Source organism: Dermacentor albipictus, chromosome 9 (genome assembly GCF_038994185.2).
Source record: "Dermacentor albipictus isolate Rhodes 1998 colony chromosome 9, USDA_Dalb.pri_finalv2, whole genome shotgun sequence".
NCBI lineage: Eukaryota > Metazoa > Arthropoda > Arachnida > Ixodida > Ixodidae > Dermacentor > Dermacentor albipictus.
In genome coordinates, this window is record NC_091829.1 from 23,670,659 (window position 1) to 23,934,491 (window position 263,833).

The 263,833-nt window shown below is 44.5% G+C and overlaps 4 protein-coding genes and 1 long non-coding RNA gene across 7 annotated transcripts; 2 read left to right on the forward strand and 3 right to left on the reverse strand.

Annotated features, from left to right (window-relative positions):
* The first annotated feature begins 2,787 nt into the window (after positions 1–2,787).
* Positions 2,788–13,032, forward strand: LOC135901940 (uncharacterized). Its single transcript, XR_010564314.2, has 3 exons — positions 2,788–2,836; positions 11,163–11,249; positions 12,939–13,032. It is a non-coding gene; the product is annotated as an uncharacterized lncRNA (long non-coding RNA).
* A 3,543-nt stretch (positions 13,033–16,575) lies between these two features.
* On the reverse strand, positions 16,576–136,545 carry LOC135902016 (neprilysin-1-like). Its single transcript, XM_070525628.1, has 23 exons — positions 136,165–136,545; positions 135,919–136,048; positions 126,071–126,163; positions 119,584–119,625; positions 118,095–118,256; positions 109,907–109,987; positions 107,401–107,609; positions 98,339–98,533; positions 89,991–90,077; positions 88,242–88,460; positions 86,350–86,480; positions 86,050–86,275; positions 82,624–82,722; positions 72,433–72,510; positions 69,690–69,802; positions 64,673–64,731; positions 58,246–58,297; positions 50,230–50,297; positions 48,161–48,291; positions 43,893–43,958; positions 40,581–40,685; positions 40,386–40,462; positions 16,576–17,320 (listed from the first exon to the last, which is right to left on the reverse strand). The coding sequence occupies exons 1-23, from the start codon at positions 136,543–136,545 to the stop codon at positions 17,059–17,061; spliced, it is 3,066 nt and encodes a 1,021-aa protein (XP_070381729.1). The 3' UTR covers positions 16,576–17,058.
* On the forward strand, positions 23,909–31,634 carry LOC139050088 (neprilysin-1-like). Its single transcript, XM_070526292.1, has 6 exons — positions 23,909–23,958; positions 25,975–26,105; positions 26,430–26,495; positions 27,427–27,528; positions 30,193–30,269; positions 31,523–31,634. Exons 1-6 carry the CDS (start codon positions 23,934–23,936, stop codon positions 31,632–31,634), a joined length of 513 nt encoding a protein of 170 aa, XP_070382393.1. The 5' UTR covers positions 23,909–23,933.
* Positions 136,546–151,315: 14,770 nt separating the features above from the next.
* On the reverse strand, positions 151,316–208,132 carry LOC135901938 (neprilysin-1-like). 3 transcript variants are annotated; one of them, XM_065431781.2, is made up of 21 exons: positions 207,976–208,132; positions 205,231–205,326; positions 202,833–202,871; positions 201,769–201,930; positions 198,661–198,741; positions 196,748–196,956; positions 195,887–196,081; positions 181,728–181,814; positions 181,227–181,357; positions 179,684–179,909; positions 177,363–177,461; positions 176,137–176,214; positions 173,448–173,560; positions 169,221–169,279; positions 167,037–167,088; positions 164,799–164,866; positions 163,450–163,580; positions 162,568–162,633; positions 161,459–161,563; positions 161,274–161,350; positions 151,316–152,247 (listed from the first exon to the last, which is right to left on the reverse strand). In XM_065431781.2, exons 2-21 carry the CDS (start codon positions 205,316–205,318, stop codon positions 152,148–152,150), a joined length of 2,166 nt encoding a protein of 721 aa, XP_065287853.1. In that variant the 5' UTR covers positions 205,319–205,326; positions 207,976–208,132; the 3' UTR covers positions 151,316–152,147. The 3 variants fall into 3 exon arrangements, with proteins under 3 accessions (XP_065287853.1, XP_070382392.1, XP_065287852.1); XM_070526291.1 differs by lacking the exon at positions 207,976–208,132 and adding an exon at positions 205,611–205,711; XM_065431780.2 differs by lacking the exon at positions 207,976–208,132 and adding an exon at positions 205,699–205,803 and having other exon boundaries at positions 151,317–152,247.
* Positions 208,133–226,093: 17,961 nt separating this feature from the next.
* Positions 226,094–263,597, reverse strand: LOC135901937 (neprilysin-1-like). Its single transcript, XM_065431779.1, has 21 exons — positions 263,520–263,597; positions 262,630–262,725; positions 259,812–259,853; positions 258,637–258,798; positions 256,174–256,254; positions 254,182–254,390; positions 249,538–249,732; positions 247,819–247,905; positions 247,570–247,700; positions 246,547–246,772; positions 243,393–243,491; positions 242,393–242,470; positions 239,083–239,195; positions 237,581–237,639; positions 235,593–235,644; positions 234,617–234,684; positions 232,880–233,010; positions 232,271–232,336; positions 231,315–231,419; positions 231,135–231,211; positions 226,094–226,295 (listed from the first exon to the last, which is right to left on the reverse strand). The coding sequence occupies exons 2-21, from the start codon at positions 262,718–262,720 to the stop codon at positions 226,196–226,198; spliced, it is 2,172 nt and encodes a 723-aa protein (XP_065287851.1). The 5' UTR covers positions 262,721–262,725; positions 263,520–263,597; the 3' UTR covers positions 226,094–226,195.
* Positions 263,598–263,833: the final 236 nt, after the last annotated feature.

A 263,833-nucleotide genomic window follows, 5' to 3' on the forward strand; every position in this document is an offset into this window, starting at 1 on the left:
CCATTGGTGTGGGTCAAGACCTTAACGATACAACGCGCTTCATCATCGAGGTACGTATGTTCTGTACGGTTTAATGCGGGGCACTTTGATTTTCGGGGACTGCAGTCATCATCTGGAAGCCAGATGACAATGTTAGTTTTTAATTTTCATCATGAACTTGCAGTTGAACAAAAATTTCTTTCGTGTGTGATGGCACTTATAGCCAATCCTCAGCGTTATAACTCAACTGCAATAAAGTGACATGCTAACAATTGCAGCGGTAACAAAGCGACATTTTTGAACATATCACAAAGTATTGAAAAATAGCTAGGGCTAGCACAATCGAGCTCGTAATGGCAATCAAATTTGGCGGAAGGCAGCACGGCAGAGAAAGGATCATGAACGGAAAACTTGTTATCAACCTGACTATAGCACGAAGCCGCAAAGGAAATACAACACAGCTAGGTTACACAGAAATAAAGCTAAATAAAAAATAATAAATACGAAAATCGGGCCCGCCACCAACACCGTTGCGGAGCACGAGCTCTCTCATGAGCTACCGCCAAGAGGGACTGACAGAGCGACTGCACTAGAAAGGCTTTCGTTTGGGTTCAGTATCTGGACCTAGAAGAATTCAAAAGTGTTTAGCGTTCTGGCGAAGCTAACCTTGTTTTTTTTTTCTGACTGTATAACCTTATTCACGTGCCGATGCAAAAGACATTGCAGGCTCAGTGGTACGGTATCGGTCCTCAGTGGTACCCGTGGTGCTAGTGGTATAGCGTGCGCTCTCGCATTCTTGCCTAGAGACACCTAGCGTTTTAAGACGCTGCATTGAGAAGCGGTACCTCTGGTCGAAGACGCACACTGTGCCTCTAGTTGCAGACTCTGCATGGGGGTTTCTAAGTGATCCTTAAGGAAGTGGAAGTACTGACAAGCTCCCGCATGAATGCAAATTACAGTGCTAAGGGTTGCGGCACCCAGAACACATGGCGAAACTGAGTGCCACAAATAACCACCTCCGAAAGCATGCGTTATGCTACACGCATTCTTGAATAGTCAGCGAGCTTTGGTTCTTCATGCATTTTTCTTCAACTGCGAACTTTTTTTACCAGAAACCTGCATTAGGTTGCCTTGGTAGATTCGTGCAATATATAGTCAGTGCTAGCCAATTGTGCCCATAACTGAATGCCTGAAGATTCCGTAAAAAAATATGTAGGCAGCTAAGCAAAATTGTAGCTCGGCTGTTTATTGCGGGATACAAATGTAAAGGAAAAAGCAAATTATGCATCACTGTATGTGACTGGTGATAAAGTCTTAGCAGGCCTTCCCTGGTGCCAGATCATCGTAATTTATTGTCGAATCGGTCGGCAAGAAAGATGTGCGATGCTATTCGTTATGCCAGATTTCTTTTTGTATCGTAATTTCAAATTCTTAGTTGCATTTTCGCTGTGTATTGTAGTTAATTATGGTTATTACAGTGACATGTATTGTTTATTGCTGGCTTTGCAGTTACAACGTGCTTCATTCTGTATAATTTATTGTAAGACCTGTGATTACAAGCAAGGCATGACGGTGCATGGAATGACATGGTGTACGAGGCGAAAACATAAGCTCTGTTTGTTATAGTGCGGTTAACTCTACGCCTTCTATTCATTCGCAATTTGGGTCCGGGATGTAAAGGCCCATATGCATGGATCCCAATGATGGTGTCTATTCGGAGCGCTCAAATACACTCCTGAATAGCAAAAGATCATCTTGAGGGTGCAGAATATACAGAAGGTCTAAAATTGAGATACAATCGATTTAACCTATCGCTGCGCCACCTAACATGAGAGGTGTCGTTGGTCATTCGTCTTTATGATTGATTGATTCCAGTGGGAATCAGTATTTTGGATGAATTATACGTGAAACCAAAGAAAAGAAAACTATTCTCATAAATGTGAGTGTGACCAGTGTTAGTTACATAAGTTGTCAACTTATAGTAGCTGATTAATACGGTTATGCTATGATTTCATAAATTTTTCTGCATCGCACCACTCGGTTAGGCCTCTGCACTGTTTTTAGAGCCTGCTGCCTACTGCATGTAACCTGACTTGAATGACACAAAAACGCTGTTCAAATAATTTCTGGCCACATTCCACACTATTGCCATCTTGAACTAAGAAGTCTGAAGAAGCGTATGCTGCTTAGTACACGTCCACTGTTGTCAGTTTGTTGAAAAAAATAACATTCGACTTGTTGCCTAAGACTCTAGTGAGAATTTTATTAATCTATCATTTTCGTTCAGGAGAATGCAAAAAAAATTATTTCATTGCGACGATTCCGACTGCAAGGGGTTAAACGATCGAACCCTTTCAAACTAATCTCAATGTTTCCAGTTATGCATGTGTTAGCGCTGATTACTAGTAGTTAGTCTATGATGACGCGAACAGGCTGTTACATCAGAATAAATGTAACTGCAGGGCTTTTTCTTGATTAAGAATTCTTCCTTATTTACGCTGTCACAAACAGAGATAAAGTGCCTCAGGAAGGCTGGCCAACCTTTCGTTACGCTGGCTTCTGTTTTATTCCTGCTTGTATCTTTTAAACCAACGTGTGCCACTCTATCTGTATGGCCACTTCTTGATTTTGAATTTTCACTGTTGTTACATTCTTCCAGTTGGATCAGATGCCATTATATGTTTTGGGCAGAGAACGACTGCTTAATCCAAATGCGACAGATTACAACCGACGGATTGTACAAGCATACGTAAATCTTATTGCCACAGCTGTGAAAGTAGTACACCCGAATGCCACTGAGTACGATGCTTTTGTGGTTGCCGAAAGGATTTTCGTATTTGAGGCATGGCTTGCTTCGGTAAGCATTCCTCATATACATCACTATTCCCAGGATATATTATTGTGCTATTTAGCATGAAAGAGAGTAGTGGAGCAAGGATATAATTTTGCGGCTCTCGCAAAATACCCTTTTTCCTTTCAATTGCAATCACAACGCTTTTAACGTATGCTACATGCCTCTCGGTTGAACCGCCAGGAACCATCCAGCTACATCCTTTGACTTGTCAGTTACTTATACTGCATCATTGTAGGACTATGTTTTGTCTCTGGAAATTATTGCGACTTCTTGTGACAGATGACCACTAACACTGGGAGCCTTTCACTGGTTGTTGCAATGAATTTTTCTACGTCGAAATTTGTTCTGTAGAAATTTCGCCCGTGGATTAGTGTATTATATACTCGTGTAGATGAAATTCCCAGCAAAGTGTTTGTTTTCACTGCGTGTTTGAGAAAACGTTAACTTCAGATCATCTGCGATTGGTTTTTATGGTGTCATTTCCGTAAACACACAGCCACATGAATATGGCATATCCCCATTTGCAAAAAAAGAAAGAACAGAAAACGAATTACCTTAAGCGTTTAAACAGGGGCTGACCTTTATCGAGATCGATCATACATGAAAATGAAAGCCATATTGCGGAGACAGCCGTAGGAGCCTCGAAACAGTTCTTTTTTTACTTTCCTTTAAAAGGGCGTGGACGGCAACATCCTTTTTCGTTACTGTTAACTCAGCGTTCTTATCACGATATCATAATAACGGTGGTGGTGGTGATGGTGGGGATGACGGTGACGATTCTCTGTACAAATGGCACATACCCACCGTGGTGGATCAATGAAGAATGAGGCGGTAGGGAGAAAAATGAATAAACTAGTTTAGGATGACGTCATCTAGCCCATTGCCTCATCGCCACCTACCCTTTGGATGGAAAAGAACAATTGGCACACCTCCACTACATCATTTCGTGCGCTGAAAACAATAGCATCCAGTAAACCGCCTTATGTCCTACGGTATTTTTAACCACAAGCTTTTAGCAGTGAAAGCATGTCTGTCTAGCGTAATCTAACAATAAATTATGACTAAGAATCCGAAGATGCCTACATTACCAATGATGTTCCGCTATAAGGGGAAAACTTTGAATCTTTCACCGACATAACCCACATAACAGGACAATATAAATGGAACAAGTTCTAGATTTTACTTGTTTAATATATGCAGCAATAAATATGTGGAATCTTCAATATGGCAAATCAGTTCCGCATATTTCATTAAGGTTAAGTGATGGGCTTTTACGGGCTAAAACCACGATCTGATTATTGGAACGCCGTAGTGAGGGGCTCCGGAATAATTTCGACCACGTCGGGATCTTTAACGTGTACCTAAGTCTAAGTTGATGGGTGCTTTCGCATTTCGCCCCTATCGAAATGCGGCCGCCATGGCCGGCATTGGATGCCGCGACCTCGTGCTTAGCAGCCCAACACCGTAGCCACTAAGGAGCCATGGCGGGTGGTTCCACACAGTTTTTATTATGCATCATCATCATCATCATCATCAGCATCATCATCATCAGCCTAGTTACGCCCACTGCAGGGCAAAGGCCTCTCCCATACTTCTCCAACTACCCCGGTAATGTACTAATTGTGGCCATGTTGTCGCTACAAACGTCCTAATGTCATCCGCCCACCTAACTTACTGCCGCCCCCTGCTACGCTTCCCTTCCCTTGGAATCCAGTCCGTAACATTTAATGACCATCGGTTATCTTCCCTCCTCATTACATGTCCAGCCCATGCCCATTTCTTTTTCTTGATTTCAACTAAGATGTCATTTACCCGCGTTTGTTGCCTCACCCAATCTGCTCTTTTCTTATCCCTTAACGTTACACCCATCATTCTTCTTTCCATAGCTCGTTGCGTCGTCCTCATTTCAGCAGCACCCTTTTCGTAAGCTTCCAGGTTTCTGCCCCATATGTGAGTACTGGTAACATACAGCTGTTATACACTTTCCTTTTGAGGGGTAGTGGCAACCTGCTATTCATGATTTGAGAATGCCTGCCAAACGCACCCCAGCCCACTCTTATTCTTCTGGTTATTTCAGTCTCATGATCCGGATCCGTGGTCACTACCTGCCCTAAGTAGATGTATTCCCTTACCACTTCCAGTGCCTCGCTACCTATCGTAAACAGCTGTTATCTTCCGAGACTGTTAAACATTACTTAAGTTTTCTGCAGGTTAATTTTCAGACTCACCGTTCTGCTTTGCCTCTCCAGGTCAGTGAGCATGCATTCAATTGGTCTCCTGAGTTACTAAGCAAGGCAATATCATCAACGAATCGCAAGTTGCTAAGGTATTCCCCATCAACTTTTATCCCCAATTCTTCCCACTCCAGGTCTCTGAATACCTCCTGAAAACATGCTGTGAATAGCATTGGAGAGATCGTATCTCCCTGTCTGACGCCTTTCTTTGTAGGGATTTTGTTGCTTTCTTTGTGGAGGACTACGGTGGCTGTGGAGCCGCTATAGATATCTTCCAGTATTCTTACATATGGCTCATCTAAACCCTGATTCCGTAATGCCTCCATGACTGCTGAGGTTTCGACTGAATCAAACGCTTTCTCGTAATCAATGAAAGCTATATATAAGGGTTGGTTATATTCTGCACATTTCTCTATCACTTGATTGATAGTGTGAATATGGTCTATTGTTGAGTAGCCTTTACGGAATCCTGCCTGGTCCTTTGGTTGACAGAAGTCCAAGGTGTTCCTGATTCTATTTGCGATTACCTTAGTAAATACTTTGTCGGCAACGGACAGTAAGCTGATCGGTCTATAATTTTTCAAGTCTTTGGCGTCCCCTTTCTTATGGATTAGGATTATGTTAGCGTTCTTCCAAGATTCCGGTACGCTCGAGGATATGAGGCATTGCGTATACAGGGTGGCCAGTTTCTCTAGAACAATCTGACCACCATCCTTCAACAAATCTGCTGTTACCTGATCCTCCCCAGCTGCCTTCCCCTTTTGCATAGCTCCTAAGGCTTTCTTTACTTCTTCTGGCGTTACCTGTGGGATTTCGAATTCCTCTAGGCTACTCTCTCTTCCAGTATCATCGTGGGTGCCCCTGGTACTGTTTAAATCTCTATAGAACTCCTCAGCCACTTGAACTATCTCATCCATATTAGTAACGATATTGCCGGCTTTGTCTCTTAACGCACACATCTGATTCTTGCCTATTCCTAGTTTCTTCTTCACTGTTTTTAGGCTTCCTCCGTTCCTGAGAGCCTGTTCCATTCTATCCATATTATAGTTCCTGATGTCCGCTGTCTTACGCTTGTTGATTAACTTAGAAGTTCTATTCTAGCTGTAGGGTTAGAGGCTTTCATACATTGGCGTTTCTTGATAAGATCTTTCATCTCCTGCGATAGCTTACTGGTTTCCGGTCTAAAGGCGTTACCGCCGACTTCTATTGCGCACTCCTTAATGATGCCCAGGAGATTGTCGTTCATTGCTTCAACACTAAGCTCCTCTTCCTGAGTTAAAGCTGAATACCTGTTCTGTAGCTTGATCCGGAATTCCTCTAGTTTCCCTCTTACCGCTAACTCATTGATCGGCTTCTTGTGTACCAGTTTCTTCCGTTCCCTCCACAAGTCTAAGCTAATTCGAGCTCTTAGCATCCTATGGTCACTGCAGCGTACCTTGCCGAGCACGTCAACATCTTGTATGATGCCAGGGTTCGCGCAGAGTATGAAATCGATGTCATTTCTAGTCTCACCATTCGGGCTCCTCCACGTCTACTTTCGGTTAACACGCTTGCGAAAAAGGGCATTCATTATCCGCATATTATTCTGTTCTGCAAACTCTACCAATAAATCTCCTCCTCTATTCCTAGAGCCTATGCCATTTTCTCCCACTGACTTGTCTCCAGCCTGCTTCTTGCCTACCCTGGCATTGAAGTCGCCAATCAGTATAGTGTATTTTGTTTTGACTTTACCCATCACCGATTCCACGTCTTCATAAAAGCTTTTGACTTCCTGGTCTTCATGACTGCGTGTAGGGGCATAGACTTGTACCACCTTCAATTTGTACCTCTTATTAAGTTTCACAACAAGACCTGCCACCCTCTCGTTAATGCTATTGAATTCCTGAATGTTACCAGCTATTTCCTTATTAATCAGTAATCCGACTCCTAGTCCTCGTCTCTCAGCTAAGCCCCGGTAGCCCAGTACGTGCCTGCTTTTTAGCACTGTATATGCTTCTTTTGTCCTCCTAACCTCAGTGCGCCCTATTATATCCCATTTACTACCCTCTAATTCCTCAAATAACACTGCTAGACTCGTCTTACTAGATAACGTTCAAACGTTAAACGTTGCCAGGTTCAGATTCCAATGGCGGCCTGTCCAGAGCCAGGTGTTCTTAGCACCCTGACCACCGCCGTGGTCAGTTGCTTCGCGGCTGCTGGGGACTGAGGACCGGGGTTTGATTGTAGTATTCATATAGGAGGTTATTATGTATATGGAAAAGTAAAAACTACCAGTGTATGCAAAGCCGTCCCACATATAATGATATTTTCTGTGGAACGCATTTCCATTAATTATTTGAAACTAATAAAAAATTTACGCTTATGGCTGGAACCTAGCTAAAACGAGATTAGGAGCGCAGTCGGGCTGCCGATATTGGAGAACACACATTCTTCCAGTAGGAAGATGGGCGATAATAATTGGTTTCATTACAGATTCCTACCGCTACTCAGGGAGGCGACAGGCGTCGTAACACGCCACACAAAACTGTGACAGCCGATCCAACACAAGATACTGTGGTTAATGAAGGGAAAATCAGACATCCACCTGTTCGTGACCAAAGGAACCAAACCAAAGGAAAAGGGTTTCCTTTGTAGCATTTGCTACGAACGGGTCGATGTTTGATTTTCCCTTCATTAATTGCTTCTCTCTACCTTGTGGGTTTCTGCAGAACTATTACGTCAAGATACTGTGCGTAGGGAGCGAAGAAGCGAGAGGGTAGCAAGGCGGTTTGCAATCCGAGCACCCGAAGAATCCAGACTCGAAAGACAACCATGCGTTTCAAATGAATGCACGCATTTATTGCACACTACAGGGGAATCAGATGCGATATCCTCCTCCACATAAATCCCTCACGAGGGCGAACGCCACTGATCGGAGACAGCTCCAGACAGGAACCTTCCCCAACCTAAACCTACGGAGGTGTGCCCCACCAGACACGCAACTGCCCGGGGTGCAGTCAAAAGCCGACCCTGTGTCACACCGGATGGGATTGCCAACTTATAACAGCAATCCCCAAAATGAGAATTCCAACTGCGGAGCAATGGGAGGCACTGCTGGTCAGCGTCCGCTGCGAGGACCAAACTGGTCTCGTGCAGCGAGCACGTAGGGCAGCTGATGCCGTTGAAATCCTGGACAAAGAGCCCCACCCATGCTAAACCCAGTGAAGAGTGTCTAAGAAGACCCTGACGGGACTGCAACAAAAGACCCTGTAGAAACAGACAAGCATTTTATTGCGATAACATATGGGCACTCCAGACACATTTATGCCGTCGCCGTCGCCGTGAGGTTCCGTATAAGGGAAAGCGTGGGAGGGTGAGCCGGCGAACGCGGTTCAATCTCGCGTGCGCGAGGGAGGAATACGGCTGGATGCGAACCCTGTCCGGTCGCGCGCGAGGCATGGGGTGTTGCGTACTCAAGGGTAGCGTATAGTACTGCTGCCGAGTTTTAGCGACGCCTGCCTATCGAAGCCCGACCGTCATTACTACTGGGCAGCGTGTCGTTGTCGACGGGCTGCAGGCATCCGGTAGGCCATGACGACCAAGCGAGGACGAGACGATTTCTAGTGCGAAACTTGGGCGGTAGATTGAAAGGTTGGTGAAAGATGATGAGAAGAGAGTGAATTAATCTAAAAAAGGTACATTTCGGAGCTCCTTAAACAGGCCCTCTACAGTCGTGGGAGGGACCTTGCTGCCGTCGACATCACATGACCGGAACAGAGTCTGATTGGCGGAAAGAGGGCCCCGCCTCGGGTTATACCCCACCTCGGGTTATACCGGGCCTCTTGGAACTGTATACGCTGGTCCGTCTCTTCTGCGCGTTGCTGGTTCGTGGAAGTTCTCCTGTAGAGTTTGACCGTTCGAAGAAAGGATCCCTCTAAAGTCACACACACACACACACACACACACACACACACACACACACACACACACACACACACACACACACACACACACACACACAAACGCGCGAGCGCGCGCACACAAACATAAGTGGCCTGTAAACACTGCGGGGCTTCCGCCAGAACGGCAGACACTCGAGATGGTCATGGAGAATCAGGAAGTCATGCTTCATTTCGACGAGGCATGGTGGGTGAAGGTCGGGTGAAATTCTTCTCTGCACGAGGTGCTAGACGCCAGCCGTAACAGGGAGTCAGGTGAGGGAGGAGGGACGCTCTTCTCCGACGGCTGCTAGGGTGCTTCGATGTCCTCTTCACCTGACACTCCGTACAGAGTGGAGACAACCGCGGCGACTACTACGGCAGCGGCCACGCGAATCGCGGACGCCGTATACGGACCTATTTCGTTGCCTGTGCTCGTGTGTCTTGAAACGATCTGCGACATGGCCAAAGTGCGCGCCCACGTGTTCCTCATCTTGAAAGCGATCCGCGATGTTTGCAGTGTGTGCGTAGTGCCGGTACCTTCGTATGCGCTGTGCTTTCGACGTTTCGTTCGCGTTGAAGCGAGATATGCATTAAAGTTAATTCACTTGCTGCTGCCGCGATTCCTCACTACAGAATTGAGTTTCCGCGCTCATTGAGCCAGATGTGTTCATGTTTACCTGTGTGTGCGTGACACCCTGCTGGTTAATTCAGTTAAAACAGGTTGATGGGCTAGTTGGTTTCAATCCATGATAGAATGCGTAAGTGCGACTGAACAAGGACGTTCAAAGCAGCAGACAAACAAAGAGAGCGCTGTCTCCGTGTGTCTGTTTCTTTCTACGTCCTCGTTGAGTCACACTTACACATTCTATTATTTCCAATTTAGTTAGTAAGCGAATGTTTACGAGTTTATATGGCCGATAAATCTATTATCCTTACTTCGTACAGCTATCTACTAATTTGCTATCACAATAGGTGCTTAGGCTCCCGGGCGGAACTGCGAATTTTTGCGTATTTCTTTTTTTACCTTTCCGCGTCTTGGCAAACGCGAAACCGTCGCATGTGGAAGCAGCGTCGATTGAGCGTTTGTTCTGAAAAACGGAGAGCATTTCCAAACACTAAAATTGTTGCCGCTGGACTACCACCGGAAATCCGGTATGTAAATAATTCTGTACGGGACAAAAGGCACGCTGTCGCAATAAAAAAAAGCGTGTAATATAGTTCGCTTATAGTGCGCGCACTCATGACGCTCATGTCAGGAGCGGGAAGCAGAAAGATGAAACGTTTTGCCATCGAGGCCATAATCGAAGCGGAGCTATGACGGTGCTCCCGCTTCGTTTTGCCCTTTTTGCAGGTATACGTACTCAGCGCCTCTCGAGACAAACTTCTAGCTTGAGCTGCGCATGCGCCGTCGGCAGTGGAAGAGCACGGAGATGGTGACGCGTATGGTGGGACTGAGCTTGGAGCGTCTTTAGCTTGCTTTCACCCCCGTATCCAGAATTGCACTTTAACTTGAGTCCTATGCTTGACTTGATATAACTGACGCCTGTCGTGAACGTGCCGAAAAACGCCATTAGCGTCTTAGACACCGTCACAAGAGGAGTCATTTAGATCAAGCGAAGCATGGGATTCAAGAGCAGATCTATTTCTCAATACGGGGCTTATATTTTGCATCGCAATTCTATTTCTCGTTGAATGTGCCAGCTGTGAGTGCTGGCTGCTGTCTCAGTCAACCGATTGGCTCAGTGAACCGCAATGGCTAAAGTCTGCGAGTTATTATATCGCAATGGCGTAGTATACAGATATGAGTGAAATAAATTGAAAAAAATTACTTCTACTAGTTTAGAGGTACAAGGGCAGGCACGTCGATGCGCGCGATACATTATTTTGCAGAGTGTTATACAGTAAGAGTCGGGGAAATTGCACCAGCAGAGAAGCCTACGTAGAATCCGATATGATGCACTTCCTGAAGGACTTGTCCACACGTGTTACTGAAATTTCGGAGATCGTATTTGTTATCACTTCGCAGTGAAATGGTCTCCTGCGATTTATAGTTTTTCGCTTACTTCAATATTAAAATATATACTTCGATGATAATGCATGAATTTTGTCAATGTTAGTACACTCACATCCCAATTAGAAAGCTGTTATCCAAAGATACTCTGCCTTTCTTTGCAGATGACAATGCATCCGGATGAAAGACGAGACATTAAGGCCATTTACCAAAAATTAACTATTCGGGAACTAGAAGATGAAGTGCCAAACGTATGATTTCTCTGCATTTTATTTTCCCGAAAGCTTTATTCTTCTAGGAAACATCATCTTATCTTTTATTTCTGTTTCTGGGTAAAAACCAAGGCAGGCGAGAAAAAACCAGCGTTAAGCCCCGCTTGAATAGCTTCGTGACCGCATAGAAATGGAGTGTCAGCGCATCATTCAGGCAGATGTATAACAGTCCTTGCGCATTTTGTACAGCAAGCTGCAGAAGCGAATGCACTGTACAAAGCAAATTTCTTTTTCTTTTGCAATGAAACGCAATTCAACTAATAAATCTTACTGATTAGAAATAATAGTAGATATTAGATTAAACATACCGTGAGAGAAAGCAAAAAAAGAACATCTTCATTGTCTTGCTCTATCTGAGTAATGTATGTTTGTGCAGACAAATACTTGATTAACGAATACATCTTAGGTCAAGTTATAGTTATTCGTTGGATGACCGCAGTAGGAAGACGCCATTTTCTATTGCTCTTGCCAACAAGCTTGTATTTGAATTTACACAATACAGGTAAGTTTTGCCGTTGTGCACCTACAAAATTAAGCTTCAACGTACGAAGTCGTTTACTTATTCTGTAACACGGGAAAATGTTCCGAGAGCGAAACATCTAACCGCAGTATTTAAATAAGAATATGCGTAGCAGAGGAAGTAACATACGAAGACAGCAGGTCCAGCATACTTCTTGGGGCCTAGGTTAGACAACATTAAGGGAAGCTTTCGTGAAACACTTCGCTTGAATGCTATGCCAAGAGCCGCATGATGCGCTCAACCTTACTATCAACTGCGCTCAAGGAGGTGTCCTCTTTCTTCTACCACCGCATAAGTTTTGTACCGTTTGTCTCCGCAGTAACGCGCATGCAAATGTTCGTGTTCGGCACCCCGTGTAGCAGCACAGCGCATACGTTCCTAACAGGCAACAGGGTTATTCTTAGTCTTGACAATGCTTTTTGATCTCATGACAGAGGTGCGAATGACACTGGGAATGACAATTCCCAGAATGCAGGCGTTTATGTATCATCGCCTGCATGGGAATGACAATTCCCAGAATGCAGGCGTTTATATGCTCAGCCTTACCCTAAGCTCTCTCACCCATGCACCCATGCGATCGCGGAGATCCCCCTACCCCTCTTCCATCTACCCTCCTCCCTCCCACACACACGCACGACTCATATGGCGAACCAAACTTGGCACATGTGTCTGAGACATGCATTTAAACAATTATAGCAGGCTTCAACACCGCCTGTGGCACTTTAAAGCGACAGCTGGTCAAAACTAACATGAAAGCTTCGATGTGAGAAATGTGCTCACTGAGCGCGCGTATGAAAAATGCTTGATGTACAATGCGGCGAGAAGACTTCAAAGCGTTTTTTGAATTGTCACAGTACTACCCAGCTTATGCTAGCGCCCAACGTCCTGCTGCGATAATACGATTGTTCCAGCTATCGTGACGGGCTCATCTATTTTGAGCAATGGTGCTTTCAGGCCTGTTAAATTGTTTAAAAGAACTGTTCGACTGGGTCGTACACTGTAGAGTAAAAAAATGGAAGCGTTCGAAGGAAAAAGAAAGGCTTCTTGCATAAAGTCTTATAGGAAAGCCAGTCATCTTTAATTTGTTGTTCAGTGTACATACGGTTTTGGGACAATCATAGATGAATTATCCGTATTTATTTTTCTAGATTCCATTCCTACATGGCTTGAACAAAGTGTTCTCTCTAGCGAACATCACATTAAACGAGACAGAGCAAGTCGCTATCTTTGGGATGTCTTACTTCAAGAAGGTCAACGATTTTTTTGAGTGCATATATGACCTGTAAGTCCTCAGTATTTTCATAAAGTATACCAATGGTCACGTATTTCGCTTATTAAATGAGTGGTTGGACTTTATAGGACGGACATGTACAATCTTGTTGGTTGGAGACGCATCTTCCAGCTGCTTTTGCTAACGTCGAAGAAATTCGAAAATGCTTGGCAAGGGGTTCTAGAAGCAGCGTATGGCGTCCAAAAAGCAAAACCGCGTTGGCAGTATTGCCTCGAAAAAGTCGTCGGCACGATGCCTTTCGTGATTGGTGGAATGTACGTCGAGAAGAACTTCAACGTCACAGCAAAAAATGACGTGAGTGTACAACACCTGCAATCAGAGATATTTATGTGTTTTGTGCAACTTGGAAAGGTGTACGTCCTTGGAATGTATGTATATGTTTGGAATTGTGTATATGTGTATGGAAAGGTATTTACGTGTTGTGTGCAACTTGGAGGCAAGTAGATGAGATTTTGAGAAAATGTGCCGGCCCCTGTTGCTCCTAAAAGTGTGTATACGTGCGCCTGAATATATAGTTAAGAATGCCCGAAGGCACGCGATGCCAATGTCTCTTAAGCTCAGTAGCAGTTTCTAATTTCACAGATGTCCTGAAACTAAACAAGAGTAGATATTTGCCCTTTACTGCAGTGTACAAAAACTGCGAAATAACGCAGCTGCTTTCACAAGATCAAGAAGAAAAAGATGTCCAACGATTACGATACTCTGTAACGCTAAATTTATGCCCAGCTTTATACGTGTTTTCATTTCGAGATATACTGAGGCAAAGAATTTGAGACAGAAATCACCGCACTGACTGGCAGTGGACCAGTGCCGTCAGCGCCTTCACAGAGGGACGTGCAGTATAGGAACACTGGCATGATGAGCGGCATTAGTGTCCGCTTCGAAAGACGACGACAACAAAGGCGCGAGCAATATAGTGAGGGACAGAATTTCAGACCGAAATCACCGCACTGACCAGCTCAGTGCCTTCAGCACCTCCACAGAGGGAGGGGCAGTATGGGCACGCTGGCATGATGACTGCCAATAGAGCCAGCTCTGGTAGAAGACAAGAACAAATACGTGAGCAGTAACACGCACACGTTTGCGCTGTTACGTCGATGCCGACGGCGATGCCCAACCCAGGAACAGGCGCGTAAAAGCTATGCTCTAAAATGATTAAATGGAAAGTGGGGGTATATCCTCCTAGTAGTGCTGCAACTGGGGCTAGTTGCTCGGTGCCATCAACGTTGTAGAGATCAAAGCAGAACAGAGTACAGAACAAATGACAGATTAACGACAAGGTAACACGGCCAAGCCAGAGCTTGCATGTGTCACTTTTTCATTTAAATGTCTTTTGGCTGGTTACGAAGCAGCAAATCTGGGTGTGATGATGCCTAGCCAAGATGCCTCTTCTCCCCTCCCTTGTCCTCCCGTCTCTCTAACCTCCAAACCTACCCGGGTCCGAAGCCTACGCAAACAGAATGTCTCCGCTAACTTCGAAGTCCACGGATGAAGAGCCGGGACCGTTGAAATTAGTGCTGTACAGCACGCTGGGGAGTTGTACATCTTTGTAGAGGTTTTTCTTTTTACTAATGCATGTAGCTCGCCGATGGACGTCAAATTTCACCCTGCCACCAAAAGCCCTAACCATCACTTCGTGGATAAATTTTCTCATCTGCAGAGGCAAACATTCGCAACAGAGACTGACGGTTGAATGGTGGCCTTCCAGTGAAAACAAATCTTGAACATATTGCTTCATGGAACATTTGTTCGGTCGTATGACCGTCATTCATGCGAATGGGGGCCATGGCATTGAAGCTGCTTAAAGCAATCGTCGATTCCATGCTGCGCAATCTCTGTCATGCTTTTCCCTAGAATTCTTGTAACAGCATATTTTTTTTTCTTCTACCCGCCGTGGTCGCTCAGTGGCTATGGTGTTGGGCTGCTGAGCACGAGGTCGCGAGATCGAATCCCAGCCACGGTGGCCGCATTTCGATGGGAGCGAAATTTAAACATACCCATGTGCTTAGATTTAGGTACAGGTTAAAGATCCCCAGGTAGTCGAAATTTCCAGAGTCCTCCACTACGCCTGCCTCATAATCAGAAAGTGGTTTTGGCACGTAAAACCCTAAAACTTAATTTTTTCATTCTTTTCCATATCAGGTCGAAACGATGATAGAAAAAATCAAGAATACCTTCAAGGAATCGCTTTCATCAAGACCGTGGATGGACAACAGCACAAAAGAAGCAGCACTGCTGAAGGTACCGCACCATATGTTTTTTGCGGCATATGATGCGGTTGGTCCAAGTTTGTGGCCAAATGCCATTTCGAGCTGTCGTGTATGCATGTACGTATGAATGCATGCATGTATGTGTGTATATGTGTGTGCGTGCGTGAGTGTATGAAAAATGTGAATTTTCGTGCCGGTAACTCACACCGTTACCAGTAAGCTTTCCGTACCTTATGTACAGCTACACTAGAACTGAGTGATGCAATTATGCGACATTTATTACCAATGCTGAAATATAGTACATAAATCAGAGCTCACTATAAATCAAGTTACACCAATAGGGGCTCTTTATGTCTAAAACTGTCATGCTCAAGCCACTCAAAATCGCCGTTTCGTTAGAAATTAAGAAACTCTTGATCGAGGATAGAATCAACCTTAGAAATATCATCATATTCTTAGCACTATAATTACAAAATTATGCCCTCCAGTCTAGGATAAAATTAACAATTAAGAAAATGGTCGTTATGCTTACTCAGTAACGTATTTCTGACATGACCAACGTTTTGGTTTTCAGTGCACATATAACGTATGATATCCACAGACTAAATATGTAGTATGAAAATTAGCAAAAATACATTGTGACCAAATCTGCATTTTTGCGCGCACATGAGCACATCATAACCGTTATCAACAGAAATGATAAAAATGTAATATGACAACGGCAATAAGGCATACTATATGGAACATGACAACAGAAGGTAAATGAAAATAGGTGCAAGTTAGTACTCCTGCGACGCCGGATGTCCTATTTACTCGATATTGATAGGGGTGCATAGAGGTGCATAAGGGTGAATAGGGGTGTATAGGGTGCCAATCGGAACGGTGATGTGCTTTCCATAAATGCTAGAGAAGATGTCGGCCGCTAAAAAGACCAAACGGAGGCCTACTTGAACTAAACCCACCAAAAGAGCAATAGGTGCATAATTTAGCAGTGATCATGCAAAAATACCCGGTTAAAAGGACATTTGCCAAATCTATTGCCAATGCTTTCTTGCTATAGGGCATAAGATATGTTATGTTCGCAGTTTATATAGCCAGACATTGGCAGAAAGAATTTCGTGATGCAACCTTCAGTATTACTGCGCTGCCAAAATAAACCACTTTTGCGTTCTTAGACCCTTCTTTTGCACATGTTGCTTAAGCAGCACGGTCGTCTTTGTCAGAGTTACTCTCTCGGTAAAACACTAGGAAAGACGGTGCAGCAAGGGCATCTTGTGCGGAGTTGTACTCTTTGTTGTGGTTGCTGAACGAGGCAAGGACCAGCATGCGTCATAGGGTTGCAGCTTATGCCAACGGTGCATCCGAGAATGTGTAGCTGGCCGACGCTACCTGGGCGTCACATGGAGGCTAGGCGCGCCCTCGTCTTTATCCGTATCTTTTACGACGAAGGTGGCTTGTTGGCGAGGAGCTAGAGCTGGGTAGTTGATTGTGTAGGCATGAAAGGGTATTTGCATTCATTGGGGATACCTTTGAGCATGCACAGCCATTTAACTAGGGATGCTTATACTTACAGGCACATTGATCACACGACGTGTCCGAACACACATAGTTGGAGCACACAGCTACGTCATTGTGGAAACGCACTGAAAAGGCACGATACTGCCTGATTTAATATCAGCCGCTTTCTCCAGATCTCTACTCCAGGGAAAAACCGATAATTTCATGTCCCTTCAATCAGGTGATCCGAAGATGCCACTAGCTCTGCCTTCATGGCAAAAGGGGTGCAATAACACGTGCGCTCTCGTTCGCTGAACACCAGTGTTGGCAGCGTTTAGCTGGATCTACATCGTGGTTGGCTTTGGCTGCGTGATGTGTTACGACGACCCCTTTTAAACACTTCCTTTTGATAAATTTGTCGTAGCCGTTCTTTGGAACCGTCGAGACGAACTTGATGAACAAGCACGTCGAGGAAGAAGATTCTGGAAGTGGTCGTGTGGCCCAGTCACTTGAGTAGAATGTCTTGCCCGCTCTGCAATGAAAACGCGCTCTCCTGCATAAATGCCTTAGTTTACAGAATTTAAGTGCTCGCGCTGGCTCAATGGAATGGTGTTACCATCAAAAGCACAAAGATGCCTAAATCGGCTCTCCGGGCAATATTCCGAACGTAACAACCTTTTTATTTACAAACAAGGCTTTTGTTTTCTTTAAAGTTATAATGTTTGTCAAGTGTATTCTGATGCTCAGTGCAACAAGCAAGCTAGATGCATGAGTTCAACGCATACAGACACGGTTGTTATGTTTAAACGCATATTGATCACGTACCTATGATATATTGGGGAACAAAATATTTCTTTTCGTTTGACTAAATTGAGTGTCAAAATTGCATCAGCGGAATATTTTGGGAGGATTTTCAGCAGACTGCTGCCGAAGCACGGATAAATCTGATCTTCTCGAGGAAGATTTATGATATTTAAAGATGAAAAAACAACAGGCGCTGCAGTGGTTGCTCTTTTTCTCGTACAGCTAGAGAAAATGGCAAAGAAAATAGGATTTCCTCCGTGGATTCAAAACGATACCTATATGGAACAACAATATCAATTCGTAAGTAAAAGCTATATTTATCTTCAAACTATGGCACAAAATTTCTTCTTAAATACGTTCGTTTCTTTGTCTTTCTTGCAGGTTCGTGATTTCAACCTAAGCGACCCCTTTTTTAAGATTATATTACTTTTCCAAGACAATGCTGCTATCAAAAAGCTCCTACTACTACGAAAGACCCCCGATAAGAAAAACAAGTAAGTACAGGACCACACGACGACAGTCACAATAAGATCATACTACCTAAAATCCCGAAATTTTTGCAACATATGTGTAGATTTGTCGCGGACTTCGATAAATTATTTCTTTAAATTTATTTCCCACGTTGTTAATCTAGAGAAAGCAATAACATCCGAGCAAGTTTCTTCAATTCAACGTTGTAAGACTTCTGGTAACTGTTTTGCAAGACCATTCATGTCAAATATTTTTATGTATATTCATATAAACTCCTGAAACGCTCGCGTTATATCAACAGGAAAATATTTTCATACAATTGCTTTTGTTCTCCCACTTATGTCTGATGTCTTTGCAGCTGGATCAGTGCACCGACCGTCGTAAACGCGTTCTACAACCCTGGGGCGAATGAAATGGGTAAATAAATTCTTACTAGTTTTAAAGCACGTGCATTAAATTTGTTGCCAAGCTTCTAGCTATAAACGACACGCCTGTTGTCCGTGTTATCTTGGGCTCATGCCTAAACCGTAGTTTTATAAACATTTTGTCTCTCTCTTCATTCGGTTGCAGCGAACCTATAGTGCATACACGGATATTGCAATCGCATTGAAAATGTTTACTGTATCAGGACCAAAGTACTCACTGCATTCTCACTGCTGCGATGAAAGGAATAATCTCAATGACTCGCAAATTGGGCAAGGTAGTTTTGCAGGAAATCTCGCTTAGTTATTTGGTCTACTGATCAGTCTTGAAATAACAAGAACTAGCCCTCGCGAAAAAGTACAGGATGTCGTTATTCGTGTTTTGGCATTGCACTTTGCACGCCTATGAGGTGCCAACAAGAAACCCAATTTCGGGCGAATCTAATATATTGCACCGTTCGTTTCAGTTTTCCCGGCCGGTATACTTCGAGACTCTTTTTACCAGCATGGACTACCGGAGTACGTAGATATCTCTTAAGCGGTAGTTTTCTTTAGCTTTTTTTTCACCCACTTTGAATGGTCGGTATTTCTAATAATAGAGACGGTCTGTAGCCTTTTTTGTGTTGTTTTCACACCACAAAACCTCGTACATTATGTCTTCTATATTAAACACTCCTTTAGAGGCATGATTCGTATTGATAGGCCCTAATCTGTGAGACCTGTACTATGTGTCTGTGCACTGCTTTATTCTTTGAGATTTGCCACCTTGCTCTTTATTTCCTTTTTCATTCCCTCCTCCTTACCTTACATTTCTATGTTTCTGTCTCCTCCCGTCTGAAGGGCAGGCAGGCGTTGCGCTCCTTCCGATGAAGGTTTCCAGCCTGACCCTTGCTTGACATTTCCTCTCAAACGAATTTGTTTTTAAAATAAATACTGATAATGATATTAATATTTATAATATTAGTAACAGTTTGCTGGTATGCGGCTTCAGGCTTGGTCGAGCGACGGGCGCGGGATGGAAGTACCACGGCTGAAGTTGTAGACCGAAGCACCCTCCGCCACTTGTAATTGTGCTTATCAGTCACCACCGTTTGGAACCGACCGGCAGGGCAGGGCACGGGCTCCCAGCACGAGCGGAATTCACGAGCAAAGGCGCTGAAGAGGACGGCCCACTATATAATTCCAATCCTTCTCTACAATAATAGTAATCATAGAAATGTAGACAGAGAGGTTTGGAGGATGTGTGAAAGAGGATTATATAAGGCTAAATAAATGCAACAGAAATTCCGAGAATTGTTTATTGATGCGTAAGCATCGTTTTGCACCGGGAAACGCAATGGATAGATATTCATAAGCTAAGAAAAGCAAGCAGGCAAAATTGAAGTTACTGCCATGCCAAGCAACGTTTACGAAATAGTAGACAATTCTCATAACATCTGTAGCACTTTTGTAGTCTTATGTTATCCTTCTTTACCCATTCTCTCATCTTCTGTCTGTACTATTATTAATATTAAGGCAACTGAGGCTTTGACCAGCCTGTTCGCGTTCGGCTGGCATTTTTGGTGGCAATGATCATTTATTTATTTATATTTATTTATGCGAATACCTACAGCGCCACAAGGGCGTTGTAGCAGGGAGGGAGGAAATTTCAGAGATACTCTGGTGCAGAAAGGACAGACTTCGAAAAGAAAACATACATAAACAGAAAGTTCAAAAAAGAATAGAGCAAGACTAATATCAGCAGGGCAACATAGGCAAGGACAACCTAGGAAACAATAATAATAAGTATTCTATTATCACGTGCCCCAACCATCTACATTTACATTATTATATCGATTAAATATCTCACCTTTTCAAATTACGCATGTTTGTACACATACGAAGCATTACACTTTTCGCCTGACAGACGGATTTTGCTGGGATCCTCGCCAAACAACGCTTATGCATTAAAAGCGCAAGTGAGGAGGTGGGGAGGGAGTAGCATGGCATAGATAGCCAACAGGTTCACAAGGCATGAACAAGTGCATGCGCCGGATTACGTTGGGCATTTGGTTTGGGAATTACGGTTGACAGGTAGCTTGGGTTGGACATTATAGCTATATACTGGCGGTGTGACATAGGGTTTGGGGTTGGGGTTGGCTTCGAAGTTGAGAACGACATTACATTAAGATATACTGTGAGAACGGCCTCATGACTGGTATTCTGTGTGGGCGGTGTTTCGTGTTAGTGTGTCTGTTGATGTGAAATCGGAAAATGAAAAGGTTTACAGTGGATCAAAAACCAGGGTCGAAGAAGAAAGATATCGTTAACTTTCAGAAACACGTATGATGGTTTAGGCGCCGATAATGTTGGTTAGCAGAAATAACTATTTTCTTTAACACCGCAAACCACGTCTTTCGCTTGAGAAATCAAGAACGGTTGCCTCATTCCGCTGGTCATTTTGTTAAGCAAAGGCCTCATCAGCACAAACTGATATAAGAATACGAGAATCGCTCTCGAGCGCCCTCACCGGGTGATTTCTATTCGACCTGTCGAAACGGGGTGGTCATGATTAATTCGGCTAAGTAAATTCAGACACTCACCTCTGGCTCAGGGCACTTTACCATGTCTCATTAGAGCGACCAGTGGAATCAAGCACGCTTCCAGGAACGCTGCCTTGACGTGTACTTCCGCGCCGGCCTTTTTTTTCATATATTAATTCAAAAGCTATCCTCTTGATCTCGTGTTTGGAGCGCCGCCTGTTTGACTTGGCTGTGATGTGTGCCTTTTAACCTTGAAGCAAAACACATCCAAGAAAGCCTGTTTACGCATAGAATTCCCTACTAAAATTATTAAAGGAAATTCTGGCACTAGTGTGTACGGAAACTACAATTATGGCGTATAGCCCATATGAAAAGGATAGGCAAATACGTCGATTTCCTTTATCTGGCTTCAATGGTATTGTTCACTTTGAAAATATACCGTCTTACAAATAAAACAAAGAACTATTAGCATTTAAAGGCGAAAATTCACAAACATTATGTGAGTGGACATATACAAAGTTAGTTTCCTCATACGCTTAGAAAACTGTAGGATCCTTTGGAAGATTCCAAAGATCAACAGCAATAAATAACACCGGAAAAGTGCTTCAAGGTACAAGCATGATGAAATGAATGAACGCTTTCAATCATTCTCAAATTAGCTGAACTATCGTAGCGCCAGAGTTCTTGTAATTTTTGTAGGAAATGCTATGCGTTAAAGCATATTGGAATTGCGCTCGCTTTTGTTTTCTTCAGGTCGCCCAGCCAGTGACAATAGCGTTTCCTTCAGAGATATTTTGTACAATATCGTAAATATATTGCGACTCCGCTTTCCTGCTTCAGTTGTCTAGCTGCTCCGAGACCGCGATGCGTGCTCTGCTCTCGTGATGACTCTCTAGCTCGGATTGGGAGCGTGCGTGAGATATGCGGTCTGAGATGTGGCACATGAACAAGGTGACAAATCGAATATACCGTAAGCCTGGGGAAACAACTACTGCAACAGTAACAATTAGGTAGGACACTTTTACTGCAGCTAATTTCATTGCGATACGTAAAATTCAGGGTAAATGTTACATAGTGCCCAGTTGTATATACGCTGTACGCCAGTATAACTCGAATCAATTCGAAATAGATTTTCCACAACCGCGGGACGAGTCTAGTAGTGCCTTTCCGTGTAGCCCAAGCCGAAGCACGTGCACTGTGTCGGTGATAACTTTCCGAAGTGAAGCGTTCTTCGAATGCTCACTTTTGCTAACTGAGACTGCTAGCGCTGCCATCGCTTCACAATTTTGGGCGAAACCGCAACTTTTCCAACGCAATAGCCAAAGGAGCTACAACACAAGCACAATGACCCTGAAGTTCATGTGCTTGTCATTTACAGCATTGAATTGTGATCCTCGAATCTGTAGGCACAAAAACTTTTTCTTACGCTTCGGCATACGTGTGTTGGCTCATTTCATATATACCGACTATTCTGGCAGGCAGACTGAGATTCCCAACCTGAATGTTAACGTACAGATGCCTTGCGTACGCTAGCCAGCTGCACTAAACCCTTTGCAGCTTTTTACTTTGGCATGTGGGCACCGTCACACCGAGCCAGAACACGCGTTGAGCACTTTGTTCTTCCTTATGCTGAAGCGCAGCTACAGTCTTCCAATTACACCATCTTTAACCTGCTGCCTTTTTACATCTTTCATGAGCACGAGAATGAGCGGCGCGCTATAGAGTGTTAAACTAAACTTAATTTCGGGTATTTTGCGTGACCAAACCACGATGTGATTCTGATCCAAAATCAGGAAGGGGGCCGACAGATTGAGTTAGCAAACTGCTGTTACATAAACAGGGATAAAGTGCCTCAGTAATGCTGGCCTACGTTTCGATAGGTGGACCCATTTTTGGCACACCTAGGTCCACCTATCCAAACGTAGGCCTACCTTACTGAGGCCTTTTATCCCTGATCATACAACTTATATACCACGATATCTTTATGAGACAGGTCGTCGTGGGGGACTCCGGATTAATTTTAACCACCTAGAATTCTTTCAAGCCGACCCAATTGACGGCCCAATGACGTTTTTGCATTTAACACCCCCATCAAAATGCGCCCCCTGCGACTGGGTTCGGTCCTGCACCTTCAGGCTAAGTAGCACAACACCATCACCATCACGCCACCACGGCGGTCCATCGGGGCTCGCATTAGCTGCGGGAGCAAAAGTACACTCAAGGCGTTTGCAAGTGACAAGCTGAGTAGCAGTATGGCAGTTGGACATGTTTTGTACAAGTTTAGATTCAGCACGAAAAAAGAGGAATATTTGATTTTTGGAGCAAACTAAGTTAAAGCAGAGTCTATACGGCAGCTGAGTTGTGAAAGTAGTCACAAATAGGTTTGGAAGCGTGAATTGGCTTTGTTAATTCGTAGGGTAGCAAACTGGACTCAGTCTAGTTAACCTCCCTGCCTTTCCGTCTTCCCTTCTCTCTCTCTCTCTCTCTCTCTCTCTCTCTGGCTTTGTTAAAGCGATGATGCGCTTAGAGGTGTGCATTTGTTGAAGTGAGGATATTCAAGTAGGCCTTGTTTCGTTGCGCGGTTCCGTAGAGAGTAGAGTCGGCAACCGGCGAACATCTGCGGGGCTAGTAGAGATGGTTATATGTTTGTACCATGTTGGTATGCGTGAGCTGTTTTGTTTTAAGCCACATTATTTGACGGCACAGTTTGCGTGAAACGAAATTGCGGGTGGCCTCGAGAAAAATCCTTTCTGCAGTAGAGCAGTCCCCAAAGTTCTAGTTAGTATACAGGAGGATTTGCTGTTCCGTAATGACATCATTGAATATGTACGTGCGCGCCCGTTGGGCGGCTGGAGTAAATTGCTAATGAAATTTTATTGCTAAGTCGGTTAACTACGGGGCGATCGGCACCATCATCGGGCATGAAATGATTCATGGCTTCGACAACTCAGGTAAGTTTTGTGATTGTTATGCTCATAACTAACAATAACAGAAAACTACAGCAACGCACAGCTTCATATGCTGGTTTTTCTGGCCCAAGATCGACGTGTGGTCACAGACCGGTATGTATAATTCGAGAGCATGTAGGGAACACTGTAAAAAAAACATCCCTCCGGTGAGGAGTGTTTCACGAAAGATTTAGGAAAAGGACATTATCGTGCACTGCGGATGTCAATTTTTGGCGCGCTTAATGTTTGAGGCGTCGGTAACAACTTAGTAGACGGTGTGATGTTCGCTACGGTTACTTTCTTGCCAGTTCTCAACATGTGGAGGCCCATACGTCAAATCTAGGTGTGAACTAGTGCATGGAAAGTGAGAGAAGACAAGACCATTCTTACAGAAACTATAATTTCTATAATACTAACTAAAGTATAATATATAATAAACATAATGCATGACTAAAATGATTCTGCACCAGCTGCGAAATTTGAACGAAAGGATAAACTTTTTTCCCTTGTATGTTTGTAGTGCTGATACATGGAACACTTGGCCGCCGTGTAATATGCGAGTCAAGACATACAAGAAATCGTGGCGCTGTTAGTGACGCTGTCGGCGTTCTTCTCAGCAAATCAGCAAGGTTTTTGATGCATCCTCAATTATAGGCATGCTCCATGATCAAGTCTCATCACTATCAATGTCATTCGCGCCTCATCGTCCGCATCGAGGCTGTTTTCAAACTATGAGGACGGAGTATCAGGCACCAACTCACCATCACCACTAGCAGAACGATTTCTATGCGATGCTACACTAGTGTTCATTGTGATCTCCGAAATACATGAACAAACGCCCCGCTTAAGCGTTCGTGTTGAAAGCAATTGCTTGGACAAAACTATTGTACAACTGCGCGACTGCGCAATTGTTAGCGCGTCTGGCTCCTCAATGCACATTGTCGCAGTGACACGACTTCAAATCTCAGGAACTCTGGCAGCCAAAGCTTTCTTTGGAGCACTTGCTCAGCCACCCTCCACGTATTTTGTTCACGTTCGTCTGTACGATTTCATTTCTTGCAACAGCTCAGTTGTTCTTCAACTACGGAACGGTTAAAGATGCCGTTGTACTACCAGCTTTGTGTGCTTGAAAAGGCGTACAGTACATATTGAAAATATATATGAATTGATTGCCAAATTACGCGGAACAGAGATATGCTCACTGGCACCACTATGTGGGTCAGAATTCTGTTCTATATAAGATGGTTTTTGTGGCTAGGATTGTTCTGCGGCGCAAGCAGCACAGTGGTGATGGCGGAAAATCTTTTTTTTACGTGCTATGGGCATACGGTGAAGTTGAAGATGGTGAGGTGGTCTGACAACAACACAAAATCGTCGATAAGGAGAACGGCTTTCATTAGAGTAACCAAATAAACAGATCTAGGGTCGAAGGAAACCAAGTTTCGAGCTCTTAACTACAGTCACACTAAATAGAAAGCGAATATAAGCGTCAGTTCCCTGGAACCGCTGCTGCGAGGATTCATTTCGCAAACCAAAGCGCACGTTCTACAGACCTGGGTATATGAGTAGTCAGCTTATTATGACTCAAATGTAGGTAGAGTAAAAAATGCCTTTATACGAATACGTGTGAAATTATTTAGGTTTTGCATGACAGCTAGGTTGAATATCTGTGGGCAGTGTTGCCGTCGTAACCAGGAACAATCTTTCCCTATTTCAGGGGATATTGGTTAATGTGTTCTGTCTGTGGTCATGCGAAAGAGAATATGTACTAAATAATTTTTGCTTGCCATATAATAGTTACATGCGACTTCTAAATAATTTGTTAACGTTTAGCAGCATGCACGCAAAAGGGACAGCGCTATCGCGGTTCTACGTGGCAGCACATGCCTGTTACCCTCTTTACAAACAAATTTTCATATTTTTTTACGGGATCGCACACGTAGAGGTATTATAAGACTCATTGTGTAAGGTATTTCTAAATACTGTTTCATATCCAAGAGTTCTCACTTAATCTTACAGGCAAGAAGTTCGACGAGGACGGACGGTTGAGAAATTGGTGGTCCAATTCGACACAAAAGCAGTTCGAAAAGAAGGCAGAATGTTTTATTCGCCAATACAGCTCCGTGTTCAGTGGACTGGCCAACAAAACGGTGAGTGCCAAATAGAGAATCTTGTCAACTACACTTGAAATTTGCCTTTATTGCATTGAGTGTTTTCCCAATAGTGTACTGAAAAGTGTTGCACACACCTGGTCATTTCATGTGGATATTTGGGAAAGACATTCTAAGCGTTCTTGCTCACGATAAACCTTCGAGAAAGATTCATTCTGGTACAAGCAGGGACTAGCCGAAAGGCCTTACTCGCGATGTACTGGCTCAAACCAGCTACAAGTTTTTACATTCTAGCCCCGAAAAACAGTTCACCGAAAGCTTTTTTCTTCGACGTATAACCGACATTTTCTGGTTTACTTCCAGTTGAATGGTGTGAATACGTTGGGCGAGAACATCGCCGACAACGGAGGATTTCGAATGGCTTTCAGGGTGCGTACGACTTGTGCACATTAATGGTTGTGGTAGAGCTATCGCGCAAAAAATGCCAACAGCAAAAGCTGCAGACAGGACGCCGTGTGAACGCAGCTGCTCCCTTGACAGGATTTCTATGGACGCAGCCCAACGATATGTGTGATTAAAATCACAGTTGTGTTAAAAAATTTGCAAAAGACTGCGCTTGCGAATTTTGGAGTTGCATAAAACAGTCTTGATGGTAACTAAAAGAGAGGATGACGGAACTACCATCAATAGAAGTTATCAACCGTGATCGAACAAACGACGTCGCTGCAGCCAACGTACGTATCGATAAGTGGGCCTGTCTTAGTCAGTTATTGTCGTTGCCCTGGCGAAGGCAGCTACACTATTCGAAACGATTGCTCTAGTGACATACCTTTTTGGTTTGTGTTGATCATTGCAATGTCGACCATCCTTCGAAAAAGCTTACTTTGCCACCTGAAATGGAAGCAGAGACGTGACTGTGTTTCGGGTTTCCCTTTTGCCTACCTCCTAGGGTTGAGAAAATATTTGGCTATCCATTGCTAAAAACAACGTTCAGACAATGTGAAAACTATGTAGCCAAACCGTCACTAATGTTAGCGAAAAAATTACGCCATCTTTGCATTCAGTCATTCAGTGACATTGTAATTATGCCACAGGCAAAAGAATGGCACAGAAAGGAAATTAACACAGTCCATATAGTGACGAAGAATTATATTAACTGAAAAGAAAAGGAAATTTGAAGTAATAAAATAACCTTTGCCTGATTCAGGACAGCAGTAATTTCAAATATGTGGAAAAGGCTATCGTTCTTTATTGAGCGAACAGTCGGCTTACGAATATGAGGAGCGTCATGAGGAAAGTTTCATAAAAAATAGCAGCCGCATAACTCATTTGTGTCTCTTCGTGCGCTTTTCTTTTTCAGACACTTGACCAACATTTGAAGGCCTTCAAGACGCCGGACGTGCGCCTTCCAGGACTGGAACGATACTCCTCGAAGCAGCTGTTTTTCATCTCAAGTGCTTTCGTAAGCTGAATTTAACATCTGCTTGTGACTGAAGCATAACAAATCAAAAACGCTGTAAGTATAGGCACAAAACGACGCAAGCAAGAGAGTAGCGAATTGGTCACCAAATACCACCATCATGTTGCCAGCTGCTTACACCATGACATTCCTTATGAAAAGGGTTTTGTTTCCTTATAAGAAGTACGATTGGATGGCTAGTGGAGTGTCGAAAGTGAAGACAGGAAGCGAAGTGTTGTGCTGCATTATTTTCTGGCGCCACTCGAAAGAATCTCATTTCAGTACATGTTCATATGTATATGGGATACTTTGAGATGCGCATGCACTATGTGCATCAGTGGCCATTTTCAAGTACTTTGCGTTCGCTCTCCATCAGCAAGCACTATTAGGCAAGGCGTTGAATGAAGGAATGAAGGAGGTGGGCCACAAATAAATCAGCTGTACAGAGGACGAGAATAGCCAACGTTCTAGCTGCAGTGGTCGGCACTGCATCGCCTGAAGGGAGCTCAACAACCAAGGTGCCATGTCCTCTCAGCGTCCACTTTTCTGACCTTGACCAGGTGCATCTTTCTCACGTTTCGCGGTCGAGAGGGGGCCCTTCGTCGTCGTCGTCAGAGGCTGGCACGTGATCAGCTCTACGATGAATTTGTAGCTGCTACCAGCTGCTACACCACCAAACACGTTTGAGAGGAATGAGGCTGTCTCGCTCATCTGTAACACACATTAAACGTAATTATAGATAGTGAGAGCATGTGTGGTTCGTCAAGGTTGCCTGTTTGATCAGTTAATATGTCCCATACAAAAAGAAAGGACGGCGCAGATTGCAACGGAACGGAAGATACCAAGCGTAACACAGAAAGACATCAATATGAGATTAAGCTGCATGATAGGACGAGGAAATTTCCAGGCATACGATGGAGTCAGTCGACGCAGGAGAGGCGTAATTATAAATCGCTGGGAAGTGCTTCAGTGGATGTGAAAGAGGGGATTGATTGTCATGATTTATAAAAGAAAATCGGCAGATCCAACGCACACGGGCGAAGTTTGCTTTGATTCTTCCAAGAAATATCTCAACTGCGTCACTGTGACGTGACTCAATGCAGCTCGCTGAATTCCCGCTCTGGTTCCTTTTTCTCTCCTGTACTTGTTTCTCCGCACTTGGTTGCTTTTCTTGGCTTCTTCCGTTCTCCGTAGCAGAATTCATGTTTTTTCTTTTGCTTGAGAATACGAATACCCACCCGGTGCCATATGCCGTTTCTAGGGAATTGGCCAAGAATGTTCACATACCCTTTGCTACAAGCGCAGTTTCACATACCTAGTACCCCAAGTTGCTTATTCGGGTACATACCCAATGACGCATGCTCAGTGGCTCAAGCTGTTCTACACTCGACAAGATAGCAGTAGCCGACAGCCAGCAGCCAGCACCGACAAAGTTGAGGGAAGGGTTAAATTGAGCTTCGCTTTAAACCAATAAATTAAACCAGAAGAAACGAAAGCGCAATGTCAGAAAGCGGACGGGACATATATGGGCGTGTCCCGTGCCCGTTCACAAGCAGTACTTGTGACAATGCCCCGCTTGCCATGAACGACTTAATATCTTGCATTAGCACCGCTTCACTTCTCCCGTTGTGCTTCCATTCTGCTTCAAGCTTACGCGAAAGCCAGAGCTTATCATTTGAAGAAATGCTATGCTGCTTCCTGGTTACTCAAGTATTATTGCGCAACAAAAGACATGGACGTAAGAGAAGAAGAACACACTCCAAGCGCTTCTCTTACGTCCGCGTCTTGCTGCGCAATAATACTTGAGTAATGAATTACCAAATTGCCCGAAATGCTGCTCTCGTTAAGCTTCCTGGTTCTTGTTAACGATGAAGCAGTGTCTATATTTAGTTATTTGTCCATGTTACTTTTGCTAAAAAAATTACAACAGATAGTTGAAACTAAGTGAAAGGCGCTAAAGCTGAAATAAATAGTCACCATGCGGCTTTGTAACACAGTCACGTGCTCGCATTCATTTTTTTCCTGAAACATGCGAAGAGTGGAATAACTTGTCACTATCGTTAGTGGCCATAACAGATCCGGTCCTTTTTAGGACCACAATAGAAAACGTAATATTGTGATTATGCCCTAACAAGTCAATGTTGCGATTTGTATTATGGTACGCTTATATTTAGATCTTTATATTAGCCTGTGCCTGTTGAGTTCCTTTACTCTTCGTGTTTATCTTTAAGTGCCTGTTTTGTTTTGCATTGTAATGGTAGAAGTGTTGTTACCTTTTTTTTCCTTGTTTTTCTTATGCGCCTACCCTCTGTAATGTACACTGTACCTTGAGGGTATCATAAATGAATAAATAAAAACAAATCCTTAAATGAACTGACCAATAAGGCTGCCCTGTAAAGCAGTTTCACGTGAACTTTTCACTGAGTTTGTTTCCGCTGCCAAACTCTTTCGATCGGTGGCTATGCGGTGCTGAACTGAAAACTTAAAAGGGTGGAAAAGGTCAATCCAAAGTGTCTTTCTCCTTGTGGACACTAACGAATGCTGTTATCATTCAGAAGCTGCCCTCTTGGTTATATGTATGCCCCCCTCCCCACTCCCTTCCCATAAAAGTAATAGAATTGAGAACAGTGGCACATTGCACTAACAACCAATGCATTCGCCTTGCAGGTCTGGTGTGGCAGCTTACGCCCGGACGCATTGCGTTTGCAAATAGAATACGACCCCCACAGCCCACGGCGGCAAAGGTGACTTTTTATTATGCTCTTTTTTACACTCATATTTCCTTAATAATAAAACATTGAAAATGAATGTGCTATAAAGCAGGTTTATTCTATTAGAGATATGCCATTTTGTCAAATTTAAGTTGGCACACATGTAACGTTTACTTCGACTTCAATATTAAAAAAGAATAGCGTTAGAAATGTCAAAGCTGTTATAGTTTGATTTCATTTATTTCACTTCTTTTTCGACGTACCTAAAGCTATTTTTGCAGGTTTTTGATAAGATCCGCGCAGAAATCTAAGGTCCCAAACCCCAGCTAGCTATGTGGGGATTCGCTTGCACAGGCGTGATGCAAAAGTTCTTTCTTACATGTAAGCAATAAATTGATTGCGGACACAATGACAACAGTTCCAGAAGTTCTCGGTTGACCAAAGACACCATAACAGGACCCCCACCCCTCCCACCAATAAAATACGTAAATAAATAAATACATAAAAACTGGATCACCGTCTTTACCTTCCCATCTTATGACTAAGGTCTCACAAGTTTGAATAAAATATACCTCTTTTCCCTGCACGAGATTCGCTAATGGCAGTAGAAAACGTCCTCGAATGCAAATGCTGCAGCTGATGTATTCAGGAAATACTTGTTTTAAGACCTACACGTAGGTTCCGTGTCGAACGGAACAATAGGAAAGTACAAATACGAATGCACGCTCCTCGCTCATTCTGTTCACTTCTTTCTCCACACTCGGCGGCTTTTGTTGGCGACTTTTTCACTTTTTCTGCAGCTGACTACTACAATTTTATTGCCGACATCGCTTCTTGCATCTTGTTCCGCTTGTCTACGCCGGCACCTACCTACTGGCACCTACTCAGTCTTGAGGACTGACCAACAATGTTCGCATACCTAGAGTCACATACCGAGTTGCGCATATCCAGTGCAATGTTGTCTACTCGGGCACATACACCATGATACATGCCGAGTTGCACAATGCCTAGTCGCCCAAGTCGGCATCAAAAAGAGCTTATATACCTACAGACATACAGAAAAGTGCGTGAAGTTGCACAATAATGTTAATACCATTATTAAATAGTACCGATGACAGGCTAGGAATATTTTTGGCAGTTCTCGTTTGAAGAACGTCTGACGGTTACGGATCAAGCTGAAATGACTCGTGCTGGACAGATATTTGTCCTGCTTTCGCGATATCTTCTGATTTGCTTGTGTGGCATGTTTGTGGGTCATAAATCCTTTTTCTTTGTCTGTTTTGCAGAATAAACGTCTCCTTGAGGAATATGAAATCATTTACTTCAGTATTTCGCTGCGAAGAGAAGGGGAAGATGCAATTCAAGGCCAAAAGCAACGAGACTTGCGTGCTGTGGTGACTTTATTACAATAAACTGATTAAGTTACTGTACTTCAAACAACCCTTATGGCACTTTTTCACCCCGTAATTGTTTCATTTTTTTCTATTCAAGACTGACATGGCAACGACAACTGGAAACTCTCGCACAGCCTTATCAATTTGCATGGGTTTAGTGTCGCCATCCCCTATTGTTGCACTAACGTTTTCTTCGACTCATTTCTGCCTAAAACTTGCAGCGAGTGGAACCACCTTCCCCCCTTCCATTGCCTCAGCTGTGGACGTGCCATCTTTCCCATCAGCGCTTATAAACTACCTAATGTAATAGCAGCACAACTTTCGGTTAAAAACTTCCACTCTGTAATTTCGTGTTTCGTTTTATTTTTGTAATAGCATCAATAGCTTTGTATAGAAATCTCCCCTCTGTACTTCTGTATCTATTTCTATTTTTGCATTGTACACACCCCCTCTCTAACGCCCTCCGGGCCTTGAGGGAACTAAAATAAACAAATAAATAAATAAATAAACAAATTTTATTTAAATTATTTTTATTTAGTTTATTTATTTTATAATAATATAATAATTAATAATATAATAATATAATAATATTTTATCAAATATATTAAATTTTATTTTATTTTTTTAAAACAACTATTTATTTTTGATTCGACGCCTTTTTGCCGTTAGCCCTCGGCTATTGGTCAAAAGTTTTCAGCTGCATCCACTTCACTTGCCTCTCATGCGACGTCACAGAACCGCAAGAACTTACTGCGTCCAAGTGACGTGTACGCATTAAAGATGCATTAATATGCCGAACAAAAGTAAAGTGTCTTCTGAATAGCAGCAGGCTGCCCCGTTCCGAAAGGAATAAAAGATGGCTGCCCCCGATCGCTCCGGCACTGGCTACGCGCTCCTTCCGGAGAGCATAGGCTTATATGCGTGTAATAAAGCTTTCTGCGTGACTGTGTAACGTTTTCGAGAACTTTCGGCACGTTTACGACCTCGTTCTGCCAACTATTCTTTGCTGAGGATCCGTCTTAGCGTCATTCTTGAGTTTCCGTTGCACGCCCCCGCGATTGTCGACGAGCCACCGCAAGCTAAGTAAAACAAAGCGGACCAATCGCAGACGCCGGCACCACCCTCTTCATCCGGTTATCAATATTCACTGCTGTGGCTCGGCCCCATCGAATCCCTCTCCACTTGAGCATGATCCTCGCCCCTTGTGAGCCAATTAGATAAGACAAGCCGCTCAGTGCAGGCGATATTATTCGTTTTCCAAGCAAACAAAAGTGACCTCTATATGAACGAGCGGAGCATTTGATTGGTTTGTTGAGACAACCCTGCGGGTGACCGCCCTATGCTTGCGTCGGCGGTTACGCAAATTTGACGTCAGGAGATTGGAATAAAAACATATTGGAATAGTTTTACGTTATACGGCCCATAGTGTATAACAGCTTCGCTGTAAAAAGAAAACCATGTTTGGCATTGCTCACCGTCATAGCACTGCCATAAGCGAGGAATACCATTGGCAGAGAAGTGGACAGGTCGCCCTGAGTCAAATACCCCTGACTTGTACTCCTCAATGAAATTTGTTTCCTAGCTGCCTTTACTTGCACGCTTCACAGTATGTGCAACTTCACGGGCAGGGGGTCCGAACTACTGCAGCGATGTCATCTCTTATTATGATGTTGCAATAAATGAACACTGGTAAGCGCAGTTTCAAGACGGAACTAGAGAAGAGACCGAAACATGGGACAAGCGTTTCTATTGTCTTCTCTTGTCTTCGTTGTCCCATCTTGAAACTGCGCTTTCCAGCGTTCACTTATTAGCATCTGCCAACTATAGCACGGCAACGAATTTTGTTAACCGTTATGAAGTTGTCTTTTCAAGCCATGCTTCCTAGTTTCAATAGCCAATTGGCAAGGCTAGATTCAGTAGGGTACCTCAGCTGGCTCATAGAAGTGGTCTTGGAAACCCCCTACCAAAAGATGAATAAAATTTAGCAAATATTATAAACTCTGTTCAAGAACGAAGCAAGCCTGTTGTAGGGCCGTATGTCCACAAGCTTTCCCGCAACCTTAAGGTCGTAAATAGATACGGTGTTTTCAGTTCAGCCAACCTGCGTGGCACCGAGGTGAAGCAGGTAATGCCAGAAGAAGCAAGTCAGAACTTTCGTGAAATGCGCGATTGGCGTCGCATATGAAATGCTGCCATCGTGTGGTATAATACTACGTATGTCAAACAGGACGCTGTGTCAATCACCGAGAACAGGGGTATGCACTATCATCATAAAAGAACGTGGGTACCAAGTGAAGGGAAGTGCAGTAGAGGACGGCAGAAGGCTATAGGTGGTGCGATGAAATGAAGAAATTTGCGGGTGCTGGTTGGAATCGGTTGGCGCAGGACAGGGGTGACTGGAGATCGCAGGGAGAGGCCTTCGTCCTACAGTGGACATAAAATAGGCTGATGATGATGAAGGAATAAACAAATTCATTACGGCACTGTATTGCCTGCCAATATAATTCGCTGCTTCGTTTTCCCTGATGTTCAGTTCACGATAATGTTAATCCTTGGTGTCGTACCAATAGTAGAGGGCGTTGTCGCCGCTGCTGCCAAAAGTTGAAACCACGATCCCGTGCTTAGCAGGGCAAAACCATAGCAGCTGAGCCACCGCGACGATTAAGGATTACTTTTAACGCGACAGCGTTAGGGTCCCCGTGTCGCAGAAAACCCGGTGTCGGCTTCGGTTTCCAGCGCCGGAGTCTCCGTGAGTGAGAATTCCTGTATATATTTAGGTATATGCATACGCCTCGCTATATGACACGCAACATACGCGGGTTATATTGCCACACCATTCTGTCGCTAAAGTTGCTCATACCTTGTCATACATTCTCGACAAAGTTATTCCTCTCAATTCTGATAGTGACCACCCACAAAAGAAATGTGATCAAACAAACCCCGACAGCGCATGCCTTATATGCTAAATCTTCTCAGACTGAAATATTAAAAGAGCGAAACAACAGCAATAGCAGAAACCTGAAAATGAGGCAATATTTTTTGGCGCGGCTGTGCACCACCTCCAGGATCGGGCCACGCAAGAGGCCGCGTTTCTGCAACGAAGCTGGCTGTTTCTTCAAGACAGTGTTCACCCCCAGCGTTTGCCGGTAAACATTGCGTTCACATAAGCTGCAGTTGCCGGGAAGCCTGAGCAGCAGCAAGGGATCTTTGAATGATATCGCATTCCAATCTTAAAGGCGAAGCTTAAGCCCCCTCCAATTTTTAATCACAAGATCAGTAACTTCCTTTAAAAAAACTGCATCAATAGCCTCTTAACATCATTAGAACCTGGTTGCAAACAATCTTTCTAGGGACGAATGGCTGCTCTGTGACTAGTTGTAGATTTACTTTAGGTAAATGTTCGGCAAAAAATATCAGAAGTTGTTGGAGAAAAAAAGATGTTTAAGGACTTATGTGCCATAGGCACATGCAAAAGGGTCCGTTGCAAGGAAAACGTCACGGGTTGTCGCGTAAAACATAAAACTGCTAGATGAATCGACTGCCAAAAATACTAAATGACAGACCAAAAGCAAACATCACAGGTTGTCATGTAGGCTTCCGCCACGAAACCGAAACCAAAGCTTTCAATTCCCATTTTGTTTCTGCATTGCGTCAAAAATTTTTTTTCGTTGTTTTGCTTCTGTTCATTTGCGATACATTGGTTAGCAGACGGAGAAGAGTAGCCAAAACTTGTTCTAATATGTGTGATTAGTCATTGGGATGTTGGGAAATCCCGAATAATTTGTTTCTTTCCAATACCAATACGAATGGCGGGTAATATTCGATTCGTATTCGAAACACCGAATATTTGTTCCTTCTCCCCCCCTTCCCCTCCCTCGCTTAATAGCCTGTTGCCGTTTTTCCTTTGGCTCTTTCTGGCCAATAGAGCGTCCATGTGAGCGATGAACGACTCATTCATTCATGCTGTGTTGGCACTGCGATAAAGCAAAGAACGAATATAAAATTTGACTGCATGTTTCTTGGCTACAGGTGCTTGAACTTTAGCGAAAGTAAAAACAATACACTGAGGCGTACATAGACGCAGAAGGTTCGACTACACTTCACGTCTTGTGCTTAGGAAAGGGGGCTTCAGTTCGGTCTTTCCTGATTTTTGGAGCGATAATTTAAGTAAAAAAAAAAGATGAAATTTCAACAGGACGTTGTAATGTCAAACATTTGTTTTCTTCGCGACAAACCTTCGACTATCTCCATTTTGACGCAGACACGGGAAAGGTCTTCGAGCATTATACGACTAGATACGTGAAGAATCTGACACACATTTCAAAAATAAACAGCCTAAAATGTTTTGAAGACATTGACGGAGAGATAGCTTTTCCCTTTTCGTTAACACAATAGCGGCGCCCTGTGTGAGCATTGTGTAATAGTTATAACAAAGAATAAATGCTTATTGACTCCATATAGTTCATGAAACATTTATGGAGAAATCTTAAAATTTAAGCCAGTCGATGCATAAGACGGACGCGCTTCGCGGAACGTGGCAACGTGTGTCACAACAAGGTTTTTAGAGCATGGCAGTATCCACGTACATAAGATGCACGTAAAAACTATCGCGTGTCATATGGAAGATACACCTAAAGGCCCCTGTTTTCAACACTCGAGCCAAGCGAATCCAAACCTGCTAGCCGGATGCCTATCCAAATTACGGCACAGTATCTGCCATCTTTTCCTTATCGAAAGCGACCTCTTGTTCTTTCACGAACATGCTAGAACAATGAAAGCAGCACGCGAAGACCCTCCACGTGGTGGGCACGTGACGGCCACGTAAGCATGAGGTACCGTTCGTGTTGCGTTCTTCGAATTCGCACTATGCAGAACGTAGCGCTGTTATGTACGCAAACTGTCGATTAAACACCAGACGTGCGGAAGAATGCGTCTGCGTTCCAGCTTAGAATTTATACAAAAAAAAAGAAAGTGTGCACAACAACTGAGAGAAAACTCCAAGTAAAATATCAATGTGTTTTGTGCCAGAGTTTCAGGACAAATGTAAAAGAAATGCTGCTTGCTTCAGCATATTTTATTGAGTGGAACGTGCCTCGAGTTACTCATCGCACCTTCAATCACCGAATTGCGAGACAAACTTCCTAGCTTATTATGTTATTTAGCAAAACTTAATAAATTGTTTGTTCAGTAATATTCAATTTTGATTTACTGACGTCCACTGTGACTAGTAATGGTTTGTTGAATAAAAGACGTTACTGTCCCCACGGCGCTGTGGTTTAATTTTGGCTTCTTATCCACATTTGGAGCAAGTGTTATGGTTCCAAGCAAGCGTTCACATGCAATCCTTGATAGTATGTTTGGAGTGTTCTTTAGAAAGAGATGCCTCGATATATCTCAGTAAATGAACAACGAACAGAATGCAGAAGTATTGTATTGTTTAATAAGTAATGAAATCTTTTATTTGGGAAGTTGATTATTTAGCACGAATGTCAGTTGTCTAATCCATGTAACGTGATTTGCCATCTTGACCTCCTTCTTTCTGCGTTGCTTGTATCATCCTGGACTAGCACAATTTACCATAACTTGCACCGCTGGTTCGGTTTCATCTTCGAACCATTTGTACAGTTGAATACCGTGGAAAATTCTTCCATGTTTTGCATTGGTATGTTTACTCTACAAAAAAAAAGAATAGCAAAACTGCACTTAGCAAATATCCCCCGAAAAGTGTGTTAAATTGCGTATTATAACAACAAAAATTGTTTTTTTTGGGATTGCTAGTTCTTTGAAAAGTGTTGTCAATGCCCACAGTAGCATGCAGTGAGCGGTTGAGTGAAAAATGAATATGATATTATTTTCCGAAAGTGCATGCCGATGCATAATTTAGACTCTTTCTTCCCCAGTGTTGTTTTTCTTTTGTAAATCGTTCGCCCGAAACTGTTGGAGGGTGTCTTAAATCGAGACTCGTAAATTTTAAGTAATATGTCTTTCGTTTTGATCAACACAAGTGATAAACAATGGACGAGATGTTGCTGAAGATCGCGGTGTGCGTTAAAATTTGCGGTAACATATTATAGCGTGAAACCAGCGTAAACTCAAAGAAGAAATTGCAACCCTTGACTCACCGTTGTGGGAGTAGAAATCAGATCGTATATAATATGGGGAGCGGATGAGTTAAGAGGAAGTAGGGACTGCATACTTTAACAACAACACATGGACCTGGAATAAGTACTGAAGGAATTAAATGTTTAAGTGGTCCAAATATCTTGTCAGAATGGGTTACCTTGAAATAATAATCTTACATCCTGTTAAAAAAGTTCGGCATCTTGTTACCTGCAAACATGTGAAGGCGAACGCCTGCTGTAATCTTGATTATGCGCCGTCGTGCATCGTGGCATTGCTGCTTTCGCAGTTCGGCTTCTTTGGCTCATTTCGACGCTTAGCTTAGGCTTCGCGCACTCGTATAGCGTGGTCAGACTCGCGCCAACGGCGTTTCTCTTCCACATTGCATCCTCTCAGCAGAGCAATGAAATGTATGCTGTCCTGTGTGCATGCACTGTATGCACTTTTCGCCTCATTTTGTTGAGTGCTTACAGCTTCATCCTTAAGGGAGTATGATCCATTGAAATTTTTTGCTTGTTCACGGGAGTGTGAGTAACTCAGAAGGTAACGTGATTGTTTCTTTTTGGACCACTCGAGTAGACGCCGCGTTTCAGTACAGTAAATAAATATGGGGTTTTATATGCCAAAACCACTTCCTGATTATGAGGCACGCCGTAGTGGGGGACTCCGGAAATTTCGACCACCTGGGGTTCTTTAACGTGCACCTAAATCTAAGCACACAGGTGTTGTCGCATTTCGCCCCTATCGGGATGCAGCCACCGTGGCCGGGATTCGATCCCGCCACCTCTTGCTCAGCAGCCCAACACCATAGCCACTGAGCAACCACGGCGGATCGTTTCTGTACATTCTGTGCGTGATTCCAATGAATGTATGCACTGTATGCTTTCTTTTGCTGAGCGCTCATAGCATCTGCATTACGACAGGAATAAGCCATTGCATATTTCGCTTCCTTAGGGGAATATAATCTAAATTACGGGGTAAATTTTACGTGCCAAAACCACGATCAGATTATGGGGCACGCCGTAGTGGGGGCTGCGGGAATTTGCACCACCTAGGGTTTTCTAACGTGCACCTAAATCTAAGTACACAAGTGTTTTCGCATTTCACCTCCATCGAAATGCGTCAGCCGTCGCCGGGATTCGTGTTACCTCCGTGCTTAGCACCCCAACACCATAACCACTAAGCAACTACGGCGGGTGGGAAGCATAATCGATTGCCGATGATGACAATTTTCGTACCATTACACCGGACGACGTGTTTTTTTCGAGGCCATCGCGGTTATCAACCACTTAAGGCTGCCGTGTTAATAAATACGGGAACGTCAGTGGACCGAAATAAAACTTGTTCCCGGTGGGAGCTGGGAACAAGTCTTCAAAGGCACTTATAAATTTTCAGCGGCATTTAGCTTCAGTGCTCATTGAAAACTAGCGTGCGAATGAAGTGTTACACCTAGTTAGGTTAAATTTGGTTAGGTTAGGTTACGTTAGGTTAGTGATAGTGGGAGCACCGATAGCGCACTGAGAAGTGGCCAACCTTAAGTTACGTGCGTCCAAGTGACACAGGCCAATCGCTGAGGACGAAAAAAACTCCCGCTTCACCATTACGGACTCTCTATCGGGATTTGTTCACCACGCATGCTGTACTCCGTACTAGCTTGGCGAGGGACAAATGGATCAAAGCGCTCCCTCCATTGTAGTACCTAGGCAACGGCAGATTTCGAGGAATAATAGTCCCCAGATTTCTTTTTCCCCACTCACGCATGCACGTGTCTGTCGGGAAAATAGGAGAAAGAAGCTGTCGCCGCTTTCCTCGCTTCCCTTTAAACCCCTTCCACCACGTTGCAGAGGTGCGAAGAGTAGACACACTTTTGGAAGAAAAACGAAAAGTATTGGTATTTAATCAGGGAGGTGTGTGGAAGCGTGTCCCGGAAGGGCGCCGTAAGTTTTAAATGGGTGTCGCCTATACTTGCCTTCCCGGCGCTGCGACGGCTCCGTGAAGACGCTACAAAATCGTACATATAACGCTGGCATGCCTTTGAGAGCGTCGTTTGTTTGAGAGAGAGAGAGATAGGAGAAGGGGGTTGCAGCGACACTGAGGAGGCAGCGTCGATCTGGGCGTTGTGCTGCCGATAACGGGCCGGTCACACGGTTCCGTGCTCCGTATTTTTTCCCTATGTACAAGCGTTCGAAACATGATGCGCGCTGCTTGGACGAAATTTTCACGTTGCCGCCATGGCTGGGATTCTTGTAATGACATCTTAGATATTGACTATAGATCAGCAGGGCAATCCGAACTCGCTGAGACTCACTCAGAAACTCTCGTTTTCGCTTAAGGCTTAGTCGGAATCAGACTCATCTGAATTATATTCATCCGCGTCCACTCGGACTCACTCAGTGGTCAGTCTGAGTAGTTTCAGTGAGTCAACTCATGAGTCAATTTGCCGACCTATGGCTAGTACTAAGAAGCTCTTGCTGCTGTGGCCTCAAAACATGACTCATGCATTGGGCTTTCCTATAACTTCCTTTTTTCTCTTTTTAGGGTTAAGCTTCCATAACTATGATGAATGCCTTCTTATTGCTCACTTGGCTGTTACACTCAGCTTTATCCCTATAACAATGGAGAGGCTTATACATACCTGTATTTTTCAGGGCTGTGTGGGTCATACTGAATTTGAAACTGTCGCTTCTCTTTACGAAACCGACTGCACCATACCTGTGGAAAAGAACATCTCTGTCAGTGTTATGCTCCAGAGCCTCTTTGAACTGTGCTATTCGATTTAAAAAAACTTTATTTAGCTGTCCAAAGCAACATTTGGAAATGGAATTCATACCATTGCTTCTGCAATAAAGAATAGTTGCTTTCCAGATAAGTTTGTTAACCCAGGTAGGCGAGTGTCTTCCCCACGACATTCTTCTTGCAGTAACCTTTCATAAGCCTGGAACATAAATGTATCGGGGCTCTTACTTCAGCACATTGTGCAGGATTTGACAATCTTGAACAGAAGATTTTTCTGCAAAGAATATATGTATTCGGAAAAAAATCTGGGAATCCTCAATTATTTTCGTGACGATGGCTCTGTCGTAAAGTTAACATAAGATTATGCGTTCATTGACAAGGTTCGTTATAAGTGCGATGACAATTAAAACACATTAGTAAAAGTACCTATTAACTATTATCTTGTGTGCCTGTGTTTTCGACAGCATTGTAATTATCTGTGCTTTGTAATTAGCGTTATATCTAGTCCACGCGCTCTTCCCCTTGATGTCCTTCATGCTATTGCAAATTTTATGTACCTAACTAGCGCTGCTTCATCACCATTTATCTCCATGGGTGATTTCAAGGTTCCTTGCATCCATTGGCCATCGCTAAATACAACAGGTCGTGACGTAGCAATTCGTAATAAACTAATAAACATTTCCTCGCCCTTTGGGCTCACTCAAGTTGCTTCTAGTGAAACTAGGGTAAATTCCATCCTCGATTTGGTTTTCTTAAGCGCTGATCTAGCCAAAAATTACTTCTCTTGCGAAGTAATTAACGAACTTCCAGATCATAAAGGTGTTTTATGATCGCTCTCTTATCTAACTTCCAAATCACCCTATACGTTTACTGGTTTCCCTGAGTTCACTCGTGCAAATTACTCATCCTTTAGCTAATCATTTCGATACGTTTTGCTCTGTGTCAGATAGACAGGATGTAAATTATTTTGTTGATTAATTTGAGGATCTTGTCAAGTCATGCATCCAACGATTTGTGTTCATTAAAATTAAAAAACCTGAAGCTAACCTTCCTTGGATGACTCGCAACATCTTGTATTTATCTCGTCGTGCCCGTAGGCTTTGGCGTTTTAAACGAAACAATGGTCCTATAAACCTGGACATGTTTCATAAGGCAAAAAATGAACTGAATTTGACATTGCAACCGGCCAAATATTTCTTTTTTTTTCGTTCAACTGCCTGACTCTCATAAATATTGGTCTTCTATTTTACCTCACGTTGCTTCACCCACTTCATTCAAAATTGATAGTAACGTCATCATTGATCCTTCAGTAATTTGGATGCTTTCATCAAGTATTCTCAGTTTGTATTTGGACCCGATAACAACCTCATTCCTTCTCTCACCAATGTTGTTAGTTCAGAAGCAATTACTCACATAGACATCAACAATTAGGGCATTCCTAACATCGCATTAAACTTGGATAGCGAGAAACGCACCATCCCGGACGGCATACACAATGCATGCTTGGTTCGCTATCTCTTGTAGTCATCAATATATCTGAAGGTCATATTCAACAAATCTTTATCATCTGCCGCTCTTCTTTCCTCATGGAAGTTAGCTAAAGTGCTTCTTTACAAATCCGGTGATAAGCAGTCTTTATCGAACTACAGACCGATTTCTATAACATTACAGTCATGCAAAATCTTAGAACATATGATTCATAAACACACACTGATTTTCCTGGAATCCCAAAATCTGCTATCTAATATATACAGCATGGTTTCAAGGCGCGGTTTAATACGCCAACGCAGTTATTTTACGCATGACATATTCCTTGACCTTGCTGTTGGCAACCAGGTTGACGCTACCTTTATAGACTACTAAAGCATTTGGCACAGACTTACATCCTAAACTCGTTGCTAAACTGGACGCTCTACTAAATGATCCTAAACTAGTTAACTGCATTTCAAGGTTTCTTACACTTCGTTCCCAATTTGTCTCTTACAGCTCGACCGACTCTACTGCTATTGATGTGACATCTGAAGGCCCCAAGGATCCGTTCATGGTCCACTGGTTTCTTTAATATACATAAATGATTGTTGTGTTCAAATCTCCTCTAACTCTCGTCTTTATGCCGATCATTGTGTTTTATATCAAGTTATTAACTGTACAGATGATCATTACCGCCTCGAAGTGTCATTTGTTAGGTGTTGCACGTGGTGCAACACCTAGCAAATGAACATTAACTTTGATGAAACTGCCCTTATGTCCTTCTGTAAAAAATATTCTCCCTCTCTTTTTCATTACTCATTTAATAACCGCGGTATGGGTAGGATGTCTGAGTATAAGTGTAAGCTACCGCGGCTCAAAGGGATGTGCAAACTGCGCAGTGGTAGCTCAACTGGTGGAGAATCGCACGCGTAATTCGAAGACGTGGGATCGTTACCGACCTGCGGCAAGTTGTTTCCATTAGTCCATTTCAAATATTCCATCATGTCTTTATATCAGTTTGGAAGTAGATTTCCCCCATGTTATTCTTGGTGTCATTGTTTGTTGGCTTCTTATGGTATATTTAATAAAAATTGGGCCCCTCAGTTAATAACCTTCCTTGTCGTTTATATATATATATATATATATATATATATATATATATATATATATATATATATATATATATATATATATATATATATATATATATATATACTCAAACAAGTCACAGTAGTGAGGTCTGTGAGTGGCGGACCAAGGTTTTGGGAATATTTCTTCCGGAGACCTTTCTATTTGATTTTGGTAAACGTTTTACTTATGTATGGGCGGTCCGAGAGTGCTGAAGTCTGTGCATATATTTCGATTTCCACAACATGCCTAAAGAATAAAACTTGCGAGCATGTTAAAGAAAATGAAGTCGGAGATCTAAACAACGCTTTTCTTTAGATAATATTAGATAATTTACATAATATTTGATGGCGCTATTGTTTGTAAAGTTCTTATTTTAAATTAATAACTATTTTCGATCGCACCCTCTCCCTTTACAACCAAAAACGCTACAACTGCTAGCGTCTTGGCGGTTCTCCCGTGATGGGTGATGGCAATTAGTGAGGAAAAAAGAAAGCGACACAAAACAAGCCTGTGGTCTTCCTTGTGAACGGATGCTGCTGTCGTAGACCTTGTGTTTAGAGCCTAAGGCGTAGCTTGCTTCTGGTCTTTTTTTTTCGTCCCCATGGATTGTTCACACTCACCTTGCGTAAGGAGTTGTTCAGAGCACCATAAATATCTACAGAAGTGATATTTACCATATATGCTAATCTTGGCGAATAAATTACCTCTGTAATTTTGTCTGAGACCAAAATTGCGATTGTAAAGTAGCAATTTGTTAAAGTATGAACTTGACGTAGAAAGTGTCTAAGTTGTCGATTAAACTCACCTTGTAGGCCATTCGAATACCGCCATTGTCGGCAATGTTTTCGCCGACAGTGTTTTTCCCATTCAGCTGCAGAGAGAAATGGAAATGGCTCTTTTTACAATCTGTACGTGATGTTGTGAAGAACAAACAGAATGAATGAATGAATGAATGAATGAATGAATGAATGAATGAATGAATGAATGAATGAATGAATGAATGAATGAAATAACCTATGGGATTGAATGAATTCTGGAGTGTTGCTTGCCGAAACCACGATTCAATTATGAGGGATGCCGTATCGGGCTAATGCGCTTTATTTGGACTTCCAGGGGATCTTTAACGTGCCCGCAATGCACGGGACACAGGCGCTTTTGCAGTTCGCCGCTATCAAAATACGGCCGGGATTTGATCCCACGACCTCGTGCTTAGCAGCGAAACACCATATTCACTAAGCCACTACGGTGGGTGCGAAATACCCTATCACTCACTAGAACGAAGTTTAGGTGCAGCGAAAGAGAATGCGCTACTATATTAAGAAACTTGAAACTCTTTCGTGTCCAACAGACAATATTTTACAAATAAAGGTATCTAGCGGGAGAAAGCTCGTTTATTTTGTACTTCAGTGCATCATATATAAATTCGGTGATACCAATGCGCCAGCATGTACTTGCGTGTATATCAAGGTGTATTTCACATTCCTTTGAATCTTCTTGAACAATGGCAGTAGCTAGGAATCGTGAAACGGTGGTGTTAAAAAAATAAGAAAAGGATGGGTCATTGGTTGCAGTACGGAGGTGCAAAGTGCCCCTCAATATAACTCTTGAGAATGTGACGAAGCTTGAATGGCAGGATGAGTAAACTTCGTGCAGGAACAGGGGCCCTTGACGTAAAACTATTCCAGTATGTTGTAATTCCAATCTCCTGACGTCAAATTTGCGCAACCAGTAACGCAAGCATCGGGCGGTGACCCGCAGGGTAGTCTGAATAGACCAATAAAACGCTTTCCTCGTTTATAAGATGTCACTTTTGTTTGCTTTAAAAACTAATAGCATTGCCTACACTGAGTGGCTTGTCTTATCTAATTGGCTGATACGAAGCGCGGAGCACGCTCAAGTGGAGAATGATTTGATGGGGCCGAGCCAGTGCACTGAAAATCGATAACCGAATGAAGAGAGTGGTGCCTGCGTCTGTGATTTGTACGTCGTCCCTTACTTAGCTGGCTGTGGCTGGTGGAAAATCACGGCGGCATGCATTGCAAAGTGAATAATGCTCCTAAAAATATCCTCAGTAAAGGAAAGTTGGCTAAGCGAGGTCGTAAACGTGCCGAAAGTGCTCGAAAGCGTTACATGGCGAAGCAAAAAGCTTTATTGTACGCAAAGAAACCCATTCTCTGCGGTACGTGTGAGTAGCCAGTGCATGATCAATCGGCGGCAGCCATATTTTATTCATTTCGGAATGGGGCAGCCTGTGGCTATTCAAGGAAAAATTGTTTAGTTGGGCATACTATTGCATCTTTAACGCGTACACGTCAACTTGACGCGGTGAGTTGTGCCGGTTTTGTGACGTCGCGTGACGGACAGGTGAAGTGGGTGCAGCACGAAAATTTCTGTTCAATAGCCGAGGACTAATGGCGAAAAGGTGTCTCAGAAATAACTATTTTTTCTTTTACTGTGTCCAATCATGCATAATCAGAGTGTACACGTCACATCAGATGGGGAGCTATCGCGGTTTGCGTGACGTCGCGTGTCTGACAGGCGATGTGGGGGAGGCCCAAAAAAGTTTTTGACCAATCGCGGATGGCTGATTGCATAATTGAAATAGAAAAGTTTGGAATAGCTTTACGTTATAGCGCCTCAGTATGGCACATATTTCGAACAAACCAGTGGTAAGCTGGTATTGCTTACCGCTGAAATCTATTACAAACACCCACTGAGTGGATGGTATGAAACATTTAATGGCGTTTCAGTTATGCATAGCTTCAACTCTTGAATAGGAACGATATTTCTAGGCTGTATCGTGTGAATGTTTAATACACAAATGGTACAGCGTCTCGTATATTTTAGTGACGGTGTTACCTAATTTTCATCCAAGACAGAAATGTGCAGCCTCTCGGAATTAAAAAAAATTTAAGCTTTTTCGTGGTTACGATAACCGATTAGTGAGACCGTCATACCAAACGTGATACCAAAAAAAAAGGAAATATAGCTCTAATTAGCAGTCTTCTCTATATATGGGTTGTCATGTTGTGCTTAGTGGTGAACAAATCCGACTTCAGCAAGGTACTAGACCGGGCTGGTTGGTTTTTCATCTTGCTACACAAGGCGAAAACAGGCAAAGGCTGCCATCGAGCGACGTAGGCAAGCGCTTGCCTTTGTCCCTCGTTTGCCTGCGCTGTCTGGTTCCATGCTGTATATCAAGATTTAACCTAAGACCGAAGTGATTAATTGTGGTGAATACCACAGCTGCAACTGTATTTTTTGTGTTCCCACACGGCGCTACAGTTGCAGCAGCACAAGTCGGTCATCTTTGACGAGGTTCATGGCGAATATATGAATACAGACAGGGTAAAAAAGAAGACGACAAGACAGACGTCATGACAAGCGCTCACTCATAACTGAATGGTGATCACAAACGTCATGCCCTACAAACACGTCAATATAACTCCAACAAGAAGGGACATAAAACTAACATGTAAATAAATGTAAGGCGAAGAAAAGAGAATATTTGTTTAGACAGTCGTACAGTTAGCTCTGTGTATACGGTTGGGCGTTGTTGGAACTCATCCTGTCATTTAATTTGTTCGTATTTTTTATGGCTCTTTATATTTCATCGCATTCTCTGTGCATCGTTATTGTTACTGTTAGATTAGTTTAGCCGCAGCAGCGACCGACGACAACTTGCGTATATTTTAGAGGACCAGAGGTCCATATAAAGGGAGTCATGAACCACCCCTCGGGCTTGGCGAAGTAACAGTCTGCGGATAGCATGTGCTACTGTGAATATCTCAGCCATGTTTTGCTGTCGTACACGTGCTTCGAGCTCGTCTTCAACAGAAGCCTGCTTCTCACTCTCTCCTGGGCTCTTCATTTCGTAATAAAGCGGATTCCCATACCCAGCTGCTATTGGTAGCTGTGGTCTTCTACGTAGCGTAGATACCGCGTCCGCGCCCAGGGGTGCCGCGACGAGTCCACTGGCTAAACGCACTGCGGCTCGCTGAGAACAACCGCGTTTGGCTTACGTTTGACACGTCGTAGGCACACACACACAAAAAAACGAAAGTAGTGGCGTCTGTTTTAGTATTCAAAGTGAAATTTGAACTGCGCGTCACGGTGTCATATAGAAGGCGGAGCGTTGTGGGCATGCCCCGCTTATGTAAGGCTTCGAAGGCATCGAAGAACGAGGAAAAGCACCGTGGAGGCCGTGTTTGATTGCCAATAACTCCACTTCTGCTGAACACATTAAAGTACTTCCTGCGGCAAAGTGTTTCTGAAATATCCTATTTTAATTTCAGGTGAATTTCTCTTTCTCGGTAAAAAGTGGTTCAGGGCCCCTTTAAGAGGCAAAAGCAGCGAAACCTCTCCCGTGCTCAACTTCTTAGAGTTACGCATACTTCATGGTCATCGAAGTTATCGCGAGAAGCTGTTGGGGTAGTACTCGCATACATTGTTGATTAACAGCATTCGTACAACGTCGTAGCTGACGAAATGCACCCCCAGAGCTGTGCCACGCAATTGTACACGCTAAGGGTGACATACATCAATCACTCAATCGGACGCGGTGCACTGGGACCGCTAGCCTTATTTATTCATTCTTGTTTCTTTTAATCTATGCGAAAACACCTTATAAATGCAGATGCACGCAGAATACTCGAGGTGCGTGATGCCACGAGCATCCATGCAGGTTTAATTTAGAGCATGTGTGCGCTCTGGATCACCTTTCGGCAAGCTGTCAACTTCCAACTGCGTCACTTCCGGTGGCGCATTTTCCAGTTCTGGTAGAGTGGCCTCTTTCTAGGGAACTGTTGTTTTGGCGTGAAATACAGGTTGTTACAGGTTGTTTCGCATGCTACCGTTCACATTTGGCACGCAGTTTATCCATGAACCTTTTCTTTTATCGGTGGGTAAACTGTTCTCTACATTTATGCCTTGCGGGATGCAAAATTTAGGCGCGAGAACGACAATCAGGCTGAGATTTACGAATACGCTTGCGTATTTCTATAATTTCTGACGCTATTCTGAGTCACTACAGCCTAGCGAATTCCGCGATTCAAAAGCTGACCGAAACCTCACCGTCCTGTTGGCCTCTTCGTCGGTGATGTTCCCGTACTGGTCGATGAAGCACTGAGCCTTTTGATCAAATTGCGTGCGTGTTTCGTTGGTCCACCATTGCTTCAGCCTGCCATCTGCATCAAACTGGCTTCCTTCGCAGAGGATAAAAGGTACACGAGCCAGAAGGCATATTAGGCGAATCAATATAATGTTTTTTAATGGGACAAGAAAAGCACATGTATGTGGGAGGTTTAGCTTCTATTCCGTGTGATTATGGCCTACGCACACCTAATGCAGACTAGGGCAAAGAGAAGGAAATCTGAATGAATATATCAGGGTAAAAAGGTCATGCACATAGTAGTCAGATAAAGACCAATTGGTATCTAAATATGTGCATCACTAAAAAAAACGGAATCATGAGAGTTTAAATTCCTAAAGCGAGATAGGGGCTATGAAGGTGCCGTAACGTATAGTTCCACATTAACGTTCAACACCAGGGGCTCCTTAACGTACACCCATTACATGGTATGTCAACGTCCTTGCATTCCATCCGCATCGGAATGCGGCCCTCTGCGGCCGGAAATCGAATAATTCCGAGCATAAGTTGAGGGTAACTTAACCGCTGAAGCGTCGCAACAGTGGGTGCATCGATAAAAATATCAACTTATACGCGAATGGATGAACAACTGGTGCATCGGTCATTTTCAGCGTTTCGATTATGTATATTTTTACAGCTGCTGCAGTTCAGAAAAGTCTAGGCAAAATGCCCATTTTTTTCCTTGCGTACTTGTTGGTGCTATCTAACATGCCATGACCCAGCTAACGTTATAACCAAGTGGTTCAAATAAAAAAGATATAAATAAGTACAGTGTTAAGACCTACTGTGTTCGATCGACAGGCCTCTGACGGTGGAACACCTTAGGTCTTAAATTCGTATCTTGCACTGTGTTTCTGTAACCATTTATTTCTCAAACAGCTAGGCTAACGTTAGCTGGGACACCATATATACGCACGAACTATGGGTATAGAAACTTTTTTAAGGCGAAGCATGCTTTGCCTCCTCGTTCGATTTGCCGCTGCTGCTGGCTGCTGCTGCTGCTGTTGGCTGCCGCTTCTCTATTGCTGATAAAAAAACTTGGGTCACTGGGTATGTGTCACTCTATATGTGTTCGAATAGGCCACTTGGTTCACTCGGTTCCTCCTTTTTGTCCCGTCTTGAAGCGCTGTTTCTTTCTGTGATACCCAATCAACCTTTGCAGGGTGACTGGGTATATTCAAATGGGTATGTGTCTGAGCAGAGAACTTGAGCCACTGAATATGTGCAGCTGCGCGCCACTAGGTACATGTGCTCGAATAGGCAACTTGGCCATCTGGGTATGTGCAACTTGGTATTTGCAACTCGCCTTGTGCTATTGGCCATTGGCTATTGGGTATGGGCTTCAATAAATAACTTGGGCCACTTCGTGTGTTTGTTTCCAGTGCCAGCCAATCATCTAATACCGTCGCCAGGAGGAAGCAAGGATGACAATGGTGCGACGACGGCGTGATGACGTCATTATTTTCAGTATGACACTCGGCAAGAGCTATCCGGTGGCAGCAGCAGCAGCGCAAAAGCTGAAGTAGAAGGCAAAGAAAGCTTTGTTTTTACGAGGACGATGACGGCATGACAAGGAAGGCCTGTTGTTCGAGCTCACTTGTGCACTTGCTAGCATCAGCCGCGGGCCGCCTTGATCCACACTATACCTAGTGTTTGTCTTCTCTATGTCCTGTACTGCCCCATTGTCCAAGACTGTCGCCAGCAGCCAGCAAGGATAGCAATAGTGCAGCGAAATGCGATACAGTAAGACACTTGTACTTGGCAAGAACCACTCGGCAAGGCAGAAGCAAAGCAGCAGCAAAAGGGGAAAAGTCCAAGGAAGTGGCAAAGAATAAACGTTGCAGGTATGCTCCGGAAGAAAGTTTTCAACGGTTTACTGCAGGAGACACAAATGTTTTTTGAGATTTCTCACAGGAAATGTCTTTTGTCGATAAATGTTCGCTTTGAAGGGTCTTCTAGGCGTGAGTATTTTTCTCTCAGTAAGGATAAATACCTGTGTCGTCGAAGCCATGTGTCATTTCGTGTCCGACCACCATCCCGATAGCTCCAAAGCTGAGAGAACTGTGGGTGAGTGGAAATAATTCAGGTTTAGTTTTCGCAAACAGGACAAGAATAGAATCGTGGTCACACTTCCGATTGCTGAAAACACATTTTCTGAAGTTTGGCAGAGCAAATCGTACCTGAGTCCTATTAAAAAAAAACAAGTGTTGACATAAATTTAAAGCCATACTGACATAAAAAAAATCAGGTATAGTGGTGCCGAAGCGGGCATACGAGAAATGATATCGCTGATGACAAACCAAGCAAGCAGCTTAGCGATATCGTTCACGACTCCCCACGGAAACATTGCGTTTACAATTGCAGTACTTTCTGCGTTGTTTCCAATGAACGAACGCCGTATATCCATCGTGAAACCAGACATGCGTGTCTCTACCAACATCAAGCATGGTCATGTCGTTTGTTGTTACGGTCTTGACGGATTTCTTAATATTTGTGGAAAACAACAATTTAGCTGCATGTGTCTCTTGCGGCAATCTTGTACCTAGTTTGCCTTCGATAAACCCAAAGACAGGAAGAAAGAAGGAAAGAAAGGAAGAAAATGGAAAGAATGGAAGACTAGAAAGATATCTGCACATCGACAGTTCAGATATGGCTCTCCGACTTACTCGGGGCGTCGGGGCCAATCACCTGAGAAACGGGTTTGAGAATGCTGTAATAGGTACGAAAACATGTCGTGACAACATTTTTCCTCGAATCCCTTTCAGCCACGAATTACGATGATGTTATCTGTAGAAATATTTGAAAGTTACAAAATTAAATTGTCACGGGTATAAAATTATGTACAATATGTATCTACAAGGCATATGTACACAGCAGCCGGGAATGCCGAGAGGCTGTTGCCACTTCGTCTTCTTTACCACCGACGACCTTGTCCTTTTTTGCACTGTAACAATATTCCAAGGTGATACAGACTCCATTAGAAGAGCCGAGATGATACAATGGTCCTTTGTGCACTTTCGCGTGCACAACTCCTATGCTCGCCTATGCTCGGATGCCTATGCTCGCCGTGCACAACGTCTCTGCTAGCCAACGCCCATGCCCAGCCAACCTAATGTTCAGGCAGCCACCTGTTTGGCCGATATAGACGGGACCACAGGAAAATGAAAGCTCGAAAATAACTCCCATTCTACAGTGCACAAACAGGGATGTATGCTTAACAATACAGCCTTTCCGAGCATGAGTAGAGGCCGCCTGGGCCAACTTCCTATCAATCTTGCCGCAAATTTTGATCATCTTGTTAGGGACAGAGAAAACAACCTTTACATCAAACCTGCCTGCTACGTTCCTGAGGAGGTGTGATAACTTATGTACATATGGAATTACAACCAGCTTTTCTTCTTGTCTGCAGGCTCTGGATTGTTCTTTTTTGTGGCTGCTCCTAATTTTACACGCTCAACAAGCTTCTGTACGGTGATGCGGATAGCATGCTCTCGAAAACCTGCCGCTCTCAACAGCTCCAGTGGTGTTAAGAAACTCTAAGAAGTCTGGTCAAAACACGATTTCGAAAGTGCGGAAAATAGAACAGAAAAAGCAATGCTATATTTTACTACCTTGGAATGTGTGGAGTGAAAATTTAAATTTGTTTTTCTGACCTTGGGCAATACATCCAGCACATACATGATTATCATGCAGCTTAAGCCTCGTATCTAAAAATTGTAGTTCGTTCTTATCTGGCCCTTCATGTGTAAAATCTAACCCTGAGCCACATTTGTGGAATACTTGAAGTACATTATGGACAATTTGTTGGAAATTATTGCTCTTCACGAAGTTAAGAAAATCATCAATGTATCTTAGCACTTTGATTGTTCGGTCATCTAGGTTACTTTCTGTATTTGTATCAACCCTACCTATGAAAATGTTTGTACCGGAGCAATCTTGGAGCCAATGCAAATGCCGGATTTTTGTCGGTATAAATTTCCTTTTCATTTAACAACAGTTGAGGATAAGTAAAAAGAGAAGATATCGAGAAAACGGCTGACAGATACACCACAGTTGCGAGAAAGTTTGAGCTCATCATTGCCCTCAGTGATACACAGTTTAACGCTTATCATTCGATCGTCTTGTGGAATGTCATGGCACAGATCTTGAACATCGATGCTAAACATATCACAATCACCAGGATTAGATTGAATCAGGAAGCTGATAAGATCATCCAAGTTCGTTACCACAAAAGAATCTCTCATCAGTAATGATTGCAAATGCCTTTGCAAGTAACTCGAGACCATTGCGCAGCCCCTTCAAGATACACAACCAGTAGCAACTCGCCCAAATGTCGATCCTTCTACAATATAATTTTTTACATCCGGCTCTTTTACTTGTCCTAACAACTACAACCTACATAACCCTAGAAAGCTCGCGTCTATGATCGAAGTATGGGTATACAAAAGTAGGATCCTCTCATGGCGCGCTCAATAAGCTCTCTGCGCCCCGAGAAGTGCAGTCATTGAGCGGCTACCTACAGCCGTCGACTGGTCGTACCAAAAGATTTGCAGATTTCTGCGCGCAGAATGGGTGAATAAATCCCGATACCTCAAAGATTGTCTCCGTACAGCCTGCTGGTAGGAAAAAGACATAGACAAGAGCAGAAGGGATTTCCTGGAGTGGCGTACGACTTCCTATCATATAGCCGAATGGATGTGGAACACCACTTGGCCTGCCCTTCCAAAACCACAGAAGAAGATGCCCGGAGCAAAAGTGTTGGTTCTTGGCGACGAGATCATACCAGAAGAGCCTACAAGAACCCTTGTTCTTAGCCCGAAATTTTCCCATGAGCCAAGCCTCACCCCACCGCAGAAGGTAACTATGGCTAGGACAGTCACCCACTAGAGGTCCGAAGAAGGATGACAACGCTTCATAGCCGAGTGTGCCGAAGTGCTGGGAAGATCAGGAGAGAGATACTCGAAGAATATGACTGTAAACAATTGTGCAGAATATACTGTGAGTAGAAACATACCCATTTTGACCTCTGATAAGGAAGGTTTCTTTGTTGTAGTGCCAGAGATTATCTTCTGCAAGAAAGCGCTAGATGCAATAAGAACGACTTTCAGGGCAGTAGATCTGAAGCCCGCTAAATTTAAGGAGCGTGCGCTATCACTTCTCCACAGCCACAACCTTGAGCAGCTAGCTTCATCAGTAAAAAAGGCAAAAAGTTTAAATTTGGATATTTTCTTCGCAGCAAAGACACACAAACCTGACATTCCATTTCGAGCAATACTCACGGAAAAGGATACATGGCAGCAGGCTGTCTCGGGTTACTTACAAAGGCATTTGCAATCATTGGTGATCAGAGCTCTTCTTGTGGTAAAAAACTCGGATGATCTCATCAGCTTCCCGATTCAATCTAATCCTGGTGATTGGAATAGCTTTAGCATCGATGTTCAAGACTTGCACTATAACATTCAACATGAGGAACTAATAACAAGTGTTAAGCTGTGTATCACCGAGGACAATGAAGATCTCAAATTTTCAAGCAGCTGTGGTGTATCTGTCAGCAGTTTTCTCGAGATTTTCTCTTTTTACATAGCTTCAACTGTTGTTGAATGGAAAGGAAATTTATACCGACAAAAATCTGACATTTGCATTGGCTCCAAGGTTGCTCCGGTACTAACATTTTCATAGGTAGTGTTGATACAAATGCAGAAAGTAACCTAGATCACCGAACAGTCAAAGTGCTAAGATACGTTGATGATTTTCTGATCTTTGTCAAGAGTTCTAATTTCCAACAAATGGTTCATAATGTACTTCAAGTGTTCCAGAAATGTGGCTCAGGGTTAGATTTTGCACATGGAGTGCCAGATAATAACGAACTACCATTTTTAGACACAAGGCTTAAGCTAGCTGATAAGCAAGGGTGCTGTATGTATTGCCGAAGGTCAGAAAAACCACTTTTAAATTTTCACTCCGTGCATTGCAAGGTAGTAAAAAATGGCATTGCATTTTATCTTCTATTTTCCGCAATTTCGAAATCATGTTTTGACCAGACTTCTGAGAGTTTCTTAAAACAACTGGAGCGTTTGAGAGCGTCAGGTTTTCGAGAGGATGCTATCCGCATGACCATACAGAAGCTTGTTGAGCGTGTAAAATTAGGAGCACCCACAAGAAAGAACAATCCAGAGCCTGCAGACAAATAGAAAAAACTGGTTGTAATTCGATATGTACATAAGCTATCACACAACGTCAGGAATGTTGCAGGCGGGTTTGATGTAAAGGTTGATTTTCTGCCCCTAACAAGATAATCAAAATTTGCGGTAAGATTGATAGTAAGTTGGCCCAGGCTGCCTCCACTCATCCTGGAAAAGGCTGGACTGTTAAGCATACAATCCCGTTTGTGCAGTGTAGAATGGGTGTTGTTTACTAGCTTCCATTTTCCTGCGCTCACGTCTATATCGGCGTAACAGGTCGTTGCCAGAACATTAGATTGTCTCAGCATAGCTGCTCGCTAATGGGTAATGCCTATTCACATATCGCGCGGCATTGCTTTCAGCATGGGTGCACTCCCAATCTATAAAAACACCACAATACTTTCCGCGCATAGAAATCAGACCCCGAGAGGGATTACTGAGGCCTACTATATCAGAAAAAACGGGTCGCGTTGTGTAAGCATGCCGTCGTTAAATTTGTATGACAGTGAATTTGAATTTGTAAGCCACCTCATACTGTAGCATTAGATTACTGAGTTCTACGTTTTCCTTTGCCTGCGCACTGATAATGACGCCATCGATGGGAGAGCATGTGGCTATGGGTTGTGTACATAAGTTTGTGTATGCCTTCGAATAAATTTAGTTGTGAGTTCAGCGTTCTCCTGTGCGTTCCTGCTATCTGCCTTCGTCATATTGCGCTGCCCCTTCAAGATGTTCTTGGCAGTAGCGTAGTAGAGTCACACAATGTAAGCACAGTGCTTTTTTGAACCGCAAGTCCATGTGTATGGTTTTTATTAATGCGCAAGCGTTCTTTGGAAAGCAACCCAGCCTGTCACGCCAAAAGTGTAATGAATTTTATCTGCACAGAAATGCCTAATTTGCGAAGTTCGGACATTTAATCTTTATAATAGCGTAAATGTAGCTGAATGGACGATTTATAGGCGTTACAGAACAATAGAAACTAAATAAAAAGATACAATTGATCAGAGAGAATTCCCATAAGGATACATAGGGCTTGATGGGAAAGGCTATAGTAGGTGTGGTAGAGCTCAAATTTTTGGATTGGCCAACCTGAAATTTGGGGCTGGGCCAACTTGAACTTTTGGGGTGGCCGAACTTAAATTTGGGGGCAGCCAAACATATTTTGGGTGGTCCAACCTACACTTGGGGTGGCCCAACCTTCATTTGGGGTGGTCCAACCTACACTTGGGGTGGCCCAACCTACATTTTGTAGTGGGCCAAGTTGAAATTTCGGGATGGGCTGAGTGAAATTTAGGAGTGGACCAAGTGAAATGTGGAGGTGAGCCAAGGGAAATAGGGAGGTGTGCCAACTTGAAATTTGGGAGTTCGCCAACATAGATTTTGGGGTGAGCCAACTGAAATTGAGGATATGCTTACGCACACTTAGACTCTCCAGTGGAGTTTCAGCAAACTGTTTTTATTGCCGGTGCTTAAGAGAATTGGCATAAACAAATAACGTACATAAATATGTACAGCGTAACTGAAAGGGACGTTTTGTGGGCTTTGTTCGGACCCCAAAGAACCAAATAACAGATAACATCATGGAAGCATCTTCGCTGTGTGATTAGGAGCCCTGCTCTACCATCTTAATTCATTTAAATTTTATTGAATGAATATTATTGCGTTTATTATTTCAAAGCTGGCTCTATGGATTGAAAGAGGGGAGGCGAGTATTGGAGAATATGTGTAAGACATCACGGTAATCAGCGACAGGTTCTAAACAAAGCATGCAGAGCTCCTCGAAAGAAAAGGGATAACGCCTGATTCGCGCGAGAAAGCATAAAGCGCCTCGAAAGCGCCTCATGCACTGACTCGCTGCCGGACCAAGTACTCCAAGAGGCACCGCGTGGCCTTGGCGTTTGGGACGCTGGGCAGATTGCACTGCATTCCCATGAAAGGTTATAAAAGAGGTGTCAAAATTGATCCCAAACCTAAAATCGTACCCCGGAATTATAGCCGGACTGAACCGGAAACATAACGGATATTGCTAGAACATGCCTGAACCCGAACCGAACCTAAACCTAAACCAGCATGTTCGGCCTGTCCAAGCGGAGTACAACGCTCTTCGATTTCTACAACCCATCACCGGGGCACAATGTTCACGCTTTTGAATTTTTGTACCCGCTTAGAGCGAAACTTGAGAACAGTCATTGCAGTGTTTTGCACAAACTGTACTTGTTCACCATTCAGGGCATCAATATCATCACCTTATTTTATTTTTTAATCCGCAGAAAACAAGACTGACTGTTATTTGCCAATTTATTTCTTTGATGCAGACTATAGGTTTGAAGTCGTTACTTATATAGTCTAACCTGAATCTCCTCTGTCTCGACAACCCCATGTCATTTACCACAGTCCATTTACCATGATTCCAATAGGCATTACTTAAAGCAAAAAATTTAATAAAAAATACCTTTTGAAACTGACTATTTGACTTTCAAGGCGTGCGAGCTGAGCAGACCGCATGCCAGACGCAGGGTTACCCTATAATGAACTGTCTTTGATTTGTACACGAAAACTTCCTCCTATGGGTGCAATCCATTTACAGTATGCAGATTGTACAGAAAAAAAAAACGTATTCACTCATTTTCATCGCGGTGCCTCGGCTGCTTCCAGGCACCCCCCTTTTGAAAAAGTCGTTGCCGACATTGCCGCGATGGGGTTAGAAGAACAACATGCAGTGAATCCATCGAAGTATAAAGAATCATTGTTTTGAAAGAAGACTGCAAGCTTTCCGTAGGCTTCCTTGATCGAAAAGGGTCTGTCGCTGTGGGATGTGGCCCACAGTATTAATGCGACTGGTGGATCCGCAATACTTGTGTGTTAATAGAAACTTTTAGCGTCTCCGCTATTCCGGCAAACCGGGGCGGTTTGGGCAGATTACCGGATGGTCGGGGGCGTAAACGTGAGCGGCCAGATTCACCACGTGGCACCAGCTGGTGGTGCAAAGCTCAACCACCTAAACAAAGAGCCAATTACTATATTCTTCTTAGCTGGGGTGTAAGTTTTCGACAGCGGCGTAATTGTTAACACAATTTCTCCGCTGCCGAAAATTTGCATCAGCAGCGAAGCTGAAAAAAGTAGGTTACTGCAATTTTAGCTCTGTGTTTGTCTGATTGAGCTCTACAACACCATGCGGCTGCACCGCTCCGGCCGCTCACATTTACGCCCCCGCCCATCCGGTAATCCGCCCGAACCGCCCCGGTTCGCCGGAATAGTGGACATGCTAAAAGTCTCTATTGATGGAAAAAACGCTACTGAAATTGATGTCATAAGATATGACATGATTAATAAATATCGGTCCCCTCGCTTAACCATCTTTCTTATCGTTCGCTACTAAAAATGGACACTTAGGAAGAATTAAGGACAAAGTGCGTGTTCTTGCCAAGTCTCCGGTTTTAGTAGCACTTTTTCCTTTTAGCGCTTTGTCCTGTTTTCTTGCTAAGTTTCCGTTTTTAGTAGCGCTTTTTCCATCATGAAGGTTTTCCAACAAGCTCAACTGAAAGCGACTTGAGCGTTTTTTAGTCACACATATAAAAGAACGAATCAGGGCAGTAAAAAAAAAATTCTGATCAACTCTGTGGTGTCGCTCTTCCTCGCTCGTGTCTTTTTTTTTTTGCTGCCCCGCTTCCAGACATGTACAAACAAGTTACCAAAGTATGCAACTCTAACTGTTACACTTAACGGACACCACCGAATCACATTTAGAGCAATACGTTTTGAAATATATTTGCATCAGCGCATTTTGAGCTATTTTGGCAAACGTTTGACTACGTTATGTAGCTTACCGTGGAAGACCATATTGATACAACACACCTTGAAGTATACCCGAAGGAAACACTACAAAAGAAATGATGAAGAATATCTAAGTTATAAATTCAAGAAAAGATAAAATCAGGTAACCACTTTGTAACAGCAACAAAGAACAGATCGTCTGAAAACGCAGAATTCTTGGGCGAACTCGCAGAATCGCAGCCCATTTTCCAGCGAACCTGGTTTTTCGACCCGTGCCTTTAAACTTTATGATGGCTTGTCTTTATTTAAAGCACATGCTTTAAGACATTGCCGGCATATGGCTCGCACGTTTCCAGCACTGCGCGCGTGTTGGATGTCCCACACAAATTGCGCCAAAATCTTGAAAGCTGCAAGTGTCACGTAGCAGGAGAAAACCAAGTTAATGTTATTTGCTGTCCCTTGGAGCAAGTGGGACCACTTTTTAATTCGAGTCTGCGTTACGGTGGGGTCCACCATAAACTTCCTGTAACGGATGTTAAGTCGGCGCGAACGCGTAAAATATGCTTTTGTTCTTGGCAGAGTTGAATGAATGTGTATTGTTTAGTGGCGCAAGGGCCAGGGATGGCCAAAGAGCGCCATGACTAATTATGTGTTGTTAAGCGCTGCTTTGTGAGTTTCGATGGTGGGATGTAACATGGCTGTAAAGTGGCCTAAAATCAATGCGTATCATAGAAGCGTAAAATGGTATATAGTATAAAATTATGATAGTGAGCAATGTAGTTGTCTATGGGTATGGTACGCTTGATAAGTGATCATGACGCTAAAATGCAAGAACATGGAAATAGCTCCTATGCCTCCGGAAGGCCTTTGAGCCCAAAGGCTGGGAGGCAGGCGCTTTCTATTAATGCAGTTACCGCAGCAGAAACCTCAGTTAAGAGGCTGTGCTATGGATTTCCTGGTGATATAACATGAAAACTACGTACATCTTTTAAAAATTCGAACAACGACTGATATTTAAAAAGAGGTTCTATACCTATGAACATTTGAGGATGAAGCGGAATTCGCTGCCGATGTGGGAATGGAAAATGCTTTTTCCTATTTGTGTCTAATTCCCTGCATTGTATCAGGATGTGAAGCACGGTAAGTGGCTCACCACATTTATCACACGTGGGTGGATCGCCACTGGACAAAAGGTATGCGTGTGTGCTGTATGTGTGTCCTATCCTGAGTCTGCAAAGTGTTACTTCTGTGTGACGGTTCTTTGATACCGGCGGCCAGTTGCCAAGATAAGGCTTGATAACATGTAATTTATTTGCTGTTTCTTTATCCCACAACCGCTGCCAGAAAGCCCTGAGCGCTTTCCTTATGGAGGGCTTAAGGTCCATTACAGGGACAGTCATGGAAATGTCTGCAGCGTTCGCGTGGATGAATGTGGCTAGCTGGTCAGCCAACACGTTTCCTTCAATCTCGCGGTGCCCCGGCACCCAGCATACCACGATTTGCTGCTTGGAAGCATAGGTGGTTAGCAATGCTGAGTAGAGAGAAATAATTACAGGGTTTTTATATTTCTTGACAGTTTTCAAAGCATTTACGACGCTCAAGGAGTCTGTGTATATAACTGCCTTTGGGATATTAAATTCTTTAATGTGTTTAACAGCAGCCAATATCGCGTAGGCCTCTGCTGTGAAAATACTTGTGTTAGGGTGCAGAACACCAGCATCCGAAAAGGATGGACCGACCGCTGCGTAAGATACGCCAGAATTACACTTCGATGCGTCTGTAAAGAATTCAGGAGAGGAGTATTTGTGCTGTAATTCGAGGAAATGCGTTCGTATATGCGCGACAGGCGCGTGCTTTGTAACAGTTACGAAAGATATACCACAGTCTATTGGTTGCCACTGCCACGGCGGGGGCCGTATAGCAGGGGACATAGGGTGGTATTCAAGCAGTGGAACCCTTGTTTCTTCAGCCATGTCTCTGACACGCAGTGAGAAAGGCTTTGCCACTGTGGGCCGGTTGCGAAAAAGTTGAGAAATGGACAAATCGTTTATGGTGGAGAACGCGGGTTGCTCACTGTTTGCGTTCACTCTCAGAAAATACATGAAAGAGGAGTACGTTCTCTGCAGATTAAGTGACCACTCATCCGATTCAACGTAAAGGCTTTCCACTGGGCTTGTTCTAAAGGCGCCTGTGGACAAGCGAATGCCTAAGTGGTGGACAGGGTCTTGCATCTTCAGAGCAGTTGGAGTAGCCGACTGGTAAACTATGGCTCCATAGTCTAGTCGTGTGCGTATGAGGCTTTTATACAAGTTCAGGAGACGTTTTCTATCACTGCCCCAGGTTGTGCGTGAGAGCACCTTTAAGATATTCATTGTTTTCATGCACTTGTCTTTAAGATATTTTATGTGCTGCACAAAGGTTAGCTTCGCGTCTAAAATTATGCCTAAGAATTTATGTTCCCTGTTTACGGGCAGACGCTCACCATGCAACACAATTTCAGGATCAGGGTGCAGGCCTCTTTTTCTGGAGAAAATGACACAGGTGCTTTTTTGTGGGTTCAATCTGAACCCGTTCTCATCAGCCCATTTGGAGACCCTGTTAAGACCAAGCTGGACCTGTCGCTCACAGATTGCAAGAGAACTTGACTGAAATCCTATCTGCACGTCGTCAACATACGTTGAATAGAAGATGTTATGTGGTATGTGTAGACGAAGAGAATTCATTTTAACTATAAAGAGTGTGCAGCTGAGCACCCTGCCCTGCGGCACTCCAGTTTCCTGTACAAACTTCTGTGACAGAACACTGCCCACTCGAACACGGAATGTCCGATTGGACAGATAACTTTCTATAACATTGAACATATTTCCGTGTATACCTAACTGTGAGAGGTCTTTCAATATCCCAAACCGCCACGTTGTATCATAGACTTTCTCCATATCTATGAATACTGATAAGAAAAACTGCTTATGGACAAAAGCTTCACGGATACGTGCCTCGATACGTATGAGATGGTCAGTGGTGGATCGACCCTCCCGAAACCCGCACTGGTATGGGTCTAGCAATTTGTTTGATTCTAGGAAGTGTAGTAGGCGACAGTTAATCATTTTTTCGAATACTTTGCAGAGGCAACTTGTTAATGCTATAGGTCTATAACTTGATATATGACTCTTGGCAGAGTTGGCGCTGCCATCTAGGAGCGGTGAAGCGAACTACTGCATCGTGAAACTAATGAGCGCCTACAGTGAGCGCTTCGGTAGTCTCAGCGAAGTGGAGGATGCAACCTTGTGTAGACCGGTGTAGGCGCTGTACGTGTTCTGCAGAGGTGACGACGCACTTTCCGCGCATGGTTTTCCTTTCACGTTCGCTTAGCCTGTGACACCTCGTCGCTTGCGGAGCGCAGCTTGAACAGGCATCAGCAGCGCTGACGCGCCTCGTATTGCTTCGCTTGCTATTGCATCAACTAAGAAAACTCCTGCACTAAGCGGCGCAAAAAGCCAATGACGCCAACGAGAGAATCGTGCTTTGGTCCGGCGAGAGACACGCCAGCTTGAAGCAGAACGCGTCCGCTCGTTCGCGGCGCAAGCCACTCGCATTCCTGAAGCTGAGCGCGTCGCAACAGGCTGAATTTCAGTGCATCCGGTATTCTGACAATCGCGGCCAGTTTGCCGGATGGGTGAGCTAGGGCTCAAACGTGAGCGGCCAGAGTGGTGGCGCCAGCTGGGGGTGCAAAGCTCAACCACATAAACACAGAGCCAATTACTACGTTCTTCTTAGCTGGGGTGTAAATTTACGATAGCGACGTAATCGTGTTCACCATTACGCCGCTGCCGAAAATTTGCACCAGCAGTGAAGCAAGATAAGTGGGTTACTGCAATGTTAGCTCTGTGTTTGTCTGGTTAGACTCTACGCCGCCAGGCGGCTGCTCCGTTCCGGCGGCTCACGTTTTACGCCTCGCTATTCTGGCAATCTCCCCAAACCACCCCCGTTTGCCGCAATAGCGGTAAGGTTAAATATTTCTATTACGGAGCCGTATCAAGCTACCATACCTGCGCTGAAGCAACATGGCAGCAAGACGCCACTCGCGAGGACGACGCCGAGCGCCAAGGAAAGCGGCAACATAGTTGCCAACCCGAGGAAATTATGCGCCTTTCTCTGCAACGGTCCGCGAGTCCACGAAACGATCGACTAACAACCCGTTTCGGTTTTGCTCGTACAGTTTGCGAACGACTCTGGCTTACGGTGGGTTTGCGCAGTGCTCTGACGCAAGCAACGGACAGCTTCCATGAAGGCACGCTTCAGTTTCCTGTTCTCCGATATCTATGAAAAGGGGATCAATAATACTTTTCTGTATTCCGCCTGATTACATACTTAGCATTATTAACTAATCGAGTTCTCAGAGCACAAGTGTCAATGAGGTAATGGTAAGCAATCCTGAAAAATGCCCCCCTCTACCGTTCTGTTGCTCATTCCGGGCTACATAAAAAGCTTTCTTTCAAAGCCTGAAAGAAAGCCCGCGAAATACGAAATCGTGCGGCGCATTTATTGCGACCCTTTTCTAACGCAACAATTCTTTTAGAAAAGTGCCACCGCACTTACCCAACCCCCGATTCTCATTGCAATGGAATTTGGTTATTAAATTATGGGGTTTTGCGTGCCAAAACCACTTTCACATTATGAGACACGCCATAGTGGAGGACTCCGGAAATTTCGACCACCTGGGGTTCTTTGACGTGCACCTAAATCTACGTACCCCGAGTGTTTTCGCATTGCGCCTCCACCGATATGCGGCTCCGTCGCCGGATTTCGATCCCACGACCTCGTGCTCAGCATCGCAACACCATAGCCACTGAGCAAACACGGCGGGTTTAAATTTGGTGTAATGTACAATTCATTTAGTACTCTGGGAAATGTACTGGCTATACCGATTAAGTGCAGCATGGCTCTCTGCAAAGCTTCGCGAAGTGATTTTATTAAATCTAACTTTTACTAAACAGAATGAATAATTGTCGTACGTTACCCACAAGCTTGCTTTCAATCTTGATTCAACGAAATATAAGCAACGTACCTCGCATAGACCACAGAGGAGACCGAGTAAAGCACACGCTTCATATAACGCATGAACATTGGCAAAAAAGGTACTCAGCAATTATTTCCCTAAAGCACATAATTAACCTACACATTTCAAACTTTTGGCGGACGTCCCCCATTGCATGAACCCATCTTCTTTAAATATGAAATTGCTGCCGTGTTTGGTTCCTCCAATCACAGCGGGGAAACTCTGCAAGCGTATTATATAACGCCTCTAGACAGACTGAGAACGAGGTTATAGTAATTTTCATTGAGCCCCTAATTAATCCACGCACGCGAAGATTCACTCGCTTATTACCCTCTACACTTCCCACATTAAGTCAAAATATAAACTTTGGGAGTAATCTAGTCCAACTCGCCGGTGTGTGTAGTGGCTTTGGCGTTGTGCTGGTAAGCGTGATGGCGTGGGATGAAATGCGGGCCATAGCGACCGCATTTCAAAGGGGGGGAAATGTGAAGAACGTCTGAGTGCTTTGCATAGGGTGCACGTTAAAGAGCCCCAGGGGGTCACAATTAACACGGCGGGCCTCATAATCAGATCGCCAATTTTATAACGTGATACCTCACAATGTAACCAATTTCAAATCTAGTTATTTTTTTTTTCGGAAAACAGTGAAATCGGCACATACCGTTTCTAACACTCTAGTCACGCAAACATGTTCTGCATAAGAAGTCGCTACGTGATCTAGTTCTTTCGGGCCACCGCAAAAAAGTGGCACATAATGTTTTCGAGCGCGTCAGATGTGTGAAATGGGAGGAGAATGCTTCGTCATGCATTTAGCATTTTGCTGTCTCGTTAACATTGCACCTGCAGTGGTAGTCCCATGGTTATGCCGTGACACTGCCGAGGTCGACATCGCACGTTCAACCGCGCCCACAGCAAACGCTTTTTGATGGGGCGGAGGCATACACGCTCGCGTGCTAAAATTTAGGTGCGCGTTAAGGAACCCCAGGTGGTCAAAATTATTCCACAATTTCCCACTGCATCGTGCCTTATAATTAAATTGTTGTTCTGGCACGTAAGAGTGCAGAATGTATTTTTTACAATTATTTATAGATTTCGTTCATTTAAATACTTGCCTGGAATTTGAGATTGGGAATGGTAAAGTGTGTATAGTCATTTCTTGGGGGGGAGAGGGGAATTCAATTTGCCTGTTGGCATTATCAATTAATTTAATGTTAATCTGATGGTATCAAAGAGCCGAAGAGAAAATCATTTGACCCATTTTTCCTAATGAACTGGCTCTACATTCAATGCTGTCGCATTGGATTGATGAGCACTGGAAAAAATATGTAGACCATATGTAGCAAGAGTTGCTCTGACGGTTTCGAACGTCTGTCGAAAAAAATGCATGTCCATTTTGTAAAGACTAAGCATATGCGAGCGCTTACCCATTTCGTTGGAATCTGGACTGTAGAAAGCGTTCACAACTGCGGCTCCTGTGAACCAGCTGTAAGGGAAGAGTAAAGCAAATTCGGCGTATGTCAATATTGGGGATTGTACAGAACGCGGAAAACACCCAGATATAAAGGAACTTCAACGTGCCATCAAAGTTCGCAGATTCATTTTACAAGACCTCAGTAGAACTGTTGCACCTGGAGAGAAAAACCAGGAGGTACCAAAGAGCTCAAAAAACAAAAGCAAGGAAAGCGACTCTTTGCTTAGCCAACCACCGTTTTATATTAGGCAGTCGTTCCATACACTTGTCGGTCTGTAGGCCTGTAGATAAGTTAATTGTTCTGTAGGTCAGTCGCTATCTCGGCGAACATGTTTGCGGATCTAAAAGAAACTATGCTGTGCACCTGTAGAGCTGGAGAACATTGTTGTGACACTGGCAAACAACTTAAAAAATACCGAGCCTCCACAGTCATATCTAAAGCACGCAAGCCGGCTAATGGAATACCGCATGGTTCGCACCGCGTTCTCTGAATTTGATGTTTCTTAAGTGTGGCTTTTCTTCTTCGTGGGCCACTGGATATGGGGGAGGCAACAGCAGTGATGGCACAATGATGATCCCAGCTTTGCTTTTTGCGCAGTCGTTCTGTCTGGCTTGCCGATCCTGTCATCGGCTTCGATGAGGCGGTTGCGTCACCTTGCGACATACTACCAGTCCGACGTGCTTAACGCAAACCTGCTCAATACGTGCATGATGCCTTCTGCCTACGCTTGGACAGCCCTATCTCCTCTGTATATTGTCACGTAGCGGTGACGGTGAACAATAGGCGGCTTGTCTATTTGCGCATCAAGCGATCCGTGTGCCTACACAGTCGGTGATGTCGCGCTGATCGCAAATTAATTTACACCCTTACAAGAGAATAAGAGTGTAAACCTGTTTATAACCTCACACTGTTACACACAAGAAGGATGTAAGGCTGTGAGGCATAAATCTCGCCGCTCAATTTTGCGCGGGTATGTTCACTTGAGGGAGTTACCTAATTTCGCTCAGATGTTTCTTCGCCCACACCATCCCGCCTTCTTGTTTGTTTCCCTGCATTTTTACGGCATACGTTATTTCAGCGCGATACTTTTGAGCGGGGATGTTGAGCTGAATCCAGGGCCCAAACACTGTAAGGATATCTCCCACGGCTTCCTTAGTCCTGCACTTGATTCTGCCCCTTACCTAACATATCATGAAATTACGGATCGAAAATTCCCACGAAGTGGTGATGTGAGTGCGAATTCTAATATAGCCAACATGTTCGCTCAGTTGCTTGAAGGTCAAAAAAGAAGTGGCGAAAAATTCAGCAACATTGGGTAGTTTCCACAGTTGGTGAAAACTCATTGGGACGCGATTGAAAAACGAGTATCCGCACTTTAGTCACTGCCTTCCGATTCTAAAACTCAAGATTCCTGTCGTACTGACAAATTACAGAAATTTTTTTCTATTAACGATCATCTGAGGAACTACTCGTGTAGGATTAACCTCATTTTGTACGGTTTTTCTGAACCCCGAGAATGAAGCGATAAAGCTAAATTATATAATTATATAATTATATAATTATATATAAATTATATAAATTAGATAAAGCTCCATGCTACAGTGCAATTTCATACTTTGAGAGGAGGAACTACTGGCTAAAGTTGATAAAGACAGACATTTCTATTATAGTTTTACGTTACATTTATTCTAGAAAATTTTAGAGCCCAATTTTTTTCCTAATGTAAGTTCTAGTCGGAAAATTATTGTTAAGGACCTACCCACTACTCATCCGGCTGATCGCCACAATTTATGCATACTTTCACTCCACCTTCACAATAGATAACTGCCGAATTCCTCCCAACATAGGTAGTTTGTTTAACCCCGTTTCGAACCCGCCGTGGTTGCTCAGTGGCTATGGTGTTAGGCTGGTGAGCACGAGGTCGCGGGATCGAATCCCGGCCACGGCGGCCGCATTTCGGTGGGATCGACGTGAGAAAACACCCGTGTATTTATATTTAGGTGCACGTTAAAGAACCCCAAGTGGTCGAAATTTCTAGAGTGCCTCATAATCAGAAAGTGCCTCACTACGGCGTGCCTAATAATTAGAAAGTGGTTTTGGCACGTAAAACCGCATAATTTTATTTTTTTTACCTCTTATTGAAGATATCTTGTTCCGTGAGGAGGGTGTTCTTAAGAAGATGCTCAACTTTTGACGCGACAAAGAGTTGTGTGTCAGATGAGATTGTTTTACTTTGTACACTGTTACTCTCTTTGGTGTAGCCCCTCATTAACATTTAAATTCAAGGAACAGCTGTCGGCTTGCAGTGATCCTTTGACATAGAAAACGACAATAAATCGTTTACATAAATCAGGTGACAAACAATCGCTCCTAAATTATAGGCCATACTCCTTAACATCTTATCGTGCAAAATGTTGGAGCGGATATTATATGGGTATATTATACTGGCAACAATATTTTCCCCAATATTAGACACGGCTTTCGTCGCGGTTAGAGCACTACCGCTCAATGTATAAAATTTTGTAACTACATAATTTCTGCAATTTATATAGTTTAAATATTTGACGTTATCTTCACAGACTTCTCCAATGGCTTCGTCTAAGTTAGTCACTTCGAGCTTTTACACAAGCTTGATACGATATGTAAGTCGTTATCTCGTTCTTTTGATCAGTAGTTTTTTTTATTGGCCGTTCACAGGACATTTCTTTAAAAAATACTGTCTCTTATACTATCGATGTATCATCCGGTGAATCGCAGGTCTCCGTCATGAGGCGGTTACTTTTCTTACTGTATATTAATACTATGGCTACTAGTTTTCAATGCACGTACGTTTACAAGCTGACGAATACGTATTTGTTTAAATGATAAGCTCGCCAAACGAGCACAATCTCCTGAACATTCTCTTTTTGTGAATTTTGTTGGTGATGTAAAACCTGGCAAATTACTATAGCTGGTAAACCACTATAAAATCCTGGCAACTCACTAACTATTAGATAAGCCAAAATAATGTCATTTTCGAAGCGTCTGTTTTCACCCACATCTTCTACGGTGGAAAAACTTTCCAAGCATATAAATATCGAGTTCGTTATTCAAACACCAGCATGCCATAGTCTCGTCATACTAAACATATTGTTAACAAAACTCTTAAAAAGCTCAGGTAATTATGGCTCACTTAGCGCACAGGTATCTCACATACTAATTTAACCATTTTCAAGTTAGTTATCTGACAGCTTCTGGATGTTCGTGTGTGGTACGGAATCTATATAAAAATAAGATAAAAATAAGATGCAGAGAAGTTAGAAATAATAAGAAAAAGAGCAATGTTCACCTGCCGTCTTTACGACAGGAAGGTACCCCGTCTTCTAAACATTCCGCTTTAAACTTGACTACTCTGAGCGCCCGTCGCCACGTACGATTCTCAAAGCTCTTGCACATCCTGATAAATTCTACCAACTCCGCCTCCTTAATATACACACAACATTCACGATGCCCTATTGCAGTGCTGCTGCATTTTCCTGCAGCACTGCTATACAGTGCTCACCCAGTCTGGTGTTGCTTCTTGTGTCTTCGTTTGTTGTGTTTTAAGTCAAGTGTGAGTTCGTACAAACTTGCCCAAACTTAGGTTCCCGTAGATAGGGCACTTGGCATCCACGAATCCTGTGAGCTACTTTGTAAATGACGTGGCGTTGTTGCTGCGATGTCTCTGTTGACACTGACGTTGTCTAAGCTTGCGACGTGGTTTTCCACCAACCGCTTTCTTCTCGGCGCATTCTCGATCCTCTGTATGTTTCCTGTTTGAGGCTTGGTGCTATCACCGTCACGTACGCGTCATTGTGCCGTCGATGTAGTTTTGATGAACAAGACACTGAAGAATTGCGCCCTAACATACCGCTATCTTCTCAAGAACAATTTATATGCGTTGGAACTAACGTCATTTGCGCCAATGCAGTGTTGCTCGTTCTGGTCTGTGAAATGCATACTCAGACATGACTGCCCTCTGCAAAATCGTCGTTATGTGTCGTCGATACCCCCAACGGTCGCCTTCAGCGTAACTGAACAGACGGATGGACACAGCAAACTCAATTTTGAGAACTTATGGTCTGTCGCAGTAACGTTCCCCTGGGTATGTGCCCATACTTGGTCAATCTTCCCCGTTGGATAAGTGCCACTGTAACACGAGGGCTGCATAGAAGCCACTTCACGCCCTTTATCTTCCACATCATTCCTTCGACAAACACCAAACATCACCATCGTCCACGTGGAATCACTGCGTCGACGTGTCACAGTGTTCATTCGCATGAACTGCTCTTTCATTCCGCCTAGCTTGTGCATGGCGCAGTAGATAAAACATTGCACGACAATGAAGTAATAACTTTGGCAGTGCATAAACAAAAACAATGCATGAGATCACACGTTGAATAGAACGACAACAAAAACAAGTCTAAGTGTCGTAAATAGTTGTGTAGCATTTCGCTAACCTTCTCACGAACGCTTCGTCTCGGACAGATTCCAAAGTATACGTTGCGTGTCCGAAATTTTTAGTAACAACCATATGAAGTCAACAGATAATGAAGCAAAAAAGCATAGGAATCTAATCGCATTTAGAAATTTCACTGTAAGAACATTATAGAATGAAATAGATTTGCATTAGGATTCATATTTGCCATAACGCTAAAATGAACACCAAATTTTTAAATTCAAGAAATGAACATTAATAGCGTGTTTTACATCTGTGAACACGTTCTTGCAATAAAATACAGTAAGAACTATTCGTGAAATCGTTTGGCAGTTTCAAAACTCTTGTGGTTTTCACTATGTATCATTAGCAAATACAGGTATTTTGGGTTAATTCGCCTAATCTAGAACAACAGTAATTTGAGATCTTCTGTGAGGCCATTGTGCTGCAGGGCACCTGACTTGTCTCTCAAATGATGATGTGTATATACAGAAAAGGTATTTGGTGTCTTACACATTTTCCTTGTCATATGGCTGTCGTAACATCAGCAGTTTTCGCATATAGTTGTTTTCACTAATGTAATAAGACATGTCCAAGAAGGAACTGCTCAGATTCAGGTTTGGTACCTGCAAGATTAAAGTACAGCAGCTGGATGACTGGCGACTGACTACAGAGTGATCATAGTTTTGGTCGGCACTTTCAAGCAAAAAATTGGAGGACGCTTAAGCTTCGCCTTCAAGAGTGGAACGCGAGAGCGTTAACGCACCCCGTTCGCACCGCCTACTCAAACTCGCTACGCCAGCCAAACGTCGCGATCGGCACAGAGAGCCGGGCCCCGACGCGCCATGAAGGCGGACTCGATCGTGGGGTGAGTGGCGCGGCACGTATCGGGACAGCGCCGTACATTGCGAGGAGGGGTAGAAGAAATGTAGCGGAAACGTACTTCGCTACTCGTGAAAGTACGACTTCTGTAAGTTACATGGTCATAATTACCGATATGCACCGCAGTATAACTTTCTACGGCACGTTTCTAAGGCAACATCGCATTCACTAGAGGCGATTTTGTCCCGTTTAGAAGGAACGAACTCGTGGCTGAGTCGTTAAAGGTGTAATACACCTTCAGCTTTCTTTTCCATGTAATAAAGAAAAAATAAACTAGTGGCTGAGTGGTAGCGTCTCCGTCACGCACTCCAGAGACCCTGGTTTGATTCCGACCAGCCCGTCTTGCAAGGTGTTTTTTATTTATGAAGTGCCTTCTGAGATTTATCGCTCACGGCCAACGCCGCTTACGCCGACGCGGACTTTTCGGCGACACGAGCTCCTTAACGCTGTCGCGTTAAAACCGCTTGCAGGATGGCCTCCTGCGCACTAAAACAGTAGCTCACAGAAATGATGCCCGATATTTTATGAGAACCCTAAAAATTACAAATAAACACACAAAAGACGAACAAAAAAGAAAAGCATGCCACTATTCTGAAAAATTTTTTTTTTCATCGCGAAGAAGAAAGTCACTATTTGAACTAGAAAATGACAGTCTATAGATGTTGGAGGACAGCTTGCTTCCGTATGTTCTTAGTCTATGCGGTAAGTGGCTTAACTTATTTAGCTGTTTTTCTTTCAGTACAAATGACCGCCCCTTTTGTAATGGCGAACTGCCTAGTGATGTAAAGATTTCCGCCAACTTTTTTTACAGTTTCATTAATTCTGCTATAAACCCTTAATACTTTTTGCTGCCGTGTCAACCATTTTATAATCAAGCAATTTACATTCATCAAAGGTATGAATAAAAACCCGAAAATGAACGGCGCGGCAACCTCTCTTATAAAGGACATGGCCATAACAAAAATTTTAAGCATCCATTGAATAAAACGCTCGCTAAACGTTTTGGCTATATCAAGAACGTACCGTTTTACTCTAGTCAGGCTTTTGAGTGCAAGCTAAAGAGCTTGGTAATTTTTCTATGGTCGTTGCGCTCGCCAGTAAAGACAGTGTTTGAACTTGGCCAGACAATTCCATCTTGATAATACATTCGAGTTGCAAGGTTCACTCACAGAGGCGCTCCGTAGGATAAAGCATGCGCTATTCGATCGGAACATATTTGAGCATAATATATTTCCGTATCACATGTTCTTTCACCCTTGATATATCTGCAAATGAACCGCAAGACGCAGAGGTGTCTCAATTTCAAATTTTGGTGGACAAGAAATGCGGTGACGCCAATGAACTGGCTGTACATGGCGGGATTCTATGGTACTGTGATTTCCCTAGTTTATAGTCTTCTTCGCAGATGGAAGCACCGTCGCTTTATGTACGCAAATCTAGTGGAACTGTTAAATTGGTATTGATTGGACGACATACCAAGTGGTCTGCTTTGCATACTTATAACACGTGTTTGTTGCATGATAACGTCCAGCTGCTAACCACTGCATGCATCAGTTTGATGTTTGCTGTCACCATCACCGAAAATAATGCAGACGCATGTGCGCGGCTTCGATTTTTTAAAAACAAGGGAATATGGTATTAGCGTCGGAAATTGATTAGTCGTGATGCTTTCCAAGTCAACATCAGGAGCAACATCAAGAAAACATAACATTAAGCTTCAAATGAGGCTCCAAGGATTTGCTTAAAAGCTGCGAAAATATACGTATATCGTTCAGTGCGCACCGTGTCAGGATAAAACTCATGTGTTGGGATCTTTTAACTGTTCTCAAAGGGAACTGTACTGAAAGAGAACTGTTCACTTACTCACGCGTGATTGGTCAAAATAAAGCTTTACGTGACGAAAGCGTGATTCGTAAAAATCACATGAGGACAGGGAAACGGTTGTTTAGCGAGCCACTACATGATCGTGCCTCTGCGTATTCTGGATGCAGACAAAGAGCCGTGGTGCCAGCAAAGTATTGTTTAATATTGACTCATCCACTTTCGTGTTATAACCGAACGTTGAAAAAATTAAGTGGTCGCTGTCAACATCATCGCTAATTATCGTCAGTGAAAGCAAACAGCGCAAAAAGTTTCACCTACATCGATTTCAACAGTGCGTAGGATGCGCATGTTACATTATACAATAGTTGGCCACAATTACTGCCTGTAGTCAATCAGCGTATGCGCAGTGGGTTTCTGGCGTCAAAACATTTTAATCTTGTGTCATTCAATGTTAACTCCACTGATTTCTGCGCTTCCTCGGCTACCGGCGTACTAGCATGAAATGCCGGCTGAATGCACTAATTCCGAAGAGAATCGAACGAACACTCACCTGTTTGTAAAGCTGTTCAAGATATGTTACGTTGAGTTGCCATTTGGGGTATCCAATTTTCGAACCCATTTTTGCCAACTGTAAGAGCAACATGAAGGACAACTTATTATATCTGATGAAAACGCTCTTGGATTTACAGATTGGCTTATTAAAAAAATTTAGTTATCACAGGAAGACGCCGTAGGGAACACCTGGTCTTGTCGCGTCAAACCAGCGACGGCTACTCTGGCGTTGCATTATGCGCTGTCCAATGACGCGCCGCTCACTGGCCTCACTATATAGCATTTCAGTAAGGAATTGCGTTCGGTAAACCTACGAACTACGAAAGGGGGTCAGCCGCTCCCCGGTATCATGAGGGCCATGTGCTCACGGTAACAAATATTGTGACTGCAGGCGAGCGCTAACGTGACATGACACAACGCTATAACCAGCGTAATCGTTCTCTCGAAGCCTCATGTGGTCTATGGATATTTTCTGCCGTTCGTCAGGGAATAGCATATCCAACGTGTTCTGTCGAATTTGCAAACCTTACTCGTATCGCACTAAGCACGCGAGGAGGTCTGTGGACGCTGCCATCACTCTGGTGTGAGACCCGAGGCCAGGTTGTTGGCGTGAAGAGCTAAGACTCTTGGTTCTTAGCCTATTTTGATTGCTTTCGTAAGTGTTATTATATCCTTCTCTGTACGATATGTACCCTGTCCACGTGCCCTGTTGACATACCTTGTTGGCGTTGTTCTGAAGATCTGCCAAATCGAGGCGTTTTAGCCGCTGCGGGAAGAGCGACGTATGCTGTCACATTCCGCTTTTCCTTGAGCCTGCAGCGCGAGACTTCGTGCGGGTGCGGTATTACAGGGGTCTTTATTATTAGGTTTCCTGGTTTTAGCAAGGCGCTACTTGTTGAGGCAACATCTCTTGACGTCCATAAGCGAGCCTTGGTGACGGACGACACGTCTTATAAAAGACCTACCCTCTTACGAGTTCCTAGCGCTTTAAAAAAAAATAAGCTGAGCGCCCTTTCAGTCTGTGAAGAAGGATGACCAGCGAAGCTGTGTATGTGGACCCCTTGATGGCGAACTGCACCTCCGCTGCGGGTCGACCTGGCATTGCACTCTCTGCGGGATCGGCCCACGTATAGGGAGCGCTTAACGCCTGCTTTACGTCCGCCACGGATCGGCCCGGCATTGCACTATCTTCGGGATCGGCCCACGTATTGGGGCTGCTTAACGCCTGCTTCACCTTCGCCACGGGTCGGCCCGGCATTGCACTATTTTCGGGATTGGCGCACGTATGGGGAGTGCTTAACGCCTGCTTCACCTCTGCCGCGGGTAGGCCCTGCAATGCGCTAACTTCGGGATTGGCCCACGTATGAGGAGTGCTTAACGCCTGCTTGACCTCCGCCGCGGGTCGGCCCGGCATTGCGCTATCTTCAACTTCGGGATTGGCCCACGTATGGGGAGCGCTTAACGCCTGCTTCACCTCCGCCGTGGATTTGCCCGGCATTGCACTATCTACGGGATGGTCCCATGTGTGGGGAGTGCTTAATGGCTGCGTCACCTCCGCCGCGGGTCGGCCCGGCATTGCGCTACCTTCGTCATTGGCCCACGTGTGGGGAGTGATTAACGCCTGCTTCACCTCCGCCGCGGGTCGGCCCTGCATTGCGCTATCTTCGGGATCTGTTCACGTATAGAGAGTGCTTAACGGCTGCGTCACCTCCGCCGTGGGTCGGCCCGGCATTGCACTATCTTCGGTATCGGTCCACGAATGGGGAGTGCCTAACAGCTGCGTCACCTCCGTGGCGGGTAGGCTCGGCATTGCAACATCTTCGGGATTGGCCCACATATGGGGAGTGATTAACGCCTGCTCGGCATTGCACTATCTTCGGGATCGCCCAACGTGGGGAGGTGCCCATGGCCCACGTATACGGGGAGCGTCCGTATAATTCCCATCGCAATATAAGGGTGCGCAATGAAGTGCATGAAGGGACAATTTATAATTATCCTTACAATCCCAATTCTCCATTCCCCAGTACAGGGTAGCCTACCGGGCGCAGCATGGTTAACCCACCTGCCTTTTCCTTATGACTTCTTTCTGTCTCTGACGTGCCACAGGAACTGGTTCGGCGAGTAGCAGTGCTGCCTCCCCAAAAGGGCTCGGAGTGCACAATTATAACGCTTACGGGTGATTCCGCGGTTACATGGGCATTTACGGACGCGTATGCCCATTTTTCTTCATCTTCATATAGCGCCCAGCTTTTTTTTGTTGTTGTTGAATGCCCAGCTTTTCCTCCATTGCGAACAAGGCCCCCATGCGGTAGCCGAAACGTCACCTACTTGAAATTCTAGTGGTTGGCATCCAATTTTCTACTACTTACCGCTAATGTACGTGGCTGCCGGCACAGACTGTTCCAGTAGTTTAATCATTTGGCCAGAAGGCGAGCGCTTAGCTGCAGACGTGAAGTTACCTTGGCAGCAGAGATAGCGTAACAGGACGACTTGCGCATAAGCTGGCGTCCAGTAAACCGTAATGAGAAGATGCTGGATTTTTTTTTCTAGATCACGATGGTAGAGTAAGTGACTGCGTTCTACAGACACGCGTTGATGTATCTTTTCTTCGTTTTTGCTTTGTTTCTTTTACAAACTTGATAGCTTTCTGATCTCTCTGCCTTTCTGTAAATAACTCTCTCCCTCTCTCTCTCGCTCTCTTGAGCGTTTCCTCCACACAATCTGTAAATATATGATGCGTGATTCAAGCTATCTTGTTCGTAACAAGTCTCTGTCTCCATATCATGCTTCAGTTTCGTTTTTGTCGTGTTTCCACTGTAATGTTTCCGACAATAATTACTAGAGGGAAATCTGTCGTGGTGCTCTTGCTGCCATCGTGGGAATGGGAATGATGGTGAGTACACGGATATGTCTGATTTGCGTGCTTTATCTGCCTTCGTCGGTCTAACTTTCACAGAAATGTACGGCTTTATTCCTATGGCATTAAGAGTTTGCGGCCACGCATAATCGCTGCTATTTGAATTGGTTCCACTCGTCCATGTGTCCTTGGCTTGACAATAGGGCTTTGTGCTAGAAGTCATGTGTTCGAATCATGCCGTCGAGAAAATTAATATTGTTTATTTAATTTTTTTCTAACGCAGTCCATTGTCAATAATCATAAGTTTAGAAGGTAATCAAACTGTTTAATGTCTGGAGGCAGTTTAGGCAAATTCATAGTCGAAATAGAAAGGGACTCTTTACCAAATTTACTGCGTCCAGGAAAACGTTTATATATCACTACCATCGTTACCATGCTGGATAAACCACCCTAATTGCTGCTCTCATACACATTAGCGCCACAGTCCCCTCTGTAAACTGCGTGCGACATTATGCCGTCAACTACTTTCTGTCATGGATCTGCTTTTGTGACTCGCACGTACCAAACCTAATTGGCGATGTGTGATGCTGCTCGTGCTGTTTGCTCCATTGTTCTCGAATTGGGGCCGTATCATCGACTAGTAGCAGGGCCGGCATTGTGCGTGCATTCAACGAATCGGTATGCCCCTGTGCAGCAGACTTTCATAGCTGGACCATTTGTATAACCACGCTGAAACTAGCAGCAAAGTGTCCCGCGCACTGACCAATTATCCCATAATCCCATGTTCTTGCATTATGAATATGTTTTATGCGGTAATTGAAGTTTTGTATTCAATCTGCCACCGGAAAATATTGTTACGGTGAAGGAAAGGAAGAAGTTGGATTAGATCAGACGAAGACGAAGTCTGGCAGTTGCCTGAACACCATTAACATCAGTTGTAAATATACATTATTTTACACTCGTGGGCCTGCTTTCTTCCTTCAACATTTTGGTGGAAGGTGCGGGGTACAATCACGGAACTTCGCAGCGGACGTCATCTACCTGCCTTCACACTGGCAAATCAACCGACACAAGCGACAACGCCTCAGCAACCCGTGCCAACGGTCATCCTCACTCATCCGCGGGACCCAGGGACATTTTGTGGCACGGACAACGCCGACGTCGAGGACTGGCTTACGATGTACGAGCGAGTGTGTGACAACAACAAGTGGGATCCTGCAATGATGCTAGCGAGCGTGATATTTTATCTGAGGGGAACCGCGAAGCAATGGTATGGCACACATGAAGATGAGCTAACGAGCTGGGATGCCTGCAAAGAAAAAATGCGAGACCTGTTTGGCAGACCTGTCGGTCGTCAGCTGGCAGCAAAAAAAGAACTTGCGTGCCGCGCTCAGACGTCCACAGAATCCTATGTCATGTACATACAGGATGTGCTGGCCCTATGTCGCAAGGCTGATGACAAAATGACCGAGGCAGACAATATTAGGCACACACTGAAAGGTATTGCAGACGACGCCTTCAATCTCCTGATGTGCAAGGATTTTGCCACTGTGGATGCAATTGTAAAGGAGTGCTGACGCTTCGAACAAGCGAAGGGCCGCCGCGTCGCACAACCTTCAACCGATTACCCAACACCGCCGCGACATCTTCTTGCGAAGACCCGCCGCGGTTCGTTCAGCCCGCAGCACCGGAAGATATCACGCGCATCGTTCGCCATGAGCTTGAGGCCATGGTTCCGGTTCCAGTTCGTCCCGACTGTCGGGAAAGCGTGCCCGCTATCTCGCTCATACAAGCGGTCGTTTGGGAGGAAATAGCAAGTTTGGGCATTCCATCTCTCTGCTCGGTCCGCCATACAAAAACCTACCAGATTTCTCCTGCCGCTCGCTCCCAGACGCAAATCTTTCCGCCCCCTCGTCGCAACCCAGCTGACTGGTGCACAGCGGGTGATAAACCCATCTGCTTTAATTGTTCCGGTATTGGACACATCGCCCGTCATTGCAGCAACCACTGGTCGTCGCCTCCTCGGTGGTCGTCTCCGAGTCACTACCGCCAAGTACCAGACAATCGCACTTTCTCGCCCTATACGCCGACTAGGAACATCAACTTCGACAGTGCTGCACCAAGATCTAGCCGCTCCCCGTCTCCGCAAGGTCGTAGGTCCCGTTCGCCTCTCGTTCACCGCTCTTTGTCCCCTTCTGCAACCGGTCGCTTCGCTTCGGGAAACTAGGCGGTGCAGCTCCTGGAGGTGAAGCTGCAACTACGAGCCGGCCCACAAATCCTCTGTTGACCCTGCCTACATGTGGAAACCTACTGGACATCGAAGTTGATGGCATTCCTGTTAGATCTCTCTTTGATACAGGAGCGCAGCTTTAAGTTATGAGCGCTGCTCTCCGTCGCAGGCTCAAGAAGGTTCTGACACCCGCCGTACTGGGCACTGTGCGAGTCGCCGATGGGAGTACTTCACCTGTCCTTGGAATGTGCACAGCACGTGTGACCATTGGAGGCCATTATACCGTTGTTCTATTTATCGTCCTTGAACACTGTCCGCACGACCTAATTCTCGGCCTCGACTTCCTTTCGAAGCACTCTGCCCAAATTGACTGCTCCGCAGGTGTTTTACAGTTGGATCTGCCGCTTCCTGCCGACACAACAACTTGTGCTTCCCACCGCTTATGTTCTGCTGAATTTGCAAGGCTGTCTCCACAAGCGGCTACAAATGTCCTCCTGACTCCCTGCCCTCCCGTACCTGATGGCGAGTACGTCGTGTCACCGCTTACTGACGTGGTTTTGTCACGCAATATTGCCCTGCCGAGCACCTTAGTCCTGATCCGCGAAAACTGCACTCGCATGCCCATCCTCAATTTTGGATTTTCGCCGCATGTGCTGCCACACGGTATCGCCATTGCGCATATCACTCCTTTGGAAGAATTTGAGGTTTGTTCTTTGACCTCTGAATCCTTCCTCAGTACCTACGGACCATTGTCACCCACTCATCCGTACTCGACGCCTACGGACGATGTTTCTAAGATGATCGCCCCTGACCTTCCTTCCGAGCAAACAGCAGCTCTTCGTCACCTCCCGTCATCTTATCGGGACATCTTTGATTTTGACGACCGTCCACTTGGCCAGACATCTGTTGTGACGCATCGCATCAACACCGGTGACGCCAGCCCAATTCATAGGCGGCCGTATCGTGTCTCCGTAACAGAAAGGGCCATCATACAAAAAGAGGTAGACAGGATGTTGGATAAGGACATCATTGAACCTTCAAGTGGCCCGTGGGCATCACTGGCCAGTTGTCTTAGTAAAAAAGGAAGACATATCGTGGCGCTTCTGCGTTGACTACCGTCACCTCAACAGGATAACAAAGAAGCATGTTTATCCCCTGCCTCGCATTGATGACGCTCTTGACTGCCTTCACGGATCCCAACACTTTTCATCAATTGACCTCCGCTCCGGCTATCGGCAGATTAGCGTCGATGAGATGGACCGCGAGAAAACCGCTTTCGTCACACCGGACGGTCTGTACCAATTTAAAGTCATGCCGTTTGGATTAGGCAATGCGCCAGCTACATTCGAGCGCATGATGGACTCTCTCTTGCGCGGCTTGAAGTGGTCTACATGCCTCTGTTACCTCGACGATGTGATTGTGTTTTCGCCGAACTTTGAGAGCCATCCGCGGCGCCTCACAACCATATTCTCCGTGTTTCGGAGGGCTGGCCTTCAGCTAAACTCCTCCAAGTGCCATTTCGGTCGCCGTGAAATTAACATGCTCGGCCATCTCGCAAACGCCGTCAGAATCCAACCTGATCCACAGAAAGTTCACGCCGTGCGAAATTTTCCTGTACCTTGTTCAACAAACGATGTCCGTAGTTTTCTGGGCTTATGCTCTTGTTTCCGGCGATTTGTGAAAAATTTTGCCGACATAGCTCACCCTCTCACTGACCTTCTTAAGAAAGACGTCTCTTTTTCTTGGGGACCACTGCAGGCGAAAGCGTTCTCCACCCTTACTGAGCGGCTTACAACTTCCCCAATTCTGTAACACTTTGGCCCTTCTGCGCCAACTGAAGTACGAACTGACGCGAGTGGTCCTGGCATCGGCGCTGTCCTCGCTCAGCGTCAACAGGGCCAAGACCGTGTCATCGCTTACGCTAGCCGCCTTCTTTCCACGCCCGAGCGAAATTACTCCATTATTGAGAGCGAATGTCTCGATCTCGTATGGGCGGTCGCGAAATTTCGGCCGTACCTTTTCGGTCGGAGCTTCTGCGTCGTAACCGATCATCACGCCCTCTGCTGGCTCTCCTCTTTGAAGGACCCAACTGGACGACTTGCACGTTGGGCCTTGCGTCTCCGAGAATATGCATTCTCTATTAGGTATAAATCAGGGCGCCTGCATAAAGACGCTGACTGCCTGTCCCGCAATCCCGTGGATCAACCGGACGATACCGATGCAGACTCGGACATCAGTGTTCTATCCCTCTCCGGCGTCCTCCATATTGGCGACGAGCAGCGCAAAGATCCTGTTCTTGGAACAATTATGGAACGCTTAAGCTCCTCGCCCAACGGCCCGTCCCTCCGGATGTTCACCTTGCGCAATGGAGCTTTATACCATCGTAGCGTCCATTCTGAAGGCCCGGAGCTCCTCCTAATCGTTCCCAAGCACCTTCGACTAGCCGTGCTCCAGCAACTTCACGACGCTCCTACTGCTGGACATCTGGGCATTACTCGTACATACGACCGCCTGCGGCGACGCTTCTTCTGGCCCGGCATTTATCGCTCTGTGCGCCGTTATGTCGCTTCTTGCGACCTGTGTCAGCGCCGGAAGACGCCTGCTATGCCTCCCGCTGGTTTGCTGCAACCAATTGATATCCCTACAGAGCCCTTTTACCGGGTTGGCCGAGACCTCCTTGGCCCCTTTCCAATTTCCATCAAAGGAAACAAATGGATCGCTGTAGCAACCGATCATGCCACGAGATGTGCCATCGAACGAGCGCTACCAACCAGCTGCGCTGCAGATGTCGCCGACTTCTTACTATACGACGTCATCCTGCACCCTGGCGCCCCTCACCAGTTTTTTTTTTATTGCGATGAAGGCTTGCCCTTAAGGCACAATTCTTGGAGCGTATATGTGTATTATATGTGTGCGGTGAGGCCTGTGTTGTGTATGAATTGAAGCAGTGTTTTGTGAAATCTGTTGTCATGTATCCAGCGGTCATAGCTGGTTGTCACACTGTAGCGGAGGCCGGCTTGCAGTAGGAGACGCGAGCGTTCCGATTGTAAACCTCTACATGTCCATATTAGGTGGCATGCATCTGATTCCACCACAGGAACGGAGCAGTATGGACATGTAGCACCCAGTGGTAAATGCGACCAGTTCCACCTTGAGACAACAGCCGGTGTAAGGGCCTCACCAGTTGCTGAGGGATCGCGGCCGCTAGTTTCTATCCAAGGTCGTCGACGATCTGCTCCGCTCTTGTTCTACAGAACACCAGATTGCTACCGCGTACCACCCTCAAACGAACGGCCTCACCGAGCGACTCAACCACACGCTAACTGAAACGCTGGCCATGTACGTTTCCGACGATCACCGCGACTGGGACGTCGCTTTACCATACATCACTTTCGCATACAACTCATCCCGTCACGACACTGCCGGATTTTCACCATGTTACCTGTTGTATGGCCGCGACCCCACCTTGCCCTTTGACACGTTGCTACCTTCCGCAGTACAATCCCCAGCACTGGTTACGCTCGCGATGCTATTGACTTAGCCGCCCAGGCCCGAGAAGTCGCCCACCATTGCCTCACACTCTCGCAAGCTTCTCAAAAGCGACGCTACGACCTTCAGCACCGAGACTCGCATTTTTCACCTGGTTCCCTTGTCCTTCTCTGGACGCCTTCACGTCACGTTGGCTTGTCGGAAAACTACTTTGCCGTTATTCTGGTCCGTACCAGATCTTACGCCAACTGTCCGACGTGACATACGAGATCGCCCCAGTCGGTCAGCCTTCAGTGCCTTCCAACGTCACCAGCGATGTTGTTCACGTCGCCAGGCTGAAGCTCTATGCCCCCCCATTAAGTGATGCTCTATAACTTGCACCGGGACGGAGCTACCCCGCCGGGAGGGTGATGTTACGGTGAAGGGATGGAAGAAGTTGGATTGGACCAGACGAAGACGAAGTCTGGCAGTTGTCTGAACACCATTAACATCAGTTGTAAATATACATTATTTTACGCTCGTGGGCCTGCTTTCTTCCTGCAACAATAATACTTAAACAACTATATCGAAATGAAAAGGGACTCTTTACCAATTCTGTTGCTGTATGGTAAACAATTGCATATATATATATATATATACGTGCGTGGATCGCATATAAAACCATACCATTAGATTTAATTCAAATGGCAAGTTTATTAGCTGTATGGTAGCTTAAGTAGCGTCCGCTTGAGATGTCATGCTGTATATGACACGTGTATCGAACGAAAACATTCGAGAGCAGTGGCACGTGCGCTACAGGATTGATGCTATACTTAAAAAAAGTTACAGAAGGTATACACCTGCCCTGCCTATTTGTGTTTCGTTACCCTTTATTCTAAACAATATCAAATGTGGTAACTGTAACTGAAACTAGTGTCATAGATGAATAATAGTTTATTAGGTTATCTCTCCATTCTCGAACGTCGGTGTTTTGGCTAAATTGAGATGTTTATATTTAGTTTTACAAAACACTGAACTTTTTTCTCTGTGCTCTCGATGCCGCACCTTCAGTGGTTCTAATTTCTATCGCGCGGGTGCATTTCCAGATAGTGTTCGAAAAACCATTTTGCTTTTCCGCACTCATAGATTTTAGTTCAGCGGTTACCAGGGTCAGCACAGCATGTAGCGAAGCCCAACAATTCAAAGCATATAATAGTCGAGTAAACAGGACTGGCTTGTATACCAAAAGAACTAAACTTGAACGTACTTTAGAAACCCCAGACTCTGAGCACTCTTTGTGGTTAGTTTCGTTTAATGCTTTCTTTTGAGTACTTTGAATCAATTAGAAGATTTCGCACGCATACGTTTGCAGTTAGAAGTAACGGCAGCTTGGCTCTGTTTGACAGATTGTGAAATACCGATTTTTATCCGCAAATCTTATACTAAGCGTCGTTTAAAAAACATCTCCGAAGTAGGGCTACACAAAAAACAAAAGTGAGTGGAAGGAGCAACAGGATTCTGCACACACACACACACACACACACACACACACACACACACACGCACACGCACGCACACGCACATACACACATACACACACATTCACACGCACACATATAATGTTGACACTGTACCTTGTCTTCTGCAGCATATTTAGTTTTATTGTCCATCCAGTCGCTGTTTCGGATTGTTTCGTTGAACGTAGTCATGAGCCTGCTGACGAGGTCTTCCACCTGTGAAAGCACAGTGTTCAGCCATATTTTGGCGGCACAGTGAAAATAATTCTTGAGGAGAACGCAACTGTTCACAATGTATTAGGAGCATATAACATGCTTGATGAGTTATACTATATGCGATATTACAACGCAGTATTACAGTGCTCATTATTTTCTTCGCTGAACCTTTTCCTGATTAAAATAAGCGCTGTAGAATCACGCAGTGGAATTATTCTCTACGTTGATTTTTGGTTCATTACACAATGTATCCAGACTTAGGCCTTCAATGGGTAATGAATATTGCACTTTTAATTACCGAAATTCACCTTAACGCTTTACGCAGAGAAATATAGGTGAAAGGAAACGTGGAACCAACATGAGAACTCTGTTTTTACATAGCCTAATGCTCGACTTCTGATATAGAACAATTAGCCTCCGTGAACTTTAGGTATGGCTTACATGGCCATCAGTAATTATGATTTACCTGTTAGGAATTTGTGCTCTAAAAGAAGGCAAATACAAAACAAAAAAGATGTCCACGGGAACACGGAGTCTTAAACTGATTAAGAGTGGTAGGACAAGGAATGTCACTGAAGTCAATTTTTCGACAGTTAGACAGCAACTGCTTTCCTTAACAGCGTTTTCTTTCTGTTTTTTTTTTTCGCGCACCTCATTCTCCAACACATTCAGTGGGGAAGCAGGAGGAGAATACGGTGGTGTGACCAGCAAGTGGAAGTCAAATTTTTATATATAGAAAGGGGTGGAAGCACAAAAGAAGAAAAGGAGGGGGGGGGGAGTAGCAGGGCGGGGCGGGGCGGTGTTGGTTGGTATAGAGGGGCAACTGATAGGAATTCTGTTGTTGTTTTAGAAGCAGGGCTGACAGTCCTCATGTAACCATCAACATAAATGCCTGTTCTCGTCCCAGGTGCAAGACCTGCAAACATCTTAAAACGGATATAAATATGAAGAGCACCGTAAGTAATTACGGGCATGAAATCAACAACATTTTTACCTGCACGAGTTGTAAAATTATTTATTCGCAGGAATATGCATTTTGCCACAAACAGCACATCGTCGAGTCCAGGCAGCTAGTCTGAAAGTTTATTCGGAACTGAAAATTTATTTGGAAGGTTAGAGATCATATAAACCCTATGTGGTCCTATGTCATCTACTGCGATAAAACGCCATACAAGCAAAAATAAACATCCTGCTCAGTATTTGAGTGTTTTGTTAACCCTGAGTTGTGTGCTTCTTGCCTAGCACTGTTCTCACCATTTCATCCCTCTGCATTGAATTCCACTCTTTTGTGTTTGTGCTGTTCGCACTGTCTTCCATTGCTTATTCGCCCTGCCCTGTATTGGAGTTGATTTTTCGCCCTGCAGCGTTCTCACTGTTTTTCATACTGCGCTGTTTCTACAGTGCCTTTTTTATTGCGCTGCGCTGTCTGTCATTGTTTTTGTCGCCGTGGGCTTCTCTTTGATTGTTTATTCACCCTGCATTAGAATTACAAGTCAGTGAGTCAGAGACAGGTTCAGTAAGGAATTTGTTTGTAGTTGACTTTGGGCCACTGCCTGTTCCCTGTTTAGGTCTTTGTGTGGTGGTGAAAATGTTCTTCTGGCTTGTTGGTACACTTTTGTGATTCATCTGTGTCGTTCGGCTCGGGGGCCTTCCCGGGAGACTCAGCACTGTACATCGTTTTTTTTTGTTAGTGCGAAAGCATTTATAGCTTATGAGGTAGAAAATCTGGCGTTGGCATGACCGCTACGCTATGGTTCAAAAATGCTACGAACCTTCGACCTTTGGCAGTAGTCGAAATCGCGACATACGGTGTTAATTAAGGCGAACGTATTTAAAGTGTAGATAAGATACACCTAATTAGGATATTCGAACACACGACGTTCCGTGTTAGTTAAAGTATAGTTAAGTAAGGCGCGCGGACTTCGACTTTTGGTATTAAGGCAAAGTTAATTAATGCGTAGTCAATTAAGCTGTCGTTAATTATGGCACTCGCTCCCACGACGTTTGGTGGGAGTTGAACCAACTTGGAGACATGAGAGAATTGGCCATATCTCCAAATTGGATTCCAATTGACATCGTGAAGTTCAATAGTGGAACTCACTACCTTACTTGTTAAACACACGACCCAACCTGGAGATGTGGGCAAACCGGCAATATCTCCAAGTTGGGTTCCAATTGACATCGTGAAGGACGAAAGTCGAACCCACTATTTTATTGTTAATTAAGTTGAAGGTAATGAAGGCACCATTATATCACACAGAGGTAATTGAGACACTCGAACACACGTCCTTTGATTAGAGGTCAACCGTCGACCTTTGGTGGGAGTGGAACCCACGACCTTTGGTGTGAATTAGGGTGAAGTTAATTAAGGCACTAGAACCCACGAACTTTGGCGCGAGGAAAGTAATGGGAATTAACAACGCATTCGAATGTAAATATCAAGTAATGTAGTGAATGTCTTGTGAACACGAAGGCTTTCGCCTTCATCATCTTTGGCGTATGCTAAAGTTACTCAGCTTGTCACCCTGCGTTGTCTTTAATTGTTGTTCACCTTACCATATTTCAGCGCTATTGTCACCGTGCATTGGCTTTATTTGCTTTTTTCCCGCCGCACTACTTTAGCTTTTCTCGCTCTGCCTTGTATTGCATTGTTTTTTTTCCCTGAACTGTCCCATTGTTTATTCACTCTGCACTATATTTTACTTTCATTTTAGCTATGCACTGCCTTTGTTTTTGCTCTTTTTCAACACTTCACTGTCTGATTGTTTTTTTTTTTATTTTTGCTCTGCGTTGTATTTCATTTATTTTTCTTTGGATCTGCACTGCATTTCATTATTTTTCTAGCATACAATTGTCTCTTACTTACCATATGGCACCTTACATCAGCGTTTTCTTTTTCGGCTTTGGTTGTTCTTTAGCTTTTTATTTTGCTCTGCCCCGTCTTGAATAGTATTTCTTTTCACCCTGCAGTGTTTTTCATTCAATAGACCAAAAGTTCATAGGCAGATCGAGGCTTGAAGTGATTAACAGTGGCTGAACAAGAAATGTCGCTCGTCAAAGCAATAACGTCTGCGTCGTTCTTGTAATGGTTCTTGCTATTCCTTTTTCAGGGAATGTTGGTAGGTTCTAGCGACATTCCTTGTTCGACCACGCTTAATCAGTTAATCACTTCGAAAGTCCATCTTCCCACAAATTTCTGTCTTGTTCTTCTGGATATGAAGTTGCTATGAAGTTGCACTGGGCAATGTTAAACAAGTTGCAATGTGATAATGGCATCACAGTTTTAGCGAAAACGTCACAGGGTTTAGTAAGCAAGTGCGCGGTTACCTCTTTCTTGGCTTCCTCGCGGAAATTTTCCAGGACGTAGAGATAGCCGACGATCTCTGGCATCATTCGGTTCATTGTGTCGACACACGTCTTCCATCTGGCCTTCTTGACTTGGACTCCAGAAGACGCTTGGTCCAGCTCGAATGAAGCATTGCGGAAACTTTCCGAGGCGTGCGCAGCCCAACCGAGAATCTCTCGCAATCCAGCGAAGTTGAATAGAGTGTTGCTGTAAATAGATTTTAGGATGTCACATTCACTTTACATGCTCATATGCAAGATTGTGAAATTTTTTTCACTCACCAGTCAATGCATTGGAGGAATCGGTCTAATTTACTGTAGTACTCCTTAGCGTAGAGTTCTACTGTTTCGTTTTCTGTTAACGTAATGTTCACCAGGGAAAGCTGTTTATTGAGCATATGCAGCAGTGGAATCTGAGGAAAACGAAATGTTTTGCAATTACTTTTTTTTTATCTCAAGCTTAACGATACAACTACGCTGCAGAAAATTTTGTTACTCATAGATGGTGAGTATTCTATAAAATTACAGCTTTTTATTAAACGGTTTACTTTCAATATCCATTTATGAAGTAACATATACATACATTCATTCGATGTAGCCCGAACATGTGCATAGAGATATTCACACCGCAGAAGTGGTACTGCAAGTGTTGCCACATGCCAATATTTCTCGATATCTATAGTTATTTTGGGTTGAATATGCACATCTAAGCAGCGTTACCGAAGTTCAAATACTTTTGTCTCATCTATTTTAACGACCCATGGCTTTCCCCTGACGTACCCAGACTTCATGATTGACTAAACAGCCCAAAACAGACGAAAACACATGTCAAGAAGTAAACCGAATGTGCCCAGACTACAAAATTTCGTTTATTACAAAAGAAAGGCACATGTAAACTGCTACTGAAAAACAAGCACCAGTTACCAGGAAAGGTATGAGAAATCAGTTTTCCGGAAGCACTGAAGGTGTAGAGAAGTTCAAGAAGCAGACAATTCTCATTCACCGGACTGTAGCAAGTTATACGAAGTTATACAGGAAACATGTACGCATTTCTCAGAAAGAAAGCTTTGTAGTTGAAATACATTTTGTTTGAGAACCGTCACCAAATTCAGCCGAGCCAAATCCAGAGGAAGAGGAAACTCGTTTTGTGTCCGAGTGATCCCAATATACTGGCGGACAACTTTCGGTGGCTGTGAAGGGAAAGCTACGGAGGCCGAGCTTCTGCACATGTGTGACAGCGCCAAGTAGTCCGGCAGCGTTTGACAGTGTTTTTGGCTGCTCGGAACAGATCCCGAATCGATGCAGCTACTACGGGCGATGATCTTACGTTTGACCAAACGCATAAGGGAAAAGCCGCAAAATAAGTAAACCATTACATTCAGTTGTGTGTTTTGTCTTATTTAACTGTTGCTAATAAGGTATGTATGTTTTCTCTTCCGCAGCCTAAAGTAACGAGAATGAAAATGCGGGACTATTTTCGGAAGCGCTCTCACTTGTGCGCGCTTTGCCTCGGTAGCTTTCCTTTCGTAGGCACAGAAAGTTATCCGCGAGTACATTAACGACATCGTGAGCCGGCGTTAGCAGCGCAACAGTCGCACGATCACTCGCACTATTCAACTACACCAACAAACGGTGGAGCTCGGCTCCGTGGGCAAGCCGGATTGCAGCAGATACAAGGGCCACGCGGGGAAAATAACATAAGGGGGCGCAGTACAGTCGAGCGTCCCCACAGATTCTGCGAGTGGGAGCTGTCATTACTCGAGCATCAAGTACCACTAGCCTCGCGACGCAGCGAGTGATTCCACCAACGAGAGATGAAAGGTCAGTCAATGTTTTTACTCAGACAACGTTTTTACCGTGCGTTTATTTACCATAAACGTCAGCTTTTAAATCAGAGCTCGTCTGGCTTTCTTGTTGTCTCTAGTTCCCGTCAGTTTAGTGGACCTAGTCAACCATGACGTCATACAATCTTGCCCAACTTTCTTCCCCTCTTGAATGACGCGTTTGTCAATGAATACAGGCCTTTTAAAACAGCCAAACTAGTCTTTCTATCCATACGGTCCGAGAAACTAACATTTTGCGTGAGGGTAAATTTAGACGTGTGGCAAAGCACCAGATCCCGCGTGCTGGCCAGTGAGTAGAGGTGTGATTCGGTCAGGAAAATGTGTACATACCCATAGCAACTTGCTATTTAAGATATTATTGAGCATTGGGGACGCGTTAAGGATCTCCTGGTGATAAAAATTAATCAGGAGTCCCCCACTACGGCGTGCCTTATCATCATGTTGTGGCGTTGGTGCGTAAAAACCAAGAATTCCATTCAATTCAGAGATTACTGAGGGCGAAACGAAAACGAACACAGCCGTAGAAGCACGTATCGAAGACCCATGCTTCTGCAAGGGAATAAAACAAAACGCTTTAGCAATTTCATTGGGGTGTTCGTGTTGATGTTACAATTTGTGGTGCCTGTTCGACAAAGTCGCTTGGTTGCATTGCGTCCTGTACTTGAATGCGCGAAAAATACACTTTCGATGTTTGTGAGCACTCGGAATTCGCACTATGCATTGTAGATTAACACTGATGTTAAATTCTTTGAATTAGAAATTAACACAGTGCCATCAAGTGATTGTGTGATATATACTGCTCGCATCAAAAGTCAGCCCATCAATTCAGAAATTGTGCTAAAACATACACAGTCATTAACAAAGCCCTTGTGAATGGTCATAGGAAATGTCTTGTGAGCGATTGGGCAATGAAGAGATCGGCGCAATCACAAAGCTATTTATCATGAAGAATAAACAGGCCACTCGGAATTATCAATACGAAAATAACGGTCATAAGATTGTGTAAATTTGTGCAATCAAATTTCTCATATAGCAGCGTTTGTTTTGGAGAGACAATGATGTAGTATGCGTTACTAGAAAGCTAATATTTTAGCATGAGGCCTTATTTTTCTTCGTCATACTGGGGGTTATTTTTTCATGCAACATTGGATAAACGCTCGAAACTTGGTGCGCTGTATATTTGATTCGGTCTTCGAATCGAAAAGTCAGTTTTGGTAAATAATAATATTCATTAATTGTTATCCAGTATGTGAAAATGCAAACTGTATCAAAGAAACCAAAAGAGAAGTTAAGCAAAAATACGATAAACTTGATTCCCATGGCCATAGCTAGTTGGCATAAAACCTGAAATGTCACGGAAAGGTACAGGCACATCTCTCAGGCAATCACACCTTACCGGCTAGTGCAATCATCCACACTCTTCTAAGAATACTCGCTATGGAAGCAAACTGTTTATTGGGTCCTGATGCTCCATTTGTGCTGTTAATAGACAGCGCTTCATAATGTGTAATGTAATGACAGAAACTTTCCAGTGTTACTAATTTGTGACCATTGTGTCATAATACCAATGGAAAGTTCTTCATTGCTCGAAAACTATTCGAGAAGTATTCGATGTTGGATTCGCTGCGATTGGCTTCTTGGAATATTTTATTCTTATTTGATTGAGTATAAGAAAATTGCCCTTCGCAAATCCCTGCCTAATAACATTGTCATTATAGCGGAGAAATATACTGTTCATCAATGGCACTGGGAATCCGATTCATCCACAGGCAGCAATGAGTGCTCGAAATTCCGGCGCAACAGAAAGTTAGTTAAAAGCCGAAGAAATTGCTGAAGTTTTAAAGCTGGCCTTCTTCAGTGCGACCATTTGATGACGCAGCAGAAAGGAGGCCCGCACGCTCTGTTAGTTATCGTGCAAGACCACGTCAACCGAAACAAATAGTGTCCCCAGAAGTGCTCGACAAGGCATTCGGCCTTTGGATTCCTCGCATTAGGATACTTTATCTGATCTTACACAAGACATGTTTCGTCTGCGGGAACGAGAGTGTTTTCGGAGTACAAAGACAGCGATTTGCTTACCGCACTGAAATTCTTTTGTAATTCGCCGATAGTAGTTCTTTCATAAATATCCAGGATGTTGCGCCTTTGTTCCGGGGGTGTCGTCAGCTGTAGATAGCGAAAGTTGAGTGCATGATTGGCAATACGAATAACAAGCTAGGAACTACAGAAATAAGAAATCAGCGACATGTTTAGCAGACAGCATGCATACAATGACTTACGCTCTATAGAAGACAGCCTATCCACTGTGCCAAAATAGGTCGGAGCAATAAATGATAATTGTATTCAGAACAAATGCATGCTATGAAGGCCTGCCAGGGTGGCTGTGGCGTTTCGCTGCTGGATACAAGGTTGCGATTCGATCCGTGGCAGCCACGGATGCCTCCGATGAGGTGGAAGGCTGAAACACTTGTTCATTAGGTACTGGGTACATGTCAAAGAAAAGCACAATGTAGGATATAATCCATAGCCTATCTGATAACGCCTGTGTTGCATTCGAACGCTAATATCAATCAATCAATCAATCAATCAATCAATGGTGGTCGTGCTGGTGGTGGTGATGAGTGCAGGCGGGGTTAGCGTATGCAGACTTGACCGGCAATTGCTTCATCTTAGGATATATTTATATGTGAAAATGATGATGAAAAATGATGAAAAGAGACAGCTAGGTCAACATCAGTTGACCTGTCTTGTCTCTAGCAGAATTGGAAGTGGAATTCGAGAAACTTCACTGAGAATTACCGGTGGTCCTTCCTGAAAAACGAAATGTTTGGCCATCTTCGCAAGGAGAACCTCTTCTCAAGCGGTCCAGAAGTCTCTTCCTTTCAGGAAAGAAGCACTTGCAGGACGAAATGAAGTGCTCTGTATCACCCAATTCATTGCACTCAAAGGAAGATGAAGCCTCATTACGGCTGACATTAAAGAACAATAGAGGCGTTTAGGCAGATGCTTCTCTTACTGAACACGAAAGTGGCTTCAAGGCGACTATGTCCCGTTGCGAGAATGTGTGGATCTACCAGTTTCCAAAGTGAGCAAAAGGGGTGACGAATTGTCTCTTTACGAAGTTAGGGTTTCACCGGCGTTCTCATTGCTTGCTACCTTGAAAGCGATTCACTGGTAAGAGTATCTGCTCTTTACAGCCGTAGTTTGCAGCAGTAGCCTAGACCCTCTCAAAGAAGTTCAAAGGGTGCTCACGAAAGCAGCGACAGGAGGAGCCAGGCGTCTTGTGTGAAAAGAAGAAACCACTAGCGGTTCCTTATTTGCACAGGGTTACAGATAACCTAAAGTAGGTTGCGAGCAGTAACGGCATAAACATGGGTACCTGGCGCGCTGGGTGTTGCATTAAGGGTAGGGACAGCGCAGACGGCGTCACATGTTACCCTCGCTCTCGGAGGCCTCCGTTAGCCGCGCTTTCCTTATCCGCTCAAGCTGTCACATGCGTTCTAACTTCGCTTCGGTGATCACTGTAAAGAAATTAATGTATAAAAAGACAGAATAAATTCGAAAGGAGAAGCGTTGGTGGTAGAAAGATTCTAACCAATGACCCCAAGCTCATGAGCCGAGTGTCCTGCCCACTGAGCTAATCAAGCACCGCCTAGATAGGAGGCCTGTACGCTCTGCTCGATGACTTCATGTTCCTTGAACAGAGATGTTCATTGCCAAGCCCGTAGTGACAAAAGCGGTGACGTAAACATCACCGCGGCTTACTCGGGAGCGTCTCCGTTAGATTCTGTGGCAGTCGAGCAAGGTATCATGACACAGATCGTATTGCGATGACCTTGTGCTATCTCTGAAGAGTTGGCCAAGCCTCTCAATGCGCTCACTTGCCCGGGAGGAGTTCATAACCCGAAATACGGCTCTGTGGCATTCAAGTGGACATCAGTGCTGTCGCATGCACAACTCATAAGTGCTTAGATGTCCTCGTATTTTTTTTATCAAATGAAGAGGCAGCGCATGTGTAAGTGACACATTTATAATGTTGTTTACAGTATTTTTGATTTATAATATGTATTAGAAAATCGTGCAGGGATAGGTATCTTTTTCGGCGTGTATAGGCGCTTGCGCATTTCGGCCGTCTTGTCATACTATATTTTGTTACGCCCAACCTTGCAATAAACCAGTTGGTACTGCGGTCGATCTTTCTGTGTATCTCTTGTGTGGTTCCCGCTTTCCCGATTTCGCGATTTTTTTTTCAATCTGATTGTGATCTGCTCTTTTGTTGCCAGTGACACAACATGCGAAGCCATACACTGAAATACTATCTTAATTCGTTTATTTTTGGCAATTATTTTAAGTGTAACCTCCGTTCAACGACAGAACTTGTTTGAAGGCACGCCGCGACGTAGTTGCTGAATTGCTGACTTCGAATTCAAGACGATGGAAGTGTTCATTGCGGATCAGTTCTTAGAACCGCAGCGACATCAGAACACTGCATAATAGTCGAAGAGACTACGCGGTACAAATGGCCAGCCCAGCCAACGCCGAGAGGCAGAATACAATACTGAACGGCTCTGGCATCAGAATCTACGGTGGACGATGCGTCCGTGCTTGCCGAAGGTATGGATGCCAAAGTTGTACAATTCAGATCAATGTAGACAGCGCGCTTTCTTATATTACTGCTTGTGGTCTGATTCGTGGACCAGTTTCTGCTAACATGCTAACGTAGAATGTCTGTTTAGAAACGTAGGCAAGAGAAGACATTTTATTCGTAAGACAAAGTTACACCATGGCAATGGTGAAAACGGGACCCTCAGAGGTGGAGACAGTCGGCTCGTCAGCTTAATAATGGTGGCCTGGTCGTACATATTTACTTGTCATTTGGTAAAATGATCACCATCTCCGCCACTGTCGCTTTCAGCCGAAGTGGATGCAACGCAAAACGTGAGCCTCTCTCAGAGTTCTTCAATTATGTCTATTCAGCGTAAGCCAGATCACTCCTATGCCTCATATCTTTCTTAATACTCCATCAAAGCCTTTGCCGTTCAAGACAGGCGCTATGCTCTGTTATCCTTCGCAATGGCACTGTTACGTAACAGACCAACGGTTATCAGTTTAAACACTAGATGACCTGTCGAACTCCGCTATATTTATTGTCCCCTAAATAAATGACCGGGTAGCCCTTATTTAGCACACATAATGTCGTCGTCCTATATATCGCTGTTATGCCTGCCTTTTAGTTCTTCGTTACGCCCTCCTAAACTTTCTTTCAAGCTCTTTGGTAATATCACCTTTGAAAGAATACCCGCACACTGTGGCATGGTAGGGAATGAGCAGGCAAACACTAAAGGAAAAAAAACATTCTTGAAAGATGTCTCTCAAAGGGAGTACGTATTGCATTTTCACGAAAGGACACGGATGCCCTGGTCGTTTCTTCATGCGGAACTGCATTTTAGCACCGAACTCAACCGGACTGACGCCACAGGGAACTGCACAAGTGCGACCCACAAATAAAGTTTGGGATGCATCCAAGGTAAAACAAAACCTGGAGTGGAATGCATCAGATTCGCCTCGGTGTCGCGTTCACCTGGCGCTATGCGCGCTTCACAGGTTGCAGTGACACTAATGCAAACTGTGAATGCTATCAGGTGCCAGAAACACTAGCACGCGTGTTTGCAGTGTGTCCTGCACACGTGCGCGAACGACAGACTGTGGTCTCGTCTATTGCACACGTTAACATCAGACCCCTATCTCATGACCGTACTGGGTCCATAGCCTGACGCACACAGTGCAGCCGTCATTACAGCTGCTTATAACATTTACAAGTCGTGTGTCTTTCATATTTAGAAACAACTCGGCTGCACGCATTGCATTAAAGATGTCGCTACTGTTGTGCCATTACCACAAGCCCGGATCCCGAATCTGCAAGATGCAGAATCTATCCTGCGAGCGCCATAATTCTCCCTTCACAAGTCAAGATGCTGCGCCTTCGTGCGGGAGAAGCCTCGGCGAAGCAGCGTGTTTAAACGTGTCCGCGTGTGCCCGACAGCCCGGCGCCGCACCTCCCTTTGCCTGGAGGTCACCGCGCGCGCGAACTTTGAACCGGGTGGCCAGCGCGGTCGCTGGTTGGACCCCTCGGACGACCGTCGTGTGCTGACTTTGTATTGGGCCGTCTGCGTGACAATGGTGCTCGGGGATTATAAAAGCAGCAACGCGCTGCCTCGAAAACAGGATCTGCCGACCCCACCGGGAGAGAGTGTCGCTCCCGACTGGGGTGAGATGTGTAACGCGTTTTCGCCGGACGTCGTCGTGCGAGAACAGTCGCGTTTGTTGTGAGCACTCGGCCCCAGTGCCGACCCGTTCATGTCCTGTATGATAACCTGTATATAATGTATAAAGTCCCTTTTGTTATTCTCATCGACGCCAGGCTCGGAGTCATCGCTACCAACGCTCTGTCACGAAACGGGTGACGAGCGCTACGGGACCACAAAGCCGTAATCGTGGTGCAGCGGTACAAGTTCGTAATACTGGCGGCACCGGTTGGATGTCGTAATACTGGTGGCACCGGTTGGAAGTTCGTAATACTGGTGGCACCGGTTGAAGTCCGTAACACTGGATGGCAGCTACGGGATTGACCGGCATCAGCTACCTCGGCGCGGTGAGTGCCTGAAGTTTACCTCAAACACCAGACTTTCTTTGACACAGGTTATAGTAGCTTAAGGAAGGATTTGGTGTTGCATTGTGATAACCTTGTGTGTTTCAAGCCTAGTAAGAGTGTTTTGAAAACCAGGGGATGCTGAGGGGGTAAAAAGGGCAGTGTGTGAAATACTTGCATATGTCTTACTAGTAGTGTTATAGTAGCGTACGGCAGGTATATTCAAAAAGAGTAAACAGCAGGAGGACAGTGTGAACGATGGAGAAGTACAAGGTGAAGGAACTTCTCGAAATTTGTGAGGAGTTGGGCATTGAGTTGGGCTCAACCAAAAGAAAGAATGCGATCCTTGAGGTCATGAGGACTGGGGACGTAACGGCTGAGGAAGCCGCAGAGGCCTGGGCGGAAATCAATGAACGTCGGGAAAGGGAGGAAAGGAGAGAACAGCAACGTCGCGAGGAGGAAAAGGAGGAAAGGAGAGAACAGCAACGTCGCGAGGAGGAAAAGGAGGAAAGGAGAGAGAGGGAGCGACGTGAGCACGAGCTTAAAATGAAAGAGTTGGAGATCCGAAATAACTCGCCGGCGCCTAGTCTCACTTCTAATGTTCCCAGAATACGCGATCAACTTCCACCCTTTGTCGTCGGAGAGGATATGGCCAAATACCTCGTGAAATTTGAGCACGTGTGCGAACGGAATAGCATTGAGCGATCCCTTTGGGCACAGAATCTGTTAGCCTTGCTTCCTGGGGAGGCATCAGACGTAATAACTTGCTTATCGAAAGAGGCGTTTGAGAGCTACAGTGATGTGAAGGAAGTGCTACTGCGGAAGTACAAATTGTCGCCCGAAGCTTTCCGGCAGAGGTTCCGGTATGCAAAAAAGGGTAAGGAGTCGAATGTTGACTTCGCGTTTCGTCTAAAAGCCGACTTGGTGGAATGGCTGAAGGGCGAAGAGGTTTACGACGACCGCGACAAAATTGTCGAATGCATCGCGTTGGAGCAGTTCTACCGTTGCATTGATGAGGATGTCCGGCTCTGGCTGCAAGATAGGCTAAAAGAGGTTAAGCTAAACAAGGCAGCAGAGTTAGCGGAAGAGTATTACACCCGCCGCAGCTTGCACAGCAAGGCAGTGCGCGTAGAAAAGGCAGATAGGAGAGATGGGTTTTCCGGAAAGCCCGAAAAACGGAAATGTTACAATTGCAAAAAGCAAGGGCACATCGCTGGGAACTGCCCAGAGAAAATTGCTTTTGCAACAAAACAGCGAAATGATACGACGCGTTTTTTTGAAAAACGGAAACCGTTAACCTGCTATAATTGCAAAAAGCAAGGGCACATCGCTGCAAGCTGCCCAGAGAGAATTGCTTTTGCAACGATACAGGAAACTCACAAAAACATACGTCTATTGGAGCCCTATGTGCAGGAAATTAAGGTAAACGGCAAGAAGTGCCGTGCACTTCGGGACTCTGCAGCAACTATGGACGTTGTTCACCCGTCTTTCGTCTCCTTGACTGATTTTACGGGAGAGTGCGTTAGGATACGGCAAGTGGCCGAGAAGGAGAGTGTCTGTTTACCGATCGCAACGGTTATCATTGAAGGAGAGTTTGGAAAACTTAACACCGAAGCCGCTGTGTCAGCCGCCCTCCCGGAGCAATTTTCCTACCTCTTCTCAAATAGCTCGGAGCAGCTGCTGAGGGATCAGGGCAAATCATTCTTTGCCGACGTGGCGTACATGGCCCCCACGCGATCCAAAGCGCGCCCGCTGTCGAGGGAACTTGACTTAGCGTCGGTGAGCGAAAGGCGGTGCGGCACACGGACCGATCACGGTAACTTGAGTGGCGAGCAGTCACGGGAGAGGCAGAGCTCGGAGGCTGGCCTAGACGAGCGGGTCCTGGAAGTGAGTGGGAGTGACGCGTGCAGTGCTAGCCGCGATATAGACTCGACGCCGCAATTAGGCGACGCGGGCTCCACACTCGCTCCGGTTTCCGCCAGCCGGCAGGAGCAGGCTGCAGTTGAAAGAAAAAGTCTGATTCGCGAACAACAGGAAGATTGTTCACTAGCCGATCTGAGGAAGAGCGTCAAACGGGGAGTGGAAAAAAAGGGGGTTTCATTTGGCAAGGAACCTGGCTTATTGTACCGCCGCTACACGGATAAGCTGGGTCGCAAATATAAGCAGCTTCAGATTCCGCGAAAATATCGCCGGGAAAAATGAATGACCTCATTTGCTTCCTCAGAAGTATGTTTTCGGCCCAAAGCGATTTCAAGGGGACCATTCTATTTGTAATTATTATTGCTGATTAATAATTGTTTCTATTTTGGTGTGTTGTTGATTTGAAAACTGATTGTTTGAGCCTTGTGTGCTAGATCGTACACCTGCCTCTTGTTGCAGCGGGAGCAAAAGGGGATAGCGATTTAGTTAGGTTGATTTGAATTATGGCCTTGTCTGGTGTTTGACGGGAGACAGAGGGCACTTGTTCGTGTTGGGTGTTGCCTTTTGCCGGTCGGTTTTGCAAGCTGCAGAACGACCAAGCGGGACCAGTGGCGAGAAGCAAGGTCTTAGGAACGACCCGAGCGGAGCTGGTCAAGGTGCCTTGGCGACGACGTGGTGAGCAGAGCTCCTGTCCTGGCGAGTCGGACCTGGGCACGTGAGGTTACCTGGCGTCCCGACACCGGACGTGAACTTGGACGAGCCTGACGAACGTGCGCGCCTGGCATCCGAGCCACGTGGAGGCAGCTCGTCTTCCCGGCGCCTTATCTGAGGGCGGGGATGCTGTTGTGCCATTACCACAAGCCCGGATCCCGAATCTGCAAGATGCAGAATCTATCCTGCGAGCGCCATAATTCTCCCTTCACAAGTCAAGATGCTGCGCCTTCGTGCGGGAGAAGCCTCGGCGAAGCAGCGTGTTTAAACGTGTCCGCGTGTGCCCGACAGCCCGGCGCCGCACCTCCCTTTGCCTGGAGGTCACCGCGCGCGCGAACTTTGAACCGGGTGGCCAGCGCGGTCGCTGGTTGGACCCCTCGGACGACCGTCGTGTGCTGACTTTGTATTGGGCCGTCTGCGTGACAATGGTGCTCGGGGATTATAAAAGCAGCAACGCGCTGCCTCGAAAACAGGATCTGCCGACCCCACCGGGAGAGAGTGTCGCTCCCGACTGGGGTGAGATGTGTAACGCGTTTTCGCCGGACGTCGTCGTGCGAGAACAGTCGCGTTTGTTGTGAGCACTCGGCCCCAGTGCCGACCCGTTCATGTCCTGTATGATAACCTGTATATAATGTATAAAGTCCCTTTTGTTATTCTCATCGACGCCAGGCTCGGAGTCATCGCTACCAACGCTCTGTCACGAAACGGGTGACGAGCGCTACGGGACCACAAAGCCGTAATCGTGGTGCAGCGGTACAAGTTCGTAATACTGGCGGCACCGGTTGGATGTCGTAATACTGGTGGCACCGGTTGGAAGTTCGTAATACTGGTGGCACCGGTTGAAGTCCGTAACACTACGCGGTGGACTGGAATGTGCAAACTTATACTTCTCTTCATTATCATCACTTATTTTATTCCGTGCAGCCCGATTCCCTCGTGAAGGGACTGCCAGAACAAGCTATAGCTCAGACCGACTTCTCGGCCTTTCTGCCAGTAAATTTCCATTTCTGTGTCTTTTTGTTATCCGAACACATTCAGTCAGGTGTACTGGAAGCGGTAGAGGGCGGTGATCAAGTGCTCCTCGTTTCAAATGTACGTCGACATCAAACTATGGTGGCAGAAGGGAAGAAAAAAAAAAGATTCTTACGTTGGCCAACTGTCCTTCAAAATCTACGAGCGTGTCAGCGAGCCCAGATAGTACGTCTTCGCTGAAATTTGGCTTCATCAGTCCCAGCGCCGTCCTTACAACCTTCTTGTAAGCCGTTGTTATATTAACGTTTGTTGACGCATTGGGATGAATTAGCTGATTCCTGCCCACCATTGGAAAATTTAATTGGTCTATCTGAAAAGTCAAAAGATTTTTGAATAATTTACACCGTAAGTTTAATACTAGAGTTTAAAATCCTGAATCTCAATAACTTTGGTAAATTTCCTATGTTCTGAAGGCCCTGATGAAATGCAACATGGAGACACGGCATTGCTTAACGTTGCGGTTGCTTTGAGCAGCTTGACGTAATGCTAACAACGCAAGAAAATATTGTACTCGTGAAGAGTATTATTCAGCGTCTTCTAATGCTACAAAGTCAAAACCGGTTATAAGGAAGTGCTTCGACCGCTTTGGGCTATGCAGTCGGTTGGATGATAATTTTCCCTTTCGCGAGGTGTTACTGTTTAACGAACATTTATGACACATGCGTCCTACGCAGACTTATTACTTGGGATTGAAGAAAGAAATGAAAGGAGAAACGTCACTTAACGTGCCAAAGAACAACTTAGTTCGCATAATTAACTACGCGCAAAAAAATTATTCTTAGCCTTTATGTTCTCAGCGACCTTTCGTATAGCGTTCTCGACGCACGACACAGACTTTCTGCGTGCTTGACACATGATACGCTACCGCAATATTTCATATATTAGGCCGTCTGCACATGCGCTGCCTCTGCACAAAACTGCGGCAGGCATGCCGGAAGATCTCCCGTTTTCGTATAGCGTTATCGCGTACCATGCTAGAGCATAGGATATTATTATTAATGTGGCAACAAATTGAGCTCTTGGAGCGTTTTTCCCTTCTGCAACTCATCAAAAAATCGAATGCTTTGGCATCAAACAATCTACTAGGTGGAAGTCAAAACACTCTTCTGGCTCTGTACTGCTTTTCTAGGCCTAGGAGCGTCAAAAAGAAACAGCTTACTTTAAATGGAGGACGAAACATACGTTGTGCCCAGCATGCGATGATACTTAGGGATAACAGATTTCACCACAGATTTTTTGCTGTCACAATCATGAGAAAGCAGCTAGCAAAGACAAATTAGGATAGATGGGGCAACTTGGGCTATATAGTCGGTTTTGGCTGGCCTTTGTGTTGCGATGTTACGACGAAGTCACTGCGCATTACTCAGCGGTATAAGACGCACACACGCATGTGCCTCAATTATTACGGTAACGTATCACGTGTCACGCAATACTAAACTGTCTATTAGGTTACGTATGTTCAAATCCAGGTTTTTTGCCTTTGCCCAATACCGATGCACTTAGTCTACAGCCGAAAACGCGGAGTAACGATCATAAAGAAATTCGGGATCCCACGCGCTGTGAGGATGTGGTTGAACTAAGCCCTAAATGGCGTTTGCGATGAAATCTGCTCTTCTTTTGAGAACATTCGCACGTAGAGCGCGCAAGGCCAAGTAGAACACATTTTTAAACGTGAAAGGGCTCGCAGAACGTAAGCCTAAATTGTGGAGCTCGAGCACAGGAATCCCAGGCACGACGACGATGAAATGACGATGGGGTATGACGGTAACTGTGGGTCGATTACACTTAAAAAACAATCGGAAAACAGCACTAGTATGACGACAATGGAGTAGCCACGAAAGCCCAATCATGACTTTGTTAGGAAGACGTTATACCTGCGATAGAATGGTGATGGTAGCGAGGCGACAATGCATAACGACACTCAAATGAGTACAACAGAATGACGACCATGGAATGGTAACAACTGCACGACGACGAATGTATGACAGTGCGATGACGACTATGAAATGACAAAAAAGGAATGACTATTATTAGAATGACGACGATGGTGTGACGACGAGATTGTGATGAGGACGGCTTGTCGACAACAATATTCGGACACTAGAATGGCTGCATCCGCGTGACGAGAATAGGATGACGATGATGGAAGATCGTTGACTGCATGACTACGATGACATGACAACGGAAATACGATACTGAAGTGGCAACTACTGTATGAGTGCGACGCATTGGCGACAAAGGCTCGACACGACTACACGATTACGACGCTGTGACGACAGTGGTATGAAGAATGCGGAACGACGACGTTGCAATGACGAAGATGGCGTGGGGACAAAATTATCACGAAGATACTACGATAAAAGTGGCATCTCTACGACAAGAGAGAGAGAGAATGAAGAGGAAAGGCAGGGAGGTTAACGAGATATGAGTCTCCGGTTTGCTACCCTACACTGGGGATGGGGGATAGGGGATTAGAAAGATGATAGAGAGGAAAACGCAAAAAAAACGAAAAAAACGAACGCGCACACATGGAGACCCACACACAAAAGGCGTTCCAGTTAAAGTCGTTCACACAGGCCGGTAGATCGCAAGAAGCGCAAAAGCGCTTGCACGGCCTTCTTCTGTGACGGTAGGTCCTTTCGATGTTGCAGAATTCTTTTTTCGGATAGCGGTTGGTCGTCCAGTTGGTCAAGTTCCTGGCTGAGGCATGCCCTCTGTGGACTGTACTGCGGGCAGGTGCACAAAATATGGCCAATTGATTCTTCATGGCCGCAGTGGTCACAGGTTGGGGTGTCGGTCATCCCTATGCGGAAGGCATAGGCTTTAGTAAAGGCAACGCCCAACCAAAGTCGATATAAAAGCGTGGCGTCTCTACGGCGAAGTTGTGATGGCGCTCGAAGACTTAAGGTTGGATCAAGTGAGTACAGTCGCGGATTTCTTAAATGTGGCTCATTCCATTGCGACGCGGTGCACTGCCGAGCAAGTAGGCGGAGCTTCCGTGCCGCGTCAGTTCTAGAAAGAGGAATTGGCACGTGGCGCTCCTCAGTATGGGCTGAGCGGGCAGCGTGATCCGCCCGTTCATTGCCGACAATTCCACAGTGACTTGGAAGCCACTGAAAGGTTATTTCGTGGCCTGCATCACTTATATGGTGTAATGTCTCTGTAATTTGGAATATTAGTTGTTCGTGCGGTCCGCGTCGTAAAGGTGACAGTAGAGACTGCAGTGCCGCCTTCGAATCGCAGAATATTGTCCATTTGTGTGGCGGTTCATCACCAATGTGATGAAGAGCAGTAGAGAGCGCTGCGAGCTCTGCTGCCGTCGATGTTGTCGCGTGGCTCGTCTTAAATTTGATTGTTTTAGCTGTCGCTGGTATGACGATTGCCGCCGTGGAGCTGCTTGGAAGGACAGATCCATCAGTGTAAATATGCGTAGAGTCAAGGTAGTTCTCGTACAAATATACTAGCGTGAGCTGTCTAAGGGCTGGTGATGACAGATCAGCTTTTTTCGAGATACCAGGTATTCCGAGGTTGATTTTTGGCTGAGCGAGGCACCATGGAGGGATCGAAGGTCTCGCAGCCGGAGTGAAACAAGCTGGCAATGATTCATCATGTGCAGTTATCGTTTGGCTGAAAGATGTGTGTGGCCTGTCCGCTGGTAGAGAGGCTAAATGGTGACGGGGAGTCCTGGCTAGATGCCTTATATGGGTCCTGAGTACTTCAATTTCAATGTGGGTCTTGACAAGGTGGTCTCTAGCGATTGCTATCGTAGCCACTGTTGAAGCACTCTGAGGCAGGCCTAGACAGATCCGGAGCACTTGACCCTGAAGACTTTGTATTGTGCGGAGATTCGTTTTGCCTGTGTTGTTTATTGCTGGCAAGCTGTATCGCAGGAATCCCAGAAAAAGCACCCTGTACAGTTGTAACATGGCACTAGGCGACATTCCCCAGGTCTTGCCAGCGAAAAACTTGAACAGGTGGCAGATGCCTGTCAACCGTTTTTGCACGTAGGATATGTGTGGGCTCCATGACAAGTCCCTGTCGATTATGACACCTAGAAACTTGTACGATCGGACCCGTCGTATTATTTGGCCATTTATCGTCACACTGTAGTTTGCCATGGGTTTGCGCGTAAATGGCACTAGGGCGCATTTCTCGGAGGAAATTTCCAGGCCTCGATTACGGAGGTAGATAGTAGTTTGTGTCACGGCTCTCTGAATTCTCGCTCGCAGCTGTAGGCGTGTTACTGCAGATGTCCATATGCAGATGTCATCCGCGTACATTGATAGCCTGACTGTGGTTGGCACGTCCTCAAGGAGAGCAATTAGTGTTAGATTGAATAACACGGGGCTAAGTACACCGCCCTGGGGGACGCCGCGGTAGCTATAATGTAGAGAAGTATGGCCTTCCTCGGTGCTTACAAAGAAGGATCGCATGAATAGATAGCTCCGTATCCATTGAAACATCCGACCACCCACTCCTGCTTCTGCGAGAGCAGAGAGGATGGCCTCATGCGTAACGTTGTCATACGCCCCTTTAACGTCGAGGAATAAGGATGCGCAGAGACGCTTACGGCGTTTTTCATGTTGAATGTAGGTCACCAGGTCGACGACGTTATCGATCGATGATCGACCGCGTCGGAAGCCCGCCATGGCATCTGGGTAGGTGTTGTGGTACTCCAAGTACCACTCCAGGCGTCCTAGGACCATCCTCTCCATTACTTTGCCCACACAGCTCGCCAAAGCGATCGGGCGATATGAGGAGAGCTCCAACGGCGACTTGCCAGGCTTCAGCAGTGGAACAAGGCGACTTGTCTTCCAGGTTGTTGGTAGCGTGCCACTTCTCCAAGATTCATTGTACACCTCAAGAAGAACCCCTCTCGCTCGCTCCCCCAGGTGACACAAAGCTCGGTAGGAAATTCCGTCAGGTCCTGGCGCTGATGTGCGGCTACATAAAGCTAATGCTGCCTTAAGTTCGTGGATCGAGAATGGTAGATCCAACCGGTGATCACGTGGTGGCGGACAGCTGCTCGAAGGCGATGGAATGTTGGTAGCTGTGAGTTGGCCGGATAATCTGGCGCAGAAATCCTCGGCCACGTCAATCTCCGATCTCTTTTGAGAGAGGGCAAGTGCCTTGAATGGGAATCGCTGTACGGGAAGTGTCCGCAGTCCACGCACCGTTCTCCATAGTTGCGATAAAGGCTTGCGTGGATCTAGCGACTCACAGAAGGCAGCCCAACGTTGCGATTCGAGCTTGTCTAACCGGCGCTGTATCTTCTTTTGCGTGCGCCTGGCGGTCCGTAGATCGTCCATTGTTTTCGTACGTCGGTATCTTCGTTCAGCACGTCGTCGGATTGCTCGAAGTCGTTCTAGTTCCACATCATAATCATTAAGTTTCGAGGAACATGTTAGAGTACGCATGGTGTCTTGCACCACGCTCTTGATTGCCTCTTCCAAGCCGAAAGATGGATTGGCGTCGCAGTGTTTTTCCATAATAGACTGAAATTTAGGCCAGTCCACTCTTTGGATCGTATCCCGTATTTTGGAAGCGGTCAATCCTCTGATCTTGATGTACGTGGGTATATGGTCGCTTCCGTGCGTCTCTATGTCCGCAAACCACCCTGCACGTCTGACTAGGCTTCGTGAGACGAAAGCCAAGTCAAGACAGCTGCTGTACGTGGAGCCACGTAAGAACGTAGGACTTCCATCATTCAGCAGCCAAAGTTCATTACTGGAGGCGAAAGATACCAGAGCTCTGCCTCTTGCGTTGATGATCGGACTTCCCCAGAGTGTATGATGGGCGTTGAAATCTCCAGTGATGACCCAGGGATTGGAAGTTGAGGAAAGGATGTCTCGTAGTCTTTTGTAATCAAATCGACTTGACGGAGATAGGTAGGCGCCTACAAAAGTGAAGGCCAGATTCTTTTTCCTTACGTTTAGGCATATATATTGATTACTGTCATTAGGTGGTACAGGCTGATGAGTGTAGGTGAGGTCACGGCGAATGAACACCAAAACCTTACTGTTTTCATAAACAGCTGACGACATAAATGATTCATATCCAGAAAGCCTGATTTTGTTCGATAAGTTCGGCTCGCAAATGACGATCATAGGAAACATATTGGCGAACACGAAGCGACGGAAATCCGAAAGGCGCGCTCTGAGTCCGCGGGCATTCCACTGAAAAATAGCTGCTTGTCGGACCTCTTCCCTAAAAGACCGTGGCTGTGGAGCCATGATCTACTCAAGGGTTGCAAGCACCGGACTCAGAGCGTCCAGTACTTGAAGCGCACTTCTGGCAGACGGTGTGTGCATGTTGCTTAGCAGCACGCGAATGGCATTCATTAAAGGCCTAATAAGTGCTATCACTTGCTCATCTGTTTTCCGCGACTCCTCGGATACAGCACCTTGCTGTACTGGGGGCGGCTTCTTCTGCGGCTCTTCTGGCGGTCGTGTACGCGGAAGTGGCGGCCATTCCTTTGTGGAGAGAGACCTGGCAGTTTGTTCCCTTCCAACATTGGTGTTCGGAGTGCTGGAAACGTCCGCTGATGATGATGCTTGACGAGGGGACTTTTCCTGAAAGCTTGATGTTTTCCGCCGTGAAGACCTTCGTCGGTGACGTCGTCTTCGCCGTACTTTCACAGCGGCCTCTTTGTGGGTAGAGTTGTCTCTCACCATTTGCTTAAGGATGGTGAACTCTTTCTTGATCTGTGGGCAGTCTTTGGAAGAGGCGCAGTGATCACCTTGACAGTTAGGACATTTGAACGTGGTTGCGCTGCAGTTGTCTTCTGAGTGGGGTTCGGCACATCGAGGGCACACGGCCGAATTTCTGCAAACACCCTTCACATGTCCAATCCTCTGACAATTGAAGCATTGCATTGGTCTTGGAATAAAAGGTCGAACCTGGTGGCGAAAGTGGCCGACCTTCACGTAGGGTGGAAGGCAGTCGCCTTTGAAGGTTATCTTCACACAACGTGTGTTGCCGAGGCGACCAACATGCACAATCACGTTGTGTTCGCTTGCTGGTTTTATGAGAATTGGGAGGTCTGCATTAGATATTTCATTGTCAATGTCATAGATGACTCCAGTTATTGTGGCACCATTCGTTGGCACGATGGATCGGACCTTGATGTTTCCCAGCTGCGTTACATGTTGTAGTATGGTAAGTGCACTCGGGTTCATCACATCGATTGCCAGGATGTTTCGTCTAGTATTTATCCTAACATCCTTGATCTCATTTGGCACGGTGTTTTCTAGATACACGGAGAGTGCTTGCCTGTTGAGGACGCGCAGGTTGTCGGTAGCGTTCTGTGGCACAAACAGTATGGAGTGAGGCCATCGCTGAGGAGCTGTTTTCACAGTGTTCGAGCTGGACGCCGAAGATGAGTGGATAATTCTTCGTTTGGCCTTGCGGTACTGGACAAGTCGAAAGCTGTCTTCCGAGGACTCGTCACCTGATGCGCAGTACAGCTCCGTGTCCTCGCTACCACTCGACGTATTTCCTCGCTTCCTCGAACCGATGTCCGCGGGTGAACGGGAACCGGGAGGATCCTCGGGGTGTTGTACATCCATCACCGCGATGGAGGGGGCGGTAGACCCCACAGGTGCAGTAAGAAGTCCAGAAAAACACAGAGACGGGCGAGATGTGTTCCGCAAGAGAAGCACTTCCTCTCTACGACAAAATGTTGGTTGCGGAATGACGATGACTGTGTGAAACTGAATCTCTGACGACGACGCAATGGCGACAACGGCATGATGACAACGGCTTGACGATGACGGAAGGACGTTGACTGCAGGGTTACGATGCATGACTAGAACGGAATAACGACACTGAAATGGCAACGCCCGTTTGTCGACGACACATCGACGACAAAGGCATATCGGCGACTGCATGATTAGACGGCGGGACGACACTGTCATGATGATGGTGGAACAACGATGACGCAATGACAACGACGGCGTAACAAAATCATGCCAATATGATGATAAAAGTGGAATCAGTACGACAAAGTGTTGGTTATAGGATGACTATGACCGCATGACCGTGAATCGTCGACGACGACGGATTGACAATAAAGGCATGACGACAATGGGATGACAACGACGCAGTTACGATGAAGGAACGACGATGACAGTATGACGACGAGGGCTCGAAGTAGGCGGCGTGATGACGATATGATAACACAGTGACAGCGACAGAGTGGAGACGGCTGAAGGATGACGATGACCTGACAAAGAAGTGATGATCAGAATGCCATATTACAATGGCAATATTGCAATATGAGTCAAGACGGCTGAAGGATTTCGATGACCTGACAACGAATGAATGATCAGAATGGCATTAAGGCTGTAAAATGATGACCATGGCTTGACAATGATCACGTACGCATTGCTGTTGGAGCTCACGTCCGCGCTTACGTGCGTTGCCAGCACACCTCAGGCTGCCTCGATTCGCACTAGATCTGTGGTTTGTTTCAGTATGTAAGGTATACTGGCCAATCATGCAAACTATTGCTAGTACCCATTAGGGATAAAAATAGCCTGACGACAACATTACTTTCAGTGTGACCCATACTACAGCGGTTCGACAGAACAGCAGGCGGCATCAGGCTGCAGCAGCAGCAAAAAAGTCGAAGGAAGGAACAAAGAAAACTTTGATATAAAATGCGCGCATGCACTGAAAGCTGTAAGCTGGCGCGTTTATGAAGCCGGTTTATGAAGCTGATCGGCGATACCGTGGCGGGACAAGAAGCTCTCGTCCAGCAAGTACGCCGAGCAGCCGTGGCCAGTCGAGTCCTGGAATGAGGACACCACCCTCTCGACCTCAAGAGCAACGACCCCGATGGTCCAAATAACTGCTTTCTCTCTCTCTCTCTCTTGCATTACGATATGTTCATTTTGCGATTCGTCTTAAATAATTAATTCTGCATTACTCTATGCAGGCGTGTTTTTCGCATCACGTTTAGAGCGTAAATTTATATACCCATTTTCGTTAGAGCAGGGTTTCAGCGTATTGCAATATTCTGAGAACTACTTTCTTAGTGATAAGAAATGCCGGCAGAAAGATTTTTCTTGTCGTTCGTGTCTATTTCTACCTATAGCCACTGTTTGCGCGTTTGTACATTGAAATAGAAAGAAAGCAGGTGCATTGCATACCAGTTTCTCGTCAAAGATTTCTTACCTGAATCACGTAAGACGTGAGGTTCTGGACATCTCTATCAACGTAGAATGGCAGCAAGGTTTCAATAGGAATGTTTTTTAACACTTCAGTACAGTTTCCTACAACGGTAGATATATTTTTGTCTGCTGGATCTATAGGCCACTGACCAAATCCTGAACGATTCATTATTTTGTACAGAACTTCAAGTTGATCTTCTTTTGCCGGAACTTCTGCAAAATTGAGTGAGCAGGCAGAAAAGAACTGGTTGGCTAGGCAGACTTGAGTATCGCCAGTTGTGGTACACAGGGTGCCCCAGATATTATGAACCAATAAAAAGAAAAAGACATGGAATATTCCACCCGTATAAGACCAAGAAATGCTGCCTAAAGAATTGTAGGGAAACGGACAGTAGTTTTTTTTAATTACTGACGTCCCACTATTTCATTAAAAGTTACCCGAGTTTTACATTGTTGTTCTAGTAATAAAAATTTCAATTAAGCTACTGTAGACAATTGTAGACACGCTAGAATGGGATGCTTCCACCAAATTACTCAAGCGTTTCTACTTTCTTTCGTCAAGTGACAAATGACGCCAAATATGAATAATAATAATACGTGATAGCGACCCCACGCACACTATAGGGTGCGTCGATAGATTGACATCAAAGCAACCTAGTGCGCACGGGACAGCATCGCCATGAAACCGTCTCTGTGGGAAAGCAATAAAGATGGTTTGTGTTAATTGTGGGCCCTAAAAAGTGTCCTCTTTGTCTCTGAGCTGGCACATCGGCCGACTCACGTGATCGAAATTATTCGCTGCAATGTTGGCAGAAGGTGTTATTGTGTGGAACTTCACCAAAAATATTGCATGAACAAAAGAACTCATTCAACACAAATGCGAACACTTGTAGAATGCAACTAAACAAGAATAGCGTCATTTTGCATAGCTGAATGAGAACATTTTCATGTAGCATACACAAACGAGAACGATATCGTTGAGCATCGCCGTGCGAGAACAATCTCGTCAAGCATAGCTATGCGAGAATAATCTCGTTTAATATACCCACACGAGAACAATCTCGTTCAGTGACGATGTCCACTCGTACACATGTGACGTACGACGTCGTTGAGTCTACGGAGCAATAATAGCGTACTGAAGTTCTCGTGAAATTCTCTCACATATTTTTTCAATAGAGGATCCCTTTCATGACAGCACCCGCAGCAGCGAGTGGATTCACCTTCGAGCTTTCTCACCGTAATTCATTGCGCTAGAGCCTAAAATTTTGCTAGCTAGCTTCCGAAATTGACAACCTTACGAAACGTATAGTAATTACTACTTAAACCCAGCGAGTTCTCAAAACAGGTTCATTCTGAGTGAATGTCAAATTAACTCAAGTTATTCTTTAGACATTTAATCGTCGTCCAGCTTGCGACCAAATGCACTTATCGTTTCACTTACTTTCGCAAACGAAACGCCTTCTTGAGTGGCGCAGGACAGATACAGGTGGAGCACTAATGCATTCTGTCGCACGATTTGGGAACATGTGTTCCAAACTCGCCGTCTCGCATTCGTAAATTGCGCTATGCAGCCTAGATTGATTAGTTAAAGCGTTATCAGTGAAGTTTTATTTATTCAGCTATGCAGTCCCCTTTTACATGCTAGCACTACTTGCCTCAACGAGTAATACAGATCAAGGAGTATACTTGTGGTATCTGCTACATATTTATGAAAATTCTATGAAGATAAAAAAATTAATATTTGATACAGTAGTTGAGCTGCCGGTCCTTTACGCCACTTAATCGGAAGACAATGAGTTTCTGACATTTTACATTTTTGTTAAGGTACTCGTAATTTATGTTAAAAAAAAAGCGCTGCCTTTATTTTTTGCAATGTCTTCGCGACATTTAGCTCTGCGTGTCGCACATTCTTCAGCGCCTAGAGTTGACCAGGTCTGCCCCTCTTTATCACTTGTGACTGCGTACTCGTTACTGGAAAGCTATTCTGAACTCCGCTAGCTCTACTAATGGAGATCAATTATCAAAAAATCACTATTCGCGGCATTGACTGGGCTTGTCTTCAGTTGGAGGCTGCCCTTAATTTGGCACTCTCGATTTAGTCACAGTTGATGAATTTTTTTACGGCTGTACGGGAGTTCGTAAGAGTAAACGCGCGAAGCACGCGAGTGTACGTATGTACGTACGCACGCAAGTGCACATGGCACTCATGTGATTAAGTATACGTAAACTCCCGAGCGAAAGAATTCGGATCGCAGGCATGCCGAATTATTCGTTATTCAGACGCACAAACAGAAATTGACCAGCGCACTGAAAAGACTTCAATCTTAAGTTAGGAATGCAGAACTCAACTTCAAGCTGCAATCGTAGGTGCATTAAAGAAACATCTTTATAGCGGAATATCTGCTCCGTATATTTTTTCTCTGGGAGCAATTATATCGGATGTACAAAAGACAATCAATGTCAATAAATTGTTTCCTTTCAACATGTTAATTTCAGAACGTTCGACGTACCGACACAGGCATTGTAGGCAGCAGCAAGCTTGTCCGTTATATTTTGGCACTGCTCAACGAGCGTCATGTTTCCTAATATATCTGGAAGCAAAGAAACAAATAAACACGCGAAATTTGCTCGAACGACTCGTGCATGCCCGAGCCTTTTCAGCACATGAGTACAAAGCTTTTCTCAGTTTGTGTACAAAGTGAGTTCACTGCACTGGGTCATGCAATTATAGTTGTAGTTATAGTTATAGTATAGCAATTAAATGTTGAATGTGCAGTTTCACGTGAGCGCGCTGGGCGTTTTGTTAATACAAAGTTTGTAGTTTATGATGTTTCGGTTTGGTGCCTCCCTATAAATAGAGAGAGATAGTTAAAAGGGTGGTAGGAATGTTAACCAGTCAGGAGTCCAATTCGCTGCCCTACACTGAGGTATAGGAGAAGGGGAATAGAAAGAAGAAAGAGAGAGAGAGAGAGCGCAGAGAGACGTGCACGGAAAATACTACAGAACCAAAGGTGCTCGCACAGGCCAGACGTTCTTCGAAAGCACAAAACTGTCTTCGCTGCCTTCTGAGCCGATGATCGGTGAGGACAGTGTTCTAGTATTTTCTGTTCATTCAGAGCACGATCGTGTAGTTTTCTGAATGCGTTGTACATACCTTGTCATTGCGCTTTAAACTAAGCACAGTGGCAAAATAAGAGATCAATGTCCTTCCTGTAAAAAATCTCAACGTCCCAAAATCCATGAACCTATGGGCGCTACGTATAAGAAACAGCATGTTCCAATATATAATATAGGCAAGTTCGATAGGTAATGAAGGCACGGGGACTCATAAGTTCATCTTAAATAGTTGGATATGCGCTTATTTTTTTTTTCTTCCATGGGTAACTTAGCTTCCGATCTACTATCGAATGCTTTTGTGCTTGATCCAAAGCTGAGTTCTGGCACAGTTTCAACGTGCCAATGCGCGTCATGGTTTATAAGGAGAGGAAATGCTCTACGCGAATAAAACCAAGTGAATCTTGTTTATTCTTGTCAAGAAACGGCCAGTACTGTTTAGTCACTGTCTTTTATTTAGTAAATAAAAGCAATTACCTAACATTTTCGTCGTTGCTCTCATGTAAAGATGCTAATTAGGAGTTGTAGAGAACCGTAATATGTGTAAAGAATGATGCGCTTCCAGCGAGGTACACGTCGCCAGGTTATTGTACCGTGCAAATAAAGAAATACCGCGAAATAGGAGAAATAGGTGACTTGTGACTGGACCGAGTGGAGGCGACCACACTGCTTGTTCTTTCCACGATGCGCTGAAAGCTCCTGGCGATGCATGCATATCACGATCCAGGGAAAGGTAGTGCTCGTCATGGTAAGCGTGAGTTGAACAGCTTGCTCTCTCCCGCTGAGACTGCTTGATGGCGCTGCCATTCTATGCGCACGGGCACGTATTCACGTGGTATTTTTCATTTCTAAGAGGTTTTTGCTATTTGCCGGAAAAAATAATAGAATTCTGGGGTTTGTACGTCTAATAACCGTGCTTAGAATGTGAGGTACGCTGTAGTGGGAGGGTATCCGAATTAATTTTGACTATCAGGGGGTCTCTAACGTGCCCCCAATGCGTGGTACATGGGCGTTCTTGCATTTGTCCCCCTTCGATATTGTTACGGTGAAGTGAAGGAAGACGTTGAATTGGACTAGAGAAAGACGAAGTCTGGCGGTTACCTGAACGCCATATCCATCATTTGTAAATATAAGTTATTTTACACTCGTGGGCCTGCTTTCTTCCCGCAACATTTTGGTGGAAGGTGCGGGGTACAACCACGGAACTTCGCAGCGGACGTCATCTACCTGCTGCCACAATGGCAAATCAACCGACACAAGCGACAACGCCTCGGCAGCCCGTGCCCACGGTCATCCTCACTCACCCACGGGACCCGGGAACATTTTGTGGCACGGACAACGTCGACGTCGAGGACTGGCTTACGATGTACGAGCGAGTGTGCGACAACAACAGGTGGGATCCTACAATGATGCTTGCAAACGTAATATTTTATCTGAAGGGAACTGCGAAGCAATGGTATGACACACATGAAGCTGACCTAACGAGCTGGGATGTTTGCAAAGAAAAAATGCGAGACCTGTTTGGCAGACCTGTCGGTCGTCAGCTGGCAGCTAAAAAAGAACTTGCGTGCCGCGCTCAGACGTCCACAGAATCCTATGTCGTGTACATACAGGATGTGCTGGCCCTCTGTCGCAAGGCTGATGACAACATGACCGAGGCAGACAAAATTGGCCATATATTGAAAGGTATTGCAGACGATGCCTTCAATCTCTTGATGTGTAAGGATTGTGCCACTGTGGATGCAATTATTAAGGAGTGCCGGCGCTTCGAACAAGCGAAGGGCCGCCGCGTCACTCAAACTTTCGACCGGTTGCCCAATACCGCCGCGACATCTTCTTGCGAAGACCCGCCGCGGTTCGTTCAGCCCGCAGGACCGGAAGAAATAACGCGCATCGTTCGCCGTGAGCTTGAGGCCATGGCCCCGGCTCCCGTTCGTTCAGACTGTCGGGAAAGCGTACCCGCTATCTCCCTTATACAAGCGGTCGTTCGGGAGGAAATAGCAAGTTTGGGCATTCCATCTCTCTGCTCAGTCCGCCATACCAACACCTACCAAATTTCTCCGACCGCTCGCTCCCGGACGCAAAGCTTTCCACCACTCCGTCGCAACCCAGCTGAATGGCGCACAGCGGATGATAAACCCATCTGTTTTAATTGTTCCGGTATTGGACACATCGCCCGTCATTGCCGCAACCACTGGTCGTCGCCTCCTCGGTGGTCGTCTCCGAGTCACTACAGCCAAGTACCCGACAATCGCACTTTCTCGCCCTATACGCCGACTAGGAACGTCAACGCCGACAGTGCTCCACCAAGATCCAGCCGCTCCCCGTCTCCGCAAGGTCGTAGGTCCCGTTCGCCTCTCGTTCACCGCTCTTCGTCCCCTTCTGCAACCGGTCGCTTCGCTTCGGGAAACTAGGCGGTGCAGCTCCCGGAGGTGAAGCTGCAACTCCGACCCGGCCCACAAATCCTCTATTGACCCTGCCTACATGTGGAAACCTGCTGGACATTGAAGTCGATGGCGTTCCTGTTAGATCTCTCGTTGATACAGGAGCGCAGCTTTCAGTTATGAGCGCTGCTCTCCGCAGCAGGCTCAAAAAGGTTCTGACCCCCGCCGTACCGTGCACCGTGCGAGTCGCCGATGGGAGTACGTCACCTGTCCTTGGAATGTGCACAGCACGTGTGACCATTGGGGGCCATTACACCGTTGTTCTATTTATCGTCCTTGAACACTGCCCACACGACCTAATTCTCGGCCTCGACTTCCTTTCGAAGCACTCTGCCCAAATTGACTGCTCCGCAGGTGTTGTACAGTTGGACCTGCCGCTTCCTGCCGACGCAACCACTTGTGCTCCACACCGCTTATGTGCTGCTGAATTTGCAAGGCTGTCTCCACAGGCTGCTACAAATGTCCTGCTGACGCCCTGTCCTCCCGTACCTGATGGCGAGTACGTCCTGTCGCCGCTTACTGACGTGGTTTTGTCGCGTAATATTGCCCTACCGAGCACCTTAATTCGGATCCGCGAAAACTGCGCTCGCGTGCCCATCCTCAATTTTGGGTTCTCGTCACATGTTTTGCCACACGGTATCGCCATAGCGCATATCACTCCTTTGGAAGAATTTCAGATTTCTTTTTTCACCTCTGAATCCTTCCTCAGTACGAACGGACCTTTGTCATCCACTCCTTCGTACTCGACGCCTGCGGACGATGTTTCTAAGATGATCGCCCCCGACCTTCCTTCCGAGCAAACAACAGCTCTTCGTCATCTCCTGTCATCTTATCGGGACATCTTTGATTTGGACGACCGTCCACTTGGCCAGACATCTGTTGTCACGCATCGCATCAACACCGGTGACGCCAGCCCCATTCATAGGCGGCCATATCGTGTCTCGGCAACAGAAAGGGCCATCATACAGAAAGAAGTAGACAGGATGATGGACAAGGACATCATTGAACCCTCCAGTAGCCCGTGGGCATCACCGGTTGTCTTAGTAAAGAAAAAAGACAACTCGTGGCGCTTCTGCGTTGACTACCGTCACCTCAACCGGATTACAAAGAAGGATGTTTATCCCTTGCCTCGCATTGATGACGCTCTTGACTGCCTTCACGGATCCCAATACTTTTCATCAATTGACCTCCGCTCCGGCTATTGGCAGATTAGCGTCGATGAGATGGACCGCGAGAAAACCGCCTTTGTCACACCGGACGGTCTGTACCAATTTAAAGTCATGCCCTTTGGATTATGCAATGCGCCAGCTACATTCGAGCGCATGATGGACTCTCTCTTGCGCGGCTTGAAGTGGTCTACATGCCTGTGTTACCTCGACGATGTGATTGTGTTTTCGCCGAACTTTGAGAGCCACCTGCGGCGCCTCACAACCATACTCTCCGTGTTTCGCAGGGCTGGCCTTCAGCTAAACTCCTCCAAGTGCCATTTCGGTCGCCGTGAAATTAACATGCTTGGTCATCTCGTCAACGCCGCCGGAATCCAACCTGATCCACAGAAAGTTCACGCCGTGCGAAATTTTCCTGTACCTTGTTCAACGAACGATGTCCGTAGTTTTCTGGGCTTATGCTCTTATTTCCGGCGATTTGTGAAAAATTTTGCGGACATCGCTCACCCTCTCACTGACCTTCTTAAGAAAGACGCCTCTTTCTCTTGGGGACCGCTACAGGAGAAAGCCTTCTCTACCCTGATTGAGCGGCTTACCACTTCCCCCATTCTCTCCCACTTTGACCCTTCTGCGCCCACTGAAGTACGAACTGACGCGAGTGGTCATGGCATCGGCGCTGTCCTCGCTCAGCGTCAACAGGGCCAAGACCGTGTCATCGCTTACGCTAGCCGCCGCCTTTCCACGCCCGAGCGAAATTACTCCATTACTGAGAGAGAATGTCTCGCGCTCGTATGGGCGGTCGCGAAATTTCGACCGTACCTTTTCGGTCGGAGCTTCTGCGTTGTCACCGACCATCACGCCCTCTGCTGGCTCTCCTCTTTGAAGGACCCAACTGGACGACTTGCACGTTGGGCATTGCGCCTACAAGAATATACATTTTCTATTATATATAAGTCAGGACGCCTGCATAAAGACGCTGACTGCCTGTCCCGCAATCCCGTGGATCAACCGGACGATACCGATGCAGACTCGGACATCAGTATTCTGTCCCTCTCCGGCTTCCTCCACATTGGCGACGAGCAGCGCAAGGATCCTGTTCTTCGAACACTTATGGAACGCCTAAGCTCCTCGCCCACTGACCCGTCCCTTCGGATGTTCACCTTGCGCGATGGAACTTTATACCGTCGTAGCGTTCGTCCTGACGGCCCGGAGCTCCTCCTAGTCGTCCCCAAGCACCTTCGACTCGCCGTGCTCCAGCAACTTCATGACGCTCCTACTGCTGGACATCTGGGCGTCACTCGTACTTACGACCACCTGCGGCGCCGCTTCTTCTGGCCTGGCATTTATCGCTCTGTGCGCCGTTATGTCGCTTCTTGCGACCTGTGTCAGCGCCGGAAGACGCCTGCTATGCCTCCCGCTGGTTTGCTTCAACCCATTGATATACCTACAGAGCCCTTCTTCCGTGTGGGCCTCGACCTCCTTGGTCCGTTTCCAATTTCCATCAAAGGAAACAAATGGATTGCTGTAGCAACCGATTATGCCACTAGATATGCCATCGCACGAGCCCTGCCAAGCAGCTGCGCTACAGATGTCGCCGACTTCTTACTAAAAGACGTCATCCTGCACCACGGCGCCCCTCGCCAGTTGCTGACGGATCGCGGCCGCTACTTTCTATCGAAGGTCGTTGATGATCTGCTCCGCTCCTGTTCTACAGAACATCGGATTGCTACCGCGTACCACCCTCAAACGAACGGCCTCACCGAGCGACTCAACCGCACACTCACTGAAATGCTCGCCATGTACGTTTCCAACGATCACCGCGACTGGGACGTCGCTTTACCATACGTCACTTTCGCATACAACTCGTCCCGTCACGACACTGCCGGATTTTCACCATTTTTCCTTTTGTACGGCCGCGACCCCACCTTGCCTTTTGACACGTTGCTACCTTCCGCAGTACAGTCACCCAGCACTGCTTACGCTCGCGATGCTATTGACTTAGCCGCCCAGGCCCGAGATGTCGCCCGTCATCGCCTCACAGTATCGCAAGCTTCTCAAAAGCGACGCTACGACCTTCGGCACCGAGACCACCATTTTTCACCTGGTTCCCTTGTCCTTCTTTGGACGCCTTCACGTCGTGTCGGCTTGTCGGAAAAATTACTGTCCCGTTTTTCTGGTCCGTACCAGATCTTACGCCAACTGTCCGACGTGACCTACGAGATCGCCCCACTCGGTCAGCCTTCCGTGCCTCCCAACTTAACCAGTGATGTTGTTCACGTCACCAGGCTCAAGCCCTATGTCCCCCCAATAAGTGAGGCTGTTTAACTTGCACCGGGACGGAGCTCCCCCACCGGGAGGGTGATGTTACGGTGAAGTGAAGGAAGACGTTGAATTGGACTAGAGAAAGACGAAGTCTGGCGGTTACCTGAACGCCATATCCATCATTTGTAAATATAAGTTATTTTACACTCCAGGTCCTGCTTTCTTCCCGCAACAATATGTCGCCGCCGCGGCCCGGATTTGATATACCGACCTCATGCTTAGCAGTGAAAGCGGGACAAAGTAGACACGCGATCTGTAATTTGGTGGAAACGTGACATTTCGGCCTTTCTTGCGATTCTCTAATGTCACCGAATTTGCATCTTGACAATTAGAATTGCTAAAAGGTTAGATAAATTTGTAAACAGGGATAAGGTGCCTCAGAAAGGCTGGCCAACGTTTCGATAGGAGGACCTATCTTCGTCAAAGGGAGATAGGTCCTCCTATCGAAACGTTGGCCAGCCTTTCTGAGGCACCTTATTCCTGTTTACAAACTTTATACCACAGTGTGCTATTTCATCTGTCAGCCCCTTTCTTGATTTTAAAAAGTTAGATGGTTACATTTATTGAAATAATCTAATGTCGCGGAAGAAAAAATTACTGGCGGTTTTCCTAACGAAGCTCTAAACAACGTGCAGATGGTTTTATTCACGTAGGATGATGCATTTTTTTTAAGAAAGAAAAAAAATGCACGGTAAGACAAGAAGCTTAGCTAGTGTAAGTACCAGTTGGCTACAATGGTCTGGAAGAAAGGTAAAAGGAAATAACGATAATTCAAGAAACAAAAAAGTTTAAAAAATTCCCACAGTAAGGAGGTGGTACGTGCTACAACTTTCAAAGTCGTTCGCACAATTCACAAGTCCTTAATAACTTGAGCCCAACGTTTAATCTCGGTTCATGATAGCATGATAGCTCAGACACCTTGATGGCAGATTCCATTTTAGTCGAGTTGAGCACTCAACGAATAAATTTCATACTCGCGTGCAAGATTTCACGTTCACAGAAGAAATTTAATGTGTGCAGGGTGACCCAGTTCATGTTAGCCAAGCTCTTAAAACTAAAATACAGAATATACGGGAACGCACCCAATGGTATTCTGTCAGCAGTGACGTACCCCACCAGAAGGATTGGTCTTTCATAACTGCGCTATCGATAATTAGATTAGGTTAATTAATTAAATTTATTACTTAATGAAGGGCGTAAATTTTGATAGAAAAGTAATCATTGTCTTTTAAAACACCGGAGCCCTTTATTTTTCAGTTTGCTATGTCTCGCGTGATTATGTTTTGCGCGTTATTACGAACACTCTCGAAGTACGAAAGTATTCGCATGGTAACGCACCCCGCGCGCCACGACACCATCGGTCCCAGGCGACACTCGGAAGAAAGAACTCTGCTCAAAGCCGGGCTCGGCTGCATCTTGGAAGTGGCGAGGTATCGGCATCGTCGTTGGTCACCGCGAAATGCGAGCTGCGTTTTCCGCTCGAAGCGCGAAGACAATGCAGCGCGCATGCGGCATTGAGGAGGAGGAGGACAAAGGTTGTCCTACGTCGCTGCTCACAGAATGCCATTGGTTGCGTTCTCGTATATTCTATATTATATTTTTCAAGACCTCGGCTACTGTTGGCTAGGGCAGAATGTGTATGGGTGTCTCACTCTTCAGAGTCTCTTGCAGTTCATCCCGCAGCAGGTAGAAGATCCCGGTACTCGACTTGTCCTCTGGTATTTCGTGCTTCTCAATCCACCCGCCGCAGGCGTACGAGTAGAAATCGTCGCAAGGCTCGACGCTAGTGTTGAGCGACTCGTTTATCAGCTTTGCTGTAAAGCAAATTGCGGCGCTAATGTTTTTGTTAGAGCAAGTCTTGAAACCCAGTCGTGTACCATGACTTTTTCTATTCTAATAAACAAGCCATAGATAATGTGACCATTCCATTTTCTTTGATTTTTGCACGAGTCCCGCGACAAGGTAGACCGCATATAATGCGTCGGTTCCTATATGGTGCACTACATTTCGTTCACTAGAATATTACACAGGTATCTGTGATTGGGTTCGAACACTGCGATGTTTTAAAAACTTTCGTTATTTCAAACATACCAGTAGCTCCGAAACTTTACTCAATCTGAATACGCGGATAATCGCGTGCCGCATTCTTTTTCTTAGGTAAAAAAGAAAGTGACGTTGAGTGGCTCAACGTACACCGAGGTCTATGAGAGTCACCGCATCAGGGGGTGACTATGGAATAATTTCGACCACTTGTTTTTTCTTTTAAGTGCACCTAAGACCCTTTTGTGATTTCTACCCATCGTCAGATTGCCGATACCGCGTCTGGGAGTTGAACCCGGCACCTCAAGCTCAGATGTGTCTAATAATTACAGTGTTTCAGGGGTACGATTATTCAGGTCTTTTACCGTGGAATTATTGTGGCTTAATTGTCACTGCTTCTCCATGGCGGCTTTAGAGATAGCTGTTAGGCGCAGCGCGTTTCTTGTCAGCTTATATTTCACGTACATTTTAGAATTAAACAGCGGTGCCTGATTGGTTACACAATTATTATTCGGCGTGGGGCCAGTCGATTTCACTGCGTGCGATATGTACAGGGCATTTTTTGTCTTTCCAAACATTCTCGACTTATTATAGATGCAATTACCTACAATGTAACTGTGGGTGTTTTCTTTAGTATACTGAACTTACATTTTAAATAACGCATACCAGAGAGTAAGAACGCACATATTGACACCTTGGAAGCCTTCAACCGAGAAAGATGGGGGTGAAAGCTCGAGAACGGTATATCAGCGGACATAAACAGTCACCACAAAGCTCCAAGTGAGTTAAGGAAACGCCAGTGGATCATTTGCCCCTGCGGCGTTGCCTGTTGGCGCATCCAGATGGGTCTGCATCGCCATGTGATTAATACTCGGGAGTAAGCTTGTCGAGGAACTGTTTACTGTACGTTAAAAATCCATGAACCTTGTGAAAATAGGAACGTGAACAGCACAGCTTTATGAGCCTAGGGTTAACGCTCATCTGGCTTTAGTTGGACTTCTGGTAAATCTAACCCCTTCAGCTTACGTATACAGACGCATGCACATGCACAAACCAACACCAACACACAAAAATTGCTTCAGTGCATGCCAAGTATATTACCTCGTTCGAAACAGACGGCTTCACAACAAACATTGTACTTTCCTAGATGGGAAATTCAAAAGAACGAACACATGCATTAGTAACAGGAACTGGTATAGCCACGCATGCATTGTTTGACATTTTGCCAGCGACCACTTCCACCAGATTGCTGCTGCATCGGATTATTGTTCTAGCTCAAGTCACGCTTGCGGCCCCTGAAGCTTTGTGAACATTGCTATGAATTCGATAGAAAGTTAGGCGGGTCTAACCAGATAGCTCGCATGATGCATATACTGCAGCGAAAATATCGAACCGGCATGAGTGTACCTCTGTTGTGCATAAAAAGGTAATTTTCTATACAATACATGAACCTATAATGTCGGCTCACAGCCATCACAAACCCAGACCGACTTTATATTGAAACGGTGAATAATATTGACCGATTATTTGATTTGCTTTACTTTCTCTGATTGCGCCATTCGGTGTGCCCCTCAGGGTCTTCCCATTCTTGGGCTGTTCTGCAGAATTGGTACGTCACACTGGCACGCAATATATAGGCACAGAATCCTTAAATTTTGCTTGATACGTACCGCACTTTTCACCGCATATGCCTGTCATAACGATTCTTCCCTCAATAAGCATCACACATCGCCTTTGTCCATGTGACGTCACTGCGTAGACGTATTATGGAGCGCTTTCACCTGAATTGGAGTTTGCACTTCGGCGTGCTTGTGAATGATGCAGTTCGTCAACTAAAAAAAAAATCACCGCCCAAGCACTCTCTACAGATGGTTAACCAGCGTAGTTGAAACGTGCGGCCTCGGATTTGATCACTAGATTAATTTCGATGGTTCATTATACGGCTGCTTGGTAAGTTGCCGAATCCTCGGTACGCAGTTGCTCCTTGCGCTCAGCTGCACAAGCCTGTTCTCCTGCCCGGGCTGCAGCATCGGCATGGCGTAGACGAGCTTGTTCCCGGTTATGGTCGCGGCGTTGCTGATCAAATGCTGCCTGCTCCTTAGGAGTACGTGTGAAGCGTGACCCACACACTTCGGTGCTGCATAGAAACTGCTGCGCGCGCGCTCGGCTGCGACGGAGAGCAATGACGTTACTACTGGCACAGCCAATCGCGCGCATCTCGTTTTCTTTTTTACTTTCCTGCGCGTGCGCACATGATTCCACGTAAGGAGTTTTCGGCGTACAGTAGACAGACGGACGGACGAATCGGCTAGCCATACACAGCTTCGCTGTAACATTGCTTGACAATAAGGTCGGGACCTTTGTGGTCGATAAAGAAGCATTCAATGAGATTACAGGTTGCATACGATGAAAGAACAAAACTGTGCTTGTGCAGCTTTTAATTAAACGCTTTACTTTTTCTCGCTTGGGTTGCTACGCGTTGTGACACGAGTATGAAATTACATAAAGCATGAGGGCCCGTTTCATAGAGATACTACAATAGTGACTTTTAAGATGTGTCGTCCATAATCCTTAAGCTTTCCTTCGCGTATATATATTCCAACGTGTGCGTTGGATCTGCATATTTCTTTTATTTGTTATTTCATACAATATACCTCTGATACACTTATTGCATTTCTGACGGATATTAGCTTCACACGAGCGGTATACCGTAAGGAATAGATAATATAGAACAGCCATCCAGGAGGTTTGCACTTCGTGGTAATTTGGATGTTGGGAATGGGTGGGAATTACGAATTGAAACTAATGAGTTCTAAAAACACGTTTATATTGAGTGAACTTGAAATTTACTCAAGTTTACTCAATTTACTTAATTTACTCCATCAATCTTGGTTAAGCAGGAGTCACAGACTGATACTGCACGACAGCATTGCTTTTTTATTTCAGAGCACCTTGCCATAGTCATATATTTTAAGCAACTTTATATATCAGTACTTATTATAGCACTATACACCACCCTCTTTACTGAAGTCTAACGCGCAATCATCAAACCATACCCACATGTTTACCATCATCATTCGCAGAATTGTTTAGCAGGTATGTCCTCCTCAAGTATACGCATAGGTATGTCATCCTCGAGTATATGCAAAATAAGCTTATACGGGATTCCAAAATTAAGAACGGGGCTGACAGATGGAATAGCACACGGTGGTTTAAAGTTTGTAAACAGGGATAAGGTGCCTCAGAAAGGCTGGCCAACGTTTCGATAGGAGGACCTATCTTCGTCAAAGGTGGCCTCGTTATCATCGGCATGCTAATTTTAAACGGTTAGTGCAGCGACGTCACGTGCGGGTGTTGTCGGTGGCGGTTGGTTATAAAGGGACAAATTTCAGAGGTAATGTGCTGCCTGACGTCTGTGAGCTTCGTTCCCAAGACGACGGGACAAGAGCGGGAAGTGGGAAGGCGGGGAGAAAAGAAAAGAAAGAAAAAAAAAGCCGGGCGACACCAAGACGAAAGAAAAAATATAAAGAAAGAATGGGGCATGGGAGGGTGTTGGGGAAGCGAGAGGTCAGGGAGCATTCAAGGCTGTCGTTGGCAGCACGTTCTTGTAGCATTATAAGAGCCGGTCAGGCGGTCAGTGCGCGAGTAACACAAAGATCCTCCCTCCCCCCCCCCCCCTAAAAGAAATGACTGACTTGAGTAGCATAGCAGCAATACGTCGAGTAATGTTGAAATAGTTAAGATGGCGACAAGGAGTCTGTGGTGCAATCTATGGGCTGACTGAAAGGCAGTGGCATGATCTTTCAAGGGGCATTCTTTCAGTGGCATGATCTTTCAGCCCCACTCGCTCAACGCAGGTGTCGTTACGGGGGCGTCCAGAAATGCCGATACCCGGGGTTGAGGCGCTGAAAAAAGCATTTGACGTCTGGGACATCGGAATGTGTTGTAGAGGGTGTTTCAAAATATATATATATAAAAAAGGAAAGAGAGGGGGGAACCGAAGCCGGAATAACAAATAGGAGGGTGGCGCGCACAGACGCGGGCGGGGCAAGTGTAGATGGAAAAGGGGGGGTCGTACAGTTCATATAAATGTAAAAACCAGAAAGAGTATGTTAAATTGAGTAGCAGGCAGGAAAAGATCATGGGAATGGAAGAGTAGTTGGAGGTTAAGAATTAAGATTAGCTGGTGGCATAATGTGTTCTGTGTCTTGGTTGATGATATAATAATAATAATAATAATAATAATAATAATAATAATAATAATAATAATAATAATAATAATAATAATAATAATAATCAGCCTGGTTACGCCCACTGCAGGGCAAAGACCTCTCCCATTCTTCTCCAACAGTTGATGATATGGGAATTTCAGATTTAGGTTACCGCTTTTAAAGATTCTAAGTTGCCACGTGCCAAATTAATTACCGTCGGGTGTAGGCAATTAAACTTGTGTATTAGGTATGATTCCGTACATTTCCTTTCGCGAGGTGAAAGGAAATTTGTTTGTAGTATGTAGAGCCTTTCTTTGTCAAATATATGACCACGTTCATTAAAGCGGCTGGCTACTGCTTTAGGTAAATTGTGTTTTGTGTCCGCGCAGTGACCGTTGAGCCTTGTATGAATTTGTTGTCCAGTCTCACCTACTTATTGTTTGCTACAAGAGGCACATTCTAGACAGTAGACTACGTTGCTCCATGTGCAGGTGAAAGCCGAAGTTACCTTGAGGGCGTAATTCGACGCTGTACTTTTTACTGTAGTAGTAGATTGAATTTGATTGCATGAAGAACACCTGGGCAGGCCAGAGGGACTGGTTCCCAACTTCCCCTTTGTCTTTAGTTTGGCATGCACAAGAATATCTTTAAAATTAGTGTTTCGTCTGTAGGCTACTGTGGGTGAGTCGGGAAAAATCTTATTAAGTTTCTGGTTGCTGGTGAGAATTGGATAGTATTTACTGAGGATGTTATTCACCTTTGGGAGTGCGTTTGAGAACTTAGTAGTAAGAAGAGGCGTTGTTGTTCTTGTGATCCTCGGGCGGGGCTTGGGACCTTTGGCTCGATCAAGTTTGGTTGCAGCGGTGTAGGCTATTTGAAGGTCACTGTTTGGGTGGTTCCTGTTTGATAGGGTTTCTGTAACGTGATCGAGTCTATGTATGTAGTCTTGGTCTTCAACGCAAATGCGGCGTATTCGTGTGCCTTGGCCTTTAAAGATGTGTTGTTTCCAATGTTTGGGATGGTACCTCGTATATTTTAGGTACTGTTCTTTGTCGAAAGGTTTCCTATACAGCGTTGTCTTTAGCCCTCCATTATCAATGAATATTGTGTCCAGAAAGTTTATGCGCTTAATTTAGGAATCTGATGTGAATTTTATTGTTGGGTGAAAAGTGTTTAGAAATATGCTACATATTTATTTAGACTTTCTTGATAATTTCCCTATATTATGAGTATGTCACCTATGTATCGTAAGTCTGTGTGGGGCTTGTCAGTACAGCGCGATAGGTAACCTGTTTCTCGAATTTCAATAAATATGTTCTCGTAGGTTGGTGCAAAAGGCGTACCCATGCTTGTACCATGTATCTGTAGGAAGTAACTTTCCTCAAATTCGAAGTAGGTATGTGTTAGAACTAATTCAATTAGAGCCGAGTAGACTTCAGTAGAGTGTTGTGCATTGTGTTCAGACAGCATTTGTTTTATCGAAGATAAACCATCAGGGATTGGAATGTTGCTGTACAGGGCCGTGTCGCCTAGTGTTGCGAGAATTGTGTTGCGGGGTAGTGTGGCTTTAGTATTAATGTCCTCTATAGTTATCCGCAGGTGGGGCGTATCTTGTACAAATGACGGAAGTGCTTTTGGCAAGTCACGAAGGTAGTGATTAAGGAATGTGGCGATGCTCTCTGTCGGGGTGTTGTTGTTTGATACTACCGGGCGACCTGGGATAATAGCGGTGTATAGTACAGTGGATGGAATTTTATGAATTTTTGGAAGAGGGTAGAAACGCCCGGCAATTTTGTTGCTTGGTTTAGGAAATTTGCATTCTGGCGGTGTTATCAATTCATAAGCCAAAAGTGATTTCGGCCTGTTGGTAATTGTCAATGTGTAGGATAATGTCGGATTGTTATATAGCTTACAGTATTAATCTGGGTTGTTTATTTGTCTGTAGGAGTCGTGCTTGTATTTTTCTATTGGCGAAATGACTATACTTCCACCCTTGTCTGTTTCCTTAATAACAATGTCATTCCGGCAACTAAGATTTGAAATGATATGAGTCTCCGACGCTGTTATATTTTTAGGTCGCTAAGATGTCTTGGATCGGCTTATAATTTCTATAGTGACAGTTTTAAGGTATATGTCAAGTTCTATGGATTCTTCTTGTTCGGAAGTCCAAGTGGATCGGGCTGTATTCGTCGGGAGAAATCTGAGAGGTCCTCGTGAAGCTCGAATTTCTTTAGTGTGTTATTCGTGAAACAAAAGTATTGGCCCTTGCTGAGTACGCCTATTTATTTATTATTTTTGTAACACTGTAATGTATTCAGAATACTCATGGCGCTCTTTGGTTAAATGTGGCCCTTGCACAAGGAAAACCTACAAATCATCATCATCGTTTCGTACAATGGAAGACTAATTCTGGCCAGGTGATACATATTTGGTGAACAGAATGCGGTTCTGAACAGGACAAGAGACGACAGGTACGAGAACTGAGTGGCAACCGGAACGTTCATTCGAAATTGATCTTTGGGGCTGACCACGCGCAAGAGAGCAAGAAACCTTTAGAAATCACGCTCGAGATATGACAACTATTCTTTGAGCAGAGATATCGACTGTACGCTGACCCGCGATTCTGGACGCCGGAAGTGTAACTTGCGGTGACACGCACAAAACAAATGAAGACCCAACGCACACTACAGAATCTATGTGAAGGGGCTAAATTCATCCTCCGACTCTGCTTATCTCCTGCAACCAGCGCCTTTTGCTGCATCGCGGTAATGTACTTACCCAATACAAGACGGCTAGATGAAGAGATTCAACCAATTGATCTAAGTCACGCCCGCTACCATGGATTACCCTCCCTCTGAGATCGGCGCATGTTTAATTTGATCATGTCCGGTATCCACCCAGTTTACTATTGCACTCCGCCCATGACAGGTTCACCTTAGTCGGCAAGAAGGCGACCGAGTAGACCTGTTAAACGCCTGAGAAAAAGGCATAGAAAACTTCGCTTTAGTAAGGCAATTAGTGGCTCGAAGATCTATATGTGTTGCAATGAGAGCACTCAGGTATTGTGTCTTTCTTATATTGCGTAATTTCGTAGAGAAAGAACAACTTGTCCCCAGTAAATTTGTAGGCCTCGTGCAGATGGACATACACACAGGAAAATTTAGCTATCGGGCCTTTGCTCTGAGACGACCGCAGCTTTTATTCTTATGTTATTTTTGTGGTGCTACAAACGCAGCACTTAGTGAGGCGATCGTAGCTGACATTTGCAAGAGTTCGTATGCAGTTGGCGCACGGCTGATAAATGTCGTGTCGAAAACACGGGTGCTTGAATTGTACAGTAAATGTCATTACCACGAACGATAGGGTAAGAAACTTGCCTTGTGGGTTTTGGGCTGTCGTTGGGATTGAAGATGACAGAAAGGTCATCACGCTGGCTAAAGTCATGAGATTCATGGCAGTTCTTCTGTCTTCTATACCCATGAAAAAAGAACATGAAAGAACAAATGCGGTATTGAATTCCCAAAATCCTGCGTTAGAAACGTTCGTCAGCAGTGTGGCCGATATGACCTCTGATGTAGCGGAGTGAGCATTTTCGGACGTCACTGGTGACCTTTCAAGCGGAAGAAATACTTTTGCGCTGCGTTCACATTCTTTCGAATGATATTCGAACACATATGCTACACGTCACCGATTGAATTATTATTGTAATAATTGTTTATTCATTTATTCTATAGGATGATACAGGAGAACACAATAATTTTGCTATTCGATTTCCTTGTATATTCTGTTAGAACAAATATACGGAAATTCAATCATTGGATACTGCCAAGGAAGGCTGGATCCAATAATTTGCTGCCTCATTTCTTCGTGTATTCTGTAATGTCCGACTATAATGACAAATCATTTTCTCCTGCCTTCCACAATGAAGCATCGCACGAACAGGGCGCGTTGTAAGCCAGTGATGGGCGTGGGTGACGTGTCACATATCGCTTTTATTGCGAAAGCATCATATGTCCTATGAGGCAGAAAAGCCGGCGCTTTCAGCCATGAATGGCAGGAAAAAATCATCATCAGCGTCTTGCACGTTTGTATACCAAGAATATATATAAAATTAAATTAAGGAGTTTTACGCGCCAAAACCGCTTCCTGATTATGAGGCACGCCGTAGTGGGTGGCTCGGAAAATTTGGACCACCTAGAATTCTTAAATTATGGGGTTTTACGAGGCAAAATCTCTTTCCGACTCTGAAGCACCCACTTGGGATTCTTTAAGATGCACCTAAATCTAAGTACGCGGATGGTTTCGCATTAGAACAAGTCAGAGTGTCTTAAGGTGGAGTAAAGTGCATTTAGTGAAGTGAAGTGAATAAAGATGAATTCAAGTTGATTAAAGCGCGCTAACGTGGATGAATGTGGACTAACGTGAATAAAGGTAGATTAGGGAGGATTAAATGGCATTAAGATATACTAAAGTGAACTATTGTGAACTAAGGTGGATCAAATTGGATTAAAATGGACTAAGGTGGATCAGAGTGGATTAACGTGGAATGATGTCGATCGAAGTGGATTAAGGTAGGTGAACGTGGATTAAGGTGGATTACGGTTAATTAAGATCCGTTAGGATAGATTAAGGTGTATAAATGCAGTGAAAGTAAATTAAGGTGCATTAAAGTGGCTTTCTCATGAAATCATGTAAGGATACTTAAGTGAATGTATATTTTTTTAGAATCAGTCGAACGTAAAATGTGCGAATTGCTTTCATGGTAACAAGGCGAATTATTAATTCTTGCTACCTTTCATTTACAATTTTTTACTAGCAGAAAAAAAATGTTTTTCAGATTTCAAGCACTGTGCGGGAATCGGTGAAAGCGAAGATTTCATAATCCAGCAAGGCAAAAGCGATGGCACGCTGCAGGATTCAGTCGCGAATGCGCGGCTCAGCCATGATGACTGAGCCTCCATGCCGGAAGTTTTACTCAGCATTAAAACGTGCTTAAACAAGAAGGCACGACGAGCTGGACCATGTCGACACGCACCATGACACCTCAGTACAAGAGACGCTCAACGAATTTCGCATATGGAGTAACGCGTATACTGTACATTCTCTCTTCATCGTCAGATATGTGCGCCTACGTTCTATGCGACGCGCCTAACGATTCAAGAGTCTCAACAGACCGGCTCATTCGGGTAGAGGCTTGGACGAGCTGGTTCACGACGGCGGCTTCCTGTTTGCCACGCACATATATCATGCTCGTCCGCAAATAAAGATCAATTGGAAGTAAGCGCTCTTTACTTCTCTCTGTCCTTCCTCTCCTGCTTTCGTGCGCCACGCAAAACACCACCGTTAGGAAACACTGGCTAACACGAGGAACATTTATAACGGTGTTTTATTTCACGTTTTTAGTTATGTGTTCCTGGTACGGGTGGGAGAATTTAAACGTTTTTTCGAGTACCAATCCAATATGGAATAGTGAAAAGCTGGCGCATGTATCTACAGCAGGAATAGCTTTATTATTTTAATTAGGTACCATGTTTGCGCTGAGTAGGAGAAAAAGAAGAAAATATAGAAACAGCTACCACGGACATTGCGTAAGCTTTAAACACAAGACCACTAATTGTCATTAGAAAAAGTACACTAATATATTCTCAAAATTTTTAGAGCCTTGTTGGGAACAACATTCGATGAATAAATGGTTGGTGCATGACTAGTTTTGCAAGAATGCTTAACAGATAGTTGCCGAAAACAGAACAAATGTTGCGGGAAAGAAAACGCTGATGAATAGTTTTTGTGCCGTTGCGAGGAAAACGTTAATTAGGTTATTACACATTGGCTTTAATAGACTTGTTGTTACTGGGAAGTTCAAGCCGAGTGTTTTTAGCATTAACACCACTCTCAATTGTTCATCCCCACACTATGTTAAAATCACGCAGGCGTTGCCGTAACCAATCGGAAGCCCAAGTACCATTCCACATAAAAAAAATCTAGGCGTAAAAGAATTTCATTAATTTTTTTTTCGTTCTCCTCAAGGAGGAATGAAATGTAATATCAGTAAAATATTTTGACTATAGAATTCCATATCCCGTTTTTCATAACAACCGTGATGGCTTAGCGGCTATGGCGTTGTTCTGCTAAACCCAAGGTCGCGGTACAAATCCTGGAAACGGTGGCCGCGTTTCGATGTTGGCGAAATTTAAAAAAAAACACCCGTGTGGCTTGCATTGAGCTCACGCTAAAGATTCTCTGGCGGTGAAAATTAATCCAGAGTCCCCCACTGCGACGTGCCTCATGGTCAGATCGTTGATTTAACAAGAAAAACCCAAGAAATTTATTTTGCTTGCTTAACTACTCACAAATGAACTACCGCTCAAGTGTATTAACGCCACCAATAGGGCTTTGCACTATGTTTATTGGCTTTAGGTTTTATTTCGAGCTATCGACCTCAGCTGATCAAAAATAATACCTTGGACTTTTTTGCATATGTTTCGCAATATATTCTAATGGCGGCAATCTCGAAGATGGTTTTAAATTTGCAATTTCGGCCAAGCACGCACGGGTTCGCTACTGACCATCTTCGATTTCAAAATTTGGACAAGTTTCTTAAATAGAATAGTCAAGTGAAAGAATAAGCTAGCTTGCGACAGCAGCAGCTGTAGCAAAACACTTACGTGACGGTGGAGTCGATGTTTTTTCCTACCCTATCTCGAAGGAAACAGTCAAGTCTGATGACTTCTGAAGCCGTCAGCGCGTCGTAGTACAAGACAGCCTCCTGTAGGGTTTTAATACGTTTCTCCCGGGAAAGCTTAGACGAACGGATATCGCGACCTTTATTCACAGTTGCCGCAGCTCATGAGCTCGCTGCATTTTATTTACGGTCATCTTGAATCAACATGCGGTCTCATAAATGACACAGCCCAGACATACTTAAGAAAGCAATCGTGGACCTTATAATCTGGGCCCTATAACGTCAAACTATTCGAATATGTTTTTATTCCAATGTCCTGACGTCAAAATTTTGTAACCGCCGACGCAAGCATTGGGCGTTCACCCGCAGGATTTTCTCGACAGACCAATCAAACGTTCTCCTCGTTCATAGGAGGTCACTTTTGTTTGCTTGAAAAACGAACAACATTGCCTGCACTCAGCAGCTTCTCTTGTCTAATTGGCTCACTAGTGGCGAGGAGCACGCTCAAGTGGAGAAGGATTTGATAGGTTCGAGTTGCTGCACTGAAAATGGATAAGACGATGAAGGGGGTGGTGCCGGAGACTGCGACTGCTTCGCTTTCTCTTACTTAACTTGCGGTGGCTCGTCGAAAATCGCGGCGGCATGCAACGGAAGCTTAAGAACAAAGCTAAAATAGATCCTCAGCAAAGAAGAGTTGGCAGAACGAGGTCGTAAAAGTGCCGAAAGTACTCGAAAACGTTACACGGCCACGCAAAAAGTTCTATTACACGCTGATAAACCCATGCTCTCTGGCAGGTGCGGCAGCCAATGCCTGAGCCATCGGCGGCAGCCCTCTTTTATTCCTTTAGGAACGGGGCAGCCTGCGGCTATTCAGAAAAAAATTCAGTTTTGTTCCGCATATTAATGAATCTTGAGCGCATACACGTTACTTTGACGTGATGAGTTTTCGCAGTTTCTTGACGTCGCGTGACAGGAAGGTGAAGTGGGTGCAGCCCGAAAGCTTTTGACCAAAAGCCGAGGGCTAATGGCGAAAAGGTGGTGAATCAGAAATAACCATTTTCCTTTATTTTGGTCAAATCTTACATAATCAGTGTGAACATGTCATATCAGATGGGGAGCTACCACGGTTTTCGTGAGGTCGCGTGACAGACAAGTAGTAGTGGTCCAAAAAAAGATTTTGACCAATCGCGGAGTGCTGATCTCAGAATTGGAATAGAAAAGTCCGGAATAGTTTTACGTTATAGCGTCCCTAGTTGGGGAACAAAAATGGTGCAGGATGATTGAAAATGCCAGTGATGTTCGTTTTAGGCAAGCCAGTGTTCTGTCGGATATGAAATGGCCTGCGAACTCAAAGGAGTAAGCTGAAACGGTAGCGATGCTTACAAAACAATATGTTACCCTTCTGTTTCCGAAAGGTCCTGTATCAATTCAGTCTACATTAAGACCTCGCTTCCAACTTCCAATGCACCTTTTCCTGACGATTTGGTCACATTTCGCGATATACTTAATGATAACAACCATTCTTGCCTGAAATCTGACCTAAATACCATAATTATTTGATGCCGTACAAGGCGAATAGATTTAAGTGTTAGCAAATGTAAAGTCATGCATACCTAGAAGTTATAACAGCACTTTAACATAATATCTTGAGAATGTACGCCTTGAAACTATGAATTAGGTTAAGTACTCGGGTATTCGTATCACATCTAACCTATCATGGGCGCTTCACATTGAATACGTCGCTAATAATACCACTCGAGTATTAGAGTACAGAAGTCGCAACATTTAAAAAGCACCATCTGAATTGAAATAACTACTCAGTAAAACATTAGTATGTCCCAACCTTGAATACGCTTCATCTACGTGGTATCCTTACCATGAAAACCTAATTGCTTCGCACGAATGCGTACGGAATAACTCTGTTCGCTTCGCTTTTTCTGACTATAACCTTAGTGCCAGTATAATATCAATGGAGACAACTCTAGCCCTTCTTTCTCTTGCGACACGGCCTAATACATCCCATGTGAGTCTATTCCACAAGTTATACCTCCATAATCTACACTTCGTGACCAACTAATCTATAGAACTCAATTTTTCTCCCATCGTGCCGACCACCGCCATAAAGTTGGCATCGCATCGTGTAATACTCAGTCATTTTGCCAATCTTTAAGGGAGCAAACCTCTTAGGCGCGCATTCCTGTGTTGAGCGTCGGCGTGCCTCGGCGTCGTACCTCGCCACCGAGCGAACGAGCACAACGAAATACGAAAGCGAACGCAGATCGCAATGGCACAAGAAACAAGAGAGAGAAAGAGAGAGAGAAAGAGAGAGAGAAACAACTTTATTGAGCCGAGCTCGACATCTTCTTAGACGCCGTCTATCGAAGTGGTTCTCTCTTCACGGGACCCATATGCTTCCTAGCCGCCTGGCCCCTGGAGATCAGGACGAGCTGGTCTTCCAGGGCGGTGCTCGTTAGCAAGGTCTCCAATTAGTCGGTAAGGGTGGATGAGGGATGGGGTAGGGTAGTGGGGCAGGTTAGAGGCGGCGGTATTGCCTTGATGAAATTGCATACTCCAATACCGTGTTGGAGCGTGCCTAACTGAGTTTTGCAGAAGTTACAATCCTCCTCGTACCTTTCCGGGTACATGTTGTTTTGAAGGTAAGGGTGCGGGAAGGATCCTGCCTGTGTCTGCCTGTAGATCACTTGTTGTTCTCTGCTAAGTGATTTGTGAGGATCGGGGTAATGGCACCTCTCCGTCTTATAATGGTTCGTAATGTCTATAGAACTAATTATGCACTGGGCTCACCTTCCTCTGCCCGGTGTTCCATCTCTCGGGCGAACTGGTGGGCAAGTTCGTTGCCCTTCACCCCAGAGCGAGCCGGTGTCTATATTAACTCAACTTTCCTTTCAGGTACGTCCAGTTTTGAGAATATCCAGTGCCGCAAGAGACACCCACCCCTTTCTGTAGTTGTTATAGGCCTTTTGCGAGTCGAAGACAATTCTTCCCAGCTTGGGATGCCCGAGTGCTAACGCTGCCACCTCCGGAAAAGACGTCGTGAGGGAGGCGCAGGTTACGAGCACATCCCGTGTCTTAACTGCCAGCGTGGCTTTCGATGAAAACTTGGTTAACGAAGCGTCTGTGAGGAGAGTGACCCCCTCTTCCTCATCTGCTATTTGACCCAAAGTCTCCGTCAAGGCCGCTATACGAGCCGCTCTGCGGCCGTCGTTACGACCCGACCTTATGTTCCTAGGCAGTGGCTTACTGTGGATTTTATGTGCCCACAACCTGGGTAACGGCCCCGTTCCCTTCCGTTCTGCCTCTTGCCAGCCCAAGTTAACAAGAACGCGACGTCCCGCCGACGTCTGACTGAGTCGAACTCTTTAATTAGACAGATGAGCTTCTATTAACTCTTCGACGACGTTGTGCTTGGCCATGCCGAGAAGCCTGTCGGTCAAATAATGCTTCGGAATGCCCAGCGCCATCTTGGTTGCCTTGCGTATAATGACGTTCAGCTGGTCCCTGTCTCTCTTTGGTAACTTGAGGTACGGCGCCGCGTAAACGATGCACGACGTCACGAAGGCCTGGACGAGCGTCAGTGCATCGTCCTCCTTCAATCCCCTTTCTCTGTTTGTGACTCTTCTGTTCATGTTCAAAATTTGATCCGTTGAAACCTTGATTTTGTCGATCGACACCCCCGCCTTGCCGTTGTTCTGGAAGATGACACCCAGGATACGTGCTTGCGTGGTTGGTGTTATGGTCGTCCCGTCGATGGTGATGCGTACGTTCTCTTGGTCTCCTTTCTTTCTTCTTGGCTTGATGACGAGTAACTCTGACTTCTGTGGCGAGCAACTGAGGCCGCACGACTTAGCGAACTCGTGCACAGTCTTTGCCACTCTCTGCAAGGTCTCCTCCATCCAAATCTCCGACCCTGCCCTCGAAGTCCACACAGTGATATCGTCTGCATAGAGAGCGTGATCTATGCCCTCTATGTCTTGAAGGAAAGCCGGGAGAGGGAGGAGTGCCAGGTAGAAGAGAAGCGGCGAAAGAACCGATCCTTGCGGGGTGCCTCTGTCTCCCAAGGCTATCGGTTTCGACTTCTCCTTGCCAATTTTGATCGCTGCCGTTCTATTGCTTAAGAAGTCCTGCACATATTTGAATGTTCGCTTTCCGCATCCCGTTTGGCGCAGGTTTCGGAGAATACTTTCGTGTGTGACGTTACCGAATGCTCCCTTGAGATCGAGCGCCAGGATTGCTCTTGGCATAGGGGCCTTCGATTGCTTGATAACCAGCTTGTGTAGTTGCGCCAAGACGACTTGCGTGCTGAGGTGCCTCCGGAATCGGGACATGGTCGGTGGCATCTGATCAGTGATGTCCAAATATCTCTGTAGTCTCTTGAACACCATACGCTCGACCAGCTTCCCTACACACGACGTGAGGGAGATGGGGCGCCCATTATCGACGTGGGGTGGTTTCCCCGGCTTGCGAATGAAATGCACCTCCGCTTCTTTCCATTCTTTTGGTGACGAACCCTTCTCCCAGGACGTGTTGGCGAGGTTTAGCAGTTCAGCTCGGCTTTTTTCGCTCATATTTTTTAGCATCTTGTATGTAACGCCTTCATTTCTCGGTGCGCTGCATTGATGACTTTCATCGATGGCCGCAACCAGCTCCATTTCGGTGAAAGCTTCGTCCGTCTCGGCGTTGTTATCGCCTCCATACTCGTGAGTCGGGTTACCACTCTTCTCGGTCTTGAGGTATTTACTTGTGAGTTCACGAATGAGCTTCTCCCCATCCCCGTCGTAACTGTTGACTGTTCTTGTGAGGTCTCGAGCGCATGCGCTCTTGCTTCTTACCGGATCTATGAGGTGCCGCAACAGCTTCCAAGTCTTTTTCGTAGACAGTGTGCCTAGCAGGTCGTCACACATCTTCATCCAATTTTCCCTGCACAGTTGTTCCGCATACTAGGTCACTTGCTTGTTGAGCGCGTGTATACGTCTGCGAAGCTTCTTGTTATGTCTTTGCCTCTTCCACCTTCGAGTAGGACCATGCCCTGCCGCCCACATGTGACTAAGCCTGCTGTCTACGAAGGGAATTTGCGTGGTCGTAGTAATCTTCTGCGTAAATTTCTTTACGAATTCGCGTTGCTTTTTGGCCCACGCCTCATACGTCTTGGTGTCTTGGTCTTCGTCCTCGCCTTCGCTGTCTGCGCTTCTACGTAACCGGTCCTAGTCTGTAGTGTTGGCTTGACCCAGTTTCGCCTTGATGTCGGTTCCCCCGAGGGTTACACAAGTTATATCGCGATCCAAGCCAAGATTTTCCCCCGTGTTACGCCAAGTTGCGTCGAGGTTCCCCCGAACTAGCGTCAGATCAGGAGTCGTGTCTCTGACCGTGCTAGTGCCTGTCCTGGTCGGTACGCCCGGTTCGTTAACCACATCCATATCCCGATCGTCTATAGCTTTAACCTATTGGTTTCCTTTTTTGGACGAATATTTTTGGAAGAATCTCCTAAAACTAAAATCGGTCTTGTTCTTGCTTCTTTAATGCAGTACAATGTGGTGCCTTCAGAGTCAATGACCCTGCTGGACGAACGGCAATAAGCATTCAGGACGAAAAAGTTATTGTCCCCCCCCCCCTCCCCCCACTCTTCTGCTGTGAATTTCGATGAACGTATGTTCGCAGCCTCGCTGAGCGGTCATGTGCTGCGTGGCCGCCACGTTGCTGCGGGCCAAGATCGCAGTACCCTTTTCGCTAGGGTCCGTATACGTAATGTATCCCGCGACCTTGCCCGGCCGTTGGTCTCTTGTACGGCTATGATATCCGGTTTTTGGACCAATATATCAACGAATAGTTGTAACTCCCCTATCTTGTTTCTAATACTCCTACAGTTCCATTGAAATAACGTGGCAGTCTCTTTTTGCTTTCCTTTAGTCTTCGTCATTTTCTACTTTTTGAGCGGTAGATTTGCGCACGGAACCAACTTTTCGCGGCCTGACCCGTAGATGCTTATTTTTCGCATCCAATGTCATGACTCTAACCGAGAGTTGGCTGCATTTGGCTTCCACATTATCCATTCTTACTGTTAGAGAGTTCAATTGCGCAGACATCTGAGAAACTTGGCTGGAGATTTGCGTAAGCATGCTCATGACCGACTCCATTGTCGGAGGAACGGCGGCCTTGGCCTTCTCGTCCTCCATGGCAAGCACTGCCGTTTCTGTCTGTCGAGTTTGCGTCACTGACTGCGTCAACGCCGGTGACGTGATCAGCTTCATCGGCACTGGAGCAGCGCTGGTGGTATCTCTCTTGGGTACTTTTCTTTTAACTGGACTGACGTCATTATCACTGTTCTTTGTTCTACTGAGCGTCTCGATACGCTCCGTCATTGCTTTTATCGGATTGTTTTGGCTCTTGATTTGATTGTTCTGCCTCTCTATCATCTCTTTGAGTTCCAAACAGTGTCTACACTCGTTGTCTTTGGAAGGGCGGGAGGAGGGGAGGGGAGAGAAATTGCTGTTGTCAAGAGCGACGGGAGACCCCTGCTCAGCCCACCTGTTTCTCGGCGCCGTTGCTCCGCCGGGTCTTCGACTTGGACCTCGAACGAGATTCTCGCCTGCGAGCCCCAGCTGCCGAAGGTGACCTGGTATCGCTCGTGCTTCTCCCTCCCCTTGTCTGGGAGCGGCTGCGACGCCCGCTAGGCGCCTGCCACGCTGTCTGCTGCCACGCTGGCCCCCTCGGCTGCTGCCGCTGCTGCTGCACCTGTTCTCGTTGCTGACGTTTACAACACCGTTTACGAACGACATATGGCGTCTTGAATGCCGCTGTGCACTCTTTGTCTGCGGTGAGGTGGTTGCCCCCGCACAGGCTGCACTTGGGTTTACTGCAAACGTGGCTTTCTTCAGGATTCTTCATGCCGCAACCATGGCATATCTTATCTTCGGGGTTAGGACAAACGTCCATCCGGTGAATGAGGCGACCACACTGGTAGCACATATCGATCTGATTGCGATACAACGAACACTCGACCAGCAGGTTGCCGTATCTGATGTAGTTCGGGACCTTGTCGCCATCGAATGCGATGACCACCGTCATCGTCTTGCCGATGCGGTTGGCTTGCATAGCAGTGGGATTATACTCTTGAACGATGTAGTCGTTGATTTCTTGAATAGTGTCCGTCATCGGGAAACCCCTGATGACGCCCTTAACGGTGCCGTGGGGGGGGGGGGGGGGTTCTCGTAGGGGCTGACTTCGTGTGCCGTGCCGTTGATAGTGAGGCTTCTGACTGCCGAGTAGCGGTTTGCGTTCTCTCGTTTAGGCGTACTGGTAACGACCATGTTTTGCTGTTTGTTCGGGCAAACAACATCTTGCGTCACCTCCTCGCCACTCACGTTCGCAGCTGCGACAGTGGCTCGGCTGATCTCGAATCTGCATACTTCCCCAATGTTCTGACCTCCCCTGGGACGCATGACGATTTTGATATCTTTCCTCGGCAACACAGGCATCCCCGCTGCCTTGAGTAGCTTGCTGTTGAAATTTTTCCGATGCGGGCGACGATGCCCGGCAGCCGCCGGCCCCCCGTTGACCGTCGTTAGACTTAGCTTGCTCTCTTGCTCCTGGGTCTTCTTCTCACCGGCGACGCGCCAGCCAAACTTCTCGGAAACTTCCTCCGGTATTACTTCTTCCCTTTCCACTTCTACACGCATAGCGGACGCAATTTTCTTGAAGCACTTCGCCTATAGGTCCCCGGCAAGGTCGATGGCCCCACCGGAGCACGCCTAAGCACGGCCGCTAGGCCCTACTTTCTTCAGGCTTAGCTCGCAGCGACACTGTGGTCGTAGAAAAAATCCTCCTAAATCGGATAAAATTGGTTTACCACCTCAAATTTTGGCATCCACATGGTCCTTGTAACTTCACGGATGCCGCTGTGTGAGACCTTGTATGAGCTGGGGTGAATTACCGGGCCTTTTGACGAAAAATCGAGGAGCCCATATGAGACACGTCAGCACATACCATGGCTCATACCCGCTCCCCAAGAAACAAGAGAGCGCGAGGAAGAGGAGGATGAGGCTACAGTGAAAGCATGAGGCGGCAAGCGGAGGAGCTCACGTGAGACGGCCCGCGCATGCGCTCATTTGCCAGCGGCCAAGCCATCCGCAGTCGCATGGGTGATCTCATCGGCGCTTCAGAGGCATGAGGTAGGGAGGGCTACTTTCGTCCACGGCGTGAGCTGCTAAGGTCAGTCCGCGGTACCAGCGTTCGTGACGGGATCACAGCTCCTGCAAGGAGCGATGGCAAGCGGCTGCGAGTAAGGCTCGATGTGGCGCTTCGTTGGGTGTGTCGCCGATAGCTGACACTGGTAGCGCTAGTTCCCCACGAGCAAAGACCACTCGTCATTGGTGCAACGAAAGCGTGAGAAGAAAAGCGTATTGCCGCGCAAGACGGGCACTGCGGTACGATGGCTACGATACGGGGCCATGTCCGTGTGGAAACAAAGCGCTGCATGAGCGGAGGTCTGTTTGTGCCGGCTGCTGTGAATCGCGCCCACGCGCCACTCAGGAACTGCCTCTCGCGATCTCCCGATTAGCTAGGCAGACGCGCGACATCTCTCTAGGTTTGAAATGTGCCGCACAAGACAGGGTGTCCGCGTCAGCTACACTACTCATCATGTTATCTTCCTAATATAAACCGTATACCTATATAATGATCAGAACGCACAATATTGACACGCAAAATGAAAAAAAAAACGAATACAGGGTTTTCACGTAACTAGAGCCAAATATGCAAATACCACGTAGCTGGACTCAGAATACTGAGATTATTTTTTCCGTTGAGCCTAACTAGACAATTAGTCTACATTATTTAATAATCTTCTCAATATTAAAATTGGATGAAGATTTCAATCAGAAAATTTTTGAGCAACATGAAAAACTCCCTATGCAGCTTTCTGCTGGTCAATACGTGCTGCATAAACGTGTTTTAGCGAAGGTGAAAGAGGCCGCAAGTAGACGCGATGTTGCCGCATGACTGGCCGCTTGAGGTACTTTGCGTGCGTTCATAGGGTTCTTTCACGCTCGGACAAGCGCTTTTGTACAGGGCGTATTGAGCGACAGAAAGCTGCATCGGGGGTTTCTCATGTTGCTCTACAATTTTAGCATGGCACATTTCGTCTCGTTATAATACTTGAGAAGTTAATTAATTAATTCTAATATTTATTTATTTAGCGGAATGCAAAACTAATCTGAGTATCTGCAATGGACGGCAAACAACATTACCTTGATTCTGTTCAGCTACGTAGCGCTTGCAAATTTTTAAACTTTGTCTGAAGAGACAGAGAGAAAGGCAGGGAGGTTAACCAGAGGCGAGTTTCCGGTTTGCTACTCTGCAATGGGTTAGGGGATATAGGGGTTGTAAAGACGACGAAGAACGACAGGACAAAAAAAGGAACAAGAAAAAAAAAGAAGAAAGAAATAGAAAAAAAGCTAACAGAAAAAGTGTTCCAATAACAGGCTTTTACACAGGCCGGTCGATCTCAAGAAGCGCAGAAGTAGGGCTTGCGCGACATTCTGATGCGATGTTAAGTCGCGTCGATGGTACAAAATTATTTCACCCGACTGAGGTTTCTCGTCCAACTGGTTCCGATTGTCTCTGCACACTGTACTGCAGGCACTGGCAAAGAACACGCAGAATGCTTTCCGTGCCACCCCAATTACCACATGCAGTGGGGTCGACCATCCCTATGCGGAACGCATAGGCATTGGTGAACGCGACGCCCAACCACACGCCACACAAAAAGGTCGTGTCTCTTCGGGAAAGCCTTGGTGGAAGTCGGAGGCTTATGGTTGGATCCAAGGTGTATAAACGGGCACGCATAAAATGTGGTTCATTCCGCTATGATGTAGTGCACTGGTGTGCAAGTAGCCGGAGCATCCTTGCCGCTCGAGTTTCACATTAGGGAATAATCGCAATCGTCGGTGAACTTTTCTCCCCTTACATCCTTAGATTGGAACCACCTTCCCGAGGACATCGTACCTATCAACGATAACTAACTCTTTCGTCAGACTTTAGCTAGCCTTGTATAACTAGGTGAAACTTTGTATTGAAATGTTTACCATGTACTCTTTTGTATTTTTTGTACTTGATGACTGAGCACCACTAGTAACGTATAGTTACGGTATTTTATATGGTTAGGAGCCTCTTTCGTCCTCTTTCATTGTTGCTGTGTAACGACTCCTGTCTTTATTGCTATATTGCTTCGAACCTAAGATAAATAAATATGTAAATAAATATGAGGCTCACAGAGCGGTACTGAAATTCTTGTCAACCACGGGGAATAGACTCTGGTCTGTAACGTTGTTACTTTGCGGGTGATTGTGCGATGTGTTTATTCCTTGTTTTTTTTTATCCGTTATCACCTTCCCCGTCACTTTTTTTTTCTATCCTACGTAAGCGCGACGGCATGGTGTTCTTTTTAGAAGACAATTGCTATCACGATTCTTTTCTCTTTGGGATGTTTGTATATGTTTACAAGCGCAATAATTAACAATAATAGCGCATATGACGCTGGTAACGGTGGTGAAAGAATAGTTTCTGCGTATCTGCAAAACTTCAACATTGAAAGGAAGCTATACCCAGTGACGACTTAAAAATTCAGCATAACCTCCGCTCACAAAAACCGCACCACACTTTCTTTTTATACCCCTGAGCTTCTACAGCAGCTCGAGGGACGCCGATATCTGAAAGGGTTCGTCTGCGCCATTAGGTCACGATGCATCAATGCAAACTTTATAGTAATTGGGCAGTTGTGTCTTCGCAACCGCATCCTTCGGTGTCACTAAGCATTGTGCAGTATTCAGAATAACACTGGACAAGCCTAGCACTGCAATCTAGAAAGAGGGTTGAAAGGATTCGAAAGCTAACGTAGATTAAACTGGGTGAGTAGAACAATTTTTTTGATATTTTCGGCTCACTAAGTGAAACTCATGTGACCCGACATTAAGATCTTCCCTGAGGTAGTCGCTCTTTGTGGAACGAAACTTAAAGTTTTATGTACACTCTTCGTCAGGTTACACATGGGATCCAGCTAAACTAAAGGGTACATTTTGGGAAACTGTTCCTTTCTCTTCAGAGTAACACGCATTTCAAAGCAAATACGCGTACTATTTGGGCTAGCGATACGCAATATGAGTAACGTAATAGAAAACACCGGCTTGAAGCATGGTCAGCAAATACCTATGCTCGGTGCCGCGGCGACTTTCTTACAGCGATGCTGTATATGGCTAGCCTATTCGTCCGCCTGTCCATGTGCCTGTCACCTGTACGCCGAAAAGACCTCCGGCGCAACCCCATGAGCATGCGCGAAAAAAAAACAGAAAGAGAAGTGTGCGATTGGCTGTGCCGGTAGTTACGTCGTTACTGTCAGTCGTAGCCGAGCGCACGCGCAGCACTTTCTCCCGAGCTCCGGAATGGCTAGGCGACTCGTCGTACGTACTCATCAGGAGCAGGCAGCTTTCTACCAGCAGTGTCGCAAGCAGAATCGGGAACGAGCTCGCCTACGCCGTGCTGATGCTGCAGCCTGGGCACAAGAACAGGCTCGCACAGCCGAGCGCAAGCAGCAACTCCGTACCGAGGATCAGGCAGCCGACCAAGCCGTCGTTTAATGAATCGTCGGGATTAACCCAGTGATAAACACCGGAGCCGCATGTTTCTGCTTCGTTGGTTAACCATCTGTACGGAGTGCTTGGGCGGTGATTTTTTTTTCCTTATTGCCGACAATTTAGATAGGGCACTACCATCGTGTGGGCACAATATCGACAAGCGTGCCGGCTCACGCGTAGAGGATAATTGTCCATGACAAAAAAAAATGAATTATGAGGATTTACAATCTCATTATGAGGCACGCCGTTGTGTTGGACTCCGGAGATTTTAACTACCTGGGGTTCTTTAACGTGCGCCCAAATCTAAGTACACGGGTGTTTTCGCATTTTGCAACCATCGAAAGGCGGCAGTCGGTGACAACCTCAAAATCAGAAAGCAACTCTACCACTGCACCATTTGTAAAACCGCGCGGGCCAATTAATTTCTGTTATCTTCAGGACGTCGCTTCGACAGAGAACCCCAGGCAAGTCATTGTGGCATCGTTGCGATGACGAGGCAGCGAGAGCGGCCGAGGGTCCTGGGACATTTGTGTCCGTTAAACCACGTTACTTCGGGCATTTCTATCTAACGTGCTTCAGTTCCAATCCTGGAAGTCGGCTTTCGATGCAGTAGAATATTCTGATTGCGTAGTCTCCGTAGTATCCGCATGCGGCTCCTCGAAAGTTTAAAAAAAGCCCACCGTCGTTGTGCCGCCGGCAAGTTGTAACACGGCGTGTGTCTTCCTCGCACCGTTCGTATATTCGCATCGATCGGATACTTGACATACATACTCACCCACGCACTCAACAAGTCTAGTCGTATTCGTTTACGTGGGATGGCGCGAAAGTGCAGTCCGCGTCGAATTACTGAACGCGCGTGTCTGTGTATGCTTTGCCGCCGGCAACAGCCTTCTTCATCGGCAAAAAACTTCGCATCAATGTAGGCATTTGCTCTCGTTTAACCTTTACTGCACATTTTTTTGCTTATAATATTTTTCATGCAGTTGTAGGGAAGGATAACAGTAGCTTTACTTACATGGAAACTAACTTTAGCGAATTTCTGCGGTTTGAATTTGCAGAATAAGGGTAGGTTGCGTATTTTCAACAATGTGCAAATGAAGAAGAAGTTGAAGGTGAAAGATAGCCTTAGTGCAATTCGTACTCGGATGTTTATTGCACGTGACAATCATTGGTTCACCTATGATTTAGTGTGGAACAAAAAGAAGCAATTGTACTTGCTTGTGCACCACAGGCGATTCCCACACTTCGTGCAGTACATGTGGCAGATTCCCGTGCAGCCAGGAAGCAATGCAGTGTTTTGGCGTTAGCATTGTCAAAATTTAGAACATAGAAGCACAGACGTAAGGCTGTGCCCGTGACGACGCGACACAGCAGCGAGCGGATGCACCATATCCTTTTGGAAAAAAATCGACCACAAAACATTTTGCACACTTATTGAATCGAAACGGATTTACACTCGTGGTCGTCGTCACACCTGCAAAGGTCGCTGCATTCACCATCAGGAGGAACTGGTCGAACTGGAGAATCCGTCGCCAGGAACAAAATATTCCGAGATAACAATTTTTTTAATATACAGAGTTAGGAGGATGTGGAGCTTAGCGTACGAATTTTTTTTTTGGAGGGGGGGGCTTTGTTTTATGGAGAAATGCATTTACAAGTCGCAAAACGTATTCGTATCACTGCTCGCGGGCACGTGTAGCCTCCGCCACGTTTGTTTTGGCAGAAGATGCGAAGGATGAGCACAGATGGCAGCACAATGGGGCGCGTTTTTAGACGAATGTTGCATAATTTCCACAAATTGTACAGGCAGCTTTAAACGGACTTTGCTTCTGTGTTTAACGCCGTTCATCGGAATGGTGCGTAAATGCAACAAGGTGCAGTAAAGGGTTAATGCTTGCAGACAACATCAACGGGACTTATGGCACCCTTTCTTGATATGTTTAACAGAGGCAACAAAGGAGTCTGAATAAACATCATTTTTTTTTACAATGTCAAGCGGTCAGCACTCATTAAGAACAATGTAGGCGAAAAAAAAGGTTACAACAGGAAAGTTCGCGTCACGAACAAACAAAATATAGAGAAACGCTAGACTTCTGTCGACAATGACCAGAAAAATAGTTCCAGCTGGTGAAGACAGATATTAACACCACAATAATGGAACGGAGTTAACCCTTTCGCTACCAAGCACACTCTGCGATAAACTGCCGAGATAAGCTGATTGTTTTTATTCGTTCAAATAAGCACCATACCCCCCAAAATTTCCTAGAACATAAAGGCCAAAAATCTTGAATGTCGAAGAAAGTAATAAAATTTATTCAAAGAAAAACTGCTTCAAGCTTGCTTATTCGCAGTATAGTAATGAAAACAACACTATAAAGCTTCAAGATTCTAAGGTCCGCTGAAAAAGTGCGTTCCTTGCTCTAAAGTAGAGTGATGCTGTAACTATGATGAACGTCCGTAAAAGTTGGATTCGACATTTCTAAAAGTTCGCTTCTTTGTTGTACACTTTAACGCAAGGAACTCTGTACTGGGTCATGCTCTGCTCTCCGGACTAGGTCAGGCTTTCGTTCCCTTTCGGGTGCTTCTCTTCCGATCACCTGGGGAACGCTTCGAGCAAACGAAGGGTCGCCTTATTGGCTTTTGACTTTTAGCTGGCGGCGGAATGTCTTTGTCGAAGAAAAGAGCGGCTAGTCTTAGCGTATGAGCAACTGAAGACTTGCAGCCTTTCTGCGTAGTTTAAATTGGGAGGTCACGTCCATCATAGCCTCTGGGAGACGATAAGAGAGTTTTGGAAAGTTAATTGCCAGCAGGAAAACATCGCGCTCTGTTGTGTCCTGTCGCACAGCACTGAACAAAAGAAAGGCATGCGCTGAATTGAACCTAACACTTCCGCGGTGAAGCCGAACTGGCGGTTGCGGGTTTTATTTCGGACGGGCCCCATTAATCTTCGGTATAGGAATGGTAAAAGGACGATCCTGTCTTGTCTTGGATAGGTTGAAAGGTTTACAGGCAGCACGTCACTAAGCTGTAAAAATTTAACAAGCTTAAGGTGCGGCTCTGTCTGTCATTTTCACCATTTTGCTGCTGGAGACGAGTGCGTGATCCTGTTGCCAATATTTGCTGCGGCATGTTATTCTCCTCAGGCCACAAGCCCGGGCCACAAATAGCAAGGCACAAAGCCTTTGTATTACTGGGCAGATCTTCCCTCCCGATTGCTTTCTTGTAGCATTCGTAAATCTCCGTGGTCTTTCTTGCTTCCATCATTTGCATCTGATTGACTGTTTCCCTTTCTATGAGACGCAAAGTGGTGCAGACGGGGTGATACCTTGTACGGACAGGATTGTTCAGGAGTCACGAAGGTGGCAGTGGCGAAGCTCGACGAGACGGTTAAACTTCCACAGAAAGTAAGCGCCGATGGTCGGCGCGCGGACGTTGGCGACGGTGAATAGCCATCGAAAATGGCGTCGCAGACCATTAACTTACCTTAGCTTGAGGAACATTAGCATGAGGGACATGTGTCCTTAGGCAGCGCTGGTCCATGGGCCAAGGACATTGCCGAAGGTCATAGAGTGAGTGCAGCGCGAATCAGCGAAGTGTGAGAAGGTAGGTGTGTGAAATTAGTGGAAACAGATATACACAAACATTCCACCATGCCATCAACTTAGACCAACTCATTCAAATGAGTATCGTATAAGTTATGGCTGAAGTTGCCGCTGCTGTCGGCTGTCGGACGTACCGTAGTGGTATGTAAAAAAGAAAGGCAGTGTATTTTATGTTACGAAATATTTTTTTGCTAAGCTACTAACATAGGGCTCTACTATTGTACCGGCTGCATGATAAAGTTGGGCCGAAAAGGGGCTTTTTTTTTTTCGCGGCACACGTATTCCGCAAACATTCGACGCCTGCCTTGGTGCAAAGCAATCTCGTGATTTTGGTAGTGGCAAGTCTAATTTCATTCCAGTGATGATTTTATTTAGAGGGCTTACCGCTGCTGTAGCTCAACAGTGTCGACGTTGGACTGCTGCGCTCCAAATCGAGGAGTGGCAGCCGCATTTCGATGGGGGGAAATACATGTGTGCGGGCGCTTAGGTTTAGGTGCAAATTAATGTACCCCGGGCGGCCAAAATATTCCTAAGTGCCCCGGCCAAGCTGTGCCTCATAATGAGACTTGTACGTAACAAATCACATGTTTAATAATTACGTTGATTGGTAATTTAATGATTACTTTGTTTCCTCGGTAACGCGCAGTGCATTGCCATTACACTTTTTTTCTTTAACCAATTGCATGTTACATTTTTCAGCTTTGAGCTCTTAAATTCTGGTGGGAACTTCAGTATCGCAAAGGAATGAAAACGAGCAGTACATGGGTTACCCCCTTCCCATAATCAGCGTCTTATTATTCTCTGTTAAGTTTCCCATGCTTGGTGCATAACAATACAACTATTACCTTGAGCAGGCCCTTGGTCTGCCTGAAGGCAGACCAATGACATTGGGGCAACTGTGTCTGCAGACACAGTTGTTAGGTAGCGACGGCTTGCGTAGAAACCACGTATTTATAGCTTGCACGTGTCGGACAAAGTGAACGGTTATGGCGACTAATAATATAAGAACGCTGATGTGCACTGGACAAGGGTGGACTTCACGCGAACTTGATCGACCTGGCGGCAGGTTGCACTGGTATTCTCTTCGGCGTGCCCTCCCTGGGGTCTGCTACTTTTGCTGACTAATGTACATTGCAACACAGATTTTTTTCTGCAGCGCGCACATTGAGCGAGATTTCAGTGTCGCTGAAAGAAACGAGAGAAAGGAAAGAAGAATACGGAATAAAATAATAAACACCAACTCTTTGTGAAGATCAACGACCTATGAAGCTCTGCAAAAGACGTTTTGAAAACGCTAATTCAGCCTGTTCTGTTTTGTGCGGTATTAATATTGGTAGGGTGGAAACTATGTATAATCGATCACTTTTTTCTAATTGCTGAATTACTTTCACGGAGCTGTAATTGTTGACTCTAATCCGTTTTATTTTTACAAGTAATTGTAAGCGGTTACGGTTGTTTTGTAACGTGTACAAGATTGCTCAATATGAGATATTTGTTTTGGCACGTAAAACTCCACAATTAAATTAAACGGGCTGACATAGCGTGAACCTTAAGGATAACGTAAGAGCCATTGATATTGGTAGACGAAAAGCAGGTTCCTCTGGAAAGATTTCTGCGAAGTCTATGAATGCACGAATATAATTTATTGTGCGGCACAGTTGACCTCGTGCCAAAGGCGCTCGAAGAATCGTTACAAAATCGCCTACTGTGGTTGTTTAGTGGCTATGGTATTGCGGTGATAAGCACGAGGTCGCGGGATGGCACCCCGCCCACGTCGGCCGCATTTGAATGGGTCGCGAAATGCGAAAAGACCTGTGTACTTACATTTAGGTGCACCTTGAAGAACCCCGGGTGGTCCAAATTCCGGGAGTTCCCAACTACGGCGTGCCTCATAACCAGATCGCGGATTTAACACGTAAAACCTGGTACTTATGCTTTCTTTAATCGTTACACAATCGCGCTTCAGACCACACGTTATCTTGGCTACAGCATAACGGCCTACAATTCGAGTTCACTGAGGGAATGTGTACCGACTTTGTGCCTTTGCCGAGTGAATAAGCACTCCCTCGTCGCACAGCCGTACGCATGCGCTGAGGCAGCAGCTGATTGCTGCACAGCAGCGGGCCACACCGGTGCGCCGAACATCAAAACGTGCGTATAGTATGCGGCGTTTCCAGCGTGCGAGGCAGGAGCCGGGGAAGTCCGATACGTCACGCCGGTGACGTCAGGACCACCGGCAATTTGGCCCCTGTATAGTTCACCGCGTCGAACGTGGCCCGCTTGAGTGCGGCGATGAGCAGCCGCCGCAGCGCATGAGCAAAGTTGCGCGGTAGCCGAGCGCGTTCTTTTTTTTTTTCCTTTGGCCGAGGCGCAAACTCAGCGCTCTCTGCACCCGAACTGTAGGCCGGCCAGCCAAGCTAGCACGTGATGCACTCTGGTCTAGCGGCTTTGACGCGAGATGGGACGCGCTCTCATTCCGCGCTGTCCACGCCAACGCGCCCCGAATCCTGCCAGTCACGCTGGCTCTGTGGCGACGCTATAGACCGTAGCGCTTTGCGCCGGCGCCGCCTAACTGCGCAGTGTGTGGCGTGCGCCCGCGTTACGTCGGACTACGTCCGTGCCTTTCCACGGGGTAAATTTTTTGACGCTCCTGCTGTCTTCGGCCTGATCGCATGCGACTTCGCCGAACATTAGCTACCTGGCACGGCCGGGTTTCTTGTGGAAGGTCGCTGTAGGGTGCCTCGTCGGGACAAAGACGACTCGCACAGACCGTTCCCGTTGCCTGAGGTAGTGGTGCGGGCGTTCGGGTCATACAAGCTCCGGCTGGTGAACTTCGAAAGGGAATCCACGTCATTGCATTTAAGGCGACCGGGCTCGACGCTACGCCAGGGTTCGACTGTGGCCACCTGGATCCCCGCCAGGGCTTCGGTCTATCCGCGCCGGTGCTTCCTGCCCTACCACCAGGTGAAACGTTTTGATTTTCCTAATCGTATTATCTTTATGGAAGAGCAAATGTAAGCGCATGGCAGATAGCGTCGTGAGAAACATGTTGCTTGGCGACAAGGGAGGTGTGCCGTACCTTTTAGGCGCTTTCACTCCTTATTTCATGCTGCCTTCTCTTTGCTTTCTGTATTAGGCACCTCGCTAAAAGTACTAGAGTTATTTCCTTTTATTATGTAACATGAGACACTTTTTTTCCACTCTCTCGTTCTTTTTTCTTGTATCGACACTTCTCATACGAATGGAGAACGGGAGAATTTGGTAGCCCGGTCACACTAGTTGTCGTATAACACTTGCTCGAATGCTGCAGAAACTGCGATACATAGATGTCGAGTCCATATATAACGTTTGAATAAAGCGGAACTTCCTCGCGTGCGTGCCAGAAAAACGATTAGGACAAAAAACGTTAAAAAACATAGGAGATAAAGCGATCGCCTTCTCCTTTGTTCTCGCGTCTGTGAGAACATTTGGTTGACGAGACGATTTGTCACGTGATGTAATCTAGTTCCAATAGGGAGAGAAACTGTTCTCTAACAAAAATCTCAATTCAGTGTGCTGAACTTGAGAATATGTGTTTTGCAGGTTCATGTGACTTTTTTATTTAGCTCTAGCACAATCAAACCATTAGCTGCCTCCAATCCTGCTTACCTTTCTTAACTTAGTTTTGCCTTAGGGCCGTGGCTATACATATACTGTACTTACTTGCTCCTCCTAATGTGTAACGTGTTATAGCGTGCGTCAATTATATGCGCTTGTTCGGATGCAAGCATTGTGGCCGTTATTAGGGGGAACGCCTTTCTAGGCTCATGTTGAAGCTTGTGTCAGCAGACCTGACCGTCGGAGTGTCCGCGGAAGCGGCATCACGCCATATGAAGACAGATTGAAGACACATTAAAGAGTGAAATATGATTGATAGTGACAGTTAGTTAATGATAACGCTTGAATAACGATTGGTAGAATTTAATAATTACTAGTAATGACTAATAATGACTACGAATGATTTGTAATGACTACAAATGACTCCAACATGCCCAATATGCCTAACGACGGTTTGTGAGGACCAGAATTGATTAGAAATGACTATAAATGTCTAGTAATGAGTATCAAGGACTAAAATGAGTATTAAGATTTGTAATGAGTACGAAATGACCAATATGTCTAACGACGTCCTGTAGCGACCACAATTAACTACAAGTGACTAAAGATGCATACTAGTGAGAAGTAATTAATAGTGACTTGAATCACTTGTAATTACTAGTAATTACTATGAAATGACCAATATGTCTAACGACCACTTGTAACGACTACAATTAATTACAAATGACTAAAGATGCCTATTAATGACCAATAATGACTAATAATGACTGAAATGACTTGTAATTACTACTAATGACTACGATACTACAATCATGTCTAACGCTGACTTGTAATGACCACAACTGATTACAAATGACTAAAAATCCTTAGTAGGAGTGAGCAGTAATGAGTAATAATGACTGAAATGACTTTTAATGACTGCGAATTACTACGAAATGAAAAATATATCTAACGACGAATTGTAACGACAACAATTGATTAAAAATGACTAATAATGCCTAATATAGAGTAGTAATGACTAATAATGACTGACATTACTTCTAATGACTACAAAATGACCGATATGTCTAACGACTACTTGTAACGACTACAATTGCTTACAGATGACTAAAAATGCTTAGTAGAAAAGAACAGGAAGAAAAGAGGTAAAGAGAAAGAGCCGAATGATAAGAGGAGGAAGAGTAGGCATTCGTCGTTCGCCTCTTAAGGGATATCTTAAGAGACCCTGTAATATCATTGCGTTGCTTCCTTTTGACCGATCAGTACAACCATAAAACCCTCAACTCCGCGACAAGCTGCTGGCTTGACGTTTCCTTTCGTTCGAGGTTAATTGTGGCGAACTTCTAGCTCAAAGTTCAGACGACTCGTGTATCGATGTCGGAAACCGAGCACAAGCCGTTCAGGAACAGTGATAAGCCGTTTTATGTACGCTTAGATTTCGCATATAAAGAAAGAAAGAAAAAGCTGGCACAATAGCGGCAAAAAGACTGCAAGAATTACCTCTCAATTAAGATTCGACGCTTCACTTCAACGCCTGCATGTTTCAGCGTGCGTTTCGGTTCAGTCGGAATTCATTGCTTGAAATGCGTAACCCTCCTTTACGCTCATCCTGTGGCTTGCTGCAGACCATATTTTTCCGCGCTGTAGGTAGCAGCCATCTTTCGCGGGGGCTGCGTGAAGTGATGGAGCGAACGGCTGCGATAGCGCTTCGTCATATTGCTTGAATGATTTGCGCCATTGTTCTGTCGTCGTGCTTTAATCGTCTGTTGCCCAGTTCACGGAGCAAGTTTGAAAAAAAAATGCTGACTGAGGCATATGACAAAGCCTTCGCGTTCTGTCTTCGATGTATCACCCACGTCCCACACCCAGCTTCTACAGCTATTTCACTCTTCGCATCACCTCCTTGAATATTAGCGGCTTTACGCACTCTTCCCGTGCAACTACGCTTCTCACTGCGGTCGCGTCTTCGGGCCAGCGCGAACCGTAAGTAATAACGCTGTAGTTAAAAGCTTTCGTGAGCAAGCGCGTTTGAGCACGTCAGTGCTCAAATTTCAATTTGAGTCAATTCGAGTCACGTCAAGTTGCGGCAAGGCACAATGACTATGGAACTAAGGTCTCTTGTGCATTCGATTGCGCGCTGTTTTCGCGCGCCTAACGCAGAAAGTCACGTGACCTCGAGCTTCGGAGACGCGTTAAAACTACAGGAAACATGAAGCGTTTGTTCGACGCCAAGCTTGGCAGTAAGCGATTGTTTACTGGATTAATTTATACGACCAATAAAATTGTTAATCTTGCTTCTCATATTTGTTGAGTAATTTGCTCAACAATGAGTAATGGCAGGCACAGGAGATGACTCCACACACAGCGATGTGTGTTTGAGTTCTTTCTTTCTCTCTTTCTTTCTTATCATCATAGCTGTTACAGTGTATACGCAAAAGACTGCTTGACACAATAGCCGCAGGCTAGTGGCTGGGTCCGGATGCAAAATATAATTGACATTTGGTACAAGCATATGGGGATCAATACGGAGGATTAAGGCATACATAAAAAGTATTGCCAGTTACATAAATTATCAAACCGCAAAGAACAGAGTGCCACTTCAGAATACAAGCACCGAATCAGTGGCTAATAGCTAATAAGGCTTCGCACAAACCAAAAAGTTTCGGGATGGCCAGTTACCTGGAAAAAGCTTGCGATAATAGCGCTTCCCGCGTTGCATGGCTTCTGCACTTTGGTTCTTGGCGGGTTTTTTCGGGGCAGCTGGTAAGAAATACGCTGCTATGACACTTCGCGAAAGTTCTTAATCACAGATGGAAGTTCATGTGGTTGACGTTCGCAAAGGTTAACATTCCACACCGCTTTATTGATGTGTCGGCCCAGGTTATAGACGGAGCAATGAAAAAAGAAAGGAGAGGGCCTCGAAGGTCTCTTTTCTCACCAACAACATATCGCATTAAATGTCTACCACACAAGCATTGCGATACTCGGCGTTAGTGGAGTGCCATTGAAGAAAGGTGTACTTCGCTTGAGCAGTTTATTCTTTTATATTATACGAACGTTGTTAAGCTTAAGCTTTATCGCATTTATTTTGTCACGGCTTTTCTACCGTGCAGCATCACGGCGATGTGTTGTCAGTGGGAACGAACTGAACGGTGCGAACACGTATTGTCCAGCAATATTTGGCATGTTGTTTAACATAGCACACCGGAGATTCAGAGGTGATGTAACCTACGAAATCCGTTTTCCGATTGCTTGCTTACACAACCACCACTGTGTTTCACCGAATTTTGATTCCGTATTCCTGGAACTTATTGTAAAGCACTTAGTTTCCAGCCAAGGTTTGAGTTCAATTACGCATTAGCAACGTGCACCTGAAGAAAACAAAATAATAATTTATCAGATATTGGTTAGCGTAAATGTTAGCACGAAAACTGTCATGTGCGCCACTCCATGAACCTTCGTCAGCAAAAAGTGCCATTCGATCTCGAATGCCCTTGTTTTAAAGAGTGAATCATCACTGATCACTGGATCAAGCCGCTTATAAGAAATTCATTGACACGAATGAATCGGTTCTTTCCCATTAGATGCGCTACAGGGCAATGTAAGCAGTACAAAAAACACGGGAAAGCACCAACGCAGGATGGGTGCCACTTATAAGTTGCACGTATAGCGTCCATCCTGTGTTGTTTGTCTGTTTCCTTTGTAATGGTTTCTTCGCTCAACGTAATATTTTTGTTAGTAAGTGTGAAGCGGTATAAGCCCTTTCTGTCAGCAGTTCTACCTAAATGAAAGCACGCGATGGTTAAATGGGGGAATAATTTGAAGGTAGTTTATTAGGCCCTGAATGTCTTTCGGCTTTATTTATTCTACCAACTATTACAGGTTGCTTGACTTCTGCAATGCTGTCTCGCTTTATTTCCCTTCCGCCTCACCACAAAGTGCACCTTTCTTTCCGGTTCATTGTCGAGTTTGCTGGGCAGCTGAACGTTTCGGAGAAGTCAGGCATATTCGACATAGGAAGGTTGACTCTGGAAGAAAACAAGGTACATCTGTACGCACGTCACGCCACAACAGTTGAAACTGCGCTACGTTTAAAATATTTGCAAAATATTGTTTGTTTTGACCACATTGAAGGATATTGCACAATGAAGTGTGACACTTCATTCATTCATTCATGACACTTCATGATGTGTGAAGGAGCGTAACAAAGACTTGAGGACTTAATTGTTGAGCTTCATCACTTCACTATTATGCAGTGTTCGACCAGTTTACTACATGAATGTTCCCGATGGCTCAAGAATGAAGTGGAACACCACTTGCAGCCGATAACTAGTGGTAACCGCGCTAATAGTGCTAAAAATATTCTGATGAACTTGTTTATTCTCGAAGATTCCGCGAAGCGACATCAGAGAAGTCGCAGCTCGAGGTGATGACAGAGATGTACAGATGAGGAAGATGAGACACGAATGTTGTGCTCATGCTACTTTTCCCCCTAGGCGGAAGCGGCCACCTTGGCCGCAGAAGTGTGCCACGAAACGCGGCGTAAATACGGTTTCAAAGGGATACAGGTGCACAATCTCTGTCCTGTGACAACGAAGGTCAGAGGTAGTATAAAGAGAGAAAATGCTGTGAATAACAGGGGAAGTTTGTTCAGTAATCCGGTAGGGTCCAAGAAAACGATTGTGAAATTTCTCATGTAACGCGTTGGACACGTACATGTGTCGAGAGTAATACTTCGACGCCAGGGTAGAAAATCGCACTTCGGTGAGTGGAGTCGTAGCAGTGCTTGTTAGCATCTTGGGAGATATTGGTGTTAATGCAGACGAGGTAGTGGCAGTGGGTGAGATGGGAAACAAATTGTCCGGAGAAAGACACTGCTGACAAATCTAGAGGCAAAACGAAAGATGTATCAAGGGCGAAAGTTCGTGAGCGGCCATAGAAAAGGAAAACTGGGGAAAAACTGGTGGTACGTTGAGGTGGGATATTGTAGGCAAAAATCACAAAGGGTAGGATTGCATACCAGTTTATGTGGCCCGGGCTGATGTACACTGACACCATGTCTGAGAGTGTATGATAGAAACGCGCAGTCAAGGCATTGGTCTGTGGGTGGTAGCTGGAAGTTGTTTTATGAACACTGCTGGTATCTCGTAGAACATCGGAAACAATGGAAGAGACGAAGACCTTGCCGTGGTCGCAGAGAAGAACGCATCGTGCTCCAATACGTAAAAAGATGTTTCGCAGGAAAAAGTCCGCAACTTCAGAAGCTGTGCAGTGTAGAGAAACTTTCTCAGCATAGCAAATATGATGATCAAACACTGTCACGATCCACCGATTACCGTTGGTGTTCGGAGGAAGAGGCCCCTGCAAGTATATTCCGACGACCTCAAAGAGAGAGCCGGGACAAGGGAGGGGTTGGAGGGGCGCAGTGGTAGCAGGTGTGGGGCTTTTGCGGCGTTGGCAAGGCTTGTAAGAGGGGATGTACTTGGCCACGGCGTAGGAGAAACCAGGTCAAGAGAACCTGCTTCGGATCCTGTCTTAAGTCTTGTGATATACATAATGACCTGCCAGTGGGTCATTGTGAAAAGCTCGTAGGACATCGCTTTGCAGAGAACGGGGAATGACGGGGACCTGTTTGTTTCCATCAGGGTGCAACCTGAATTGGTCAAGTTGTCGGTGCAGACAGAAATTTAGCAGCGAGGAGGCAACGTTGAGGCAGTGAGAAATAGTCCGAAAGTATGGGTGTGCCTTGTGGTGCGCAATAAGGACGTGATGGCAGCCAGTGCCCGGCCAGTCTAGTGTTGCTATTTCTGAAAAGGATGAAGATGGCTCGCTAGACGGCCTTTTCGGGGGATACGTGGGTGGACGATGCGAGATCGCAAGCGGGTAACAGGATAGAGAGCGTCGGCGATTCGGTGCTTCTTTCCAGACCTGTAAGTTATGTCTCAGTCGCACTACTGCAAGCGTATCAGTCAGTTCTAATGACGATCTGATAAATTCTTCAGCGAGGAGAGCCAGCACAACGCGCGATGGTCTGTAATGACCATGGAGCGGCGGCCGTGTATATATCGGTGGAATTTTCGCACAGTCCAAACAACTGTAAGAAATTCCTGCTACAGTAATGGCACAATTTTTCTCTGTTGTGGGCAGGCAACGACCGGCATAGGCAATGACTCGCTCATGAAAGGTATGGTCCCGCTAGCGTTGGTGCGGATGATGGTAGGTGCAGCCTTGTCAAAATTGCATGGTACCGGCTCCAACGTGCTTTAAAGCCTGAAAAGGCGCTTCGCCATTTTGTCCAAACGAAGGGTTCGGCAGCCCCAAGAAGCTGGCGGAGCGAAGATGCAAGCGTTGCAAAATTGCGTACAAAACGGCGGAAGTAGCAGGCGCGGCCCATAAAACTGCGCATTGTTTTCTGTCGTTCTGGCTTGGGAAAGTTGATGACTGTGGCAATCTTGTCAGGGTCCGGTCGAATCCCTCTTTTCCTAAGTAGCCTAGAACCTTTGTGTTCTTGCACACGAAGTGGCATTTTCTGCGTGTTCAGCTGGAGTCCAGCCTTGGCAAGAAAGGTTAAAACTTCACCAAGGCACTCGAGATGTTGGGATAATATTGAACAAATAGACAACTATATCGTCAAAGTAGCACAGACTACGCAAGACATTATCACGCGCTTGTATGTGCCAGGCGCGTTGCAAAGTCCGAAAGGCATCACGTTGAATTGGCAGATCCCATAGCGGGTGGAAAATTGTTTTCTCCTTGTCAGTCTCGTACATTGGTATTTTCCAGTTGCCATATAGAAGATCAAGACTAGAGAAGTACTCAGCGCCCTGCAGCGAGTCCACCACGTCATCAATTCGTGGCAGGGGATAAACGTCCTTGCATGCGATATTGTTGAGGGCACGGTACTCGACACAAAAGCGTGCTGAGCCGTTCTCCTGTACAAGAACCACTGGAAAAGACCAGGGAGATGAGGAAGGGCACATTATATTCCGTTCATGCATGTCGGACAGATTTTTTTCTTTGACAAGCTTGCGCTCGATAAGAGACACTCTATATGGATGGCGATGAACGATGCGGGAGCCATCGGTCTGAAAGCGATGAGTGGCGACAGGCGTTTTACCGAGGACGGGCGATTGGGCGACGAACAAGGCACCATGTTTTTTCATCAAATCGAGTAGATCGCAAGTCTGAGTAGGTGAAAGGGTCAGGCCTGATGGAACTTCATAAGAGAACAAGAAGATTAAAGAGGAGACAAAGTTGACTCCGTCAGTGCAACAGTCAGAATAACGAGGACAACATGTTGAGCCTCAACAGTGCATGTGATCCATGTGGAAACAACTGGGGATCAGGAGTAATATTCAATGCATCGATCACTGTGCGCCTATCACAGAAACTAAGAGGGCTGGGAGCGATCACAATTCGTCTAGATGAAATCCGGCAATAAGGGTGTATGACCACGTCACCGTGTACAATATCGGCGAAAACAACGGCAATTACTTATTCTACAGAAGGCCAAAGCAATTAGTCTGTGGTTGTTACAAAACGGCTATACGTATCATTTGTAGAATGGCATTGCTGTCTGGTGCCGGTGAGGAATAGGAGGCGCTGGCGACAACTAATATACGCGTGGGTGGGCGGCAAGAAATCCCAACCCAAAATAAGTTTGCGAGTGCATTCACGTAGCCCCGCAAATACTGTGTGATGAAGGATGCCATTGACAAAGACATGTACTGTACGTTGCGCAAACAGGTGAATTCTGTCATTGCTTGCTCCACGCAAAGGAGCGCCGCAGTGGGGCGTGGTCAATTTTCGTAGTCACGAGATGAGCGCGACGGATGGAAATGGTGGCACGAGTATCAATAAGCGTTTCGACACGAACACTTTCCACAACCACTAATTACTGATTCGACGGGCGCTCTGGAGGAATTATAGGCAGTCCGATGGATGTAGTTTCCCCCAAAAAAACTTACGTATGGAGTCTTTCGAGCGGAGGTCACGTGGGCCTGTGAGGCATGCCCCTTGTCGTGGTGGAGGTGATTGGCGCCGAGATGAGGGGTAGTTAAGAGGGATATCGGCTTTGTACGGGGGAGACGGTGAACGGTGAGAACAAGGCGGCTATGTCATCCGCTGGTCAGCCATGAGTAGACGTGTATGGGGGCGTTCTTGAGGAGCGTAAGTTCTGCAGGGTAGGTCTTGACTGGACATCAATGCCAAGGGTGGGGTGATGCGACGACCAGAGCGGAGCTGCAGGGAGAAACTGTGAGAGGACTTAGGGAACGAAGAGCAACCTCCACCACTTCTCAGGAACTTCATTCTTGAAAACTCTAAACTACGACAAAGGCGTCGTTGTGCGTGGTGATCATGATATGTACAGATAAGGAAGATGAGATGCGAATATTGAGCTCAAAAATTATTATGACGATAACAATACACTACGTACCGCAATAGAACCAGGAAACTCACGATAATCTTTACAGCGAATTTGATTTGGTCCGGTCGTGGAAAGCACTATATTGTGCCGCTTGCAGCTCGCGCCCTGCAGGGGCACTGGTTGAAAGATGAAGTGCGAGTATTCAAAGCGAGCGGAATCACTAACTCGTCAGAAGTCCAGATGAGGAAGAGTCGTTCGATGTATTGGCGAAAAAAAAAAGCAGGAAAGAAATTGACAGAATTGGAATGGTGGCATGCAGGCCTGGGTAACTCTACGATATCGAGATAGAGGTTTTAATGACGACAGAAAACATCAAGAGATAGGCAGACTTCTAAACAGCGATGGGCATTCATGCCATAATTTCTGCTTCTGCGATGTTACCATTTGTCCCTAGATTTTATATCTTGTCGGCAACTTCCTAGAAAGAAAACGTGAACGGCACAGTCCCATTTTTGAAGCAATGTCAGGTTTTGCTGCAAGAAAACTGTCCGAGTCAAATGTATCCCACCTTATTGGCGAGCCACGTTGGAGTGCTTGTGTTTTTTTCTTCATATATCGCTTTACAGAGAGCCGTTACAGCCCTCACCCTCCACTTTCCTGAGGGGCAAATAAAGCTTGGAGCATAGTCTCGTTGACAGGAACCAAGTTCTGAGCTAGATCATGCAAGGGATTATAGGCCCGCCTTAGCACTTTTGATTTTCTATTCTTCACATGCCATGTAACATGCGTGCCATTCGATATGCAGAGTAGTATAAAATAGCATTAAAGTAGACACTGGTTTGTTCTGTTTTCTTTGTGCGTATCTGTAGCGGTAGCTGCCCCAATGACCAAACTGGCGGCTAAGAAATGAGAAGTGCGAACTCCTTCATTCATTAATTATTTCAAATGACGAGACATGAGGGCTGTGCTTACATAGAAAAGTAAGGAAAAAAAGAAGAATGTAAGAGAACGTAAATACATGTAAACATGCCACTTGCTCGCTTGCGCCACGTCAAATCGTACGTGATTTCGAACGAGCGTAAAAAAAATGGCTGTGGCTTAGCTAAGGTTAAGCCCAGGATGCGAAGCATACTAGCCTTTATTTTAGTTGTTGAACCACTGTTTAGCCTGGTGAACTGCTGTTGCGTGGCTATATTTGGTTCGGCTAGACGAAGAAACAACTCATGCAGGCGAGCGCACGAGCTGAGATCCGGCTATGTAGCTACGCGGCCGCAAGCGAGCGCACGAGTTGAGCCTCCACTTTTGCAGCTGTTATGACGTCATATGGTAGCTACGCGGCCGCGCGCGGCGCAGCAAGGAAAAGCGTGGTTGTGCGGCTAGTATGCTTCGCATAAAATTCGCTGACGAACGCTACTGCAATTCGACAAGGAGAAGTTGCAGTGGCGCACTCTTATGGGTGATGGCACGGCGAGGACGCCACTCACTCAGCACTTGCTGGGAACTAAGTACGCGTGCTAGTTGTGCTACCATACGGATGTTTCGGCTGCTTGCCGATGTCACGCCTGAAGTTCAGTTTCATTTTTGTCGAATCAGTGCGACTCATGCAAGTTTCAGGCTTTGATCTTGGAAGCTATGTAGATATGAAGGGGGTCTACTCCTCTTGCAATCAAGGGGTCTCATGTGTGTCGATAGCTTCCATTGAAAGAGAATTACCGGAAATTTGATCTGTAAAAGTTAGTATTTTTCAACAGTTCGCTGAAACGTTTTTTTTTTTAATATTGAGTTACGCAATACACTGCATACTATATGAAACAACCTTGCCATTCGGGGTTAACAATGTAAATGCGCATATTACATGAATACTGGTTTCGAAGCTTCTATCGAGCTTTATTTGTTCTAGTAAGTTGTTGTAGTACCTTGTAGGCAATATAGTAATGGGTAGAGAGATGATCTATGTGCTCACTTTTACGAATGAACTTGTTTCCGTATTCCCCAGCAGCAGCTACTAGAAAGCGCTGTTCGAGGCTTCTGGTACTACTGCGAGTCATCTATAGTATCTACTTCACAAATAATCTTGAATAGTAATTGGCTCAACGAAAGGTGTTGTGGTCAGAAGGAAGCTTTAGTTCGCGGCCAACTTAAATTTCCCTTTAAGATGCATGTAAAAGGCAAAAATGCTTTCATGAGAAAACCGCTGTACTGATTGGAGTGAAATATGTTGAAACTGAGAGAAAAAAGGGTGTGCAGCCAAGGAAGTTTAGGAATCAAAATTTTAATTTATGGAAGTTTTCTTACCGCAAATAGCCGAAAATGTAACAAAAAAAAACACTCAAGCTTGAAGTTTCAAAATCCCTGACTTGGCACCGAAGACATGTAGCAGTTGATAAATTGCATCTGTTAGGACCTTTGAGCGTACAAATTTTGTAAAACAGTTTGCCAAACATCTTGCATTGAATTGAAAAGGCAGCAACCAATTCTCTACGAGCATCATGCAAATCTAAGCACACGTTAGTGCTATATTTCGAAGCAATGCAATCTGTATCACTCCAGTACGTTTTAGATTCATTATGCGTAGTTTGCGGAATAGTGATATTGTTATTGGTTGCTGAGTGAAATGTAAAGTTTTACTTGAATGTTTTGAAATTTCGCAGCTTTAAAGTTATCTCCTGAAAAACTTGGCTTTATCAATTGAAAAATTATCTTGTTGCCGTCACTAGAATCAACCTTTCTTTTAAGTGCAACAATTAGGCCTCATTGAAATCAGTGCCCTGGTCTCCGATTAGGAGCATTTTTCCGTTTTTCCGTAATATATTGGAGCTCCCGAGTTCAAGCTTAGATTAAAATTGAGAGCCAAGCCATGTGTCATATTGGCGTGAAACAGCGTTCATTTCAGGATACGGCACACGGTACCCTTCTAGCAAAGGCAGCAACCAGCCGTCATTACGGTGAGGCACCTATTGCTCAGAATACCCGTACGTTCACTACAACTTTTAATTGGAAATATGAAGCAGACGTTTGCATCACCGGTCGGAGTTAGTAGTTTATACTCTAGACTGTAGGTGTGAGTTTGTGCTACCTCAAAGAGAAAAATTAAAGTATCTTGTGCAGTTTCGAACCATCTTTTGAAGTAAAATACGGCCGCATAAAAACACTGAGAACCTTCTTTGAATGTGCTTGATTTACACCAGCTAAGTGATTTATTATACTTTAACGGGGGCCGCACACGACTAACGAATCAATGACGTTTTCGTTGGCTGCAATCGTGTGGTTCTGATACATATGAAACCCGAGAAGCTGGGTCGAGCAGCTATGTCAGCTTTACGGAACGAATGTGTCATCACTGACAATCCAAAGGGCGAGCTAAACACGTCGCATTAAAATGAAAGTACTGATCTGGGATTTTCAGTGGACTGATAGCTTACAGCTTCAGCTCGCTTCACTTAAGTTACTGCCTCTATAACCTGCTCCTAACAGCTTATTTTCGATCAACAGTTCATGAAGCGAACGGTGTAGGAAGAAGCTCGATGTTAGTGCTGGTTCAGTCATCACAATGTTGTTGGATGTTTCGGTGGACAAATGCGAGACTTAAGTGTTAGAGACACCGTTAGTCAAGATGAAGTGAAAGGTGGGTACAATCAAACTACATGCTGTGGAAGCTGCTGCTGTGAAATGCGGGCGACTACATGTCGCCCGCATTTGTTACATCCTTGTTGCACCCCAGCATATATTCTTCTTGTCTCTTAGATGTGCTTTGCTATTTTTCATGTTTATGCTTTGTTTTCTCACTTAAACTGCCGCTCCAAGGTTTAGAACCACGTATAAAAGCTCAACGCTCTGGACAGAGTTCCGTCGGCCGGCTTTCTAAATGTTGTTCTTGAGAAACAGCTTGTTAAGCTGGTATTTTAAGTTTGTACGAAGGAAAACTGCCAAAACAGCCACTAGAAAAATCCGCGAGAAGTGTACCAGCATAGAGAATTGGGCTAAATCAAAGGATACACAGGGAGGCAGGCGTACGGTGAGATCAGAGACGCGACTGATGGGCCACATCTCATGCGAGGGGCACTCGCAATGCTCACGTAGGTAACGCTTGGGGCGAATCTTAAACACGGTTTAGTTATCTTATCCTTAATCCTAAACATAGTGTCATGCCCATCGTGTATATATGTGGGCGGAAAGGGTGCTTTTGTTTTAATCTAGTTCAGTGCCAAGTACAGGTTTGTTTATTTGGTAGTATAGCGAGTCTTCCAAGGTTGCTACAGGTAAAGTATATATATATATATATATATATATATAAGAAAACAAGAACAAACAAATGTTGGTGAATGCCCCCTACCTGCACTAGGCTTAACATTTTTTCGCATATTTTTTTCTCGCGCCCCAAATTGTGTGTTGTCTGTCCGTGTGTTTCAGAGGCCAGTGAAAGCAATACTGTAGCGGACAAGGTGAATGTTGTTCATTTCACCATGAAGCGATTCTTAAAAAGATCGCCGAGCGCCTGTCATGGGATCCTGGTGATGTCGTAGTCAATGAGTGCGGAGCAAGTTGAAGCGTTCAATTAGGATGCTCTTCTTTCGTTGCCGACAAGACTTTTGTTTGTGGAATAAAGACCGACATCACACATCTGCCTCTTTGGTCCACACCGGCATGTTCACCTCTCCAAATGAATACACTGAGCTTTCGACTTACCTGTATTGAGTAGGGCTGTGTGGATCGTACTGAATCAGCAGCTTTAGGTATTGTGGACGGCTCACGCTGCACCATGCCTGCGGGAAAGGGGGTATAACTATCAGTTATTCGCTGAAATCCGGGGTTTTTGATCGTAGTTCGGTAAGCTATCATTTGTCAAAAATATTCTTGCTTGAGGCAAGTACCAATGCGTTTGCGATGAAGAACAGCTTCTTTCCTGAGAACTGTTCCAGGCCTTTCAAGCGAGTGGCGTTGCTGTTACATTCGTCTTCCAGAACTTTCTTATACGCCTGCAAAAAAGCAGAAAATGCGATAACTGCAAAATGGCGAATAGCGTACGGCGGTGAAGGATAGTTTTAGAAACCACTATGGGCTTTCCGTCTGAAAAAATTACCTGATGCCGAGAAATCAACTTCAGCTCTGAAATATTACATGCCCAAACGAGGAATGATCACGACGCACACTGTAGTGATGGGCTCCAGATTGATATTGAGCCCTTTTGAGCAACGCATAGTACACGAGCGTTCTGTCCCGCAGCCAGGGTAGTCTGCCACCACGGGTGTGATTGAACCCGTGACTTTGAGCTCAACAGCGCGACGCCGTAGCCCCTGGGCTATTGCGCCGGGTATGAGTCAACCAGGGCTCTTGTTGCGTGAACAGTTAATAAACCAGTCACGATTTCTTTCACAAGGAGAGGCAATGCCTTTTAACCATACATCACATAAGGACGGGCAGGAGGTGTTGGGTCAAATGCGTCCTGACCTCGTGAAAGTGTTTCTCTTAGATATTTCTTGTCAAGAGAACCTTAAACAATGTGGTTTTGCTCTTCTGGAAAAACCATTCAATTTGATCAATAAAAATGCGGGCATAATATTCCAGTTTTTGTGTAGTTAGATTGAAACTTCCAATTCCAGAACCCTCAAATGGCTCGCGTTGACGTCATCGAAGCCGCGAACTCTAACGACCTCTGGTGAGGTCAGTAACTGAGCTTTTACAAAACAGTCGATTCCTTCTACTATGGTTGCAGTAGATGCGAATTGCCCTCAGCTATATTAGCAGAGACACTATTGCTTTGGCCAAGGGGCTTAAGTGGCGACTGATGACACTTGTTAAGATTGGCGAAGTGCGACTGCGATTTGGATCGTGGTAAACGCCAGTTTGCAGTACGGTGATCAAATTATGGTCACTAAAAGTTCCATAATGATGCACGAGGTATATATATATATATATATATATTTAAATGTATATATATACATGGAATTGAACATTTGTCAGGCACATAAGGACTGCTCACCTCGAAAACCAGACGGAGGCCCCCGTTGTCGGCAATGTTTTCGCCCACAGTGTTTTTGGCATTGAGCTATGTTGAAGAAAGACAGCAGTCAGTTCGTTCGGCTAGACCGAGGAGACATTGCACGAGGGAGAAAACGCAGAAAGGTTGTTTGTTGGATCCATAAAAAAACAGCCGAAAATACGAGCGCGGAGTCAGCGAAAGCACGCATGTACAACAGACGTTGAGTGTTGCGCGCCTGTTCTTCTCTGGTATTTTCAGTTTCACACTTAGTTTGTTGTGTTATTTAGCAAAAAAAGACAAGAAAAAGACGGAGATGAAAGGCTTGTATGCATGGTCTTTGCTGCCGACTCAAGCTTCAAACTCATGAGAAAATTGGCAATTTATATTTGCATTAAAATAAAATTGAGGCTGAGCAAGAAAACCACGAAATCATTGTTGGGACATTGTCAAACCGCTATCTAGTACGACTGTATGAACAAAGCAAATTTGACAAACACGTCTTATTAAACCCATATCTACTATGCCGTATATGATCGTGCATTGTAATATTAGATACGCGGTATATGTGGATGCAAATTTCTATCTTAAGAAAGGAAATTCAGCGTGTTTGTGGTACGCTGGCGTGAAACGGAGAACCTGCTCTCAATGTGTCTATGTGCTTGCAGGTGCTTTGTTACTCTAGGTTTAACATAACATCTTGCGCTCCCGAAATAGAATTCTTAATTTTTTATTCACATCGACAAAAATACGACAGCGCCACGGATACCCATGCATATCCCGAATATTCTTAACATAAGTTGAGTGCAGTGCCACCAAATGGGATATATGTGGTGCGGCTCTGAAACTTGTTTAACAGTAAAGTATAAATTGGAAACGTCTCACCGTCATGTTTGCTTCTTTGTCAGTGATATTTCCGTACTGATCCTCGAAACATTTAGCTCGCCGCTTGAACTCGGCTCTAGTAAGATTCGACCACCACTCTTTTAAAGCGCCATCGGCGTCGAACTGACTTCCTGTCAAAGCACAGCGGAAAAAAGAAAAGCACATGAGAGGATGTATTGCTAAGCATGTGTTGCTACTGTCCCTGGTAATTGTTGTCAAATTTCTATTCTCACGCAACTTGAGCGCCATATAGGTCATCCGAACGTTTCGAATGTCGTAGCTTTTCTTGGCACGACGGCTCAGCAGATCCTGAGAGATTGAGCGCCGAGTATGTTTTCGGCAGATTCTAGCATTTATGTGGTCACCTCGAGAGAGTGTGAAGAATTTCGTAATCTAGCCTGGCGGAAGCGCTTTTCTTCGGTTTCATGACTGATAACCAAGCTTGTCGTGTCAGCATCACCGAGTAGGAAATTGGTTTAGAAGGAAAATTTTCGCCGATTAGAGTTTCGAGTTTATAAATCTTAGTTGCTTGCATGAATGCGCACCGTCACATCCACGTAACGGTCTGTAAGAACCATAATAGATATTTTCAAGATATCCCTTTGCATACTTCCATTTACAAAAGGTGTGTCCTCTACTGATCTTGAACTGGTCTTTTCAATATGCTGATTGCGTGGTACTGGTGTTTGTGTATACGCTGCCTTATCCTTGAATTTCTGTCTTTAGGGACACAAAACTAATTTTATCGCTAAGTTAAACTGGTTATCTAAACCAAATGTGGGTGGGTTGCCGACTTTGCCAGTACCTGTTATTGGATCTGCTGTAGAGTAGGCTCCCGACTATGCACGAACGCAGAAGCGGCGCGCAAGCTGCACAGGGATTATTTGAAGAAGGACGGTGCCATCGCCCCAACTTCCTACCGTTCCATTAAACCACAGCGCTTTGACGTATCTGCAGAGCTTGGAAATTTCGGCGAGGTTTTGTGCTCGACACAACCGTGCATGAACTTCGAGGCCTCTAACATACAAGTGTTTCGAATGAAGACGATACGGTGTCTACCACTCTGATGTTGTTCTTAGATGAATGATGTTTGCATTGTGAGGACCTTCTGCTGTCGCAGCATGCAAGTAAAGAGCGGGAGGAATTTTTGAATTCTGTTGATTCTTGTAAAGTTGTTCACAAAGTTTGATTCCCTTATACTAATGGCGCAGAGCAACATATTCCAACAGGTGTTATCTTCAACGAATGCCTGAGTTTAAGAAGGCACTGAAATTATTTGATCCCCTTTGATGAGTGTATGGTGTGCCAAAGCCACGTCAGAACCAACGTTTTCTTTTTGATGTGCTCACCTGTATCGTCGAATCCGTGCGTCATTTCATGTCCAACCACCATGCCAATAGCTCCGAAGTTAAGGGAACTGCCGGTAAGAATGAATGCGTTATACAATAATTGCGGCAAATAAACGAATATTATACTTTAGTCGCTATGGTAAATTGTGTCTGCAACAAAAAAGGAACAGGAATAGTGCCAGAATGTCTAACGTATCTTCTTCAGGTGGTATGTGTCATCAAAGCAGGAAAACATAACCCTGACTCATCCCTATATTTTGCCAAATATGTAACAGTATGTTAGTAAAACAGTGACGTAAATATTTGATCAATGGACGCACATTTTCAGGTTTAAGTTATGATTAACATGACGATTTATGTATATGAAGTCATGTAGAATATTATGTGCTGCCAGATGACTGCGAGCTAGTTACGTCAGCGAATTCTACCTGAAACAAGTGCACTGCGTGAGTCCAACGAGATGCTAAGAAATTGCAAGAAAGGCGTACGTCTTTATTGAGCTCTTTGCTAACACGAAGAAACAAGGGAGATTAGCTTTCAAGATGAGCTCTGCGCGTGACTCATCTAAACACCCAAAAATGAATTGATTACTTCATTGTAGAAGACTTTCTACGATTCCCGATAATTGTATCATACATGACACATCCAGATCTACTTACTGGTCACTCCGGCCTAATCTGCGATATTTCTTTTTTTTACAGAGTTGCCATCTCGAAGACATTTGCGGCATCTTATAGAGAAAACGTACTGTAGTTATTTGACACTAATTTAATGAGTTGCCTAAATTTGGCCCGAAAGGCTGAAAAATAAACGGGTTACCTAAATGCATGTGGCTCTCATGTCGGCAAATCCGTATGCTTCCTAAGGTGTGGAGAGTTCAAGGAATAAATGCGAACGGCGCCTATGCTTAAACTAATCAAACGAAATAGTTGCCTACACAGTTGCTCGAGAAAGTAAAAGGTGCAGTTGACTGACACTGTTTTGCTTTTACAGTTTATCTGATAACTTTAACAGCCAGAAAAAATAATTTATGAATAGAAGATGGGTAGTCCTCAAGGTATGTTCGCTTGGATAGAGATTGAAGCTAGCACTATCATGGGAACGCAGACGAAAAAGAGAATTGATTATCTTGAATATTCACCAGATACTTTAATTTAATTGCAGTATGTGTCTTAATGTGATTCGTTAAAAGTTCATCAGTGGAAACTTGTTATTTATTCAGCTATACAATGCAATTTCTCGTACTTGCAACGTCCGCCTCTTCGAGTGATCCAGCTTCAGGAATGTAATTGTGCTGTCTGCCAAAGTCAATACTACAGTGCAGCTCTGAGGCGCCCGTTCCCGCGTTGAGCATCGGCGTGCCTTGGCATCCCTAGGCGTCACTCGTAACCGAGCAAACGAACACAGCGAAGAATGAAAGAGCGGACGCGGAGCGCATTGGGTGTTGAAAGATGGCGATAGCGAAGAGAGCGTCAGGAGGAAAGTCAAGGAAGAGGGTATGGCGAAAGCGTACGAAGAAAATCATAGTGCCGCGCAAGACTGGCTCTGCGGCGACGATGGCTACGAGATGGCGCCAGAGTAGCACGCCATGCAGAGTCGGGAACAAAGCGCTGCCTGAGAGGAGGTCTGTCTGAGGCGGGTGCTGTGAATTGCGCCCAAGCCCGACCGACGCGCTGCCTCTCGCGATCTGCCGATTAGTCACGCAGTCGCGCCATACTTCGTTCCGTTTGCAACGTGTCGCACAAGACCGATAGTCGACGTCAGCCAATGTATCGCGAAATGAAAACATGCGTAGAGCTGCGCTCAAGTTTCGCATTAGGCAGAAATTGGATCGTCGATGAATTTTTTTCCAGAAACTCTGTTAGGATATTCATTTATAAAACAGTGCCACTCTAGAAGGTAAGGTTAGCTTCATTGAATAATGCATTCCTGCCCCCTTGAGAGAACTATGAAAAGTCCGAGGGTTTGGTATAGCTTGTAATTTGATGTAACCGTTGTTTCAAAAGCTGCCCTTTCTGCTCTTGAGACAGCAATCAACTTGTTAATTAAGCTTGATCTGGGCACAGTGCCCGAAATAGTCACGAACGAGTTCTGTTTCAAGCTGTATGTACGTGTATCTGGAATCACTGGGTCCCTATAAAAGGGGGCAAATTGCTAGAAAAATCTGCACATTTGCATAAGCAAATAATTGTCGTGTTATAACAAAGCTAGCTTACAATCATGAAGTCAACAGCTTACCGTGGAAGTCCATGTTCATAGAAGACGCCTTGAAGGATTCCGGAAGGGTACACTATAGAAGGAAAGGCAACGGCTTAGTTTGAAAAAGACTAACAATTCTGCTTAGCCGCGGTAAAGGTAACTTAATTAAAAGTGTCGCGCAATACAGAGAACGTTTAAAAAGACCGGGCAGCTCCAGAAAACCAGACGCCACAAGAATCGCCACGTCCCTCTGTCCAATAGTTCAGCTCGGAACATAATATGGCTGCACAAGGCGTATGTGTTTAGTCAAAAAGATTCTGTTCAGAGACAATCCTTTTCCCTGTTTCCCCTTAGAGCCGTCATGGTCAGCTTATTTAACATAAACATAAGTACCACCTTTGCTTCGACTACGTCAACATGAGTCACCAAATTACTGAATTAGAGATCTTCTTTCCACATATAGCTTTCCCCTTAGGACCAAAAAGGTAAAAGCTGGTTTGTCGAAGAAAACAGGTCTACAGTCATAATTACAAATCCACCTGTAAGCCCACACGCTCTTTGGACTAGGAAAAGGGGCACACTGCGCTACTGTGTCCGTTCTTTTTAGAGCTAAAGTTTTCAATGGCTCGTACTCCCAATTGTCCTGAAGAAAAATAAAGCGTAGTCCGGTCCAGTGGTGAACACCATCATCCGCAATCGCTCATACTCCCTTATGCAAACAAAAATGCAATGGCTTGTCCTTCTCGTAGTGCTGGGGCTACAAGCACTCAGCAAAGTAAAGCGTAAAGTCAACACATTCATTTGCATCACGCTACAACGTGCAGAAACGCGGCGTTTCTACTGTGGTATAAAAAAACCACGTGACATTCTGAATGGCTCATACCCCGTACGCCATGGCTCATACCCCCGTAAGACTGAGGCTACAAGCGCTCAGAAAAGTTAAGCGAGCGGTGCAGAGTTTTATTGAATTTACCCACGTAACACAAAGAATAGCATACGTTTCAATACCCTGACGAGAGGACGTAACATAACCTCGAAGAGAAACGTCGTTGGCGCGAGCCTGGCCCCTCAATACGGCCGCGAGAAGTCGCAACTAAGCGTTGAAAACAAGCCGAAGACGCCAAACTGCGAAAGCAGCAACATGACTGTGCTAGACGGCACGTAACATGCTGCCGACCTTTTTATTTGCCCTTTGCATTCTACCGCCATTCTCACGCACAAACCAACTTGGCCAGTGCTCTAACTAGGAAAAACATATTCATTTATAGATCTGATGGCTCCATTGCAAATGTATAAGGTGTTGGGTTGGTTCCAAGTTTATCAACAGAAGTTCGTCGAGCTCTTGACTACTACAGAAGTTGTAAATGCGTTAACTTATCAAGTCTCAAGACGGATCAAGACGAGTTTTGCGTTACTGAGAAGACAGCTAGGAGGTAAGAATAGGTAGCAGATTCAGTGGCCTTCGGAGTCAGTGCGTGGAATGCATGTGGTCGTTGCCGCAAGTGTATCTCTTGGCAGATGTGGAAGGGTCGACGTCGCCTCCGCTCTGGATTCTCCATAGCCGAAGTCATACGAACTATGTATAGACGGTGCCATACATGATATCATGCCGTTGTGCGCAGGCTACAAAATAGGTGCGCGTTATGTTTTCCCAGACGATGTTGCATTTGCGTAGGCAGTCGCATCGCAGCAGTAAGCTCTCGGTTGACTGCAGCCGATCACCACGTATTTCAAAAGAAGTGAAAGTTGATGGAGTTGATAATGAGTCATTCCTTAACTGCAGCGTGCGCCGAAGACGAATGACACCTGAGTTAAGAAACGCACAACTCGAAAAACAGCTTACTTCAGGAAGACGTTGGTACATGCATACACTAGCTGACTAAAATGAGCATGTGCAGAACGATGCGTCATCATACAACGAAATTTGAAAACAGCGAAAACTGTCATACGTATGCAGGTTACGTGACCTTTAAGGAAACGAATTTTTTTCAGTGAATGCTACAGATGGCTCACTAATGCAAATATCTGTGTGCTTGCTCATGTGGAAATCCTGAGGTACTTCGAGTGTTCATTTCAGTACGAAAGCAGACCTGAAGAGTGACAAAGAGATAGGCATGCCTTTTTTCTATAAAGGGTTCTGCTTGGCATTTGTAGCCGGATGACATAGTTTGCGTTCACAGTTTGAACGGTAATGGGCGAGAGAGCAAATAAATTTACACACACCCATTTCGTTGGAACTTGGGCTGTAGAAAGCGTTCACAACTGCAGGGCCGACAATCCACCTACAATAAAATGAGGCATTACAAAGGATGCATGGATGGATTATTAAGAATACATCGTTCCGTGCATTAAGTACACAAACGCAGGTGAATTTCAGGCGCAATGTCTGCTGCATACAATAAAGCTGTTCATTTCTTTTGTGACCTAACGCTCGCCCTTCATATACCTGAGTTTCTTAAGATGAAGCCGTATGCGGCGCCACTGCCCGCCATGTGAGACAGATTCTGTCGTTAACTAATTATCGATGTTTTAATACGATAGCGCTGGGTACTATTACTGTCTTCGAGATTCCACGCATCACTCCGTAATTAGTGTGACTACAATTTATCATCTTTCATGACTGCTGCATTCCGCTTCTTTTTCATTTTGAGGTTATCTTTCTTGGCACTTGAGTAGGTCTTGCCTTCGTTTATGCATACAACCTGATGTTTATATTGCTTGAGTATGCGTATGACTTCATCTTTTATTGATTCCACTTAATTTTTTTGTTCCTTCGTTAAGACGTTGTAATTCCCGATTTGTTTGTGTTACACATAAGGCCTAGGTTTGTCACTACGTTGCCACACATATTCACAAGTCGATAAATATCTTGCATTGTCCTCTAGTAGCACCATGTCGTCAGCATTGACTATCTCAAGCACTTCCTGCTACAGCTTTTGCCCATTACGGATGTAAGATAAATCGACCGCTAATTCATTGTTTTCCATTCGTCTTTCTGTTCCATTAACACAAAGCGTGAACAGCATTGGAGACACACTGCATCTTTGGTTCAGTACTCGGTGAATTACTACTACCTAATTTCTTCTCCGGTTTCCCATGCACTTTTACTCGGTTTATATATCTATACGTCCCTCAGCACCTCCACGAAACCGTTATCTATGAGTCCGCACTTGAGGATATCCGTTAGCATTTTCCTGTCTAAGTTGTCGTAAGCTCCCTTAATATCTAGTATGTATGGAGTTATTACAAAATATTGCATTAAGCGTCTGCTTAGTCTGCACCCATTCTCTACCTTTACAGCACATCATTATTTTGCAACTACTGCGAGAGCTGTAGTTTTATGGCTTGCATTGCCATTCTGTATGTCGCCGACGTTACTGTAACGGCTCCGTACAAGCTCGTCTTATCGCGTTTGCTTTGTAAATAAGGTTCATCTTGATTTCAAGCCACCCAAACGGTATTTTATTCGTATTACTTACTTGATCTGTGGCATTAGTCAGCAGTGCCTTGCTCTTTGGTCCCAGCGGTTTGATTACCTGTATTGAGGTTTTACCGGATTCTGCAGCCGTTTAATTGGGAACATTTTCTTCTGCGTTTTTTTTTTCAGTAGAAGTTTCCAGCAAGACGTTTCCAATAAACGTGTTATGTTGTCTTCCACTCAACGCGGATGGCAGTGCCATTTCGCGAATAAATTGATCACTGCACTTTCAACCCGCACCATGCTGATTCCTGTGCGAACATTTCTTAATCGACTGCGCTCGGCGTTTAGTTGAATGCACTGCAGAGTGAAGGTACGTTTCTGCTCAGTGGTGTTCCAGTGTTGGATAGCGTAGAAGCATGTGCGATGTGACTGGAAGACTTGTTCAGCATTAAGTACGGAACAAGTTTGAACGCTCTGCTCCGGACAGCAGTAGGGGCACGTTAAAGATCTACAGGTGGCAAAAATTAATCCGGAGTCCCCCACTATGGCATGCTTCATACTGAAATGGTGTTTTCAGCACGTGAAACCCTATAATTCAACTCCATTTGAACGCCTCTGTGCGACATGAAACTATCTCGCGTCGACAAAAATCTTAAAAAAGTAAAATGCCAAGGTCATAGTTATTAAGTTTTGCTTTGGAATGCAAGAATAAACCCTACCTGGCTTGTTTGAAGTTGAGAAACCATTTAGTAACGCTTTATTGTCATGTTCTTTGGAAATCGAAGTAGCCTGCATCGTTAACTTTGTGTCTTCGCAAACTTGTATTTCTTGCCGGCTTTGTCAGTGTGAAAACTAGACTAATAATAAATACGGTTCGTTTCTACTCAACCGCTCGCGGCGTATGTTGATACACAGCGCGTTTCGTAGGTCTCGTAGAGTAGCCTTATTGAAGGTCAGTGACTTGTCAGGTCGAGAGAAAGCCACGCATAAAGCACCGCGCAGCCGTATGGCGTATACTTGGAAGCTTCAGATGGAACCGAAGGTTTTCGTATAATTCTTGAAGTCACTGACGTGTACATTCGCATCTGCCGGTAGCGCAGTTTTAGGGTGTGAATAGTTGTTAAATAATGTGTTATAATTTCTCACGCAATATAAGGTCCCCCTTCTCGAGCAATCCACTTTAATAAGATTTTAGCTAGTCACTATAGGGAGTAGGTTACAACTGAACCGAAGGCGGTGAGTTGACAACATACGTTGCCTTGGAATTAATTTTTAAACTAGCTTGCACAGTGGCCGCAAACTGAGCAAGGCAAGAGTTGAGGTTCGAAAATTTAGGCGCAAAGAAAGCCGACATGAGACGATCATAAAGGACAGCCAAGCGAGAAATGCCATCTGAAAGGTGGCGAAAGCAAAGCCAGATGCATTTGTTAGCCGCCTTTCCGGCAGCTGAGCGACCTTTCAGTCTATGGCCAAAACAAAACCAGATGTATTTGTTAGCCGTCAACAGAGCGACCTTTCAGTGGACAGTCGGCGTTTTCGTTGCCCTTTTCATTTCTAGTGCCATTTTGTATGTTTATGTTTTTAAGCATTGAAACTTGTAGCAATGTTGATATAAGCACGACGAAGCTTTTGGCAAAATGGGCAAAACGCGCTGTTCTAGTTGAAATTTAAAACCTAAACCCTTTATGTAGTAGCACCTATGAAAGTTCACTCTAACACGATTTCACTTCGTCGCACAATTTGGCGATGCAGATCTCCATGATACTGCCTGTCTCAGAATTTTGCTAAGTGACGATGGCTCGCGAACTCAAGAACTTCACGTCGCAAAAATCAGTATGTGCCCAAAATAGATCAGATAAAAATGTTAGTTTTCTTTTTCCAAGCAGTACGAGCATTTCACGTATTATACGAGCATGGAAGCTATACAATTTTGTGACACCTTGCTTGTATCAGTTGTTTTGGCATTCCTGCGTGCTTACACGGTAAGCGCGCGGCAAACTACTTCTGCGCTATGCAACGCTCACTTAGTCTCGCAGCCTGTGCTATAGCGCCACCAACGAGCTATCTGTTGCACGCTCAATCACACCAATTTGTGCTCAGAAAGTGCATTTTTGTGACCCTTTGCAACAAGTATTCTACGAGTATTCCAGATCCAGGTGTATGATTATGTTGTCTGCCTGAGGCGATTACTAAAGGTTCAGTTAGGACGAAAAAGCTGGTACTGATTATCAAGCACGTTACATGTCTTTTTGACCAATCGCCAGGCGGGGTCCGGGCAGTAGTACTTGACTTGATTGAGATTTACAGGTCGTAACACTGGCACTATACTTTCGTAAGCTTTTGTAATACTGGTGGCATTCGCTCACTTTTCTGATATTAATGAGTGTAAACCGTCATGCAAGTGGGTCCGAAATAAAGAAATGTTACTTGGCATCCTTACTTTCACATTTTGAGCAGCACTGACACGCGTACTTTATATCCCATGAACTCAAACAAGCCTCACTATAGAAGCAGTTGCGCGGCTTCAGCCACGCCTTGACGTGTTCTAGGCTTGAAAAATGCACCTGCGTCATTCCTTTAAGGCGAGGAGTTGCTTAGCACCTTAATTAAAGTGCACTTGTTTAGTCGCCGTGATCGACTAGATAAAAAGAGTTGTAATCGCTCAAGAATCGTCGAAGCGCAATTGACCACATCACTTGAGAGGCGGCGCTTTTATGCACTTCCTCGAGCCGATCTGGAGAGAGGGGAAGAACATTCTAGGAAATGTAAGGGAGTCTTTAGACAAGGGATTGAGGGAGTCATATCTGCTCGATAAACTTTCTTTGACTCATTGATTCATTCATTCCTTCGTTCATTCATTTGGGCGATAATTACCATAACAAGAAAGAACGCTTGAATAGGCCGGCATCAAGGTGAGTCCTTTTGAATTCCTGCTCGATTTCGTGGATGAGTTTTCTTAGGTCAGAGGTTACAAGGAAATGCTGCATAAGCAGGAACAGGAACAAGAGAAGTACACGTTGATCTCTTACTCGGAATTCTTGTCGTATGGCATTCGCAGCTTCAACAAACTTTTCTTTCCGGAGTTCACAGCTACTGCGTAGACTGCTTCCAAATAGGAAATATTAAGTGGCATTTGCGGTACCTGCAATAGTGAAATATTGAACCAGCTTTTCATGAACAGGTAAAACAGTAGTAATAAGGAATGAGATATTCACGAGCCGCAACTACCATTTGGCTGTAAAGGGCATAGATGACATTTCAAGTACCACTTTACCTCTCTAGCATACAATCACGCAACGTGCATTTGGCGAATTTTTATGACAGCCACACGTTCTGAAGTGTTTTACTTTGTTCGCAAACCTGTTAACGTTTATGGACTACCGGATACGTGGACGTCAGCGCCTGGACTGGCAGTCCTATTTGCTGTATTAGGTTCAACCAGGGCGCATGAAATTGCTATCGTAGACTCCGTGCAACTTAGCTGATGGCCCGCATATGTCGGCTACAACGTGATTTTGCATTTATAGGGTCTTTCCTTCTCAATTTGAAAAGGAATAGCAGGAAGCACAAAGTTGTACAGATCCCAGACATTGCGGTAATAAATGTTATGCGAGGCACTTAGCGGGTTATTCAGCATCGTTTGGTGTTCCGCAAAACGTTACCGGAGGGACTAACGCGTTTGCGCAAAGCGAACTATTGTGTATCGCTGTATGTCTAACGAAGGCCTTGAGAAGACAGTAAGGCCGAATGTATGATGGCGGTAGCCTTACGAGTGATTTGCTGCATTCGTGTGAGAAAGCGTTGCAACATTGTGTAGCGTTAGGAGCGAATTGAGATAGCGGGATGGCGTCTAGCAGCGCCGGAGGTAACTCGAATGCGTGTTGCTCGAATATATGGTGAACGCTGGGACACATTGGCTTTACAATGGACAACGCTGGCCCTGCAGTCGACGTACATTGGGTCTGCATGCACTGCTTCTGATGACGTGATGTAGTGCAGACCAGCAGTGATAAGGAATGTGAAGCAGAATGCGTGTCGGAAAAGTCGGATTTGTCGATCAGTACTACCAGAAAAAAAATTCCGTTTCTACTTCATGAGGAATTACTGAAAACTTTAACACCCACCCATAAAAGGGACCATGGCTGGCGAAAATTTACTTTAGATGTGTGTTTCAATGGTGTATAACTTGTAATGCTTCGCGATGGCTTCGTGCTAAGCCTTTATTCGGTGTATTTGAGATTAGCGTTGGCCAAAGGGTGATACTAGTCGCAGAAGCTGTACAAGTTAGACAGATGGGATACAGTCCGATGGTGGTAGTGCCAGGAAAGGAAACTTTTGTTGCGCCTTGGAGAGATGAAACAGCTCATTGGCTTTCCCACTAGCGCCATAGCTACTTCACATAATCACAGTTTAAATGCAGTTGCACGCTTGCTGCCCGAGTCCAAGGACTTCGAGCCGCCACATGAGGCTACCACAACAACAACAACAAAAAACTGCCGGACCATTCATTAATAAAGTTTCTTCTCTCTCTCTGCACGCTTTATAGCCTCCATGTTCAATAATAGTCCATCATGCAAAAACATTTATCGAAACTAGTGCCTCTCGAAATAATTATATAGGGTTGATGGTACGTAGAGAGAGAGAGAGAAAACATAAAAGGAAATGGCCGGGTCCTTCGATGGACCCTGGGTGTGGCTGGAGTTCTCTGTCCAAGACCCCATGAGCCGTGGCCACCCGCAGCGTGCTCTTACAATCATACCGAGCTTATCCTGGTAGTTGACGCTAGACAGCGAGGCTTCCCACGGTTGTGTTGTAGGTGCGGCATTGCAGGGTTTGCGCTCATCTGCTGGCACGCCCAAGTGGCGTGGTAGAGGGTGCCCGGAGCATTACAATCTGGGCATCCTAGCGGTTATTGTGTGGCTACGGAGCATATCGGGCGTAATACTATACTTCTGGTGAAAAACTGTCAGGGTATTTGAGAAAAACGGTCTTGGTGCATGTATATATATATATATATATATATATATATATATATATATATATATATATATATATATATATATATATATATATATATATATATATATATATATATATATATATATGTATGTATATATATATATATATACATGCGCTTACAGATAGCATCAACCAATGATTAGGAATTGTAATGCGAAGTAAAACAAAAGATAACACCCAGACCATTCAATAATAAGGCTTATTTAATTTCTGCGCTACATATAACGACGTTGACTATTACACGCCAACTCTCGCTAAGCTGCATTAAAAGTAAAGCATCTTCGTCAAATGACTGAAGGTTATTGAAGCTACGTTATCTGCGGTCTGCGTTTTATAAAATAGTGGTAGTCTTCTCAAGAAGCACAGCTCTCAAATGGCATATTCATTTGCAACAATGAATAATAATTCATTCTCCCTGTAAACTGCAATGATTGTTATCTCTCGTATTTAAACAGCGATGAATATTTGATAACTTCGAATAGTTAATTCTAGAATGAAACGAATCGGATAGCAAACACTATAACATGTGTATTCAAAATTTGGAATATACGCACACCCCTAGTTAGTTCGTCACTGTTTGTGACTTCTCTGCTATGTTTCTAAGAGTTACTTATGAACTTGCAAGTCTGTCGGACCACCGGATGGAAGTGAAATTTGATGTTGTTTTTTTGTTTTTGAACGTCATGATTCGGTACTTACATATTCGTAAAGCTTTTCCAGATAAGTCATGTTCTTTATCCAGTCTGGATAGCCAATTTTTGCTCCCATTTTTCTCAACTGAAAGAAGGGAATAGGTTGAAGGCAAGAAGTTTAGGTTCAGCTAAACACGAAAAGACCAATCTGCACTGAAATCCCCAAACCCTGTAGCCAAATTCTGAACCCGAGAAGACAGAAGCTTACAGTAAGAGTTCCACAATCCATGCGAAAATTAGGATAGGGTGTCATATTCCCAGCCGTGTCAAATAGGGCAGATGAAGCAAGTTTTTCAGTTGAAGGCATACGTAAGAAAATGTCCCTAAGGTACATGTTCTCATACAGACAACACGAGATCTGCTTTGGATTTTGCACTCTCTCTAGCCCAAATGGATGCTATTAGTGTTACACTTCAACAAGGTTAAGTAAATATCTTGTTAGAATAAACTGCGGACAATAACCAACACTGAAGACTTCACAAAGGCGTAATTGAAACATTCACACACAAATGCGTTCACACACAATGACAGGCACACGCGCGCACAAGACGCACAGACACAAACATTAACTCGCAGGAAACCTCATATATCAGAAAAACTATACACTTTGAGCTGATAAACCCATTGCTAGTAGCACGTTTGTCGTCCAACTAGTTCAACGAGCACATATCTAACAGCCGCCTCAAAATTTGTACTCGTGGGCTTCCCTCTATGCGCAGGGAGCACAACCTTCTTTCCCCCGCACGAGAAACGCTCGAGTGATATGTGCACCACTGCAGATTATTTTGCTCATACGTTCATAACTTTCACATTTATACGGCTTTTAAACGTGAATGTACGCATTGCATTCATACTCGGTACCCAAAAACATGACAAATACGTATTAAGAAAACAATCTAACAAATTTAACAAAAAACTTTGTTTTAATTTAAACATAAATGGAAATTAAGTAGTGAGCCGGATGCGGGTTCTGCTAATCCCATGTAATTGCGTACCCTATCTATATTTTAAATAATTGCCATAATTAGACCGTATTACGGGAAAGTAAGAAATACGTGCATTTTAGTTTATGTAAGAACAATAGGCGTTTTTTTTTATTTCGCCCCCGTAAAACTATAGCAACCTCAAAAAGGATTCGATCCCGTGACCTCGTGTTTAGCAGAGTTACGCCAAATCCACTCAGAAACCAGAGCGGTTTTCATTTTATTTACTGAGAAAAAGACGGCAAATCACCTTTTCCTCTGCAGCGCTTCTTGTAGTATTATCCATCCAGTCAACTGTTTGTAGAGTTTTATTAAATACTAACACGAGCCTTTTTGCAAGGTCCTCGACCTAGGAGAAAAATATTGCTGCATTAATGATGTTTCTGCTATTCTGCAATGGAAATGGGTAGTTCTTGAGTATAATTCTATTTGGCGAAAGAACGACTACCATCCCACCAATGTCGAACGTGACAGAGCACACGGTTTTCCAAACGCAATTTGAGGTTTACTTCTTCTACTGCTCACTGTTGCTTACTGCTAGGAAAATACAGAAAGCAAGATGGACCCCTTCTAGAATAAATCTGCAATTGTCTAAGGCTACTTTTCATAATAAAGGAATAATTTGGTTAATATTAATCAAATACGCGTAATGTTCCTACAATAGTTATAACTGAAGCTGTGTCTCTATCATTACAGCGAAGAGCACGAGATTCCTGTGGTAAAAAATAGTTATGCTCTTATTACCGATACATTGCCGATGGCCTCAAAACTGCAGCAGGAAGGTGGCGTGAATGAACCATGGCATGTGAGTAAGTGCATTAAATTAGTAGCCCAGTGAATGCTCCGTGCAAATGATGAGAAATACTTATGATGGTTTCCTATTAGAAGTACCCTTGTAAAGCACAATACGAAGCAGCACGGCTTCAATGTAAAAAATTAAATCGCTGGGTTTCACGTGCTAAAACCACCTTCTAATTATCAGGCACGCCGTAGTGGACGACTCAGGAAATTTCCACCTGGGGTTCTTTAACGTGCACCTATATCTAAGTACACGGGTGTTTGCGCATTTCTCACCCATCGAAATGCGGCCGCCCTGGCCGGGATGCCACCCGCGACCTCGTGCTCAGCAGCTCAACACCATAGCCATTGAGCAACCCATGCGGGTACGGCTTCAATTTGGGGCATCTTATAGGTACGGTGACGTTGCTGCTTAACAGCAACCACTGACTGTCGAGGTTCACTCCTAGTCCAATCCTAGTCAGGCATCTTAAGGGCGACACGATTTGCTTTAAATGGCAGCTCCAAATCCTGTGCCATAACTTTTCTTGACGACTAGCGCGACACCATTTTTTTAGCCTTGGTATGCACACGCTTGAATGTGCTTACCCTACTGAAGAGAAATATCCGTATTAGCTCACGATTTATAGACAGTTGCAGAGACCTACCGATACAAAGGGGTTTATAAGTAATAATATACTATAGTAAGATGACTAGGCTAGAAAGGGTCTCGGGTACCGATAGCACGAGCGCGAATCAGAAAGTCTTTGTCCTTATATTTTAGCCAAATTACGGCTGTTAAATGCAAAGTCAACATATTCATTTCCAGTGGTGGACTTTTCTTGGACCGGCCCGGTGCCTTAGCTGCACGGCGCTGCTGTCATATTGAAGATCGCAGTTGTGCTTCACACATCCACGGCGTACGAGCAACGAACTGTGCTTCGTTTTCCATGGAGCAAGGGTCGAACACCCAGGGAAATTGACAGGAGAATGCAACCCACGTATAGGAAAGGGTGTCTCGCAATGAGAAGTGTGAGGTGGGGCTGTTCTGAGTTCGCAAAAGGGCCGTGAGGAATTGCATAACAATGAGCGTTCGGGTAGGCCGCGTGCGTCGCTGGCTGACAAGTGGGAGAGTCTGGACCACCAACCGTACTGCCTGGACCTCGCCCCAAGTGATTTGCATGTTTTCGGTCCGCTGAAGAAGTTCCTGGCAGAACAGCTATTTATGTGCTACGATGAAGCCAAAAGAGCAGTCCGACGGTGTTTCAACAGTCAGCTGGACGAATTCCACCGCAGCGGATTCTCAAATTTAGTGTTGCGATGAGGCTAATGGTCTGAAGGGGTGTGGGCACTATGTGGAAGAATAGTGTAAGGTACGCAGAATAGTACGTACATTTTTAATGACCTGTATGAGCCTTGTTTCGGCTAATAAAAAGTAGGCGCAAAGATTTTCCGCTTCACCATCGTGTATTGTGATTGGACGACACATCGGTGAAATGTGTAACAGGATAACAAGGTGGCGGTAGAGACATGCGAGAAACGTTTGCAGATTGTCTCGTTTCAGGACTTCACCGAGGCCATTTGTAAAGATTTTTCTGGCTGTGGGGCATAAAAATGAATAATCCCTGCATGCCGCGGCTGTTGACACTTTCGCGTGAAATTCTATAGACGAGATTCATTTGCATTCACGATATTGGGTGGTAGTGGAAGCCCGCTAGGAATCGTAGTTTATACTGTAAATGTAAAGGGCTACGTGAGGTGACAACTCCTATCGATGAATTCGCTGGGCGTTACCTCTCTCTTAGCTTCTTCGCTAAACTTGTGCTGCACGTAGAGGTTGCCGATGATCTCGGGCATCGAACCCTTCACGGAACCGATGCACCGTTCCCACCTTGGCTTTTGAACGCTGACTCCAGCTGTAACTTTCACTAGCTCGAAGGTAGCATTCCTGAATTCTTTCGATGCTGCCGCCGCCCACCTGAGCATAACTTTCAGGCCAGCATAGTTGTACAGCATGTCCCTGTAAAGAAGAAAGGAGCGTGATAGATTTTCTGTCAGTGCATGTATTTCATATTTCTGCGTCTCTTAATCAACCGCGCGAAGCGTCACAAGGACTGCACATATTTAGCGCAGAAAAATTTACTAACTGCAATAATTGTGAAATGGAATTGTCAGGGCAACGAGCGCAAGTTAACTGTGGCAGTTCGCACGGGTGGTAACGATGCCCCAGTATTAGGCTCACTTGTGAAAAACCTAGTTGATCACTCTTTTATAAACCGGCACCGGCCCTTTTCACACCCTCGTGGGATAAGATGGCAGTAACGTTTATTACTTTATCATCGCTTTAGGTTTGGCATGAGAAATATACGGGCACTGCAGGCTCATTGACGCGGCCACCACGCCATCTCGAGTAAGCTACGCCGGTCGAGCCCGCTTTTCCCGCGCGGCCGAGTGCGTGCACGGCTGGCGCACCGTGTGTTGACCAGATGACCTGCCAGAGGGCGCTAGAGCTGAAAGACGACCATGCGAGGGCGAGTCGAGAAGGTTGGTGACGATGTATGCGGCCTTCCTGCGCGCTCACTGTTGGCGATCGCGTGATCTGGAGAGTTTGGGAGGTGTGGCACAGTTGAAAAGGGAAGCGAGCGGACCGCCGGTGTGATGGATTCAGTATTTTAAGAACTGTCGTTTTGAAAACGCCGAAGCGCAGTTCTTTTTTATTTTTGCCAAAATAGGACTTTTCATATGAGTTGGCAACAAATCAGGGCATTGTAGGTGGCCTATAGTGTTTCGGAGCTCTTAATCAAGTGATAACAGGGCTAATTGGGGAAATAATGAGTGAGCAGTCATATCGTACGATAATTTTGCATACCATATTTAGCTGTGCTTTTCTGACGATTGTTGTCTCGGGAAGAACTGCGTTCTTGGGGAGCCACAAATTGACAAACTATGTAGTTAGTGCACCTGACGCTGAGTTTCTCGGGATTAGTTTTAGTGTTTGTTTGTTTCCATGCGGGATATTTGCTGTAAAGCCAAAGTAGCATTCCGTATAAATTATAACAGGCTGTTCACTTTAATTTATTGTATGAAGCGTTCATTCGCATGAAAAAATAATGCTTGACTAAAAATTAGTTAGATCAATACAGTCACAACAGGTTACTGGAGTATACGTTGGAATTTCTGAAGTTAAGCTTTCCTGTTACCGAAAAGAAAAGCTTTGAATTTGAGTGATAATAAACACCATTCCCTGAACACAGGGTGAATGATACTAATAAATGTTTAATGAAATTTACTTTTAACGTGACTGATATGAAAATACGTTAGGTTCATCGTTACTTACGGGTCGGCACATTGCAGAAAGTTGTTTAATTTAGTATAATAATCCAGTGCATAGAGTTCAATAGTCTCGTTGTCGGCTAGCGTCAGGTTTACCTCACTGAAGAGTTTCTTGAGCAAAACACGTATGGGTATCTGAAAAGAAAACAGAACGGCGTTGCGACAACTTTGCGATCCTGAAGTGCCGTGTTTTGTGGATGCGATGACCACACATGCAACCCTTGAGAATTTTCGAAAGTGTTCGCTAAAACGCCCTGCATGTGCTCGTAAACACATGCTCTATAGTACTAAAGTCTGTTGGCCAAATGAACGAAAATACTGAAGAGGTAGCGTCGATGTCGTAGGATTTATCTACCTTGTCTTGACCTCACTGTAGGTAAGTGAGATTATTTAAATGAAAGTCAAGATTTTTGCTTGTTTTTTTTGTAGTTTTCACTTGGCGCAGTGGTAGCTCTTGCTGGTGCCCTAAAATAAGATTAGAAGGTTGTTAAAAAAGAATGCTTACGTAAGTAAAATTATTATGGAGTTCTTCCATGGTGGTTCTACGGTAAATTTTCGTGAGGTCTCGCCTTTCTTCGGGGGGTGCTGTCAGCTGGAAAAGAGAGGTTTGAGCTGAAGCTGAGTGATCATAGAAAACCTGCGCAATGTCAAGGCTATACCACTATACTTAAACTAAGAAAACGCTTAACGATACATACTTAAACGTTTAACTATTCAAAACGCGGAAAATAAAAAAAAATCGCTTGTGCCATAGTTTCCGTACGCATGAGGATCGTAAGACAGAACGACGAAGAAATCTACTGCGCCATTCATTCTGGGCTTACTGGCACAGGACTCTTTGAGCTTGGCGTATGGAAGGGGCTTTTTAATGTCTGTGACCTTTTTGAAAGACCGAAATAAAGAAGCACAGCACTGTCCACCAATTTTTACTGCCTCCTGACGCCAATAAATTTCGAGAGCACAATAAATATTCAACAAATTCCAAGTTGACAGAGACGCACTATATCTCGCTGTTGTTTTTGCCGAAGGCACGCTGACACAAGTAGGTAGTTAGTGATGGCAAGTGTTTTGAATATCCCGCGTTGCTCGTCATAGCTGAATAACACTTTGGATTCAGTTAACATGACCGTCAACTATCGACATGATAGTTGACAGCCTATGACAGGGAAACTATCGAAACTCTCCAGTGCACTCTCGGAAGGTTTCTTATAACATGAACCTGTGGGATTCTCTTGGTTTTGTCAACAAAACAATTTCGCGAGCTACACGTGCTCCATATGTTTAACAGAGCCTTCCAGCGTGCTAGATTAATCGTATTAAGCATAGTGACACACACCATTGATGGGGCTGCTGGCTTTAAAAAATGTACCTCAGTGATTATGCATTCACGCCAAGTCAGTAAGGACTTTCTCGAATATTTGCTTTGAGGTTCTAACAACATAACCATACAGGATTATGTTGGTTCTCCCAAAAGAACACCTCAGCAGGTGTGCTAATTTATCTCTAGTCCATGGAAACGTGCTGGACAGAGGTTCTTTATGGCGGTAATCTGGCAGAAACGCGCAAGGAAGGAAACAAGGAGCCGAGTTGTATTCAGTGCACAAGTTCAGGCAGGCATCATAAGGAAAGCGAACTGCAAGTTTTTGAACTATTTTACATCCGGAAAGTCCAAACAATTATATACATGTGGTTTTGATGTTCCTTCTCCGCAATAAACTAGACTCTTCACTCAGCAGGTGACAGTGCCTTCGTCGCGGCATTGTCGGCGGATGTCGGAATAATCTAATCTTTTGAATAGTGCTCTAATCGATTTGGTCATCGAATACTGAGTATTCATTAATACAAGTGTTTTCTCAATAGTTTTCGAATCTCCCAAAATGCCAGCCATGTGCAATCAAGGGTAAAACTAGAGCCAAACTTCAGTAAACTTCATTCGGGATACCACAGTATATTTAAAACACGAAACGTTGTGTAATGGGTCCTCCTACGAAATTCAGACATTTACTTTTTCTGCTAAACCATCATCTGCTTTCCTCAATAAGACCTGAGTAGGCCAGTAAACTGCTTTTTTTGCTTGTATAAATTATGGGGTTTAACGTGCCAAAACCACTTTCTGATTATGAGGCACGCCGTAGTGGAGGACTCCGGAAATTTCGGCCACCTGGGGTATTTAACGCGCACCTAAACTAAGTACACGGCTGTTTTCGCATTTCGTCCCTATCGAAATTCGGCCGCCGCGGCCGGTATTCGATCCCGCAACCTCGTGCTCAGCAGCCCAACACCATAACCACTGAGCAACCACGGCGAGTGCTTTTTTTGGCTTCTACGGATTCATTTCTGCTTATCATAAGCAACGCTTTTGACGTGCACTGTAATAAGATCAGCACGCGAATGCTGTGAATACACTCTGATTTGAAGATCGTTTTTAGCAATAGTGAAAACGCCAGTCTATTCATAAAATTTTAACACAGTATTCGATATGCGATTGAATGTTGGCCCACTTCGATATGTATATAATTTGAATTACGAACTTCCCATATGTACACGTCTATTACCATCGTAGACTCTTTCCAGAAATGGCGTCTCAGTTAAGCGTATGTCGTTGAGCAGCGGGCCACCAAGGCCTCAGCGCCCGAGTCTCGGATGTGCGCGGCTTAGCGGTGTTTCGTAAAAAGGGAATCCTCGTGGCTGAGCAGAAGCCGAGCGTGTGGACCTATATGGCCTCTCGACTGAAGCCACACTTTATTTTTTGGATCGTGCTAACCATAGACGCTATCCGCGAATTTAACCACCAGGGAAAAATCAGCGAGTTGCCATTTTTTGTGCGCTTCTCCACACTTATCTCTCCTATCTCCTTTCTTCCACCTGCCCTGTCATCTCATTCCTTCCTTTTTTCTTCTTCTCTGGGCATCTAGGTTAACCCTATGCGTATTGCTCAACCTTGGCCCTTATGCATAGAGTTATAGTGGCCGCGTATGGTTAACTCCTGGAGAGAGTTAAGCAATTATTAGCACAAAAATCAGCGGACTATTTTCCGAAGTTTTTTCATTGTGGACTAGATGACCGACGAATTGGTGGCTAACCTACCCGCCTTTTCCTTCGCAAAGAACATCTGAAACTATGCGGGAAGAAATTTCAAAGCGAAGAAGCAGAGAACAGGTGACTTTCCTGTAGAAATCGGAACCACAAACCAAGGTACCAAACTGCTATCCCTGGAAAAGCTTGTCGAAATGGATGTGGAAGTGACATTCACCACGCCCTTAACTACACAAAGGGCGTCGTTCTCGAGCAGGAACTTTTGCAAAGTACAGATGCAGAAATCCAACAGTAACTCCCTGAACAAGTAGTAATCACCGCCCACAGAATACCAATGAGAAGAAAGAATGCAGAGATAAAGACGAAACATATTCTCTGAACTTTCAACAGCACAACTCTACCGGACTACACGTATCATACAAACATTGCAAGGTGCATCCCTATATCCTAAACATGAGGCGGTGCTTTAAATGGCCGCGTTTTGTACATGGCTCACTGTTACGCATGCGAAAGCTTGCATGTGTCACCTGCTGGGAAGATCAACGCACAGAAGAGAGATGTGAGCGCACACCCAAATGTATCAACTGGGCAGGCGAACATGGTGCAGACTCCAGGTCATGTGAATAGGGAAACGAGAAAAGGAAATCCTCAGCTTATAGAGAAAAGAAAATATATCATACCCCGAGGCTAGAAAGCGATCCACCTTCCAACAGAAGGTTATTTTGCTGAAGTGGTGAAGCGGGGATTGCAACCGCGCTCAGTTTACGTTGACATACAGGTCGAGCTGCTGTACCTGATGCCGACATGCAGGTCCCCATCTCATTTACAGAAGCCAGTGGCACAATCCGCAGGCTTGAAGATATCTGGGAAAGATCATGTGATCTCCGCATGAGACCCTTCGTTGCCGCCACCGGCAGTGGCCTCCGCCGTGACAGGCACCCAGAGGAGCGTCACTAAACTGGACCTGTCTTCCCACCCCATTAACCAGGTAAATGCAGCTGCGGAGGATATATAGGTATCTGTAAACCTACCAGCTTCTTTGCTTCCAAGGAACCTCCGCCTTTCTCGTGGTCGGTGTAGCAGCAGCAAAGGAAAATTACCTATAACTTACCCCGGGGAGGAAATGACATAGTTCTGACGGGGCAAAGTATACGTGCCCGATTCGAGCTGAGAGTTGAGTTGAGTTGTTGTAGGCTACTGGTGGGATTAGCCTTGCAGTTGCTGCCGGCAATTGCTCCACCGTAGCGACACTTAAAATAAAAAAATCACATTATCAGACACAGACCTCCCAATCACAAATGGTCACTCCTCAGTTCACCATGTGGAAGCCAAATCCGTGTGCTGTAGGTAATTTAACAGAAGGCGAGAGACCTTCTTCCTACACAACTGGTTCCTGCGCGGGAAAACCATGTCCTGAAGAGAATTGTGCGGAAGTCCTGTGTTCTTGAGGGACCCGAATAACACCCTCCTTTCCGCGTTATACACAGTACAGCACATTAAGTAACGTTCTATGTCACCGTAAACACCACACGTTGAACATAATGGTGATAACGCCAGGCCAGTCTTACACATCCAGGCAGGGGAACGAGCAGAGCCCGTGCGGATGCGGAGCAGTAAAGTGGCTTGGTTTCTTTTGAGACCCTTCATCACACATGGCTTGTGAGGTGAGCTCCAAAAAGAACTCAAGTGCCAGGACACCGCTTCTCTGAATAGTCTCTTGACTTCTTGAGGCACTTTTCTCAAAGGATTTCCAGACAGCGCTCTATGGGCGAGGCCATCTCGTTGCCTATGATACCTATGTGTGATGGCACCCATTGGAATCGTATGGAGAAGCCTTTGACACGGATATTTTGCACCGAACGTAGGGAGCTTAGAGATAAGGGATCAGTAGGGAACACGTGCTCTAACCTTTGAAGGGCGGATTTCGAATCTGTAACAATGACAACAGGTTGAGGCGTACAAAACCGTAGCAACGCTTTCGGCCGTTGTGGAGGACACGACTGCAGTGAAGCGAACGGACCAATCATACTTAAAAGAGGGAATGTGAAAAGCAGCTGCACTAGATCCCCTGACCTTGTCCACAGAGCCATCAGTAAAAATTTGAAGATGACGTGCATATTCAGTTTCAAGATGTTTCAGTACGAGCGAACGCGTTGCCGCCAAAGGAGAACTCCACTTAGCACGAACGTGAGGAATTGCCAACGAACAATCGAGGCTCGCGAAAGACCAAGGTGGTTTCAACTTCTTAGTTCGACCTCTAGCGTCAAGGCCCAGGTAACCAAGAGTCATCATCATCAGCCTGGTTACGCCCACTGCAGGGCAAAGGCCTCTCCCATACTTCTCCAACAACCCCGGTCATGTACTAATTGTGGCCATGCTGTCCCTGCAAACTTCTTAATCTCATCCGCCCACCTAACTTTCTGCCGCCCCCTGCTGCGCTTCCCTTCCCTTGGGATCCAGTCCGTAACCCTTAATGACCATCGGTTATCCTGTCTCCTCATTACATGTCCTGCCCATGCCCATTTCTTGGAAAAGCTAACCAAGCTAACCTAACCAAGAGTATTAAGGGCCATGTACGCTCGGATAACGTTTTCGATCTCCTGTTTTCCAATAAAGCTCCGAAGAACGCCGGTTAGTTCAAAAGATACTCATACTACGCTTGTCCTAGAGTTCTTGTCGGTCGAATGTTGCATATGCGTTTTTAGTACAACAGTGCTGACTCTCTTGTTGCAGAGGAAGGAGGAGCAGGAGGAAATATAAAGAGAAGGCAGGGATGTTACCACAAATGTGTCTGGTTGACTACCCTACTTTTCGGGACGCGAAAGAGGGACTACAAAAATAAGATAGAGCACGAACGTGAGGAATTTCCAACGAACAATCGAGGCTCGCGAAAGACCAAGGTGGTTTCAACCTCTTAGTTCGACCTCTACCGTCAAGACCCAGGTAACCAAGAGTCATCATCATCAGCCTGGTTACGCCCACTGCAGGGCAAAGGCCTCTCCCATACTTCTTCAACAACCCCGGTCATGTATTAATTGTGGCCATGCTGTCCCTGCAAACATCTTAATCTCATCCGCCCACCTAACTTTCTGCCGCCCCCTGCTACGCTTCCCTTCCCTTGGGATCCAGTCCGTAACCCTTAATGACCATCGGTTATCCTGTCTCCTCATTACATGTCCTGCCCATGCCCATTTCTTGGAAAAGCTAACCAAGCTAACCTAACCAAGAGTATTAAGGGCCATGTATACTCGGGACTCGGATCTTTTTCGAAGGTGCTGTAGAAGGGCTCGGCCGGCTGCCGTCTGTTTGAGGCGGCCAAAATGCATCAATAACCTTTGTGAAGCGTCTAGGCTAAGAGGTCTCGATATAGATTCATAAAGTACTGCATTGTTAGGAGCAGTCTGCGGAACGCCAAGAGCCCTTCTTAGGCCCTTTCTGTGCAGAACCTCAAGTCGTTCCAGTTGTGATATCGATGGGGAAATTAACGGGAGCTGATGCATTATTCGACTCGTCACTAGTGCATCGTGCAACCTGATCATTGAAGAAGGGTGATTTCCCCATTGCTCACTTGCAACTCTATGGATCACATTGAGACGCGAAGATGTCGATGTCACAACCGAGTCCACAGCTCGTCGCCACTGTAGGCGGTAGTCAATAATGACGCCCAAAAAGCGCTTGTGTTTCAATTGTCGAAGACAAGATTGACTAAGGTCTATCTTCAGCCGCGCATACCTTCTTCCTCTACCTGGAAACATGATGAAGCCAGATTTTTCCACCGAGAGAGTCAACCCAACACCTTGAAGGTAATTTTGAACTGAAAGTAATACCTGTCGAGCTATCAGAGTTAAACGCTTGTGTTGATATCCGGTTAACCAAAGACAAATGTCGTCCGCGTATATCGACATATGGACATGCCTGCAATGTTTTTGCACTTCAGCGGGAAGACCAGCCATTGCAACGTTAAGGAGCGTTGGGGAAAGAACACTTCCCTGAGGTACACCTCGCGATACCGCCCTTTCGGTGTTGTGGTACTTCCTAACCGCACTTGAATTTTACGATCACTGATAAATGAGTGAATGAATCGCAGAAGATAGCCCTGTACGCCCATGGCCTGCAAACTATTTAGTATTGAGCTCTGAAGGACGCTATCATAAGCCTTTGATACGTCTAGGAAAATAACTAGTGTTGAAAGGGCGAAAGCTCTATGATGTTCAATATGGGTTATCAAGTCCAAGACGCTATCTTGTGCGCTTAAACCTGTTCGGAATCCAGTCATGCATGTTGGCAGAGCCCTTCTATCTTCGAGCCACCAAGATAAACACTTACTTTCCAGCTTCTCCATGAGCTTAGCCACGCACGACGTCAGTGATACAAGACGATACGAGCCCAAGTCGGTCATTTCTTTGCCGAGCTTCAGCACTGGGACAACACATGCCTCCTTCCATGAAGGAGGAACGTCGCCAGTTTCCCACACTCGATTGATATAGCTTAGGAGCATCTTCCGGTGTTCCAGAGGTAGGTTCTGCATCATCTGGTTGGGATGCCGTCAGGACCTGGTGCACATCGACGCCGCAGGCTGCTGCGTGCTGTCTGTAGCTCTCGAAGTGTAAACGGGGCGTCCATCACAGACCTAGATGTTGCAGGCAGAGCGCAGGGATGAATTCCTGAACTTACACTTACAAATGCATCTGCAAATTCCTCTGCCAAGCACACGAGAGGTTTCTCCTTGCGCAGTGCAAGCCCTTCGAAAGGTTTACTAGGACGAGAATCTCCAGCAAGACTGCCAATGACCCGCCAAATTCTCGTCATCGGTGAACCGTCAAGCTAGCGCAGAAGGATGCCCACTGCGGCCTACAGAGCTTGTTCGTATGGCGTCGAATGGCAGAGTTAAGCCTATTGAAGGACATCTTCAAGGATATGTCGTCCCTCTTCAGCATCAGTTGTCGCTCCGCCCTTCTGCGCGCTGCGCAAAGGTTCCTGAGTTTTAAATCCGGAGTCGGAAAATGATTAGGCAACTTGACCGCTGTGGTAGCAGCCATCTTGCCCGAAATCATTTTGTCTATCACATCACCAGAAACACATGCAGTTTGCTCCCTGTATTTGCCCCAATTAACAGCACGGCTAATTTTAGAGCCGCGCATATGGAAGTCGGCAGTAAACACTAAAATTGGATAGTGATCACTTCCCATGTCGTCAGGTGCAGTTGACCACTGCAGGCGGACGTCAGGTGAATGCAAGGTTAGGTCTATGGATGTGGCTGAGGCAGGAGGCCGGAAGAAAGTGGGACTTCCGTCATTGGCCACGCACAGGTCCAAACTGTCGGTAACTGCTACAAGTTTGCGTCCACGGGAATCTGTGTTCCTGTCACCTCAGACAGAGTGATGTGTGTTGAAGTCCCCGCAGATAATTCGGGGCGCTGGGCAACGGTCACAAAGCTGCTGGAGAAACAAGTGCATTGCTACCTTCTTCCGCGGCGACATGGATACGGATGCAGCAGAAAGAGTTCGGAAGCCAAGCCGTATCCTCACAGCCGCTACCTCAATACTATCTGTGCAAAGATCGATGACGTTCAAAGCCACATGAGGAATCTCTCTTCGTATGTAAAGGGCGGCATCCTGGCACGCTGAAGAACTTTCTGCAGTTCGTTCTTTTCTTTGAGCCCATGATTACCACCTTCGCAGCGACCTTTACTTTATAATATGGCTAGTCTTCTTCAACCTCGTGCAACAAAAAATCACCGAAAAGTGCCGTTTATTATGCAATGGAACTGCGCTGGGATTATAAGTCCATTAGCAGAACTTAAATTATTTCTGAAAGATACTTGTGTTCCAGTATTAGCCCTCTCGGAGGCTGGCCTACCAAGCGGGAGATCTTTGACTGGATGCCGATTCGAGCTGCTCTTCATAGTTACCTTGCGACTACACTCTCTGAGGTATAAAGGTGGCCGTTTCATTACTACAGTGGAACTTAACTATGACGACATATGTATATTGTTAGAGGAACACCGGCCTACTTATTCTGTCTCCAGAAGCACACAGAAAACACACAGAAAACACTGCTGAATAGCACACATAAAAATATATTGAAATATAACACTTTTTCGAAAGGATCGTGTTGGCGGCGTCAGTGGTGGTGCTACCATTATCATGAAATCTCGCTTATTCTCAAGAAGCTGAACTTAAGCTCGTTCCTAGAAGCCGTTGCAGTTTGAGTTCAGCTCAACTGTCAGACTACTGTAGTGTCTGTCTGCCACCAACTTACTGTTCATCATCTAATGGCCTTCTAGACCTAGCAAAGTAATTACCCAAACCTTCCCTGATTCTTCGAGACATGAATCCTCATCACCCACTATGGGGCAATGAATAGAAATACATGGAAAGAGGATCGAGCAGCTGCTGAATACAAGGAACATTGTTTTGAACACTGATGACCCAAAACACTTTCATACTGTAAACAGAACGTAATCCTCCATAGATCTCTCACTTGCTTCACCTAGATTGCCTCCTCGATGGAGGTTAGAACAAGCCGATTGGAATCTCTTTAAAGAATATGTCATAATATGTCATGAGGATTTCGCACATTCACCTGCGGAAAGAAAATGCCATGATCACGAAGATAACCATGGATGCAACCTCAAAATGAATTCGCTGTTCCACAGGAAGGTTTTTAAAACATCCAAAAACGGTGATGGAACGAAGATTACCATCAAATAGTAAGGGCGCAAAATAGGGCGTGGCAAATCTCCAAAAGTTATCAATGATGAATCTCATACCTTTTAACAAGAATAATACTAAAGGGTGATATGTCCGGCGACAAGCAAGAGATGTGCCTTGGAAGAAGTTTGTTTCTGGAGTAAATAATCATAACTCAGAGAAATTAGTATGGGGAAATGTACGTAAGTTGGATGACGAGCACAGGGCATTTACAATTCCGTGAAAGGGGGAGCTGCGTCTGACCGCGATCACCCATACTCTCCGACGGGTGCAAATATTGTGCTTTCTCTCTCTCTCGGCTTAACAGAAATGACGCTTGGGGTACGTCCCTTAAAAATCAGGCCGATATCTTGGAATAATATTTCTATAGGGTATAGAAGTCCGCAGAATACACAAATTTCTCGAAGATGCGAAGAACGCCGAGCGTAAGAGCTTTCCACACCCAAGCGAAAGAGAAGAATATAACTGAGTTTACAGTTTGCAATTTGCGAGCATGAGTTCTAGTTCGCAAAGTCACCACGGTTGATCTAGACAAAATACTTTAGAGCATGTTGCAAAATCTTGTTCTTGAGTTAATACTCGTTCCCTAACCGCATTAGGAATGAAGGTAAACTGCCTAAACATTAGGTGACCACAGTAATAATTCCAGTATCTAAGCTGGGAAAAGACTGGTGCTGTGTAGAAAGCTATCGTTCGATAACTTTGACCAACTGTCTCGGCAATACCATTGAGTGTCTTGTGAGCACAGGACTAGTACACTTCTTGGAAACGAATCAGAGAATAAATCAATTTCAGTGAGGTTTCCGACATCATCAATTTTCAGCTGATCTATTGGTGCATATTAAAACACAAATACGGGAGACCCACGCAAATGCCTATATTGCTATCCGTATTTTTTATTTAGAAAAAGCATGCTAGGAGGTATGGAATCTTTCAGGCCTTCATGAACAGTGTAATGAGCGGAAAAATTCTTTACGGCATCGAATGCTTTCTGCCCTTGCGTACTTTTAGAGTTCGATTAGGAAACACTCTTTCCGAGGTGTCCGCGGTGTTCATTCCATAAAATCGAGTTCGTCAAGGCAGTGTGTTGTCACCCTTTTCTCCGTGTGTAAATGTAGTAACTATTATCATTCCGCTTAGTGAGCAGTACTCATTGTACCTAGACGACGTAGATTATGCACGTAGAACGACAAGTACAACCAGCCGTTAATTGTCTCACAAAGTGGGCTGGTGAAAATGCCTTAAGGTTCTCGCCAGGCAAAAGAGCTTCCGTTTGATTCGCACGCAAACGAGGCCTGTCTCCAAAACCCTCGCTTGACCTCTACGGAAAAATTATCCCGGTGAAAACTGAACAGAAGTTTCTGGTGTTACGCTTTGATTCAAAACGAACATTTGGTCTGCACATTAAATAGCTGAAGCTCCATACACAGAAATTGTCAAACACCCTGAAAGTTCTGTCCCACAAAACATGGGGGGGAGGGGGGTATCTTTATAGTTCAGCCTGACAGCCCACATTCAAGGCGCTAGACCCTGTTTCTCATCCTGGCTTAAGTATAGTTTTAGGTGCCTATGGAAGGTGGCCTATACCGAGCCTGTATGTGGAATGCTATGAACCATCCTTGCAAATACAAATAACGTTTTTAACAGGGACATACGCACAAAAGGTCTATTCATTGCGCGATCACCCCTCTAAAGCCATCGTTGAAAAGAAACAGGTGACTATTCTTTTCGGGAACAAGCCAACATGCACACCCACAATAGGAATCATGGCAGCACAACTAGCTGAAGCATGCCCATTTGATCTTCCTATAAAGATTGCTTTCCCACAGAAACGACATTAAACCCTCTGGTACAAAGCCAGTCTAATTTACCTTCCTACTGGCCAAATAGTATGAGAAGGCTACTCATCGCGAGTTGCTGCAAAATATGTTTTTAGAAATTGAAGGACAATACACTGGCTTTGCAGCTTTCTACAGAGATGATTCCAAAAGACACGACCGCGTTTGTGCAGCCGCTGTGCAAAAAAAAAATTGACCCTGTCATGTCATTATAATTATTACCAAAGCAAGTGTATAATTCACTGAATTATATGGCATACTAATGGCGCTATAATAAATTAGTAACGGAAACAACAAAAATGCGGTAATCTGCAGTGACTAGGTAAGCGCTCCGTGTGCAATTACCTTGGAACAAAGAACTAAAAACCCTCTCTTAATGTATGTCCTCCAACAACTTCATAAACTTGCGATACGAGGGTAGAGCGTTTATTTTTTGTTGGGTTTCAAGCCATGTTGGAATTACAGGGAACGAGCTTACCGACTCCATAGCATGGAACGCAACCATGAATTATGCCTGTAAAATGTAGCAAATGCCTGCCAGGACTACAATGTAAGAAACGAGTATTGAGGTACAAATGGCAGGTTGCATAGAACCGTGAACAGAATAGTAAATTGCAGCTGATTAAACGAAATATAAAAGAATGGAAAGATCGCTATCATAAAAACCGAGTTTACGAAATGGTTCAGTCAAGGTTACAAATCGGACATGCCCACCTAGCTCATTATTACTTGCTTTTGGAAGCAGAACCACCTGAATGCACGCATAGTGGTGGCCCGATCTCAGTGATACGTATTCCTATAATATGTCTGTTATATGAAACGTACCACCACACTCATAAAAAAATATTGCACAGCACATACCATTTTCTCCTACTCGCCTATTATGAAATGACCCCATTTTTTGATTCGACTACGTCATGAAATATTTAAACAGTACTCTAATTTTAAAGAGTAAATATATTCTTTTCAGTTATATATACTCTATAAAATGGGTACTCTAGCACCGACAGGAGGAGGGCGTCGAAGCCAAGCTCGGTGAGAGGAAGCTCTCCGACCTCTTGCTCGTTACAAAACCCAGCTCTTCGCTTCCTTTTCAATCTGGTTTTTTATGGAAATATTTATTCCCGAATTATGCTATAATACGATTCTTTTTACGCAGCCTAGCTATATTAAATGTGCCATTAGTATAGCTTTTTACTACAGCCTTTCCTGATTCCACGCCATTTCAATTAGTATTAGAGACAAATAAGGCGTGTTTTGGTGATATTTGGTCTTAGTTTCCCTCACCCCATTAAACTCCTAACTAAAAATTGTAGGCTCTTTGTTTTTCATCCAATGATTGTAGTCTTGATACATGTTGACGTAGAGATGGAATATACTTTAGTCACTGCTGTATTTGTTTATTCGCCAGTTGCAAATTCTTAAAGCCCATTGTCCTAACTTATGTGCAGTATATTTGGGGTCGTTTTGTGAAATAAATACCGAAGTGACTGTACTTGGTGCACATTAGTGTCTGTTTACAACTTGCAATGCAGCTGATGACTGTAAACTGTGAAAATGAATAAATGCACCCTGTTGAACTAATTTATTACTTGTAAATTCCTGAGGCGTTGAAAGAACCGTATATTCGTAGGCAGAGCGTCGATACTATACAATAAAATGCAATATGGCCCCGAATAAAATTTGGAGGTGGTGACTACGATAGGTGGCAGTTTCTTTCTCTCGAGCACATTGTAGTTCACGCACGCGTAGATGATGGAACTGGTTTTCTGCTCATTCGTAATGAACCGCTACCTTCATTTTGATAATTACTGGAAGTGATGTACCACCATTCTTGTGCAAATACTATGGAAAGCTGAATTTGAACCGCTCATTTTTTCGGTATATTCGCAGGCATGCAATTGTTGCTCAGGTTATTTGCACAAGGCACATTAAAGAGCAGGTACTCTTGCACTGAAGGTTGCGTAGAAATTGCACCCGAGTACGTTGGAAGCCGAATAAACGTCTAGTGGAAATTATGAAATGCACTCTATTCCGTGTGGCAGGCAGGTGGGCGGGCGGGGGAGGGGGGGGGGGTTGAGAATGGAATGCAAATTGATCGGAGTGTGTGATTTATGCGGACAACAATTTCTGCAAAATGCGGTGCGTAATTGATTGTAAGAGGCAAGCAGGAATGAGAACGTTTAATCTACCTCAACTAGAGCTTAAATCGCCTTACAACTTTGAGTACATTCAAAGCACCCCGCCGTGGTTGCTCAGTGGCTATGGTGTTGGGCTGCTGAGCACGAGGTCGCGGGATCGAATCCCGGCCACGGCGGCCACATTTCTATGGGGGCGAAATGCGAAAACACCCCTGTGCTTAGATTTAGGTGCACGTTAAAGAACACCAGGTGGTCGAAATTTCCGGAGTCCTCCACTACGGCGTGCCTCATAATCAGAAAGTGGTTTTGGCACGTAAAACCCCATAATTTTTTTACATTCAAAGCAACGTTAGGCAGACTGTGCACTTTACTCTGTCGCTCATAAAAGTCCGTTTGGATCAGTAATTTCTTCGGGCGAGGCATCGCAATGAGAAGTAGCAAACTTGCATCGGTCTCGTTCCATAACGCTTCTCTGGTGTAATGAAATTTCCTGGCGCGATGGCCATGTAGCTCTCCTACAGGTGTTTAATGGGGGCTCACTGCGCCCGGCACTCTATCACGTCAACCTTCGCGGGATGGGAATAAGACGAGCGCATTCATACCGGCAAGTGGGAAATGTCTTGAGCTCGCATGTGATGGCAACGTAATATTGCCCTTTGAATTGACTCAAGGTGCTTGCGATTTTCTTTTTTCGCTTGCTTAAATGGTCTTTGGTAGTACGTTGTCAGCCATGCTCCAATGTCAGCTTTCGGGTGTATGAATGCTGTCTTCTGCGGAGCGTTGCTCGAAGTGCTTTATTTGGCTTTGGCTTATAGAAATGTGCTTGAAAGCTGCTACAAATACCACACCCAGTGAAACGCGATGAGCAACACCTAAGTTTGGAGGCATTAATTGGGCTTGAGCAAAGTTTTATCACAACAGTGAAAGTATGCTTACATTGGCTAGCTGTCCTTCGAAAGCCAGAAGCCGTTCGGAAAGCTCGGTGATGTTGTCGTCGCTAAGGTTAGGCTTCATGAACTTCATCGTGGCTTGAATGACGGTCTTGTAAGCAGCGATCATTGGTCTGCTGTAATTCGTAGTTTGATTGATCAGCTGATTCCTCCCCACCCAGGAGAAACTTATCTGGTCAAGCTGAAACACCAAACATTTTAATCAAGAAGCGTGCTGTGTAGAGTTTAGTAAGGCAGTAGTGTACTCACTTTTTCAAATTCTAATTAATATAAGCTCTAAAGCGTAAGATACTCGATACCTGGACAGCAATGACTAAACATTTGAATTTAGCGAGTATACGTAAAACGTCGAAAATTATTACGATTTTCAAACCTTTCTTGCACATGCACACGTATCATGCACACGTATCACGTGGTATTACGCACCAGCAATCAATATGGGCTATTATTGCCTAACAATCATTAGTGGTCCTTTTTTATGGCTTGTTGTTTCCTTTACATTCTTTGACCATGGTTGTGGGTACGATGTTGCTAGTTCTACTTCCTTTTCTTTATACTACGTTTTAAAGTTGTACGGCATATCGAAGAAACGCACGACGAATGGTTATTACCACTGGTGTTGAATATGTGTAGCAGGAGAAGATTGCTTTAGTTCCATTTTTGTCTCAACAGGCTGTTCAAATGTAGCATATTGATTAGACAAATTGGACCCCGCAGAAGGGTTGGCCACTGAGGGTTGATCAGCTGTCACCCCTGATACCGCTGCTCTGCCGAATGTTACAGAAGTTTGCGTATGCGCTGTAGAAGAAAAAATAGTAATGATTATTTTTTGCCAATATCGATGTACCTGAATAACGTGACTGCTAATCTCACGGATATCTCTTGAAACACCAACGCTAAGGATGGATGACATTCCAGTATTGATGATAACGTCCGTGATATTACTTGACTCCTCACTGATATTTGCGTCCTGGCCAATTCTCGGCCAGTCGCGAAGTCCTGAAGAGTTCAGCATTTCGAACATCACATCATGTCGATCGTCAAGATCTGGTACAGCTGGAAGGAGAAAGATACATATGTGGCGATTATTCATTCAATCTTTCAAGCTTGATTTTATAAGTGCAACGACATACGCGCATTGTAATTTTAGGTCGCAATGCTGTAGCCTGGTAGTGTAATTCTAGACATTTTTCCATACATACCTGGCTCAGTGTCTAAAACGCAATAACTGGACGGCATGGCTCACAGCACTTTCTACGCCACCGTTGAGCACTGGGCAAGTGCTGGGGAGCCAAGTGCAGTCGCAATGCATAACAAGAATACGTTCGCTGTAATTGAATACCAAAATGCATGAGCTCGGTCTGTACCAAACGCCCACCGGTGACGCATGAAGCGCTGGTAACCACGTGCTCCGAGTGTCTCAATTGAGTCACTGAACACTGTTCAAGATATGTATCCACATGCTAGCAGAATAATTGCAAATTTTGTTTATAAATATTGATAATGAACCTGTTCATTGCGGCTTATCAAGTTCTTGTCGGACCCATGAAGTTCCTTGCAACTTCGCGGTGGCTTGGTCCTTGTGCGAGCTAATTTACGTGTTTGAGATGGGTCAAACATTGTAAGGTGGAAAGTGATAAAATTTCTGGAAGCTTTTCATCGCGTTGAGCGATAGAGTACCCTACAGACAGATAGTGCTCTTTTAAGGGGGGAAATACCATTACCTACTCTAATACAGCCTGAAACGCACTTCAAGAAAACCTCATGCAGAGTTTGTGACATCCAGCCTCGGGATATTTCATGTGGGCAACGTAAAGAAATGCGAAAGACAAGACTTTTCTTTTAGAGAATGAACTGAAGATTGTGAAGGCACTCTGCAGAAGAAGCCTGATATGTCAGCAGTTCAAAATCAAGCTTCAGTCAATTGAATTATACAGTTGAAGAATGAAACTTCAACGATTACGTCGGAACTTATTTTTTTTTCTTTTATACCACAGGGAGACGAATTACTAAAATATTATGTACTGAATTTCCAATTCGGCGTGAGTGTTCAGTAGTCCAAGGCTCGCACTTGAACCGTTCGAGTGTAATATGAACAAGTGAGCATTTAAGGACCAAGAAAAATTAAAGCTTGCAGTTCAGAGTGTGAGTGAATCATACGTCGGAACCTTGGGGCAGGCGTTATAAGTGCGCGAGGTCCAAAAGTGTGTTTTTTGTTGCTTGCAAAGCCTAGAAATGTTCAAATATCTTATGCAGGCATGCAATGCCCTGCCGTCATATAGTAATCAGGAATTAGGAATTCATATGCAGTTTTTTTGTCAGAATAGTCAAAGTAGCTTCATCATGTTAGAAATACATTAACAACGAATGACTCGGCTACCTAACTTCCAGTTTTCTATCCTTGACGCCGGTGTAGTATTTGCCCTGTCAGCACGCACATTACATTTTCTACTTCAGAAGTGATGCCGTCTAAATTAACTCTAGGAGCTTTCTTGTTCAAGAGTTTATTTATTACTTGGAGGATATGAATGAGCTCTTCAAATTGAACTTAGCTTTCGCCACCGCCCCTTCAATGAAGTGGACGCATATGCCACGTTTTCATGAGAATTATGTATGGGATGTCCCATTGTTGGGTTTCAGCAGAGTATTTCGCCTCAACATCTACTTCTCCGGTGAGACCATCAGATTAATATCAATTTAATGATAAAATAATTATAATAAATGATAAGGAAATAAGGGAGTGCTGAAAACGGTACTCACCCACACACGAATTGTAGAAAAGAGCTGCCTTGTCTATTATAGTTTGGTTCTCACCAACGAGGGTAATGTTGCCTAGGAGATCTAAACATAAAACAAACATTAATATTTATTTCAAATACTGCTAACCCCAATGATAAGGGTTGTGGCAAAGTGGTGCAAACATAAGAAATACGGGAGAAATAAGGTATTCCAGCTTGTCACAGAATATACATATATATATATATATATATATATATATATATATATATATATATATATATATACGCACACATATGAATATTGCTAAAACATCATCTTCGCCAAAAACACAATAGACATAATAACGAAAACAAAAATAAGGGAGAAAAAGCTCATAACCTCAATAAGGAAGAAAAGAAAGCACCTCATAGTTCCAAAAGATACCGACATATCTCTAATTCTGTTCGTTCGCCTATATTAGCGTTAAGACCATCACACTCAACTACTGTTCGTGTAAAGGAGCATTTAAAGCTATTGTTTCGGTATTTTAAGGGAACTGTGCTGTAAATTGATGTCGGCACCATATAGCATATCCAGAAGAAAGCATATCATCGTTGTCTGGCTATTAAGCAGTCCCTTGACTATATTGAAGATAAAAGTCAAACAGGCCACATGTTTTCTCGCTGATAGCCGCTTAATATTAGCTTTTTCTATTAGTTGTGAAATTGATGTTCGCCCATAACGGTTCAAAATAAACCTTAATGCTTTATTTGTACTCTATCCAATTTGTTAACATTGCCTTTTGTAAAGCGGTCCCAAACAACATTTGCGTAATCGAGTATTGTTATGATAAAAAAACTTAAATGCAAGAAGTTTAGTGCGGCTTGACATTTCACGATGAGAACGTATCAAGAAATAAAGTTTAGTCATTGCCTTATTATGCATGCGAGTAATATGCTGATTCCACTTCAGATCATCATTGAAGAGTAGACCAAGATACTTAACATCCCTAACATCCCTAACATGAGGGAGTACGTGTGCAATCCCTGTCTAAGAAAAACTTAAAGGATGTTTCTTATTAGTTAGGGACATATAAACATTTGTGGTAATTAACAGACATCTGCCATGCCCCACACCAATGTATTAATTTGTCTACCTCAGATTGGCATATTTGCTGATCTTTAACACAACTTACCTCCGAATACACTGCGCAATCATAAGCGTAGGACAGGATAGGGGCCCCTATATTGTCAACAATCTTTTTTTTTATAGTATACAGTAAATGACAGTGACTCGTCGCGAAATGCGTAAAGACATGAAAAACGAAAGTGGTCTTGAACCAGTTACTCTACCCGCCGCGGTGACATAGCTGCTATAGTATTGCGAGGCTAAGCACGAGGGCGCGGGATCCAATGCCGGCCCTGGCAGCCGCATTTCGATGGGGTCGAAATGCAAAAACTCCCGTGTGCAGTGCATTGGGGGTGCGTTAACGATCCCCTCGTATTCAAAATTAATCCGGAGTCCCCACTACGCCATGCCCCATAATCATACAGTGGTTTCGGCACCGTAAAGCCCCAGAATTCAGTTCAGCAGTTTACTTCGTTGAGTGGCTCATGATTTCGCTGGTCGATGGGCCCGTAAAGGGTTACATGAAACAACGGAAGGCGCTTCTATCGAATAGCAGACCCTTGTTCAACTTATGGAACAATAAACTGCATGAGTGCATGGCTGTTGGTGTGTTTCAAAAGCGAAGTGTCAACTGTGAAAGTAAATTCTATAGAACGTCTGTAAATTTGTGTTTGACAGAGTGTAATAATCCCACAAAAAGTTGCATTGAAACCTTATTGAACTCTTATTCACCGCTGCCATAATTAAGACCAGTGTGAGGGAAAGGCCTTACCAACAAGCATGAAATTACGATTACTATCACTCTCCTACATGAATAGAGCTCACCCACTTCGGACGCATTTCCTAATCACTGAAAAAATTTGATTGTTTCCTTTATCGTTAGTGGTACCATTCTCACGGCAGTGATTGCCCCGTCAGTCAACAGTTATCCAACAACTATTTCTGGACGCACAAGGGTACCAGGCGCTTAGGCTGAACCCTTCGATGAGCCATCTATTAACGCCGACGAGCTTTACCAGCTGATCAGAATTCGATGATAGCAGACTGTGGTTGCCATTATCGTTTTGTTTCGAGTGTCTGTTTTGTGTGCACAGGTTCGCCCAATAAAGAGCCATTTTTGTAACACAGTTTTGCTGCTATGTTGCTCACCATCAGTGCAATGTGAAAATATTGTCCACCCCCCCCCCCCCCAACTACCCATATCCTAGGACTAGGATATGGGTAGGATATTTGGGACCATTTAAACTAGGATATTTACCACCATTTGCGTCTATTAACTATTGCTACTATTACAACTTTCAACGCTATGCATGACATTTTATTTTATTTTTTTTGCTCCTGGTACTTGGTCTGATAGCCGATGCTTCATCGGGTCATGTGTTATACAAAACAACGGTTAAGAAGACGCACGCACTGAGGAAATCAATACTGCGGGCAGCACTTGGCAGGTAGCTCCCCAACCAGCATCGTTAGGGGCTCGGCATAGCGTTACCAGAGGGAGTTGCACATTTCAGTAGCACAAGCGATTTTGTGTATGACATGAGCTTGCGCGGAAAGATATTAGAAAGGCGATGGCACGACTACGCAGCATCTGAATAATATGAATTCAGTGTCATATGCAATGTGCTTGGTGGGGCAAGGTTATTGACAAAAGGTATAGGCACAGAGAATAATGACATTTACCTGAACATAGTTATACATTCTCTACATTTTGCCACCAAGAGCAGATGCCCATCCTGAAGGATTTGTCAAGTAGGGGTACATACGGAGGGATACATACCCATTTTCACAATATTGAGCTAGTACAAGTATAAAGAAGCTTACGCAATCAAGGATATCATTGGGTGTTGCGCGCTAATCAATATGATGTCTATCTCCTTAAGTTATTCCTATTAGCTGATGTCATATGTCAAAGTGCTATGTCGTAGTTTTTTATTACGTTGAACATATATAGTGCCAAAGTCCCTACTAAGTTGGTAAAAATTAAACCGCACCAAATTCTATCATAAAGTACTGCATTACCTCGAATGGTATCCCTTAGTTCATCGCTTAGTATAGTAAAAGTATCCATCGTTGACTTGTCTTCTGGAACCGGGTGATTTTTCATCCATCCACCACAGGCATACGAGTAGAAATCTTCACATGGGTCAACTGATGTGTTGAGTGACTCGTTGATCAACTTGGCTGAATGAGAAGTGAAGAATACAGACATCTGTTTGCACGAACTATGCAAGGCTTCTGAAGTGTGAGTAGCTTTAGGTAAAAAAAAATGCAAACATACTTTTTGTCAGTGGTATTCATAGTATAAGGCACTGTTTATGTGGATTCCTTTAGCTGTGCGTTCTTGGGTAAGTTTAACGTACACTGTCAGATGTTTGACGGATGAGCACGAAGGCCGCTACATTTCTGGCGCCTGGCCAAGCGGGCAATCGGTTCAACGCTAATCGTGCATGCGGTGAAATGAAATCCCTAAGGAAGTAACAGAAGCCCGCTCTCGTTAAATTTTGTGCGACCACAGAAAGGCGCTTTGTGTGAGGGTTCTATAATTTATGTTAGTGTTCACTGAAGTACTCTCAGAGCGTATGAATTCTGCGATAGCCCGCGTTTTGGAGTTGCAGTTCAGGCATTCGGGAGAAAGCTTCAGAGCTAATGGAGGGGATGTGGGCGCTTACATTATGCAGACTGCAGCAGGATTTGATCTCCGGGGAATAATTTTTTTCTTGAACGGCGATGATTAAGGCTTCTCATTACGGTACATTACTTTGATTAGCTCTTTTTTGCGTGCGTATTCATTATGTGAACCACTACGATGACATCAAAAAGCATGAGAATATTGAATATACGAAACTATAGAAGGCACCGTATGATGTATCATCGTACCACATTTCAAGCACTGCATATCTGTCTACTAATATACACACTTCTCCCCAGTGTTGTACCAGCGAACTAAAGGTGCGCATGTGCGTGACGCCTTAATTGCAAGTTCACGAAACTTGTTACAGGATAATATTGCTGCAGGTGACGTAAAGCTGCGTAATGTTTCTAGGTAAAGAGAAAGATTGCGCTGGCAACAAAGAGTATCTTACCTCGTTGGACGCACACGGGTGTGTCGCAGACACGGTATTCTGAACAGAGAAGTCGGGCAACGTGGGAAAAAAAGTTAGGTCGAGAAAAAAGCCACAACGACATTTTTTTCGTCTGTATTTTAGATGTTGTAAAACAGCCAACTTCTCACATGCGTTAATTCCACGCTTCCGCATGGAATGTCGACCAAGTAGTGCGAAGTCTTTAAGGAAGCAGGCTGCGGAGTGCCCGACTGAATCCATCTCTGTATTGCTTACGGCGCTATTATATTTAGAATGAGCCCTAGTATGACAATAATCTTCTCTTAATGGAATGTTTCCATTAATATTTATTTTGCGTTAACTATTCACGTGATTCTGCCACGTAGATGTCGACAAACATTCTATCATGTGATTTATAGAAGGCTAGCTCCTGTGAGTGAAAATTTGGACGTACCTCTTAATGGCAATTTGCAATTTGCAAATTACATTGCAATTTATGAATTGTATCCGGCGGCTTTGCAAAGCATATCAAATTTGAAACGAATCCTGTGGGTGGCGCATGTTTGCAGATATGTGGACCCAAAATGCTCTCCGACGTACGTATGCGTTCTAGGCACTTTTGGGCTTCAGTGCATATAAAGCCGTTTCATGAAAGTGGAAAAGTGTGCATTTTTACCGCCAGTTAGTGCCAGCTTCAAAATTCGGTACAAGTATATATCTTGACAACTAAGGGGCATGGTATAATCGAACAGGTGCCTAAAGTATGGCGCTGATCTTGGATAGTTGGTGCACATTCATCGTTTTGTCTTGCTGACTTTTAGAAATAAAAATGTCAACTACTATGAGAATTGCAAATTAGGCACGATCAAAATGGGAAAATAACAAAAGAAATAAAGTGTTCAAGCACTCCCTCTGTTAAGCTTACTGAAGCAGAAATAGTTCGCGCGCTTCAACGAATTGTGGTAAATTGTTTTTTGCCCATCGCGCCTTCAGCACTCATCATTCTGCCACCTATGTTTTTCCTGTTACCATGTATATAAACGTGTTCACTCACATAAATGAAGAGTTGGTATATTGCGCTTCGTCCTTACTTGTTGTAGTTATTTATTTTTTCACTGTATAAGCTCAGTGCAGCACAATAATAGCCTAAAGTAGCTGGTAAATATTCGCGAAAGTTTTGCTAATTATTCAGTTGTGTATATCAATATCCCTATGAGCAATGTCCGTCTTTTGCAGCAATCGAAGAAAATAAGTAGATTTTTGGTGTGTGCCACGCGTGCATTTTCAAAATTCTCTGAATGTTGAAAATCCTGAAGTTGAATGTTGAAGAACACCTGGTACAGTTGGTTTGCGTTCTACCGAGTTACGTATGTAGCATCGTGTTTGCGCTGTTTCGTGACACCTTTTGTAAATGAAGTCAGTCAGAAGTAGCGGGAGTTCTTTTCTCCTCGCAAGGCTTGTACGGGAGCCATAACGCCTTGTGGTTTGGTTTTGACCTTTAGTATGATTCAGCCCCAGCAGTCTAGTTACAATAAAACGTTTGACTTCACTGACAGCTACGCATCGCTGCATGCAGGAGTTGAGATGAGTTGTAGTCGCATGCCCTTTACAATATTTTGTTATCAAACTTTCGAATCCGGAAAAAATCTGCAACAATGCTAATCGTGTGCACACAACCAAATAGTGTTCTTCAGTGCGCTATAATTTTGCTGACCTGGAGACCTTGTGCTTATGCTGGCACGTTAAAAGGAAGCAAATTGTGTTATCTTAAACAAGAGTCATCGAAACAAATGGTTAAACGTGTTGAAAAACATGGGATACTGCGTTGTATAGGGTGCAACAGAGTGTACTAATCCAATTAGCAGAGCGCACATCAACTTCTTTAAACTGTTTGTACATGCTAGCTGTCAATTCAGGCAGCAGGACAGGATTTCTGCGAAAGCGCAGTATTACATACGCTTCCATACATTGAATTATCCGGGTCACAGTGCATGTGAAAAACATTACAATGTGGCTGTAGAAAATAGAAGGGAATATGAGTTCAGCCAACTGCAGGTACCTTAACAGGCCGGGAAATCAATACGCTACTTTCCTGTAAGACACTGAATCTAAGGTTCTCTTTGGTAACATGTTTTGTCGAGAAATTTTGCGCAGATCGTTGAACTTAGAACATTGCTAGCGTTTAGAATGTGTCTAATATGCTTTTTCTCTGTCACAGCGATTAGTATAGGACTTAAGAATGCAATATGATACACATAATCAAAACTGATGTGCCCAATTAGTGTGCGCCACAGTGCAGAATTAGTTATTTCCTTTAGGAACAAATTATGTCTTTTATTGATTTACTAAGTACTCAGATAACGTTAACGTTCTACAGAAAAATAATCTTGCTACGAAACCATAGGAACAGCAAACCTACCCTTTTCTTCGGTGTCTCTTGGCATAGGGAGAGCAAGACGTGCCCATGTGAATAAGCATGCTAGCAGTAGGGGACTTGCTACTTTCATAGCGGCTTCTAATATGAAGAGAAAAAAAAAAACAGTTTGATGAAGGTGATCACAGTGGTAAAGAATGGTTGCCTTGGCACGCTATTCTCAAAGACAATATTTTACGAGGGATGATGCATTCCGTAAATAATGGGTTGCCCTTCTTTTTTCTTGAATTTCTTTTGGTTGTGTGAAGGGCTGAAAAACTATACTAGGGAAAGAAGCTTCCATCGCATGACAAGTAAGTATTTAACATTTGCACATCGTGGTACCGTAAGCGCCGCCGCCAGCTAGTATAGACCGTTGCACATACTGATCTTGCTATCATTATAGTCGCATCGCCTTTGCAGGCTACACTTCAGAGTGAATTTTTCTTATATGCAAAACGTAAAACAACTTGCCGACTTGGGTAACTTCGCAGTCTGTTAAACGCAGTTGGTAGTTTGCAGGATTGCAGTGTATGGACGCTAACTTATTGAGTTGTACACCTATTGTTTGACCGTTGCTTCGTTCTTTCAATCTTCTATACGACAAGATTTGTCTCTGGTATCATCGCTGCGATGACAGCAGCTTCTGCGTATGCTGGCACACGTTGACGTAAAGCCATGACAGAGAACCTTTTCAGCGCTTGACTTGTTCTGAGTAACACGCCAGTCTGCTTTTTTAGAATATGGTGCTTTCATTGTGCACACTTCAGTGAAGTTTTACAGGTTTTCTGAACGTGCTACTCCTCACAGGGGCGTTGGCGTCAGCTGGCGTTTGGTGTGTTTCGACAACGCGTACCGAGCACATGAGGGTTGGAGCCTCGCGCGCTTAATCTTGCGTAGCTTAGCCATGTCCCGAGAAAAGGGGATCGTGGGGGTTGAGCCGATGCCGGTCAGCGTGGACCTTTGCGGCCCCCGGAGGCAACACACTTCTTGGGCCTCCACTTCAGGTAGACGGCACCCTGGCCTGACCCACCCGGGGGAACTCGGTAGTTGCCTTTTTCCATCCTAATCTCTAATCTTCGTCTTTATCTTGCTTTCGCTATCTTCTGTCTTCTCATGGATTTGTTTTGCTTTCACTATTTCCAGGCAGCGAGGGTTAAACTTCTGTGGGATAGCCAGCCTTGGTTATCACACATATGGTTAAAGTAGTGTCGTTCAGCTGGCGCATTCAGGGCCTGTCCTTTCACGCTGCTGCTACGTCCCCTCGTTGGGCCGCATGGCGGGCGTCGGTGTTGCCGAAAATTCCAAACATATCTATGGCAAGTTTTTTTCCTCCACTTCCTGATTGAGGGCGCACCGAAGTATTTAGGGTTATTTGCCGTCAAAGCGAGAATTTTCCAATATTTCATGTCGTACACTCCGAGAAAACCGAAAAAGCAGCGAGAAGGATCTTGCCTTTTCCGGTTCCAAAATCACGAACTGAAGTTCTAGGCCAAGGCTATAAAGTTTCCAAACTAGCAAGTGGAGATCTCCTAGAACTCGGAGATGAGAATGAATGTGTAAGGCTAACGAATCTTGTCCTTTGTGGACGTTCAATTGAACGGGACCCTGCAATGTACCGTAAACACCAGGTGATGTGTCGTATCCGATGGGGACCTCATTGACCTGACAGAGGCTGAACTACTTAAAGGCTGGAGTGGACAGAATGTGATGAGTATAGAACGAATCAAAATGAGGGGCCATTGTAAAAAAAAATACAGACTAAGCATCTTATTCTGGCATTTGGTTCAAGTGCGTTGCCCGAAACAATCGAGGCAGGCTATGTGAAGATTTGGGTCAGGCCATATTTTCCAAATACCCTCCGATGGTCTAAGTTCTAAAGGTTCGGCCACAGTTCTGAGAACTGCCAGGTCGACTAACCTGTGTCAAATGTAGCGACCATGAACGTCCGTCCTTATCATGCGAAAACGCTCTACACGGTGTGAACTGCGAGGGGAAGCACGCAGCGTACTCGAGTTCGAGCGCATCATGAAAGAAATAAAAGAAATTGTGACACTCGAAGTACAGTAAAATATATCATTCAGAGAGACACGCCGATGGGTGTCATACCTGCCCAAGGACAGCTTTGCCGATGCAACCCGCCAGGAGACAGGGACATGACTTCCGGCCAAAGTCCGGCCACACGAAGTGAGCCTCCAGTGACGCCATTCGTCCTCATGGCGGCAGCAGCTAATGCTGCTCCGCCGACCCAGCGGAAAGGGTCATTGATTTCCGGGCTGGTGTCGCCACGGGCCTCATTCCTCGAGAAGAGGCATTGCCATCAAACAAAAATTGCTCAAAGGAGTGGGTGCCCAACGCCTCGCAGGAGGCGATGGATCCGACTCCTAGTTAAACAGCCCCACTAGCGCCTAAGGAGCGGCGAGATTCTCTCGACCGCTCCAAAAAAGAGAAACATCGCATTACGGAAACTCCAAAGGGCCTTTTTATCAAACGTTTCTTTGCTAGACTCACAGCGTCAACTTCATTCTAATTATGGATACCCAAATATTACGAAGGGCCTTGAGAGGACGTGTCCACAACCTTGACGATGTTAAAAAAGCTCCGCAAATTCAGTCCAATGGTGCTGTGTCCAAGAAACACGCTTAAACTTAGCACAGACCAAGTTTCTAATGCCCCGCAGGGGTGTGTGGGTGAGCAAGCGTTTGGTGTGTTGAGACACCACGTACCCGAGCACACGAGGGCTGGACCTACCTGCGTGTAGCAGTGCGCAGCTTAGCCGTGCGTGGGGAAACGGTGATCCTAGGGGTTGAGCCGGTGCTGGGTGTTCGGACCTTTAAGACTCCCCGGCAGAGGCAACACACCTCGTCAGTCCCTGCTTCATATAGAGGCCACCTCCGGACCGGCGCACCTGGAGGAAACCGGCAGTCACCTTTTCCTATCCTCCTCTGGAATCTTCGTCTTTCTTTTTCACCTTTTCATATTTCCTCTCTTCACTTCTTCTCACTTCCGAATTTACGGGTGGCAAGAGTTAACCTTGTGTGGCCAGCCAGTCTTGGTTATGCTGTATTGGGTTATAGCAGCGACGTACGGCTAGCGGTGGCAGGGCCTCCCTTGCAGGAACTTCTGTCACGTCCCCTTGTTGGGCGCCATGGTGGGTGGTTGGCTTCACTGCCGAAAACCCCATCTATACCTATGGAGAATGCTTTCCCTAAACACCCTGATCGCACTCAGAAACGAAGGCACACCGAAGAAGGCTTCCAGTTTTTCGGACAACAACTCCACAACTTCCCCCGTTTCCTTATAATTCACTCTGAAAAAGCAGACTAACCAGTGGGAACCTCACTGTTCCTTGTTTCAAAGTTTTTGATTTTTTTTGGTCCAAAGGCGTTGATCATGACAAGCGGTTTTCTATTGGAACTCCGCGGTCAGAAGTAATATGGAAAACTGCCTGAACTCGTATTATTTGGGGATAACTACGTAACAGTAACCCCGCACCGTACTATTAATATCAGAAGCGGCGTTGTCTCGGATGATCCTTTGATCGAGCTGACTGAGTCTGAACTCTTGGAGGGCTTCAGTCAGCAGAATGCTATCAATGTCAGAATTAGGATGAGGCGGGACGTGAAAGAAATCGAGACCAAACACCTGAAACTCACCTTCGGTTCAAGTGTCCTGCCTGAGTTCATTGAGGTCGGGCACATCCAGCTTCGCGTTAGGCCATACGTGCCAAATCTCCACCGATGCTTTAAATGCTAGCGTTTCCGCCACAGTTCACAGAGCTGCCGAGGCTGGGAAACTTGTGTGAAATGTAGTGCCCATGAACAAACCTCTGAATCTTGCGAGACTTCTCTCCACTATGTAAACTGTGATGGCGAGCACGCCGCATACTTACGGTCATGTCCATTCTGCAAAAAAAGAGACACAAATTATGAAGGTAAAAGTAAAAGAGAATGTTTAATTCAAAGAAGCACGCAGGCGGCTATACTTCCTGCCAAACAAGTTTCGCCGAAGTGGCGCGAAAGGGGGCAGTGCCACAACTGCCCCCGGCGACTGATCGCAGCAAGGCGGCAGTGACACCATCAACCCCCCCCCCCCTCCCTCCCTCGGCGGCTGCAGCTAGCGCTGCTCCGCCGCCTCAACAGAGGGGACCATTGACCTCCGGGCCGATAGCCTGAACGGTCTTGTCTACTGAGCCGAGGCCTTCACATCAAACGCAGCGCTCGCAAGAGCGCGTTTCCAGCGCCTCGCAAGAGGCGATGGACAAAACTAGCCAAACGGTGCCGCCAGTGCCTAAGGAAAGGCGAGACACTCGCGATCTCTCAAAAAAAAAAGACAAAACTTGCGTCATAGTGCCTGGAATGGGGCTATGAGCTAATCTTCGTCTCCTAAACACACTGCACAAAACACGTTTATGGTTATGCAGACTCAAATAATACAATGGAATGTGAGATGACTTCTTCATAACCTAGACGACATTATAGAACCTCTGCACAAACATAATGCAAAGTGGCTGTGTGTTCAAGACACACATCTGAACCCACAAACACAAACTTTCTTCGTCAGTACGCTATCCATCATAAAGACCGCTACAAAGCGAACGCCTTGCTTGGCAATGTAGCAATAGTATGCGACCAGTCTGTAGCTTGTCATCATGTCACCCTTCAGGCGCCCCTTGGGGCAGTGTGAGTTCGGGCAATTGTTTTTATTAAATTGATCACTGGATGTTACATATACATACGCATAAATTATGATCTTGGAAAAAGCGATTTTTATACGCTAATTGATCAGCCCCAGGACGCCTACATACTGGTAGGATATTTTAATTCCCACGACACCATGTAAGGAGACACGATGTGACGCGGGAAGTCGTTTTATGGAAAATTGTAAACTCCGGGGCGTGCCTCTTCAATAAGCAGCCAACGTATTATAATATTCATCATAATTCATATACATCAATAGACATGTCGATTGGCTCTGCTTTAATTTTCCCTGATTTGCAATGGCATGTAACCAAAAATTCTTATGAAAAGACCACTTTCCTTTACTGTCAAATTTAAAACATTAACACGAGTGCCATACACCCTCCCCCCCCCCCCCCCCCCCGTGGAAACTTGTCTACACTGAATGCAGTCATTTGAAGGAATCCACCTACTTATCACATCATATCACCGCTGCAATTGATGTAAGCTGGGTAAGGCCCTACGTAATCATTCGCGAGCTGAATGGGACAAGGAAGTTGGAAATAAGCTGCACCTTCTTAAACCGCAGTAAACCAAATGTTTCCCGCTGAAGCTTGATCAACTCACCGAAGTCAGGCTGGCACGACTCAGAATAGGACACGCTTATGGCACACACAAATACCTCTTGACTGCAACTGACCCACCGACGTGCACACGCTGTGGTGAGAACTTAACCGTACATGTCCTCATTCAATGTACTCAACTTCACCGAGAGCGAGTGGCTCATTTGAGGGAACTTTGCTCGCACAATACACCCCATATCCCTAGATGTTCTTATCAGAGGATGCACTTTTTAACTTTAAAAGAGTGCTTAATTCTCTTGCACAAGTTAACTTTCTAGACATCGTCTTATATCATCCTAACCATCAGATTGTGCGTCACAGGTGAGATGTGGTCAGACGCACAAAAGTGTGTCTGAGCTCTTACTCTTCTGGCGTAAGCAAGAATTGTACAGCTAGGGAGTCGGACAATCCACAAGAATTTACCATGTGTGCCTGTAGCCAATGCATTTAAGGCCTTATACTTATCTTAATAATTATTTTAGAACTGATGCACAGGTATTTATAGATATATCTTACGTGTAGGCCTCTATACAGCCTTTATTTTAAGTTATAGTTCTAAAGACACAATTTTACTAAACCAAAACACATGTCCTGGCGCTCTTTGGCCTTAGATGCCCTTCCGCCAATAAACTTCAACCATCATCATGAAATCACCGATTTAGCATAGAAGAAGAAGTAGTCTATTTTACTTGTTTTATACTCGACACGGCTGCAAAAATCATTCCACAAACACAGGGTCTCTCACGTAAAACACGGGGCCTCTGGTGGAATGAGTGGTGCAGGCTATCACGAAAGAAACAAAACAAAGCGGTGTGTTTGCCACGTCACTCCCCGACTGCAGAAAATCTAATAAAATTTAAACTAAAGGAACCCCAAGGAAGGCACATGCGGAGATAGGCAAGGAGGGTTAGCTGGGAGAGATTTCTCTCGGGCAGCACATCTTAAATCAAGAGTCCAAGTATGGTATGACATAAGAAAGCTACATGGGCATCAAATTCATTCATTGCCTTTAGTAGACGATCAGGGGATTACCTTGGAAGACCATGCCAATGCTCTGGACGAACACTTCGAGCTTGTATCAAGCTCCACACATTACAGAAAACAATTCCGTAAACATAAAAATCGCTGAAAAGTACCGCAAATGGTGTCCTAATGAGCCATACAATCGTCCTTTTAGTATTGCCGACCTTAAAGCTGTCTTCAGTACATGTAGAAGCTCAGCACGGGGAACTGATAGAATCATGTCATAAAAACCTACACACCGACACACAGATTATACTGCTCGCACTTTTCAACTCTGTCTGGGCTTCCGGATACCCCCCCCCCCCCTATCCTCATGGAAGGAAGCTATTGTTATTCCTTTCTTGAATCTGTGTGAAGACATTTCCTTGGCGGCAAGTTATCGCCAGACAGCTCTTACAAGTTGCCTATGTTAGGTTTCTGAAAAAAGTGGATAATCGTTATCTCATAAATTTCCTTGAACTGAACAATATCTATGATACCTATCAATGGCGCTTCAGAGAAGAGCGGTCCACAACTGATCATCTTGCGCTCATTGAAGTAATATCCATGATGCATTTGTACAAAAACTGTTTCTCTTATTGATATTCCTCGATATAGAAAATGATTGTGACACAACGTGGCCTTACGGGATCTTGCGAAACTCATCGGGAATGGGCATTCATGGAAATAGGCAAAACATGATAGAGAGCTATTTGTGCAATCGTACCTTCCACGTAAAAAGCGGCAGCGTATTATCGCGACCTTTTATACAAGAAACCGGTGTACGCCAAGAAAGCGTGCTTAGCTGCATGCTCTTTATCGTGAAGACGAACACGCTTCATGCTACATTATCGCCAGCTATTTTTTATTCCGTCTACGCAGAGCACATCAAATCAAAATCAAAATCACTTTATTTCAGGGCATTTCCTTCGGAGACAGAGACTAAAGGCTGAAATAGCCTGACTGGGCCCCTGCCCCCGTTCAGTTCACACAGCATTTACGCGTACATTAACATATACAGTAAGGTGCACATTATATTAAAATTACAGTTGCACTCAATGTACAGCCGATGAAGGTAAAAAGTGACTTGTAATAAATCACATAAGAAGTATGAGATGCATACAAGTGCACAGATATCATGCAGATAGATATATATATAGAAAAGGTCACACAGGATTCATGTGTTAGATAGCTAGTAGACCCTTTATCATGTCACAGATATGTAGAGAACGATTCTGTACCAGTACATTGGGTATACAAAACAGAAAAAAAAGAAAATCAGGAATGTCATGGACATAGCAGAAAGTAATGCAAAACAGTCTACAATACACATGCTGTTCTGACAAGGAACGTTTTGTACATTCTTTTAAGTTTACCATGGCTGTCTGCTGTCTGCCCAATTTATTATGTCTTTCTGTTTATTTAGAATCTGTATAGCTTAATACGTTACCGATTGTTTCCCGTAATTTGTCCTAATCTTCGGAAACGTCCTCCTATGCTGCCTAAACCCGTACTTATGTTCAACTACCATATCACTGTCTTTGTATATGTTTGTGGTGTGTATATGTTGCACTAATTTATAGAGATAAATTTAATTGGCCATAAGCATGTTGTGTTGAAGAAGTAACTCCCTGGTACGTAAGTCACGGATATCTCCTGCATAATTTTCAAAAATACGTAGCACGCGCTTTTGTAGTACCGTTAATCTATTTTAGTTGCGCTGAGTGGTGGTGCCCATACTAGCGAAAAGTAGGCAATCTTAAAATGTACTAGAGTGTAATAAAAAGTTTTTTTAGTGGAAGAGGTATTAATGTAGAAGTCTTTCTAATACATCATATTGATCGAGCTATATGGACTACGAAATGGTCGACGTGACATGACCATACCAAAGACTCTTGGAACCAAACGCCTAGGAACTTTTGCTCAGGTGTTTGCTGAATCATCTCGGTTCTAAACGTAATATGCATGTCATGTTGGTCGCGTTTATTTAGAGGAGAAAAAATGATGTATTTAGTTTTAGAGGCATTTAATTGTAGACAATTTTCATTTAGCCATTTGGATAGGTTTTGTAGATAATGATTAGTCTTGAAGTTCACGTTTCGTCCGTGAAGTAAAAAATACGTTATTATCGTCCGCAAACATTAATATATCAAGGAGGTTGTCAATCTGAGTTATGTTACTAATGTATAACAAAAACAGGGTAGGACCTAATACTGATCCTTGGGGTACTCCATTTGTTACATTTAATGACGTCCAGGAATAATTATTGTCATCTGTAAATTGGAAGCGTTTCTCAATATAGCTGGTTATTAATTTCAATGACATGGCACGTATTCCATAACACTACAGTTTTAGAAGTAGAATATCATGATTCACCGAATCAAATGCTTTCCGCAAATCTAGAAGAGACCTAAAGTAATATCCTTATTTTCAATACCTTGAATAATTTTCTCCTTTGCACGAAGTAGTGCCTGTTCAGTTGACTTGTGTTTTTGAAATCCAAATTGCGAACTAGATATGGTATTATATTTCTCTAAGAACTTTGTTATGCGAACATTAATTGCCCACTCAAAGAATTTTGATAAAACAGTTAGTACCGATATTTGCTGATAATTTGTAAGGGCGTTTTTGTCTCCGGATTTGTGTATCGGAACAAGCCTTGCTATATTCATTTGGTCAGGGAAGATACCAGTATCGAACATTAAGTTAATAATATAGGTGAGAACGTTTTTTAGTAACTTGCAAACATACTTTACTGGGTCAGCTCTAAATTCGTCATAAGCAGCGGCGACTTTTTTTATTCTATTAAGTAACTCTTCAGTTTCTTGTGGGGAGACGTGATACAAAACAAACGAATATGGCAAAGAACTGATGGGTCTTGTTGGTTGTTGACTGCCTATAATGGCGCTGTCTGACTTCCCTGATTGTATAAAGTATACTCATTGAAGGTGTTAGCCACACACTTCCCTGCTATCGCATTTCTATTTATGTCAATCTCTTGTACGCTGGTTATTGCAGTGGCTCTGCTTGTAAATCTGTTTACCGTTTCCCATATCTTTTTTACATTAGTTTGATGGCGAAGAAACAAACTTTCATAATAATTTTATTTTGCTTTCTTTAGATATGAAGTTAGTTTATTTCAAAGCTTCTTGAACTCCTTAAATTGGTTTACATCGCGCGTTCTAATAAAAGTGTGATACATCTTGCTTTTTCTCACGTTCTTCTCTATAGTGCAGGGTTAATCCAAGGTTTTCTTATTGCTTTCTTATTCTTTCTACCTCTTTGCAAAGGAAAGGCATCATCATAACTTACTTTTAACTCATTAGCATCATTAGGATCACTGCAGTCATACACGCTAGTCCCATTTATAGCCTCCACTAAAGAAAAAAATTTTTCAAGCGATTTGTCATTTATCACTCGATATTTGCTTACTTCACGATGTCTGCGTGTGAAGTGATCAGTAACACAAAACACGGGTAGATGATGACTTATGTCGCTAACTATCACTGCACCTATTAGTTCTGATATACTGATATTCGTAACACAGATGTCTATGGTTGTAGCTGTTTTAGGGCCAATGCGTGTGGGAACCGAAATAAAATTTCCACATCCGTATGACATAATCAGGCTCTTGTAATTCATTGCGTACTTGTCATTACTAACTGTATCTATATTTATATCACTAACAACAAAAAAGGTCACTTGTTTGTGTGAAAAACCTGCATCAATTGCTCAAAAAAATCTAAGAACTCGCGTTTAGAACCAGCTGGTTGCCTATATATGGCAGCAAGCTGAAATTGAGATGTTTTTCTAACTAAGCATTGAACATTTACATTTGTAATTGTGTACTCCGCAATAATGGTGTAGGCATAGCTATGACTGATACACACCACCACACCTCCTCCTCTTTTCCCTACGCGGTTCAAGCGTATGCAGGTGTAATTATTAATGATGGGTGTATCATCGGTAATCGTCAGCCAAGTCTCCGTAAAAACAGTGACTTCAAATCTCAGAACGAGAGACTCCAAGAAAATTTGTAGGCTGTCAAGCTAGTTTTTTATGCTTCTAATGTTGAAATGAATCAAAGAGAAGTTACATTGCTTGGTCTTAAATGCGGTGTTAAATACTTCTTCTGTGTAGACATCACACATGCTCATCTACAGTAAAGAGAAAGCAAGCTTATAATTAGCTGATACTATCTTTAGTTCATTTTGGCAAGGTCATCGGAAGAAGTAATTTGCAGGACAGGACTATCTTCGTCTTTCCTTGCTAGGATCTTGCCACCTGCTGTCCACACAAACTTCCATTTCAGCTCTTTCTTCTTTGCCACTGTTGCTCCAAGCAACTGCTTGTTGTGGCGTGTCAAATGTTCATTGACAAAAATTGCACTGTTAACACCAACCAGGCCAACGTCTCTCGCGCCAATTCTCATTTTCTTAGCCTTTGCTAATATCGAGTCTCTCTAAGCACGCCTCACAAAATGAACAAGAATGTTCTTGGTTGTTGAGTTCGCAGTTGGAACTATATGTCATATATCAATGTCCCTCTTGTCAACTGCCTCTCTGACTATTTCACAGATTTTTCGAACGGCTACTCAATAGTCGCACTCGTACGGAACACCTTTTATCTCAAGGTTGTTACTTCTTTGATATTGTTCCAACTCTTGTAATTTCAGAGTTAACTGCTTGTTTTCAGTTTTTAGGTTTTCATTCTCAGACACGAAGCTTTTTAATTCATCTCTTAGTGCCTTTAGATCCCCAGTCACGTCTTTGACATCGTCACACGTGTCACTGCAGTGCTGAACAGACTTTCTCAGTTCCCTGAGTTCAGCACGCATTTCCCGCTTAAATTCTGCAAACAAGGCTGCTACATCACTTCCCCCCTCTTTCCCTTTCCCCGGCGTCATTGTACCATAGCACAGGTATCAATCCAATCACATTAATACAAAAAAAAACACCGACGACAGGCGTGTTCGGCAGCAGCGCAGAGTTGCAAGGACGATTTCAAAGCAAATCGACACTATTTCTCACCTGCAAAAGATGCAGAATTGTCTTTAGCGTGCGCACACTTCGATGCGCTGCCGCCAAACTGGACACCTGGGGTCAGGGGGACCGTATTGCCCGGAACCGTAATGTCGAACTGTATGGGCAAAAATACCTGTAAATAAAGAGCTCAGCTTCCTAGGCATTATACTTGACTCTTAACTAACTTGATTCCACACAAAAAATATCTCAAGGAGAAATGCTTAAAAACAATGAACATGCTGAAAATTTTATCCCGCACAACATGGGGCAGTGACAGGAAGTGTTTAAAGGGCCATTCCTGCGAGGCGCAGCTCGCTTTATTCTTGCACGACATTCACTCATCCCTTCATAGTAACATACCTGTCCATGCATTTGTCTTTTATTTCGAAAAGGCGTTCGATAAAGTACCTCATGCTCGTTTACTACTCAAACTGTCAGGATTCAATCTACACAAATCAGTTGTTAATTTGATTCAAGCATTCCTAACAGACCATCATCAATTCGTTTGTTTTTATACATTGTTACAATAATACAGTCCTTAAGAACCATCTTCATCACATAGAATAGTGGTGTAAAGGTTGGTTAATATCTCTCCACATTAATAAAACTGTGCTCATTTCATTTCACCGTCGTCACAATTGCCCTAGAATTCCCGGTGACTCGTTCGAATATCTCGGTGTTCACATCTCCCACGACATAACTTGGAGCAATCATGTTAATCAAGTTACTAATTCTTCAAACCGTGTATTGGGCTACAACCGCCTCTCCCTTGTACCATCCTCTGTTAAGCTCTTGGCATACAACTCACTAGTCCGTTCAAAACATGATTATGCTAGTGCAATATATGACCATTTCCAACTAAGCTTAATTAAAACACACGAAGCAGTCTAGAACCAAGCGGCTAGGTTCATCCTCAGTGATTACTCTTACAAATCTAGCACCACAGCACTAAAATTACAACTTGGGCTACACACCTTGGCTCATCGTCACAGAAATTGTCGACTATATCTTTGTCACAAGTTCTTTCACTGTTTGCCGCCAAAAATGAACTCACCGTTCCCGTTCATCGTATGCCACGCAGCACTCATCCATACGCCGTCGTCCCTCCATGTGCCCGCACCTCAACATTTCATCAATCAATCTTTATTCATGCTGTACGTGACTGGAGTCACCTTCCCGGCCATACCGTTATGATCACGTAGCCCGCAGAATTCAAATCTGCCGTCGAACTACCGCGACCCTTGAACTCGACCCATGAACTTCCGGCTGACAATGAACTGCAATTTTTAGATTTTTAGATTTAATGTTAATTTTCACAGAAACCCACATAAGCTGGTATTATTACCTTAGGGCTAACAAACCACTTCTTTTGTATTCATCCTTCCACTGGAAGCTTGTTAACGGGCAATTGTGAACATGTGCTTGACCAACGCCATGAAAGAGATCGTGTACTGTCATGATACCCGTCAGCCTGTGCGAGCAAGCCAGTCGGATTTCTGCGGCTGGTTATCCCAAAGATGTGCTTCTTTCCGCGACGGAAGGCTTGGTGAAGTGCAAGAAGAGCCACTGCGAACAATCCACCGAAAGGAAAAAGGCAGCGGTGATTCCGTACATGCACGGTATCTCCCATACGCTGAAGGGGGTTGCCAATAAGGCGAATGTGAAGTTGACATTCTCTGACCCAGACAAGCTATAAAAGTCGTGCAAGGTCACGGAGCTTTTCCCTAAATGATCAAGGAGATGTAAAATGCAGCATAGAAATAAGTTTGTGGACTGCTCGCAAGGGGTGGTTTACCGTATTCCGTTAACTTGTGGTCGGGTATACATAGGTCATACCGGCAGATGCCTCAATGAAAGGCTTGCAGAACACAAGCGAAATGTGGTAAAACCTAAGCACGGGAACCTTTCTTAACATTGCCATCGTTGCCCCAGCAAAACGTGCAAGCCAATGTTCGACGCATGCACAGTGGAGGCCAGAAGCAAAGACCACTACATGCGTGAAAATAACCAAAGCCCGGACAAATCAGAAAAATGGAGAAGATTGTGTTAGTATACCTTCAGTTAATCTTTCTGACAAGGAAATTTCGTTCCTGGACGGTAATGGCGTGCGCACGCGTAGAGTGGGATCTACCTTTTGTATTTTCGTAACTTTTGTATCTTTCCATAACTGCTTCGCTATATATCTGCCTCTGTGTTTCAATAAACGTCAGTTGAAGTATAGCGCTGTGCTGTGTCTCTGCATATCCCTGTCTTTTTGAATTCCACTAAAGGCGTTGCCATAATGAATCAGCCGTACCAACTAGACCAAGAATCAACCTTGTTGAACCATTTACCAATTCAAAAAAAAAACATAAATGGCAAGAATATCGACTTGAAAAACGAAATCACGCTTTGTTACGGCTACGGCCAGATTTGTCTGCCTCCCACTAATGCCAGCGTATAATAGTTATCGCACTCCCCTATCACCGTTTTCAGCATGCTTCCAGTGAACGACTACATCCTCACTGCAGATCGAAAATGTTTGATAAAAAATTTTCTGCGGCTTTTTCCGCGTTATCACTTCATGATTATACGCTTTGACCGGTAAGCTTTCCATTGCACTAAAAAATGGATACCATGAAAAATGGTTGTCAGTCCCTGTAGGCAGCAGTGCTTCTTGGAAATTTTGCTATATGATCATTATTTCACAGTGTGTCTTTTGTATCCATGTTACAGCCCATTAACCATTGGCATAATCTTATTACATAGAGGTTTTACGCATTTCACAGCCACTGTTTTTAGGCCCCTTTATAGCAACATAACGTCTATCCCTCGTAATTCATACTTCCACTGCGAACTCATTAACACCGACCTGTCACTCTTCGGCCATAGGTGACACTTGCGTCGCAAAACACCACATTAATCACCATGAATAGGCTATGAAAACAATCTTTAGTCATTGGTAACGACGTACAATTTACTAAATATGCTGTAAACAATAAAATTTAGATTACTGTCGTTTGAGCAAAACACCCACAGAATATTTTTATGCAATACTTATGATGTTGCACGTAACCTTTTATTTATGTGAAAGTGAAATCAATGTGATTACATCATGAAACGTCTATTTTGTTAACCACGTTTGTTTTCAAGATTCTGATAGTTCCGTAAGCTTTGAAATAATAAACATTAGGTAAGGTTTGAGTGGTATCAATTGTCATCGCGAAAGCGTTGTGAAATTTGTAGGACAAACCAGAATCTAATAAGTGTATTCTCAGCATTACACTCATTCCGATTTATGCAAGTTAAGGAGCATGTCGTGAAAACACATTTTCTTTGCTTTGTACAAGCTTGGTCCTGTAATCTTTTACCCGACACTACTGTAGCGAAATTAATACTGTCAGCCTGAGTTCAGAGGAAGTCTCGCGAATGATGTTAGGCGTCAGAGGAAGTCTCGCGAGGTGTCAGTTAAGAACCTTTCTGTAAAGCATACTGCAAATACTACAGGTATTATGTTTCTGCGAAAGTGCGCTAGTTATTGTAGCTAAACGGTGGCAGTATATTCTTGTGATATTGATGGCAAGTTAAACGTTCATTGTTTCTTCTGTGAAGGACTGCGGAAGGTAAGCCTAAGAAAATAATGCAGAGTACTGAATAAGTCATGGAAAGGGGGAGGGATTCGCGAGCGCGTCGGCCAAGTATGGCTTGCAGTTTAATTCCTTACTTAGTCTCTATTACGCATTTCTTAGAAGAGTTTCGCTAAGTTTACTATCCATTCAAGGTATCAGGTTTCTAGCAGTGCCCTCGCTTTTCTGGAACAGTGAGGAAGGTTTAACTAAAAAAGTTCATTTTAATATTGGCGAAGGAGTGCCTACGAGTCTTTCCCAGGAAACTTCCGTGCATGCTGGTACACAGGCGCCCATTAATGACGATGAACTCTATTTCGAGCCATGTAGGTGGTCTCTCTCTGCGAAGAAACTTAAAAGAAGGCTGGCACAGAAAAAACATTTTATCAGTGACGAATGAATTATCTTGGGAATAAAGCAGTGCTGTTCTGAAAAATGGGAACCAACCATTGCTTGCCAGCCTTTTCATTTTCGATGATTGGTGTGTTCTCATCAGACGTCAGAGTTGTTCTGACTGTGAATTTCATAAAAAAAGAATGAATGCTGAGCTTTATATCACAGAGCTCCACTCTGATTATAAGGAACGCCGTAGCCAGGAATGCAAGAACACATCCGTCAACCTCAACGAGGTAGCACACCGCGAAGCTCGAGGTCTTACTCGCCGAGCTGAGCAAATAGTCACTTCCACCGGTCAGGAGAACGTGGAGGAGAAAATCTGGAGAGAAAAGATAGAGTAACAAAATTTAGCGATATTACCAAATTCTATCAAAATCGGAGGCGAGTATTACCACCACCTCACACTAAACTGAACAGAGCCGAGTCCGTTACTTGGAGGCGACTATATAAAGAAACTTATACGAGTCCCGTGCAACCAAAAACATTCTACCCCGATATATACGTGAGCTATATGTGCAACCTATGCAAGTCTGTTAGAGCCACCCTTCAACACATGTTGTGAAGATGTGAAATATTCCAAAATAAAATGGCCGTCTCTCCAGAAAATCTGTGGGCCCGGTGGCCGGCCGTGCTGCTCAGCTCAGAACCCCAAGACCAACTTTGGGCCGTCCAGCGACCCAAGGAAGCCGCACGGGAGCAGCAGCTTCCAGTGGCCATCTAGGTGGCCCCAGGCCCGGGCCTCCCCATCGCCGGATTCCAAATAAAGTTATGACATCATCATCAACATTGACCGCCTGGTGTTTTTTAACGAATACGTAAATCGAAGTGCTCGAAAGTTTTGCTTTCCACCCCCCTCGACATGGGACCACCATGGCTGTTGGGCCCTTTGAATGGGTAAGATTTATATAGAAATCAGAGTTGATCTGTGCCAAGCATCTCCGACACTGAGCTTGAATAGCCCGTCCATTCAAAGTGAAAAAGCTAGGCATGAGAAGGTCAGGCCAAGCATTTGTTTCACCGGGCAGTTCATGTTGTAGCACATTCAGAAAGGTAACGTGACGCACATGACGCCACTGAGTGGAAGGTTTCGAAAACATCCAGCCATTGTCTTTCTGGTTGTAGCAGAGAAAACTTTCGAACCAAACTCGAGTGAAAGCCTGCCTGCCTGTCAGCACTGGCAAGACGGAATATGTTCACCGCGCAAAGGTCATGGTCTACTTCGAAGTGTCCCAGGTGTTCAGGTGTATCTTTTTGTTTGGAGTGGCTTCTGTGCAAGACGTTTTGCCAAGAAAATTATGTCAAGCTAGCGATGTACGGTGTTTAAGGCCCGGTTGTAAGAGTTGGTGACATTTAGTATGGACATTTCGCCGAAAGGTGATTTAGAATATATAACCTATGCCAGAAAAGTTCCTGAATGGAGCTCGTGAAAACGTTTACCTCCACATAATCTAGAGGGATTGTTGCGAAGTTGGGTGGTCTCCTCGGCTGTCTGCGAACAGTCAGTTCCTTTTCTGAAGGTCACAGAAGCAAGCAAAAAATATCGTCAGCCATTTTCTTAAGCACATTAGTCACAACAGTTTCGATTACTGGCATTTCTTCATGACGCTTTTTTCAGATAGCTACACACTGCGACTGGTCAGGTCAATGTGGTAAAAGAGGAAACTGGTGTATGACCTGTTGCTGCTGGACCGATATATAATCGGGGAGCGGGGAGGGGGCGTAATCTTTCCGTGCCACAAGAACTGTTCAGATGGCAAACCAGGAAGATGCCGCAGAATTATTAGACGGAAAAGTGTTTCAGAACGTGAAACTTGAAGTTTTGATTTCTTAATGCACAAGGGCATTCTTAGAGTACTTCACGCACTTTCAGCGGACTGTCTATCTGTCTAACAGTTTTTTCCGCCTCGTTGGGCCACTGTGTAGCTTGCGGTCGAATTTGTGGCCATGGGGCTGCAGTGCTGAGGTAACAGGGCTCGAAACCAACCATCGTATCAACTTGAGTCTGTGAACGCTTGTATGAACTGCGTCATGAATGCACAGGGTATTGGCGGCGATTCAATGAAGTTCTCGCAAACTGAGGTGACCGAATGTGCCACTAAGTGTGCGACAAGTGAGGCAACAATTGTAAGCGCTCGTAGGCACCGGCGCGCCACGTATCTCCTCACGTGGGCCACACACGAACTTCTCGTTAGTGCGAATAGATGGCGCAGCGTGTCGGTATTATAGCCAATGTGCTAAAAATACGACGTATGTGCGTAATTTGATCCTCTGTATCGTTTTACGCAATCACTTGACATAAGCACTGTTCCAAGAGACTAGAAAATAGGGAAGGTCATTCCCGGCTTCAAGAAAGGTGATACGTTTTCTCCAAGTAACTACTTTCCGATTTCATTCACCATCGTGCGGTCCAAAATTATGTAACACGTCATCTACTCTCGTATTGCTAACTTCCTAACTTCCGTGAAGTTATTTCACGCTAATAATATAGCTTCCGGAAAGATCACTCATGTGAAACGCAGATAGCTTTATTTATTCATAATATTCATTTATACATCGACTATAACATTCCAATTGACGCCCTGTTTTAGATTTCAAAAAGGCTTTCGATAATGTTCCACATTCTCGTCTTTTGGTAAAACTATCTTCCCTAAATATCCATGCACTTGTTCTTGACTGGATGCAGTGTTTTTTGACTATCTGAAAGCAGTTCAAATATGCTAACAATCTTACATCTTCCGTTTCCGCCGTTCTGTCAACTGTACCTCAGGGCACTGTTCTTGGGCCGCTCCTATGTTAACTCTGCGTTAATGACCTTCCATTCACTGTAACCTCTGTAATACGTCTTTTCTCTGATGATTGTATCCTGTACAGCTATATATGGCACCAGAAACTTGCTTCGGACCAAAGCCAAATTAAGGTGCTGGTTTTACTTTTCATGAGTGTGTGTACGTGCTGCAAAAACAGGTTCATGGCAACAAATAAAACCAAAATAAGCAGACTGGGAGGTGACCCATGTGTAGACAAAAAGGAAAAGCGGTGCGTTAAAAAATTAAATGCAGCAGTTATATATGAGCCCAATTGGCAGCTGATGGATACGTCTGCACAAAAATAAAACAAAAGAAACATGTGTGCTTATTATCCACGAATTCGAAAGCGTCGTCGAACACCAGCTGCTGCCTAGAGGACGTGTTCAAGCAGGTCTCCTTCTGCAGCTGGACAAGACTTTGTCCGCTTTGTAACATCTTCAGTGCCTTTCTTGATGACCGACGCTGGAACTCCAGGGCAGACGTCCGTTGTCCTTGCCTTGGGGTAATCTGACATCCGTCTCCATCATGTAAGCACGATTTTTCACATCACCCCAAAGAAAGAAATCTAGTGGAGAGAGGAAAACTGACCTAGCCAGCCAATTTACAGGCCCGTGCGTTCCAATCTGTAGCGCATGAAAAGTCGCATACAGCAAGTTTCGTGCACCGCTGCTGCTGTATGCTTGTGCTCCATCTAGCTGATACAACAGAAGTGGAAGATTTCACAGCGGTACTTGCTGAGAAACTGGTCCACCACTTCAAGGATTTAGTCCGCGTAACGCTGTGCAGTCAGTGTGTGACCAAAGAAGATGGGACCGATTATAGTACCGGAGTAAATTCCGCACCACACATTGGACGACCACCGGTACTGGTGTCAATTGCGCGTTACCCAGTGTGGATAGGGGTCATTCCAATAGTGTGCACAGTGGAAACTTAACTAGGCGTTTCTATGAAAATCGGCTTCATCTGTGCACATGATGCTGCTCAAAAAGTCCTGTGACTCATGAATATTTGTGAGCACCCATTTCGAGAAATCTGGGCAATATTTCAGGTCCCTATCCGTCAAGCTTTGGTGCTGGTTAAGTTGGTACGATTGAAACGCCATCGCTTAGAATAATACTCAAAATTTATGACTTAGAAGTCGGTATCTGGGCAGCCACGTCCGACACGCTAGCGTGAGGGTTTGTGGCCCCAAATGCTACAACACCCGTGCGTACGCTAGGGCTCAAACCGGTAGCTTCAAGACATAAAGGCGGAGGACTCCCTCGTTTTCTCAGGTTTTCCTAATTTCTGATGATAGTCGATACATTTGGTCTACCACCACACTTCCACAACTGATACATACTTGCTGCTTTCGTCTTGTTTTCATTTGCACTCCCAAAGGCAAAGATCATGTTTACGTTCTGCTCATTGGAGAGACATGGCGACTGGGTCGAGACAAAAGGCACATTTAATTCTTTGCACTTAAGTTGTCAAATTGATTTTGGGGTGATAGGTCTTGTGGCAAAAAAGAAAGAAAACTACCATACGTGCCTTTTATCTACTCATAGACAACAACTATCCCCGCTTGTTTCCAACTAACGTCCAACGCGATGTGTTACTAAAGCCGGGGCGTGGCACTAGGAACTAGCTAGATCACGATGTTTTTCTTTATTTCCTTTTTTTGTTCTGTTTAACTCGGAGGGCGCTGCTTTATGATCGCGGTGGGAGCGCAGTCGTGGAGTGTTTCCCATAGTCCGCAAGGTTTATTTATCAGTCGGGAAAATTAGTACGCAATTATTACGTCACTGAAAACACTGCAGTAAGATGTCCCTTGGTTTTGCCTACAAATGCCTCATTCATACTTTGATAATTAGGATAGTATGTCTCAAGTTAGATAATTAAATTAGCTGCAGGGGCATCTGCGTCAGCAGGCGTTTGTTGTTTTGTGACACCACGTACCCGAGCACATGAGGGTTGGAGCCTCAGGCGTGTAGCCGTGTTGGATCAGCCGTGTGTGGGGAAATGGGGATGCTGGTGGGGGTTAAGCGGCTGCCGGGTGTTCGGACCTTGAAGACACCCGGGGGAGACAACAGATGCCTTTGGCCTCTGTTTCACATAGACGGCACCTCCAGAATGACCCACCTGGAGCAAATCGGCAGTCACCTTGTCCTGTCCTCCTCTCCAATCTTCGTCTTTCTCTCTCACCTTTTCATCTTTCTTGTCCTGTTTTCACTTGTTATTACTTGTGAATTTCTTGGTGGTAATATCTTATTACTAGTGAATTTCCTGGCGGTAATATATCCTAGGTTCCCGCAGAGAAGCTGCCCGACTTGCGCAAACAGTGTTGGTGTGTCTAATAGTGTGACGTGTTTTTGTGAGTTGTCCCGTAGGAAATGTCAGTAAAACCATGCGAAAACTGTAATTCTTACGGCATAAATGCTACATATTTGACTATTTATCAATGCTTGTATACTCGAACGTGTCTTAGCCATGATCTCGCACATCACTTGACCTGTTGCTGGTTAGAGACGCTGCGAATTATTTTCCCCGCAGAAGTCATTTTCCTTGTCACTGAAGCTTTTCTCTTGGTAATAGAACCGCTTTTGAGGTTTACAAGATCTAAGGATTAATTTTAGTCAGATTTTATCTTGCTTTCATTGCTCTTCAGGTATTTTTCTTGATGAGCGCTGCTTGTTTCTTTGTCGTTTCTGTGTGAACACTTCATTTACATAAGTACGCCATTCCTAAAAGAAATTCGTTCATTGTTGTTTATTGTAACACTGTTTTGTTGGTGAATGTCTTGCCTGACTCAGGGAATGGCTGTAGCCTTGCTATCAAATTCCTTGTGGGAACGCTTTACCACAAGCTGCACCGGTCTTTCCGGTTCATGGTAGAGTTTGCTGGGCAGTTGAAAGTTTCAGAGAATGCTTTCAGGTTTGACATCGGGACGTTGACTCTAAAGGAGAGAAAAACAATGTTATTGGTTAGCCAACGCAATTTCGATGAGAACTATTAATGTTATTTGCGCCAGCACATGTTGATGGAGGGGGCAAGAAGAAAAACCAACAGTCTAGATTGCTGCGGCCTGTATAAGGCCACAACAACAGATGACGGCAACAGTGGCAACAGATGACGGAGAATCAGTAAGATCAATGTAGTGTTCAATATTGAGACACTCCTGGAGCGTCAAGGACGCAAATGCAACATAAGCATTAAAATTGTAGAAAGCACACACTGTAAAGTTATAGCAGAGAGTTTTATCCACAATTAAAGAAACCCTTGGTGACTAGTTTTTAGTCACTAACGTTGGGAGGGCAGATGTGCCAATAACGGTATTTGGAGGTAACAAAAACTACTGTGAGGAAAGTTCATTAATGCCAGCAGCAATTAGTTACTTACCAATTAGCAGCAATTGTTGTGAACCATGACTAGCCCTTATAAAAGATGGTATCCAGCAGTGCGGATATAGAAATGAGGATATGTTTAATGAGCATCGCTTTTGTAACGGTGTGGTGGCAAATGACGGCTCATTCGTTAAAACCTACAGTTCATTTAAAGTTACAATACATTATGCTTTAAGCTGTAATATTCAATGCAGAAAATTTGCATCACTGAGAGGTATCTCTTCATTTGTGCTAACAGTCTTTCAGCCGCCTTTTACCCGTGTCTAGAGATATATCATTTTTAACGCAGCAGCGTTATGTGCCCTGTCTCGTAGAAAATCAGCCTTTGGCGTCGTGCGTCTATCGTGAATAGCCTTGTGAGAGATCACTCATTTAGAACGAGGCGTACCCAACCACGCAGGCCATCCGTGTAGTGCAGAGACGTTGCTGAACTAATTGAATTTGTCAAAGTAAAATGCGCCAGAAAATATTAAATTACTACTTACACAGCGCCCACAGACATGAGAGCGTTGGGTTGCAATTTGAATATACGAGAAAACATAATTCCGTTACGCAGAAACCCAAACAGAAACTCCTTTTCCAGTGTTTCTACATTCATAGAGCGCCGCGCCCGGTTCCTTGCAACACCACCCAGATGGCGCTCACCTCTGCATATCCGCGGTCCACGCAAGAGACCGCGTTCTTATAAGAAAGCTCGCCTTCGTGCATAGCGTTTGCCGCCAGCGTTTTCCGGTAAACATTCGTTACATAAACTGCTGTTGACGGGAAGCGCGAGAAGCAGTCAGGGATCTTTGAGTGCTATCTTCTTCCGCTCTTAAAGCCGAAGCTTAAGCGTCCTCCAAGTTTTTCTCGTAGTTCACCGGACGCCTAGTTCAAGCCTACTCCTTGCGCATTTAATCGCTCGATCGGTACTGTGACATTCTCACAGAAAATGATCAGTGGTTTGCACACCATTTCAGTGCTCAGTCAACACGAGCACACAACTGCTTGCCAGCATGGGATGTCACAATACCATCACTGAAATAACTGCCGCGCACAAACGAAGGCAAGAACTCCGACTCCAACAAACTGCGCAGGGTAGATGTACACTTCATACTGTAGACTCATTATCCACATTATCACTTTCAACGCAAACTTCGTCACTCTTCAAAATTGCCCCACTCACGAGATACATGGAACCTGTGATAAATAAGGTTAGGCGGACACAAAGAGTAGCAAACTTCAAAAGACGCACAGGGCGGAACCCACATCACACATATTACCATGAGGATGCTAGCGTTCAAGACAAACGAACTGCTATAGCAGTGATTGATCATACACATTGGACGATACAGTGAACTGATTTCAAAGACTGATGCAACCCCAGCAGCAATACAAGCGGTAGTAGCAGCAATACAGCATTTTCCAGTGACACTTAGCACCACACCCACTATATTTACTGATTCAATGTCAGCATGTAGAAAAGTCATACATGGCGACTTACCTAAACATAACAGAAAACAGTTACAAGAGTGTATCCATCGACAGGTAGAAATTGTCTGGATTCCTGGCCATGGAGGGATGTTGGGAAATGAATGAGCTAATCAGCTTGCCTGCGATATTATACTCCAGGCACCCAACATCCCCCGACCAAATCTATTCGTCTCACCAATGTGTCCTCCACAATTGTACCGGCTTAGGGACGAGCGCAGGCTGTATTCTAAGCTACAACAAGAATTACAAGGCAGCAGGGCACACTCATCCGGCAAGCTCAGACGAACACCTTGCTCAATGCAGCATGAAAGCCCCTACCACAAGGCCTACTCACTGAAGACATCCCTTGCAGTAGCCACTCTGGGTTGTGTGCTCCCAACACATAACACATCCTATGGCATGCCATTCAAAACTACCCCCCTTAAACAAACCGTCATCACTCCCACCTATTCCTTCCACGAGTTGCTGACCGCCGTAACCGCTCTTCACAACCAACGATTCCTTGAAGACTTTCCCGACCTAGCGCTGCAGCATGCCGCAAGCGACGGCCCTGGACTGAGGGCATCGATGCATTTTTTATAATAGAATAAAGTTATTTCTATTTCTATCTCAGTGAACTGTGTCTGAATGGAGTTCTTAAATTCTGCTATAATAATGCATCCTTGGGCACCCTCATATGGCTTTTAACAGCAGGGCGCTGCTTTAAGTAACCTGCCAGCCGATCAATTTCCATTGACGTTCCGCAGCCGTCTTTTGCAGCAAGCTTTGCTCTGTGCCTTGCCTTCTAATGACGCTCATATAATATCTCAAAATGCTGTTTTATTTCTAGTGTCTTCCATGCGCTCCCAGGCAAAAGCCCTTGGATTAGCCTCAAGGCCTCCCTTCATGTCATATTTTAAACACTGCATCAAGTTTGAAAGCGTACACCCGGCAACCAATTACTCTTGCAGCACACCTCGTAGTACTTCATGCTTTATGCACTGCAATGCCGCTCTAAGTTTTATTATTGCAGCATACCTCTAGCCATTGAAATTGATTACCTAATTTTCATGCACCTATTCACCGCTTCGATGCGTGCTCCTAGGCATTTATATTCTACCACCCTGAGCCTCTTGTTGTAGCATAGTTTGATGAGATGAGCGAGCAGTCGTAAACATTACGCACCATGAAGACCAACTTTTTCATGCTAAACTTGAATGATTGAGCTTCGCTCTTTTTTCCACTGCGTATATTTTCTATAATCTGTGTGTATTTCTGATAATTAACTAGCAAAACAATACAGTGAGCATATATTAGATCGGAAAGTCGTGGCTCCACTGCGATTTTGGAATGAAGCGCGCGATTAATTTTATTCCGGAGTGGCTGTTTCAAGGCTGTTAAAGGAATACCCTGTTATGCACTCCTGTTCAATTCCTGAGGGGTCACACAGTCGGGGGTGACTCATTGGCTGCTTCATTTCAGGCTCCACACTGAGACCAGTTTCTGGCGCTATGAACTTGACCTCTCAAAAATACGAGCCAAATACCTGAAGTTCTGATCTCGAGAACAGCTGCCTGATAAACTATCTGACAGCGAACTCCAGTGTATTTTACTGGGAGTTTGCTTGCCTGCTTGTGAATGGGTCCATGTGACTAATTTCTGTCGCGCTGAGTTGTGCGCAGTGTAGCAACATGGTCCAGAGAAAATGATCACTTTATATTGGGAGCTCTGCTCTCAAGCCCGCATGGTGCTAAAAGTGCCGTTAGCTTGTTGAAGACGTTTAGACCACGTCTGAAGCCTGAACATGAGTGGCTGGCGCAGTTCGTGTCGTTCTGGATCTTCTCGGCCTTTCCAACCCGAGTATTGGTGGTAGCTTCCTGGAAAAAACTCACCGCAACCTATTCTTCTAACACAGAGTCAATGCGTATGTGAAGGAAGAACCACCGCATCTCACAAGGTTACTGAAGTTTTCTCCATTTTCAGATATTGCTGAAATGTGGCCAGCTGAGCTTCTCGTTTTGCTGCCTCCTATGCCTGAAGCCAGCAGCAGTGTTGCGCAGGAAATCTTCAACGTACCTAGGTAACTTCATTGGGACTTTGCTCGTAGCAATGTAGGTTGTATGGAATTTTCAAGCCTATTATGACCACAAAACTTCAGTATGCCTTTTTCTGAAATGTGTGTGCCCAAACATTTTTGTTGGCCGACCATTAAACTGGCATTTTGTGGTGGCTGGGGTACACCGTGATGTGTTGCGCGACCACTTTCGCTACATTTGTGGCCAAGACCAAATTCAAACACGATCTGTACCCCGTGGTTGTTTGATTGGTGTCCCTGTTGCATGCGACTCCAAAGTTGTTTCTGACAGACGACATGAACTAGTTTTTCTTGTCGGGTTTCGTAATGTCAACGTTGAAGTCGCCAACTGTAACCACTGGTGTGTCTCGTGCTTGTCTCACCCATGCAAAGGATAGCGACGTCATTCCCCAATGGCAAGCTACTGTTGGCGCGGTAGCTTCCGCAGCAATAATCGTTACCAGGAAACGTATGCTGGCAGCTCTACGTACTTTGCATTGATAGCAGGAGCGCCTTATCAATTATGTCTTTTGGATGCTTGTTTTGTGCTTGTTCTTTATTGGAACAAATGCTGTGCTGTATGCTGTACTTTTCGCTTCAATCGCTGAAGCTTCGATTAAGGCGCTTATATCGCGACCTACTAGAGGCTGACAGCTTCGCTGTAAAATACTGACATTGACCGATCGCATGAGGCACTATTTCTAATTGCGAGCACTTATAATTGCCATAAAGAAAAGTGGAACCCAAATGCCGTCTAGCAAAGCTGCATTTTCTTCGCAAGATGAACTTCCCATCTTGGCGTTGTCTTTCTCGTATGTACTTCGATGTTTTTGTAAAATGACGTAATGTAAGCGTGTTGAGTTACCTGTATGGACCGGGGCTGTGCGGGTCATACTGAATCTGCAGCTTAAGATACTCGGGGCGGCTCAAGCGGCACCATACCTGTGAAAATGAAGCATGATCATGAGTACTACGCGCTCGCACATACAAAAGCGTTTTAGTGTTTAACACCGCTCATTAAATACATTGCTAGCGCGAGACATACCATTGCGTTGGAGAGGAAGAACAGCTGCTTCCCCGAGACGTCTTCCAGACCTTTCAAGCGAGTGTCTACGCGTTTGTACTCTTTTTCCAGAAGTTGGTTATACGCCTGCAAAGCAGGGGTGAATTCGAATGAATGAACTTGGTCAGATTCATTTGAAACTGCCGTTTCAATAATTCTATAAGGTGAATCGAGAAATAAATGGTATACAGGGAAACTAACCAAGGCACAGAATTAAAGGTGCATGTAGCGATCGCTATTAAAAGTGAACTCATCGTGTGAACTGTCCAACATGAGTTACCCTTTTCTTTCTCTGTCGTACAGACCTGATACTTTATCTTTAAGTGGAGAATCAGGGGAGTTCCTCAATTTTTCGGGGGAGCAAAATTTGCAGGGTTTGCCAGTTTCATACAGCAGTGTGTCACAATACTGAAGAAATCTCATAAGTTGGGTACAGAGGTGGCTCTTGCAAACTGACACGAAACGGACCCCAGGAAAGAAAGCAGCAGGTGGTCTTTTTGGACTCCCGTCCGGTTTTATTGATGCTGTGCAAAAACTTGTAGGCCAATATTCCGATTAGCTCGTGTGCATTAAATAAAGGTATACAATACAGCAGCCACTTTGATATGTAAAATATGAATAAGATACTGTCCACAATTAGCCGAAATAATGTAAATAGTGGCTCTGTACAGTCTGCGAAGAGTGGTAGGGTAAAAACACATGCTGACCTCCGCAAAACAATTGCACTGAATAAATGTGGTGTTTTCATTATTGCGTTACATGTATCCTGAGGTAAAGGAAGATGTTCTCATGAAAGGAATTTGTAATGCATGCCCTGTAAAAATATAACCAACAACGGTGTGAAATCGTTCCATTTAGACATCATTACGTTTTGGAGGAGTTTAACTTACTACAATGCATTTACCGCCGCAAAGACGTCAGGAATGAATGAGACTAACCTCGAAAGCCATACGGAGCCCGCCGTTGTCGGCAATGTTCTCGCCCACAGTGTTCTTTCCATTAAGCTGCATTGAATGAAGAAAATTGATCAGTATTTTTTTTGGATGTTGCTTTGAACTTCGGTGCTAATTAAAACTTGTCTTATTGTGACGACACGATAACACTGACCCACTCAATCAGGCATTACTGATGAGCTGTAAGACAGATGACATTAGAGAAAAATGTTTGCCTAATTAAAGCTAACTTATAAATCGGGTGAGAAAATGTGATATTTTACGTTCTTCACGTGAGAAACGCAGGCGAAAAAGGTAAATCAGGTTATGAAGAAAAAAGCATCTTTAGGAGCGTCATCAAAATCTTACAATGTCCATAAAAAGAAATACATATGTCAAGCATCCTTACATCTTTAATTTTATTTTGTGTAGCGAACCTAGGGTGCCAGCAAAATTTCGGGGCACGTTGGTTGACCTCTGCTGGATCTCGGGTTTACTGAACCTGCTCAGCAAACATGGGGCACAGAGTGCAATGTTTCCCTCTGTTGTTTATATTTTTGCTATTGGTCACCCACAATTCCTAACAAATAAAAAAAACTCTCTGAAAGTACTCACAGTCATGTTCGCTTCCTTGTCGGTGATATTTCCGTATTCATACACAAAACATTTGGTCCTATTCGTGAACTCAGTGCGCGTTTCATTGGTCCACCATTGCTTGAGAGCACCTTCTGCGTCGAACTGGCTTCCTGTTATGTGTAGAAGATATGTCAACGAAGAAAATCAATAATAATCACGAAGTTGCGATGCACCTCCACCCTCAACACCTTCGCTAGTTAATGGCTCCATGATTTCAAATATTGTTAATGAATCCAACGCCTTTTCCTCATTCATGACATTCATATATGGAGGTTGCTTATGCCCCCAAGATTTTTCTATTACCCTACACAGCATATGCTTGGTAAGCCTTTCTAAAGTCAGCCTGATTCTGGGGTTGATTGGATTGCATTGTAGCTCAGCTTACTTTAGAAATGACCTTAGCGAATATTTGGTACAATTGTGAAAGCAAGTTGATAGGCCTCGAATTCATAAAATTGCTTAACTGTCTGTTTTTATGGTAACATATTTTCGTTCTCCGAGTCTTTGGCGCAAGTGATATTATGAAGCAATGCGAATATAAAATTAGTCTTTTGGAGTACAATGTCCCGCTCATATTTTATCAAATAGACTGCTCTGCTGCATTTCCCCTGCTTCCCCTGGACATGCCTTGTAATGCGCTTCTATCCTGTCCCCGAGTTTCACATGGAAGTTGTTTCCTGTTAGCAACTATACTGTAAAAAATACGAAAGAACAAAAAAAATTTAGATTTTTAGTTAAGAAATTATTCTTCAATGAAACAAACAGATATTTCAGTTCAAAAAACAATTTCTGCTCTGTTGGTCATCCAAGACAGAACTTTTCTTGATTTTAACAGACGTGGTCCTCGTACGGTAAAGCGCAAGATTTGTCACCATTACTATCAGTGAAATCATAAATTTGTTTGTCTTTTTACTTTCCTCAATCAGCCTTTGTAACATGTGTGTGCAGTTTAAACAGCCATGCCAGTATAGTCAAATACATCTAGTATGCTATAGCGAATTGGTCATACTTTCTGAACAAGATACAGCTACAATCAGAGCGAGCGATTCCGCTCAGAGCTTGAGAAGACAAACTCGTAGAGTGGATACTTGGTTGCGTAGTCTACTGCCGGGTGTGTTGGTGCGATATGTCCTTTCAGGAGTGGTCATATCTCATATTTTATACGTAGCTGTCATCTTTTATTAACTAGACTGCTCTTCTGCGTATGATTGCGCATATGAATGTATATGAGCGCATATCAGTTTAGGATTAGTTGCAGACCCATTCCAGAATTTCGCTATTACGCATTACATTAAAACTGCAGTCATTGACGGAATAAACTATCTAACAATCTTTTTTTGTAGTATCACAGAAAAACAAGTTCACCAAAGCAAAAACAAGAGAACAAGGAAGATATTTTACGAAAATTGCCGTATTTTGTTTTTCTTTCGACAAACGTTTATAAAAGTGAACGTCCTGCGATGGTTGTGCTGAGGGGTCCTGTACAATTAAGGGTACAGCTCCTTACTTGCATTTGTTAGAACATCAAAATCGCTGACCGCATCTTTGAATGCGTATATAATGTTCCTTCTAGTGCGAAATTTCTTTAGTGATATCGTGCTGCCTTCATTCTGTACTGCTTCCTCAATCTTTTCGACATTATAATTCCGAAGGTGACTATTGTTTGAATACTCGAGACCATGCTCCTCAGCACCGCCAACTTTCCCAAATATTTACCTTGGTCATCGAAGCCATGCGTCATCTCGTGACCGATGACCATGCCAACGGCTCCGAAGTTGATGGATCTGTTGGTAAAAATGTGAAATTCGTTTCGGAAACGTGAAGTAAAAGCTCCTAAGACAAATTTTGCTGCTTCATTTAGAAAGTTACGAAAAAAGGGGGGAAATGTATTTGATATATTTTGCCCCTGAGGAAAGAAGCTAGGAAATAGAGGTATATTAAGCTACATGTCGACAAGATATGAGAAGAAATGTTTTGGGGCATCCAGCGGCAACGGTTTTTACAAAATATCTATGGAAATCATACTACTAGCAACGGAAATCTGCGTATTCTAAAGGAAGTTGAGGTGAGGTTACAGGAGTCCGCCTCAGTCCTTCTATACTCAAACGCATGAAATACGCATACACCTTTTATTTGGCGAAAAGTGATTTGAACTGAATGAAATTTCTCGCATTTAAATATAGAAGCTAAGTCTTAGGGATCCTTAGAAAAAGAGCTTCTAATTACACTCTCCAAGCTTTCGGTTTCAGGGTGCTTTCGAGTAATTTAAGCACAAAAGTTTAGTCTGCTTTCTCATTCAAGAAAGAAACCACAATTCTATCACTTCAGTATGTCAACAAACCTGAAGAAAAAACAGGGGTAAGGCGGGAGATGGAAATTCAAGACGGAAAAGACAGGTCTACTTGTCGAAAAGTTGGCTCCCGCTATCCCCTTGTTCTCGTTTTGTTCATCGTAGCAAATCTGAAGGGGTGATAAGTTATTTACTAAGTATGCTATTGATTTCGTTTCTGTGGATGACGCTTCAGAATGTAGCCTTTCGAGTGCCATGCAGTCGTGGATATGCTACTGCAGGAAGCATTACGCATTACCAATTAACAGGGCCGCTGGACACTCGATCTAATCTAGGATGACAGAGTTTAAGGTAGTTAAAGTATGCGTTCACGGCTAGCATTCTTAGCATGCAGTGACTCACCGTGGAAGTCCGTGTTCATAAAAGACCCCTTGAAGAATTCCTGAAGGAAACACTATAGAGAAGAATGACTTGTCAGATTGCAAAACCACACGAAATGTTGAAAAAGAATTGTATTTGTATTTATAAAAGAAGTGTATTCAGTATTTCATGTAAAGACTGACTCTAAGTGCATCACAAGAGAGGCACAAATGACTTACTGTACATTCTTTTCAAAACACATTTATCAGCTCCTTTATTAACACCATGTAATGACTGCAATTTTCTGATAACGGATTTCATTCATTTCTTCAGTGGAATTAACATATTTCTAAGGGAATAATACACAACTTACCCATTGGTGGAAACGATGCATATGTCGCACACGAGGAAGCATTGCAACGCGCCATGGTAGTTTTTCTTTATGTTTGTGTCCACCAGATTAGCTGTGTTTTCCAAGTTTCACTACGAACAGGACGTCACTACAGTGTTTGAAATGTATTGTACGCTGTCGCCAATTCGATAGCAGAATAAAACTTGAGTTGGTTGAGACCTGATGAATACATTGTTGCGGTAACAGCAAATAAGGACTTCGGAAGAAAAGTAGGAAATGATAGGTCGACGTAAGACTTTATTCCTGCTAGTTTAACGTTGTATTCATCGATAGCAGGTCAGATCTGATCATGTTGTTTAGGTCTTCTGAAGAATGCTACACATTTTAGAATGTACGCGAACACTAGCTATTATTCTGGCATACAGGGTGAGACATAAAGAAATAGTGACAGCATTTTCCACTACTAAGCACGAGGTCGCGGTGTCAGTTCCCGGCCGCGGCGGCCGCATCTCTATGACGGCGAAATGCAAAAATGCCTGGGTTCCGCGCATTGGGGGCACGTTAAAGATCCCCTGGTAGTCCCTGCTTTATTTGGAGAACCTTCACTACGGCACGTCTCATCGTGGGTTTGGCACGTAAAACCCCAGAGCTCTATTTAGGGATCTTTTCATGGCGCATGACGCATCTTGCTTGGCGTGGTGCCGGTGCTAACTGGAAATGAGATAGTCATGATGCAGCTCTCGACATAATGACGATGTTTTTACATTCGATTTTTCCCATCTATTGCTTTCTTCGCGGGATAAAGGTAGTCTTATCAGCTTTCGCTTGATGCTAACTTTTCCCGCTATTGAGTGTTTTCTAGATTCTGGATTTTATTGGATTTATTGATAATTTAATTCATATAGAGCAACGCTCTATTTTAGTGCTACGGACGCTTTTAGTGACCGCAGTGGTTATACATTAATGTGTCTATAGAGCGGTAAGCATTTCCAGCACTTTGTTGAAGGAGACATAGCTTTAGTGACAACTCTAGCACAGCAACGGCCTGCTAAATGTTTTCGTTCGAAGTATTTTTGCGCTATTCTTAGTAGCTTTCATTTCCCCTTCCACCAGTGCATTGCCGCAAACCGAATATCTTGCGGTGAACCCCCTGCCTTTTCCGCCCCGTTTCTCTCTAGCTCGCTATAGCTTCGTATTGACACGTGTACTTGCCTATCTTTATGAGGCGACCACGGTTCACCACTTAACAAATATCGCACAGCGCAGGACGCGCGTGCATGTATCGGAAGTTTCTGGATTGTTATCGATGGTTCCATCCGCTGTCTCTGACCTGACGTTGTGTAATCTGATTGCACGTGGGCGCGACGCGAATAGTGTAGAACTTTGTGGAAGGCACGCGGGTCCCAGCGATTACTCTGGAACATTCGACGACTGATGTATGAAAGCCGACGCGCTTTACCTGCTGGTCAGATCTGGACGATCACCGACTGTGTTCACAGTTTTCCCTGTTCTTTAAGTGTAGCCTGTTTTTGAGGGCACAGGTTCACCCAATAAAAGTTAGTTTCGTCGTTAGTACTGCTACTGAGTTCTTCATACTTCATTCCACGTGACAGTATTATGGCACTAACTAATGGGAATCGCAAACGTACGCTGTTGAAAGATCGTTACGAAAACTCACCCATTTCATTGCTGCTCGGACTGTAGAAAGCATTCACAACTGCTGCACCAACTACCCACCTAAACAGAGTAAGAAAAGCATTATACACGTACGTCACAACAAATTGGCGCAACCATTACGAACTTTCGTTGAAAAATAAAAAAAACAACGTGGCACGATTCATTCCTAATGATTTCACTGCAAAACCTAGTGAATACCGGGAGCATTGTGCCTGATGAACACATCTTGAATATATTGGCGTTAGGTTCACACGCCACTTTAGTGGATTGTACGTTACTGTAGATATTTTACTAGGAGCAATTTTTTCTAGTGTACCACTCCAGCGTACGAAGTTTGCCTCGACAAAAAGTAATATGCTCGCAGGACGTCGTACCAAAAGATTTCGCTTTGTTCTTGCTTCTTCAGTAAAGCTGTTTCAATAAAATTTTCCGTTTGTCTAAGAATGATGTGCACTAAATGCATGCGTTGGACATTTAAGTGAAATACATATATTTTTTGAATCAAAATAAAAAATTAGGCGTCGAAAGCAATAGTGACGTACGCCAAGTTAATGTTTTAACTCACGATATATAGGTTGTTTGAAGTTTTATTCAAATGCACACACCATTAATTCATAACGGAGAAATACACGGATGTGTTCGGTGGATTGCGAGTGCATAGAGACTTCAAGCACGTAGAAAAGCGATGTACACCGCCTGTAGCATTTCGTCTCTACGGCAGGCATCTAGATCCAAAAACCACAGTGATGAACGAATGAACGAGTGATTGAATGATGAATGAAGGAGTCTGAGCGTTATTTTTCTGTAGTCTTTTTTAGTAATTAGATGGTGTAGTTCTCAGCTTACATGTGCGTCCTTTTGCCAACTACACTCTAAGAACAGTTTACACCCTTTGGCTTGCCCCTTCTGCCACACAAAAATAATCATCATCTGCCTTGATGCGTTTCCTTTCTTTATCGCTGCAAGCCCGGAACTTTCCAGTGACGAACGGCACGCGCGTTATCAGAAGAGGCATTCCAAAGGGTGTGAACTGTTCTATGCTGATAACGCGCGTGCCGTTCGTTACTGGAAAGTTCCGGGCTCGCAGTGATAAAGAAAGGAAACGCAGCAAGGCAGATGACGATTATTTTTGTGTGGCAGAACGGGCAAGCCAAAGGGTGTAAACTGTTCTTAGAGTGTACCGGGTGTACCTTGGCCATTCACCGCGCCTTAGATTCATTCTCCGAATTTGAAGCCTTGGATTTCATCTCCAAATAGAGCTAGTGATTCACCTTCTACATTTTGAGTTTACTTTGGCTTTACTAAACTACGATGAAGTTAAAGACAAATTATGCAGGATACAAGCGTCTTAGCAGGGTTATGGTCTTTTCTTTAATTACCCTGTACCGCAAACCTTGAAGGATACAAGCAATAGAGAATTTTTTATTAAGTACTTCCAAGACATTTCCTTTGCGAATTTCTGTATGGGGGAAGGGCGACGCAAAAATGATGTTCATAACTTACTCTGCATCTTTGTCGTATGGTTTCCGCAGCTTCAGCAGTTCCTGTTTCCAGTTGTTTTGTGCTATTGAGTACATCATCTCTCCGTATGATGCATTGAGGGACAGTTTCGGTACCTGCAATAGTTAATCGTCGGGGACTGCTTGCATAGACATCCGAAATATCCACAATTTGCAAAGCAGTATGTCTTGAGCTGCGGCTACCTGTCTGCATTTGCGCTTAAGTCCACGTAAACTAGCCCGTACACAGGCCAAGTAGCCAAGGCGCTTGCGTATAGTCTCTTTGCTCTTTTCATTTCTCGAATATTGATCATAATCTTCAGCATCCGCCTGGTTACGCCGACTGCAGAACAAAGGCCTCTCCCATACTCCTTCAACTACCCCGGTCATGTACTAATTGTGGCTATGCCGTCCCTGCAAACTTCTTAAGCTCATCCGCCCACCTAACTTTCTGCCGCCCCCTTCTACGCATCCCTTCCTTTGGAATCCAGTCCGTAACCCTTAACGACCATCGGATATCTTCCCTCCTCATTAAATGTCCTGCCATGCCCATTTCTTTTTCTTGTTTTCAACTATGATGTCATTTACTCGCGTTTGTTCTCTCACCCAATCTGCTCTTTTCTTATCCCTTAACGTTACACCTACCATTCTTCTTTCCATAGCCCGTTGCGTCGTCCTCAATTTAAGTAGAACCCTTTTCGTAAGCCTCCAGGTTTCTGCCCCGTACGTGAGTACTGGTAAGACACAGCTGTTATACACTTTTCTCTTGAGAGATAATGGCAGCCTGCGGTTCATGATCTGAGAATGCCTGTCAAACGCACCCCAGCCTATTTTTATTCTTCTAATTATTTCAGTCTCATGATCCGGATCCGCAGTCACTACCTGTCCTGAGTAGATGTATTCCCTTACCACTTCCAGTGCATCGCTACCTATCGTAAACTGTTGTTCTCTTCCGAGACTGTTAAACGTTACTTTAGTTTTCTGCAGATTAATTTTAGAGCCACCCTTCTACTTTGCCTGATCAGGTCAGTGAGCATGCATTGCGATTGGTCCGCTGAGTTACTAAGCAAGGGTATATCATCAGCGAATCGGAAGTTACTAAGGTATTCTCCATTAACTATTATCCCCAATTCTTCCCATTCCAGGTCTCTGAATACCTCCGGTAAACATGCTGTGAATAGCATTGGAGGGATCGTATCTCCCTGCCTGACGCCTTTCTTTTTTGGATTTTGTGGCTTTCTTCATGGAGGACTACGGTGGCTGTGGAGCCGAGCATATTCGAGAATATTATTCTCGAATATGCTCAATTATTATTATAACGCAATTGTAGCTATTCGGTACGTATTAGTCGCCAGAAGTCTTGTGCATAATAATGAAAATATAAATGGGAAGTGGTAACGACCTATGGTTGAACGTCAATGCGTGTGGCTAATGTGTACAAAAAATTTAAGCCTTTACGTATCACCTCACTAATGCTGATTTGAATGCGCAGCCACTTCTTAACGAGTAAGCTGAAAGGTTTTACTCAACAATCCTCGGTATTCATTTACAATCCTCATCTGCGTCGTTCTTCAAATCTGGTAACCTCAGAACGCCATTTCTGGGAAGACACTCGAACAGCCGATAGGAATAACATATTAGGTTAGGCATGCTTACTTTGTGCTGCATTCGAACGCTAGACACTAGAGAGAGAGTGACCATATCGAAATACCGTTTTACTGGTGACCGAGTTTTAAACACAGTAATATGGTTTTTTCACGTAAACTGAGGTTAACATTTGCATAAAATTAAAGTATGCCCAAGTGATTGCTGTACTTGAGTCACGTAAAACCACGCACCCTAATATAAAATCTATATGTCCCAAACGCCATGCGTCTGAACACTAACCGGCGCAAGCAGGTGTGTCTATTGCAAATTTGTTAATAATGTGTCAGTAGCCTCCGGCTGATGCTCAATGGCCGGAGGCTACTGACACACAACTGCGGAGCAACTATCCCACCGGGGGCGGGAACTAGGTAGCACGGCAGTGAATGGTATCGATTACAACCAAATTATTTCTGCGATGACACTGAAGGCACAGTTCTGGGACGTGAATATTTAGGTTCTCCCACTGCTGCAACTGCACGCCGAATACTTGGGCCACGAATATCGTGAGGGGCCAGAAGACTTGTAATTCCTTTCAGATTCAGATTCAGATTTATTGGTTCCAAAAACAGAAGTAACGCCATTAAGCTAAATAGGGATTCTTCTCAGTGCTGTCAAGAGTAAAGAAAGAGGAAGGGAAAGCGTGGCAGTTTTGATCGGGAATAAACGGCATGTACTACGGCTATTTCTTTATTGAAGACTTCTCCATTCCCCTCTTTTCTTAATTGATGTGTCCGTCAGTGCTTTCCGCAGCATTGACATTGGTAACACAAGTCGTCACCATGCAGTCTCATCACTTTCACTATTGACATCGAAGTCAAATCAAGCTATTTTTAGTAAATATAATGAATGCTCATACTGAGCTAAAAGCTACAAGTAGCTTGACTCTGGCCCAAAATACCTTGCATCTAGGAAAAGGATCTTTATGCCACCTCTCATTTTAGTTATTTCTTATTTAGTTATTTCTTATTTAGTTATTTATTAGGCATTTATTGCTTCAGTAAACCATCATATATAGCATGGCTTGAGCCGCACAGTAGTACCAATGTGCGAATCTCTGTTCTGCGTAGTCAAGCAAGAAATCGTGACATAACCCGTGCAAATACATTCTAAGCTCGGACGTATCTCTAAACACACAGACCTGATAATGAAAAGACACATAAGATTGCAAAGTTTCATTACTTCGGTATAACAGGTGTCCCATACTAACGTCCGAAAATGTGCGGACCGTAGAAATAACTGCTTGCGTAGTTTAAATATTGCCACTTGAACTAGTGCGCCTGAAACATTGGTGCATTTGATCAAAACGTAGTAGCCACTGCGCAATGGCACAGGATTTTCGCTTGGTAATTTACGTAAGGGTCTGACCCCTTCACAGATTGTTACAGAATGAAAATTTAATTGAGCAATACTTGGTATACGCAGATATATTTGCGATACGCATTAGGAAGAACTACCGATGATCACTTGGAAATTATTTAACAAGTTCGAACGCAGGCCAGATATTTTTACACATCGGCGCACGCAAGCGACGGAGTGCTGCGTTACTTAGCTGTCAGTTGTGAAAACATTAACAATGACTGAAGGGTCGCAGGAGAGAAGCACAACAAGTTTTATTAGAATGACTGAGTGCTCACAAAGTTGTAGTATCAGAATGACTGGGTACTCACAAAGTTGTAAAGTTTCTCAATGTAGGTTGTGTTGAATAGCCAGTCAGGATATCCAATCTTGGTTCCCATTTTCGACAACTGTAAAATGAGGAAGGTGAATTAAAAAAAAATGTTGTTTGCAGAAGAACTGCTTTATTTATGCGTTACCTCTCCATTTTTGCCCTTTCCACGACAGCAGTAGTTTTGATGCAGTGCGAAAGGACGAAGATGTAGAGTCGATATAGAGGATAAGTGCTGTAAGCTGTTATTACAATCAAAGAATCAATGTTTGCTTCATTAGAAAAGGTTAATCCAGCCACTTTAAAAAGAGACCTGTGTACAAGAGACAGGGCTTGGTATAAATTTTCGTTCTTTCGCCCAGCATCCAGTTTATGCGACCAAACCAACTCGCTTAGCTTTCGATCCTACTGCACTAATCATCTACGAAGATGAGATAAACATTTAGATAACATTCCTGTTGATTTTTCACATTACTGTTTTCTGGGACAACTGTTTCGCGTGACATCTTGCTTGTTTAGTTGGTACTGCTGGTTAGTACCATGGAATGTTTGGAACAGTCTGCAGACGAGAAATAGAATACATAGGACTCAAATAAAGACCACATCCAATTTATAATGAAATGTTATGACATACTTTTGTCTGGGCTACAAATATTAGCGTGAATGCCATGCTAAAACTCACCGGCAGGTAAGAGCTTGCAACTACTTACGTAGCCATGACTATCCACTTTGATTAGGCGGAAGTAATTTATCTGAGGTGAACTCATATTAATATTTTTTTTTTCTGAGTTCAGTGGGGAGCTCGTTCGAAATAGTACTACTTACGCGTTCCGGGTTTATGCAGTACGCGAGGCCACCAACGAAAGCATAGAATCAAGCGCCTACAAAAATTCACGCACATGCGCACAAAAAAAAAACGCTAAATGTTGTCAGAAAACAGAAATTTACGCTGAGAGTACTGGGTTCCCCAATGTTTTCGCAGCAATAATAAAACAACGCACCTTTCTCTCTGCTGCAGCTCTAGTTTTGTTATCCATCCATTTAAGTGTGTGGAGGGATTGATTGAAGGCAGCCATGATCCTTCTGGTAAGGTCTTCTACCTGGAACGATCATGAGCTATGTAAATGTTTGTGGGTATGAATTCATTAGAAGTTGCTCCTCCTGTATATTTCAATGGGCTCCTCTCATTATTCCAGTTCGGCCATTGCTGCGGTGTGTCAGAGTTCCATGTAATTTCATGAAATTGTAATAAACGGCAGCTGAATAACATAACGGGCTGCTATGATACAAATGTTCTTGACTTCAGCATAGTGCTTTCAGGGCCTATAGAAGACAATTCTCACGCAAACATAAAAAAACACTTCATGTCTGATCACGCTAATCTGCTTAGCAAAAGTAGCTCGCGCTACATATGTTAAATTTGAGAATGGTGTTTCTACATAATTTGAAAGTGCTGGTATAAGTTTTTTTTTTCTATGTAACAAAAAAAAATACACATACAGTGCGTTTACCTCGTTTTCGAAGAGCCTGGCAAATCTTCAGTATCGGTCTCTAAGTTTGTACATGCCATACTCGGGGGTGGACACTTTGGTTCTTCAACTCGATGGCTCATAAGGACATCATGCAGATCCAACGTACCATTCGGAATTTATGTGAAGTAAGGTTGCCGTAAAATGGTCAATAAAGTTCTATAGGTTTGCCCATTTGATTCCTGCATCTTTGGCGTACAAGGAACTGCTACGCGAGCATGTGCTCTCGCGTATCCGTACTATGCAATGTGACAACTCTTAGACTGCTTTGTATTACTTTTTATTTAATTCAATCTACCTCCTGCTTCTTGGTGAATTGTTCTTTACGGGTTCATTCGTGTTGGAACGTTAAAAGTATGCGTGCTATCGTGGATTTATGGTTAAGATAGGAGGCCGATAAAGGTTTGCTTTATTAACGAAATTGCGCTTTTGATGACGTTTATCTTTTGTATATAGTGAGGACGTTTAGGCATGATTTGTTTTATCTAGAGGAATTATGTAAGAAACGAGGCAACCAGCATGGATACTTGTGATGGTATTAAATATAGTGTGACCGCTTTTTGTGAGCTATTCGAAAAGGCAGCAGCCAGAACCCATGGTCATGAAAATTGGGAAGGGTTTGCGAAAGCTTTGATTTAATATTGGGAATGACCGGCTGCCCGGAGCAAATGTTCGGGAAGTTCTCACTTTAAGGGAAGGCAAAGATGTTTGTTCTTTGACAGTACATGAAAAGTTCAGCTGCTGTTTAGTGTTGAATACTGATCAGAAATATAGGGTTGCTATGAATCCTCAGTTCTTTTACATGCGAAAACTCTTAGCTAACTTAGTGGGAACGTCTTACACAAAGTATAAGAGTATTGTAAAGCGAAACCCTTAAGTGGCTCGTTGCAATGGACTATACCCAAAAAATGCGGCGTTTAGTTCAGTGAGACAACAAATATAATCACGAATTGCTTATATCCCCGTAAGCAATATGGCTGAACATGCATGAAGAAAGAAAGAAAAAAAGAAAGTACGAAAGAAAGAAACAACGAAAGAAAGAATGAATGAGAGACGGGAAAGAAAGAAAGAACGAAAGAAACTTTAGGTAATGCATTAAAACTATACAGGCCTCGATTTTTTTTCATTTTTAGGCACATCGATTGGAAATTATTGGAAGATTCCAAGCTCTCGCTGCATTAAAAGCTCGCATGCTTCGTTCAACAAGTCGACCTGCAGCGCCATACGTTTACCTCACACTGCGGCTCGTTATGTGTTACAAGAAGTCTGACCCCTCCAATCGTATAATCTCATGCATCACCCCGTTTGCCAGCAGGTTATCGCCTTCACGTGCTACAGGAGTGTAACATGCTGCTGAACTTTTTTTGAAACCACGACATGAACATCTAATGTCTAGTGATGCTACTAGAGGATCTTTAGTTTGTTTCTTTGAGCTTTGATAATATTACAGGATCTTCGACGCTGTTGTTAACTTTGTTACGAATAAAGCGCCCCTGATATGCGTTAGACATGGTTTTGAAGAGCCAGGTTAACTGTGATCGGCGTTAGTTCATTATATTTGTGATTAAACCTTGTGTGAAACTGTCAATCGACAAGCCATTATACTAGAGCCCTCCTATATAGCATTTTACTTGCGCTATATATATATATAATGTCCCATCTAACCTTAGTCGTAGTTTAAATATATGCAAATGCCACGTAGCTGGACAAAACCAAAGTAATCTTATTTGCCGTCCACTTGGAGATACTTAAACAATTTTTTTCAGTCCCTCTAATTCATGTTAATTAAATATGTAATACATAATTTAATTAATTTGGTTCTCAAATATTATAACTAGATGAAAAGGGTCCATGAGGAAAATTTAGGGCGACATGGAAAACTCCTGATAGAGCTTTATTGTTGCTCAATACGTGCTACAGAAGTGTGTTTTTCCGAGGTTGAAAGAAGCTCGGAAATGCACGCGAAACTGCCGCGCGACTCGCCGCTCGAGGCACTTTGCGTGTGTTCGCCGGCTCCTTTCTTGTTCGGAAAGGTTTTTATGTAACACGTATTGAGCAACATAATGTTGTATCGCGAGTTTATAACGTCTGTCTACAATTTTCTCTTTGACACTTTTCACCTGATTATAATATTTGAGATTTTAGCTAATTAAGACTAATTATATAATTAGGCGGATTGAAAAAGTTCAGTATCTCCAAGCGACGGTAAACAACATTATAGTTGTTCTGCCCACATACGTGGCATTTGCATATTTTAGAACTCTGCCTAAGGTTAGCTGGGACATGCCGTATAGCAACGATATTCATAGGTTACGTATAACTCAACGACACATTCACGTGCATACTTGTTTTTTTTTCACATAAGCGATAGGAGCACAAAAGCAAGCAATTAACATCTCCTGGCAAGAAAATATGATTTCTTGCTGTTCAAAGGCTTCATGCTAATAGCTGTGCATGGTTGCCTCCATCCCATGGATGTTTTGTTGGCACTAGGTATTTGTGGTGTGGTTCGATTATGTTAATTCAACATGTTAATTCAACTTCTGTGGCTGTCTGAACAAAATTGTAGCTGTGGAAGTGCTGTCATGATGAGATGGCTGCTTCTTTCATGCGCATTTTATCTTACCTCTTCCTTGGCCTTTTCGCTAAATTTGCGTTGCACGTAGAGGTAGCCCACACTCTCGGCCATCGCATCGTTAACCTGGTCGACGCAAAGTTGCCACCTTGGCTTTTCAACACGCACTCCAGATTTCACTTTACGAAGCTCTAAAGAAGCATTCCGGAATCCTTGGGATCCTGTCGCAGCCCAATTGAGAATGCGACGCAGGCCAGCGTAGTTGTACAATGTGTCACTGCAAACAAAAGTTCCATGGTGATGTATTTCTTTGTGCAGGAGATATGTAACTGGACCATACACTCTTTAGATGAGTGTGCTTTTCAAATGTTCCTACATTTTAACTATTCATATGAAATGTTTTTTTGTAAACAGATTGTTTACATGACAGTGCGGTCTGGAACTCCTTCCACAATAATTTTTCTTAGTTTTGGGGATAGAGATGGGTAACACTTATTGCTGACTAGCATATTAAATTCTTAAACTGATCTGCTCTTTTCTGATCAAAACATGCACCTTACCCCCTACTCCACCTCTACGAAGCTTTATCATGGGCACCTTAAATAACGTAAAAAATTTGAATGTTTATTTAATGAAATCATTTCCGTGATCCTTTAAACACTTATACCATTCGTAATTGATGCATGAAGTTGCGTACTACTTCTTTGCAGAGAGAGCTTAGAATGTTGAGAACCTCTCTTTCAAGGAAGTCAGAAAATCTCCTTACAATACGCGAGACATCAGAAGAAATGTATTTCTCTTTGGCCAGGCACTCGTCACGTAAGAGAAAGTAATGTGTGGTGGTGTTCAACGGGGCTGTGGCGCTCTCATGCATTCGTCAACGTGAGACCTTGTTCTGTTGTTCTCTGGTCATAATGCTTCTGAGAATATGCGGGAAGGGGGAAAGTCTTACACACTTGCAAAGTACAATATGTGTTCGTTTAACTTTGTGAAAATTTGGTATAGCAGCCATTCCAAAATGCTCGACGTTTTAACTAATCTCTAGTTCAATACGCAAGCTGTTTGTTCACTTACGTGTCGGCGCATTTTAGAAATTCATTCAGTTTTTTGTAGTACTCAAGAGCAAAGAGTTCAACAGTCTCATTGCGTGCCAACGTAATGTTTACTCGACAGAATTCATTCTGAAGTAAGGCGCGAATAGGTACCTGAAAAAGAGGAAAATTGCAGCCGTAAGCTTGAGTAATGAATCTTCTGTCATAAACGCATTTGGAGAGTGCTATATTTTTGTGCTCTCTCATGGCAAAGCACTGAGAGGTTGCTTACATAAGAGAAGTTTCTTTCCAGTTCATCAATGGTGGTTCTGTGATAAAGCTTCATCACGTCTCTCCTTTCTTCAGGAGGTGCTGTCATCTGGAAAAAGCAAAAGCCGAGTTGACGCCTGAAAGTGCTACGAACCCACAAACAGTCTACGTTTTACTCGTGCTGTCAGAGGGCATATTTCTTCATTTACAAGAAAAACATCCACAAGAGAGCAGATACCAAGTTCTTTACTGGGAAACGTACATATCAAAATACCTTTATTGTGCGCCTGGACTACTAACACAGAATGAATTGCATGACTGCATCCCTACAAATTGGCCGTTAGTACAGTTTTGTGTTAACATTAGTAGATGGAAATCTGTGCGATTGTGGCTACTTGTGGCGCCGGCGTGCTCTCAGGGCAGCATGGGACTGAAGCCCAGTATACATGCATTTATTAATGATTCGTGCTTTTTGGCTTCGTATGTTATTGCAGCTTCTTATTTTTGTATTTTCGAAGGTACGTTTTTAGTACTAATTCGTCGGACCTCATGAATTACTCGTAGATTTGGGGTTATGTCCATTGTGTAGCTTTAGTACATGAGGAAATGGTAGAATAATTTCTTGCTTGAAAGATATGAAAAATATAGTTGTTGATAAATTCACCCTAGCCTTGCGACCTGCTAGCCATACGATAGCTCATATTGCATAGCGACCAATGCGATGAGCTGATGATGCCAGATTTGATCCCTCAACCATTGCACATCCTCGGCCAACTGGGAAGCTTCCTGAGAAAGACTTAGGGTTTTGTTTTGTATTTTCGTCTGATGGTCAGCGAATGGAATTTTTTTTCGTTAAGCATTTTGCTTCTTTTAGGATTTCTGCATGAGTATTTTGCCATATCTAGTGTATTTGCGATAACGTTGCCTATATATATTCAACGATACCCATACGCCTATTCATTCATTTCATTCAAATAACGGCACAATATAAATTGGCGGTGAGCATTGAAACGCTTTGTATATGTGACATAATAAAAATGCGAAACAAGCACAAAAAAGAATACTCGGAGAGTGGTTAAAAATTTGAATGAGTAAAGAGCAAGGCGCAATAGACCAGGACAGAAGGGGAATGCAAACGACAGGACCAGCGCCGGTCCTGTCGTTTGTGTTCTTCTTCTGTCCTGGTCTATTACGCCTTGCTCTTTACTCATTCAAGCATGAACGAGCTAGCCCAAGCAATAGTTTTACTTAAAAATTTCAAGTTTAGTATCAAATCACAGTCCTGTCAAATAATGGAATGCTCAAAGGCCATCAGAAGCTTTAAATTATGGTTCATGCCAGTGGTAGATCTTTAATAATCTATTTAGGTGTAAAAAGATGTGATGATAATCGCTAACCTTCTTTCACGAGCAACATCGCTGACGGCTCGGAGACGTAGGCATCGCCGCTGACATCCTTGTAATGTTTCTAATATCTGTTTTTCTCGATGAGACTGAGCGGAGTATTCACACACCTGCACATCCCTTAATATTTGTAGCGGTTCGACGAAGGCTTTTCTTAAGTGATCGCTGTCAGTAGGCTAACCATTCGTTCAAACAAGGCTCGTTCGACAAGAAATGCAAAACTCGTGTAAATAGTGCACTGGGTCAATCTTGATATAGGCTCTACATGTTTGCTTACGGATGGACTGTTTGGTACGGGAACATTTCATAAGATATTGGATCGAAGAATGCAATCTTACATTTGCCAACTTTCCTTCAAAAGCCAGAAGAATGTCGGAAAGGTGGTTGAGCTCGCTGTCACTAAGGTTAGGCTTCATGAACTTCATTGCCACTTCAATGACCTTCTTGTAAGCAGCAATGATTGGCTTGCTGTAGTTTGTTGTTTGATTAATAAGCTGGTTTCTGCCCACCGCCGAGAATGCAAGCTGATCAAGCTGAAAGAAAAAGTTTGAACGCAGGTTGTCAGTGCACGTTGCAGGGGTACACAAATGACCTTACGACGCCCATGTTTTGAAGTTTTGTCGAACGAAAGCAGCCCTGTAGCGATAGATACAAGAAAGTGAGGTAAATGTAGTTAAGTTAGTTTACAATCCGTTAGCAAAACCTTTAATGGCAAGAGATTACTAAGCAGCCAAGTATCACTAATATTTATAAATTGGGAAAAGGCACGCTTAGTTATACCCTCATTGTAGCTTGTACTGGTATCTCTGCTGAATGAAATGCATTTTAGTAATCTATGAAAGCCCCATAAGGCGGTAAGTTATGCTCCGCAGATTTCTCAGCTGCTTGATTGATGACATGGATGGGATCCACTGAAAAGACTTTCTACAATAGATCACATCCATATCTTCAATCACCTTATTGAAAATCTGTCGAGTACATCCAACCTCTTTATATGGCTTTCATTGATTACGAAAACAGATTTGATTCAGCAGAGATAACAGCAGCCATGGCTGCATTGCGTATTCACCGTATAGGAAGCATACGTAAATATCATAGTAAATGTCTATGAAGACTTCACGGCTACCTAAATTCATTACAAAAAATGAAAAAAAGAATACATATAAAGGGATCAGTCAAGGACACACAGTTTAATCAGCACTATTCATTGCATGCTTAGAAGTACTGAAGCATTGGGAAGGATTAGGAGGTCGACACAACTGGTAATGTGTCAGCAACTTGCTATTTGCAGGTGACATTGTCCTGTTTAGCAACGCTAGGGATGAATTGCAACAAACGATCGAGGGCTTTATCTGAGAAAGCGCAACAGTAGCGTTGATAATTATTAGGCCAAAACCAAATGCAATGTTGAATTGGCAGTCAGCGTCTAGAATATGGCGAAGAGTAGGTATATCAAGGTGCAAAACTAGCAGGGAACCCTGATCATGAAAATGAACTTCACAGAATGAAAATTATCAATTCCCGGCATTACAAATTCCCGCTATGATTGAAAGAAAATTTTACCGGTATAACTGTAAAGAGTACAATCATTGCACTCAGCCTGTAGTAACTTATGGCGCAGACACTTCGAAAAGAAGCTTGATATCGGCAAAGAAGCTTAATAAGAAGGAATGCGCAACGAGTGATGGAACGAAAAATGCTAGTCGTAAACCTTAAGATAGTGGAACGCAGGAGCGTTGGATTATCAAACGTCGCTAGCTAATATTAGAGTGTTAAAGCCCTGCGAGCCAGCGGACCTGCGTAGACGCCACTGCGCATATTGTACCGCGCATGCGTACTGGCGTCTACGCTGGCCCGCGGTGCTCGCTGAGCGAACACTCTCTAGTCTACTTGTCATTAGACTTAAAAAAGGAAGGTGGGCAGGCCTTCTAATGCATGGAGTAGATAAGCGGAAGTGCAGTCGAAAAGTGCACGTCGTGTGATGAAATTAGCAAATTTCCAGGTACAGCATGGAATGAGCTATAGAGCAAGACAGAGGTAACTTAAGATCGCTGGGTTAGGCCGTTGTTCCTGCAGTGGAGATGAAAATAGGCTGAAGAAGATAGTGACTTGTAACTAAACGTCTCTTGTTCCTTCATCCTAATATCAGCTTAATTTCCTATTGAAAAATCTATATCCCCTTGAACTCCCACATCCAATAATCCGATATAGAACGATAACCCGTTTTTTTTTTGTATATGTCATATATGATGTTACTGAATATAGGAGTTATAGGGAATATGGTGTTTCTCAGTAGGGCTGTTTCGTTCTTCGGCGTTTTCATTACGTTTTGGTGAAGAGCGCTGTTCCTGCTTAGCGATAATTTGCAAGTTGTGACCACACGACCCCGACTAACACATCTTCACAGAGAAACCCTCAATTGATTTTTCGCTCAATCACACACATGCCATTCATGACGAAGCAAATACCACATTTCAACGGCCACTAAGGCTGTATGATTGTATGATGACGCCACGACGACCATGGAATAGCGACGACAGCATGATGACAATGTCAGGCCAACACCGCAATCACTACGACAAAATGAAAATAATCAAACGACCACAGCGGTATGACGACGACGCCGCCAGAACAGAGTGGCATGACTACATTGCGACAATGTCAGGATGACATTGGAATCACTACTACAAAATGGCGATTAAACAGCCACGACGGCATGACGATGACTGCACAATGACGGTTCACTAATGGCAATGGCATGACAGCGACAGAATGACGACATTTTGACTACGGTAGCTACCCTGGGACGCTATGTTCTACGGGTTCGAAACGCTGTCGTTTGGTTTTGTCTTACGCGGTTGTACTGGCTGCACCAGTATCGCGGCCTAGGCCAATATAGGCCGATCGCGTGAGGTGATACAGAACGTCGGCTTTTCGAACTCGTACAAGATTGCAACCCTGGAGTGGCGACAATGGTAAGACAACGACGGCCAGACGACAACATGATGATGATGGCGGAATGATACCGACGGAGTAACGAAGGGAATAAAGGCTGGAATGTGGACGATGACATGACGACACTGGTATAACTATGCTAATATGATTGCAGTGGTATTGCAACAATGGCCTCCGACGATGGCTAGACAACCATGGAAATTAGGGCAAAAACAGAATGGAACGACCTCGATGGCATGAGCAAGACTGCATGATGATGCAGAGAAAATGTCATGACGACGAAATGACGACCACTTCTTTGCGAAGTTTGACTGAGGGCGATCGTACGATGAAGACGTGTTTGGAATGACGACGGTGGAATAACAATATCATGATGATACTAAAGTGATTACAATGGTATGACGGGGGAGGCGTGACGACAATGATATGGCGCTGCTGGAATGACAGTGACTGACTGCGACGGACTAGCGGCCATGGCGTGATGACAAAGGCTTGACGATAGTATGACGACAATGAAATAATTATGGCAACACTATGATGGAAAGACGCCGATGGCATGACGGCGACTTTGTGGCGATGGTAAAATAATGACACTAGCCTGACAACGAGAGCATGACAAGGACGGCGCGTTTGTGTTGCATCTCACGTCCACACTCAAAGGCTTCACTTGCCACTGCGGGCCACCTCAATTGACCCTATATCCGGGGTTTGCAATATGTCTGGTGCCCGCCAATCGTCCAAGGACTAAAACCAGAAGCGCGCAGAGATGACAGTGGTATGACGGTGATCGAACATTACTTTCGATATGAACCCACCCATTGTGCATACCTGCAGCCAGGAGCAGCATCCCAAAAAGCGAAGGAAGACGCAAAGAAAGCTTCGCTTTAAAATGTTACATGTCCAATGGTGGCATTAGAGCCAAAGTACCTAGGAACAACAGTGCAACGTAACCCTTAGGCCATAGGCTGGTCCTTCTAACGCAAACGTAATTCTCACCTTTACCACACTTTTTCGTTCGTGGCAACTGGCGATAAAGCGATAAACAAGGAGAGAGGGAGGTTTCAAAGAGAAACTTGACGTGGGCAGGACAAGAAAGCTCGCTTCGCCTAAACAGCGACTCCCGCATTATTTGCGACCCGCATATAATCACAAGTGTTAATAACAAGTGGTAACCTGGCTACTTATAGCTCTTTAACTGTAACTAGATCTAAATAGACACTTGTTTCTGCTCTCAGACCCCGTCTTAGTGTGGCTGCTGCAACCAGCGGTTATCTACCGCCGTAGCTCTGTGCTTATGGCAGTGCAAAGCTCAAGGTCATAGGGTATCATAGGTTTTGCATTGAGTGGACACCAAATGCGAAAACGCTCCTGTATTTAGGTTTAGGTCCACGTGAAGAAAGCCTTGGTAGTCAAAAGCAATAAGCAGTCCGATACTACGGTGTACCTTATAACACTATTGTTTCGGCACCTAAATATCTAGAAAGCCTTGGTGGTCAAAATAAATAAGCAGTCCGATAATACGGTGTACCTTATACCACTATTGTTTCGGCACCTAAATATCTCAGTTCTTAGATCATTTGGTCTTGCAACCAGTAGAACGCGCGACCTTAAGCGCCAGCGTCGGGACACCATGGTCGCTACAGCGACGTTCTTTGTTAAATGTTTGGAACGATTGCCCGGGCGCAGAAACTCGGGTTTGAAGGTATGTGCGAGTCGGCGGGATTGCAACCACTGAAGCTCCTCCGTCCAGATTTTTCAAGGATGATGAATCCTCGAGCAAAAACGCGCACCAAAGTGATAAGTGATGGGACCACAGGTGCAGAAGAAAAAGAAAGGTATTTTTTGGCACTGTTCGTGTTCTTCCGCAATCTACAGCGTGCTTTAGTATTAACATTAAGCAAGACGCCACACTTATTTTGCTTCCTTCTTGTCACACGTATTCAGTTTATCACGCCCAGCTTTATTTCTTAGGTTGCTTTTTTTCTGTTAGCTAAGGAATATTTTCAGTCTTGCTGTTTCTACGTTACCTGAATGACGTAAGCACTAAGATTCTGGGAATCCCGTGAGACACCAGACGAAAGGAGAGTAGAAATTCTTGTCTGGATGAGGACGTCCGTGGAGTTTAGAGCGTCGGTTTTCTTACATTTGTCCTGGCGCGTTTTCGGCCACTGAGCGAGCCCAGAATCATTCATTATAGCAAGGACGACGTCATGTCTATCTTCGAGATCCGGAACAGCTGGAATGCGGAAAATGGAAAGTTGAAGGTGAATACTAAGCTGAGCAGCATAAACGAGCAATTTCAGTTCCAAACAATATCACAATAAATCGCCGTAGTATTCTGTGGTATTCGCATCGCATCATGCACAATGAGTCGTAGCGTAGGTGTGAAAACATTGGAGGTAACGCGGTCTTGCCATGTGCGAGGTATTTCAAGTACGTTGAATTTTACGTCATACTTTCCATATAATATTCAGCTCTTGTTAACGCTGTCTTCCGTAGCCTGACTGTCTTTACGTCCATGCAGCAAAATAGGAAAAAAAATGTTAATTTGCTAAAGGCTGGCGACGTAGTGTTCCTCTGGTCCTACGTTGTCCTGCTTTACTTAAATTGTCGTCTGTGTGCCCTGCTGCATGAACGAAATAAAAATCATGTAGGCCTGTTTCTTGGATGAAGTCTAGGAGCAGCCATTTTCGAGGACCATGAGTCCCACCCCTCAGGTCTGCTGGTCGATTATGATGGTAGCACAGGCCGCGCATGAAGGTGGTACGGACCTCATGAAAGCCCGGACTGGTCCTTAAGTGATCAGGACAAGTCTCCCAGCTTTGTCTCTGTAACGACGACCATACGAAAGAGAGAGCAGTGGGAGGCTTCGCACCGGTTATTCAAATAGCCCGGATCGCAGGGCTGAAGGTGGCGCCTATGCGGATTCTCTTCAGCTCAACGTCTTCTCAGTGAGTTAAGCCGCCGGGAAGGTCCGACGCAGGCGGAAGGATGAGCGCATGTATAAAACGCCGATGTGATTTTTTCTGAAGGAGAAGGCTGTACCTTTGGCACAGACAGTACACGGGCAGGACAGGTGCACATATAAATAAAATGATGGTCTGAGATGATATCTGGAAAGCCGGTGACATATCGTAGTGGAGGTTAGGTATCAGGGCTCATGTGGTTGTATTTCATATATTTTAAACTAGAGTAACAGTAGGTATCATAGGTTAGTGATCGAGGGCTAGGATTCATCTCAATTTGTAGAGAGAAAGAGTAAAATTGGCCAACAAGAAACAGGTCAAGTTTGAGGCAGTAAGGGTAAAAGCAGACAAATTTAGGCTGGCACTTCCCAACAAATTTGCAGCCTTAGAACAGAGAGATGATGATGATTACATAGCTAAGCTTCTCAGTGAGTTAAGCCGCCGGGAAGGCCCAACGCAGGCAGAAGGATGAGCACATGTGTGGAGCGGCGAAGTTATTTTTTTGTGAACGAGAAGGTTGTATATTAAGCACAAATTAAGAAGCCGTAGCGGCTTTTGGGCATCCACTCGATGGCAGGTGCTATCTGTGTCCAATTGGGCCGATGCAGACCGAAGGGTCTACAGTACACGGACAGGACAGCTGCACGTGTCAACAAGGTGCTGGTGTTAGGGCATATCTGGGAAGCCGGTGACGTTTTGTAGTGGAGCTTGGGTATCAGGACTCATGTGCTTGTACTCTACGTATTTTAAACTAGAGTAACAGCCCATGGCTAAAAACAATTCTAGATAAAACGATAAAAAAGATATTCGGTCTTCATTCATTTTGGGATTTCTTCGATAGCGCCATAACAAACCTTTGTCGGAAACTATTGTAGTGTGTGGAGTCGTGCCTCTACAGAAAAAGGGATGTAATGTCTTCGCTGCTCACAATATACCTCAATGAATTGGCTGCGCGCACTCTGAAGGTGTGAGAATTTCGCCAATGTTACATGCAAAATGAGTCAGGGAAAAGGAGAAAGGTACCTGTGTCTAATGCATAAAACGTTTACTCACCCATGCAAGCGTTGTAGACAACGGCAGCCTTATCCGTGATATTCTGGTTCTCACAAACAAGAGTCATGTTCCCTAAAATATCTACGGAAGAAAGAACAGAAATCGCTGTTTTTAAATCTCTCTTTAAAAATTAGCCAGTGTCACCCACAATGGTCAAGGCATTAACGAAACTCATCGCGTTCCGTGCAGGGCTGAAGTTTCGAAATGGCGTTTGTTGTTGTAGAAATTACGGAAGCAGCATACAGTAAAATAGTATATCCGGGTGCGTGCATTATATTCTTCAATATAAACACAGGATGCAGCGGCTGCACAAGGCGGTCTCGTTCTTAAGCAATATTTAGTACGGTTATTTCTAATTTAAATTGTCTTGAAATCTAGACAATTTCAAGCTAACTGTATATATTCACAATTTAGTATCATAGTTATAATGGGGAAGCGCACTCTCCGTGTGGTTCTTCATGTCGGAGCAGTCTTTTGAAATGGCAGGTGAAGGAAGCGACAGCCTAGGTTTGTTTAGAAGAGCGATAATGCTGTATCATTCTTCTAGCAAGAAGTACCTGCACTCGATCAAAAGCAACAAGATTTTCTTTACATTGCAAAGAACAGTTCGCTAAACCAATACTGCTTTCCCTTCGTTCAACTCCGTGAAATATATTACGTTAAATGTAACTAAAACAATTGCGATTGCACGCAACGATTTCTTCGCATCACACGTGCTGGAAGAAAATGAAAAGAAGCTCAACGAATTCAAAAAAAATATTGACAAAATGACGCAACCTTTAGCCTTTTAAGCAGTAAGTCTGGAGTTGAAAATTCTGGGGACACGGGCTGTTTCCCCGGCCAGCTGTTTTCCCGTAATTTGATTCGCGAGAATTTTTTGAGAAGTTTTTTTTTATATACATTAGCATATGCGTACTGTTCTTCACTATACCATGCGTGCACCTGTGTGTCTATAGTGTCGACCCATCACTACCTTCCGGTCCTCACGCAGGTGCTCAGACGTTCTTCCTAGCCTGTGTGCCCGTCATATGAGCAGTGATGTCCGAGATGAACAACTGAGCCTCTCTTCCCACCGGCCTTCTGTGGCCGGTGGGAAGAGAGGCTCGGTTGTTCATCGCGGACATCACTGGCCGGTGGCCTTCAAGGGGTGTAAAGTATGCGTCCATGCAAGAAGCAAAGTTATTCAATTAAACAATTTCCAGAATTCGACATCGCACACTAGGCACGCATACATTTTATGGATAATAAATAGACTGAGGCTCCACCTCGGAGCTGCAAAATAAAACTCGTCGTCACCCATCACTTGCTGAAAAGTACTTGAAATGGTTAGTCTGAGAGCAAAAAAATATGGCCAAATGAACATATTTATTTGGCTTTGCTTACAGTGCGCGTCGAAAATCAATGGTGGTTCACAAAAAAAAAAGCGATGTTTTTAAAGTTAGTTTTGTTGTCGATAAGTGACACGGCAGTCAGCAGAAAGTTGCCGCCAACCACTGTTCCCGTGTTTTCAAACGTGATGTCTGTAAGGCTGAGGCAAATGGTATGGCAGGAGAACTCGGTGCACAGTTTATTAGCCGGTGCCGATGCTGATTTTCATTTAAGTACAGTAGCCGTTCTCTCACGACGAATAGTTTTTGCACACATGTGTCTATCAGTTACTTCGCTCCGCCCTACAGCGTCACCTAGCGCGCCATCTATGATTATGTTCTCGCACCACACAATACCACAACCATGACACATGGTACCGTCGCCCCATTTGTGCTGGATATAGCGTCGCCGGCAGGAGACATATGTATTGGGTAAATATGCGTAGCCACTGGCGCTACGCGCTTGAACACCACGAAGCACCACTTTTTCCCCCAGTCATAACTACAATGATTTATACCACAGCATTCTGCATCTCATCAAAGGGTGCTTGATTGCTTTCGTGTTTTTTGGCTGTATGTATCACGCGTTCTTCTCAATGGGAGGCAAGGTAATCTTACAAAAAAAAACTGTAGTGATGCTTACTGATAGTGAAAGTTGTAGGCATGTTTTATTTAAAAAGGCAGCTTTCTTGTACGTGTCCTTAGTCTTTGTCCAAAGACGCATTTGGCTACGTATCCAGCGTAATCCGCAACGCCATCATGACGCAGACAGAACAATGGCACAAAGAACCCGCGAGTTGTTTTGCTTCGCTGCTACCCATGATATATGCTAGCCTTTGTGGTCAGGCGTAAGTCTAACACCTGCTTATATTCGCAGGTGTTATTGCTGTCTGACTTCCCGCGAGTGGACGTTGAAACCTTGAATTGCAAGGGGAAGAGGAGGGGGGGATGCGGACATGCGTAGTGCTTTTATTGTTTTGAAAGCATTGTTTTCAGCGTGTCCTGTTCTTTGGAACATATGGGTTGGTCGCCATGTGGGAACATAAAACCTGCTTTATCTTCGCAATAAACACGATGTAATAACTAGATGTCCTACCTCTGAGTGTCTCTTTGAGTTCATCGTCAAGGAGGGTGAAACTTCCCGTCGCCGGCTTGCTCTCTGGTATCTTGTGTTTTGACATCCATCCGCCGCAGGCGTATGAGTAGAAGTCGGTGCATGGGTCGACGGACACATTGAGAGACTCGTTGATCAGCCGGGCTGTGCCAGTGTATGTAGTAAAAACACACGCCATGTATGAAATCTTCATTTTGGAGTACATTATTAAATAACGTTAATGTATGTTGCAGTGGTTTGGCACGCATCTATGTCAATAAACAGAGGGTGTTCCACGCCTAGCTTATCTAAGTCTATCCACACTAGGAAAATTGTTTGTCATTGGTCGGGTTTCTGTGAATTTTTGCTGTCTTATTGAAGTGTTTTAGCCCTTTAATGCGCAAACGCTGTACCGATTTTCTTTGATGTGGAACAAATTGTTGACTATTACCTATGGTCAAAAAGACTTAACACGTAGAAATAAAACTACCATCCAGCTTTACAACGTGACTCTGGGCTTTGCATTACGTTTTTCGTGCTTTAATCGTCACTTTTGTGACATCAAACTCAGTGTACCATATGAAAGATACGACATTACATGCTTAACAGAATCTCACCTAAAATTGCTGGCAACAGCGGTAGAGTCAATAAAATTTTGCGAATAATTGGTTGACAGTCCAGGTGCTGGTATGCTGAATAAATTTAAATACACACAATACAGGCAGATGGCTCGGCCTAGTACTAAAGCTAACGATGGATTTTGGAGCGCACGCGGTCGAGCACTTGGTTTGGGGAAAGTCGTCCCATCAGCCAATTTTAAGTGAAAATTTCGGAATGAAAATGTTTTCGTCATCTTAGTGCTTCAACTGCTGACCCCTTAGCAAAAGTTGCGACGAAAGAATATTGCATTGATTAGAAAACATCTTAAAACAGACTTGAATTATTGCAAAGGGTTGTCACCAGAGAATAAATTTCGATTTACGAAAGCGACATTGAACTGATGTTGCGAGCAAGGAGAGGAAAATAAAAGATGAGCCAAGGCCGGAAAACAGTGCGGGAGAGCTAATCCAGAATCTGTCATTTTGATCAGGCTTATCAGGCTAAGTGGCTTAGCTTAGGTATTCATGGTAATCTTATCTGGGAACACATGAATGTTATGACAGCGGAAAATACATTACCTCGCTCGACGCACACAGGTGTGTCACAGACGTTGTAGGTAACTAAAGGGAAAAAAAATAGGACACATTAAAAAGGCAAGCACGTGTAGCGATATGTTCGTGGGTCAGACAGGACTCTGTTGAAATTTGTTTTTGCTACATTCCTAAAAAAGTGCACCACCCTGGTGATCTCTGAAAGGTAATATCTTTCACTTGATGGATAACCGCGAACTTCCAGGACTACTTCCCCGTGCGGCTAAATATGCGCTCCTCACAGAGACACGAATGACTATTTCACCTGATGTCATTTCCCTCGAAAAAAGAAAAGTCATTGGACAGGCGTCAGATTGCTACCACCAATTAAGAAGAAAATTCATTTCGTACAAAAATTTCGCCTGATGCTTTGACAGCGCCGATGATGTCAAAAATGTCATCAGTGAAAAAAAGCGTTATTACGTGTTCAAAAGGTCAGTGCAAAAGGGTAAAATTCCCAACACACTTAAAAATTAAACATGTGGTGCAGCGTGGTCACGTGACCCCTAACCGAGCGTACTCCATTGACTCGCGACCAAAGGAAGTGCTGGGATCTCCCTTGAAATAATCACCTTGAAATACTCACGTGATCGCGGTATCCTAAGGCATTCCGTTTTTAAGCGCAAAAAGCACAGTCGCAGGGGCGGGAGCAACAATCGTAAGGTCCATGCACTTTCGGGTTTGGTTTGATGAGGCTCTGTTTTTGTTAATGTTCACTTCACAATACAGAGCTCTGATGTTATATATTAGGGGTGAAGGGGTGAAAAGTAAGGTTATTATTTTCTTTTTTTTATGGCCGAAGTTTAGTATTGGTGTGGGTGTTTTGATTTTCACCGAAATAGGTAATGTGAAGAGCGGTTTTCGATATGGTGCCAGTCAAGGAATCCATCGTCTCTCCAGTCATCTACAGCACCGTGTGAGAGAGAGAAAATAATTTTACACAAAAGAGCACAGAAGCGCAGATGGCTCCTACACTCTGCAATGGGTGCTCCCGTCAATCCAGGAGTCCAGCGGAATCAGATGCCCTTTTCGCTCGGTGGACTAGGTGGAGCTGGTCTGTCGCGTCGGAGCTGCACAGAATTGACTCCAGTTGCCGTGTGGTGTGGTGTCTTATAGGTGCAAGGTCTGGTGTGCTTGCGCAAGCCCGTATCAGGTATTAGCCAACGCGGTGAAGAGCTTACGACAATGTGAAAGAGCGTGCAGGTGGTAGGCGGATACGTGAGACTCCTATGTGAGGTACCCAGATAAACAGTGGCAATGAGAATAAATAATGTAACGACGATTCTTTTCCTGGTTTCAAAGGTAAAAAAAATTCCTTAGTTTTATTGGTCTGTTGGGAGAAATTTTCTTTATGGAACGCACTTTGCGCAGTTAAACGGCGCCTCTTAGTGATATTCGAAAGTTCGAGTACATTTAGATATCTGTGCAGTTCCGTCTCCGGGTGTTCAAAATGGGCAAAATTCCCAGTCAAGTCACTTCAAAGGTTTTCTCCTGTGCCCTGTATCATCACCATCACTCAATTTTTTTGTGAAAAGGTATTGGAAAAGTAAACTTGTGTGTTACTATATTGTAACTAGCTGACCCCTTCAATACGAGGCTCTGCTGATTACCTTTTGCACGCATTTGTGAATTTAGCACGTTAGATAGCACTGGTGGGGAAGCAGGAATTCTCAAAAGATAATCTCGCAGTTTGAGATATTCATAGGTCTTTCGCTGCGCATTTGGAGCCGACCACAGCACGATTACACGGGTTATGTTTTTGTTTGGCTCGTGTGAAAATTTGGTGCAAGGAGACAGACCACAGTCAAGAAAGATTTCCATTGCTCTCGTCTCGCATTCAACACAACGGTGACATTCTTCTCTGCGCTATTACTCTTGGACACATAAGTGTCTACTGGTAAAGTACTATAGTTGAAGTTCACTCATTAGAACGCCTTCGCTTAAGCGCACAAAATTCTTGATTTGTTAATTGGTAACAGAAGGCATGTATGCATCTGTTGGAAATGTATTGTCGATTGGATCAAATATTCTTGCTCTTGTTTGTTTTGGGGGATATTAGTTGCTTTCATTTCTAAACGTATATAATTTGTTCGTTACCAAATGTTCAAATGAAATGTACCACACTATCTATCCTGAGGAGCAGATTGTTGTTACGTCATACGTAGACAATAGCTAAACAGCCTTGCAGGTGGCACATGGATAATCAAGGTAGGAAGTCAGGCCGTCACTGCATCAACTTGCATTATATGCGCACTAATATGTGTACTTTTGCTGGCGATAGGGCTTATGATAAATTATCCTGCCTTTATTGAATAAGTTAGGCCGTGTTTCATACACAATTCATGCCAAACATCATCATTACTATCAACATTCCTATGCCATCTGTAGGACGAACAGCTTTGTGATCTCATCCCGCCCGCGGCGGCCTGATGTTGATAGAAGCAAAATGCAAAAAACGCCCGTGTCCCATGCATTGGGGGCACGTTAAACATCCCCTCGTGGCCACAACCAATTCGGAGTATGGTTCTGGCATGTGATATCCCAGAGCTCAATTCAATTCTGTGAGCTACAGTTTTTCCTGTTTTGCTTCAGCCGGCCACATCTTACTCAAGCAAGTTCTCTAATCTCAGCATATCCTCTGGTTCAATGAATCTCCCCTCCATTCGAATGCGTTTCTCTTTTCTTGCTATCAGTTGCTATCGACACATTGCATGACTTAAAGCATAGGACAAATAAGCATGCACCCATGGCAGGAATTACCGCTAGTGGCTTTGCGGAAGTAGGGTACAAAAGCTTTTGAACTTGCCTTTATGTTGAGTGTATTTCACTGGATCTGTAAGAACACAGAATGCCCATCCTAGCAGAACCCCCAGACTTGCGATATTTTGGACTTGCATAGCTCCTTATGGATGTAACGAGCAAAAAAAAGAGAAAACAACATGCATTATGTTGATGTCACGTCCCTTATCGTATATGTAGAATTGAGTAAAAGATGGAAGCGTAGCTTTTTCACGCAAAATCAAATGTTATGGGCCGATTCAAACATAGGAACACGTGGAAAAGTGATTTGGAAATGACTCGCACAACTATTTGAATTTGGTACATCAAACGCCATGGTATGAGCACAAAAGCTAAAAAGAAACTAGGAAAATACACTGAGGTAAAAAGTGTCATAAAATTCATCATGGCCCGGTGTAGCTTTTCCGATGGTCCAAGCCGAGCATTCCGAGTCGAAAACCTCCTATGGCCCACTGTAAAAACAGTTACCTCAACATTGATGTCATGGGACGCCGAAGAAGCATCGAATTTGGAACAGCGGTGCTCACGAGATGTTGAAATTGAAGAACCAAAAAGAAAGCTTAGATAATAAACTCTTCACCAGGCATCGTTCTTAAAAAAGGTTCTTCCCTAAGCATAAACTGGCAATTGCTGACGTAATGAGAAAAGAAGAGATTTTGCAAAATTATAATAACTGCCTACATGGGAGAAAACGAGCAACCAAGCTAGCATGGCGAGACATGACACAACTAAACAGCTACAATCTCTATTAAAATAGCAGTAAGAATGATATAGTGATAATTACCATCAAATAATGTACTTCGCACCAGACACTGCGTTAATCGCACCCATGCTGTGCTCCATAAACAAAGTCTATATCTCATCAGTACTTGTAGTCCACTGGCAAATTACAGTTACCTTGAATTCCTTTGACATCCACTGGGGTCCCCGAAAAGCTTATGCGTTTTCGGTCCTGTGCACTGCATGGCTCGGTCTGTTACTATTCCTCCTATTATTATGGAATAATGTGAGCAAGTGCCTTCTCTCAAGTGCTGTCTGCTTTTTTTATACTGCGGAACAGATATAAGCTGAGGCGAAAAGAAATGCCCAGGTGGCACGAGAAACGAGAAGCTGTACAGAAACAGTGCTAAATTTAAATTTACACACAATGAGCAAAAATGTATAAAACGATCAAAACCTCACGGGAAAGGAAATAATGTTTTGTAATGGTC

What these genes read in the sequence shown, in the direction of transcription:
- LOC135902016 (XM_070525628.1), bottom strand. Translation starts at nt 136,545, where the DNA reads ATGACGGACACTATTCAAGAAATCAACGACTACATCGTTCAAGAGTAT. An exon ending in CCATATGACAAGGAAAATGT is followed by an intron (nt 64,732 to 69,689) that starts GTAAGACACCAA and finishes CTTCCCTTACAG; the next exon opens with CTGGTTCACAGGAGCCGCAG. An exon ending in CACAGCCCTGAAAAATACAG is followed by an intron (nt 17,321 to 40,385) that starts GTATGTATAAGC and finishes TTTTCATTGCAG; the next exon opens with AGCGGGCAAGACATTCTACT.
- LOC135901938 (XM_065431781.2), bottom strand. Translation starts at nt 205,318, where the DNA reads ATGAAAGTAGCAAGTCCCCTACTGCTAGCATGCTTATTCACATGGGCA. An exon ending in TTTCTACAATTCGTGTGTGG is followed by an intron (nt 196,957 to 198,660) that starts GTGAGTACCGTT and finishes TTCTCCTTCCAG; the next exon opens with CTGTACCAGATCTTGACGAT. An exon ending in TGGAAAAGCTTTACGAATAT is followed by an intron (nt 173,561 to 176,136) that starts GTAAGTACCGAA and finishes TCACTATTGCAG; the next exon opens with GTACCGCAAATGCCACTTAA.
- LOC135901937 (XM_065431779.1), bottom strand. Translation starts at nt 262,720, where the DNA reads ATGCAAGTCCAAAATATCGCAAGTCTGGGGGTTCTGCTAGGATGGGCA. An exon ending in TTTCTAAAATGCGCCGACAC is followed by an intron (nt 246,773 to 247,569) that starts GTAAGTGAACAA and finishes TTTTGTTTGCAG; the next exon opens with TGACACATTGTACAACTACG. An exon ending in GAGCTGCAGCAGAGAGAAAG is followed by an intron (nt 242,471 to 243,392) that starts GTGCGTTGTTTT and finishes CTCATTTTACAG; the next exon opens with TTGTCGAAAATGGGAACCAA.
- LOC139050088 (XM_070526292.1), top strand. Translation starts at nt 23,934, where the DNA reads ATGATTCATGGCTTCGACAACTCAG. An exon ending in GTGGACTGGCCAACAAAACG is followed by an intron (nt 26,106 to 26,429) that starts GTGAGTGCCAAA and finishes GTTTACTTCCAG; the next exon opens with TTGAATGGTGTGAATACGTT. An exon ending in GATTTCGAATGGCTTTCAGG is followed by an intron (nt 26,496 to 27,426) that starts GTGCGTACGACT and finishes TTTCTTTTTCAG; the next exon opens with ACACTTGACCAACATTTGAA.